The sequence below is a fragment of the Sciurus carolinensis genome, chromosome 9 (genome assembly GCF_902686445.1).
Source record: "Sciurus carolinensis chromosome 9, mSciCar1.2, whole genome shotgun sequence".
NCBI classification, from domain to species: domain Eukaryota; kingdom Metazoa; phylum Chordata; class Mammalia; order Rodentia; family Sciuridae; genus Sciurus; species Sciurus carolinensis.
The window spans coordinates 7968928-8254843 of NC_062221.1; the positions used below are offsets into that span (position 1 = coordinate 7968928).

The window sequence follows — 285916 nt, forward strand, 5'->3', positions numbered from 1 at the left end:
TCCATGAAAGGAAATCTCTGAAACAATTTCAGAAAGGGAAGTATAATGGTTAGGGTCAAAGGCTATGAATATCTTACTACTTCCCGATGCCACTCTGTTCTTATAGCTTAACTGCTTGACTTTGCCTCTCAATATATAGACACATTAATTCATTATATCCTTAACAACAGCTTTAAACATTATATGCAATTTTAATTACTAGTTAATTTATACCAAAGTCTTGCCCTTTCTTCATAGACCAACTTCATCTTCTGAGATGCACGTTAGTTTACTGATGAACATTTCCAGATTTAGACCTTCCTGTTGGAATCCACCCACGGAGAGACCATTTCAGAGATCAGCCTTTCTGGAATACCTCTGCAGTGTGTGGTGTCCTTACCAGGCTCACACACTTAGGTGTGGTGAACTGGACACTGCAAGACGTGCTAATGCGCTAAGATTCTAGGTGCTGGCGTCAAAATACCTCGATTCAAATACAGGTTTCTTACCCTCCGTTCCTTAGTTTCCCAGCCTAGGCAATGGGGAAAATGCCCATGTCTATCACGTAGGTTTGTGCTGAGGACTGAGTAGGTCAGTCCCTGTGACTTTCTTAGGACACTGCCTGGTACATCGTGAGACACCAGTGAACATGGGCTGTTGCTACTCACGTGTAAAATGACTGTGGAGGCCTGCAGTCATTTCTCATTTTTGCTTTACAGATAGAAATGCAATGAACATTTTTATTTATATATTGTTTTTCTTCTTCTCCTTTATTGCCTTCGATTCAATGTCTAGAAATCAGATTGTTGGGTCAAAAAAATTGTAAGTGTGATAACTTTTAAAAATCTCTGCCTTGCGGGGCACGGTGGTGCATGCCTCTAATCCCAGCAGTTTGGGGCCAGCCTCAGGACTTAGTGAGATGCTAAGCAACTTAGCTAGACCCTGTCTCAAAATAAAAATAAAAAGGGCTGGAGATGTGGCTCAGTGGTTAAGTGGCCCTGCATTCGATCTCTGGAACAAAAAAAAAAAAAAAAAAGAAAAGAAAAATCTCTGCCTGTGAAGAAAGTTTGATGGTATAAAAAAAGAGATGAAAAAAAAAAAAAAAAACAAAGAAAATCAGATATTTTCCTGATGAAAAACAATGGTTCAGCAAACATCCACCTTGTTCATAAAACTAGACATCAACCCAAAACCCTGGGTTCCATTCACTGTCTTTAATCCAAAAGTATGTCCCAGTCCTAGCTTGTTCCCTGCCAGGTGTTCACCATTGTGGAGGAGTGTGACGTCTTTGTCCTTGGAAACTCAAACACCTATGTAAGAAGGTGAGATGTGACGGAAGGCAAGACCAGCTAATCCAGTGCCAGGTGATGTTTGTAAAGGCCCAGGTCTGTGGCGCAGGCACCTCTGACATAGATGGCTGAGCAGTAAAGGGGAGGTGCTGGGGGACCCCCTGGCACACTGAGGATAGCGTCCAAAGGACCCATTAGCAGCAAAGAAAGATGACTAAGTCAAGCTCTGCTTTCTTCTTAGAATGCCGCATCTTGCAATTGCTCTTAATCACCCCAAATGAGCAGGACAGCTTGCACTTAAGAATCAGCCCCAGGAAATGCTTGCTCTTGCTGAAACAGGTCTTCCTCTCTGCAGCTGCAAAAACTGGAGCCAAGAGAGCCAGAGAGGCACTCAGGGACGGAGGAGTGGAGGTGCACTGAGGCCTCAGCCGCAGACCATGAACTTGTCTGCTTAGCAAGGGCTAAGAGGGCAGAGCCATCTCACTCATGCTCAGGGTGCAGGGCTAATACGTCTTTTTTTTTTTTTTTTTTGGTACTGGGGATTAAACCCAGAGGCACCCTACCACAGAGCTACATCCTTAGCCCTTTTTTCTTTCTTATTTGGAGACAGAAGTTAGGTTGCTAAGTTGCTGAGGCTAGCCTGGAATTTGCGATCCTCCTGCCTCAGCCTCCCACACCCTGCAGCTAATGTGTCTTAAGCCATCAGAACCTGACACCAGAAACCTTGCCACTCTTCCCTCTCTGGAGAGAAGGGCTCAGACTGCCTCGCCTTCTTGAGGTGAGCAGGGTTGTTTGTCTACAGAGAGCCAAACCTGAAATAGAAGCAGACACCCTTCCTGTAGACGAGAAAGGCTTCCCTGTTGCAAGAAGTCCTTCCAAGGGAGAAGAGCTCCATGGGAAAGCTTTCTGGCCCTGAAGATGGCCTGCCAACCTCATGCCTGTGCCTCATCCAGGAGTCTTTAACCTGCCTACCTGTGCAGATCCACTCATGTCCCCGGGGTTTAAGACTCCTGGGTTTCAGAAGAGGGAGCTGCCCTGCAGACAGGTTCTGAAGCCGACAGACCAACTGTCTTCCTTATATGGTGAAAAGCGCCCTGTGCCTTTAAGGCCAGGGGACTGGGCTGCAGACAGTCCCTGGGAAGTTTACAGGCAGCCCCTCCCTGTCGGAGCCTTGCTGCTCTGCAGGTGAGTCCCCAGACCTTCTCTCCCTAATTTGCCCTCTATGGCGCTCCTAGGGTAGGCTGGCAGTGCTGAACAGAGGGGCGAGAGAATTCCAGTAGCAGAGATGTGTTGTTCGGAGAAGTTTGAGTTGAAGAAAATGAGGTTGCTAAGGAAATGTGCAGCCACACAGCCCGGTCAATGAGGATGCATCCAGTTCCCCAAGGGCAGCGACAGCGAGGTTAAGAAAGCCAAGGTACTCCAGGACCTGCAGGGGCAACAGATCCAGCAGGAAACGGGACAGAGTCGGGGCAATGCTGTGACCGTAAGTTTTGACTCTTGAGCTGTATTACCTGGTGAAAGGCAAGTTTGAAGCAAAGGTTGCTGGGAGGAAATGCAGCTTCTGCAAGAGCTGAGTGCTTGGTGGGAGCCAAGCTGCAGGACTCACTGCAGAGGAGAAAGTACAGACATGGAAGGCTGCAGCCTTAACCTCATGCAGCTGGCTGGCTAGCAGGTAGCCGGCTGGCTAGCAGGGCTTGGGTGGTGTGCGTGTGCATGTGTGTGCATGTGCGCAGCATTGCAGTAAGAGCCTGAGTGAGTAGGACTGTAGTTGCAGAGAAGCATCTCTGGTTATCCCCAGGGTACCACGTGCAGAGAAGAGATTTTCTAAGCTCAGAAACTCTGTGGCATCCTCGAGTAGGAGATGGAAGACATCTCTTTAAGTTGATTATGGCTCCGTCATTTACTAATTCAACTTCCTGGTGTTCTTGCCCATGACCCAGAGCTTCTTAAGATACTAATGTGAAATTAACAAATGAAACTTCCTAACGGCAAAAGATTTGCTAGCTGAAGCATGTGTCTATGATAGACTGAGATGTATGCATTTGGGGGCTGGGATTTCATTGATAGCAAAAAAAGAAAAGAAAAGAAAAAGAAAAAGAAAGAGGTGGTGTTGTGTAGGTGGAGAAACTTGACCGTCATTTTACCTCCTATCCAAAACCCTTTCATCAGCCAGACAAGAAAAAAGTCCACTGGGAATCTATAAAGAGATTCTGCATTAGAGGTCTTGGGGTCGCTCCCCGTCCTAGCAGTCTGGGGTCATTCATCATTCAGAGGCCGCTGGTTTCTGGACAGTCCTTGTGTGGGGGATGGAACAGAGTCCAGATTAAAATTCCTTTCATACTCCATGCCTTTTAAAAATATCCATTCATCTTAGTAGTCACTGAAGAATTCTCTTTATTATTAAGGGACAAGAGCCACGAGTGCGGGATGCACTTGTGTTTTGCAAAGACAGAATGTTCTTGAATGGAGATTTTTGTTGTATCAACAGGGATTTGTTAGTGCAAGGGTGTCTCACTTCTGCTGCTGAGGGGTGGGCAGGGTGGGGATTTCTGCAGGCTGAACGGGGAGGTTTGTTTTTGACTCTGAAACCATATAGGACTCTGCGTGGGCTTTCTCCACTCACAAACACCAGCGTCCCAGCAGAGTCAACTTCCTGTCCAGGACACGGGAGAGCACAGTGGTGGGTCCGACTGCTTCATTTTGTAGCAAGCTAGTTACAGAAAGCAGTGGCAAATATCCTGCTTTCAACACGAATGTGGCCCGTGAGAATAAGATCCTAGAAAACTTTTAATATACTCTGATGGTTTATCAGCTAAATCTGGGCATTTAGAAGGAGAAGGCGGCAGCCCCTGGACCCTGCATGTGAACCCAGTCACCACCAGCTGCACCACCACACAGGCCTTCATTCAACGAGCCTCGGTTCCTAATGGTGTGGACCTTTGGGAGGGGCTTTCCAATGAGGTAAAAGACCGAGAGTGCCCGAGCTGAGCAGATCTGGGCTACGTTTCAAGTCCCTGTGTTTATTCCATCACTTTGGACAAGTCACTTTGCCTCACCTGTCTGTCCCCATGTGCTCACTTGTAAGACAGTAAACAATTAGCAAGGTTATCAGGATGAGAGGAGTACTGATCCAGCAGGAGCTCTACAAAAGACACTCGTGGAATAGCATTGTTTCCTGGAGGAGGAGGTAGGTTTGCAAGTGGCCGGCATGGTGGCACATCTTTAGAGCCACAGTGGGTGGATCTTCTTGCCACACCCTTCAGAGGAGGACACCCTGCTCCCTAGGAACGCGTTCCCAGTCACTTCCCAGCCTCATGAAGTGGAAGCAAGCCCACTTCCACTCATGTTGGCTGCAGAGACATGAAGGACAGTCGCTGTCCTCCCTAGCACAAAAACGTTCCATGCACTTTAAGCACGATGGCAGACCAGTTTGGCCTCTTGTAAAAGTGGTCTTCTCCTGAAATCTTGGAAGCATCTCAAGGGAACATTTCTGTCACTACTAGACGGCTCTTACAGAGGTTCCTGTGGTAAACAACAGTTAGTTTCTGGAAGTCTCCTAACATGTTCACAGCTGTCTGTAAGAAGATGACTGCTACTTTCACCCTTTGCATTATTTGGGCCCCTTTAAGAGAGGATTGCCTTACTCGGTCTGTGTGTGAGGAACTTAAAACGGACCCCCTCCAGCTTAGGGAGGCAGCAGTGAACTCCAGGACCGCAGTAGCAGTGAACAGGGCAGGAAGCACACCGCCCAGAGCTGCCTTTCCCTGCTAAAGCTGGGAAAGCAGGGGGACCAGCCGTCTTCCAACTGTGGACCGACATGGTCTGTCAAGGACCCGCATTCAGAGTTCCTTCTTGTGTCGGCACCTCGGCTCCATGGTCTGCATCGTGGGATGCTATCACCCACGCCCATGGTTGGGGAGGCGGGAACCTGGAGGGTAGGTGCTCTATGGTCATGTTGGGTCTGAGTGCCTGATAGTCTCTAGCAAAATCCTGGCACCTTCCTAAGACAGCCCTGGCCCTGGACCTTGTGTGCACACTAGCACCATCTGCAAGTATGGGCCTGTGTTCAGAGCTGTGTAGATTCAATTATTAATTAAAAAATTTACGTTTCCAGATAGAACCAAAGAGCAGTAGGCACTGGGGCTCTGCTGCAGGAGTTAGCTAGAAACCACGGACACATGAAAATGTGGTTTAAAAGCTGCTGGATCTCATAGGACTTTCGATTAGATCCTTTAAAAATATTTAAGAACTTTTAACCCCATAGGACATGCTTCTGTCTCTGGTTAACAGGCAGAAGGGAAGCCAGTGTACCCAGTGAACAGGTGGAGTGGAGAGATCCTGGTGGGCTTGAAGTGACTCTCAGACACACCTGCTCCCTCTGTCCCAGTCCCCCGTCACTCAGGAAGCCACCCTGAAGCCAGGGAAGCTTCAGGAGCTGAGCCAGCCTCTGCCTTCTTGAATCATGCACGAACAGGGTGGTCTGGGCTCCTCAGGGAAGCAGACTCAAGACCAGTCTGCTGTGCGGGCTCCCGGGCTGCAGGGAGACTCCCACACCCTCCTGCTGTGCCCTGGTCTGTTTGTGGCAGGTTGGTCTCCAGCCTAGAAAGGGGTCCCCATGGGGCCTCTGAGGTCCTGCACCAGCCAGCAGAGAGCTGACCTTCTCCCCTGACCTCAGCCTCCTCTCTGTTGCAGAGGTTCCCAGTGCAGAGAACACTGTGCTCCCTGAAAACACAGGTCCCAGGGCCCCATCCCGTTCAGTTCTCAGCTGAAGTTCTGGGTTTGCAGAACTGACAGTGGGCAGGTGGCCTCGGAGCCACAATATGGGAACCACTCCTCTAGTCCAGCACCAAACCTCAGCTCAGGGCTCCCAGGCCCTCTCCTCCCCACAGGGGCACAGGGCTGTGTGCTGCATGCTGATGGCACAGCCTGTCCTAGTACCCTACACACATTGTTTGTCACCCAGCAGCCCTACATGTTTGGATCATGAAACAAAGAGGTTAAGTAACCGACCTCTCCCAGTGACCAGAGGAAGATATGGCTTTCAAACTCACACTTATCCAGAAAGCTTTGGCTTGTTCCACTATTCCAGGGCTGGAAAGCAAACTTTTAGGTCGTCTGTGGATGCCAGCTGTGTAGTAGCAGCTTCCTGGAGCACTGGATTGGAGTCTCAGGTGGAAGGGGCTTGGCTGGAGGGGGTTCTGGAATGTGGAGCTCTGCCTGCACCTTGTGCCCACTGTCCCATCCCCCAGGTGTCCCTCCCTCCCCTTTCTGTTGCTTCTGGGTCAGTTCAGTTAGGACCTGAATCAGAGGAGAAATGCATTTTCAAATTCCTCCCCGGGAAACAATGCCGCCAGTTTTCTCTTCCTCCCTTCCTCTGGAGGGTGAATCTGTTGGGGGCCTGGCTTTGAGAAGGGGTGTGACAACTGAAAAGCAAACGGGATGTCGCTGGCGCCTGAGCAATGACAGCTGACCTGGGCGCTGTCCTGAAGGGGGGACCAGAGGATGATATTCAGGACGGTCTGTGTGTGCCCTGTGTCTTTCAACGTGACCATCTGTCTGAGGGGCTGCCTCACGCAGACCTGATTGCTGCGACTTATCAAGGAGGCAACGACATTTACTACGCAGTGTGGACCTGTTGCTTACAAGTCTTACCAGCCTTTCCTACTTCTTTGCATTTGTAATGAATGAGGTAAAATGACCTATAACAGTGGCCTCTATTTTATTCAGTCAACAAATATTTATAAAAATGCATCTGTAGGCACTGAGGATACAGCAGAAAATAAAACATTGTTCTCATGGAACTTACATTCTAGAGCAGAGAGGCGGTCAGGAAGCAGAGGGGAGATTGTGCAAATGTAAGTGTGCACCAAGAGAGGCTGTGTGTGTGTCGGGGGGCTGTTTTAAGTGCAGTATTCGGGAAAGGCATCTCTGAGGAGGCACCTCTGAATGGGAGAAAAAGCCACATAGGTAGGTGTTGGGGGTCAAGTGCACCAAGCAGAGAAACTGGCAGTGCAAAGGTCCTGAGGGTGAAGGCAGGCAGTGGCCAGAGGGGCAGGCTGCTGGGGTTTCACGGGGGCAATGAGCTCCACCTCTGCAGAGGTGCCCCTGGCATCTGAATGCAGAGCCCTGCTGGCTGCTGGTGGTCGGGGGGCTCAGCCTCTCTGCTACCTGGAGGCTCAGACTCCCAAGAGGCTTTGACCTGCTGGTGGTGTCCTGCAAATCTTCTCTACGGAGAAGTCCTGAAGGGCCTCGAGGGTCAGGGTGAGAAGCTCAGGTGACCCTCCTGCAGTAGGAAGCTGGTCTTCGTAGATGGTCGACCACTGCAAGGAGGGTGAGCTGTAGAGCAGCTGGAGGAGGGAAGGGGAGGATCAGCAGGGAGCCATGCCAGCGGCCACCAGAGCAAGCATGGCAGCTGGACACAGGCGTAGCGGTGAGGGACCAAGAAGGCCTCTCAGGAAACATAAAGCGCTGTTTCCTGTGACATCTTTACAAGGTTTTTCCACCTCAGAATCAGCTGGTCCAGGAGAGGATTCTGTGGCACCAAATTACAGCAGAACTTGCTCTTTCACATGTCAGTCCTCATCCTCCTGTGCTCTGACCTTGCCGGTCTCTCTGCATTTCAAGTTGCTCATTGCCTGGGGAGGTAATCTATTTGATTTGGGCTTGTAAAAAGAGATAAAATTACATGTGCTTCTTGAATACCATTTTGTGATTTCTTTTTCTGAAAGGTCAATAGGAATTAGCCTGCACATATCATTTTACAAAACCAGCGGCCCATCCCTTGAACCACAGGGACCAAGTCTACGTTTGTTCTGCTGAAAGAGCAACGTTGTGCAAACATCAGAATCCCTGGAAGAGACTGCAGGCATTTATACACAATTTACTTGGGTATAAAAGTCTTGCGGATGCTTCCAGGTGCATCAGCTCTTCCACCACAAGAGCAGATCAGCTTCCAGGACATCACAGAATCCCCTTTTGCAGTCCTCTTCTCTCCCCAAAACCACTGCTTCTTTCTGTGCCACCCCTAAAGCAGCCCCCAGACTGCCCTCGGAATGTCCCCTCATGCAGAGATCCACAAAGCAATAGTGAAGCTCAACCGATTCTCTCCATTGTCCCTGGCTGAGCAACCCCACAGTCCACCTTCAGCAGAACCTTCTCTTCTGGGGGAGAAGCACCTTTGTCCTGGCTGAGCTGAAGGTGTCAGGAGGAGGAGAAGATGGTGACTGGTTTAGGCCATCCCCACACTGGTGAACGGTCCTGCTGAGTGACACCTGCCTCTGCCATCAGGACACGGGTCCTCCCCACCAGAATCTTGTGCCCTGAGAGCTGGGGTAGATGTCAGAGGGACTAAGCCACAGCTTCCACCTGAGTGGGTGGAACCAGGTATTCACCAACCCACATCCTGCCTTCCAATTTCTGGATAAAACTGAGGAAGAGAAACAGAAGGAGAAAGGACCACTCCCCACTACCCCAGGTTAAAGCTTCTTCAGTTTAAGCCTATCACCATCGACATAAAGCAAGCTCCAGAATTAAAACAGCAGGAGGCCTTCTTTGCTGTAACCCCCAGGGGGATGGTGGTGAGCTTTCCTCTCCCGGCCCAGCTGTGGCCCCTAAGAGCAGCCCACTTCATGCGGAGCACCCAGGGGCACCAGGATTGTGTGTTAGAAAGGAAAAAGCAACAGTTGTGCATCAAGAAATCTCGTCTTACCTACTAACTAGCCACACGAAATTTGGACAAGGTCAACTTCGTGGGTAAGAAAGAAGGAGTTCATGAGAAGTTTGTTCAGCCCCCGAGTTGCCCTGAGGCTGAGTTGTAATTCCACCCAAGATCTTCATGGCTCCCCCGAAAGACTTGCAGACCTGGCCAAACCATCCCCCTTGCCCACCAGCTCTGAGTGACAGTCCTCTTCACAGTCACTGGTGTTTCCTCTCTGCTCCTAGAGCACCATCCGCTTCCTCTGTCCTTGTGCCCCTCTCTCTGGACGGCTCTTGAGTTCTGCTCAGGGTTGAGACCAGCAGTGTCATGGGCTTCTGTGTTTTGACTCTCCTGAGCTGCGTGATGGACTTAGTAGATGCTCAGCAAAGGCTTGCTGTCAGACGAGCGGATGGGAGGGTGTAAGAAGAGGGACGAATGAGCCCAGTCAGTTCTCAGCTCAAGAGTGGCTTTTTTCTTAGAGACATGGATTCTGCCCTTGAGATCCTGGACTTCTTAGAATTAGAGGGGCGGAAGTGAGTGTCAGATATTGTAACAATAACTGTGAGACAGCACGTGTCTAATGCCCTCTGGCTCCGCTGAGATGCCCCGGTTTCCCAAGACATTAAAAATACTGCCATTTTACCCAGCCTTTGTGGCATGTCTTGAGTTCATAGAGAGCTGGCGCAGAATCGCTGGATGGAAGTTCCCAGACCCCCTGCTCCACAGCTTCAAGCCTCTAGCTCTTCCCGGGAAAAACCCCAACCCAGGAAGCCTGAGGCTGTTCTTGTTGGCATAAGCCTTGCTCCTTTCTCTCACCTGGAGCACGGCCTCACAATCAGAACTGCTAAAGACCACAGGAAGGGCCCCTGGGGCTGTCCTGCCCGGCCTTGCTAGTGTGGTGCTGGCCGGGGAGGGACTGGGCTGGCAGCAGAGGGGAGGCCCCTGACTGATCCTGCTACTGGGGCTGGGATTCAAGGGGCTGTGACTGGTCCAGGGGCAGGACTCGGGAGCAGCGGCCAGTGTCTGGGTCTTAGAAAGGTTGAGGAGGACTGTGCAGGAGCAATTGCAGCCTCCGGGGAAAGGAAAACCTCTTCCTTACCCAGCCCTCTGCCGAGTGCATGCTGGGGGTTACAGTGGGGTTGCCTGGAAGGCACTGCCCCCAAAGTGTGGGGACCCCCACAGCAATGCCTAGGGACCACTGTGCACGGGGCAGAAACTGGCATCTCCACTCTCCTCCCTGCCTGGCTCACCCATCCATTTTCTAAGCCCCAAGTGCACTGCGAGTGGCCAGTGCCGGGAGCTCAGATGCTCATTTCCCACCCACCTGTGAAGAGGCAGGTCTGCTGGAGCCGTCCCGGTGCTGTCCTGGGCAGGGAGAGCCATGAGACCCCCAGACCAGAGCCTGGTCAGTGAGAGCAGCAGCCCCTGTTCTGGCTCACTGTAGAGGTCTAGTAAGCCAGAGTCCCCTGAGACACTCTGCCGCTGAAGCCCAGCGGCCGCTCCCCCTCGGCCGGGGCTGGGCGGAGTGCCAGTTGCTCTTTGTGGTCATTTTCTGAATCTGGAATAGAAACAGGACATTAAGACATAAAAAAAAGTCCATTCACATTAAAAGCACCATATGTGAAGACTAAGAAGTCCACCAGAAAGCAGGACCGACCCGGATGTCCCTGGACACACCAGCACCTCGGTGGCTCACAGTGATGAGCTCCTGAGACACACACGAGCGGACGCTCCTCCAGGGCGTGACACTGTGACAATGATGCCTCACGATGCTGCGAGCCAGCGATTCCACTGACACGACCGACTGGAAATGAGGAGTCACCGAGTTGGAGAACAGAGTGGCTCTGCCAGGGGCCAAGGGAGGGCTAGCGGGCCGTGAGAGGGGGCGAGGGACCCTGAGGGCAGGCCTGGGTGGTGTAGATGTCACCCCTGGCTAGACGGGCCTCTGCACTCCTGCAGGGCTCACCACTGGTGGGAGGCGTGAGGGGCACTCTGGGGCCTCCAGGTGGAGGCTGGCTTAACGCAGCCAGCCAGCCAAACAGATGAGCCGCGAAGGCAGCTCTGCACGGGAACCTCTCCAGGTCTTAGACCTGACTGCAGGAAGCGGGGGACGGAGCTGCACTCAGGAGCGTTGAGGGGGGAGACGGGACCCCCCCACGCACAGCTCGGTGCTCCTGTTTCCCACTCTTTACCGGCCTCAGCACGTTCCTCAAGCGCTTAGTGCCCTGCATTTGGCTCCTGGGTCTTTCTGCTAAAATCAATCTCTTCCTCCCATTATTCCTGCTCCACTTCTTTGAACCTTTCGGTTGTGGGGGTCAAGGATGCAGGGGTGGGCTATGGAATTGAGGAGGTTCTTCAGAGTCAGGGGGTGAAGGCATTGCCCACTGGTCTCGTGTCCTCTCTGTGGCCTCCTCTGTAAGCAGAGGGCTCACTGGACGGTCCAGAGCCAGAGCGGTGTGGGTGCCCAGCAAGACTCACCACAGAGACTCAGGGCCTCCTGGCAGAGGGGTCATTTCCCAGCCTGCTCCTGGTGGCTCCCTGGCCCCTCTCCATCCGGGCCTCCTTCTGCTGTCAGGTGTTTCTTCCTGGCCTGCTCCTAATTTCATAGCTTATTTATCTGATGTTTTAGTTTACACATTTTTTAAGTTGACTTCCCTTTTATTTCCTGCTTATATATTTAATCATCTTCATTTAATTCATGTGATAACGTATTAGTAATCTTATTTTCTAGATTAGCATGAGTTATACAATTATTCCATATTATCTTACTGCAAATGACTCATGATCATTGTAAGCTCAGGGGGCACAGTTAGCGGCCAAATAAAATTGGACAGAAAGTGGCTGAAGCAAGCTTTATTGGAATTTGGCTCTCGGGCGAAATTCCCAGACCCCTGGGGTACAGCTCAAGTAGGGACCCGGAGAAAATCTCACGTGGCCCCAGCTGCCCAGGGTTTTTATAGGCCGGAATGGGAGGGGGTCCTGCTGAGTGACAGGTGAATGTGAAGGGTCAGTGGAATTTTCTAGCCCACTTGATCGGTCACCTTGGCGGGCTGGCCTTTGTCTCAGCTGCTCTGCTCTGCCCTCTACAGTCGCCTAAATTCCGACCTAACAATCATGTTAATATTTTCTTATTTTTAGTTCTCTTTATCAGAAAGTAGGCCTCACCCCAGCATTCGTTAATCTCTAGGGTTTTTATCATCAGCCTCAGTGCGAGGTTGGTCCTCACCTGCGGTGCTGACAGGTTCGAACTGAGAAGGACAAAGACCGTTGTCTTAAAATCGTATGATAATCGGGAATTGCTTCAAAGTGATCCAGTGGTGTGAGAGCAACAGGAGGTCACGGGCTGGCGCTGCTGGCGCTGGGTGGCAGGTGCCTGGTGGTTCCGTGCAGTGTGTGATCAGGCAAATGCTGGGAGTGCCACCACAATGAAAGGCGTTAGAAGTAAAGAGAGCTTCCTCAAGGTAGGATGGTGGAGAGGGGCGAAGCTGCTCTCCAAATTCCCAGAGAGTTCTAGGAGGGGATGTCCCCCACCACCGCCAGTCACTCGCTGGTCTGTCTGTCCATCCTGCTGGTGGCCCGGCCACCCCTCTGCATTCATTGCCAGGTTTTGCATTTCCTACCTTCCTCCTCTTTCCACCCTCCAGTTCTCCAGGGAGATTACAAGGCCCGGGTGGGGTGTGTCCACACTAATCATCAGCACTTTTCCACCCCCGGCCCTTGAAATCTAAAATGTCGCAGATCCACATGCACCAAAGGTGCATCACTGGACACACAAAGTGTACATAATCCGCCATTCCAGTCCCAAAGGCCCTCGGGTCTCTCAACTTCAAGTTCACGCTGAAGCTGCACGTCCTCCTCCCAGCCTGCTTTCCACCGTCCCCACCCTCTGCGCTGACATCCCCCAGCGTCTGCTCCTCACTAGGACATGGAACTTCTTTCACTCACGGGCAACAAACGAGGCTTTCTTAGGTCTCCAAGCTTTAGACCACACAGCTCCTCAGACCTCAGGTTCCTCTGTCCCCCAGCCTCTGGGGACTCCAGTGACATTTGCTGAGCCCTCAGGGCAAATCCAAGTGCCACTCCTGTGAAGGGCTGCTGAGCTGCCTCCAGGGCACTTTGCCAGCACTCTCTGGCCATGCCACCCTAGAAATCTGAACCCCTGTGACTGCTAGCACCTTCTGGTCCCTCCTAAGGCCATGAGCTCTTAGTCTCTTAACCCCCCAAACCCAATGGGGTTCTTGCATATAGTAGGTGTTTGGGTAGATTAGTGACCAAATGAGCACAGAACACGAGTGAGCACTGTGCTTCAGATGGCGGCTCCCTCGGGAGGGTCTCTCCCCGTGGTCTGGGTTTCGGCCTCCTCCACCTGCCTCAACCACCAGTCACCTGGCTCTAGCTGTGGTCCCCTGCCCCTGCCTCTGCCTAGCGCTCCAACCAGACAGCTTTCCCCAGAGTGGGGCATGCAACTGAGCCCTGCCATGCCGGGGGGCCTTGGCAGGGCAGCCCCTGGACACTGACACCCAAGGCGGCCCGCGTTTCACTCAGTGGTGTGTTGAAACATGGCTGGCTGCTGTCGCAAAGTACATACAGGACACTTAACGACACCAGGCTAAGAGCTGACCACCCTTCCAGCTGTCCAACCACGTCGTGAGTTCAGAGTTTTAGTGTGATTAACATGAAAACTGACAGATGTGCCCCACTGATAGGGATCCTGAACTTTTCTGGAATTACACAGTAAACATCCAGCTATCCCAATCCAAAGCTCATCCTTCCAGGGAGAAACTCATCTTCAGAAATGTCAGTTCAACTGATTCCATTTTCTACCTCCTATTTTTACTTTTTGTTTTATAAAGTTTAATACTGTTCTTTTAGAGAACTGATTATATTTCATCAAATCTAATTTCACTAATGTGTAAAACACATCACTGTGTAATGTGCCATCGAGAACAACAGAAATTAGCTGTGCCTAGTTTGGTGGCAGAGTAGTTGCCTACCATGAGCCAGGCCTGGGTTGGTCACCACCACGGGGGGAAAGGAACATAGTAACTATAATTGTCAGAGGCCACTGATCACAAGACACACCCTGATTTCAGAGATACTAAGATTAGGCGCATCTTAAAATTGGTGAAACACAGTATATGCATACCACAACTACTTTAGCACATGATACTTGTATTCCATTAATAGTAGTGTTAAAACTCTCCTTTTTGAATGAATTTGATTTAAAAATGATTTAAAGAAAACCTTATCTAAGTAGGAGAGGTGGAATGTAACCAGAGGTAACCCCCTGGAGGCGATCCCGGTGCTCCTGGCTTGGCCGGGCTGCACTGGCCTTGTCCTGTCTCCTGGTCCCCTGCACCAGCTGGAGCCACCCACCCCCAGCACTGTGCCAGGTTCCTACGGGGCAGGGGAGCGGGGCAGGGGAGCCGGGTGGGCGGGTGGCACCCAGACCAGGTTGAGCAGTGGGGCTTCAACTCCCAAAGCCGTTTCACAAAAAAGGATTCCTAGGAAAAGGCCGCCTTCGAGGCTCTGCACTATCTGGAGGTGCCCTGCTTAGGCAGCAACGTGTGCGGAGATTTCTGGTTTGTTTTGAATCCGCTCTCCATGGCAGAAAGCGCATGGAATCTCTGCAGTTGGTATTTATTTACCAACAATGGCTAACTGGACGCTAGGCATTCCAATTCTTGATTCTCAAACCAAACGGTGGTTGACTTTATTTTTTATAATAGATTTGCCAGTGGAAAAAAAATTATGAGTAACTTGAGCAATGTGTATTTTATTGGGAAAATACACAAAGGGGCTAATTTCCTACTTCCACTGTAAAAAAAGTGAAGAGGGAATCGTTTTAGATGGAGTCAGGAATCGCCGGCCCTGAGAGGATTTGTGTTCCTCCTATTTGCAGCTCCTGCCCTGCCTGGGCTAAGGCCTGGCACTGCAGGGTGCTGGGCAGCATTTCCTAGGGGGCCAGGAGCACACTCTGCTTCACAGGGCACTCATTTTTCTTTCTTTGTTTTTTTTTTTTTTGAGACAGGGTCTTGCTAGGTCTCTTAGGGCCTCACTAAGTTGCTGAGGCTAGCATTGAACTTGCAGTCCTCCTGCGCCAGCCTCCCAAGTCACTGGGATTACAGGACAGGGCACTCATACTTGACAGGAGCACCCTCTGCTTCATGGGATGCTCATTCTTGAAGGTAACAGAGCTGGAGGTCGCAAGTCACAGACTCCACAGATTGCACATCACCTGTTTTACAAACCTAATTTGAAGGTTTAATTGAGAAGATAAACTGAACACATATGCATATTCTAATAAAGGTATTCTTGGAGTCAGCAAATATTCACATCATATTAAGCACCAGTGAACCCAATACAGCCTAATAAAATGGAAAGATCTTATAACAGGAGATTACTTACAGGTTATTAGTTATTAGCATGATTTAAAAACGTGATCAGAAACAATTAGCAACACCAACAGTATTGTACATGCAACTATCACCACTCATTAGTGCTAATAATGCCAGTCATGATCCTGCATAGATGCATCAGTTGAAAGCTAAACCTCTTCCACCTGTTCATCCTTATGGGCATTCTCGTTTATCAGATCACTGTGGATCAACTTTAAAAGAACTACTTCCTGATACTCACAAGAATCACCAAGGCTTGAAGTTAATCCACAGAACAGCATTCTGTTCTGTTCTATAAAGTCATTACAGGAGATGAGTACCCAGTCCAGTACCCTTTCTCCATTCAGATGCACTGAAAGGTAGAGTCATCAGAACTCAGCATCTCACATCGGGCTCCCTAGAGAAGACTGAGACGGGGATTGGGTGCAGGTGGAGTGGGAAGGCAACCTGCAAGGACAAGACAGCAGCAGATGGGAGGGAGGAAGTGCCAAAGGGAGTGACCTGGGGAAGGCAGAGGAACAGCTCTCCACAGAGACAGCTGGGACCCCTCCACCTGCAGCAGGATCTGCCTGGAGCGCCCACAGACCGACCACACTTGCTGAGGGGGCCCAAGCCGGGCGGACGCGGGTACTCCCAAGTCTGCAGCGTGAACACCTGGACAGGCAGCCGTATGCACCCATAACACTTCCTCAGGACAGAAACCTTAAGATTAGAGAATAAGAAAAGATTATTTTACTTGTGCACCTTTCTTTTTTTTTTAATTATTTATTTATTTTTTTATTATTGTACACAAATGGGATACATGTTGTTTCTCTGTTTGTACATGGCGTAAAGGCATACCATTTGTGTAATCATAAATTTACATAGGGTAATGTTTGATTCATTCTGTTATTTTTTCCCTTCCCCCCACCCCTCCCACCCCTCTTTTCCCTCTATACAGTCCTTCCTTCCTCCATTCTTGCCCCCCTCCCTAAACCTAACTCTAACCCTAACACTAACTCTTCCCACCCCCCATTATGTGTCCTCATCCACTTATTAGCGATATCATTCTTCCTTTGGTTTTTTGAGATTGGCTTATCTCACTTAGCATGATATTCTCCAGTTTCATCCATTTGCCTGCAAATGCCATAATTTTATCATTCTTTATGGCTGAGTAATATTCCATTGTATATATATATACCACAGTTTCTTTATCCATTCATCAATTGAAGGGCATCTAGGTTGGTTCCACAATCTGGCTATTGTGAACTGAGCAGCTATGAACATTGATATGGCTGTATCTCTGTAATATGCTGATTTTAAATCCTTTGGGTATAGGCCAAGGAGTGGGATAGCTGGGTCAAATGGTGTTTCCATTCCAAGTTTTCTAAGGAGTCTCCATACTGCTTTCCAGAGTGGCTGCACTAATTTGCAGCCCCACCAGCAATGTATGAGAGTACCTTTCTCCCCACATCCTCGCCAACACCTCTTGTTGCTTGTGTTCTTGATAATCGCCATTCTAATTGGGGTGAGATGGAATCTTAGGGTGGTTTTGATTTGCATTTCTCTTATTACTAGAGATGTTGAACATTTTTCTGTATGTTTGTTGATTGCTTGTACATCTTCTTCTGTGAAGTGTCTATTCATTTCCTTAGCCCATTTGTCGATTGGATTACTTGCATTCTTGGTGTAGAGTTTTTTGAGTTCTTTATAGATTCTGGAGATTAGTGCTCTATCTGAAGTATGATTGGCAAAGATTTTCTCCCACTCTGTAGGCTCTTTCTTCGCATTGCTGATAGTTTCCTTTGCTGAGAGAAAGCTTTTTAGTTTGAATCTATCCCAGTTATTAATTCTTGCTTTTATTTCTTGTGCTATGGGAGTCCTGTTGAGGAAGTCTGGTCCTAAGCCAACATGTTGAAGCTCTGGACCTACTTTTTCTTCTATAAGATGCAAGGTCTCTGGTCTGATTCTGAGATCCTTAATCCATTTTGAGTTTAGTTTCGACTAGTGCACCTTTCTTGAGCATTTACTTTTCAGGTGAAAAATACTAACTCCTTGACATATTTGCATAGGCTCATTTTCCATAAAAAAACATGTGCACTGTTTTTGAAAGTATTGCTCTCTCACCTTTTCCCTTGGTCTGCCTCCGGTGGAAAACAGACATGAACTGCTGGCATTATTCTAGTAACTGAAGACGCATCTGGTTACAGTCCCAACATTACATGAGCTTCTATGAAAAGCAGCCAAGCTCCCTGCTTGCCTGACGTCTGTCCTTCAGGGCAGAGGCCTCACTGGGGCCCAGCTAAGTCTCTTTTCCTTCTCTGTTGCTGCCTGGCCTCGGAGCCAAGAGAGTCTGCATTTCCATGGGGTTGCTTAAAAAAATAAATAACAATGTGCAACAGAGACTGTATGATCCACAAAGCTGAAAATAGTTACTATCAAGTTCTTCACAAATAAGTTGCCTCTCTCCTTAGCTCACTAGGACCCCAAACTGCTTTGCAAACGTGCACAGGCTCAGTGCATACCAAAAACTTCGCATTAGCAGGTGATTTCCAGAACCAAAAAATGATTTGTTTTCTAAAAGGATTCATCACAGACTTTATATAAATTAATCCTAGCTCTTCTGAACAATTATTTTAATAGAATTCCTTAACCAATTTCATAATCATGCATCTTAAATAAAATAAATATGCTTAATTTGTTCTGTTTCATAAAATAGTACCACCTACCTTATGATTTTTACAAAGAAATTGAAATATACAAATAGACACAAAGGCAAAAAACATCACCTGTGATTCACCATCCATAGTTAACCACCATTAACATCCACCTACGTTTTTCTTTTTTTTTCAGACATGTAACTATTTAATTTTTTGAAAACGTGAATCATGTAGTAAGCCTGATATTATCTCTTCTCTTCTCTGTGCTGCAACTTTGGAAGGTTGACATCTGAGCCATAGAAGGCCACGTGACAGTCTGAACATCTTCCTGCTGGTTCTGACGTTCTAGGTTGGAGTTAATTTGTGCCATTATAAACGCTGCACCGGGCACCTCCTATGTGAATCTGGATCCCTGTGGGCTCCTCAGCCAGGAGTTGGGGAAGTGGTGACTCTCCCTCTCCTCCACATCTTCCTTACAAACCGTGGATGTTGGGGCCCTTGGGCTGGAGGCTGGGCCTCCTCTCGCTGTCTCCAGGCCACGCCACTCTACCCACGGCTTCAACACCTCTCTGAACACCCCCACGCCTCGTCTCCAGCCCCAGAGCTCCCCAGTGTGCGGACTCCACGTCAGATGGTCTGCTTGCCATCACTACTTGTCTTCCCTTTCCCCTCCCTTACCTAACCCTCCTCCCACTTAGGTCCCCTTCAGTGGTGGCTCCACCCCTCCACTAGGCTGCTTGTGTCTCCTTCTCACTGCCGCCCCCACCCACCAGGTCCTGTGGCTCTGCTTCCTAGATGTCTCCCCAGGACCCACCACAGCCTCTTCCTGATATGGCTACCTCCCAACAGGACTGTCCCCACCAGTCCAGTGCCACATGGAGCAGGTCCCTAAGCACCAACCTGTGGCTCTTGGGATGAAGATCTTCATGGCGACCGCTCTCACCTCACCTAGTCTGACACTGCCACTCCCTCCTGCTCCATCCAGGGCCTCCTTCCTGTGGCCTGTGATGTCCCCACTGCCAACTGGCTTCCCTGAGATATGGCTGCTCTCTCCACAGCACCCAAGCCCACTTTTGGGGTCCTTGAATCTAAATTGTTCTGTTTTCTCCCTGCAATGTCTGTTCCTCCTCTAGAGTGAAGCTCCATTTGAGGCAAGTTTTGGGGGGGCTGTTTCAACGCCACATCTCCCAGCAGGCAATAGGCACTCCTCGAACACCCGCAGAGCTGGGAACAGGTGGCGGGGCACAACCTTAGAGATTTTTAGGACATGTTATCAAAAAGCATTCCAGGGAGTTTGTAGCAACCAGTTTGTAAACCTAGCAGCAGAGTATGAGTGTTCCTTCGACCACGTGTGTCCTGACACTCTTACAGTTTCAGACATTTCTAATACTTGGGCAGGAAAACTGTCACCTCATTGTTATTGAAATTGTATTCTTTTTTTTTTGGTTTTTTTTTGGGGGGGTGCTGGGTGTATTCTTTGACTAGTAGTGAAGTTGGGCCATTTTTACTTTCTGAGAGCTCCTCATGTACTTTGTGATTTTTAAACTCATCAGACTGCTTTGGTAGAATGTTTTTTATTGGGATATTCTGAAAGTTTATTTAGGTTGGTTATCTTTCTACTTAAAAAACAAGCCTAATTAACCTCATTTCAAGATTTGGATAAGGGGACTCACTCCCACAAGGTTGATGTTTAGTGATTGCCTGGGTGGGGGGGGGCGGGGAACTTCATGCCCATGGGACCACTTTTGGCATGAGCCAGGGCATTGTAGAGATGCCAGGGCCTGGTCCTGCCATGCCAAGATCCATGGTGTTTCTAGTGTCGGCTTGCCAGTAGATGAGAACCCTACCCAGGGGTCAGGAGCTACGAGCAGGGTTCTGGTGGCGGCTGGGATAACGGGGGACAGCAGCTGCCTGGTGTCTTGAATTCTAACGTGGAAGGTTCCATGCCTGCACTGCAGCTCAGGAACCTGGCCCTGCACCCCTGCTGTCCACTTCTTACCTGTCTGACCTCTTCAGGCATCTGAGTCGTGGCCCATGAAATTCCAGCAGTTTCTGAGGTTGAAACAACCTCTACAGAGGCCAGTGGCCCTGACTGCAGGCCAGGTCTCCAGAGGGCCACCTCCCCCCGACACTGCCTCCATCACCTTGGGGCAAGGTCAGAGGTTATATCCCCACATCACAACATTTCCAAAGTGATGCCAAGAAGGGACCAGGAGAGTCCTCACTTCACAGAGCAGCCTGCAAGACGCGCTTCTTAGACAAGAATTACACACAGGAACACAAGGCCCAAGATTCCCAGGGCGACTCTTCTTCACTGGGGTCTTGTGCTACTGCTAGGATGCTTCTCCATTCTCCTGCAGGGGTGCACCCAGGCGCCCCCAGCTCCTCCCCAAAGCCCTTTTATGTAATATATACCCATCAACGAAGCTCCAAAACAGACCAGGGATGCTTACACACTTGCATTTTCAAGATCTGCTGGGAACTTCAGGAAAGTAGGTCATGGCAGAAAACTTCTGGAAGAAGAAAGGGCATTTGTGTTGTTGGATTTTTGTCACTGCCATCCAGTCTGAGGTATGACTCTATCAGGAAAAGAACGGCAGGTTCCTTACCAGTGGAGCCATATCACATCTGTGCATGTCACGTGCTACACACATGACCACCCATGTGGATGGTTCCAGATGGTCCCTCTGGGCAGGTCCTGTTGTGGAGTTCACAGTAGAGGTTAGGTCTGCTGGCCCAATGCTGACGGCCTGCTCGGCACTCTGACTTTTCTCTGCTGACATCCCAGTGCCTGGGGAGTACTTTGGGATCCTCATCTTAAACACACTCGTGAGTTCCCTCAGCTGAGGCGTGTCCCTCTAGCTAGGCGTCCTGGTTTCAGGTTTGGGAAAGAAATCACTGGAGCCATCTCTTAAGCGCCATTTTGCTTTTATTGAGGAAAACATAAGAAATAAATACAATCTCATAGTTTGTGACAGAATCAAAACCTTTAAGGCATGTATGCGTTTTCTTTTTATTTTTTTTTTTTAAGTTGGCAACGGACCTTTATTTTTTTATATGCAGTGCTGAGAATCGAACCCAGTTTCTTGCATATGCTACACAAGCACTCTACCACTGAGCCACAACCCCAGCCCTGTGTGTTTTAAAGGGAATTATGTCCATGAAAGTATAGCTCTGTCCAAATGAAATAAAGAAGAAAATCAAATTAGGTGTACTTAGGTTCCATCTCCCAAATAGCTAGACACATAGATGAGTAAGTGAAGATGAAGCCATGGTAGTTGCAGAAACGAAGGAGAAATTGCACGTACCTAACAGATAGACCATGGTTTGGGTGAGCAGAGGGACCCAAGGCGCTTTTCAACAAGGATGGCGATGAAAAGATTCAGGGCCGTTTTGATGCCGTATTTCCTAATTCCATCCACTTAGAGACATCCAGTGGAGTCTTACAGTGTGCCAAACACCACGGTCACGCAGTCAGGCCTCTTTCATGGGAAGCGGAGGTCCTAGGCTGGGTCAGAGTCAGGGGACGGGGGAGGACGGGCTCCAGACATCCCATATCCAGTTCACTACAGTCACTCGAGCATCTGCGTGTGGCATGACCTGCATGCAGTTCATGTAATAAAGATGAGATGCAAGCCCTCTGCCAGCCATGTCTTTATTACTCTAAATGCCACAGCGTAGGGGAGCTCAAAGTCAGGGCTGATGACTTCAGAATCAGGTTGGGAATTTTGCAAATAAATCTCTTCCTACCTATTCAAACTCCTATGACTCACACATTTAAAATCCTATAAACAGCACTGACACTGAGAAACGTGATCTCGTCCCTACACTTTGAGCATGAATCTGGACTGTTTCCTACTGAAGACCCAGTCTCGCCATGACTTCCTTTTCATAGGATTTGTTTTGGGGGAACTTAATGCACATAGTTCACACAAAGTGAGGTTTCATCTTCTGGGGTTCTGGAGCCTTTCTGGACATGACCAACTCTCTTCTTTGCTGACACTTGCTGAGCTAGGTGGCCCTGGAGGAGGCGGAACACAGGCAAGCTGAGGAAGAAGGTGCCCTCAGTGCTTCCTCTCTACAGGTGTGAACTGCCCAAGGGTGCAGGGCAGGAGGCTGAGACCCAGTCTGAGGTGCTGCCTCCTGACACCTTTTCTTGGTAAACATCTGTACGCAGCAGGGCCAGGGACACAAAGTGGAAGCTGCATGACTGCCCAGCTTCCAGTCCTGGCTCTACCAGTTACTCTACCAGCTTTGTGACTTTGGCAAGTTACTTGACCTTGCTGTCCTTGGCCTTCTCACCCGCAATGGGGATGATCATGGCTTTTTGAGAATTAAAAATGTCATTCCTAAACCCAGCAACAAACAACATAGCCCTGCTCTTGTGGAATTCAGAGCATCTTTTACTCTAACAGCCCTGACCCACTGATGGTTAGAAAGTCCCACAGTGAGGTGTGAGCATATTCTGTTCTAAATACATTAGAATAGGATTTTATGATATAAGAATTTTATGAAACTTTTTTCAGATATGTGTATTTTTATACATATGAATGGCCTAGGTCTTAATGTAAGGTGTATTTCTTACCAGGAGTCCAGTAGACCAGACCAGTGATTACTCAGTACCTTGACAGCTGAGTGCACTGGGTCCTGGGAAGGTCACCTGACCTAGGGGGTAATAGGAACCAGAGGAACTGCCCAGCAGGAAGTGACATTTATGTTGAGACTTTCTGGCTGAGTTAAAATTTGCCAAAGGAAACTGGAGGTGGTGGTGGTTCATAGTTCTCTGAAAGGCACCAGGAGCTCTGTGGGGTTTTAATAGAGCAAGGGAGAGGCAAAGCAGATTTGCATTGTTAGAAAGGCCACTCAGGCCACATGAGGAGAATGGTCAGGGATCAGTGGATGTTCAAGAGAGACCCTGTTCCTGGTGATGGATGAGGAAGGCGCGGGAACAGAAGAGGTCTGAGACGACTCCCGCTTGACTCGCACCTCTGATGTCCAACCTGCAAAGGTTTCAGGGGTCAAATCTAAGTCGGGAAGCTCCAAGCCCAAAGTTGAGAAAATATTCCTGTAAACAGGAAGACAGGACCTTTCAATCACTTTGCAAATCATCTCTCCATCCTGCTGGACGGAGCTGCAGACTGTAGTGGGCCTAGGAGCTGGCAGGGCTTCCTGTTCCCAAGTGGGTGGGTTCTTGGCAGGAGATGGAAAGCTGGAAACAGAATGGAAAGTGGGCTAGCCAAGCACCTTGCAAGAGGAGAAGAGAAAAAGGGAAACCGGTTATTTGCCCATCTGATCTGGAATATCAGGTCAGATAATAATGTGAAAGTACAGATAATTCAAAGACATTTATATTTGGCTTTGAAATACCATGCATTTTTGGCAGTCGATTTACCTTGCCAAATGTTTTTCTTAGGCCTTATTTTGCATTTCCTGAACACAACACGGACCATCTGGGCAGCAGGGGAATAAGCGGGTGCCCAGGAGGGAAAGTAGGTGGGAGATGGGGAGGCCTAAGGCATAAAAATGGAACTCTCCCTGTCACCCCGGTCCACCAATGCTTACTGGCCTCCCTGTGTTCTGCCACAGAGCAGGCACTTTTCCAGGTCACAAGGTGCACCAAAGAACAGCTCTCTAGTTCCCAGCTGTCCATCCTCATCTCTGCAACCTCAGGGCCACCTCCACACCCAGGAGGCCACTGGGGCTCCGCAGCAACCTAGAAATCAAACCATATTTGGAGTACAAAGGCAGGCTGTTTACAGATGTTGGCGTCAATTATATTTTAAGTCACAATCAGCTGCTTTTTACAGAAGAGCTGGCCAGACCAGAGGACCCCTGTTCCTGTTATTCATACCACTGCTTCTTCTAGACAAGCTACAAGGTCAGCTTTAGTTCTCCTGCTCAGGACTCAGGCCTACCTAAGAGGAAGCAGTCCTGCTTCACAGAGATCACACAGTCCCCAGGAGGGCACAGAAGAGTGGTCAGGGTGGCAGCCCCTCCCTGCTAAAGAATCCCAAGCATCCTCTGTCCCTCTTCTGCACTGTGCCTGGCCTGGGCAGAATTCACTGGCGTAATTAGTAACAGGCCCAAATCTGGAAGTCCAGGGTTTGGCTTTCCCAATCTGTGGTAGGGCTTAGTGCTCTTTTCATTATCACCACGGGGAGGAGGGCATTTCCTAGTTTCCAATTCTTGCAGGCAGATGGTTCGTTCCTCCACAGGAAATTCTTAGCCCTTAAAAGGCATTCTGTGACCAGCTAACTGCTGGTACCTTTCACTCCTTGAATCCTCCTCCTAAGGAGAGCTGCCAACCCCAGGCGGCCCGGGCATATTTGAAAAAACCCAGCACAGGTTTCTTGGATTTAATTTCCAGAGAAATTCAAGGAAGTGAAGCCATCGAATGTGGTGGGTGCACCGCACCGGACACGGCCTCGCCCTTCCTTCGAGGTCTTCTTGCCAGGAGGTGGGATAGGGGGTTTCTGGATGTCCCCAAACCCACCGCCGTCCCCACCACCATGACACGCACCCCTCTTACACTTACCCCTCATTTCCCACAGGCACGCCTCGCCGAGCCATCTCAGCGGCGGCGGGAGGGGAGAGAAACGTGAGCCACAGCAACAGGTTCCACCGCAGCCTGGGCTCGGGAGGGAACGCGGCGGTCAGGCCCGGCGCTGGGCGGCGCGGGGACAGGAAGCGGGAAGAGGGTGGAGGGGACGCTGGTGCCCGTCCGGCGAGCACGCGTCACTGGTGTTCCGCGCGGGCTCGTGAATTTGCGTGCGTGGGGAGGGAGGGCCTCCCCAGGTCACTCGGGGACTTCCGCGTGGACTAGGCGGCGCCAGGAGGCTTGGACCGGGTGGCGAGCGGCGCGGGAAGGCCCAGAGCGCGCGCAGGAGGCGCGAGTGTCGGAGGGTGGGCACACGGCATCCCTGGGTGTTGTCTTCACCGGCCGGAGGCCTGCGCCCGCCACGCCCGAGCCCGGGCTCCTCCGACTGCCCCAGGCCTCTGGCTCCAGCCGGCCGCGGAGGACGCGGGAGTCGACCGCGCGCCGGCTGCTCTGGGCATGCTCGGTGGCGGGACCCGCGCAGCCTCCGCGACTGAGCCGCGCCCGGGCCGGCGCACCTTGGGGAGCCGGGGCCAAGCTGCCCGGCGCGGGCAGAGCGCGCCGATCCCGACCCTGCGCTAACTGGAGGAGAGGCGGCGGCGGCGGCACCTCGCTGCTCCTTAGAAAGTGCAGCCGCCCTCGGCGGCCCGGGCTGGCGGCGCCGCGCGGCGGGCGGGGAAGGGGCGGGGCGGGGCGGGGCGGGGGTGGTCTCGCCGCCCGCGAGGTGCGAAATCGGCGGCCGCCCGCCCCCTCGCGGCTCCCGCCCCCGGGGAGTCAGAATTCGGTGGGAAGCGTCCGGCCCTCCGAGGATCCCCGGGGCGGGGTGCTGGGGCCGCCCGGCGCAAAATGGTTAAAACAAAGTCGGCGCGCGCCCCGGCGCTCCTCGCGTGAAGTGTGCGCGCTGGCGGCCGGGCGCCCCTTTGCGAATCTGAGGGTTAGTGAACCGCGGGAAGTCTGGCTGTGCGCGGGAGCGGGGCGAAGGGGACACCTCGGACCGGGCCGGCTCCTGCCCCCGGGCCTCCACGGGCTCCTCCGTCCGAGGCGCGGGGCGCCGGCGGCCGAGCAGCTCGGCTCGGCGACTAACTCTCTCTGCCTCCTCCCCCAGGACTACCGAGAGGATGGGATGGATCTAGGCAGTGACGCCGGCAGCAGCAGCAGCAGCCGCTCCAGTTCGCAGTCCAACTCCACCAAAGTGACCCCTTGCTCGGAGTGCAAATCCTCGTCGTCGCCGGGGGGCAGCCTGGACCTGGTATCTGCCTTGGAGGACTATGAAGCGCCCTTCCCGGTCTACCAGAAGGTGATTGATGAGTGGGCGCCGGAGCAGGACGGGGAGGAGGAGGAAGAGGAAGACGAGCGAGGGTACCAGGATGACCGCTGTCCGGTCCGGGAGCCGAGGGACCTGAGCGCCAGGACCCGCAGCGACGGCGGCGGGGGTCGGAGCGCCACCACTGACACACCGCCCCCAATGCCCAACGGCAACCTCCGCCCCCAGGAACCCCAGGACCTCAGGCACAATGGCAATGTGGTGGTGGCCGGCCGTCCGAGCGGCCCCCGCGGACCCCGGCGGGCGATTCAGAAGCCCCAGCCGGCGGAGGGCCCGCGCATCGCCAGGGGCCGGGTGGCAGGGGGGCCCTGTCTTCAGCCCCCGGACGGCGGGACGTTCGTCCCGGAAGAGCCCCCGGTTCCCCCTATGGACTGGGAGGCGCTGGAGAAGCATCTGGCGGGGCTGCAGTTCCGGGAGCAGGAGGTGCGAAACCAGGGCCAGGCGAGGACCAACTCCACCTCCGTAAGTTGGCCGGGTGCGTGCCCACGCGCGCACACACGCGTACACACCCCGCACTCCCTCCTCGCGCTCGCGCCCGCCCGCGCCCCATTCATCGCTCCGGAGGCGGGGGCGGGGCCGGGAGCCTGCTCTCTGCTCCCCTGGGGTACCGCTGTTCTGTCTGGGAGCTGTCTGGTTTGCCGGATGGGCGGAGAGGAGGGAGGGGCAGCCGGAGGGCAGCGGAAAGTCGGGCTAGTGGAACCGGCGACTCATTTTGATGGAATTACTTATGGAAAGGAGGCTGTGAGTCACTTGCCTGAAAATAAATCCAGGGAGATTTTGGCACCGAAGCCAGTGCCTGCGGGGGATTTTTCAAATCGTACTAGTTGAGGCTTTGTCGATCGTGGTGGGTCTCCCTCCGTGGCCGCTGCTGTCTCGCCCATGGCTGGGCTGTCCCTGTGCGCACGCAGTCTCCTGCCCACACCACCTTCTTGCTTAAGCCGAGGCGCCTGCGTTTGGATGCTTGACCACCCCCCTTCAGACTTTCTTCCTTTCTGAAACCCGAGCTGTTGTTGGTTGGGGGTGTGGGCGGTGGGACGGGGTGAATGGAACTGCCAGGATGAGGGAGGGGTTCTCGCCTTGGTCGTCTGACACCGGCCCTCTCCAGTGAGTCCCTCCTTGTTTTGATAAAGGAACCACTTAACAGCTGTTTCCCGGAGGCTACTGCCTCAATTCAGGAAAGCAGCCAGGGAGGGGGGACCGGCCGCCTCTTAAGTCCGCAGGTTCCCACTTGTGCGTCTCCTTTGCCCCCACAGGAGAACAGTTAAATGACTTAAAAGCATCAAGAATGCAGCTCCCCCATTTATCACTGTTGTGAGGTAAAGCAGTAGCTGGAGTTTGAAATCGTTAATGATGCCCCTAAATAGGGCTGAAGGGCCAGTTTAAATGAGCTGTTCTGTGTTGGTGGCAGTGTGGAAATGCTGCCTGCAGGTGTGATTTCTCACTCTGAGGCCCTGGGGCTACTGGAAATTGGGTGCATGCTCCTCTGACCTTAGGGGTGAGCATGAAACTTTGTTTCTCAGAGAAATTGGCACAGCTTCTATTAGAGAGCCCTTGGCTCATAGAGCCCACTGACTAGTGTCCCTGGAGAGACTACCTATTAAATTAACACACTCGTTTTAATTCCAGCTGTTTTTAGAGTTTACCCTGGCTACTAACAGACATGGAATCTTTCCATTAGAGCCAATACTGTTTCTTGTACCTTGCAATGGAAACCATCCTTTTCCCTTACTGTTGGGGGAGCATACCTCATTAAAGTCCATGTATTTAAGCAATGACTTGAAGATAAGCAAAAGGTTCATTTATTATCGCTCAAAACTTAACATTTGGAGAAATTTAATAATTGGGCCTACATGCAAAGTTGGGGTTCGGTGGCGACAATGAGCTCCATTACTCAAGAGTTACGAGGCAGAACTGTATTGAGCAGAATGTGTCCTGCCCTGTGCATCAGGTGTGGGTCCCAGCCACAGTGCAGCCCACATGTGGCTCAAACTCGGTTGTGGGGAGACAGATGCAGCCAGCCTCTAACACTTAAGGGCACTCCAAACAGCCCTCCCCAAGGATGCTTCTGCCTTTTCTTGTTTTTGTGAGCATTGTGAAAATTATTGAGCCGTCTTTGAAACCAAACGTGTCTCCTCCCCTAGTAAACAATGTTTGGGTTCTTCCCAAACTATTTCTTACCCCATCCCCCAGCTCTCCTGAACATGTCCTCCTAGGCAATTCCTCCACAAGTCACACAAAGACATGTAGACTCCACTGTTTTAAAGCAAGTATTTGTATAGAAAAAAAAGGAAATATTAAAATTTTTTCATGTTTCAATTTGCATTTGATTAAAATTACTAGGCCCAGATGCCTTTGAATGCAGTTTTTCAAACTCTAAGTTATCTGCCAAGTCACCTTAGCATTTCCATAATATAGATTGTACTGAAGTGTGTTGGAAATAGTCACAGGAAGCTTAGTGATTTTAAAACTTGTTTCGGTTTGTGTATACACTGGGTTACAATGTAATATGAAGTTTATTTTTATTATGGGTTGCTAAATCACTGACTTAAGCCCTGTTCAGGACTGCCTAAATAAATGGGAGACTTTGTGAGCATGAGGACAGGATCCTGGCATTAGCACAGTGGAAGAGGTGTGTCTTGAGGGGTTGTTAAAGGACTTTTTCCCATATTGTGTTGGGGCTTCCATGCATACCACCAGGAGGGAGTGGATCCAGAATGAGATGAAAAGGAGGCAGTGGGTTCTCTTCACCTGGAAGCTTATTCCCTGCTCAGGGCTCCCGTGTTACCTCCACGTCTGCCTGGACTTAAGTACCCAGTTCCTCTGATTATCTCAGACTCAGCTCTCACTTGCTGTAGAAACCACTTCTGACCACCCAACAAAACAAAGCAACAGGCCCCACCCCTGCTCCACCTGGCCCCACCCGTCCCCCTCCCTCCCCTCCTCTGCCCTCCTCCTCCCGGCCCGCCCCCATTCCTACTCCACCCCAGCCCCACACCTCAGCTCCTGCCTCGCCCCAGCCCCGCCCGTGCTGCGCCACAGCTCCGCCCCGGCCCCGCCCCGCCCCGGCCCCGCCCCGCCCCGGCCCCGCCCCTAAGGAGTTTTGTCCGGGCTGGGTCCTCATTCAGGAGTAGTGGCTCCCTTCTTTTAGAGCTTGAAAGAAAAGAAAGCAGTGCCCCGTTGCCTGGCATAACCTAAAGGCTTTTCTGAAGATGCTTTCCCTCCTTAACATCCTTGCTGCTAAGGACAGAAGGAAACAGACAACCCAACCTCACTACCTGGGCTCTTCTCACAGAGGGCTCCTCCCTCCTCTCAGCTGCAGTGATGCCCTCAGGAAGACCAGGGCTGGGAACTGCGCCGACCATAGCTGTCCTTCATGCAGGGAAGACTGGGGGGCAAATTCTAAACGTGCCATGTTTAGGAGGGACTTCAGACTTCACACTGACCTTTGCTTTGTGATGGGTTCAGTCAGGTGCCCTGGGAGGGCACCAGCCCTGTGCTGCTGGGAGCTCTGGAGAGGGAGCCCTAAATAATCAATCCTGAGAAGCCCTGAAGGACACACACTGGTGGCCAGGACACTGCTGTGACAGGGCTGTGGCTTCCGGCCTGCCATTCTGGTGGCAAGTTTACTCTTCGACAGCCCAGTGCATGGTGTGTCCCCTGTGCCTGTAGGTGCGCCACACCTGGGGAAGTGTGAAGCACCCTACCCCATAACCAAGGCTGCTCCCCTGGCAGCCCTGCTTCACCCGGCCTGGCCCTGACCCTCCTGTGTGTGATTACTTGGTAAATTCAAGGCCACAAAAAGGGAGAGCCATTCCTGGTCCTTTAATGTCCCATAGGATGCCTGCCACTGTGAGTCTGAGGTCCTAGTCAATTCCTGCCTGCCTGTCTGCTCGACTCTCCTGAGCTGGCGGGACCATCCTGAGGGGGATGGAGAAGCCTCCCGGAGCTTCTCCAGGAAGAGGGCAACCCCCAAGCAGCCAGGTGCTCTCCTCTTTTGCATCCCCGGGACCTCAGTTCATGCCTGCTTCCCCTGTCTGACAGACCCCTGTGCCTTCACCGCCTCAGTGTCCTCCTTTCGAGATGATGTAATCTCACCTCTTTTCTCCCTGGTTTTCCATGAAGGTTCCCTCCTCCAGGGAGTGTGGTCCTCCGAGTTTAGCCTGTACTGTCTGTCTCTGGAAATGCTGCCCCTTTTCTTTTCCTTTTAGCTCTTTTCTTTAAAAATAGCTTCATTGGGGTATAATTGATATACAGTGAACGACTGGTATTTCAAATGAGCCATCTGATGAATTCTGACTTGTGAGTCACATGTATGACATATGGATGGGTTCTGACACATCCGTGAAGCCATCACAAAATCAAGATAGTGCCTGTCTCTCTCCCCCAAAGTGTCCTTGTGCCCCTTGGTGGTAGCTTCCCAGGCAACCTGCCTCTGACTACTGCACTGCAGATCAGCCTACACCTTCTATGTGAGTGGAGTCACGCAGTGAGTACTCATCTTGTCATCAGACAAGATGACAAGTCCTGCCACAGGACTGTTTTGACATCCACCGAGCTGTTGCACCAGTCAGCAGCTTGTTCCTTTCTGTTGCCGCCGCGTGTTCGATTTTACGGGTCTGCCGTGTTCACCTGCTGATGGGCACTTAGGCTATTTCTAGTTTTTGTCTGTCACACACACAAGTGCCGTGAATAGTCACATGCAGGCCTTGGTGAGGATGCACACTTTCGGTTTTCTTGAGTGAAGATCTACCACTAGAATGGCCACATCATGGGTTCAACTTTGCAAAACGCTGCCTGTCTTCCAGAGAAGTGCCTTGTGTGTGGCCATCGCCCGGGGCCATTGCCATGATTCACAGCATGAACTCGAACCCTGGCTACCCCACTGCATCCTCAGCTTCCCAGGACAGCTCTACCCAGGTTCCCCAAGGGCTGCTCCCCTCCCCCTCCCCCTCTTAAGAGAAAAGACCAAAAGCAATGGAGTGATCGATTGCATCCAACCGAGTCATTACGCCATTACTCCAAAAAGGAAAGGAGTCATTTTTTAAACTAGAAGAGAGTTCTAGTGGTAGACCTGACACATCGAAGTACAGTTTTATTATTTTTTAGTGCCCATGACAAGTACACTTTACTCATTCAAAGAGAAAATAAGAATAATTTTAATTGACATGTTAATTGAAAACAAATTCTCCTGATGAAGTCATTTCAGAGCACTTGAAAATAATGTCTTTTTATTTGTTTTATACTATTAGCTAGTTACAAACTTTAAATTACCTACATCTCTTCCTAGGATAATGGTAATTACAGGTTTTTTTTCAACGTATTATTCTGTAAGAATTATAGCCAAGCTACTCCTTCCCGTCAATGATGCTACTGAAGTCTCTTGCATGGTTTCCTTAGTTACTTGGGCTGTGTTAGATTACATAAATTCTTGTTTTTATAGACTGAATTAAGATGTCTTTATTGCTTCTACAAAGCATAGTAAGGTTTGTGAGTTTAATAAATTACCTGCTTTGCCGCCTGCAGCTTTGAAAACACATGGTGTGGTGTGCAAAGTCGGCCTCTGTCAGAGCCTATGCTGGACAGTAATGCTGGAATCATCGTTTTTGCTATAACTAGAAATTACCAGTACTCTGTACTTTGCCTTTTTATCTTGAAACGTCTAGCACCAAAATGGAAAGTTATTTGCCTGCTTTTCTAATGTTTGTTGATCTTTCTTTAAGAGCTGCAAAGGTTGCTCCATGTATCAGCATGTACTCAAGACTTCAAAGAAAATGGTCGGGTTGGAAAAAAATGAGGTCACAGGAGCTGGGGTGAAGCTGAGTGAGTGCCTGCCAGCATGTTCAACCCTCAAGGCCCCAGGTTCCATCCCCAGTGTCACAAAAAAAAAAAAAAAAAAAAAAAAAGAAGTAGGTTGCAGGCCAACCGCAGACAGCTCCTAAAGCTTCGTGAGTGTGTGTCCGCTCCGTGGCCATGTGTGTGCACGTTAGCTGTCGTTGCATAGCATCATAGTTTTGAATTGTCGCAGTTGGTTTGTACAAAGTGGGCCTGCTGAGCACCCTAGGAAAAACTTCAGGGTGCACATCTGAAAGTGCAGTGTAGGAGTCCTAACCTCATGCTCCTGGAGCTCCTAAAGGCCTCACCCTTTCCTGTCCCCTCCCTCCAGCCCTGCCTGGATGGGGCCTGCAGAGTTCTTCCTACTCTGGGTCCTGCTGGCATTCCTTACTCCTGCTAGGAAGCCCCAGGGGACCCTCTGCAGCTCCCGGCCCACTCTACAGACTCCTTTTGGGTTCCCCAGGGCCATCTCTTCTGGGCTCAGGACCCGCCTCCCTCCAGGGAAGCCTGGCCTCGTGGGGGCTCAGGACCTCCCTCCTGGGGAAGCCTGGCCTCCTCTGGGCTGAGGACCCCCCCACCTGGGGAAGTTGGCCTGACCATTGCTCTAACCTCTGAGCAGCGCTGTCCCCCTGAGCTTCTTATTTTATTCTCATACCACTTGTGTTTTTGGATGGTATTCATGTCATTCTGAGAAGTGGGCAAGGTGATTACAGTTCCCGTTTTAGAGGAGGAAACTGAAGCCCAGCAATGTGGGGCACCTGCCTGCAGTCCCTCTCTGGAAAAGTCCGGTCAGACCTGTCAGGACTGCCCTGGCCCTGGGGCTCGGGGTGACATCAGGACCACTCATTGTCCCATGCTGGTTTCTCCTTGGGGATGTCTCCCCTGTGCAGCTGTTGTGTCCCTCTCCCTCCCTCCCTGAGACACACATGCTGCCGGCTCCCTCCCTCCCTCCCTCCCTCCTGTTCCTTCAAGAGCAGACATCTGAGGAATGCATGTTATCTAGTGGTTTAGTCTTTCTGTCCTGTTCTTCAATTTACTCAAACCTGCTGCACTGTGAACTTCTTACTAGTGCTTAACAGTAGTAGATCCAAGTCCTTTCTTAAAAGCTTATCCAAATTCCTGGATCTTATGTTTGCATATTAAAATAGAAGTTCATTTGTCTCCTTACTTTTGAGAGTTTTAAGAGAAGGGGCTTTTGCAGGTACTTTACCCAGCTGCCTTGAGCTTGGGAGGTCTTAGGACAGAAGGCACTCCTTATTGTCCCCAGGGTGTCTTTTCTGCAGAAAACCAAGTGTGGCTTGTGAAACTTAGCATTTTTAATAGAAAATAAAAGTGCTATTAGAGCTGAAAGAATCTGAGCTGTGTCTTCAGACCTCATCATTCTCAAGGGAGGAGACTGAGGCTGTGGGACTTGCCATCTTCACCTGCCAGGACCTCGGGTCACACAGTGCCACCGTCTCCTAAGGGCAGCTTCTTGAGGCCTCTGCCCGACTCAGTTGGTGTCCACTGTTTTTAAATGAAAGATTGCCTCCCAGAGTTAATTTGGAGGACGGACGGAAACTTTTCATTTAAGATCTTCCAGAAGGGAAAGAGACTCTTTAACTCTCGTCGTTGAGAAGAGCCTTCCAGTATTTCTCGCTTCTCCCGTTAAGCTCATGTTGTCAGAGCAGCTGTGAGGTGGCTTTCTTCAGGCCACGCTCACGGCTGTGTTTCTGCTGACCCAGTGCCCATCCTGGCCTGGCTGTTCCCCTCATGCTGCTGCCAGCTGGGGACAGCTCTGCCTCCCTCCCACCCTGCCTCTGGTGCTGCACAACCCTCACCTGGTGGAGGCTGGGACCTCTGCAGGAAGCCACTTGAGTTCCAGGAGACTGAGCAGGGGTTGTTAGGGCGTGGGATCACCTTCCACCCATGCTTCCATTCACCTGCCTGTCTTGGACCACCAGGGCAGGAACTGACATGCCTGGGTTCAGAAACTGGGAAAGGAACAGCTTCAAGTGGACACAGATTTTGTTCTGTCTAGACAGTTTTGAGTGGACATTTTGTTATAAGCTAAAAAAAAAAAAAAAAAAAAAGAAAAAAGGAAACCAAGGAAGGACTAGAAAAATACATTTTGGGGTTTAGGAGAAGCCCAGGAAATAGTCAGAACTGGGACGAGTGACTTGGTTAGAATGAGGACACCAGGGGCGGTCAGGGCTTGTGCTCCCTGCGTGATGCTCTGAGTCTCACTTCACCTGTCAGCCCAGGCCGCAGAGCTCCTCCTGGAAGCCAGGTCAGGGGGGTCGTGACAACCCCATCCTGCTCTGACCAACTTGCCCTTCCAAGCTGCAGGAGTTTGCTGGTCCACTTGAGCCTTGCTGGTTCATTTGGGGTTTGCCTCCTGCTTCTCTTTTGAGAACAGTCACTATTTCCTTATATATAGTTAACTAATTATGTTGAGCTTGCCGATCACTGAACGTCATCATCTGCCTTGACAGTTTCTTAAGGTACTTGGCAGCCCACATTTTAGTTGCCGCCGACAGAGGGTTTGTTCAAACATAACTTGGTGGAAGCTGAAGAGGAGCGGGCTTTCTGCTGTCTGCTTTTCTATGCCACACTTGCCAGCAGTTGCATATCTATCTGTACATTGTACTCATAACCCCACATCTCTGCCCAAATATTTTGTTTATTTGCAGTTAAATGACCTTTTTAGTAATTGTCATCAGCAATACCACGTTCATTTCTTCCACTTCTCATGTCTCTTCTTACTGTTTAAGGTTCATGAAAGTGGCCGTCAGTCTTCTTCCTTGGGTTACTAGCCTGGAATACATGGATTATGGGAAGCAGCACATTGAGTAGATATGATTTCTGCAAATTCATCTGTTCAATCTGTTTCTGTTGCCCACATCCTAATAGAGATGATTGATCCCTTCGAAACTCTTCCTTGTAGAAATAAATACCTTAGTTTTTCAGAGAGTTGTTTTCTACCAAATACTACAGAAACCTCCTATCAAGAAAGCATCAGGTTAGGCTTTTCCAGGCACAGAGGAGAAGTCCCACTTAGCTCGGAGGATGGGGCTGATTTCTAAGATGCTGGGGGAAGGTGGAGACCCAAGTGCCATCTGCATAGCCAACTGGCCTCTGGTCAGTACTGCCCAGCAGCGCCTTCCAGGCACCCAGCAGCCCCGGGGGCCATAGGAGCGCATGCCCTTTGCTTCTTCCTCCAGGAGCCTGCTGTGGTTCTTTCCCTTTCCACCCCATGCAGGTATTATGGTTTAGATGCGAGGTGTCCCCCAAAAGCTCATGTGTGAGACAAGGCAAGAAGGCTTAGAGGTGAAATGGTTGGGTTCTGAGAGCCTTAACCCAGGCAAGACATTAATCCTCGAATAGGGATTAACTGGGAGGTAACTGTAGGTAGGGAGGGTGTGGCTGGAGGAGGTGGGTCCCTGGGGATGTGCCTTTGGGTTTATGTTTTAGCCTTGTTGAGCAGAGCTCTGTCTCTCTGCTTCCCAGCTGCTTTCCTCTGCCACATTCTTCTGCCATGATGTTCTCTCTCCCCTCTGGCCCAGAGCAATAGTGTCAGCCATCTATGCACTGAGACCTCTGAAACCGTGAGTCTCAGATAAACTTTTCCTCCTCTAATTGTTCTTTCAGGTCTTTTGGTCACAGTGATGACAAAAAGCTGACTAAAACAGCAGGTTAACTATCTCAGCAGAGAACCAACTGAAATCCTTAGGAAGAGGCTTATCTGATAGGACAACTCTGGTGGCCGGGACCATGTCCAGCGCTCCCTTGCTGCTTGGAGACAAGGGAGGATGGGTCTTCCCCCTGGCCAGCAGTTGTGGCCAGGACTGCTTGCTCACAGTTGGGGGGCAGGTATTCCCAGTCAAGATGACAGGTGGGTGCTGGCAGCAGCTGGGCTGAGGGGGCTGGTCCTGCTTCCTTCGTGGGTCGCTGTCCAGGCAGGGAACTTGGCTCTGGAGCGGTTCAGAGGGCAGGAGGTGGTTTCCTCACAGTCCTGAGATCCCCGCAGGGCTAAGGTTGTTGCTTTGAAGTTAGAGTGATGAAAAGTAGAAGCAGAACCAGAAAAGCTGCTGTGTTGTGAAATGCTGGGCATTTTCAGTGTCAAGTCCAGCAACACAATGGCTTTTCCTCCTTTTCCCACCGGGAGTGGTGGGGGGAGATAGATGGGCAACAAGAGAGAAAGAGAAGTGTTAAGCTTATTTTCAAAATAAGAAAGGCCTCTGAACTTCTGGGACACTGCGGTATCTCGTTAGAAAGGAACCTGAAGGCCAATCTTCACTCTTCTAAAAATAACATGTTTTCAAATAGTTTCAAAACCAATTTAGTCCCCTGTGTTTCTCTTCATTGCTCTAGTAGCTAAAAATTATCCTCCTTATGAAAATTGCAGATAGGTTTGTTCTTCGTACAGTCTTATGTAATTTTTGGTCCATTTTGACCCAGTCTGACATTACTATGAACAACTCCACCTTAAGTGCTCTGTTCTTCTTGTTTCCACTCTCTCTACTCTAAAATTGGTCCTGTAAGGAGTAAAGAGCAGAGCCCTGGGTCTTAGTTTTGAGCACTTGAGTTATGTAACGGTGATCCGTTCCGTTGTTATCCTGCCTGCAGTGGCCCTGTGGTCTGACCCAAATAGCTCTCACAGTAAAACCTCCTTGAGCAGCTCTGGACACGGTGACTTCAGGGCTCTGGAGCCTGCCCCGCTCTGGAAGCGGGAGTCAATGTCAGGAGTGTTTTCTTGATATCCTACAGAGGTTCCCCATCAAGCGGATGTGAAGTGTGAACACACCTGAAACCCTACAGAAGTCTGTGCTGGAAGCTGCACAGAAAACTACCAGTAATCAGTCAGAGTTAGATCTGGAAGGGACTGCAGGTAGGGGCAGCAAACTCAGGGCTTCCGGGGCCGGGATGTACAGGGGAGCCCCCCAGGTCGGTGGGACTGGTGAGCTGGCCAGTACTTCAGGGGCAAAGGGACCACTGCTGTCCCCTGCAGGCCGACTCTGCCAAGCTAGAGCATGGTCCCTGTGTTCTGATACGTCATGAGAAGCCCAGGCCCGGCTTTAAGAGAAGTATCTTGACGGTTAAATACTGGCAAACAGCTTCACACATGTATACCTGAGGCCTGGAAAACAGGCGTGTAGTCCAAAACTCAGTTTCCTGGCCTCACCCAGCTCCCCCTTCACAGATGAGAAGGCAGACCCCAGAGGTGGGTGACTCCCCAGAAGCAGGGCGAGGCTGGCAGGTGAGGCCTTTTGCTGAGAGGCCTGGTGAGCTTCTAGAAGTGCCAGGTCTGGGGAGGAAGACCCAGGCAGGAGCGCCATCCCTGTTTACTGACAGATACCAGAGTAACTCTCCGCTTTCAGTGGTTAAGCTAATTAGACATAATAACACCAAGAGGAAACAAAGCCAAGAGACGCTACACCTCTCACCCTGTGCCATTTAATTTTTATAGCATCTTATTACTTAGCCTAACTTTTCTTGTTCATCTAAAAAGCTGTTCAGAATTGATTTGTTGTTTGGATTCAAGGAAACAGTCCCGTTTTCCTTTTTATTATTTGTGGGTAGTGGAAGGGAAGAAGTCTCCAGATCAGCCCGCCTTCAGCGTGCACGCACCTGCAGGTCGCTTTGCTCCGGCCTCAGTTCTCTGCTGGCAGCAAGCTTCCCTGGGATGGTTGGTTCCTGGCTGGTGGTGAGCCTCGTTGAGGCTGCTTGTCCACAGGACCTTGTGCTGACTCTCCTGGAGGTCTGCTTCTGCAACCCTTGCTCTGTCCTGGGGAGGGCCTGCTCCAAGCCCACGGTGGGCCGCCCCTATTAGAACTACTGGCTTCAGGCAGCCACTCAGTTTCACATACGAGACAAGATGAGGTTGGGGTGCTGATTCACTTTCTTAGAAAAAAAAAAAAAAAGAACATTCTTCATGTTCATTTTCTCGAAAAATCTTCTTATCTTGGAATTATTTTAAATGATCAGAAGTCACAAAGGTGGTGCAGCAAGTTACCAGTGTCCTGCATGAGCTTCCCCTCCGGTGAGCCTCTTAGAACTGCTACATTTGTCAGACAGAGAAGGGGGCAGGGTGCAGTGTTATAACCTGAATGCAGACACGGTTAGGATTTGTATTAGCTTAAATCCCCCACCAGAGGCTGTGGCCAGAAGGGGGCGGAAGGCCCCTGGGTCCCTGCACTGCACCTCCCCACAAAGCCCTTCCATGCCTGGGTCTGCGTGAGGGGTTCTGGCTCGCTTTGCAAGGCGTGAAGACCACCTCTGCCCACCTCCAGGGAGCGCTGCAGGGCTCTGGAGGGGGCACAGGCAGTGAAGGCTGAGGGTTCCAATGGGAGGAAGAGCCTGAAATTCAGCTGCAGGTCACAGGGGCTCCCTGGGCGACTCTGACCCCGCCCACTCTGGTCTTCCATGGGCCGTGGACAGCCACAGCCTGCCATTGCTCTGTGGCTCACCAGCAGACAGGTCTTTTGTTTGTTTCCAACTGGGAAACTTCTTCAAAACCAAGTTTCTGGTGGGACTGTGAGGCTGTGGGTGGGGTGAGTCTGGTAGAGGGCCAGTCACGGGTGATTGAGGAGGCTGTGCACAGACGTCACTCACTTGTGCAAGCACGTGCTAGAGCGGGGTCAGTGAGGAATGTGCTTGGGATATTTCACTGGCTGGAAGTGGTGTAGACAGGTTTAAGACTCTTGCAGGAGGGGAGAGAGGGAGGGAACCGGCCTGTGGGCTTGTTTAACATTTAATGACTGATGGAATGATCAGAATTTTAAAACTGGACCATAAGTGGGCAGCAGGCACAGTTCGTCACCCATGAAAGGCTTTCCCTGTGACTCAGTGACCTCTCATAAGGGGCTTCCCGGTTACTCATCCTGACCGTGACTGACGGGATCCTGCATTCCTCTTCAGGCTTGTTAAAGTTCTTCCTCTAATTTCATGAGCAGTGTGTCAGATTATCACAGTTCTAACCCAGCATTTCTTTCAGCAAAATCAAGTGTTTTCTAGGCAGAAAGGTTTTCTGAAGCTCACTGGACACTGCTCAGGGCCAGGGCAGGTTGCATCATGGTCTCTGCCCTTCTGGGCTCTTCTTCTCGTGGATGCGGTGGGTTTGGTGCCAGAGGAGCCTCCCTCCCCGGTTTAATGACTGGAGTCCTTTTGGAGATGGCCTCTTCCTGGAGCGTGCTTTGGGTGGAAGGAGATTACAGATGCTGCTGGTGCCTTGGAGCCACTGTGGGGTGGAAAGGCTCCTGAATTCTAGGTCTGGAACCCTGGGCTGCAAGGTCCTCGGGCAGCCAGAGGCCCTGCTGGTGGCTGCTGCTGGACCAGTGCCAGCAGGACCCTAGCTGTGGCTCCCCTCTCTCCTCCCCTTGGTTCTGCTTGTTTCTGAGGTGCTGTCCCTGTCCTGCTCTGAACCTAACTCATAAGGGCCGGTGGCCTTTGACACAGGACCCACTCGGCCACAAGAGCCCAGCGTACTGCGTGAGAGCTGACTCCAGTCATCAGAGACTGAGGCCACATTGCATGACCCTGGTCCCCAGGTGCAGGTGAGGAAATGGCTTCCGGGTGAAGGAGGTGTGGAGGGTGTCCTCATCAGGACTCGCCTCATTGGCACCCTGCACAGGGACCTCAGGGCTCACCTGCCCCACACTGCTCATCCACACCCCCTTGCCCAGGATCCCAGATGCCCACGTATGGTAAGGGGACAGTGACCTTGGGAAGGTTCGAGGACACCTGGATCACCTGAGGGTTCATCCTGAGGCTTTGGTTGTGGTAATCAGTTCAGCAGAGCCTGAGCTCAGGTGGCTGTCTGTAGTTGCAGCCATGGGCTCTGTTGCAGTCCAGCTGGGTCCTGTCCATGTGACTGGGACTTTAAGGAAGTGGCTTTCAGGTGGCTCTAGAACAGGAGCCACTTCCTGTGATTATTGAGATGAGGGTAATTATGGTCAACAACTCTCTCTCTCTCTTTCCCTCTCTTTTTTTTTTTTTTTTTTTGGTACCAGGGATTGAATCCAGGGGTGCTTAACTACTGAGCCACATCCCCAGCTCTTTTTATTTTTATTTTTATTTTATTTTGAGACAGGGTCTTACTAAGTCCTTTGGGCCTCACTAAGTTGCCGAGGTCGGCTTTGAACTTGCCCTTCTCCTGCCTCATCTTCCCGAGCTACTGGAATTTATAGGCGTGTGCCACCACACCTGGCAACACCTCACTTTTAATTTGAAATAAAGGCTGTTTGCTCACCATTCTTTTTTTGTAGAAACCATGTTTTGTGCATGTGTGTTCTAAATGTCGCAAGTCTCTAATTTTCGAAGGGATAAGCGTTATGAATCCATTTTGGAACAAGAGTGTTGCTTTAAAATAGTTTATGTGAAGCTTTTCAGCAAAGCGTAATTCACAAAATGATGTCTGCCAGGAATTTCTGTAATGTAAACCATTATTTCTCTTCATATTCTGTAAATATACACTCAGTGCCTGTCACGTGTCAGGTGTGGGGACGGAGGGGCAGAAGCTCACCCTGCACGGCCCCCAGGGAGCTTCAGGCAGGAGTGAAGCTGGTGTGAGTCACAGGAGTGTGCAGATGCCAGAGGGGGTGACCCTCTGTGAGCAGAGAAGGGACACACACTGGCCTCAGGAGGAGCTGTGGTCACCCCTTGCCAAGGTCGTCTCTGCGGCACAGCCTGTTGACCTCCCCACCCTTCCCTCCAAGCCTCTGAAACACTGGCAGAGCTGTCACAGAGCAAGCACGTGTGACAGACCCTCAGTAGTGTCAAGCAGCAACGCAGCCTTGCTCTCACCCCCTGAGGGTGGCCGTGCAGGGAACTGGTCCTTTTCGCTGTGCCCACGCTCACAGAGGGCGGGAGATACTGTCGACTCCACTTTACAAACGAGGAAATCACGTTCAGGGACGGTCCTCTGCACCGAGCTGGGAACTTGGACTCCTTGGCCTTCATCATGAGTAGCTCCTCTTCTCTGCTCACAGCCACATCAGAGATCCCTCCTCTCTTGATCCCTCTTGTGTTCGTGTGCTTCCCGTTGAGAACTTGTCATAAATGGAGATTTACTCTTAATTGGCTAAAAATTCCTTTGAACCTAAGTGCCTGACTGGACCTTCTTCCCTTTGCTTGGAGGTCCCCACCACTACCTCTATGCCCAGTTCTAACATCTGTCCAGTCCTTAGGTGTCTGTCGGTCCTTGCTCTCTGTTGACTTGAAAGGATAGGGATAACAATGACCTTTAGTGTGGAAGGTTAGCAGTGTGCTCAGAGTGGTCCTGAGGTCCTTCTGTCTTGACCCCCAGCCAGAACTGGCTTCTTCGGGTGCCTTGACTTTATGTAGAATTGGACTGAGGATCCCTGGGCTCACTGGAAGCCTGAGTGGGTGGGCAGTCCAGGGAGCCCTGGTCACCTGGTGGCAACAGGCCTGGAGAGCCCTGCTTCCAGAAGTCTGGAAACCATGCTTCACAAAAGCTTCAAGGACTGGGAGGGGAGTCCAGCTGGGATGAGGCTGGGACTCAGGCTGCAGGAGAGGCTGGCCTCTGTGGTTCCCTGTTCAGTTCACCAATGGTCCTGTACTCACCGCGCTGTGCTGGAACCTTGGCGCTGACTCTGGTAGGGAGGGGCAGCTGAGCTGGTGTTGTGAAGGAGGCCTCAGGGCCCCACAGGGGCAGCACTGAAGGGAGACCCCTGAATGGAGACCAACTGAGGAGGGTGCAAGAGGGTCCAAGGCAGAGGTTTTGCAAAGGTTTGTGGACCCTGAAGCCAGGAGGACCCTGACGGGGCTCGCTCTTTCCCAGCAAGCACACCCTGGAGATCAGGGCCTCTACCTCACATGTGGACTTCCCACCTCCGCGAAGGCCATCGGTACACAACCAAACAACCTTGCAACGTTCCTGTGGTTCACTGGACAGCTTTTCATGCTTCAGGCAAGGTTCTTGACATTCCCTTTTCTGGTGCCTAGAGAAGTGGGTTGAGCTTCCGTGGAATCAAGTGGGAAGAAGCTGTGGTGGATTAGTGGTGAACTTCCCAGGCTCCAGGAACTCTTGAGTATCTTGTTTGAAAGGACTTGGCATATTCCCGAGTCTTTCTACTGCGTCTTTCTTCAGATGCAGTGAGCTGGGAACGTGTTAAAACAGGTTCAGTGCCTTCCTCACCTGGCATTAGTGACCTCCTGCGGCTCCGGCCCAGTCACCCTGGAATGAGGCAGAGGTGAGGGTGTGCCAAGTGCCCACAGAGTGGGGCTGAGGTTGGACATCCTGAAGCAGCCACCAGAGCATCCCTCATCCTGGCCCCCTGGTGCCCCCAGGCTGTGCAGGCAGGCCACGGGGGTCGGGGGAGTCCGAGGGCCCCACATCAGTGTCCGCTGTGTGGCGACTGACTTGGTTAGAAGTGAGGCTAATCACGGCCAGAGCAGGAGCCAAGAATCCTGAGGGAGAGCTGAGTTCTCCCTTCACCCAGCTGCAAGGAGAAGCTGTCGAATGTCAGACATGGTTTGTGCCTTGAAGTGGAAACATTCCCGGTCACATGTCATCCTGCTGAGCAAGCCCTCACCTGCTCCTCTGGTCACTGGTGAGGAATGACGGACAGGAATGACCTTGAGCTGAGCATTTGCAGCCTGTTGCACAGAGCCACCTCCTAGCCGTCACCCCTGCCTTCTCCTATTCTGGTGCCACTGTCAGGAGAGCAGAGCCCTCCCGGAACCCTGCAGGTCTCCTGCAAGTGGCCTGTGCTCCAGGGAAGAGCTTTCTGCCAGCCGGAAGCAGGCAGGGTTTGTCAGGCTCCTGAACCCACCAGGGCTTCCCATGAGCCTCGCTGTTCCCTTTGACCTATGGCCTCTGTTCTTCAAGTTAATCTGCAGAACAGATGGAAGGTGAACGGCTTCATAGCTGCGAGCTGGGCCTGAGAAAATCATATACAAATTTCTGTCAAAAATAAAATTGTGGAAGCTTTAATATTAAGTTAAAGTAAAACCAATCTGGATTTTCTCCCTGGTAGGCTGCTTTGCTTTTGTAACCAGGGCCAGAGGTAGGAACAGGACAAACATCTTGCTTCATAAATAAATAAATAGGCAAACAAATAAACATAAAATGGTTGTAGGGCAAACCCAAAGTTCTATAACACTTTTAAAAATCCTGTTAAATATTATTATTTTTTTTCACCCCTACTAAGGACAGTGCAGGCGGAGCTTCTCAATGTGACAGCTTTTCTACCAAGCATAGCTGTGTGTCCATGAGGGACACGGGCTTCTTTCTGAGGCATATCATCGGGAGAGGGAGCTTTTCCTTGCTGGTGATTAAATATTGACTAAGGGCCAGCAGTTGACAGGGCTCGCCTGGCACATGTGGGTGTAGGAGGCTGGGTGTCACCACAGAGCCAGCCGCAGGGCCAGGGCTTTCTTTTCCTTGGGTATTTGTGAGTTATGGGGCAGGTGTCAGATTCAAGCACTGCAATGAAGAGTGTAATTTGAAACCAGTGCTTCCTTAGAAAGCACCCCGACATTGTTGAGGGGAAGACCCATTTTGCTAACCCAATCTGCATAGAGAATGTCTGCCAGAGAGCTCAGGAGACCTGGGGGCCCACTCAACAGGCTGTGTGCAGAAACAAGAGGGCTGCCCGTGCCGGGAACTTGCACCCTCACAGAGGACCATTGTGTGTTGTATGTGAAACAGGGCAGTTGACATCACAGGGGCCACTTCTGGGAGGGGACTGGCCAGTCTCGGCACATCTTCCCACTGTTTTTGCTGAATGTGTCTTTGTTTTTGCTGCTGATGTGAACAGTGACCATTTAACAAGCACCATTAGTTCTCACCTCCATGGGGAAGTCAGATGCTTTGCTTACTTCTTAAAAGAAAATAATTTCATTTCATGTTTCCTTGTTAATGAGGTTACTTATAATATTGAATTATTTTTATTCCATGATTTTTATACCCAGCAGCAAATACCCGGAAGACTGGCTCAGCAGTGGTCCCTGCATGTTTGTGTTTACCGTGGAACAAGCCTGTCTGTTTTGTGTTTCTAGAATGACTGTGTGACCTTTGGAAAGTCACCTAATCTCCTTGTCTCAGTTCCCCCGCTAATGCTGGTGCTTCTTAGGGTAGAACCAACAGCAGAGTGGGTAGATACTTCCTCTGGCTCCTTTTACAGGTGAAACTTTCAGATGCTATGGAACTTGCCCTGGATGTCACAGCCAACTAGAGGACAGAGCGGGGACTGGAACTGAAGTTTTGATTCCCAAACAGGGGTGCCATCATGCGACAGTCTTGGGAGTAAATGCTGCAGGCACAGGAACTGAGTAGCTCAGAGGAGGAGAATCTTGAAGTGAACCTTCAGAAATAATTAGCATATGGAAGAAGGCATTCCCAGCAGAGGGGACAGCAGAAGCAGGATCATGGAGGCAGGAAGAGCAGGATGTGTGGGGGACCCACAGGCATGTGGTTGGAGGGAGCCGTGTCTCCCAGGGCTTTGCTGTAGCCATGTGTGTTAGGCTTGCCCCTCCTGGTTTAATGACTCAGAATGGCTGGATTGAGTCTGGAAATCTGCATCTGGGTGAAGGAAGCCATGTGAGCACATGCAGATGACGAGAGCCTGTGGAGACCCATGTCCTGCGAAGGTGTGTGTGGTGGCCTTCAGCAAGGTTGCTGTGGACTGTGCAGAAGGTGAACCCCAGGATGTGGTGGGTGTGCCCTAGCAGGAGACAAGAGTCCTGAGTGAAGATGCTCCAGTGGAGGCGGTGACCCTGGAAGACAGCGCAGCTGCCTGCAGCCATCAGGACCCAGCCAGGGTGGTTGGGGGGTGCTGAGAAATGGGAGTGGGTCTGGGATTGGGGTTGGCACGAAGTGACCGGAACTGCACTCATCTGCTTGTCAGGAGGTCCGCGGGGGACAGAGTGGCCTGCACCTGTCCTCAGACTCCCCGGAGAAGGGAGCAGCAGCACTGTTGCAACCCCTCAGGACAAGGAGGAGCTGGCTGCAGTCCTCCTGTGCAGCACTGTCAGGCAGTGGTGCTGACGGAGAGCACAGATCTGGAGTTCTGGCTCAGACAGAAGCCGCGCGCTGCAGTAAGGGGCTGAGCGGGGTCCCGAAGCAGGTGCGCATCCACAAGTACTTTGGAGATGAGGAATCGGACAGCAAAGAAGTAGAGTCGTGATCACTCTCAGTGCTGAGGTTAGAAATCATGGTGACTGCCTTTAGTTGTCAGCAAGGGAGGTAGCTGGAACTCCAGACAAGCCCAGCGCTTCTTCCAGCTGATGTTCAGTTAGGGTGGGGCAGGCAGCCAGCCCCTGGGTTCTGCCATCTTTCTGCAGCTGGCTGATCTTGCTGCTGTGTTTTATCTTGGGCTCCCTGTTGCCATGACTTTCACACCTGCCTGTTCAACCTCAGACCTTCAAACTCATCCTTAACAAGAAGGGCTGCTTTTTAAATTCCTCTCAGTGGGAGGCAAAGGCACCTCTCATTTCTGAAGCCTGTTCTGGGAAGTTAGAAAGTCATTGCGTACTTTTGAACTTGAATGTGGTCTGTCTTTCTTTCTTTTTTACTGTTAACAATAGTATGGGTCAGGTCACAAGAAAACTTGCCTGTGTAATTCCTAAGTCTTGCCTCACACTCTTCCTCCAAGAGAATTTCTTCCCTTTCACTGTTACTTTTAGAGGAGTCAAATATAATATCAGCTTTGTGAGGTCTCTTCAACAGGTTGACTGGATGCAAATTGGGGTTGAAATGTCTAGACTAATTCTGTTGCATGTTGAAGTAAATTCTTTGGAAAGATGTAAGGCAGGTGTCAGAAAGTGCCACTTATGTTGGTACCACACAGACCAGGAAGCTGGGTTGCTCGTGGGTTTCCCTGAGCTTCCTGGACCCGAGCAAACCGCATCGCTTGCTGTGTCCCGATCTCCACCCCTCGATGGGGGTTAGGACGGTGGGCTTGTTGTGAGGGCAAGCATGACATGCCCCTGGCTCAGGGGCGCTGGGGAAGATCAGGACATGTGCACCTGGCTCATAGTCCACAGTTACTTTTCCTCACCTGTAGTATCATAATTATTCACTCTGTTTTCATACCAGTCATGGCTCTTTCCCCAGGTCTATGACAGCCTTCTGACCTGGTTGGCTTGTCAACCAATTCATGAATCTGGAATTTGGGACTAGAATGATGCTGAGCTGCACGTGGTCACGAGTCCTTTCCTCGGCTCCCTGAGCCTGCTTTTACTGGCAGTGGTGAAGTTCCTGGAGTTTTCCATTTCGGGACCCTGTGCTCTGGATGCAGTGACAGAGTTGGGTAAGGGAAGGAGGCGTGGGGCAGTTGCTGGCCTGCATTCCCTCACCCTGCTCCACAGAGGCTTCCTTCCTGCTTGGGTCCCTCTTGAGCAACTGCAGCAAGCTCCTCCTGCAGGGCCCTCACCTGCCCAGGTGAGGGACGCAGTGCTGGTGGGCAGGCAGCGCAGGCGGGGCTGGTCCAGGGCAGGAGGGTGAATCCTCCCGTGCGGTGGGAGAGCAGCCCCCGCTTCTCTGCAGTGGGGGAGCAGTCCGTGAGTCCACAGGGTGCGGGCCTCCCTGCCCTCTCCTTCTCCTCTGCAAAACCATTGGGTGGAGGCCCACAAGGAGCATGTCTCCAACTTGGCACCAAGTAAAAGGTCCATCCAGGGACAGCTTCCTCACTGCTGATGGGGCCCCGTGAGGGAGGAAGGGGCAAGGACACCTGGAAGACCTGGCCCAGGCCTGTCACACACCTGGAGGGAGACAGGAGCAGAGCACTGCCCAGAGCTCATCCCAAGGACGACGGCGCGATAGCTGGGACGGGATGGAGCAGTGAGCCTTCTGGCCTCACTGGAAAATTGGACTTTATCCTGAGAGAAGTGCGACACAGTTGCAGCCTTTAGAGTGAAGTGGTACAATGGAGTAGGAGTCTAGAAAGAGAGCCTAACATAAAGAGTGGATTTGAGAAGAAGCCACACCACAGCCGGTGCTGTCCAGCCCAGCTGGGAGGGCCATCAGAATGCCCCAGCAAGGCCGATGGCTGGGGACACTGGTGCGGTCCAGGAAGAGGACACTGCTGCTGTCCACTCCAGTTCAGCTGGGATGTCCAATCAGAAGACTCCAGTGAGGGTGTTGGAGGCCTCCAGGAAGGGGACACCAGTGGAAAGCTGTCCCACACTCATTGAGGGCACTGCCCTTGTGGCTGCTGAGGACGCAGCAGTGAGCACAGCCCCTGCCTGGATGAGCCACATGGTTGATGGACGTAGAAATGAGCGAGGCCAATGAAACATGCCACACCCTCCTGGAGGCCAAGCTGGCGCCCGCCTCCCTGGTCCCACCTTTGCAGTGAGAGGTCAAGGGTGCTTGAGCAGGTGTCCGCAGGCCTCTTCCCCAGTGTACACAGCCCCAGGCATATCCCTGAGTGGATCATTTCACGCCCGTGTCCCCAAAGCAGATTCTCTGTTCTGCCCCAGGAGCCCCTCTTAGGGATCAACCCTCCCCCAGCAATGGTACCGGAAAGGGACTGAGTCCAAGCTCCAAGCCAGGGACACAACTCACATACCCAAAGGGGCAGTGTCCTTGTCAGTCTTCGATTTCTCAGATGGTGCCTGGTGCTGGCAGGTGAGCTTGGCAGCGAGGGCACCAGGCCCGAGGAACACCGGCCTCCATCGGCGACGCTGCTCTGGCTGAATGGCGGAAATTCTCCTTCCCGTGGTCTTTGCCGTCTGGTGTGGTGTCGGGGTCGTGGTGTCAGAAGGGCAACTGGACCTGCCAGACCTTTTCTGTTGCTGTGGGCCCTTGACCTGTCACGGCACTGACTTCCACGTTCACCCAGGGAGAGCTGTGTGCAGGCTCCGGCTCCTTAAATGCCTGTGCTCAAGCTGACACCCCGATACACAGGCCAGGCAGATTTCTAGAGTCCTGGCCATGGAGAGCCGGAGCGGGCTCAGCCTAAGGGACCAGGAGAGCTCTGGCCTTGGCCGGCTCCTGCGGTACCCCAAGCGCAGACCAGGGGATTGTTACATCAAAGTCCTCATTCTGAAATCTGGTCTGCTAAGCCTGTCCTTTGGAATCTGCAGTTTTCCGTCATCTGGGGACTCCATTCCTCCCTTATCTTCGTCAAGGCTGCCCTGCAAACAGCCCACTGCTGGCGTCTGTTTTCTTCCCCATTTATTCTCCGTTCTAGGTCCTTGAGTCCCTCATTATATCCAAGAGGTGTGAATTAAAATGGGCCCGAATTTCCTTGCATTTATGGAAAGGTTATGTACAAAAGTGAGCTTTCTGTAGCCGAGAATTTTGTATAAGGAAAGATTTTCAGTTGGGGATGATAGAGTGACTCTAAGTGAGATACTGTTGTAAATATTTCTTCAAGGAGAGAAATTTCAGAATTCCAGTCAACTTAGAAACACACATTCTGGAACATAAACATTTATCTATAAGTAAAAGAGGGTAAGTACACACAGGTGCATTATATATCTATTTCCATAGCACATGTGAATACTCAAGATATTTTTCCTAGGAATTGTCAGATACTTATTTTTTTCTGGATCAAATGATGAAAATTATGCAAACAAAGAAAACCAATATATTCTGCATGGTCATTTCCCATCACTTTTTTTTTTTTCCTTTTTCTTTCTTTTTCTTTTTTCTTTTTTTGGTACCAGGGATTGAACTCAGGGGCACCCAACCACCGAGCCACATCCTCAGCCCTATTTTTTATATTTTAGTACAGAGTGAAACATTGGGATATTTTCTTCCAAAAGAAGCTATCTGTTCAATCAGTAGTACGTCCATGTTTGTACATATTTATGATTCTGTAAATTTCTTTACCCACGGTATCCTTACTGCTTTCTTATTTTTATTTACGTCCTTAAAAGCATCTCCAGAAGGCTGGGGAAGAAAGGTTTTGATGAGATAATGAATACAAGGAACTTGGTACAGTGCCTAACACCTGATAATCTGAAACATGCCAGCAGTTGTTATCACTACGATCAATAGCACTGTTGTTATAAGTCTGATTGACAGTTGCAGAAACCAAGTCTTACGTACTATAAGTCACCATGGTTATAAAATGAGAAAAGTTTTAGAGACTAAGACTTGCTGAAATGCAGTTCTCCTGACCTGCGTTTATACCCATAAAAAAAAATAAAGTACAAACAGAAAGACCTTTTGTTATTAGAGCAATGCACACATTAGTTCATTTATTTATTTTTTTAAGTACTGTATAAGGTTTCATCTTACAGATGAAGAAACTGGAGATAAAAAGTTGCTCACCAAGGTCCCCCTGGCAACTAAGTAGCAAAGCCAGAAAGTGCTCCTGGGCTTGCGCCCCATGCTCCTGACCTTCCTCGGAGCACATTGTGTCCACTGGTTCCTGCAAGCCGCAAACGTTCTCTTTTTAAGTGATGGGACGCATGGGGGGAAGTTTGTGTCCCTGGCACCTAGAGAAAGTATTTATTCTTAATTTTCATACAAATTGCCAGCCAAAGTAGGAAAGAGTGGTCGTCTTGAAAAATGTTTTCTATAAAATAAACAAAGGGCTTTCCTGCTGGCTTCCTTTCCGTGTGTGGAGGTGACCTTTCTGGTGCTGTGCCCTGGGTGGAAGGCGTGGGCTGCAGGGGTGTGGGAGGTGGACAGTGATCCTCGCCCCTTCCTAAACAGCAGGTCCCATGAGAATTGGTTCTGCACCACCGATGACGGCGAGGGTGTCCACAGTGTATCCAGCCAAGGCTCCATTCAGATTAGGCTCAGCCACGAGTGACAGAAAACCCAAACACCATCGCTTCCCACAGGGTAGGGTTTCGCCTCGTGTGCAAGTAGAGGTCAGAATCCGAGGCAGTTTCAACATGACTGAAGTCCTGTTTGTTTTCCTTCTCGTCCTTGCACACGGCACTCTGCCTCAGGGCCCAAGCTGGTTGCTTGAGCACCTACTGCCTTGCTGCAGTTCAGCCTGTGGGAAGGAGGAAGGGAAGAGGAAGAACGTGTCCCCTTCCTTCAAGGACACTTTCCACACGTCACGTGTGACCACCCACTGAGGTTCAGCTGGCTGGAATTTAGTTCCATGGTTGCAACACCCCTCCAACCTGGTTCCAGAAGAGTCTGGAAGCCAGGTTCTCATCCCAGGCCCACCCATGCCCAGCTAAAAGGGGTGCTTGTGTTGGGGTGGCGGGTTGAGAACTAGTGAAGTTTGCCATGGAAGGAATGGAAGGTAGTGAACTGCACAACCTAGAGAGATTGCCTCCCCCGCCTCTGTGCTGGTACCCTGCACCCTTTTCCTTGGACAGGAGTCCTGAATCCGGTGGAGTGTGGGTCCCAGACTTTTCCTCCAAGCACCTGCTTTTGAGTGAATGACAAAACTCCTAAGGAACCTATGTCCTTAACAAGAAAAGCAAAGATGGCTGCAGCCTTTATTCTTTCAGTGGCCCCTCTCCACATAGCTTTTACTGCAAAAGAGACCTTCTTAAGGAATTAGATCACTGATGAGTCACTAGCTCAGCCTGCAGATACCTACGCAACTTGCGCTTCCTTTGAAAGCCTGAGCGCCCCCTGTGGGTAAGACTGCAGAAGGAAACATTTCCAAGATCCTCAGCACACACCCTGGAGCCTTGTCCTGGAGGGAGAGTGAGCACAGGCCCTGGAAGTGTTGAGGGAGCTGGCTGTTTCTCGCTTTCTTCCACCAACCATGACATGTGTTATTACACTTGAACTTGAGAGCACCCGCTCTGCAGATGCTGAGGCTCAGGATGAAGCCACACAACCAGCAGGGTCCCTGTTCTTTATCACACTTCACTAATACAGGAAGCGCAAGGACCTTCCCCAGTGTTCTCTTTGTGCGATAACCAGGGCAGACAGATTGGGGTCTGCTTGTCCTGGCCCTGGAGTCGCATGTCATCCCTTGGGACCCTTGACCAGAACTTCTCATGGATGCAGAGATCCTGGGATGCTGGAGTCCCTTGGATAAAAGGCTGAAGAATTCACATTTTTTCCTCTGCAATCCTCCTCTATACTTTAAATCACTTCTTGAGAACTTTTAATTCCTAACTCAGTGCAAATGCTCTGAAAATAGTTGTCATACTGTTTGATGTAGGGAATAGTTGTTAGGGTAACTGGCACAGATATCCACGAGAGACACAGCTCTGAGTTCAAACAAAGGTTTATTGATGGAGAGTCTGCCAGGCTGCCCCTCTGCAAGGAGCAGCAGCCTCTGGAAAAACTTCTCAACTATATGGTCATGTACCATGGAGTAGTTAAAAAATGACCAGTCTGGCCCTGTGACTGTTACTTGACATCTTTGCTGTGGTTCTGGTTATTGGGACTCTTTCAGGGTGGGCCTAGTGGGGAAGGTCATGCCTGGGTGGGCAGGTGCTGATTTTCAAAATGCAGTTACTTTGACCTAAAGACCTAATACTAGTGACAAGAAAAAAAGTTTGCATATGTTCAGTTCAGAGGTGAGTTTTAATAAAACATTTTGCTCTGTGATGGTTTGAGTCTGTGGGTGCAGAGCCCACTGGTGTGGAGGCTGACTGGGTAGGGGCTCCCTTAACCCTCTCAGTGGTTCTTCACTGACTTACAGATAAACCCCATTTCCAGTGAACTAAAGGAAGTGCCCCTAGTTTGGAGTTGTGGGGATTTAGGAATGGCTTAGGGCTGGGCAGGTGAGGAAGCTGGTGGTCTGCAGCCGGGGATGGGCACCCATCTCTCAGGGTGCATGACTTTTCAAAGGCTCCACAGGCAGCTTCCGAGTTCTTGCCGTGTAGGGGGATTCAGAGTTGATCAAAACATTTCCAGAAAGTTGTTCTTCATTACTAAGGACGTGGGGAGGAGGCAGAGCTGGCTCCTAGGAAGGACTACACAGTCGCCCTGCACGTCTCTACCCTCACCTTCCCCATCAGGAGCTCCGAGCCTGCACACCTCACCCTCATCTGCTGAGAGCTTTGGCACCTGCAGCAGAAGGGGAGGAGGAGGCTTCCTCAGCACTGGCCTCTAGGCCACTTACCCCTCGTTCCCCAAGACTTGCTTGTCTTCTAGGGTACCACTTCAGATGCCTTCGACACAAGCAGGAGAAACCCAAATGCCTGGCTTAGCTTTTCTGGGTGGAACAGGCTTTGGGGCTGGGGCGCAGAGCCCGGGCCTGGTACAGGCAGGGCCCCGGGTTTCAACCTCAGCATGAAGGGGTGCCGTAGGACCCTCAGGAACCTCCTTATTGTTGTTTTGTGCTCCCCTCCCTGTGGGCAGCGTTATTGTCTGGCTGCTCACACCACACACCTGGCGATTGCCTGATAACTCTGTGTCTCCAGGGCTTTGAGTTTCTTCTTCCCCATTCAGGGGTGAAAGACAGAAAGGAAGAAATTTCTTGGTCACTTCCAGCGGCCCTCTCAGAAAAGCCTGTCATCCTTAGCAAATTTCTCCATCTCATTTGCCCAAATGGGGTCACATGCTTGTCCTTCACCAGGTTGGGGTACTGTGGATTAGCTCAGGCTGCTCCGCAAGCCCAGCCTGGGCTTCGCAGGAGCGGGGAAACCCAGGCAGAAGTCTGGGAAGGTTTGTACTTAGGAGCGGGAGTGGGGTTAGGACAGCAGTGACCGTTCCTGCCTTGAGAGTCAGCACCCCAGCACTGGGGCCTGGCTTCACTGGACTTCTGGAGGGCTGCTGACCCCTAGTGTCCCAGTGAAGCATTGAATATAATCTCCCAGCTTCCCTCTCTGTGGGAATCCCAATAGCCACCACCACACACAGGCGGTTGTGAGCTGAGCAAACACTCCAGAAGCACTTCACGACTAGATGAGATGAAGTGGACGCCTTCCGGAGACCAGCGGACAGCCCTCCCCTGACCTTGCAGAGCCACATCCCATGCACATGTCACGTCCTGTGACCCTTGGCATCTGGTTATCCAGAGTTACTCTGGGTGAGCACCATGTGGGGCTGTGGGAAACACTCATGTCCTCACTCCGCGCACCCCCACCCAGTGGGGGCTGCTGCCCTGTCCGCGCCCCACCCAGTGTTCCAGCTACCCCGGTGCACAGCATGCAGCTGCTTTTGTGCTGTGGGTTGGCACAGTGTGGCCACCTTGTGGAGGGCACCCTCTGGGCAGGATTTGCTGTACCATGTCACCACCGTGAGCTACGGGCACAGTGCAGATGTGCCACAGCTGCGGGCTGAGTTGGACGGGGCCCTTCCATGGCCCGGGTGACAGCACAGGGACTGTACTCCATGGTTTGGGTTCAGAATAGAGAGGAAAGGCAGGAGCCTGGAAATTATAATATAGGATCGCTCGAGAAGAGAGAAGGCCCTGTTTTGCTTTAGTCGACTTCTAGTTCAAGTGTGAAATGAGGCAGTTCTGAGGCTCGGAGAGATTTAGCAAAAGCCCAGGATTAGAAGTCAGCTGCCATTAGCTGTGGAGAGCACCGAAGGACAGGGATTCCCAATCTGGGGGTGAGGGAGAGCTCTGGGCGCACACTGTACAAGCCCGGCAGCTGCTCCATCTGGCAGGCGAGGGCTGTGCTGTGTGCTGCCCAGGGGGACAGCCCTGCAGAGTCGCCTCGCCTGACCTCTCTTCCCATTCCCTTTTCACAGGGGAGGAGAAAGCGGGCAGGAAAGTTCCGCAGTGGTCAGATGGGTCGTGGGATGGGAGGAAATTTAAATCACTGAGAAAGGTGGTGGAAGAGCTGAACTGAGACATCGCCCTGCAGCTCGGGGTCCCGTCCTTCAACAGCCTGCCCTCGTGCCTTCATCAGGCAGTTAAACGCGGTTATCCTGGAGACGACCCCTGATGCACTTTTGACATTTTGTTGACAGTAAAGACAGATGCGAAACATTCATTCAACCTTTGAGTTGACACATTTCACAGTTTTGCTTTGGAGTCCTTCTTCTTTGAGATACAGAGCTTTCTTGCAGAAATATCAGCCTGGAAGTGCTGGGAAACCACAGCTGGACAGTTGTTCAGTTCTGACAAGGAAAAGAGCCAGGGCTTCCCTTGGCTGCAGGCACAAGCCTCTGAGTTAGGACCGAGCAGGTGGGCAAGGACTCTGCACCTGCCGCCTGAGTCCCCCACACAGCCAGTGGGCAGTATCCCTCCCTGTGCTCGGTGGGGTGAGGATGAGCTAAATTACAGCATCTGCCCAAGGCATAGTTACCAAAGGGAGTGGCGGGTTTTGAAAGCTAGACCTTTCTTGCTCAAGAGTCCTGTTCTGCCTCCGATCCCACATGTCCCCGACTCAGAGTTTTATCTTGGACTTGAAAATAGGAATAACAGTGAACATTTGTTCCATTCCTCCCCAAAAACTCCTCTGGAGCCCTTGGGTTTTCACCAGGAACCTAATTGCTTTCGTCTTCATTGTGATACGACCATTACTAATCAGCATATTCTGGCAAATCACCTCATAACCAAGCGCTGCTGGATTGGCATGTAGTGCTGACACTGAGAAGTAGTTTCTAATCCCAGAGGCTGGCTGCTCTGCTGTCCCCTGCTCCGCTTCTGCTCCCAGAACAGACCCTGACTTGACTGTAGGCAGCGATGGACTACATTTCCCAGATGCCCCGAGCTCTCCGTCTTCCTCTTGATTTGTGAGCGGCCCTTGGTCCTGGTGCATGCCCTTATCCAGAGGTCGCGCTCCTGGGCACGTCCTCCAGACCCTGCCTGCTTCACATTTTCTTATCGATATTTTCTGAGACATGTTTTGATGAAGTTCATTTTCTCAATCTTTTTTTGGGGAGAGATCATGCTTTTGGGGTCTCAGCCCTCTTCTCTAATCCAAGGTTGCAGATATCTTCTGCTTGCTCTTCTTAAAAGTTTTATGGCACTAACCCTTGTCTTGGGTGCATGGCCCCTTTTGAGTTCATGTTCATATGGTGAGGTTCCTAATCTCCCCCTTCGTGTGCAGGTACACAGCTATCCCAGCCCCAGCCACTGGGGGATTGTGCTGTTTCTACAGGCCACCTTGGCACCTTTGCCAAAATCAGTGAACTGTAAAAGTAAAGTCTATCTCTGGGCTCTCAGCTCTGTCCTATTGGCTGATCCCTCTCCACCTAAGCTGACCCTATGCTATCCTCACAAAGGTGACTTTGTAGTGATACATTTTGGGGTTGGGAAGTGTAATTGTCCTGCCTTAGTTCTTTTTTTCAAAACAAATTTTGGTTTTCCTGGGTCCTTTACACTTCCATATATATTTTAGAGCCCGTTTGAACTTTTGCCCAAATGCCTGCTGTAAGTTTTGTAGGAATCGTATTGAATGTATAGGTCACTCTGAGGAGAACTCCCTTAAGTCCTGCAGTCTATCTCTTCAGATCTTCAGTTTCTCTGAGAGACATTTTGTAGTTTTCTGTGTACAAGTCTTGTACTTTCTTTGTTCCCTAATTTTAATGTCACTGTGATAGGAACTTCCAGATACATACTTGGGACTTTATGAGTTAATAAACTTCCCACCTCTGAGTCTACCTGAGCTTCTGCTTCCTGTCCTCTGTGGCCTGTAAGGTTCTAGACAGCAGAAATCCCATGAACTAAGGCCTGGAGGCCACAATTCCTCCTGTTGGTGGGAAGAATGTTCTGTGGAGAATAGAAAAGGGGGCTCTTTGAGAGCGGGGTGGGAGGTCAGCCCTGATGGACACCCCAGCAAGCCTTAGCCGGCCTCAGGCCCCATGAACTGCTGGTGGGAATACAGGTGAGGACCATGATGTTCCGTGAGCATGTTCCTGGATGTCAGCCTTGGCCTTTAATGTTCATTACCAGCTTCATCTGGGGTCTAGCAGATGGGGCCCTGAAGTTGCACAGAGAGATCTGATTTAGGTTCCCCTTGCCAACTTTATGATTTTTGAGCTTCATTTGAAAGAGAACTGTTTTGAAGACTGAAGTCATCCTAATTTTAGGGACTGGTCACTAGGGTCCTGTGATAAGAGGTCCCTATGGCCAAAAAACTCTGGGCAACATGAGGCTAAATAAGTCAAATGAATTTCTTTACTTGATACAATTCAAATCATCTTACCCTAGCCCATCAGGAAGATCTCCCCTCCTCCTGACACCCCAGGAGCATCTGATAGGCCTGTGTCCTGTGGGAGCCATGCTGAGAAACCCTGGTCCATCACATAATAGGCATTAATAAACATTAAATGGCTGTCAGTCACCCCTGACATAGCTCTGACCTTCAGCTAAGTTAAGAACAGCTCAGAGATAGGCTGAGGTTTAGTTACTCTGATATCAACTTGTGTGTGATTGTGTAATTTACTTCAAAGATACCTGCAAACCTGGTGTCCATGGCTGTGTCTTTCAAGGAAAGCCTCAAGCTTTTAGACTTGGGAGGAGCACAGATGTCCAATGCCTGCCCTCTGCATCTGGCTGGGCGAGGCCGTGGCATGTTGGACATGAGTGGCCGCCAGGTGAGGATGGAGCCGTGGTGAAAGGCTGCCCCAGTGCCGACTGAGAACAAAGCCAAGGTGGATCAGGGCTGCCGTTTACCAACAGCATTTCCACCTGTATTTCCAAGTGCAGTTAAAGTTAGCTTACGTCCTTTTTTAGCTTTTGAAGACTGAGGAAAACAAATAAATTATTTAATCTGCCTCAGCCATATTCAAAACTCACTCCAGAGCACCTGTGGCCACACTGTCCATCCCTGCCAGTGGCAGCAACCTCCAGGCAAGGTCCCTCGTTCCCCAAAGCCAGCGTCACCAACTACAAGCAAGGTCTCAAGCCTTCCCTCCCTCCTGTGCTGCCCCTGTAGAGATGCTGCTCTCACCCCCTCCCACCCCGTCTCCGTGGGTCCACACCCTTTATCCTCCGGTCACCTCCCTACCTGTCCAACGTGTCCCCTTCTCAGACCTCTTGGTGGCTTCCGCAGTTTGGCATCGGAGGCCTCCGTCCTCCCGCTTGAGACCTCTGGCCTCACCCTTGCCACTTCCTTGCGTGGTGCCAAGCGCCATCTGCTGGATGCAATGCTCGCTGTTGCCAGCGTCGCCTGCCCTGCCTGGACGGTTTTCTCTGCCCTGTCCTTTGCCTGCCGACTGAGCTCCTAGGCATCCCTGAACTCAGCTCAGCCGTCACCTTCTCCAGAAAGTCTGGCCACACCGGCTGCTGAGGTCCAAAGAGAAAGCCACCGCGGCTCACCCAGAACCTCAGTGCGGTGCAGAGCAACCTGAGTCCAGCCAGAGTCACTGTGCCCGTGCTCTGTGGCTTAAGGCGCTCCCCCAGTTAGGTGTGGCCGCTCTGGGCGCTCGCCCATGGCTGTCCCTCTGTGCCTGGCATTTTCAGCACCCACTGTTGGCTCTTCCATCATAGACCTTCCTAGTGGTTGACGGGGTGTGTCAACCAGGTGCCCTGTGGCAACTGGGTGCACGCTGCTTTTCACTGGGGCTTGTAATGGTGGTAGAGGAGGATTGGAGTGTGACAGGCCACCTCCTGTAAGTCCCTTTCTGCTTTGTCACAGTTCTGAGCATGGCAGACTTGGGCCGTCACAGCTCTCTGTGCCTGTTTCGAGTGATCTCGGGAATCTTCCAGGACCCTGCCTGTGGCCTGTGGTGGGGCAGACCTGCAGCAGCCGTGGCTGAGCCCAGCTGAATGTCGACTCCAGGCCAGACAGCCCTGGGACAGTGGTCGGCAGAGGAGGACTTGCAGTGCCCACGTACTGTGCCCACACAGGCCAGGCCAGGCCTGAGGAGCAGCTGCCCTGTGGCGCCCCCATCCTCGGGTGCCTCCAAACGAAGAGGGTCTTGTCCATCACGGATGCTCCAGTCACCCGGCCCCTGTCAGAATGCCACGCCTCATACTCATGTTCTAGGGAGAAGTTCTAGGGACAAAAAGCTGGCAATGACAGCTGATCTCCTTTAACGTGGGGACAGCAACCTCTGAGATTCAAAACTAACCTGGAAGCATGTTCAATAGGGCAGAAACCTCGGAACCCATGGGCCTCCTGGCCCTCATCCCTCAGTTTCTCCCCTGCCTCTCTGCAGGTTGCTGAGTGCCTCGGGTTCGTTTCTTCCCCAGGAAGGGTGGCCTGGAGCTTTGGGAGAGCACTGCCTGGGGCTCCCAGGGCCAGCAGCCACCAGCCTCAGCAGGGCCTTGGGGTGACCTGGGCAGCCCTGGGCAGGGAGCTCTGCTGCTGCCCAGCGCTGCCAGCCGTCACTGTGCCAGGACCCTTGCCCAGGGCCTGCCCTCCTGCTCACACACCTCCCGCACATGCGTGCAGACCAGGCGTGGAGAAGCCGAGCGGCCTGCTGGGCGTTGCAGAGGGGTCAGCTGTGGCCACGGGAGGCCTTCCGTCTGTGTCACACCACGGACCCCTTTCCTCTCTGACAACCCTAGATTCTGTCCATTAGCAGAATTATGTGTTCCGGGTCCTTTCTTCAGATGAAGAAAGCTTAACTGTGAGGTCCTCGATCTCGTTGTTATTAATTGCTTCAGCTCCGCCCAGCAGACTTTCTTCTCTTCCGGATTCTGATGGTCAGGAATCCCAGGGTTGCGAAGCAGGTGGTTCTGGCTCCTGCCCTCTCTTGAGGCTCCAGGCAGCATGTCTGTGGAGGCTGTAGTCATGTGGAGGCTGGGGGCTGGAGGACCCCCTCCCTAGAGGATGCTCCCCTGTGGCTCAGCTGGGGCCTCAGCTCCTCTCCATCGCCCTCTCCTTCATGTGTCCTGACATGTCACTTCCTCTCATTTCTATTCTGTGAGGTCTCTAGTCCCAGCCCTTGTTACTCAGAGGGAAGGGATTAGGCTCCACCCCTTCAAGGGAAGAGTGTCAGAGTTTATGGACATATTTTAAAGACCCTCCACCCTTCCTAATCCATATACATCCACTTTCTGAGGCAAAAACCAAACAAACAGACCAACAAAAAACCAAAAGAGCAGAGGAAAGAGCAGACCACCATCACTAGGTGAAAGGCAGGGCTCTTACTGCTCAGCATCCTCTTGCTTTCTGGCCACCAGGGGCTCCATGAAGACCCCTTCCCGCCAGGCTGCTCCCAGAGGAGAAGGCTTTGGCACCGCAGTCTGCAGCCCGGGATTGCTGGCCTGGAGCAGCCTGGTGGAAATCAGCAGTGGGCCTCTTGATGGAGCCTCACAGGGGCCCCTGTAGTTTGTCCAGGATGTGACCCTGCTTTGTACTGCAGGCTTGTGAGGGGTCTCTAGACTGCTCCCCAGGTGAGGCTGCACCCCTGCTCCCACCTCAGCAATGGCCCAGAGTCCGGTTCTGGGAGTGTCACCCCCTGAGCCCATGGTCTTGGTTAGGACTGCTCTGGTATTTCCAGGAGGGGACCACATAGCTTTGAAGGGTGCTGTCCTGGTTTGCAGGGTCACCTTCCTAACAACCCTGTATGTGACCACTCCCCGCTCTGACCAGACTCCAGATGGGCACTCTTTCAAAAGACTTCATAGGCCTCGGAGGGCAGTCCTGAGGTCATTTGTGTAGTTCAAGGTGACTTTCCCCTGTGAAGGAGCAGAACCGGGTCTGGAATCAGTGTGATCAAGGGACCCTCGTGCAGTTACCTTGGATGCCAGGAATAAGCTCCGGGCATTGCCATTTCTTCCCATGAGTTCATCAGTAGACAGTGTTGAAAAATCTTTAACTTTCATTCTGTCGCAATAAAAAGAAGTTTATACCGTGTCAATGGGTGGTTACGGGGCAAAGTCTCTGGACCTGAGGACAAGGAGGAGAGCGTGGGCCTGAGCCACCCGTGCCTTGGGGAGCGCCATGCAGGTGCTTCCAGAGCTACTGTGGCTCGGAGTTAAATGGCAGACAGACGCTGCCCTGGTGTTTAGAACGTGGCTCGTGCTACAGAAGCGAGTTTGGTGCAGGGGAGGCTAGAGGAGGGATGCTGCCTCGCTGGTGGTCGGTGATCGGGGAGACCTCACTGCATCTGGGGACGTGCCCAGCAAGTCACAGCAGTGAGCACAGAGGGCAGGGCCCTGGGGAAGGTGGGCTCGGACGGGCAGAGGGCGTCCTCCAGGGACAGGGGCGAGCACCGGAAGGGCGGGTCATGTGGATGCTGGTCCCTGCAGGCCCTCAGTTGAGCTTCCCTTCTGCTCTGAGATGGGGCCGCCCCAGGGTTCCAGCAGGCCTGAGGGGTGGTGGGCTCACACCCTCTTTCAGAACTGCTCCGGTTCTTTGCCGAGAAGAGACCCAGGCGGAGGGTGGGAGGTGAAACCTCTGCGGTGAGAGGTGATGAATCCGAGCAGAAGGCAGCAGCCGGGTGCTGAGGGCCCGTGCTGGATGCACTGAGGGTTGGCCGCAGGCCTCTAGCGACTGGCCTGGGCGTTCTGGTGGAGCGCTGTCCAGGAGGACTTTCTGACGGTGGCCGTGTTGTGTCCAGTGCAGAAGCCCTAGCCTGAGAGGCTGTCGAGCACGCACGTGACCCGCGCAGCTGAGGAACAGTCTGGGCTTTATTTAATGTAGACAGCTGCATCAGCAAGGGGCTGGCACGCTGGACGCCAGCTCTGCGAGTTAAAGTGGGAGGACTGGGGAGGACAGCAGGGATAGGCTGTGCCAGGAAGAGGGCCAGTGGGAGCCAGAGGCCTTGGGAGCTGGCCCTGGGGGCCGGTCTTGGGACCTGGGACTGTGCAGCCCCTTCAGTTGTGAAAAGCCTGATTGGAGGTGTTCAGGAGAACAAAGGGCAGAGGGAGTCGCAGCCAGCAGGTCTGGCTCTTGGAGGGCTTTCCTGGCCATCTGGGGGACAGGGGGCTGAGTGACCTGGGGATGGGGAGTGTGGCTGGACATTTTTCTCCAGGCACAGAGTGGCACAGGGTGGCACAGGGTCAAATCTACCCAGGGGGTTTAACCAAGCAAACAGGAAGTTGGGGTGGGGGGGTCAGGTGAGCTGGCTTGAGAGTTGAGAGGTGTTGGTTGCATTCATGGGTCCTAGAGCCTCCGAGGTTCAGAAAGTGAGCACAATGGCAGTGGGGTGTGAAAGCCACCATGCCTGGGACACATAGCCCGGTGCAGCTGGATCATCGGCACTGCCTAATGTAGAGAGTGGGTGGAACCACAGGGCCGGTGGCTGGGGCATGAGAGGCCGTGGGTGACGTTGGTTGCAGAGGGCGTTGTTGGTGATGGCGAGTCACCATTTAGCCCTGGAGCAGGGAAAACGGGCAGAATGGAGGAAGGAGGGATGCAGGCCCAGATCAGCCGACAGCTTCAGGCAGGTGACCTCTGCAGGCTCGGGGGGCTGCTTCAAGCACTGCTGTGGCTGCCTGAAATTCTTGTTTGTCTTGGTTTGGCTTTTTCAGAACTGGGGATCAGACCCGGGCCTTGCACGTGCTTCATCTCTGAGCTGCAACCCAGCCCCCTCCTGAGATTCTTAATAATTTTTGAATAAGGGGCCATCAGGGGATTTATTGTCCCATCCACGCATTAACATTCAAAGGGAAAGGTGTATTGCAAATAAGGGAAAACAGGTCAACCACATCATTTGTAAACAAGAGGGTAATTGCACCTAACACTTCACCAGCTCCTGGTTGTCAGTCACATTGTTTCCATACGAAGAGCCAGCATGACTTTCAGGAGGGTGCCCCTCTGGCAGTCATCTCCCCTGACTAGTAAGTTGGGATCTGAAAGCTCTCTCCATCCTCACATGTAGGGTGGCTGATGGCTGATGAGCGTCCATGCTGGGCAGAGGTGGCCTCTTCCCCAGGCTGTTCCTTACCTCCTTTTGCGTGGGACATTGACTTCCCTGGTGTGTACATCCAGCTCCTTGGGGTCAAGAGGGAGGCGACGTGGGCAGGGCAGGCAGAGTGTACCAGGCAGGTCATCCTCCATGTGGAAAGATGGCCCCTGGACCTCACTGCCCTCACCCTGGGCAGAGCTCAGTCCCCTGGCAGGTGTCACTGTCCAGCCCCTGGGGGCCACTGCTGAACGACAGCACGGGCTTTCTTGTCCAGCCCTGCCAGGCCTGCAATTGCTGCACACAGGGCCAGAGCCAGGAGTCGCAGCCACCCACGCAGGGAGCAGGGCAGGCGTGCTGCATGCAGGAGTCGCCAGCGTGGGCTGGCAGGGCTGCTGCAGGCGGGACAGGACCTTTGAAGGGGAGACTCAGCCACACTCCTGGGCCTTCTTCAGACGCTGCAGAACTTCATGGAAAGTCACAGCTGAATTGTAGGTTATTTCTTGTTTTTTTGATCATTTTGATTTGCTTGCTTTCTTCTAAGGAAACATCTCTTTTTCATTCTTTTTTTTTTTTTTTTTTTTTTCCCGTTTTTCTCCAGCCGACATTATGGTAGGCAGGCAAATTTAAAGATACCCGTCCTTTACAAGCCCATTTGTCTTCCTGCTGGTCATTTGGCATCCTGTTCTGTTGATTAGAAAAATAGCAGGGAAACTTTATCATCTTTAAGAATTCTGGTTTTTTACACTTAGGCTTTTTTAGGATTCACAAGTTGGCAACATCAAATCATTTGCTAATTTTGCCAAGCTACCTCCCGGAACTAAAACTTCATCACATAAATGGTAAATTGAGAAGGGAGAAGCAAAACACTATGCTATTTTTTTCTTCTTGCTAATTTGGAGTCGAACGGGGATGGTCCTCTGGTTCCTGAGCTTAGGAAGTGTGACGGTTACCTGGGGAACTGTCAACAGTTAGACCCTTGGGGCTGACTGGCACGTCATTCTGTCCCTGGCCGGCCCCTCTGAGCCTTCCACAGCCAATTCACAGGGAGGAGAGGAGCCTCAGAGGCCACGGGCTACCAGGTGGGCTCTGCTCGTCCTAAGTTGCCACTTGGTCAGCTTGGCCACAGTGTCAGTCACATTAGTCACGGCTGGTCACAGGCACACTCCTTCCCTAGGCCCCAAGGCCCTGAGGTGAGAGAATGTCCATTCCTTCCTTCACACATTTGCTTAGACGCTTGTTCAGATGCCCACTGTGTGCAGGAAGCCACAGGTATCGCAGTGGATGTGATGGATCCCCCTGTCCCAGGAGCATCCCGTCTAGAGAAGGACACCAATGTCCTACATCCCAGGAGGAACTTAGCAGTTACAGTTGTGCGGAGCACTGAGAGGGAAGGGAGCAGAGCTTACTGGCGTGGAGACTGAGGAAAGCCTCTGGCTCTAAAGCAACTGCAGTAAAGGGGACAGCGTCCAGCTGAGAAGCAGCTTGTACCAAGGCCTGAGCGGCAGTGGCTCAGCATTCCCAGGAAGCTCCAAGGCCATCTGTACCCCAAGCTTGGTGACGTCTCCGTTAGCTTTCCTTCCCTGTGACAGAATTCCTGAGAAAATCAGCTTACCTGCTGGAAAGGTTACTCTGGCGCATGGTTTCAGAAGTTCCTAGCACTTGACCTTGACGGTGCCTGTGGCAAGAGCCTGTGGCAGAGGCGGCTGCTCACCTCCTGGTGCCTGGGAAGCAGAGGGGGAGGGGCCACAGTCCCAGGTGCCCTTCACAGCACGCCCTTCCACTAGGCCCCGCCTCCTGTGACCCTTTGGGGACATCGTCAAGGAGCAGGAGGCCACCAGTATCGTTCCATCAGGGTAGCCAGGGGAGTGAGCAGCCCGAGTTTCTTTCCAAAGGGGATTCTGTGAATTTGCCACCTTCTGCTTCTCTCTGTGTCAGTGACAGCCCTGCCAAGGGAATCACAAGGTGCTTTGGACCGTGAATTTGATTTTAGAAGCCTCGGAACAAGCACAGCGGCCTACGCTGACTGTGCAGGGCTCCCCCGCTCTGCGGAGCTGGGCCAGCCCCCAGTCCTCACAGGGCAGAGCCAGTGACAGCCGAGGAGACGTGTGGGTGTCCTGCAGTAAGGAATCTGCTCATTTCTGGGCTTTTCTTTGAATGTCAAGAGAGAAAACAAACCGGCCCTTGGTCCTCAGGCATCACCTGGAGTGATGGAGGAGACAGTGGGTCAGAGCAGGTTTCTCGGGGACCCGGGGGACCACGACTTCTCCAGTGGCAATCATAGTAACTGTGAAAAAGCCCGAGTGCTCTGAACAAGGAACTTGCCGTGGGTGAAAGCCTGGCTGTGCTCTCCACAAAGACTGGCTTGAGCCAGAGGGTACAGGAGGCAGGGTCGTGGGCCTTGAGCTCGCCGCTCAGGAGCAGCCCAGGCGGTGCCTGGCTCCCTCCGAGTCCCCCACCACCGTGCGGCAGCATCGCACCCTAACCAGTGGCTCATATTCTGATTGAATTTGCTTCTGAAAGAGGAGAAACTTTTCTGGTTCAGTATCTTGAAGATAAAGCAAGTTCACGGGATCATTAACTGTTTTTCTGGCCCTTTTATTATACTTCAGAAAATGTTTTAGATTAGCATTTGTTCTTTCAGCAACTAAAATAATCTGGACATGTCCTCAAGGAGCTGGGATGGAAAGATTGTAAAATAGTGCTGTTTCTGGCCTCTTGTCCTGTTAGAGCTGGAGAAGCCCGGCTCTTAGAACTGACCCTGTGGTCACCCAGAGGTTTCCAACCCTGCTCCTGTATAAGAAAGAAGATTTGGGGCACACTGGCGACTTTAACAGTTCCTTAGAGATTACGTCACAGTTCATCCATGAGTTACCCTAGTTCCACCGATTTCTGTGCTGCATCCCAGTTACGTACCAGGAAAAAACATCGTCAGTTGATGAACAAGGTGTGTTCCACTAATCCTTTCCCCTAGTGACTTTCATAATAAAGTAAGTTTTCATGAGCTAGTGATCCAGCATTTGAAATGTTTCTGTGATCAGTGCAAAAGGACACAGCCCCACCTCTGCCTTCCTTATGTCCCTACCCAGAAGACCTTGGATTGAAGTCTGGTCTTGCTTTGCTGACTCACCCAATGCTGAACATACTGTATTTGTGATATCAATTTTGTGTTGCTCATTTGGAAAACTCATTGTATAAAATGAACTGAACTTTAAAGGACAGCCATCTGTTACAGTTTGTATATAAAGTGTCCCCGAAAAGCCCGTGTGACAATACAGATGTTTAGAGATGAACGATTAGATTATGGGAGCGTGACCTTGTCAGTGGATTACGCCATTCCACGGACTGGTCACGCGCCAGGCTGCTGGGTGGCTACTGCAGGCAGTTGGGGCTGCTGGAGGAAGCAGTCACTGGGGACGGCATTGGACTACATCTGTCCCTGGCTCCTCCCTCTCTCTGCTTCCCGGCTGCCATGAGCTGAGCAGCTTGCCTCCTCTGCCCTTCCTCCATGATGTTCCCTCTCAGCTCTGGTCCAGGGCACTGGCCATGGTCTGACCCTCTGAAACTGTGAGCATCAACAAAATTCTCCTGCTCTCAGTTGTTCTTGTCCGGCGCTTGGCCATAGAGTTGAAAAGGTGACTGCTACACCATCTAACGGCCTGAAAAGGGTGGGGCCTTCACACATCAACCCATTGTAGCTGGGTGCAGTGGTGCACCCCTGTAATACAAGCTACTCAGGAGGCTGAGGCAGGAGGATCACGAGTTCAGGGCCCATCTGGATAGCTTAGCAAGACTGTCTCACAATAATATAAAAAGGGCTTACAATGCACTCAGTGGGAAAGTGCCCCGGCTTCAAGCCCAGTACCACACACACACACTCGCCCTTTTATAGATTAGGAGAGTCCACAGGCATGAAGTGGCTCCAAGGGAACATGCCTGTTGAGATGCACAGCCAAGCCCAGACCAGCTCCTTGATTCCTGGTCCAGGTTCCGCTGACTCCAGAACCATCCAGGACAGTCTGGCCTGTAACTGTAGACATACTAGCGTTAGTGCAAGCTTTGCCTTTACTAAAGTCACTGAATTATGTACTTAAGTCACAATCATTATTTTAAAGGTCACTGAAGTGTCAGACAGTGGGTTTCATTAACATCTTTCCCTTTGCTATCCTGCTCCCTGGACCTAGTTGGGAATACAGTTGTATACACTAGAGGTCACCTTCCTCGATAGCAGGGTCAGTCCCCTTCCCCTCACCTGCCACCTAACTCTGATCTGCCACCCTTTCCAGAAGCCAGGGAACTGGTGAATTGCGTTAGCTGGATGCACTCGTCGCAGTGGACTGAGTATTTGGGGCCACTTGGCTACCTGCAGGGATACCTGCCCCTTCTCACTCACACACACATACTGTGGCTTGGCCCCTCTTGAAAAACCAGATTAACCCTATTGGAAAAGTCTTGAGTTTGTTCTGGCAGATTTATACTTCGTCACTGTTTTCTCTGCCTTCCCAGGCTGGGAAGTGGAGACTAAAAGGAATGGTCCTTAAACGTGACCTAAACTTGGGATGGGACCATGTAGACGTCACCCAGATTGACCTGTGTCCCAGTTGCCGGTTTCCTGCGGCACGTGAATGTTGGTCCCCTCTGGGCAGGAAGCAGCGTGGGGGAGGGGAAGGACTGTGTGTGCTGTCCATGGCCCCAGGCAGCTCAGTGGAGTCCAGCCTGTCTGTCCTGCGGGCAGAGCCAGGCTGCTGTGGGAGCTCTGCCTGACGCAGCGGGCTGCAAACCATCCGTAGCAACCCAGGTTGCACAAGTTTTTAGAGACTAATCTGCACCCATTTTACAGAGTTACTGAGTACCTCATCCTCAACCCCCAGAAAATAAAATTGGAAATTAGAGTTCTAAAACACAAATGTAATTCAGAATACATCCCCACGTGAGATTGTGCATGGGAGAAGAGCCGGCCCATGAGGCTGCATAAGAAGAATGTGACGTTCCCCTTGTCATGGAGTGACTTCGGCCCTTATTGGCCATGGAAGTCTTTCTCTCCACCTCCTTTTTTGAGAGCTGCATACTTAATTCATCCTGCCAGGTGACCTTTCAAGCCTCACAATATTGACGCTATCATTGGCCCGACTGAGGTGCAGCCCTGTCCCTGCTGTCCAGAAAGCTGCAGGCCTGTGCACGTGCAGGCGGGAGGGGGGATCCCAGCTGCCTGGACTCCGCTGGCCCCGCCTCTCATCCAGCCCAGCAGCGGTCAGCGCTCAGGGGAAGGTGTCTTGCTTGTGACGGGCACTGTTGGGAGTACGGGCACTCTCTCCTTGTCTTGTGCATAGGGAGACGTGAGCCTTTGCTGCATGTTGGCAGCAGATCAGTTGGGAATAGGGTTCTTACTACTTTGCTTTCCAACCTCTGGATGTGTGTAACAAAGACACCCCGACGGCTGCACCTACTAAGAACAGGGCCATCTGCAGCAACCTATCTGCATGAAACAGGATCCTTTTGATAAGGCACAACCCAACCAAATACTGAAATAAACCCCAAACTACAATTGGAGTAAGACTGCACTGACACCTCTAAATTCCATTTCCAAATACGTGTGTATAACAAAAGCTTTGTATTGTCATTAAGAGATATAATAGGTAACTGTAAATTAGAAATAGGAACAATTTTATCCTGATAAATAAATTTTTGATTATTTTGCATAGAGGTTACATTTTAAAAGCAGATTCGAATACTTCAAAAAAAAAAGTGACACCATACTAATAATTTTCTTAGGAAACTTTTAAATTTATTACCTGAGGTAATAAAACATAAATGTAGTGAGCAGTCAAGCTTCTGAGTAAATGATTTTATGTAGTTTATAAGATTCACAAGTAGGTTTCTTATACATACATACAAGGAGAGGGCATACGAGCTGCCTGGTTCTTACCTTTCCCAGGAAGCCAGGGAAAGAAGCCTCAGGGTACCAGCTTCTTTCGGGGCTTCCTGTCCAGGTCTGTAGTGTGGAAATGAGGCAGTATCACCTGCAACCCTCTGCCCTGCACTCTGTCCCCAAAGTCAGATTGCACCATTCATTAAATCTGCCTAAAGCACACAGCAGAAGCCAGGTGGGATGGGAGGGGCTGAAGCACTTAGGAGCTGTGGTTAGGCTGGGGGGACCATGTTGTCCTGATGTGCATGCGTCCAGCCTGTGCCTCCACCTTCACTGCAGATGTGGTCATGACCTGGGGTGCAGTTGAGAAATGGTCCCTGTGAGGCAGAAGCGTCTCCAGGGGCACACGCCAGCTCTGTGGGAGATGACGAGTCCACGGCCTTGCCTGACAGAGCTGGGATTGGGTTTGCCTTTGGCAGAGGCCGGGGGCCAGCACGGAGTCAGCGGAGGGCGACCCATGCACGTGCTTCTTGGCGTTTGCATCCCTTCCTCTGCTTAGCACACACCTGGACATCTGCCTGACACCAGGGTACTAACTTCGCCAGGCTGAGCTGCCCACGATTCTGGCCTTGTCTTCCGCTTGCTCATTCTCTAAATCTAGCACCTCTGACGCTCTCCTGCTATGTTGGGTAAGCCCTTGCCTCCTCCTGACCCATACCTGGCACATTTTAGGAATCTCATGGAAAGGCTTCCCCCGCACTAGCCTGGCCTGTCTGGTCCCCCTCTCAGCCTCTCTGCCTGGGGGCCCTACCTTCCAGTAGCTCCTTAAGACCAGGCTGGCAGTGGTGTGTGCCCCGTGTCCCCAACTGCATCACACGTGCTCTGTGACATGGCTCACTGCATCTTCAATTCCAAGGCATCATGAGCACTGCTGGCTGGTCCTGGACCACCTCTTCCAGCACTGGCCCTTGTGGTCATTTTCTGTCCACCATCCTCACCTTCTCCCTCCGGTGGGCTCTGTCCCTGCTGCCTACCTCGCCTTTGGGTCTCCCAGGGACACCAGCCCATCAGTAGCCTCTCTGCTTCTGCCACGCTCAGGCCCACCCTCAATGAACTTTACTAGAGGTGCTCCCTGCTCAGTCGCTCTCCTCTGAGCACACGCACTGGGCTTCCTCCCCCGAGTGCACTTCTGAAGTTGGTCCCTCGGGCTTTGCACTCCCGCACAGTCAGCCCTGGCTCCGGTGTGCCTCCTCCGCTTGCCACGGCCCGTGGAAGCATGCCTTCCGCCAGGCCCCGCCCTCCAGCCCCGGGTGCTAGTTCCAGCTTCCTCTGCACCCTCCGTCCCCTGCCCGTGGCCTCCACCCACGCTGGCGTTCTACTTAGGCAGCAACAGACCACCCGGCGTTGGACTCAACACGAGTTTATGGCCTTACAGTTCCGAAAGTCAGGAGTTGGACATGCGTCTCCCTGGGCTGCATTCTTTAGGGGGCTCCACGGAGACCCCTTTCCTGGCCTTTTCCACCCTCTATGGGCAACCCACCTCCCTGGGCTGCAGCCTCTCCCCGTCTTCAAAGCTGACAGCATTGGACCAGCGTTTCTCTGCCCGATTCTCCCCCTGCAGACCCAGGCAGTCATCCCGTGGGCCCCCGGGAGCTGGAGTTCTCTGCTCATCTCAACGTGTGCAGCTTAGCAACCTCAGTTCCAGGTGGGGACTGTGGTTCGGGCCTTTGCCAGGGGAGGCGGGATGGGGTCGTGCCCCAAGTGACAGACTTGCTGCTCTCTCCTTCCTCCCTCAACCTGTGCACTTCTGCAGGTTCCATGGTCCTTCCTGTGCAGAAGACCTGTGGTTCCGTCAGCCTGGCTCACACTCCTAATGTCCCCGTTTCTTTCCAGGGCATGAGTTCCATCCCACAATGGCTTCGAGACCTTACCACCTTGTTCCTGTTCACCCTGGCGCTGACCAGTGGGGCCTCAGCTCTTTCCTCCACATCTTGGAGTGTGTCCGTGTCTTCTTCCAATTCTCGTGTGGTCTCCTCTCTCCCGCGGGCCTCTGTCTTCCTTGGGTGGTGGCCGTTGCCTGTATCAGGACAGGGAGAAACCCTGTCTCTTGCTGAGAACCTGTGAGCTGCCTCAGAGGCCCCCACTTCACCCCACCGTCAGCCCAGGAGCCAGGAGTAGCCCTGTGGTCAGCAGGACAGGGAACCACAGCTGGAGAAGCCAGGCGACCCTGGGGGTGGCTTCGTCCATTGTTCGTTGGGGGCCCACGATGTGTCAGGAGTTGGGGACAGCACCCAGGGAACAGAGCCAGAGCACCAGGGAAGCCAGCCCGGGGGCCGACCACCTCGCTCGTTGGCCCACTACTCTTCTGGGCCTCCCCTGAGCAAGCGCAGGACCCCAGGGGACACGAGTCTCCCTTGGCAGCCACTGTGCCCTGCGGTGCCCTCCCAACCCGGGAGGGCGGGGGCAGCTTACAGGCATATCCAGAGCTCGTTTTCACCCTGGGGTCCTGAGACTCTGGGGGACGCTGGGGATGCGCTGGGCAAAAAGCCCTGCCAGAGCCCCCATCAGGCCACGCCATGTGTGTTCCAGCCGCTGCAGCGCTCTCTTCTTTGGGGGGCTGTCCCAGGACCCCTCTTCCCTGATAACTCACTACTTCTTTTTTCCTGCTGCTTTATAAAGTAACACCGTGTAGAGCCACATAAACCCTCTCCTGCTCTCCGCACTTCTCAGGAGCAGCTCAGGGCGTTAGGGTGGTGGCACCATCTTGTCCTCTGGGTCGGGGACATGGTGTTTCCCAGCATATCGTTATGAACGTGTTAAGGCACAAATTGTTTTGCAAGTGCCCATCATGTGCCCCCTGGACTGCACGCTGAGGTCAGTGGCCTCGCTCCGCCGTGGCTCTCAGCCTGCCACTCAGCTCTCCACCAGCTCGGCTTATTTATTTCATGAATTTAGGATGAGCTTAATCACCAGCAAATGTCCCCTACAGACTTCAGCCCGCACCCTGTTAATTGGAGTTCAGATTTTGGTAACTGGCTCTTTCTATCCTTGAAAGGTAAATTTTATATATAATGAAACCCACAAATTTGAAATATCTTATTCAGTGAGTTTTGACAGGTTTACACCCCTAATCAACTCATAACACATGTGCCAGGAAGTTTCCTATGTCCCTTCCAGGTCACTTTCTGACCCCAGTAATTCACTTCTGAAACTATGCTCGGAAGGGCCTCTGCTGTGGTTTTTTTACCCTGTATTTACTGTCCAAATAAAACCCCTTTATTCTGTTGCTAGTAATTGTCTAATTGAAAAAAAAAAATGGAGGGTTGAAGACACAATTGTTTGGTGGTAGAAACAGGAAGGACATCTCAGCAGAAATACTCTCTTCCTTTAAAACATGCCTCTAATCTGGATTTGGGTAAAACCGCACGACAGCCTCCCCTAACTTTATGGTAGGTTGATTTCAAAGCCGCCTGCTTGGCTCTGTGGAAGGGGCTATTTCTCCAAGCCTGGAGAGCCCCATTCTGCATTTGACTATGTCTACACAGGCTGCGTCACCAGACGCTGTGAACCCGAGTGGCTTATGGACAGCAGAGGTTCACCCTCAGGTTCCGGAGGCTGGCCGGCTGGGTGGCTGGGAGGGCTGCTTCCTGCGTCCTCCCCTGGTGGTGGGGCAGGCCACTCTGCAGGCAGCCCTGCCCTCTTGAGGCTCCACCCTCAGGACCTGGGGTCCTCCCACCTGCTGTGGCCACACTGGGGCCTGGCAGGCTGTGGCAGAGCTGTCGGATGTGGAGCCCACTCGCTGGTCACCAACCCAGAAAATCACATCTGCGGCTTGTTTTCCGTAGTTGGATGCTGTTCTCTTGTTGGTGGGCAGCTGCCAACTTTCTCAGGCCTCAGTTTCCACATCGGGGGAATAAACAGTGTTAGTTAAATGATCTCTCAAGGTCCCATCTAAATAGGAAAAGTGTACTTTAATGGTAAGAGAAGCGTAAGAACCAGAGAGAAGGCTCTTGGGGCTACGCAGACTGCTTAAAATTGAAAGTTCGTCAATGTGTTTTAGTCGAAAACAACAAATATTAATGTCATGTGGCAAATTGTTCTAGCTCAAATGTTCTTGGGACAGCTGGGGTTTGTTGAAAGTTTTTTTTTTTTTTTTTTTTTTTTTTTTTTTGCACTAGCAAATTGTCATTAAAACTATAACACAGAGTCCCTTTCCAGTGAGTGACTATACAGAGAAGCCTGCTTCCTCTGCTCCTTTTGCTGACTTGTTTGTATCTCTTGGGAGGTTTTTCGACAGGATTTGGATGCAGTTGTCAGAAATCCACCCTCCCCAGAGCCACTCTGAGTCACCAACCCTATTTATGGAGCAACAACTGTGAAGATCAGGATCGTGTGTGGACTTTTTTAATCACGCATGATAAATGTCTCCGGGAGCTTATGTAATAGATCCAGCCCCTTCATGTTTCCAGGAGAGAGCAGAGACCAGTAAGCAGCCTTCACTTGGGAGCACGCTGCTGAGCTCAGAGGTTCCCAGATCTGGAGGAGCTGGCGGGTGAAGTGCCAGGACCTTTGAAGGCAGGGCTGTCCCCAGGAGGAGCCTGCTGGTCAGCTCACCTGTCCTGTCTCCAGACTCCTTCCCTTTGGCCACCTCCCTCGCTACACCCAGGGCCCAACATCTTTGTCATTGTCGTTTGAGTAGCCAAGATCTGCACAGGGGAGAGTGTCTTTGCCGTGTGGAAGGCCCGGTGGCAGGAAGGTGCTCGGGTGGGTGTGTTGTCTCTCTCCCTGGGATGTTTCTGTCCTCTTTCCTGCACCTGGCACTTGTGAAGGCGCAGCGCTTGCCCTGGCTCTGCTTCACACACCAAGCTGTCACTGTGGTCCTGCACCTGGTACGGGCCTGCCTCTCCCTCTAGCCCCTGGGAGGAGCCTGGGAGCTTCGGCAGGTCTGCGCTCTCCCTGGATCCGTGTTGCTGCCACCTCTCCCACCCCGACTGGGAAGGCCCAGATGAGTGTGTAATACAGTAGTGGAATGGGATTAGTGGAGTGAGCTTTTCTCCCATTTGAGCCTCAAATAACAAAAATTAAAAGTATTTATAAAAATGGAGTTTTGCCTCTTTCCAAGAAACAGAGTCGTTGTTATTAAATTAAAAATCCACTGCTAAACCTCCCTAAGTCAGGATTCCTCAGGAGAGTGCACCATGTGAGAACCTAACATGCTGGCTTTGTGTTCCAGGCAAACCTGGGTCATTTTCCCTATTGGTAGCATAATAGAGGCTAGTTATTGGTGCGAGGAAGAACTTTTGAGGAGATGGAAGGATATTAAAGTGGCTTAAAATAATAGTCCTTCCAATTTGCTTAATTTGGTGACTTAAATTCAGTCACTTTTTTTTTTTTTGAGTGTCACTTATGTGCTCAGGGAAATTATATGAGTTGCCAGTGGCGACCGAGGAATGTGGATAAGGAAATGTTTTCCCCTTAATTTTCGATCATTAGGTTATGGTGAGGAATTTGCATTTCCTAAAGGCCTAGCAGGGCCCTTGAAGTCACTCAGAAATTGACCCTGGGTTTTTTCCCAGACACACAGATGGCCCCCTGGTATTCCTTTATTGTGGTCTGCAAGTCCAGAGCTGTCTCCATGGCGCATCTCCGGTGGGGTGGTGGCCTTCCGGCCGTGCTGCTGCATCCGGAGTGTCTATGTTAGAGTCAACTTGGGAATACATAGGTTAAGAAGCTTTTTAACAGACACTCGCATGGAATGAATAAATTATACTAATATTTTAATAAGTTCTCCCTCAAAAAATATAGGAATTATCCCATTTATTTCTATTTGCCTTAAATGCAGAAAATCAAAAATAAAGAGCGAAGCCCCTTCCTTTAGTTGCAAAGTTGACCAATATTTCCCAAGCCCAGCACGGAAAGCACCCTCCCTGGTCCTCAGGTCCTCAGCCTGTTGAAAGTTCCAGCTCTCGGGTCCTGGAGGGCGGCAGCGGGCGGGCGCGCAGGCTCCAGCGCCCCACGCATCATCGGCCGCCGCCCCTCCCGCGGCCTGGCTTTCGGCGCGGCCTGGCCTGCCCACTTCGGTCACCGCCTTCGCCGGCACCCGCAGGTCGCGCGGCCCGGCGGCCCTCCGTACCGCGGTGCCATTGGCTGGTGGCGCGGGGCTGCGCCCGCCCTCCCTCCGGCCCCGCCCGCAGTGGGCGGCTGCGCAGGTTGCTCAGCGGCAGCATCCATCTTCCCGGGCGCTGCCCGCGCTGCCCCGCGCCTGCCCGCAGCCTCGCCGCGCCGCGCTGCTGTGGGTCTGCGCCCTAGGATGCGCCGAGATGGTCCATCAGGAGAGCTGCGCGTACCAGGTGAGCGCGAGCCTCAGCCGAGGCCTGGGCCTCTGCAGAGGCCTCCTCCCGCCTCCCGCGCAGCAGGTGCCTCTCCCCGAATTCTGGGCTGGCCATCCTCCGCTGTCTGGGCCTCCATCGCGGACAGCATCCAAATCGCAGTGGGGGTTTCCGGGGAGTGATGGGCAGAAAGCTCTGCTTCTTTGGCCTGCAAAGCACGGTGAATCCATCCTCCGAGGTGTCGGTGCTGCGCACGTTCTGTCTGTGCAAATAAGGGGCCGCTTTGAGCTGCGATTGCATTTCAGGGGATTTAGAGGGAAATCGGGTTCGAATTTCACATCGATAACATTGAAGAATGTGATTTTGCTCATTAGGTAGGATGTGAATTTCTCCTTCAATGTGTAAATTTTCTCTAAGAAAATTACACCAATAGAAAGTCATCGTCGATGATCTTAGAAATTTTTAAAAATCAGCCAGCAAGCCCTTGGCGTTTGGGTTGCTTGTGTCTTTACAAACTTATTTTTACCAGTGCATTGGTCTAAATGGCTAGTGGGAATCAGGGTGCAGTGTGCATTAAAACTCCATGTAGAATAATTTTAATGCACATTCCTCTTTTCTGCTGATTCGCTGTCTGGAGTTATGAATGAAACACCTAGACAGTTTCCAAGGATCAGTCTAGGGTTCTGCCTCCTGTTAGGTGGACTGTGTAGGCAACATGAAAGTGTGCTTGCTGTAAACAGAGAGGGTGTTCTCAGAGGAACAGCCCTTTGCAGCCACAGGAGATGGGGCCAGGTCCTGGGGAGTCAGTGCTGGTGCTCCTCAGCTGATCAAGTTCAGAAGCTCTAGAGACCAGTGCCTAACCCAGCACGGCCCCTTCCCTGTGTGAGGTGGGTCACCTGAGACAGGCAGGTGTTTCTCATGAGGTCGGATTTCATAGCAGTAAACCGATGCTGGCAAGTAGCACACTGGCCAGGCTGAAGACTGGGTTCCTAAGCAAAGCATGCCTGTAAAATATACTTACATACTCTTTCTCTGCCTAATAATTGGAATAATTATAATTATTGGCTTGTTTTATAGTGTCTTAGTTTTATAAGACACCTAGGAACTCAAGATTTGTGGTTTGCAGAAATTCTTTTCCATGCCAAGGGGACAGAGATTCTGAGAAAACAGCCCCCAAACCACACAGACATAGTCTAGGCCTGGAGGGTGGGAAGCCAGTCTCCCACATAGAGCCTTGTCTATGGATGTGTGTCCGCCATTGCTGGCTATTAAATTGCTGTAACAACTAAAGTATCTTTTCTTCTGTGTTTTCAGAGAAGGGATACAATTTATGTTTCACAGGCCAAGCTAATATGAGATTATTCCCTGTATCTTTTCATTGAGCTGAAAGTGAAATTATTGTTTTTATAGGGTGAAGCATTGGTCAAGGGTCCTCAATGTCATCTGGAGAAGGTTATGTTAGTCTGCTGCTTCTAACAAAGGAAGACACATTGGTTTTGTTTTTTATATGACCTGAAGTATGTGGCAGTGACGTGGTGTGTTGGTACTTTCAAGTCTTTATTGTTGGTTTCTGTAGGAGAGTTGAGTGGTCTGGGGAGGTGATGGTAGGGAATAGACAGTCACCATGGGGTTGCAGCAGATGGCCAGGTATGTGTGCTTTTGAAAGGTCCGCCATGATACCCTGCTCCGAAAAATCAGAAACACAACCTTGAAGCCAAGTCCCCATCCAGCCAGAGGCCCCAGGTCTGGAACCCCGCTGGCCCATGCTCCTGGATCAGCAAAGGTGTGTTCCCTAGTCCTCAGCTCCATCTGGTCTTGGTTTTCTGGTGATAGGGACAGCTTGAGATTTGTCAGAAACTTCCCCTTTTGGGATGAGGGCTTATTATATTTTTTAAGCATGATAATGCAGGGCTTAAGGCAAATTCCTTAGCATGACATTTTTTTGCGAGTTAATAAAATTTATTTGGAGAACTGATTCCCTTCCTTCCATAAGTGATGCATACTAGGATTTCTGGAGAAATCTTTGATGGAGGGGCCCTGAATGGAGCTTCAGAGTGCATTCTCCTGCAACTTACATGCACATTTTGGCACATATGTACAGAGGTGGGACCTTACTACTGCCATTGCCCCCTGGCAGCCCCCTGCCCTGCCTTGCCCCAGCTCCCTAATCTGTTTTCAACCAAATACCCAGAATAAGCCTTTAAGACCTAAGTCGGATCATGTTCCACACGGCATAATTTTTCAAAAGTTTGTTTTCCTACTTGGAGTCCAAGCCCAGACCTTCCAGGGCTGCAGGGCCTGTCCCCAGGCACCTGTGCAGCTCGCTGGCCTGCGGGGTCAGCCCTGCCCTCCCTGGGCCTTCTGCCTGCTATGCCCATATAGGGCCACCAAATGCAGCAGATCCCCACAGGGTTGGCAAGTACTTGTGCTGAAGCCTGTTCACCGTTCAGCTGACTGTCCTGCGTTCCGCTGGCCGCCCACCCCGATCTTCAGGCCTGATTCCAGTGCCACTCCTTGGGGAGGCCATCTGGACTTGCTCTGTGAACTTGGGCCCCGCAGGGCCAGCGCAGCCCTCTCTCACTCACCACTTATCATCGCCCATCCCGGAGTGTATTTTGCTTGCCTGCCTGATTCCCTCTCCCTGGCTCTGTGCAAGCTTTCCGAGGGCAGGGGTCTTCTTCTTTGTTCTCTGGCTCCTCCAGGGCTTGTGTCACGGAGGGTGAGGGCGGGTGTGCCTGCCCGTGTAGTAACACTGCCCAGGAGGGAGGCCTAGCGCTCAGGTTTCTCACCTGACCTTGAGGCCGCCCTGCCTCCCCCACCATTAGCTGTGCTGTTTCTGGGCAGGGTGGGGGCACTACCCCCTTTTCTTGTTAGTTTTCTCCTCTGTATCATCCTGGAATGAGGGTCGGCAGGTCCCCTGGCAGAGCACCTTTCTGCACAAGCCAGAATGACAAGCTCCTGGTTCCCGCTGGGCCTCCTGAGCACATCCGGGGTTCGGCGCACCCTCCAGCCCTGTGCCACCGTTCCCCAGTTGCTTCTTGCCAGTTTGTGGAAATACAGTCGATCCGTGTGCATTACTCTTCCAAAGAGATGACCGTGTTGGAAAGGGGGTTTTGCTGCTGCCAAGTGCTGGAGGGTCCTGTGTGCGCCTGCGTGGACCCACGGCGCCCTGACCCCCATGCCCAGGGGGGCGTCTGGTTTGTGGTTCTGCTGTCGGTGAAGGCTCTCACCTTGAGTCATCCCTGTGGCCTCTCCCTCACAGAGTCACCTCAGCAAGAGGCGCTAGGTGCGTGCTGGCATTTTGGCTATAGCCCTATTAGAAGAGAGAGCCGTCACCCTCTGCTCTCCAGACTCTTCAGGGAAGAGCCTCACCCACAACCTCAGGGCCTGGCAGCCTTGGAAAGGCCAGTTCCTCTCAGTGACCCCTGACGGACAGCTCGGAAGTATCATTAACTTGTATGCACAAGTCTGGGTCAGAGGGTCCCTTTTGCTTAAAAGCTCCCAAGCTCATTTCCCATCTCCAGCAGTTGTGTCTGGGGAGAAGCACACGCATGGAAACCAGGGCACGCCCCACCCGGTCCTGCCTAAGCAGCTCCCTGGGTATGGGCGCCCCTCACGTTCCCAGAGACTGGGCTGGGAACGACTCACCCTTCCCTCCTTTGGAAGTGCAGACCCTACTGCTCAAACACACACCTGGTCATGAGGCTACACTCAGAAAGCCTTAGTGCTTGTGTGTTCTTAGGGTCAACTCCAGGTCCCTCTGCTTGGCCTCTGGCCTCACTGAGGTCTGGGCTCTGTAGCCCTGGCTTCGGTGCCTCGGTTGCAGGTTCCATTCTTGGCTGGATGCCTCTGCCAGGAAGCCTCCCGCCTGTTGCCACCAATTCAGGGTCCTGCTGCTTCCAAACCCAGTGCCACCTCCTGCAGAAGGTCTGCCCTCTCACCTGGTCAGATTGCTCCTCAGAACACAGATTTCCTTCTGTCCCACCCCGTTTATAGCAGGCAGGGCTTCTGAAGACACAGGCCTTGCCTAAACGCCGTGAGCCCTGCCTCACGCACTGAGTGGATGTTCGAAAACTGGTGGACTGAGTGGGGCTTCCTGCGGCCGCTGCTGCTGTGCCCCAAGGATCCAGGCTGCCGTCAGAGCCCAGCGAGAGCTCAGGCCATGCTTTGCCTCTGGAGCCGGCGGGGCCACCCCAGCAGTGCCAGCACCTGCCCCTGAGCCAGTACTTCAAATGCTCCAGGTGCTAGGACAGAACAGGACACAAGGCACATCATGAACAAGTGACAGAATGAGGGGCGCCCTCTCCGTGGACACTGGTGGAACATTGCTTCACACCACCTGCGGCCAGCAGGGCAAGTGCTCACCCCACGCTGCCCTCTCTGATGGACTGACCTTTGCCAGGTATGACTCCGTCCTTCTGCCACCTAGACGCGTAACCGTAGCGCCCAGAGGAACATCCATGTTTCTGCACGGTCGAGGTGTCACATCCAGCACATAGAGGAAAGGCATTTTGCTCTGGCCTCAGATGACAGACGAGGGACTCCAGCGAGCTGTGCTTGCCCATTGTCCTGTCTGAAGGGAACTGGGGGACAGGAAAGGAGGTTAGGTTTCGATCAGGGCTGCAGAGAAGAGTGTCTATCGTGTAAAGCGGAGCTACCATGAACTGTGGAAACCGAGGCGCGCCTGTGCCGGGAGTCTTCCACAGGCTGAAACTCAGAAAACTTCTGGAGAGATACAGAGACCACGGAAGGCTCTGACAGGGAAGGTGGCCCTGTGGGACCAGACTCTCAGAACTCTGTCCTTGGGAGTTGCAGCTGCTCAGGGGCTGGCGTGGGGTCCGAGGCAGAGCCCTTGCCTAACATGCTCCAAGCCCCGGATTCAATCTCCAGCACTGCAGAAGTAGAGAACAGCAAGCAGAGCCTCCAGTTTGGAAAAGTGATTGCCTACGCTCTCCGCTGCTTTCTCTGTGAGCATGTCGGGGTGTCGCTAAGTGGAGCCTCCTGAATTCTCCCCTGGCCTGTTTTTCCTGCAGACTTCTTTCGAAAGCAGGGAAGGGGTGTTATTTTTAGTTTGTGGCCGTAGTGATGGATGGCAATGTGTGTGTGTGCATGTGTGTGTGAGCGTACTTGTTTGTCTGCTTCTTGGGTGCAAACATCCTCCAGCTGTGGGCCCTTCTTCCTTGTGGTCTGTGAAGCCACAAACAAAACAGAAGCCCTGGGAAAGGGGTAAGGAGAGCCCCAGAAAAGAGCTCTTGCTTTTGTGGGAAGGGCTGCCAGTGGCTGAAGTGTGAAGGAAGGTCGAGGGGGCTTTTTCTCTTGCCTGTGTTAGAGAACAAAGCACTGCTCCTGGGACAGAGGGGTCCTTCTCTGTGTTGGAATCAATTTCAGTTTTGTGCTGGGGCACCTACCAGAAAATGAAACTTTTACATCTGATGATTTAAGATAGTTGAGTTATCGGGGGAGGAAAAAAGAGCAGACCCTGTCTCCCTGGTGAGCCTCTGGCCGTCGATGCCGTTTTGCTGTGGGACACCCGGCTTCCCACTCACCAGGGAAGTCTGAGCAGCTGGGAGTTCGTGCGTCTATTTTTATCCCTCAGTCCACCCCATTCGGAGCAGGAGTGCGAGCTCCAGCTTGCCTCGCAGAGCTCCGGGTCATACCGGCCGCCCAGCCTGGGCGCAGAGTGGCCCTCTTCCCTTCTTGGGAACTGGAAAGGTGCTGCAGAAGGGGCTCGGCAGGGACACTCGGGGAAGGTGACAGCAGATGGTGGTGGGAAGACAGAGCCGTGTCAGGAACAGGGAGCCCCAGCCCGCAGCTGCCCTGTGCAGAGGCAGGACCCAGCCAGGGCCGGCGGGGCGTGTCTGTGGGACCGAGGGGCAAGGACAGGACAGCCGGCGGAGACGCTGGCCGCCGCGCTCCGTGCCAGCATGAGCAGTCGCCAGGGGCCTGGCAAGTGGCACTCGAGCCTGTGGGGATTGGTGGGAGGCTGTTCCTAAGCGAGGTCCTGAGGAGTTAAGGATGGATCTGGACGGTGATGGGACGGATGACGTCATCAGCCAGGCGTGCCCTCTGGACGTGGAGGGGAATTACAAGGAGGTAAGGGAGAGCGCTTTTGTTGGCAAACAATCGGACCATTTTTCTAACTGGGGGAAGGAGCGCCCTCGAGAAGTGGCCAGATTCCACTCTCAAGCCGTTGCCACAGTATAGCCGGGAACACTAAATGCACAGACTCAAACACCTTCAAACACATTAAGCCAAGAGAGCGCTTCCTTCTGCTTCTCCAGCTTCTGTCATTAAGATATTCTAGCAGGGACCAAAATTCACATGCCTGTATTGTGGACTTGGAAAAATCCTATCGTGCATTTCGGTGCTAGGCAGGTCTTTTGTGTAAGGCAGTGGATTTTTTTTTTTTTTTTAAATTTCGGCACATATTGACATTTCACTTAAATAATTACTGGAATGGCTGGCCTAAGCTTGATATTTTTAATGATGAAAAATATATAGTTTTCTAGACAAAAAGTTTGGGGTTTGGTAAAAATTGATACAAGATCTGTTCATTCGTTGCTTGTCTTTTGAAAGTTGGTAAATGTATTTTAGGAATGTTGTAGATGGTAATTGTCTAGTAATAACAGGCTCAACTAAAAATAGCTTTAGTTACATGGGTGAGGTCATGAAGTCAAACTGCAAGTATATGCTTTCTGTCCGCAGAGGGCCAAATGTACACCGTGTCCTTCCCTCTTAGGGTTTACCAAAGTCGAATGCAGCATAAGGTGAAGAATTGGGGCCCTGCCCTCGGGGACCAAGAAATGACGATTTCTTCTCTCCTAGGCAGGTGTCAGTTCATTGTAGCCTGATAGCACAGTAGAACTCGCTGCTGAATTCTTAATTTGACTGAAAATGTCATTAGCTGTTCTCCTGGAGTGAGATGGGAAGACGCTTCTGTCACCATAGGCCCCTGTGCGCAGTGACATCAAGCCCGGGAGCAGCTGTCTCGCGTGTGAGCGTGTGTGTCAGGCTCCTTAATGTGTGTGCTTCATCTCAGAGCGGGGACGGCAGCGTGCGCCTTCTGGGGCGGGGACTCCCACATGGGGGAGGTGTGGGTGGCCTGCCCTGCTGCCCTGTGCACGGCCATCACCTGTGATCCCCAGGAAAGGAGGGGGTGTGGGTGCTCTGTCTGCTGAGCCCTGGCGCCCCAGCCCTGCTCAGCTGTCCCCTGCCCCGGAAGTGGCAGGCAGAGGACACTTGGGTGCTCGGCGGGTCAGATCGCTTACCCTTGGAGCAGGTGGAAGTTGTCTGCTTCCTCTGTTCTCAGTCCCGGAGAGCTGGCTGGGCTTCCTTTGTGAGCCTGTTCCTCAGGAAAGCACAGGGCAGGTCTCCCTGAGAAGATATAAAAGATGGTCTGCTGCTGACCCTTCAGGATGGTCCCCAGCACTGAGTAGCATCCCCCTTAGACTGGGGAGAAGCCACAGGCCTGCGGTGAGAGAACCGTGATGGCCACAGCCTGAGCCAGCCAGCCGGAGCCACAGACAAGCGCACGGAGCCTGCATGAAGCCCAGTTGCATGGGGAAGCCCACCTAGCAGGGCACCAGGATACCTACGTCTCCGCTGCAAGGGTGCCTGATGGGCACAGACACCAGGGGAAGCTTGTGAGCATGTGGAGGGTCTGCAGGCTGCAGAGCCCCACCCTGGACTCCAGGGCTGCTCTGTCATTTCCGCCTTCCGCTGCTCTCCACAGGCAAGCGCTTCAGAGTTCGTGCACATCCTGGTTACAAGAAGGCTCCTTTGTGCTTGGAGAAAACACCATGGGTGATTTCATCAAGAGCTTCTAGGCAACAGGGCAGCTTGGGCTTCTTAGAAAAAAATGTGAAGATTAGGGAAGAGTTACCTGGTGCACGAATCACTTTCCCTGATTGGAATCTTCCTTTCCCAAGTTTTTCCTTCAGTGTCTTTGCTCTTTAGTGGTCAGAGTAGAATGTAAAATGAAATTCCATAAAGCAAGGATCTGCAGGCCTGGTGACCATGCACCCATCAATAGGATGTGTGAGTTCATGCCTCTGACACGCGTGCTTTTCAGAGGTTACGCTCGCTCTCCGCTCACTGTAAACACACAACGTGGGTGTGAATCGAGGATTTATGAACAGCAGCGGTTCCCTGGCTTTCCTCTTCCATGCCCTGTGTGCCGTCACCCCACTCTGAGGCCGCTCCCTGCCAGGCACCTCAGAATTCCCTGAAGGGGTTTCACTAATAAATACCACGCATGTGGGGATTATTTTGCAGCTTTGTTTGAAAGTCAGAGAAACAGCCTTCAGGGGAAGGTCACTCTCTGATGATTAAAATTAGATTCCAACAAGCAGAGGAAGGAAAAGATGAGGCTCCGCATCCCTTTTCCTCAGGGAAGGTCCTGCTTGCAAGAAAGAGGTTTCATGAAGGACCTCTGGTCCCTGCAGCGGAAGTCGGTTCCTAGTGCTTAGGAGGGAAGATGCAGGCCTTGGCATGTCTGAGAGGCATGTGGGGCCCCTTGCCTCCCTGTTCCCTAGTGGAGAACCAGACCTGGCCCTGAGGTTCCCTCCCTCATGCTTCAGGCCACTGTCCTTTACCAAGAGCCTCCCTGGAGTGCCCGGAGCCCAGGAGGCTGGGCCTTCCCTCCAGGAGGTGATGGTGCAGGTGGGCACAGCTTCAGGCACACACCGCCCTGAGCTGGCTGCCCGGGAGAGTTCAGGGTCAGCATGCACCTCGAGTGTGCAGCCCAGCCCTCCTGGGTGGGGGACATGCCAGTTTCATGAAAGGAGAGAAAGAGAAGACGGGACATGTAGTTCAGCGTGTGGTGGAAGGCTGGCCTCCACTGTCCCGGGCCTCTGTGCTCAGAGCAGGAGGGCGTGCAGCCGGGCCTGGCAAGCCTGCTGCCTGCTGCCTGCCTTGCTCCTCAGGGCTGCTGTCTCCAGTGTCGTACATCCAATTACAGTGAAAGACGGGGGAGGACCCCGTGAAAAAACTAAAAGGCTGGAAGGAACAATATTTAAAGTGAAGCGCAGCTGCGCCTCATGTTTTTTTAAAAGGTGAACGGCAGCGACTGCTTGCAATACACTGCAGCGAACGGGAGCAGAGCACCAGCTGCCTTCCTGCCCGGGGCCACCCTCCCCACACAGTCCCGGAGGAGGAGCGGCATCAGCTCCATCAGCCCCAGCCTCCCCGTCCAGGCACCCGGTGAAGGTGCAGCACCGGGGGCCCGAGGCAGCTGGGAGGTGCCTCCTGCCCAGGCAGCCTCCTCTCCTGGGCAGCAGAGGCCTGGCCTGCATTTGGTGTAAAGGTCAGGGCCATCTCACCCCCTGTACCCCAGTGAGCCGGTGTCAGGGATGGGTTGGGTTGGTTCGGGTAACCATGCTGTCCGTGCACAGGTCGCACCCCTGATCCTGCCAGCCTCTCCCGGCCCTGTCTGCCTCCTCCTTAGCCAGTTTCTTCAGGCGTCCAGCCCTCCTGTTCTTAGGTACCCGTGTGGCTTATTGTTCCAGCTGAGATGGAATTCACGTTTTGGAGTACACGCTCTGACGGGTTTACTACACCCGCAGGCCGGGCTGCACCTTGGCACCCCCTCAGCCTCCGTCCCTCCCGCTGGCCCCTGACAGCCCCTGCGGTCACTTCTGGCCGTCCATCCCCCCCTCCTCTCTGCACATCCTCCCTCTTCACGTAGCCCTGGCTCCCACTGAGGACCTTTCCTTTCCGTGCCAGGTGCTCTCTGTCTAGTATTTCATTTAATCATTAGAGCAGCTGACAGACAGACATCCCTGTCCCTTTCTGAAAAAGCAGCAGACTCAGCGGGTTTTCATGACTTGCACCAGTGTCTGGGGTCACCTGAGCTGCCCCAGCTCCGTACCTGGCCTCCCTGCCTCCTGCTGTCAGGTGTCTGTCCAGCTCTCCCAGATCCTAAGTGCGTCCGGAGGTGGGAGGTTGAGAACACCCGTATCCCTGTGGCCCAGCACGTGCTCAGTGTCTGGGCCCTTGTGTTTCTGGCAGTGACACCAAGTGTCTGCCATGGGCTTAGAGGCTTCAAAAGTGACACCTGCTAAAAATAGAGCTGCAGACAGCACTGCCCCTGGTTCCTTGGCCACCTCAGACCATGGCTCAGGAGCCAGAGGTGGGCCGAGGCTGCTCCCAGCTGTTTCTGTTGGGGCACGCTGCTCCCAGGACAGGGAGAGGCCTGTTTTCAACTCCCCTTCAGGACTCGATGTCCAGCGCAGGGGTCCCCAGGGGTGTGCTCTGCGTTCCTTCACTTCACTGAAGCTCCCATGCCCAGTGGCTCCTGAGCATCAGCCTGGCGTTTCCAAGACCTTGCTCCAGTGCTTCACAGGTGAGGCCAGTGCTGGAGGCACACAGCCTCCCTTTTGCTTGTGTCGCCCCCTCACGGTGCGGAGAAGGAGGGCAGAGGACCTTCCCAGGTGAAGCAGTGAGCCCGAGGCCTGACCCTGGGTGGCCCTCCTGGGCAGAAGCACTGGCCCTGAGCTAGTGGCCCCTGAAGGCTGAGCACATGGCCAGCCCAGGCCGACACCTGTGGGGAGGTGGGCGAGAGGGTACAGACGTCGGGGATCTCAGCGTTGTTCCAGGGACCTTGTGTCACGCCCTTCCTGAGCCCGGGGTGTGTGTGTCTAGAATGGAAAGTGTAACAAGCACAGAACGAGAGGACCGAGCCCAGACTCAGGCACAGGGACACCAGGGGAAGGTGCTGAGGCTTTGAACTCTCCTTTCCACTGATGGCGGAAAGGCACCCCCTGGGATGGAGTGGGAGGCAGCAACCTGAGAGACCTGCCTGCTGCAAGTGTCTGTGCACTTGACATTCAGACACACACACGCCACGTCCTCACGCAACACCGTTTTCATAGTTTATTTCACGGTGAGCCCGTGCTTGATCTCAGTGAGAAGGCAGCATCATCGGTATCTTTGGGTTTCTCTTTGCTTTCCCACTGGGAAGAAAGTAAGATCTGCTGTGTGAACACTGACTTCTGTCCTGATGGTTGAAAGCCGCAGACTCGCCGCTCCGGGATGCCACCTGCCACGGCTGGAGCAAGGCCGTCTCCTGGGCCAGGGAAGAGACAGGCGTGCTCACGGGGCTAAGGGAGGAGCAATTTTCCACAGAGCTCCAGAGCACCCGCTGCCTCCCCTGTGGGTGCTGCTAATGGCGATGATGCACGTGTCACCAGGCAGTAGATTGTGCTGAGCCAGGGGATCAACAATTGCTTCAAAACAGACGTCCCACAAGGCCGTGGCAGACGAGCTCCACCCAGCTCCAAGGCCAAACACCAGGCAGAGTGGACACACGCTCAGCAGAGAGAAACCCACTCTGTGCCTGAACAGCTGCACAGGCAGCACCGGGGAGTGTGTAAGAAATGCGTGCTCGGCCCAGCCTGGCCCTTCTCAAACGGAATGCCTGCGTTTCACGAGCCCTCTGATGATTGGTGTGCAGCCAAGTTTGAGAACTGTGGGTTAGGAAATGGGCGGTGGAGAGGGCCTGGGTGTGTGTGCCCCTTCACCTGTGTGCAGGGGTCCCAGCCACCGAGGCCCTTCCCAGGCCACGGGGGACTGGTGTATTTGTCGGCTCCTGGGACAGTGCAGCCTGTTGTCCTTAGCTCTTTCTCAATGACAGTGTCCCTTCTGCCAGGGGTGGCATCCAGGGATCTTAGTTCCAGGATGCCCTGCAGATGCCCAGATCTATGGAGGGTCAAGTCTGTCTGTCTGTGACGGTGCATACCCGAGGTCCTGGGGAGGTTCTGTATAAACATGTGTTACTCGTGCCCCTGCCTCTGAGCCAAACTCTGCACCCTGGTGAGATGCTCATATGCCCCCTGAAGCCACTGAACTGGGGGACAACGTAGCCAGGCAGCAAAGTGCAGGCAAGGGGACTCGCAGGGCATCGAGTGCTGAGGCAGCTTCATGAAACGGGTACATCCAATAGGAAGGAGGGTTTCAGTTCCCATGGAGAGCGGGCAGCCAAGGGAGCAGATGGACTGGGAGGGGAGGCTGGACCAGGAGATCAGGGAGGACCTGCCTCTCCCGGCCCTGCTCCAGATGCATCCCGTGGCAGCTCTGGGTCTCCCTGGTCCTCCTGTGCCCACCCCCTCAGCTTAGGAACCCTTCCTCGGGGCGCAGCAGCCCTTTTCCAGCTGCCTCCTATGTGCAGGGCTCGAGAGCAAGAGCTGTGTCCTGTGTCCTGAGGACCAGATGGCTTTAGGTAGGACCCAGGATTTCAGTTCCCAGTGGGGTTCCTGAGAACCTAGAGGACCCACAGGTGACCCTCCAAAGCAGGTGTCTCAAATACGCTTTGGAAGTACAGAAAATGACCGTTTCTCCATTTGTTGGTTTCAGTGCAGATCTGAGGGGCCTGGGAAGGACAGAGGATAGTGCTGATGGTTAAGGATGGGCACACGTTGTGTCCCGAAGACAGCGTGGGGAAGGACTCGGGGACGTATTGGATTGGAGCTGGAGAGTGTCTACCCAAGCGAACATTTTGCCTTTATTTCTTTATGAACACCCCTGTGTTCTTACCAGTTTTGGGCGGCTGCAGCGAAGGGGTGTCCCGGGAAGGCTGCGTCACTGTCCTGTGGCCTGTCCTGAGCTCCAGCTCGTGGGCACCCTCCAGGGTCACCCTAAGCTTTGTGCTCGGCTCAGGTGGCAGCAGGGAGGATGGCAGATCAGAATGCAGGTGGGATGAGGGCCCCTCTCCAAGCAGTCTAGCTCTCCTCTGGGTCCTGCATGGCATTTCTGCCTTGTGGTGAGGAACTGCCATTCCTCGGGTGCCCTTTGGCTTCCTGGTGACCTGTCAATCTAGGTGCTTCACTTCTGTCTTATGTGTCTATTTCCAAAGACTGTTTTAGGAGTGGACGTGGCTGTGCTTGCCCTGAGTGCATCCAGACTGTTGTTTAGAGTCAGCATCTCCCTTTCCCTGTGGCCAGCTATGCCTCCCCGGAGCACCTATGGGTGTAATTCTCTAGAGAGCAATGGGTGCACAGGATGCATCTGGAGCAGGGCCGGGAGAGGCAGGTCCTCCCTGATCTCCTGGTCCAGCCTCCCCTCCCAGTCCATCTGCTCCCTTGACTGCCCGCTCTCCATGGGAACTGAAACCCTCCTTCCTATTGGATGTACCCGTTTCACGAATTACACCTATGGGTGTAATTTTCCCTGTGGCCAGCTGTGCCTCCCCGAACCACCCTGCAGGTGTAATTCTCTAGAGAGCAATGGGTTTTGAATCCACACACACTCGCACGCGCATACCACACATGCACACATATGCACGCACCTGCACATGTGCACACACGTGCATGCACACATGTGTACTGCGTACGAGCACACACATACACGTGCCATGCACAAATGCATGTGGGCAGCTGAGAGATTAGGTTCCACCTATTGAATCTTAAACCTGCACTTTTTTATTGAACGGAATCATAGTTACCTGGAACATTAGGGATCTCATTTGTTCCAAAAGAAAGAGCAGGCAGCAGTGCTTGGGGACGGCTGGTGTCACATGCGTGGCCATGTTTAGCCTGTGGTGTGTGCTTAGCAGTCTGGTCCTCTGTCCACCTCTGAGGAAGCATCATGTCCAGGGAGGAGTGGCCTCTTGGGTCTCACTCACTTCTCCAGTGTGGTGCGCACCACCTCCTCAGCCTGAACACCTTCCTCTTTGATGTGGAAGAGCAGAGAGAGGTGGCACCTGAAAGTGTGGACTTGAACTCTGCCCCTTCTGCCCAGCGGAACTCTACCCTTCGCCACCCTCAGACTCCGCGACTTCAAAGCAGAAGTTGTGGGTTGAGTCACAAAGCTGCTACTGCTGCAGCTCCTCACCGATGCTCCTGGTCCTCCTTAACCCTCCAGCGCAGTGAGGTCTGATAACCAGACCAGGGCGCCTTCCAGCACAAGGCATCCGTGACATCACAGAGGAGGCAAGGTGTCACCGCGACCACGGAACACTGACAGGCCAAACTCAGAGAACAAGCACCCTTAATACAAAAGACTTTAAACTTTCAGGCCTTGTGGGAAAATAAGCAAAGCCAGGAGTAAGTGACTCAGAGGAAAGAAGCGCAGGAGGTAAAATCTGGAATTCCCTGTCAGTGACGAATCAAGGAACGTGAAGTAAAGAGCTCACCTCCCCGTGCCTGTTGGGGCAGGCGCGGCAGCATCATCCACGTGCTCCGTGGGCACCTGCTCGTGGCCAGCAGCCCCTCATGAGCTCACACACAGCTAACCTGGCAAGTCACTTCCAGGGCTTGTCCCCATGAAGCCACCAGGCATTGTGCAGGGACTGTGGCAGGGACCAGCCACTCGCTTCTGAGCTGTTGTTCATTCCACAGCCCAAATCGCTGACTGTGGAGGAAACACATCAGATGGAGAGATGGGCCGTCCTTAAGGAGTGTTTTTAAAGAACGTGAAGTGGTCTCAGGGATATCCTCCGAATACCATAAACAATGTGCTCTCAACTTTTTAAAGTGGGGAAAATGAGCATATAAGATAAAAAGTTGGAGGAAATACCAAAATGTTAGCCATGATGTGTCGCTAAGTGATGGGCTCTCGGGTGACATTTGTATTCTCCACTCTGATTTGTTTGGTGGGATCCAGAGAGAGGTGGAAGGAGAGTGTGCTTAACGTCCTGTCCAGCCTGCCAGCACTCGGGTGCAGCTAAGCTAAGCAGAATCCCTGGGCCTCCCCAGTGTCTAGCTTGGGTGGCCAAGTGAACTGCACAGACAGACATAGGTACAGCAGGTAGCTGCTGCCTGAAGCCTGGCCACTCTTAGCCCGGGCCAGCATTGGCCCGCAGCTTGGTGACGTGGTCCTCAACTCAGGACGCCCCTGATCTCTTGTTTGGATGTTCAACTCTCTCTGCAGTTTTCCGAGGGTGAGAACCCGGGGTCTGGGGCTCGGACTGCTGTACGGGTTGAGAAACAGGCTCACTGGCTGCTGAAGGTAGTTTGTGTTCGATGAAGATGCTGTTGCTTTCTCTTGGGCCCACAACCTCCAGGGCCAGCCCTACGTGCTCAGAAGGTGCTTTGCTTTAATTAGGGTTCCCAGCAGTACAGTGGCAAGTGGCCACTGAGACAGAGGGCATCTTGCTTCCCTTTGCATCCTTCGGTCACTTCCCAGGCCCAGGGCTGTTGTGCTCAGCAAGCGAGGTGAATCAGCATCCCTGGGAGCAATCTGTAGCAGCTGTTCCCTCGCCCCTGGGTTATGCCACCCTCTGCATAGGCAGGCATGCTCACCAAGCCTGAGCGTTCAGTGTGCCCTTGGTGTCCCAGGACTGGACAGTGGTGGAGAGAAGCAGAGGAGAGGTGAGCCTTCTCTGAGTCAGACCTCAAGCCAGTGGCCCTCGGAGCTAGAGCTGGGGACGTGGTTTAGAGGCCCACAGAGTGATCGGCCCAGCAGTCGGAGCTGGAACTTGGAACCCTGTCCTCCATGGGCCACACAGTCAGTTCTCTGTGCTGTCCCGTGTCAGGCCCACCAGCACCGGTGACTGCTGAGCTCTTGAGATGAGCCCAGTCACGAGAAGCTGGAATTTATTGTGATGGATTGACCATTGGATTTAATGCAGATGGCCACGTGTGACCAGAATGCCCTGAATCAGAGCGCCTGGCTGCCCACACTGTCTCCCCGGCGAGCCCAGCAGCCCACTGTCCCCCTTCCTGGCTCCCTGACGGCGTGTTTTGGTAGGAGTTGCTCAGGTGGCCTCGAGCTCCAGCTTAGGACATGTCACCACCCCAGAACAGACCCAGTCTCATCCCTGGCCCGGAGCCTCTACCTCACCGTGTTTGCTTTCACAGTGGTTTTCCAACTAAGGAAAGAGCTTCTGCTCTTCTTCCCCGTTGTTAAAGGGTTGAAAGCCGATGCCGGAAGCACACCCAGGGCTGCACTGACCAGCTCCTCCCACGCACGCCATGCCTGACGTGGGGCACACGGGCCCCACTGCTGTTCTCCAGCATCCCACACATTCCTCCCGGGGCTTCTCATGCTGCAGGCCTGACCAGGGTCCCCAGGTGGACCTGGGTGTGCTGCAGGCAGGCACCATTTGCCTCGGCCTAGGCTCAGAGTTACCCCTCACTGTGGCGACCACTAGTTCACAAGGCCAGTGGGTGCTGACAAGGAGCTGACCCATGTTCATGCCTAGAAGGTGTGGGCTGAAGGGAACAGGAGGAAGGGAGGAGGTCAAGTGATCAAATTTAGGAGACGGTACTGGCCTACGACTTGCCTGCAGCAGCACGTGGGGAGAAAGGTCACAGAGCCAGCTCAGCTCTGTCCTGGTGAAGGGCACTTAGCAGGAGGCCCCTGTTTCCCAGCTGTGACCACAAAGGGCTGTGAGGAGTGGAGCCTGGAGCCACAGGCGTGGTTTCAGCTTCAGTAGTTCCCGTGCCCGAGAACTGTAACCCTGCCCTTTGCTGCTCTAATGGCACGGTTCAGAGGAGCTTGGCTCGAGCTTGTGATGTCTCTGCCCGCTGATCAGCATCTTTTATTCTCTTGAAATTTCAGGCACAGAAAAATGAGAGAGAATCTATCAGACAGAAGCTGGCACTGGGAAGCTGCTTCGATGACGGCCCGGGAATTTACACCAGCTGCAGCAGGAGCGGCAAGCCCAGCCTCTCCTCCCGGTGAGTGCCCTGGGTGGTCCACCTGGACCGTGGAGTGTCCGCCAGCTCCACATCTGGCAGAAGCCCCTCATCCAGGCTGCTGTTTCCCACGGTGCTGCCGCTTTCGGTTCTAGGCAGACCTTCCCCACCTGGTGGTTAGTACTCTTAATGTTGCTCCTCGTGGCACATTGCCCAGTGGCATGAGGTCAGTGTTCACTATTTCACTCCTCTTTAGAGAGTGCTGACCTTGCAGACTGATGGGGGTGGGAGTCAGGCCACACTCATAAGCATGCTGGCAAATGCCTAAGACACAGTGTGGCAGAGCACCAGATGCCCCAGGATGCAGCCCCAAGGCACCCAGTACCTGTGATAGCAGCCAACACCGGTGACAGACCCTCAGCTCCTGCTTTCATCATCCAGGGTTCATTACCGTCTCAACCTGTCCTCCAGACAGCTCTCCTCTGTTATGATAGCCTTGCTTGCTTCTCATCATTTATTTTAGGAGACGACTGGTAACTTGCATACCTTTTAATTCCAAGTAAAGTACATGTAGATTGCAGCTCTACGCAGGACATAGGGCTGTGGACAAGAGCCTCTCCCACTGCAGCATGCTCATGAGTCCTCCGGGGCTGTGTTGGGGGAAGACTGATCCAGTAGGTGTTAGTGAGCCCATGATTCTGCATTGCTCAGACATTCACAGTGAAGATCCATGGTGCCATTCCGTAGTCTACTTTGGTTAATGAACAAGTGCACAGTCTATAGAACCATTCCAGATGCAGATATTCCAAGGGGTGCAAGCATTGGAGTGTGTTTCCATGAAAGTGATGGTAACTGAAGACCTGCCAGCCTTTCCCGCCCTCACCCCCAGTGTGTGCTTTCTCTCAGTCTTCTTTTGGGCTAAAAGCAAATGTACCCCATGTAAACATCACAGATGTGTACCACCTGAAGCCAGAGCTGGTTGTAGACAAATGAGGGTGTTCATGCCCTCACCTCACCAACACATTTCTGCTGTCTGCTTCATGTGAGACCAGAACTGGGCATCTTAATGTTGGTCTGCATCTGTTTATTCATCTGGCTCTTAGTAGGCATGTCTGGTCCTCAGAGAGCCATCTAACCCAGCAGAACCGGGAGGTGAGCATGCTCATGGTGTGCGCACTGTCCAACCCCTGCAGGTGATTGAGCACGGGCAGGAGCTCTGGCTTTGTGGTGCACAGGTGTCTCCCCTCACTGGGGCACATAGCCAGGCTCAGGACAGCCCTCACCACCGGTCCCACGTGTCACTGCAGAGCTGGGCCCTCAGCCTTCCCCTGGCCTTGGGGGTACCTCTCCCCTGCAGGTGGGACTTGGAAGGAAGTGTCTGGCCCAGACACCTGGAGACCTGTGGGTCTGTCCCAGGCCACTTTATGTCCATTTGCCACACCTCATCTTCTCTCTTTTTTGTGAAAGGGGAGTTGGACCATAGTGTGTGCTGTTCATAGATCTCTGCTATCGCTGATTTTCCCCAAAGTACTGAAATGCCTTCACCTGGAAGCCCCGCCTTAATATTTAGCCATTGTTTGTAGAATCAAGCGTGTATACACACATGAATCTAGAGGTGTGCATACATGTGATGCATGTGTGACACAGTACCACACACAGGCACTTGCTCCCCTCTTCGGGAGTAGTACCTTAACTCCTCGGCTGCTTCATATGCTGTTGACCTATGTGTCGCTATATAAAATGCCAAGCTTCTTAGTTTTTGTCTTAAGTAGCCATCTGCTTTTAGAGCTGCCTGCTGTGCAAGTCAACCAATGTGTTCACCCAGGGCACGTGCCTGTGGGTGGAGCTGCTCCTCTGGGGTTGGCACTGGGCTGCGTGAGGGCTGCTGTTGTGAGCGTGCTGCTGCTGAGCACCTGGGCCGTGGCCTGCTCCTCGGGTGCAGCATTTCCTTGGTGTGCCCTGTGAGGGAACCTGCTAGAAAAGGGCTGGCCGAGTTCATTTCCAGCATGGCTACCATGAGTCACCCTCCTTCCAGCAGCGTACAGAGAGCCTGTGCACCGGGCCCTCTGACACTGGACGCTGCGGCTGCTCTTAGATTGCCATTGATTGGATAGCTATCAAATGTATGTCACTGCATTTATTAGCTGCATTTCGTTTTCTGGGAAATGTCTGCTTGGACAGAAAACATCCAGTTTTCTGTCATATTCTTTGCGCTTTCTTACCGACTTATGGAAGGTCTTACTCATCACATTCATCTTTAATACACTCTACCTGTTCCAAAAGTCTCTTCCCAAGTTGTGATTTGTTTTTTACTTCCTGTGTTTTCTGATCATAAATTCTTGATTATTCATTTATTTATTGGGTACTGGGGATTAAACCCAGGGGTGTTCTACCACTGAGCTAAATTCACAGTCATTTTTATTTTGAGACAAAATTCCCACTAATTTCCTGAGGCTGACCTGGAACTTGTAACCCTCCTTCCGAGTCTCTGGAATCACAGGCATTTACCAGCACACTCAGCCATCCTTGATATTAATATTGTTAATTAGACTCCCAAATTTTTTTCCAGGCAATGTTGGCAATATCTTGTACAAGAAATTTTCTTCTACCCTAAGTTTCAGTAGATATTCACCAGATTTTCTGCCAAGTCCTGAAAGCCTGGTCTTTAAAATTCTGTGACCAGTGGGGAGTTGCTCTCCTGCTGTGTGTGGGAGAGAAGCCCAGCCCTCCTGTTCCCTGTATGGTCATCGTTTCATGACTCACTAAAGGTCCCATTTGTGCTCACCAATCTGAGCAATGACTCCCATGAATACTAGTTATCAGTGGGAACACATCCATTTCATTTATTATTTTCCTACATCAAATCTATACTCTTACTCATCATAGCTTCAGAATAAGTCCTAGCATCTGGACAGGCCAGTCCCTGTCCTTGATCTTTTTCTTCAGAAGTATGTGCCTAATCCTGTTTTTCATTCCTCCATATAAGTTCTAAATCATCTCATCAAGTTGAGCAAAATACTTTCTTCAGATTTTTGAGTCCACAATCAACTTAGGAAGGATTATATTCTCACAATATTCAGTCCTCCTATCCATGAACATTGTCTGTCCATTTATTTACGTCTTCTTGAATATTTCCTAGTGAGGTCTTATAACTTTTCATTTGGAAATACTGTGCATCTTTTGTTGTATTTATTTCTAGACACTTGATCTCGATATCATTGGTATCCTCACTGCTTGCTGCTAGCATCAGAAGTACAGCTCTGTTTGCAAAAGCCCCAAGCCCAGCCACTCTGTGTTCCTGCTTCTATTGCTCAATTCTCCTGTCAGTTCTAATAAAGCCGTCTGTAGAGTCTGTACTTTTAGAACAATAATGTCGCGTGTACATCATGGCAGCCTTATGACTCCCTTCTTTGTTTCTTTTGCACTTGGTAGGGACTCTAATACAGTGAGGACTAGAAACAGTAGTAGTTGGAATCTGCTGTGGTTTGCATGTGAGGTCTCCCCAAAAGCTCCTGTTAATGCAGGAATATTCAGAGGTGAAATGATTGGATTATTACAACTGTAAACTCATCAGTTCCTCTTGGTTTGAATGGACTGACTGGGTGCTCACTAAAGGCAGATAGAGTATTGAAGGAGGTGGGTCACTGGGGACTTCCTTGAAAGGGTTCACCTTTCCTGTGGCCTGTTCCCCTTGCTCTCCTGCTTCCTGGTTGCCATAAGCTGAGCAACCTCCCTGCTGGCCCCTTCTCCAGTGATGAGCGTCTCTTGGGCCCAGAGCAATGGAGTTGGCCATCTGTGGACTGAACCTCCCCAAAAAAAAAAATGAGTCCCAAGTAAACTTTTCCTCCTCTAAGATGTTCTTGTTAAGTGTTTTGATTTCAGAGATATAAAAGCTGACTAAAATAGAATCCTTAGCTCATTTCTTATGTTAAATGGAATAATTCTACTGTTTCTCGCCTTAGGATGATGTTAGTTTTATGTTTAATGTAATCCTTAATGATGTTTCCTTCTATTAACAATTTTCAAAAAATTTTTATGAAATGGATATTTATCATCTGTTGAGATTTTTGTCATTCAGCTCTATTGAATATTAATTAATAGATTGCACATATATATTTTCAAAATAGTAAATCATCCTTGCATACCTAATGTAAGCCTAAGTTGGTTTAGAGGAGAATTATCTTTTTTTAGACACTATTGGATTTTACTTACTTTTTGTTTAGGATTGTTACATTTATATTCATGATTTACATGGGTCTTTTGTATTCTTAGAACATTTTTGTCTGATTTTAGTGTAAGTGTGTCTTGGCTTAAAAATGGGTTGAGAATGGTGCCATCTTTCATATAGTCTATGACAAGTGTGCATATACTTATCACGAAGTCACTAAGGCACCTCATTGCCACCTCCGCTGTGCTCAGGCTTGCCCAGTCCAGGGCCTCTGTGATTCACCACTCGGGACAGACCTCCTGACTCTGCCCAGCCCAGGAGGGCAGGGCAGGTGGCAGTTCTCCGTGGTGCCCAGGGGCAGCCCTTCCTTGTGCTTGGTGTCCCCCTGGTTCACATGCACCTGAGCATTTCCAGGGTTCCAGGGAAACCACAAGTGCCGGCTCCACCAACCTCCTGGGAGCACAGTGACATCAGAGGTCGCATGTCAGATGCCACTCATGCATCTGCCTCTCGCCTTGTTTTCCTGACCCGCATGGGCTCTTCGTCCACGTCTGTCTTCCTTTAACGTTGTTCTAGTGGGACTCAGAAGAGGGCCTCGTGTTCTGTGTTGAGCGTGCTGTGGTTCAGTCTCACGAAGACCTTCAGTAAAGGCAAACCCTGAGTGTGAGCAGAGCGTCTCTCTGGCTCAGCAGGACCAAGAGGGGCAGGGTGCCTGGGTTGCCCACCGTCTCCGCACCCCTTCCCCTCCCTGTGCCACCCTCTCTTCCCCTAAAAGCCCCCAGAGCCACTGGAGCTTCTGGCAGAGCCACACTGAACACCCCTGAGTCATCTGCCCTCAGCAGACACAGCTCACTAACACTACACGTGTCCCACAGTGGCTGGGATGAGCCGCGTGGGGACTCGCCATAAGGAGGATTATTTACATCCTGTTCCTTCCGAGGTTTTCATCTCCACCTTCTGGGATGAGCTCATCCTCCGCGAGAACACCATGACTTTTTGGATCCCCCTCAGGATTTCTTATTTTTTATCTTTGTGAATTTAAAATCTGCAAAGACTTATTGTCCTCTCGTCCATCCTAATGTAGCAGAAAAATCCTCAGCAAGGCTCCTTGCCTTTAGAGAGCCCACACTCTCCGTCCCTTTATTTCTGCTAGTGAGTTACAGCCTGAGGCTCTCCCTGGGTGGACAGTGCCTTGCCACCTGCTCCAGAGCACTGGGAGCTTCCAGTGCTGTGGCAGAGCTCACCAGGTGCTGCTGCTAAATGCACCCGAGCTCAGTCAGCTCCAAGTCAGAACCAGGTAAATCCCACACTAGCTTACAACTCCGAAGAGCTCAGGACGCAATTTTAAATGAAGCTGGGGCTTCATTAATTGGCCACATAATGGATTCTGAAATTTGGCTTGCGTTTTAAGGCCAGGCCCGTTGAGGTGAGCTGGATCCTTGCAGCACCTGGGGTTCACTGTGGTTTGCCATGCTCAGCCCTCCTTACACTCAGCACGTGAGGACTCAGGAGAGGCTGGGGGCTGGGAGGACATGGAGCGCCCCAAGCACAGGTGGAGTGGGGGGTCTCAGCGCCCTGGGCTTCTCCAGGTGGCGCTCTCTCCTCGAGTACTTTCTAAGAGTGACAAGCTGCTCAGCGTAAGCTCAGCTTACAGTAATCCCATAAAGACATTTCATGCCTTCAGCCACAGCAAGGAACTGTTCAGTACTGCTTCATAACTCAGCTAATTAAATTTGGCTGTACCCAACTGTGGCAAATGTAGGGGGTGTCATCTTGTCATACTTTTTTATGTGTGCTAACCCATACAGAATCGGCCTCTCAAGCTGAGCCTGTGTAATCTTGCCATTTCCTTCTTTAAAAAGAGCAAAGAGCCGGACGAGGTGGTGCAAAAATCCCAGCCACTCAAGATGCTGGTGCAGGAGGATCACGAGTTCCAGACCAGCCTGCACAGGCCCTGTCTCAATATCAACAACAGCAGAAGTAGAAGCATGTGAGAAACTTAAAAGGCAATGGGAAAAATAGGTTACCTATTTTAGAAATAAGGTCTCTAAGAAGTTCTAGGTTTCATCACGTTCTTGAAAAAATAAATATCCTTCTTATTTCTGGTTTCATCCTTTTCTATAAATATTTTTTCATCAGCCAAATTAATGATCAGACACCATTCTCTGTTGGATACTGAGTTTGCACAGCTTGATGTCATTGACGGATTTGAACGCAGCCTTGCTGCCCTGGGAGCAGAAAGCTACCCGGTCGTTAGTAGCAGACACCCGGGAAGCCTCCGTTTGCAGACATGGCGACCTGGCCTGGCATCCTGGAGAAGACCTGCCCTGTCTTGTGTGTTCTCCTTTCCTCCGAGCAGCAGCATCGCTCCAGTTCCCACTCTTCGTACCTTACCCAGAGACAGCTGCTACTTGCACGCCTGTGTGCATGAACGTGGTGCAGCCTGGTCGCCTTCACAGGTGTGCCCCTCCCTCCAATGCTGAGGACGTGAGAAGCAGGCTCCCGGGGAGCCCCGAGCAGCAGCCCCCACAGCCCCACACATTGAAACATTGCTGTCTTGGCCTTAGGGTTAAGGGGGCAGGGCTGAAGAGGTCCAGCTGTAGACACGTGCTGTCTTCCTGCCCTCGGGCAGCAGGACTGGATGCAGGGGCTATGGCCCAGGGAGGTGTTGCTAGCTAGGCCAACAGCACCACCTCTAGGGGTGTTAAAGAAACTGGGTCCATGGGATTCAAATGGGAGAACTGCACCTGTAACATGCAACACAATCCCAGGTGGGACCAGCTCTTCTGCCAGGAAAGGAGCGCATCCTCTCGTCTCTAACAGTAGTGATGTTGTATCATGCACCGGAAGGAGTTAGCAGAGAGGTCAGGTCCGCCCCACCTAGGTGAGGAGGAGGTGGGCATCTTGAAACAAGTGCTCACTCATGCCACTTGTCTGTCACACACAGAATATCTGTAAAATTTTGCGTCAGCCTCATTCATGTGTGCTAAGGTTTTGCTTAGAAAACACTTCATGTAAGTAGCTCCGGGTACGTGCCATTGCCGGTTGTAGCTTACCAATTCTTTCTTTGTAGTTTTTGGAAAGTCGCTGGGCAATCTGCAGAAATCCTGTCTTCTCTTATGTCCTCCTCCAAGGATTATCTCCAGTATTCTAAAATATTGCATAATTTCTCAAGGCGAGGCAAGATTTAAAGTGGATCTTTTGCAGAGTAATAAGATTAAAATGACAAAACATATTAAATTATGTAAGCGATTCTTTTCTCACACAAACCTGAAACAAAAGCAAATTGGTATTTGTGAAATTTTCTTTGTCTCCTAAGTAGCCTGGCTTTACAGTCCTGCCAATGACCCAGCTTAATTAGGTGCAATTAATTTTGCGAGGCAGACTCTGACATCTTGCTAGAGGCATGACCAGCTGTACCCTGTCTTATGAATATTTTTTTATCACCAACGAGAATTCAATTGCCTGAGCTACTGCACAGGGGCGGGAGGCAGGGAGAGAAGAGGCCACAGGGCTGCATTTTATATTTAAAAACGGCTCTGGCGGACAGCTGAGTGTTTAATTAAAAGAGCTTCCTGGAGTTATTTTTCACTGGAGCATCATCTTTGACAGTTCTCATGACTTTACCACTGCGATTCACTCCCTGTGGACAAGTGGTTGCTTGTGTGTGCTGGACACATGCAGCCCAGTGATGACCGGGCACCGTGGAGGGCGCAGGGAACATCTGCTGCAGGGAGCCCTGTGCCCTGGCCAAGCAGCCGGGCCACCCTTTCATTCAGGCTACTGCCCAATTCTCTGTGCCCTCAGGTTCCTCTCATCTGGGCCAGTGGATGCATTAAACCCAGGAAGACGTCTCACTCAGGACCGAAGCCCTCACACACTGCTGGCCACGGTGGGTGACTTGATTTTAAGTGGATGGGAATTTGTGCGTGGTTTAAAATTGAGCGGCAGTTTCGGAAACAATGTCAAAGCTCATGTCTTCCCCCAACTTCCGGTGCCTGCTTCCCTCACCAGGAGGCCGCTCTGAGGAACGTGTCTGTCCTCTGCCGTCTGCAGAAAGGTGCCGAGTCCACACCACCCGTCACGAGCTCTTTCACCACACTGCATTCAGAGCCCACCGGGACCCATGCCCCGGGAAGGCAGCGTGCGGGGTGCCGGGAGCCGGGCCGTGGCCTGGAGCCTGGCTCTGCCATCCAGGCGCGTGTCCAGTGGCTTCCCTCGTGGCTCAGCGTCCTCCTGTGTAGAGCGGCCGCCAGCTGCTCTGGTGAGCGCCCCAACGGCGTCTGGCCTGCGCTAGAGTTTGCTGTGCCCATTGTCACCACTGTCATTTACTCCTGGATACCACTGACTGTAAGGCCGTTTTCTGTTTTGCCACAAAAGCAAACCCCTGTCAGCTCCCTGGGACCTGTGTCTCCTCGGCTCACGAGTGTCCTTCCTGTGGTTGGAGCCCTTCTGGACTTGTTTGGACGCGTGCATTCTTCATGTCTCTGTGGACTGGAGAAGGAGGCCGAGGCGTGCTGGGGAGGGGGAGCAGCCCGCCCTCTCACCGGATGTTGCTTCCCAGTCGTCGGGTCCCTGCTCCTCCTGGGCATCACTGCCCTTCTTATCTAGGGACAGCATGCAGAGCAGCCAGCTTGGGGATCCTCACCTGACTCAGAAGTGCAGTCAGGCCTCCAGCTGCTGGCCAGCATCTGTGATGCACCCTGATTTTAAAGATGACAAAGTGTGAGCTTCCATGCTTCACAGAGTCGGCGCCATTCTGTGGACCCAGCGCCTGGAACTCAGTGGTTAGAATTTTGAGTCATGGAAGAGGAACCGAGCCTCATCGGTTCCCCGACAGTTCCTCAGCGTGGACATCACAAGGGCTGAGAGCAGTGCTGTGGTGTTGAAAAGAGAAGAACTGGAACTGGGACTTTGACCAGGGGCCGGAGCCCCCGCTCAGTGGTGGAGCATGTCCTCGGTCTGGGCCCCCAGGGCTCCACAACTCCCTGCCGCAGGCGGGACAGACAAAAGGTGGAGCTCCAGGCTGGGGGATGATGCCTAGGCAGGGCCGCTTTGAAAAGACAGTGGATGTGTATCATTACCTGAGGGCCCACAATGGGCTGCAGAGCCAGGGAGTGGGGTCCAGGCTGAGGAGCCACGCCAACCGTTGAATGAAGAGTCCAGCACAGAACTGTTCTAAGAAAATATGTTTCCTGCCGCCCACGGGTCTCCCACCACCGAGCACCCTGCCAAGAACAAAAGCTCCTCCTGACTCACGTGTGAGTCATGGCCCCCACGGGACAGTCTGTGCCAGCCCCCGGCCCCAGCCCCCTGCCAGCTGTCCACACTGAACCTCTCACCTCCCCCCCAGCAAGCAGTGCCAATCACCAGCTCTCATTTGCGCTCCTTTTCCCTTTTTAATCGTGCTAAATGCTCACACGTGGCAGCTCAGAGGCGCTCAGGAGACACATCCAATGCCAACTCCATCTCTGCCACCAAAAGGCTCAGCGTGCGAATCCCCGGCCGCTTTCCCCACCCACGCCCTCTGCCTTCATTAGAGACTGCCGTCCTCCTGCTGCGGCCCCACAGCCCGTTTGACGTCACCGCTCGTTAGGAGCACTTGGCCGTGTTCCTAGCTGCACTGTATCTTTGCTAGCTACAGAATTGCATGTGACGTCACTCACCCTGACCTACCGAATCCCTCTCGTGAGGCATGGCAGTTGTTTCCAGCTTTTCGTTTTGTTTGCTTTCTTCGCCTCTTTTTCTTTCATTTGTGAATTTGCTCCTTCTCCTCAAAGTACCCTGGCCCCTCAGGTCGCTGTCTGGACTTGGGCACCAGCACCGAGGCCTGCCCGGTGCAGCACAGCCCCTCTCAGTCTCTGTTTTCTCAAGTGTGAAACAGGACTCACGACCCTTGCTGCTTACATCAGGGGGTCAGAGGTCAGATACATCGAGAGCCAGGCACATAGGAGATGCTCAGAAATGGCACCGTCTTGTTTCAGAATCTAGGCCTCCTGGAGCTCATCCGGCCGTAATTAAGATGGAAGCAGACCTCGAGTGGCATCCAGGGGTGGTGACTGTTTAGGAGAGGGAGAGGCCACATTCTGGCCTCCCTTTGGTGCTGGAGAACATTCCTGTTGGAAATGTGTTTTCCCAACATTAAGGTCCTATAATTCCAAATCCAATTACAGGAAAGTGGTCATTAGTGAAGGAAATGGACACTAATGTGGATTGAGAACCACCAGCTGCCTGAGGAACGCCAGCACTTAGGGCTCTCGGGAGACGGGTCGGGGTGCGGGCGCTGCTCCCCCCAGACTGAGGCCATTCCCATTCCTCTGAGCCACGTAAGCCAGAGACGGTTCTGTGGCAGGAGGGGCCGGTGCTCGGAAGCCGTCTTCCAAGCATGGACAGGTGTAAGTGTCCAGCGATGGCCTTAGAAGAGGATTCAGAAGAGGGAAGTCTGTGTGGGACCACGAGAGGAAACCCAGGGGGGCCATCCACACGCCTGCTACCCACAGCTCTGCTGAAGAAATCAAGGACAAGGGGTCAGGACAGGACGTAAGGGATGCAATGTCCCACCTACCTAGTCCTGTCTTTGTCACACTGGAGTAACCCTGAACTTCTCTAGACACATAACTGCTGCAGGGGGCCTTCCCGATTGTCTGCCCTCACACCCGACACCCTGGCTCCCAGGATCTTGCTTTATAATGTCCAAGCAGCTCAAATGTTTGTGCCCTCCTAGGTAAGACAGGCGTGTCTGCTGAACGTGAGTCCCTGCGGGTGTGTGCATAGTCCACATCTCTGCTCCTGCATCGCGATACACGGTCCAAGCACTTGAAACTTGTTAGAAGGCCAAGTTTGGCTCTGATTCCGCTACCGAGTGTCATGAGCCTAAAATGACTTTAGGAACCAACAGGAACAAACCAGCAGAGCAGCCCAGATAAGAACAGGTGGAGTTGTGGGGCCTGGCCAGGGGATGGCTGCCACTCAGCCCTGCCCGGCAGGAGCCTGGGGGACGCAGACCTGTGACCATCTGCTGGTGCACAAGTAGATGGGCCTCGGTGAAGCAGGCCTTCTCTTGCTCCCATGGTTGTAAAGATCACTCACGGCACCCTGGGTGATGGTGGCTTAGGTATGAACAGCAGCATTCGCAGCTGCACAGAGCATTCTTTAGAAGCCCAGCACGGTTTCACCTGCGGCCTCACACAGCCTGAGCGAGAGCCCAGCACGGGCCACGGCGGCAGAAGGGACACGCAGCGTGCTTTCTCAGCAACACGCATGGGCAAGCAGAAAGCTGGCTTTGCCCTCCTCCTTGTTTTTTTAGATAGTCACAGGTATTTCCGAGACTCTGGGAAGTGTCCACTAGAAGCCAGTCAGGAAGGGCCGAGGCAGAGCTCCTGGGGTGGGAGCGTGTTCTGCCTCTTACCACGCGGGGCAGCACCTGTCCCATCTGCCCCGCCTCTGTAGCCGCACCTCCACGCACTGTCTAAAGCTCCCCCAGACCTCAGCGCTTCCCACGTTCTTCCTTCCTGACGGATTCTCAGAGAGCCGGATGTGTTAGACCCACCCTTGGGTACTTACACCGTATTTGATGTTTTGTCTCCTTTGAACTTCTCATGAAATAGAAAAAAGAGATGGTATGAAAATATGAGCAATTATTCATTATGTATAAAACCTTTGGCTAATGCATCATGGATTTGAACGGCTTGGTCACAGACTAGTTGGGAATATCGAGTGACAAATGGCTCTCAGGCCACACTGTTGTAGGCAGATGATGAGCAATGCTTGAAATCTCCCTCCTGCTCCGTTCCCTAAGGAGAGCCCTAGAATTGTCTTGAAATCATGAACAACTGGAGGTGGTTAGGCCCTTTGAAGTCACACCGCCAGCAAATCTAACCCTGAGGTCAGGGAGAGCAGGGGGGAAAGGCCTCTGGGTCAGAAGTCACACATGGAGCCCGAGACTCACGCCTCGTGACCCTGTGCAGGTTGCCTCTTGCTCCAGGGTGGGCGCGGTCGGGAACCACCCCCTGGAGCAGCACACAGCACGCTGCAATGAGCCGAGGTCAGCAGGGCCGACCTGACCTGAGCTGGGTGTGGGCAGGCTGTGTCATGGGTCGGTGGTCAGCCTGAGGGCAGCTGGGGCCTTTGCTGCTCTTGGCTGGCCCTCACCAGTATGGGGCCTCAGCTGGGACACCTGCAGGATATAGCTCTGTGCCTGGACCTGTCCCAAGGAGGACAGAGTCCCTGAGGACCCGGAGCTGGAAGCAGCTTACTTCCTTTGCCTTTTGTCAACCAGTCACAAGGTCACCCAGGGTGGGGCACGGGGAGAAGTGGCCAGGTCATACTGTAAAAGGGCTGGGGGCAGGGAGGGAAGAACTGGCTCCTGGGCTCCTCTGAGTGAGCACACGGTGGATAGTAGGGCCCAGGGAGAGTGTAAGTAAACATACCACACGACACAGCTGATCCAGGGAGGTAAACTGAGGCAGGAGGGTGGCGAATCCACCTGGAGCCGTAGGCCTCAGTGCTCGTGATCCAGGCCTTGCTGGCAGATCCCCGTTTCCCAAACCAGGAAGCAGCCAGCAGTCCTGGGCTTCAGAGCTGGCCTCCGAGTACCCTCGGTCACCACAACCCAAGGCCACAGACAGGCCTGACCCCCAGAGGTTGCTTCCCCAGGACGTCCTCTGCGGCTTAGTGTTGTCCACGGTCACATTCCTCTTTTTGTCCCTGCGTTTTGAAGGGAGTAGCATCTTGATACCAAGTCATCTGCCACTTGGCTGCATTTTGAGGTTCCCTGGGCACCAAGTGGCTCTCACCCGTCCTGGGTTCCTCGTGTTTGAAGGACACCCTGGCCGCGGTCGCGGGAGTCAGCAGGGTGTTTTCTTTTCATCTGGCAGTGCCGGGGTGGAGCCCAGGGCCTCGAGCGCCGTCTGCCCTGTCTGTTTTACGTGGAGCAGGGCCCGGATGCGTTGCCCAGGCTGGTGCTGAGCTTGCCGTCCTCCTGCCTCGGCTTCTGAGTGCCGGGACCTCTGGCACGGCCACTGCGCCGGGCTGCACCTCCGCGGTTGTGCTCACCATCAGTGCGAGCAGACGTGGGTGCTGAACGGCCCCCACCAGGGTGCTGCCAGCCCTCCTGTGGGAGGCCACTTCCTCTCCTGCTGGACATCCCCAGGCTTCATCTTCTCCAGTTCTGAGCCTCCACCAGGCTCCTGTGCCCCTGCCAGTGGCCCTGGTGCTGTCAAGTCGCCTCAAGGTGCCTGAGGAGAGGAGGGTTCTGAGCCATCTGGGACTCAGACCTTCCTGAGGTAAAACCATCCAGCTGGCAGACGGCCAGGTGCATTTGCAGGTTGTGCCTGCCCAGGGCCACTAGGAACACCAGGGATCCGCCTTGAATGACATCTCCGATCCCAGAGACGAGGCGCTCGTTCTGTTTTCACCGTAGACGGCTTAAGAGGGGCGGGCCGGTCAGACCACCGCGGCCTGCGCTCTGCAGCCGGCAACCGTGCTGCTCAGAAGTGAGCCTCCCGAGGGTCGTCTGCTCGCTGGCTCTGTGGCAGGCAGGCCTTCAGCGGGCCGGGTGGCCAGCTCTCCTCCAGGTCAGGCCTCTGCCTTGGGAGCTTCTGTTGAGTCTCACCCAGACCCCTTCCTCTGAGAGCACGCAAATCCCCCTGAGCCAGTCTTAGAGTGTCGCCACCAAATCCCCTGATCCCTGGCTGAAGCCTTTCCTGTGAGTTCCTGGTCAAGCCCCAGGTGTCCCCGCAGGGAGCCCAGCTGTTTCCCAGGGTGATGAGCTGGTGGCAGGGTGGTGTTCCGGCTCTCCTAGGGACCTCTCAACTCACCTGACCCTAGTCTTTCTCTTTTCCTTTCCTGAGTTAGAAACAGCCTGGACAGTTTATGTGAGTCTGGACTGAGCCTTACAAGAAGGCCCACTGGTGCAGAATGGCAGAATTTACAGCCAACTTTCTTCAGAATTAGACTTTGCTTTGGAATGATCTTGTGGGTTGGTTTTGTTCTGTTTTGTTTTGTTTTATAATCTGTATATGCAGTGGCCTGACTCTTCCTTGGAAGACTTTATTCAACAAATTTCTAGAAAAAAAATATGCATAATCCTAGATTCAGCTTAGACTGGCCTATAAAATGGATGTGTTTTTAATTTGCAGTTTTCTTTTCATCATCTTCCAAACCATAGACCTTGAGTTTTATGATTTAAAATGGATTTATTTTAGTTTTAGGCCATCTACAGATACTAAATTGTTAAAATGTAATTCATGTAGATCGAAGGGAAACCTGACCATGTTAGATTGCCTCAGGAAACGGCTCCAGTGGAAGAAAGTTAAAAGGAGGTGAATCCCGACATAGCCAAAGGCCGGCTGGCCCAGGGTTGAGCTGAGGCTGCTCTGTTGGCGCTGACTTTGCATCAGGGATTGTGGAGACGGCAGGCATGACCAGAGCAAGTGGCTTGAGAGGTCCCCTTAGAAAGTCACATCTCCTCTAAAAGCCTGTGTTGCTTGGTCCCGGCCTCTCTAGAGAAGAGAGGACAGTCGACACATTCGGAGCTCCCGCCTGTGCCACGTTCTGAAAGACTCCAAGTCCTTCCTGCAGAACAGTGAAGTGCGTGTCGTTCACCCCGAGGAGACAGGTTCATAGAAGTGGGACACGCCTGGGAAGGAAGCGAGGACTTGGACCCTCGGTTCCACTGACTCCAGTCCCTGGTGATCACACGGGAACCTGTGGCCTCCTCTCTGCAGCTCTGGACCAGGCCTCCTTACCTGGCTGCCTGGGAGAGGCTGGATTTCCTTAAAGGGGAAAGAAGCTGAGTCTTTCGGTACTTACGGAATAGGACAATAGGTGGCAGTACCCACCCATGATAACGGTGCCTCTGCTGATTGGCGTGTTTGTGTTTTTGTTTTTGTTTTCTGGGTTCCGTGTTGTTTTCCCAGAAGCATCTTAAATGTGTCATCTGAGCACTGTCTCTGATGCATCCCTACCACTGGAATTTTAAAAATCAGACACAAGTGCCCAGCGTCCGATAAGCTGCCCTCCGCCTTTCTCATATGACAGTAATAATGATGCCAGAGCAAACTCAGAGTCCTCCGCCCTGACCCTGCTGAGCTGTGCTTCCGGCTCCCTTCCTGCCAGGAACCCCTTCTGTCTTTTCTCTCACACGAGTTCACACAAGGCTGGGGCCGCCCAGGATGCTGTGAAAACCACTTCTTTAAAAATGACTTGTCACCAGCCAGTCCTGGAAGGTGTTCGACTTGGAAAGGACGTTCACAACTGCAGTGTCCCCAGCAGGGCTCCCCTTCACACATCTGCAGCTCCAGGGCCCCTGTGCACAGGCCGGGCTCTGAGGGGTCTCTGCCTGGAGACCTGTGCAGAAGGTGGTCTGTGGCACTTGTTGCTCTGAAACCAGGCCTGAGGACTGAGTCTGGTTCCCTTGCGCATCTCTGGAGTGAACCTGGGGTGTTCTCTCTTAGCCATTTGACACTGGCTTTTGGAAACTGCCATAAATAAAGCTTTCCTTTAGACCACCCTATTCTGTTGGGCAAGAAAGGAGTCTCTTCAGAGAACTGTGACCTTGGATGCTGGCTAGTGCATGTCTGCATGGTCCCCAGGTGGCCCTGTTTGGCTGAGGACCCCACTCATCTTGATTGACAGGCTGGTGCACTCAATGGCTCGGAACGTTTTTATGGGTTGCCAACTATGTTTTCGTGTTGTACTGGGTGCTTTGCTCTCTGGCCTTAAATCATTTTTCACTTAACATGAACCTGATGTGGAATAACGAATAGACTCTCAGGAAGCCTCTGGCAAGTCAAATGTAGGTGGAGAGTAGCGTCATCAGCCATTTCTCCACTTGAAGAATAGGCGAAAGCACTTCTCTCCGCAGCTCAGATGGTGCTGTCCCCTGCAGTGGCAAACAGCTGAGTGGGGTTGTGTCCTGTTTCCTTCCAGACTCCAGAGTGGGATGAACCTGCAGATTTGCTTCGTCAATGACAGTGGCAGCGATAAGGACAGTGATGCTGACGACAGCAAGACCGAGACCAGCCTGGACACACCCTCGTCCCCCGTGGTAAGCCTGTGCTCGAGGCAGATGCCCCTGTCCCCGCTCCCAGCCAAGCATAGGCCCCCCTCACTCCCATGGTAAGCCCGTGCTCCTAGCCGAGCCTGGATGCCCCTCCTCCCCGCTCCCAGCCGAGTGTAGACACTGCTCCTCCCCCAGGGTAAGCCTGTGCTCTCAGCTGAGCCTGGATGCCCCTCCTCCCCGCTCCCAGCCGAGTGTAGACACTGCTCATCCCCCAGGGTAAGCCCGTGCCCCCAGCCGAGCCTGGATGCCCCTCCTCCCCGCTCCCAGCCGAGTGTAGACACTGCTCATCCCCCAGGGTAAGCCCGTGCTCCCAGCTGAGCCTGGGTGCCCCCTTGTCCCCTTCCCAGCAGAGCCTGGATGCCACCTCATTCTCTGTGTCAAGCTGGTGCTCCCAGCAGAGGTGGCCTTGGGTCTCTGGTCACTTGGCTGCTTTTCTACCTTGAATCAGGAAAGTCTCTTGGACTTTCATCTCTTAGAGGTGATGAAAGGAGAGTCTCTTGGAATCCCATGCTTTTAAAACTGGCCAATGACGGAAGAGTAGAAATTGAGACACAATAAGGATTCGTAAACTTTATTAAAGCTAAGGACTACCGTCGTATTAGACGAAAAGAGAAATCAGATCTGCTCTTCAAATTATAAAGGGAAAATGTGCTCAGAGTCCTGCCCCTTTGGGCTTGGGACGTGCCTTGTTCCTTTGCCACGACTGTGTAAGTTGGCTGAACAGTGGTGAGTTCTTGTGGCTGGAGGCTCTTCCTCTCTGTGAAGCTGCTCATCCTAGGTGACGGTCACTGAGCACAGTGTGACTGAGGATGTCACTGTCTGCTCTGGGACCCCCACACTGCCTTCGCACAGTCTGATGGTCTTAGTGTCTTCCCTTTATTAATTATGCGGCTGGGTGCTAAAGTCAGAGTCTGTTTTCAAACAGACCTTTTCCTGCTACGGGAGACGGGCGCAGGCTGGATGGAGCGGAGAGCTGGTGGAGAGGGCGCTCTGCCCGGGAGAGGGCCCCGGGAAGCTGGGTTCACCAGCGGGACGTGACTGGCCGGGAAGCTCAGGCTGCTCTTTCTTCCCTCACAGAGCAAACAGAGCTCTTCCTATTCCGATAGAGACACTACTGAGGAGGAGTCCGAGTCCCTGGACGACATGGACTTCCTCACAAGGCAGAAGAAGCTGCAGGCTGAAGCCAAGATGGCCCTCGCCATGGCCAAGCCCATGGCCAAAATGCAGGTGGAGGTGGAGAAGCAGAACAGGAAGAAGTCCCCTGTGGCTGATCTGGTAGGTGGCACAGCTGGGCTGCCAGCATGCGGAGGGGCTGCAAGCGGTCAGTGCTGTCCCTGTCCTTTCCCCAAGTGACACAGACCTGGGTTGCTCCCAGGCAGCTTGCAGGACTGTCACCGAGAAACAGTTCAGCTCGTTTCCTTTTTGTCTTTGGTGGCGCTGAAAGACATGCGCCACAGCTTTCCTAAAGTAAGCTCTTGAGCCAGAGCTGTTTCTCAGGGTGACCGGGAGTGTCTGCATGTCACAGTTGCTGGAGTGGCTGCAGCCCTGCCGTGGGGCCCAGGAGTGAAACGGGGCTGGCAGCCTCTGGGTCAGAGCAGGACGGGTCCCTGCGGTGACGTCCGAGCACAGGGCGGGGAGTGAGCCTCCAGGCAGCAGCCGATGTCCATTCTGCCCACGTTGGCCTTGCTGCCCCTGCTGATCCCTTTGTGTTAAGACCAGGCTGAAGGCTTTCAGTGCCTGCAGCCACGCGCCCTGGGCAGGTGGCCTGCAGGGAGCGTGGCGTGAGTCCCCAGGAGCTGCACTGAACCGTGGTGAGGGCCGGTCTCCTGGCTTGGGGTGCGCTGGCCGTGTGTGCCCGTTCACACCTCCGGTTCTCCCCGCCCCGTCTCCAGCTGCCTCACCTGCCTCACATCAGCGAGTGCTTGATGAAGCGGAGCCTGAAGCCCACGGACCTGCGCGGCATGACGCTGGGCCAGCTGCAGGTGATCGTCAACGACCTCCACTCCCAGATCGAAAGTGAGTGCCAGCGGCCTTGGGGGGGGGGGGGCACGGAGCAGGAGCCAGGTGGTCAGCACCCCTCGCGGGCTTTGGTTCCTTCCCGTGGCGATTCTTGGGGTGCCTCCTGTGTTTACAGGGAAACAAAGGGAACCCAAGGGCCTGGTTGTTTTTATAATGTAAGATGTCAGAAGCTTCTAGAAGTGTGCAGGGTGCCCAACTCCTAGCGCATCACCTTTAAACTGGCATCCATCTCTAGACACAGTGCAGTGGGTGACGTCACTGATCACACAATTAGACCCACTTGGTAGACATTTGTTTTAGGCATCGTCTCAGTCAAATCAAATTAGACTTCTTTGGTGGGATTCTAGGCACTGAAAGTGTCCGTTACCAACATGTGAAAACACAGTGTGACAGAGTGCAGGCTGTGCCCCAGAATAAAGAAGCCCCCCTAACAGCCACATCCTGCAGGGCGAGGGGAGCCGCTGGTCTTATGGGGACGGGAGTTGCTTGCCCTGCTTCGGGCAGGGGGAAGCCCTCTTGCCCCTGTTTTCAGTATGAGAAAACCCGAAGCTTGACGGACGCAATGGTGCAGCACCTAAAGCTGCTTTGGAGGCTGCAGAGGAGCGTTCCAGATGACGCGGTTGGCAGGAGCTGCTGAAGCCGCTTGGACACATTGGGAGTCACTGAACTGTTTTCTCTGCCTTTGTGTCGATTTTATATTTTCCATAATGCAAAGTTTTAAATCTTCGTTTTAGGAAAAAAGTCCTGTGCCCCAGAGGTTTGGATGTACGGACTTGGTTGAGTGACAGTAGAAAAAGTTACCCAGCAGCACGCTGGAAAAAATAAAAAATATTTTTCACAAGGCCCACATAAGAAATAACATATTCAGCACCACGTTCAAACAGTCTGGATTGTTTTCAAGTCAAAAGACGGATTTAAGATTTTGACCGAGAAACCATAGATTCCCAGGATCACAAAAAAAAAAGAAAAAAAAAATGCTACATTTTAATATCAGTTGAGGATTTGCTACATTTTAATTTCAGTTGAGGATTTGCTACATTTTAATGTCAGTTGAGGATTAATTACTGAGGGGAGTTATTCTTTCAAGACTGGAGGGGATTTCTGAGGTTTTATCCTGAGTCATCCTCCTGAGATTCATAAGTAATAATAGACCATCCGGTCCTTTTCGGGAGGTGGACTTTCTGATCTCTTTGTGTGATTCCTTCCCCTCATTTTTATTTGAAAGCTCCCCTGAGCTAAGGGCAGGCGGTCCTCACTTGAAGCAGGGCTCTGAGAGCACTTCCGGGCCCGTCCGGACCCTCCGCTGGCCTGTTCCCTGCCCAGGGCTGGAGGTCAGTGAGCACCCTCCCTACACCTGGCCTGGTGGCCCTGCTTCCTGGCTTCTCTGAGGGGCAAACCAAGAGGGAGCCTGGGCTGTTGAGCTTGTCCGAGGCAGGAACACACTGGCCCAGTGCGTGGTGACTACACCTCCACATGTTGTCACCCCAGTGTTGTCTGAGGCACGTCTTCCCTGTTGTCCCAAGATTCCAGGGATGATTTCTTCAGGTCTTACACACCTGCCTGTCCCAAAAACCTGACCTGCCTCTGTCTCCTAGACCCCGGGGCCCCGGGAAGGCTCTGCACCTCCCATCATGCCTGCCACTCTGGCTGGGCATCTGACGTACCTGTCAGGTGCCAGAGGCCCCTCTGACTCTAGTGCACCAGGAGCGTCCTGAGGGTGGAATTTGATATGCCCCAGACGTGTCATTCAAAACAGAATCCACCTTCCCTAACAACTTATTTTCTACCATTAACAATTTTTTTCTGGTACCTGGGATTGAACCCAAGTGGCACTCAACCACTGAGCCACATCCCCAGCCCTTTTTATCTTTTATTTTGAGACAGGGGTCTCACTAAGTTGCTTAGGGCCTAACTAAGTTGCTGAGGCTGGCCTTGAATTTGCGATCCTCCTGCCTCAGCCTCCTGAGGCGCAGAGATTACAGGTGTATGCCACCGAGTCTGGTTACGATTTCTTTTTCCACTGTGATATGCATGTAGTTGAAAATGTAGATTGAGCATCTCTGTATCTGAAACTCACAGTGCTCCAAAATGCCCCCAAGACTCAGATTTTGGACCATTTCAATTTGAGGATTTTCAACTTAGGGGTGCTCCACCCATGAAGTCCACACAAATATTCCAAAATGTGAAAAAATCTGAAACTCTTGTGGTCCTGAGCAATGGATGAAGGGAGGCTAGAGCTTCCTCCCGACAGCTGTGGGACAGGTCACATTCCCCCTTGATGACTTCCTGGCTTAGGAGAAGGCAGTAGGAGAACGCACACTTCCGCGGTGTCTGCCGGGAGGCCGGCTGTCTGCGTCCCGGGTCTGGAGTGTGCACCGAGGCCAGGCAGCACGCGTGCTGACCTGGACGCGCTGCGCCCGTTTCTGAGTGGCCTTTCTTCGCTCCAGGCTTGAACGAAGAGCTGGTGCAGCTGCTGCTCATCCGGGACGAGCTGCACACAGAGCAGGATGCCATGCTGGTGGACATCGAAGACCTGACCAGGTGGGTCTGGGCGTCCTCAGGAAACGCTCCCTGCACGTCCTCCTCCCGTGATGGACCGTCGGTGCCTTCTGACTTCTCACAGTGCCCTCGAAGCGGGGGGACAGCTTGAGCCCAGGAGGACTTTACCCTGGAAGACTGTCCCTCGGGTGGTGGCTCTCAGCCCTTCCATGCTGTCTTGTTCAATAGCACATGAGCAGCCGGGTGGGCAGCCGGGTGGTCAGTACGCCCCTGCCATGCCCAGGAGGCGGGACTCCAGCCTCTGTCTGCAGCCCCGTGCCCCAGACGGTTCTCAGGGGGAAGCTCTCGGACTTGAGTCTCTGCTTCTCTGCCTCTCTGTGAAGAAGGCGTCCCTCCTGGGGGATGAGGAAGCCAGCCTGTGCGGTCAGCGGCTTCCATTTCTTAGTAGTTTCCCTGTAAAAACCTGTCATGAAAGTACGGATCTGTGTGCAGCACGGATCACGTGTGTGAGGAATGTGAACTGCGCATGTGTTCCTGTGACTTCATATTAACCATTCACCTGTCCCGAGTTGGTGCACATGAAGTCCCCAAGCCAGGAGACGATAACTGCTCTTGGTACCAGAAACGCAGTTCAGAGAGAGGGGGCCCGAGAAAGACCAGCTGTACTGCAGACCCTCTAGTTAGCCCAAGAGTTCACATACGATAGCAAGGCCACAGGAAGCGGGTGACATACACGACCAGGCCCTGCATTCTCTGACGCTCCCACAACCCTCCGCACTCTGATTTGCTCCGGTGCAGATGTCTCCAGCACCCTTCTCTCTGTCCCGTCTATGCTAAGGGGCACCCGGGGCTCCTGCCTCTCAGGATCTGGCTCCTACTTAGGTGGCAGTGTACCTGCTTACACCTCTCAGGGGCTGGTCCAGAGCCATGGGTTAAGAACAGAGGTGTCTCTGCCTTTCAGGTTGGGGAGTCCTGAAGGAGGCTGGGACATGGCACCCCTGGGCTTTCCCCTGTAGGGAGCCCAGAGGATCTTACACAGGTGGACGGCAGCAGCTGCAGAGCCCCTCAGCCTCTGAAGGCTGGGAGCGTGGCTGAGCAGCTGACAGGCTCACGTCTCCCTTGACTGCTCACCACTGGCTATTGTAGTCAGTCCAAGCCGGTGAGCGTCACACGAGAGCCGCCCAGGGAGCTTCACACAGAGGCTCTTACTCAGTTGTCCTGTGGGGCCTGGGCTCCCAGGTGATGCTGGCACCCGTGGTGCAGGCCTCTTTAGAGGACCCTCCCTGACCAAGTCCAGGCTGCTTCTCAGCCTGGTCCTCCGTAGGGATGAATGCCAGTGCCTGAGGACTCGTGGCACCTCCGTCTAGATTGGGTGACAGTTCCCAGCTCAGAGGCTGTAATATCTTCTGAAATCAGTTACTATCTGTTTTCCTTCTCAGAAAACCCCCAGTGTGTGCTTGTGCGTGTGCACACACGTGTGTGGGTGTGTGTTCCAGCACTGCTCTGGGAACCAGGGTTTAATTTGCCTCAGTCCTGTCAGCTCACTGGGCTTCAGTGTACTTCCTGCCCTGACTTGAGCAACAGGTGTGAGCTACTTTGAGAAAGTGACCGTGGTTGTTCCTCGCACCTACCCAAGGCTGGTGGAGAGTCTGCTAACAGGCAGTTTCTAGAGAGTGGAGAGCTGATGGCGGCCTTCCCCGAGTTCCTTTCCTCTTAGTGGACATCACGTTTGTTGTGGGCTCCTGCATGTAGGGGTGCTCTGGTCACTTCCCTGTTTCTGAAAGTATTTGTGGTTTGTCTTCCCTGCCCCAGAGACACCCGACCTTCTGCAGAAAGCCCGAGAGTCAGGCCTGACGTCGCCACCTCCCTGGCTGCAGGCACTCACATACGCTGCCCCTGAACCTTGGTTCTAGCTGCAAACCACAGCCTGGGGCTTTATTTTTTTTTCTTGTTAACTTATCATTTTCTAAACTCGCCCTTCAAAACCACTGCCTTCGTCCCAGAGCCCTATGCTATGGGATGTGCCCACCCCAGTAGGGACCCTCTTCCCCTGGGTCCCTACTGCCCTACTGCTGGGCATGTTGGGGAGATTGGCTATGCGAGAGGGAATGAGGACCTCAGCATGGGTTCTGGGTCTAGGAGCGTGTGTGGTCACAGCTCCTCATTGTGACTTTGCTTGCCATTTATTCTCTATCTCCCTTTGCCTTATTTGCTGTTGTTCCTTTCTTCTGTCTCTTCACTGGAACATATTCCCATGAGAACAGAGACCTCCCTTCCTGCTCCGCAGCAAATCCCAGCTCCAGGAGTCGTGCCCGCCATGTAGGAGGCACTTTGTAATGGTCTGTCAATAAAGGGACCCCAGATACTTCCCTCGCTTCATTTTCAAACACAGCTCTTTTCTTTTCAAGGGTAGTCCTATCCGTCCACCTCAGTTAATCACTGGCTTCCAAAGTGAAAGGAATCATGTCCAGAGCATGAAGTCAGAGAAGTCAAGTGGGTTGATTCTCATGACTCACTTTGAGCACTCTGAAGCTCAGTTCGGAGGATGCCGTAGTGCTGCTTGGAAAGCGGTTGGGTCTTTCTCCTTTAATAGTTGTGTCGTTCATTTCACAGACATGCTGAAAGTCAGCAGAAGCACCTGGCAGAGAAGATGCCTGCCAAGTGAGGGGCCGCCCGCCAGAGCCCCGCGGAGTCGACCTTGCCTCTGTGGTTTGAAGTGCTGTAGCTAAAGGTGGCACAGATATAGCCCAACAGCCATGTCATTCATGGATGACGTCTGAAGCTTCATGTCCAGTGATCAGCCTTTGCTTCTTAATTTATTTTAATTTTTTACTTGTGCCACTTAATATCAGGCATTTTAATAAAATGTTGTTACAAAAAAATGTACAGTACTTACACCATCACAAACCATGGTTGATCAGAGGGTGGTTTTAACTTTATTTTTACTTGTTTAGAGGTTCTCGGTTGGAGCGGTATTTTGCATTGACTACTTCATCCTTCGCTGTAGTTTTAAGAACTGTAAATGATGGTGCTATACGAGTCAAAATACATGCCTGCCTCCTAGTGAAGTCGTAGCTCTCCTTAACGTGTATCCTAATCAGTTCTCAACATTTTGTGAATGTTGACTACCTGAAGTTCATTTTCAGATGTGCTATTAACATTCTGTTGGCTTCAGAAGGTTTCTTGAAAGTTTTATGTATAAATATGTAAAATAAAATTCAAACTTTGTTTCATATGATATGTCTTCTTGCTCACTAACCACGGCTGGCTTGCCTCTCTTTCTTCTCCCCTTCACAACCATACACTCCACCCAGGAACCATAGTTCATAAAAGCCAGTAGCTTTCGATTGCAAGGTGGGCTGATTAGGTCACAGGGCTCTCAATCCAATCATTTCACCTCTGAATAGTCCAGCATTAACCCAGGAGCTTTGGGGGGGGGCACCTCATGCCTCTCCACCAGGCTCGTTGTGATGGTTTGAGCATGAGGCTTAATTTAAAGGTGAACTAATTTGGCAGAGAAAATCTCAAGGCAGTCCAGCATTCAGTCAGTGGCAGGGATATTGATGGCATCTTTTACCTAGGTTTACTTTCAGAATTAGGAGCAGAAAACAGAGCTGAAGGATTTTAAAAACTTGGGGTTTGACCAGAAAAGTATGTGTAAGACTGAGAATAAGGAAAATGTGTTTGTTAAAAGAGATTACAGCCACCGAAGAGATGCTAAGTACTTCGTACAAAGACACCAGGAATGATTCCTTGAGGGCACCTGGGGAATTTGCAAGACCACACCCACTGCAGGCTCAAGGATGTATAATAGGAAATCCCTCTGAGAAGAGACCACTGTGGGGGCACCCTACTCACACATGGACCCAGGGGAGTTGTTGCATCATGCTCAACTCAGGCACTCAGAAGTTGCTGCAGCTCCAATTCCAGGTGGCTTACCTGCTGCGGGAGCTGATGGCAGACCTTGGCAGCATCCATATTGTGCTGGTTCTGCAGGAATGGGGTTAAGGGGTCAGGGAGGTTTCCACTGAGATTTCAGTGGGAGGCCGGGCAAGGTAACAGGGTCAGAGTCCCTGCAGGCTGCCCCTGAGAGACCATTCTTGAAGCTATGAAGCTGAAACTGGAATGGAAATTGCAGAAATTAAGAGATGTCAGTAATGTGACTGTCTATCCAGAAAGGCTGACTATGGAGACAGTCAGTCTAAAAGAGAGTCCATGTTGTCTGCAACTGGAAGACCAAAGAGGTGGGGTTGCCCAAGCCCTTGGGAACCCACCCCTCATGGCAGTGTGTCCCTAGATGCTGTCCTTGGTGTTACAAACCTGTTTGCCCTACTGCATTTAGGTCTTGATCTGGCCCCAGTCCTTCTTCCTATGCCCCTAGTCTTCCCTTTAGACGGGTGGAGTGTGCCTGAAAGGCAGGTCACTGGGGCCATGCCTGGAAGGGTTCATCTTCCCTGCAGTCTCTCCCCTCTTCCTTTCTGCTTCCCAGTCACCATAAAGTGAGCTGCTTTCCTCCACCGCACCCTTCTGCCATGATGTGCTGCCTCACTTTGGGCCCATAGCCATGGAGTCAGCCATTTATGGGCTGAGGTCCCTGAAACCACGAGCCCCAAATAAGCTTTTCCTTCTCTAAGTTGTTCTTTTTTTTTTTTTTTTTTTTGGCCGTTGATGGACCTTCATTTTGTTTATATGGGGTGCTGAGAGTTGAACCCAGTGCCTCTCACATGCCAGGCAAGTGCTCCACCACTGAGCCACAGCCCCAGCCCCCTCTAAGTTGTCCTTGCCAGGTATTTTGGTCACAGTGATGCAAATCTGACTAACACATTCATGGTTATAGACTGGTCCGTGGGAAGTGACTAAATGGGCAGGGACATTCCCAGTCCCCTTACATCTTATGCAACCCTGGACTGATTGTCACCAAGGAAATGTTCATGGGTGTGAGGGATCTCCACTCCAGCCAAGGCCTTACTTAACCACAGGAACCTGGAGGAGGACCAGGTGGAGGACCTGCACCCTGCGTGCCTGCACCGGCAGAGTCGCCTGCTGTCCAGCAGCTTCTCCTGGGACCAGTGGAGGGGTGAGGAATAGGCAGGGATGACCTCCAAGCCCTTGAGCTCTGTGGAGTTGTTACACCAGCCGGCATTACAGGAGCACGTCACCATCCTTAGCCAGGGCAACCCTCATTCCCTAGAGCTGGGACACGGACCTGGTGTCTGGAGACAAACCCGTGTTCTCAACCGACATGCCATGACATCTCTTCCTTCTAGAAAATCTCCAGGGCAGTGACTCACACTTTTTTAGTTCATGGATTGCTTCCTTTAGTTCAAAAATCTCGTTTGCCTATCTACCTCTCCCTTTAGCCACTGGGGCAGAAACCAGAGGGTCAAAGTGAGATCTTTCGAGTAAACCGTTCTTGTCCTAAACAAGGTCACAGACTTCAAAACGCAGCAGAAGCACAGATGTCGTCAGGTATCCACAGGAGAGCTTTGGGATGTGACTACGAAAGCCTTGATTTCCACCGTCCTCAAGACTGCTCTGAACTACGATCCCAGTTGGGCTCTGACCTTCCAGAGAGCAAAGGCCTTTTGGGCTGGTGTTCACTTATTTTTTCTACCACATTTATTGTGAGATAGGCTGATGGGTGAAGAGTTTGGGGAATACTTCTGCAGTCAGTTGTAGTATAAATTATTATTGTACTAAGTAACTTGACAATGAAAGTATCCTGATTTCTGAGTGAAAATCCAAAAGACCTTTGATTCAGTCGCTTTGGTAAAATGATAACAATTCGCCTGAAATAATCGGTTGACTGTGGCAGAGTTGCCTTCCTGCATTGCCCTGTGGTTGAAACACAGCCCTGGTTTAAAAGCTACTGAGTCCACTTCCTGCACCGTGGTGCAGAAGCACTACCTAGGGGGACGGGTTTCATCTTCACCCTCCAGACCACACGTTCAGACTTCCTGCTGATTATTTACTACAAGATGCTCTTATGTTCCCACAACGCCCTATCGACTTCTCAGCGTCTCGGGGTCTGCTCGGACCCTGGTGAGGCACAGAAGCGGGTTCTTTGTTTCTGTTTCCTCAAGCTACTTCCTCCCGCATGTATTAGTTCTCAGGAGGAATCATGGGCCATGCTGACGCATTTCTTGCCTTGTGCGGGGCTTTTAGGTCACCGAACTCCCTGTATTATGGTGGCATAGGAAGAGGCGGAGCCCATGATCACCCACAGCACACAGATGTGAGGTTGGGGTGCACGCAGTGCCGAGTGCATGGGCGCTGGGCAGAGGAGGCTTTCCTGTTTACCACCACGCATCCGTTTCCTCTTTCCAGGGAGCTGGAGGACGCTCGTCCCTGCTGCCAAAAAGGCTGGTGTTAAAATGTGTCACTGTCTCAGATGCAAATCAGACCGTGGCACTGTAGGCAGCCCAGCCGGCTACGTCATTTCCTGAGAGCAGTAAGGAAGCCTCAGGAGGGACGACCAGGTGTGGGGGTGTTTGTTCAAGTCCTGCATCACCTCCTTGTAATTCTGGCTAAACCAAGAACGGGAGTGAAACTACACGGGCCCCTGGAATCCCCGGGATCTCACGACACCACAAGCGAGTGCTCGACTTCAGGGGACAGCATTTCAACTGCCTGGACCTGCCCCAGAGCAACAGGAGGCCCAGCCCAAGTGAGGACTGAGGAGGACAGGAGTACCATCAGCAGGAGGCCGGGGACATGGGGACTGAGGAGGACAGAGGGGTGCTCAGTACCAGGCCTGGGGACCTAAGGATGTGGGGACTGAGGTGGAAGGAAGAGCCACTGGGCACAAGGCCTGGGGACAGATGCACTGTGGGCCTCAGGCAGGGCCTGGTCATGGCCGCTTCCTCTGGGTTGGTGGTGGTAACCTGGCCCACAAGCAGTGTCCTGCTGGGTGGCCTGCTGGTTGTGCCTCTGGACTCAGAGCCAGCAGGCTGGCTGCCTGCTCCACCCGCCATTGCCAGGACCACGGCCTTCACCCACCACAGTGGGACCAACGGAGCTCAGGCCAGGGGCAGCCCCCGCAGTGCTGAGGCCCCGAGGCACATAATGGGTGTTCTGTGCATTTCGCAGCAACGTGGAAACTAGGGGTAGAGCACCGGCCTAGCATGCGGAGGCCCTGAGGCCCTGGGTTCTGTCCCAGCACTGGGTGGGGAGTCTGGGGGAATAAAACCAAGGAAACCTCTCTTGAGTTCTGCTTCCCGAGTTGAGCCCTGGGCTCCTCCGAGAGAGCAGGGTGAGCGTGGACGCTGAGAACGCCCCCTCCTGGCCACACTTGAAGTTTGTTTACTGTGCATTTGCCTCTTACAGGAGACAGTCCGAGATGATCATCTTTGCTTTGAATCTAATTGTGCTTAAGTCCTATTTTCTCTGTCTTGTTTCTTTGTAATCTTTGTTTTGTTTTGTTTTTGTATCAGGATTGAGCCCAAGGGCACTGAGGCACTGAGCCACATCACCACCCCTTTAATTTTTTTGAGACAGGGTCTTGCTAGGTTGCTTGGGGCCTCACTAAGTTGCTGAGGCTGGCTTCGAACTCATGATCCTCCTGCCTCAGCCTCCTCCACCACGCCCAGCCTGTCTTGTTTCTTTTATAACCAGCTCAGTCCCCTGATTTGCATAGCTGCTCTGCCAGTACCATACGAGGAAGGCCCTCCCTAACCCACTGAAATCAAAAGCCAGAATGCCCACTTCCTGTCTTTTAAAGTACCCACAGGCGTATCGCTTCGCACATCAGACTCATCAAGAACTCAGGGCTGCAGACTCGTCGGGGAGGCTGCAGTCCGAGGCAGCTGACTGAGCCCCTGAAACACCAGTGTGCCTTGTCTCACGCTGCAGGAGCCTCTGTGCTTAGAATCGGGCCAGATGCACTCCTCCTTCTCAGAATTCTGGATTCAAAGGAAGCGCGAGGTTCAGAGACAAGTGACCCTTCCACGCCCCGTGGACTTCCCTCTTCCTCCAGCTGGCTGGACAAGCAACCTCGCTTTCACATCACCCCAGAAAACGAAAGCCTAATCTCAGGGTGACTTCGGATTTCTGAGGTAAATAGTCATGGCCATTCCCAAGTCAAAGTTACCCTGGCTTCCTGAACGAGGATGAGAGTGTGTTCACTGGGAATTCCTCTGGCTTCCGTTTCCAGGCCCGTCATGGAAACCATCCACAAACCAGGGCCACACTCAGCCCCCTTCACGCCGTGTCTGTAGGAAGACAGCAGTTGTACCTTCCAGGACCTGAAGCAAGAACAGAAGAGGAAAGAGCTGGAGAACTTCTTCCTCCAAGAGGACTGAGAGAGAAGGGAAGAAATACTCATCACACGCGTGTCAGAGGTCGCTGGGAGAGAAAAAGAATCAAACCAGTCAATATGTAGGCTGGACGGTAGAGAGAGAAAGGGTGACTCTTGGGCCACGCACGGCATCCCAGGATCCCCAGTGCACGTGCACCGAGGGCCCGGGCCGATAAGCAAGTGAAAAGCAGGTGGGTGTGACTTCAAGAAGGACAAGGAGCTCAGCCGCGATTGAGGGACTCGAAGCCACAAAAATGCTGGCCACACACCTGGTGGGCTGGGCTGGCTTCTGCCAGGCTGTCCTAAGGTTGCCAATATCCAGGGCTGCTTATCCAGACTGCTTTTCTCCTGTAGGCTAATGTTTTATCTCGGTGGCACTGGTCACTGCTGAAAGGCTTTTTAAGAAACGTGTCTAGGGCAGCCCAGTGGTTTCCACGTTACACGGCCACGGCTCGGTGAGCTCTGGGAAATGCTCCTCCTGATATCCCTGGCCGTTCCTCTGTGGAACATCTTGACTCTCTGGCCCTGCTGCCCTCTTCCAGGGAGCCAGAGTGGCCTTCAGTCCCCCTGCAACCGAGGAGTCGGGAGTTGGGTGACGTGACCCCTCGCTTACTAAGCTGCTGCGAACTCTTCTGGAGAGCCAGGAAATAAAAGCCAATCTAGTTTTTGCTTCTCTTGTTTTTATTTACCTACTTATCTCTGGGTATTTATTTAACCCCTTATGGCTACCAAGATCCGAAATCTCCCAGAGCAGCATCTGGGGAGCTGCCGAAGGTAGAAATCCGTTTGTTTTAGAAGATCAAGTGAATAAGGCCAAGTTCTTGGATCAAAGAGGCCTCAGCAAACCTCTCTGGGCGACACGTTCCCATTATCCTCCTGCAGACAAAGCTGTGTTCAGTGGTCAGAGCAGCTACGGGGAGCTAGGCTGGTGCGTGCATCCCTTCTTCTCATTTCCTGGGGATCTCGTCCCAGCTCTTTGTGTTCCCTTTGGGACTGCAGGATATGGCACCCTACTCCTCACCCTCCTTAATAATTGCCCGGTCACGTGCATGGGAGCCCGCAGGGCCAATCCGAGGCTTCCCTGGAGGAGGCACATGGATCCTGAGGTTGCTAAAACTCAGGGGTGGATCCAGGTGCTCCCCAGGTTCCAGGCCTACATAGGGGACACTGCATTCCTGGAAAGCCCTCCCTGCTCAGCGAGGTGCCATTGCCGCTGGGAAGCCTTCTGGCTTCCCCAGGCAAAGCTGCTTCCGCTGGCCTTCCTTCCAGCCGTCCTACAGCATCACCTTTGCTCACACCTTCCCGCAGTCAGAATGGAAGCTCCCAGTGGGCAGTGGACGCCGCTTGTCTTTGTTTCTTCCTTTCCAGCCAAGATACAGCACATGGCCGTGGTTGAACACCTGGAAATTGACGGGGAGAATGAAGGATTGAAGGGATGTTCACAGAGACCCCGCCCCTCGCTTCTCACCCGTTTCCTCACCCTCTTCCCCATGAGTCCTCCCACTCACAATGATATAAGACCACTTCTCAGAATGGTGACGGTCTCCAGCTCACCACTTAGAGTCAATGTTCTCGTGAGGTCTGTGAGGCCGAAGTCAATTCTGAAGTCTATCAGGCCTGGTGGAGTTTAGAACCCTGGGTGTTTATAACTCATTTACAAAATAATAGGCATTTCTACAAGGAAAGGATCTGAGTATGAGACCCATGGTAGGTGGTCTGACCGGCAGACACCTGGGCCTGATCCACGTGAGCACCCACGACACCAGGCAGGGAGATTAAACTCCTGGCTCTCCTGCTGGGTTCCCCTGTGAATCACCTGAATGTTAGGAAGGAGTCTTGGAGGTGGCCTGGATAGATCAGATCTTCTAACCAAGCACAGAATTAACCGTGGATAGTCAGACACTTACGGACAAGCTTGGACTTAGCCCTGGATAGGGTTAGATGCTTCTGACTGGATACATCAGATCCTCCCGGTGCCTCCTTTCATATAGAGATGACTAATCTCCTCTTGTTGAATTGGGCATAGGAAGTTCCAGTGGCTGCATGGAAGCTGGTAGAACTGGGAAGCTGAGGTTTGGTGGAGGCAGTAATAAGACTATCTTTCATTTGTGCTTTTTGAGGAACTAACCAGCATTTTATTAGTCTGAAAAAGTTATTGAAACTTCCCAGAGATGTTTAACTCCAGGAAATAATTCAGGCCTTTTCACATTATTTCATTATCTCATATGATCTCATAATCTTCCTAAGAATAAGGAAAAACAAGCTGTTGTGATTTTGATTTTGCTGAAAGGGAAATGGATGCAGAGGGGTTAAGAAGGGCATTTCCAAAACATAGTGGTAACTGTGGAGTCAGGATGAGAGGTACACTTGAGTTATTGTCCTGACGGTCCTCAAACTTGCTGCTTGATCTCACCCTCCATCCCTGCAACCTTTTAAACTAGGTATTCCTCACACACTTCTCAAATTTCCCCTCCTGTGCTTAAACAGTTGCAAAAACAGGCTGGGTATAACTCAGTGGTAAGGGCTTCCTTAGCATGCAAAAGGCCCTGGGTTGAATCCCAAATCCTGATTTTTTTAAAGTGTATATATATGTACACACACACACACACACACACACACACACACACACATACACACACACACAGGCAGTTTTTTGAATATTGTTTGTTGGAAGTTTTATATTGTTACTTTATTCTCAAATTTATATTTATTTCTCTTTTACTCACCCCTCAGAATTTAGCCCTCATGTAATTTTATTTCATTTTAGAAAAGGTTTAACACCATATCAAACTTCTTGGCACAAAGTTGGGTACGTAAATGTCAAATTACCTTTTCTGAAATTTCCTGTGAACCCAGGTTCTGAGCTGTAAAATTGTTCTGTATTGAGTTACTATTGCAATTATTGTTCACCGCTTGATTAAAATAATGTAAATGTGTTAGTGGTTTCTGCGACCAAGTGGTAGACTCAATAGGGAACATGTCTGGGAGAGTTTTCTCTTCTGGTTCATCTCTTCACGTGGCTGCTGCTGCTTTTATAGATGTGAACCTGAGGAGACCTATCCATGAATAAGTCGGTGGGAAGTCTGAGTTCCTTCTGAATCACAGGCCAAAACCCACTCTGTGATCTCTCAGCAAATGTCCTTCTGGTGGTCTGTCAGCTACCTCAGCAGATGGCACTTGGACTTTGTGGAGGTCAATGCCTGGAAGCCCCACGAGCTGCAAAGCTCTCAGCCTATCATCTGAGCCACTCCCGGCTGCAAGTCTGCGCTGTACCTCCAAACCCTCCTCTCTTGTTCTTTCCCACCTGGGAGAGGGCATGGAGGTGGGTTGGAGAGCAAAGCCATCTACCTGATAAGTAAGAGGAGATGATTGCAAGAGGAAAGACGGGACACGCACGCACCGCCAGGGAGCCAGCCCTGGGAAACCATTTGGATTCTGATCCCCAGAAAACTGCCTGCACCCGCGCACCCTTGGAAAGTCTCTGTGAGGCGGTTTGGAGCATGCGCCCTGCAGTTCAAAGCCATTCTTACCTCCTTCACAGTTTTCCTTCAAATGTGTGCCCTGCCATGGTGTCACACAGCTCACCAACAGCGGGGGCCTCTGACAAGCCCCGCCACCGGATAGGAGTCCCGTCTGTCCTCCACACAAGCCGAGGACACAGGTGATCCTCTGTTGGAACTCGACTCCATTTCCACCCAGCAAACTACAGACATGTCCAGAAAGAATAGGTTGCTGTCCCTGGAAGATGTCTGCCTTGTCTCCCTTGTGGCCTACAAACTCAGGGTCCCCAGAACTTGGCCGGAAGTTCCTGCACCAAGCAGAACATGCAGCACATAGTAGGCTCCCTATGTATTTACCTAATTCAGTGAGGGAAGGGGCGAATCCCCAAAGCCATGTTTGTGTCTCAGAAGTGTCTCTTTCAGTTCTCCTTTTAATGGGAACTACCGTGAAGCCATTCATAAAATTGTGTCATGTTTGGATCCAAAAGGGAAATTAATCACCCCCAAGGCCATGGCTCTTTTCTTAAAGAAGAAAAGTTATGCCTGGAAAGATAAAGTGATTTGCTACGTTCAGGAATCTCGCCCGGAAGAGTGGACTTCTCTAGATGCTGCAATCTAGGCCAATGCAGGGCTGGCCTACCCCACATGGCCCCAGCTTGACAGTTGCCCCTGAGGAGGTCCCTGCCCCACTCCCAGGTAACCTCCCAGCGAAGCCTTAGCGTCTGTGTAAAGATGAAGAAGAAAACGTTTTCTCCTGCTGCTTCCTGAGTCCCTTGGACTCCCCAGGAAGCAGTAGCCATCTTGTCTATACCCCAACATGCAGTTTTGAGTTGTCGGCCTGGGCAGGGTGAACGAATGGCCCAGTTTCATTGTGAATTTGATCTCTGTAATTGGCTCAGAGGCCAAATTTCCCATAAACTGTTAGCAGGATGATTGTCAGGAAGATCCCTTAGGCAGAGAAGCGACAGCCCCTGGAGGTGACCTTGCCTCTGTCCTGTGGTCTCTGAGACAAGTCCTTGTGGCCACTGCTGCTCCTCCAGAGGGAAGTCCCTGTGGTCACATAAAGAGGTTCCCGGTGACACAAAAAGGCTTCACCACAATGGAACAAGTGGGGCCCAGGGCGAGGACATGGGGACAGCCTCCAGAGGAGCATCTGGCTTGGTTTCTGTTTGTCCTGGGGGTTTCACTTTTCATTTCTGTGGTGCTTGGTATGGTACAGGTATGAGAAGATCCTGCTCATGGCCTTCGAATAAGAAACCCTGGAAACACTCAGAGCCGAGACCAAAGGAACCACAAAGAGGCCACTTCACAGTGCCTTCAGGCCCACGGCGGCTCCAGACATCAAGCTCCCACACGCGCTCCCAGAAGCCCCCCGGCAAGCTCCAGGGACAACTCAGGTCCATTCCCAGGATCTTCGTCCCTGCATTACTTGCTGCTTCCTCCAGCTCAGCACACACCATCTGGCCTGTGTCCCAGGTGGTGCACCTTCTGCCACTGGACTCCAGGGCTCACCCAGCCCCTCACCACTGCCTCAGTGACTCGGCACCATCTCCTTCCTGGGAAGGCCAAGGGCTAACACCACAGTGGAGTCCTGGTGTCCAGTCAGGACTGCTGTGAAAAGCTTCCCAGACCCCAGCTGCTCCTGGGTCACCTCCAGTGCATCCTGGCATTGTCCCGCATGGTCCTAAGCAGAAAAAAATATCATTTGAGCCCAGAAGTAAAGCCCTCAGAGGAAGCGGAAACAGGGTGTACAGGGTGTACAGGAGGACACAGGGCGGAGGCTGGGAGGCCTGGACTCAGAGGGAGTCCCGCCCTGCGCTTCTCTTCCACAGTTGGCAAGGGGGCCCTATAAGGGTCAGCACTTCATTACACAAGCACAAAGAGGGAGAGGGACAGCTTTATATAATGTATACAATGTGACACAGATCACCTGCATCAGGTGTGTGCGTGCCCTGGGTGACTGTGTCCCTGTGCTAATCTAGGGATCACCTGCATCAGGTGTGTGCGTGCCCTGGGTGACTGTGTCCCTGTGCTAATCTAGGGATCACCTGCATCAGGTGTGGGCGTGCCCTGTGTGACTGTGTCCCTGTGCTAATCCAGGGATCACCTGCATCAGGTGTGTGTGCCCTGTGTGACTGTGTCCCTGTGCTAATCTAGGGATCACCTGCATCAGGTGTGTGTGCCCTGTGTGACTGTGTCCCTGTGCTAATCCAGGGATCACCTGCATCAGGTGTGGGCATGCCCTGTGTGACTGTGTCCCTGTGCTAATCTAGGGATCACCTGCATCAGGTGTGTGTGCTCTGTGTGCCTGTGTCCCTGTGCTAATCTAGGGATCACTGCATCAGGTGTGGGCATGCCCTGTGTGACTGTGTCCCTGTGCTAATCTAGGGATCACCTGCATCAGGTGTGGGCATGCCCTGTGTGACTGTGTCCCTGTGCTAATCTAGGGATCACCTGCATCAGGTGTGGGCATGCCCTGTGTGAGGTCCCCGCAAAGTCTGACTCCACAGCTTATTGGCCCCACCTGGCACCACAGAGAAGGGGCTTTTCTAACAACCACTAAAGCTCGGCTAAGACAGGCAAATGGCTGGCCAGGCTGGCACACCCCTGAAATCCCAGCATGGGGGAGGCTGAGGCAGGATCACAAGTTTGAGGCCAGCCTCAAGGAATTCAGAGAGATCCTGTCTTGAAATAAAAAATAAATGGCTAGGGAAGTAGCTGGGTAGTGGAGGCTTGCCCAGCATGTGAGACCCTGGGTTCCATCCCAGAATGGAAGGAAGGAGGGAAAGGCAGGAAGGGGAAGAAACCCAGCCACCTGACTGAGGACACTCTAAGGTCATGAATTCATTCTGGGGCCAATTCTCCTAAAACAACAGCTCCAAAACATTTTCAAGTAGTCCTGAGCCTTTGGGCTGATTGCGTTCAAGGCCGCTCTGAGGGCTGTGGAACACTGCTTGCATCAAGAAGATCCACCCACCCTGCAAGCTTTGTCAAGCACAGGGGAAGAAAGTTCACCCGGAGAGGCAGAGCAGGGAGGGGGCCTAGGTGGGCTGCGCCTATCCCGCCTACCCCGGGAGACCCACCTTTGACCCTCAGGCACTCAGGACAGGGCTGGAGGTTGGAAAACAGCTTCAACCACCAGGGGAACCACCATGGGCTCCTTGCTGGAGGGGGCAATTGGCTACTTAAGCAGTTTTTTGGCTCAGTATTCTAGAACTGTTTTTATTTTATTTTATTTTATTTTATTTTATTTTATTTATTCAGAAGATGTCTGCTAAATCAAGCTAGTGGGTAGTGAACAACATGACAGAGAGACGGAAGCAGAAAAAGAGGAGAGGGCGGGAAGGGAGGCACGAATGGAGGCCAGGCTGCACGGTGTGAGGAAGCATTGTTGAGGGAACGCTTCAGCCGGTGGTTCTAGTGTGTTTACTAGAACTGGAGCAGACATGAATTTCTTGCCATGATCACAGTGTAAAAGCACTCGGGAGCATTAGCTTCAATTTTTGAAGTGGAAACATCTCTCCGCAGTGCAAAGTCTCTCCGGGTGGGAAGATCCTCAGGTGCCCTTCCTGTTGGCCTGGCGTGGCTTTCAGGAGGACGTCTGGAGCACCCTCTCAGGTTCCGATGCAGTGCAGACTGTACCCAGTGCCCCCTCTGATCCCTGATCAAAGAGGCAGAGAAACCCCGTGCTGTTCTTAACAACCTGAGAAGGTGGCAGACCTTCCATTTCTGAGCACCTTGGTTGTGAACCCAAGCCAAGTAGTGGTTCTCCTCTGCGCTCCCATGGTAGGAGACCACTTCGGTGGCCACAGCCTCTGCTTTGCTTCCCCCAGGTTGAGTCCCTTGTTCTTAGAACTGTGTCTTCCATCTCTGGCTCCTGGAGTTAACATCGTATACAGTAAGCACTTCCTGAATCTTTGATGAATTAAAGTTGGGCAGATCAGCTATCATTTTAGAGCAGCTAGTACCACATTTATATTTGCTAAGGCTGTTCATTAACCAATGGGCTAATGAGATTCACTCGCATGGTAAAAATCTGACTTGGAACCTAATTGGCATACTTCTTCCTTCAATCGCTGGGACTGTACAAAGGCTTCTAGGTCTCTGCGGAGGATTCAGGAGGTGGGTGGCCTCCAGTAAGTTGCTAGAGGCCTATTTTTTGTTTTCTTTTTTGCCTGAGAACACAAGAACGCTCAAGAGAGGGGAAAGGACTGCTTTTGAGAGGACTCCCGAACCAGAGACTTACAGGGTAGAGTCAAGCCAGCTTCTTGGACAGAACCACTGGGGTCAGGGGAGCCCTAGGACACGGAAGAAGCTGAGATGCTGCACGAAGGTGAAGCCGAGGGAAGGCTGCGAGGAGACATCCGGGAACATCGGCTTGCTGTCTGTCAGCTGCGCCCAGTTTTGCACCAAGGGAATTCAGAAGCAGGGCTTGCAAGAAGGCTGTTCAACACTGAGGCCACTGTGCCGCTCTGGAGATGTAACGGGAGAGAGGAGGGTGGGCTCTGCTCAGTGCAAGGTAGGACACGCAGGGCCTGCGGGCTACTCTCTAGGGGGAAGAGAACTCTGAGGACAGAGCCCAGATTAGTCACAAAAATGCTAGAAGTGCAGCTCCTCAGAGACTGAGGATGGGAGAATCCTCCTGCTCTCATCCAGAAGGTTGGAAACCACTCAAAGCTCAACACGGCTTTGGTTCCTGTCACCATTACTGTACTAGCAACCCCGTGACCTTCCCCTGCTCATGAGCCTTGGCAGGAATAGCCGCCCCCCAGCGTGGAAGTTCCTGCAGCCCACATCAGGCGTTTTCTAGAGAATCCAGACGTCGGCCGGCCCAACCCTGGCGACTCTGCCTTCCTGTCCAGGAGTGTGATAGTGAGAGGACCCCGACGCACAATTTCACTATGAGGGAGCTTTCCTGCCAGATGAGGAACTGCAGACCCGGGCTCTGCCCCTGGTGGCCCATTCTAACCTCAGGCCGTAGGGCTGCATGGTGCACGGCATTATTTGGGGAAGCCACAGAAATCCCTGTAAAAGGACAGCTTGGTGGTCCTCTTCTGTTGGTCCTCTTCTGTCTCTACTGTGTTATCACGTCACTCTACTGACAACTTGTACCACAAGGTTAGGAGTTGATGAGTTTTGTGTAACTGTTGGGAGAGACTTAACCAAAGCCTAAGTCTCTGTGGTTAACTCAGCTCTCCCCTTAGAGGGAGAAAAGCCAGACTCCTTATTTCTTAAAATTAACCTGTCCATTGAAATGCTGTCAGTGTTCTATGTTAAAGCTCTTCGGAGCTCGGGATGTAGCTCGGTGGTCTCAAAGTTCTTTGGAGCTAGGGATGTAGCTCAGTGGTCTCGATTCCTCAGAACTGAGTCAAAACAAACAAAAACGCTTTGAAAGTTCACGGTGTATCTGCCCTTGGGAGGCAGCGTCTGTCCTCATGTTAAAACACTCAGGCCTCATGTCCTTGGTAACTTCACTTTCTGTACTTCATGTTAGGATGGACCATTGCCAGTGGACCATTACCATTGACAGTAATAACTGATATTTGTTCTGTGTTGATCAAGTACCGAGAACCTCCTGTGCTCGGTCTTACCTGATCGCAGGGGATCCTCTGAGCAGAGCTGACAGCCAGCCCACAGCAGCCAGCTCTCCAGATACTTGCTGAAGTGCTGGGGCAGGTCGGCTCGGCCTGCATTCCTGGGTGACAGCCAGGCCTTCCAGGCTGTCCATGATCCAAGACTGAGCCTTGGTGCAGCACTGTGGGAACTGGTCAGTGTCCACACTGAGCCTGTGGGGGATCTCTCCAGGGTCGGTGCTGCCCAAGGGGTGGGCACAGTCATCCACAGATGACCAGCAGCACTGTGGAGGGCCTGGGCTCTATTTTCCACAACTGGCCACAGCGATCTTTCCTGATGTGTATTCTCTTCAAGAAGGCGCCCTTCACTTTTACATTGCTGGTGGAGTTGCAAGTTGGTGCAGCCACTCTGGAAAGCAGTATGGAGAATCCTAAGAAAACTTGGAATGGACCTACCTTTTGACCCAGTTATCCCACTCCTCAGTTTATACCCAAAGGACCTAAAATCAGCAAATTACAGTAATACAGTCACATTGATGTTTATAGCAGCTCAGTTCACAAAAGCTAGATTGTGGAACCAACCTAGATGCCCTTCAACAGATGAATGGATAAAGAAACTCTGGTATATATACCCAAAGGAATACTATTCTGCCATAAAGAATAATATTATGACATTTGCAAATAAATGGATGGAATTGGAGAACATCATGCTAAATGAAGTAAGCCAAGCCCAAAAAACCAAAGGTTGAATGTTTTCCCTGATAAGTGGAGGATGATATGTAATGGGGGTAGGGGTGGGGAATGAGAGAATAATGGGGGAACTTTAGAATATGTAGAAGAAAAGGAGAGGGAGGCGGGTAAGAAAATTGTGGAATGAGACAGACATCATTACCCTACGTACATGTGTGATTACATGAATGGTATGAATCCACTTGTGTACAACCATAGAAACGAAATTAAGTACCCCATTTGTGTACAATGAATCAAAATGCAGTCTGTAAAGAATTAAAAGCTAAATAAAAATAATAATAATAAAAAAAGAAGGTGCCCTTTGTCCAGCGTTGGCGTCTGCCCTCCACGGTGTGGCTGCCTCAGTGGGCAGGATGTGGCCCTACCTGTGGAAACTTCCCGCCACCCGGAAGAAGCCGCTGAGAGGGTCGCGAGCTCGGCCAGCGCCATGCAGATTGGGTTAGTCGAGCCTCCAGCCTCCGAGCCTCCCTGATGGCCCGAGTGCTGTGCTCCAGGACTAACTGCCAGGCTCTGCCTCACCTGAGTGTCCGACCCTGGCGCTCACGCACACGCAGCACGCGGCAATCCGCTCTGTGGAAATGCATGACCGTCTAACGGGGAAGTCCGCAGTCCGCACAAGAGCGGATCGCTAGAGTGGTGGAGCCACTCAGCCCCAGGTCAAGGGCTCCGGCAGCAGCACTCCTCACCACCCGGGAGGCTGTTCCTGTGGCCGCAGCACCAGGGGCGACGGGGTGGAGCGGGCGGCTGGGTCACCTTCCAGTGGGCCGTCTGGGCCGGGGGCGGCGCTGGCATCACCTCTGTGGGCTAACCCAGGCGCCTTTCCTTCTGTGGCTGCCCCGCGCGTGGCTCCCGCGCCCAGCATGGTCTCCGGTCAGGAGGGCTACCCCAGTGTGAGCCGGCGCATCTGTGCTCTGGTCGTCAGGAAGATGGAAGGAGGAGCAAGGAAGCCTCCAGGAAGGACGGCACGGTTTCCACCTGCTTCCGCAGTCCAGAGCCTCAGTCCACCACGAGTCCCGCTGCGGGCGATGCTGGGTGGACGTGTGTTCAGCTGGGACACCAAAGGCTGGCAGAGACTAAAAGAAGAGACCTGATGTGGGGACCTGCGGCCTTCCAGTCATGGAGACGAAGGAAGCTGTGAGAAAGGTAGCGATGACCAGCCTGGAGTCAGTTCCTCTCCCTTCCCAGCACTTTAAAAACCTCCGATACTTACCACCTCTTATTGCATATCTGCAGACCGCACTGAGGTCACTGTAGGAGTTTTAGAGGCACGTGAAGGAATCTTTGGGCTGGGTGATAAGGGTATGTTTGTCCTTAATAACCTGGGTTCAGCTTACCAGGTCCCATCGCGTTCTAGAGCAGAAATGCCAAGCGGACCAAGAACTCGGCAGCAAAAGCAGCACCCTGCTCAAGCTCCACACAGGAAGCCATGCGGAACCATGCTTGAGAAATTAAGGCTGGGAATGAACAGCCATGAGCCTGTTTCCAGTGACCCCGGTCACCTTCTGCCCCCAGCGGAGGCTAGAGGGCTGGGACCAGGGCTGCCTGGGCGGCCACACCATCACTCTCCTTCACACTTCCAAGGACATTCTACTCTGGGACGAGTACCCCTGGAACCGCTCACCATGAGCCTCTAAGTTGCCCACCTTACACTGCTTGTGGGCTTCGTTGTGAAGAATTGAGACCTAAAGTGCAACAACCCTGGATGTGAGCTTCCCTGGAGGGAAATCCCAGTGTCCTAGGCACACACAATTGGTCGTGTGCTATCTTGGCATTTAAGCTGGAAATTTGCCACCATGTAAGTGAGTAAAACAGAAGATCAGTGCAGCTTAACAACAGGGAGCTAGGGATGATCATGAAATGTAGGTGGGCACAAAGAAAGAAGCCCACACTCTGACCCCAGGTGGATGGCCTCCCTCTTGAGGGGCCTGGCCCCTGTGGAAGTTCTACCCAGGCCTCTGAGCCATGGATCAGCCTGCGAATTTGGCCTGAAGTCTGGAGCCTGGTCCAGAACTTGTGTCCTTCCCTGGAGGATAGGAAAGTGTGGGCCCAGGCACTACCCCAGGGAAGAGGCCGTACTGGTTGGTGCACGGAGAGACTTGCTGAGGACATTACCCTCCAGCACACATAAAGTCTGATTAAGTAAATAAAAGCACTTAAGAGTGCCCTGCATCTTGTGATGTGCAAATAGGTTTTCACAAACATAACACTTAGCTCTCTACAAGGCTCTTGCAGTTTGCAGCGAAGACATTGTATGATTCTGATCAAGAAAACTAAGGATCGGAGCAGGCTTGATTTACCGAGGGTCATCAGCTGATGAGTGGCAACCAAGTCACATCCCCTGATGCCGAATACGTTGCTCTTTCTACCACACAGCCGCTCCCTCTCCCTCCACTTTCCCAGAGTCCAGACTGCTCGAGATGTTCTTTGGGTGACTGCAGCCTTGGAAATATCTCAACCACAACATCATGAGACTGGGTGCCAGGACCACCCAGCCAAGCTGCTCCCAACCCCATGAGATGGAGAAGTTAGTCATAAATATTCGTTGCTTTAAAACCATTAAGTTTTGGAGCCCTGTGCATTGATGCATGCCTATAATCCCAGAGACAAGGGATACTGAGGCGGGAGGATCACAAATTTGAGGGCAGCTGGGCAACTTAGCAAGACCTGATCTCAAAATAAGAAATAAAAAGGGTTGGGGTGTGACTCAGAGGTAGAGCACCCTGGGTTCAATCCCAAGTATCACAAAATAAATAAATAAAGGTAATGAAACCAGTAAGTTTTGGGGAAATTTGCTACCGAGTCAAAGATAACTAATATACCAGCAATAGACAACTAAAGTCTCATTCTGTTCCTCGGCTCCCGAAAAGTTTTCTTTCCACTACAACATTCTGCTCACCATATTTGAGTCAGCAAGTTATTATTTAATAGTGTGTAAGAGCCTTCCAGAGAGTACATTTTTGCTTTAACAGGAAACTTTGATGTCAGACTAAAGGGAAGTCTTAACCCGGGGACTTTCAGTGCCTGAGGCCCTGGGAGCGGCTCTCCCTGGGCTCTCTCTAAGTAGATGCCCACCACACTGTGCTCACCCAAGGGACCCAAAGGCTGAATTTGAAAGAGGTTCAGATGAGGAGGCAATTGAAAGACGGAAAGTAGGAGGTTGAGTCTGGAGAAGCTGCCTCTATGGTTCCAACTCTACGGCATCAGGGAAAGGACAGAACTGTAGCTATCGTAGAAAGATCAGTGGTGGTCAATGTCGGGAGAGGCGTGAACAGGCAGATCACAGGGTTCCAGGGCAGTGAGAACTTCTGCTGGTCCGGTGGGGGTGGACTCCTGTCTTCAGGCCTCGCACCCATAAAGCGACGGGTGAGGGCGAGCCCTAACGCAACCTAAAACTTCAGGTGGTACTGGTGGGTCAACGGAAGCCCAGCAAGGAAAGCACACGCACTGCTCTGCCGTGGAAATCTCTACTTTCCACTCCTTTTTGCTGTGAGTCTAAACTGTGCTAAAAAAAAAAAAATGCTAAAAAACACCTAGAACTGCTCTTAGTATTAAAATGTAAAAGAAGCTGGCAGGTTAGAATGGCATCACAGGTGTGGAGGAGAGGCAGGCAGTAGGGGAGGAGGTGGTCTTCAAGGAGGCCTCTACCCGCAGGAGGATGCGGGGGGCCCACGCTGGCCCCACGCAGGGCCTGTGCAGAGCCTCGCCCACAGCCGACTGTGTTCTGCTTGGCCCTGGGCTCGATGCTGGGGAAGCAGAAGCTGTCGATGCTTCTAGGATCTAGTCCAGGCAAGGAAGGAGTGCATCCCAGAAGGGAGAAGCAGCACACAGGAGGCCCCGGCGGCGAGGTGGCGGAGGGGAGGTGCGCGTGGCCAGCACAGGGGTGGGAGCGGCTCTCGTGGAGCGTCACGCTGAATCCCAAGAGCTGTTCCAAGTGCTGAACACGGAGTTTCAGAGAAATAACTGCTGTCCTCCACCTTCCTCTCTAAAGGCCCAGGAGACAGGGAGAACCTCCAGGTGAACCTTCAAGGCCCTCCTCTCACACATGTGGACACCCACCTGGCGCTCGGCAAGAGGAGCCCAGTCCCACCAGGCCGCATCCTCCAGACCCGTGGACCACCATCTGACCCCAGGTGGGGGTGTCCAGGCCTGTGAGGGGCTGGAGTGAGGCTGTGAGTCCCGACCAGGCACACAGGAGCCAGAGGCCAGAGCCATGGAAACAGGGGACCCCGGGGAGGAGAGAGCAGAGCAGAGGCCCCCTGAGGCAGGGTGCCACCCTCAGGTGGGCAGAGGACTGCCCCAGGGCTGCCTCTAGCTGTTCCCCTCCTGTGACATTCCTGTCTGCAGGACGGGGTCCAGCAGTGGCCGTCCCAGCGCGCTGTCCTGAGGATGGGCAAATTCACAGGGCAGGAGCGCCCGGAGCTCAGCCCAGCCCGCGGTGAGGCAGGACGGCCCTTGTTCCCAAGGCTGAACAGAAGCACTAATGCTTCTAGAAGGGAGGGGCCCAAGGCACCCACACACCACCAGAGACAAATACCTTGACCCCGTGACAGAACTCACAGGTGTCAGGGAAAATGACCTTGGCTTAGGGACAGCACGCTGTACAGTGTTTAGAAAGTCGGGCAGGGATGGGATTGGGGCCTCTTGTCTGTTGCAATGTGCACCGTGAGAGCCACCACCCAGCCACACCACAGCCACAACCCTCGCCAGCACGTGGTAGGCAAGGAAATGTTTCTCCTTGCAAGGGGACATGAGACCTGAGAAAATCAAGCTGCCTTCAGGAGGACACAGGCAACCCTGAAGCCTGCGTGGACTCCCTCCGTTCCTTAAAAGAGCAGTTCCCAGGCTACATTTTAACCTTCCCACCCCAAACGCTCCAGCAGGGAGAGCTTTCCTGCTCAGCTTGAGGGGTATCAGAAGGACGCAGTGCCTTGGCTGCAGAGCAGCGCGGGGAAATTAAGTGTTTAAAAAATGCCCGTGAACTTCTGCTTCTGCCCTGCCGAGGCAGCTCTCCTGGGGCCTAGGGTGCTGGGTGGCCCAGGAGGATGGTTTGGGGTCTTGTTCCCTTTTCTCTTTGTTTAGGGACAACATCGCTCCACGGTCCCTTGGGCCAGTATCAGCACTTTTTTCCTCTGCTCAGCTCACATCTCGCCTGGGAAACAGCTGGCCACGTTGGTCATTCAGAAATACTCGCGGGAGCCGTCGTGCGCAGGTGCTGTGGAGAGCCTGGTAAGAGGAGTTACTCTCTCCAGGGCGCCTGTCCACCTGGAGGGGCACAGCCAGGAAACGGCAACGTGGTAGGTCCTGCGACTGTGGGGTTTGACCACAGGGCTCATGCAGGGCCAGCGAGCCTGTGACCCTAACTCCACCTCTGGTGGAGAGCTGGTTTAAGAAAAGTGCTAAAAAGCAGAAAGGCTTTCAAGATGAAAAGGAATTAATCTCTGGGGCTGAAACTCCTTCCCTCTGGGAGGGACTCGGGCAGGGTTTCCCCTGGACTTTTTAATCATCTGAACCAGGCTTCTTAGAAAGCATCCCAGGATGCATGATTGTGACCCAGATGGCCAGGCTCACGCCAAATGGCTTACCCAAAGAATCGCCCAGGAACAACAGGCTTCTCCTCGGGGAGGGTAAGAGTTGTCTGTGGGTGCGAGAGAGTGAGATTTTCACCTTGCCTTGACATTGAGGACAGGGTTTCTCTGAGGTTCCTCCCCCTTTTGGGGAAGGACATGCCAAAAGTACCTTGCTCATCTGCCATCACTGACCTGTTGAAGAGAGGCCAAGTGGGTTCCAGCAGCATCAGCTAAAATTAGGCATGATCTCAGCTGGCAGGATCTCCCTCTAAAAGCTACTATGAGCGTGGTCAAAGGACCTACTTCTTGACTTTTTACACCCGGTTTCTAACTAAGAGTGACTTCACAGGATGATCTCAACTGCAGAGAAACAGGAAGCATCAACATGGGTCGGGCTTCCTGGAGAGACCTGCAGCTGCCCAGCCCGCCGCCACATTGCAACCAAGGTTAAGACCAGACCTTCCTGGGCCCCTGAACTTGCAGTAGCAAATGCTTGTTTTAAAACAAGCAAAACTGGAGAAAAAAATCCCACTGGGGTTGGGACTGCAGATCCACAGAAGATGCACAGGGCAAACTGGAAGGGTCCACACTGGAAGCCCCAGAGGAGTTAGGGCAGAGACCCTTGGAGCTACCAGCCTTTGTGCAGTTGCTGCCTCACAGCATATCACCTGGGCCACCCTGTCCAAGGGCCCAGGAGCAGCTCTCAGAGGAGTTGTGAAGGAAGGAGGAGAAGCAGAGCAGCCCTGTGGGCGGGAGGGTAAAGAGGGCCTCACAGAAGGCACGAGACGTGAGGCCAGAAAGGGGCAGGTGGTCCCAGGACCAACATGTCCACTTGGGACGTTTCCAGCACCCAAGGCGAGGCATGCAGTGTCCATGGATATGGGATAGCCCACTAATTTACTGAGGCTTGGGCTGGGTCACCTAGTGAATTTTATTAAACTATGAATTGGCATAAACTGGGTAAGATTTCTTTTGTAAAATGACTAAGCTAATTCAAGTGAAAGTAAAGCAACACATTTTGCTAATAAGATGTATCCAAATTAAAACAAAACTAACTGAAATCTGCAGTTAATTCAACCACACTTACCCAACTGTGCCACAGGACGTTAGGATTGGTCCTCTGTCCAGCTGTACTTCTGTCTCTTAGCCACCCCTATCCTCTGTGGACCTCAGAGCAAGGTTTTGTCACTGAAGGAGAGGATCAGTAGCAGGATGTGGGGCAGGTGGTGCTGGGAAGCCACAGGAGAGAAGGGAGAAGGGTCGGTCCCGTTTCAGGCTGTTGTGCCGGATGCAAACAAAGACCACTGTGGATTCCTAAGCAGACGGATTGGAAGGGCTCGGTGTGGTGAGTTAGGCGGGCCATCAAGCTTTGTTTCCAAGTCTCAAGAATTCAACCAACACGTGACTGTGGAGGAGAGACCAACGTGTTTGTTAAAAACCAGCTGGGAAAGATGCCTTCCCACTGATGTGAGCAACTGCAAGACCTGCAGGTGAACGCATGGTCACCTGGTGACCTGGACAGTGACCAGTGGCGTGATTGGTCTAGGCAGGACTATAAAGAGCAATTTTAGTTATCTACCACTTTTAAACTTGACTTTGTTGAGGGTCCTTGAAACGGCGATGGCAGGAGCATGGCCTGTGGTCAGAGCTTGAAAACACAAAGCCACGAGGTTTTCCTTGGCCGACCTCGGAGCAGGGTCCCAAGCAGGTGTTCTCCAGCACAGTAGCTTCCTGATTCTCAGCCAAGCGCACAGAAACCAAAGGTGAGTGACCTCTAACCCATGGTCCTGGTGGTCCCCAAGAGAAGGCTTTAACTGACCAGACGGCCTTTCATCTGTTAAGAACCATGAGGGAGATGATGGGATATTATGGGAGGAAAGAGTCCAGAGCTCTTGGAGCAGATAACAGAAATGAAGATTGAGAAAGGCAAACTTTGCCCGGCAGGGTGTTGCACACCGGTGATCCCAGGCACCCGGGAGGCTGAGGCTGAGGCAGGAGGACTGCAGGTGCCAGATCAGCCTGGACAACGTAGTGAGACCCTGTCTCAAAATACAAAATAAAAAAGAACTGGGGATGTGGCTCAGAGGTAGAGCATGCCGGGGTTCAACTCACAGTAACAACAACAACAAAAAAAACGAAGGGTGACTTTCCCAGAGTCACTGGGGCTGAGTCAGGTCAAAGGAATCATCTATCAATGTCCTTCCACAATGAAGTTCCCCAACATCACTACTATTTACTGAGTTGCTGGAGAAAATCAGAGTGGACCCCTTGACTAATAAGATTTTGAAATTTTTTATTTCCAAAAGTTAAGCCAAAAGCAGTGATAGAGTGAGACCCATGAATGATTAGAGGGTTAAACTGTTTACCCTTCACCTGAAGAACAGGTGTTTCCCTCAGAGGGAATGTGAGGCAAGACTGAGTCAGGAAGCGTCTAGAGGTGGCTGACATCTCTCTCCCTCACACACACACACTCCTTGCTGATTGATACAAGGCTGTTTTCCAGGAGAATCTCCTGGAGGGCGAGAGTGAAGCCATCACTCTTCCTGGATTCTAGAAAGAGGGAGTTCAAGTTAACAGAGGACCTATCTGGACCAGGCCGCAGCCACGCTCCTGTGAGCTGCTAGCCACAGAGCTCCTTTCCTAACCTGAGGGCGCGAGATCCCTCCTCCACACGCCTCCCATTCAGTCTCCAGTGTCTGTCTCAGTGATGGTCTCATTACCTCTAGGTCCCCATTGCAGGGAGCTCAGACCTGGAGTAGGCTGCACCTGTGTCTGTTCCTCTGTGACTCTGACTTTGCACATAGTACATACCTACTGCATAGGTTTTTACAATCACTAGTGCATCTTAATTGTACAAAACAATGGGCTTTGGGTACGAATAATATACTTTGATCATGTCCACCTTTCTGCTCCCTAATTCCAGCCCCTTCCCCATCCCTAATAGCCCCTCCTCCACTTTCATGTCATGTATCAGCTTTTAAAAACAATTTCCCTTGCAAATTCGGTGTGTTTTTTTAGGGATTTTTGGTGTATCTGTGAGTAAATCTGTCATTCGAACAGTGGGAACGGTGGTCTATTTTACTGTAGGAATGATGCTATAATTGGAGTTGCCTTCTGAGCTGGGTTTCCATGATGTACATAGAACCCTGCCACAAACTTCTCTGGCCATCTTAAATTATCAAATAATTTTTAAAGCGAGTAATGTTCAGGACTCCTACTGCAGACAGTACCCAGAATTGTGATAAAAACAGAGGCTTCCAAGCCTCTCAATGCCATGCTAATTTTTTCAAGAGATGAGCATTCTTGGAACAGAGGATCCCCCTTCCCGACCTGCAGGAAGAGGGGTCTCCAGGATCGCTGGAACATCGCCTTCTCAGTGCCTATGTTCCTGGGAAATCAGGTGCCACGGCTGCCATCTCCATGTCTGATGGGTATCCAGGGTCTTTCCTTTGCTTTCTGGAAGCTACAGATCAACTTCTTGTAATTCCTCAGATCCTTAAACTACATTCTGAATGGTTCACCAGCCTCTCTGGGTTTCTAGCGCCTCACATATTCTTAATTCTGCATTCCTTAGAGATGCTTCCTCCTCCTCCCTCCTCTTCGGTCTTTTCTTCCTAGGAAAACCTCCTATCATTCTCCCTGGAGTCCTCACTTCATGTAAAGAAACTTCCAGCTCCCTATTTCTGCTAACATCAGGGGATAACTGGAATAACATTCGACTGACAACAACTAAAAGGAGCTGAATTCATTTCCAAGTCTTCTTTAAAACCTCAGAAAAGATGAGAATACAACAAGGAATTATAAAAATGCAGAGTAAATGAGAACCTGGTGGGCTACAAAGGTCAAGGGCTGCTGGGGGACTTGCCCATTGTGAAGGATTTAAACTTCAGTTCTGATGTCCTCGTGGGGCAATGGGAAGATGCATCAGCCCAAGACCCACACAAGGAGGGTCTATCAGGAGACACACCAGGAAGCCCCACCAAGCTCAGATACCAAAGGGTGAGCCCTCAGAATGAAGCTGAGCTGGATCGTCCTGGGCACCCAGTCCTTACTTTTGACATTATGTGACCCTGGACCATTAGTAGCCTAAGGTCTCAAGCAGAAGCAAAGAAAATTCTCTCCATCATAAACCATCATAAACCTTGAATTATGTTTGCTATTTTTTTTTCAAACACAGTGCAAGCATATAGTTACAGCCAACAACTCCCACAGCAATAAGTACCAGAATAAGCAACAACAACAACGAAAATCACATGCTAGACCTAGGTATTGAAATTATCATATAGACTATGAAACAAGTATGATTATGATGTTAAAGTTTTAAAAGGCAACTTAAAAGTATCTGCAGTGAACAGAAACCATAAAAATCGATATCATGTACTTGAAAAAAAAGTAGAATTTCTGTGAAAGAAAACTGGAATAATAATGAAAAACTCTGTGGACAAATATAAACTCATCCAGCTTGCACATGGTATCCAGTCTTTGCTTCAACTGTTCTGACACAGCAGAAGAGAAAGTTAGTGAACGGGAAAATAGGTCAGAAAAGCAACCACAGTGTGGCAGAGAGACAAAATCGAAATCACAGGAAAAAAAGTAAGAAGCGTGGAAGAAAGACTTTAAAGTTCTACCATACAGTTCGTTGGTGTCAGAAGTCCATGATGGAGCACAGCTAATATTTGAAGAGATAATGACTGAGAACATTTGAGAATTGGTGAAAAATACAAATCCACTGATTCAAGAATGGGTCTATTCCCAAAGTGACACAGATGAAAATGTTAGACACAGCATAGTGGGAGTATAGAAAACTGGAAACAAAGACAGCAACTTTAAAATCATCCAGAAAGAAGGTGCTCAAGGAGGGCCCCAACCGCGTGAGACGGGAGAGGAAAGACATCAGCTTTCCTCTGCCCTCACTCCCTGTTAGACAGTCCTATAAGTAGCACTGCACCGGGATTCCTACACAAGATTGTCACCCAAGTCTCTGGTTAGTGCTGTGAACTGGAGCCTAGTTGGGGAACTAGGTGGTGAACGCATGCTATTTCTAAAGGTCTCTGATAAGTCCTTCAAAACTGCTTTTCAACTTCTCTCCTCAAGCATCCCTTGGACCCCATGACATTTGAGAGAGCAGCGAAGCTCTGCAGGATTCAAATCCCAGGTCTACTATCTTGGAGAAGCCATTTAAACTAAGGAAGGCCGTTTTCTCACCTGTGAAACAGGACAGCCATGCAGCCAGCCTACAGGGCTTAAAAGGACAGCGTGAAATGTGGCCTAAACTGGGAGCATCCAGGTGCACAACTGCTACCAGCAACCACAGTGTCTCTCTTTCCCAAATCGCTCCTGGCAGGAGCAGCGTCGGGTGCAAAATCCCCTCAACACGATTGAAAAAAGTACCAAGTTTCCCCACTGAATAAAGTCACTCGACAGACAAAGGCCACACTGTCTCATTCGCATACCAGGTCTCAGTATTCTAGACAGCTCTGTATTTGTTTACCCCTGGAAATAAAGAGCATCTGCAAATAGGTGTTTTCTGTCCCATATATTATTTTAATAATGGTTCATTTATATTTTTCTTTATTATTCCAAGAGAAACTGATTTTTTAAAAGGGGAAATGGATCAAATTTGAAAAATATATTTTCCAAAAAGACATTAAATCAACATAAATTTTCACAATTCATCAGCATAAACGGTTCTCAGAGGCATCTATCTGCTACATTTTGGTTCTCTGATCCACAAAAGAGATCTGTGTTATGAACCTTAAAAAAGAATCCCTGAGGGCTGGGGTTGTGGCTCCGTGGTAGAGCGCTTGCCTAGCATGTATGAGGTTCGAGTCTCAGCATCACATAGTAAAAAAATACTGGGTTCGAGTCTCAGCATCACATAGTAAAAAAATACTGGGTTCGAGTCTCAGCATCACATAGTAAAAAAATACTGGGTTCGAGTCTCAGCATCACATAGTAAAAAAATACTGGGTTCGAGTCTCAGCATCACATAGTAAAAAAATTAATAAATGAATAAAATAAAGGTCTATCAACATCTAAAAAATATTTTTAAAAAAAGATCCCTGAGCAATTTAATGAAGAATAAAACATTTCCATTAGTTTGAAGGTCTTGTTGGAATTTTGTGTAGAATTCAGCGAATTTTTTGTGTGTCTCCAAAATTTTGGTTAACATTATACCCAGATAAACGAAGTCTCTTGTATGTAGAAAGTCATTTGTCAGATGACTACCCTGAAATTAATTGCATGAAACTAGTTTAGTTCTATTTGAATACAAAATGGATCATTTTCCACTGCATTACAACAATACATTTGCTTAATCTTTTCACAGAGCGACATATTTATTGGATATGGAAGCATTAGTATTCAGCTTCTAGAAATTACTCAAAGCTCTCTCCTGTTGGCTGTCTAGCAGGACACTGCTTCCAGGTGATAAGTGCGCAGAACTGCTGCAAAGGCTTTGGAGTTCCCTGACACTGGGTGAATTTGTGTCATTGTTCAGCAGAGAAACACTGGGGCATTTCACGCTGTAAAGATGAGAATGCAGGAGGTCAGAAAGGTCCCGGCTGTTTCTTTCACCTAGAGTTTCTTCTCTGGGGATGTACTAAATAAAAAGCTTTGTTCTGACACTGAAGGAAGCATTTGGGAACAGAAAACTGATTCAATTCTTCCCTTTCTGAAGAACAAACACACCCAGTGTTTTCCTGTCCTACTTTCCTTCTCCTTTCTCTGAGATCATTATCATCAGGCTCTGTAAATTTCCCATGTAGCGGGTCACCAGGTAGGCAGAGGTGCATGATGAACCGCCGCTGGGTCGAGCTGTCCACCTGGTCAGCTACTCGAGTGAGGTGGATTGGGTAAAAACTCGATTTTAGACAGAGACGTGCACCTCCCTTTGTGCTACAGCAAAGCACAGGCTAGACTTGCCCAGACGCCTGTCGCCCTCACCCCGCAACCTAAATTCCATTTCCCCAAAAGCCTGTTGCAACACGAGAAGAGCAGCTGCAACAAGAGGTGAAACAGAGCTTCAGACCTCAGACCTCAGCTCTCATGTGAAAATCAGAGTGTTGGTGGCGAATCTCCACACGCTCGTTTCTGTGTAAGACCTGCAGGGCGCAGATGGACAGGAAGGCTCCTGTGAGTTCCCAAGGGAGGTGATGGGTGCGGAACGCTCTTCTTGGGTGTCGCTGGAGAGTGTTTGAAGGTCTCCCTTTCTGTTAGGAGAGTGGCCTCAGGCATCATTCCACAGGACTTTCGTTCCCTCACTGCTATTCACAGCTCTACGGCTTCCTGTGCCAGAAACAGGTGTCCTGTTCCTCGGTTTCCTCGCCTGTAGAAATGGGAATGATAACAATATCTGGCTTAGTTTATTATTGTTATTCTGTGAGAGATTTTCTAGTACCCAGGGCAGTGTGTCATTTAAAACAAAAAAGTCACCATCAGTTGTCATAGTCATTCTGAAGTTGGAACTTTGAGCAGAACCTCTATTTAAAATGATTGCTGTTTCTCTGAGCTGGGATGTGGCTCAGTGGCAGAGAGCTTGCCCAGCACGCACAAGGTCCTGTATTCAATTCCCGGCATCGACCATGACAGCAAAGCTTGTAGTAAGAATATTCTCCCATGAGAGCCGTCAGAAGAGCCAACATTTTTAAAATTCCAAATGTACTAGGAGCTGTCTGGGCAGCCAGGGCTTGAAGGTCAGGATTGCTGAAAGGAGGAAAACTCTGGAGACAGACTGGCCTGATAGTCCCCAGCCAGTCATCTGCATAACACGTTTGGTGGAAGGACTGAGAGGCTGAGCAGAAGGTGGCCCAAGTGGCCATAGGAGGTTTATTGGCAAGAACAAACTGAAGTCCAGGGCCATGGGGTAACCAGGACTCGGGGTGCCAAGACCCTGGGGGAATGCGGAGCATGACTTCGGGTCAGGGAGCTGCCTTTTGTCTCTGTCAATTTCCCACTTAGAAAGCAGGGCAGGACAAGAGTTAGGGAGGATGGACAAGAGCGCAGACAGCTGCCCACAGTGCCACCTGGCTGGCTGGCGAGTACACTCTGGGGTTCAGAGCCACCGCCGCAGGGCCCTGGGGGCACCCAGGACTTTCGGTGGGAGCTCCTGGTCCCATAGCTAGAGGTACTTGTGAACAGAAAAAAAAAATGCCTGGCAGCACTGAAGGGCGACTTCAAATCAGTCAGCCCCTGAAGGATTAGGATGCCAGTTTTCCTCGGCCTGCCTGCCAGAAGTTAAGGCCACCGAGGGGTGATCTGGGAATTGGAATTCTCAGACGCCAAATATAGAATGACTGTGAGGAACACAACCAAGAAAACAGAAAAGCTGGAGAATTTCACCAGACAACGGAGAACTGTGTGTTTAAAAAAAAAAAAAAAAAAAACTAAGTGGAAACTCTGAAACTGCAGAGTTCAGTAACTGAAAACGTCAACAAATGAGCTGCAGAAAAATTTGTAATTGTCTAAACTATGTCTATAGGTGAAGACGATGTTAGTGACTCATAAGATTGGTTGGTAAAAAATATACAGATGGGTGTACCCAAACCTCTCCCCACCACAAAAAGGAAGAAAAATACCATAAAACACACGTAGAACAGTTGGAAAAGTCGGCTATTTGTGTCATTGGGACCCCCAAAGAGTAAGAAAGTACAAATGAGAACAATTGGTGCATTATTTGAAGAGATAAAGACAGAATTGTCCAAAGTTCAGTTAAAGTACCACGGTATAGATTCAATAAGTGCTACAAAACACAACAGGAATAAATATGAAGAAAAACAAATCTAGGAATTTATTACCTAAGTTGCTAGGAATAGAAAAAGACACAAACAAACAAACAAACAAACAAACCATAAAAGCAGTCAGATGCACCCGCATCTCTGTGCATTTGGATGTCTATGCTTTCTTCCCTGCACATAAGGAAGCCTGAGATGTGATGTGCTGGTCTAAACCTTGATTCTTCACATAACTTTTCACAGAATGAAGATTTTTTTTCTATCACATGTGTAAGTCTGTTTCAGTCCTTTAAATAGCTGCATTGTAGCCCCTTGAAAAGATGCATCAGTTTCATTTAAACCTTCCCCTACTAATGGACAAATCCAGTGTTTCATGTCCTGATTGAAAAGATGGTAGTTTTAGGGTAAATCAGTATTTGTGGACTGTGCAAATAATTTTATAGGAGAAATTCATAGAATTAAAATTGGCAAACAGAAGCGTAAGTTCCTTTTTTATCATGACAGCTACTGCCAACCAATTCTCTGACTGATTGTGCAGGTCACACTCCCTCCAAGAGAACACTGGAACCTTTTTGTACAAAACCGCAGACCCTCCACAAACCATCAATCCTTCCAGCTTTGTAATCATAGGTTGAAATCATATCTGTGGGCTGGGGATTACCTCAGTGGTAGAGGGCTTGCTTAGCATGCATGAGGCCCTGGGTTCAATTTCCCGTTCTGCAAAAAAGACAAAACTACAACAAGCATTTTTTAACTTGACATGAATTTCTTTAATTTTGAATGCAGTCGAGTAGTTTTCTTATGTCTACAAGTAATATGCATTTGTCTTTCTTTGAATTGTCTAAGCATGTCCTTTGTCTAAGTTTGCATTGGGTTGTTGGTTTTTCTCTTACTGATATTTGTATTATATTCAAAGGACATTAGTTCCTCATCTGTTCTAGGTTGTGAAATGTTTTTCTGTGTTATCAGTTGTCTCTAAAGATTGTTTATGGTATTTTTTCCTCATAGAAATGTTTGACTTTTATACAATGAAATTGGTCAGTTCTTGTGTTTATGATGTCCAGGCCTCAGGTCATCTTAAATGTTTATGAGGCTGTACTACTGAGGAGCCCCACCATATTCAAACAGTTTTTAAAACTATCTCAAGATGCAGAAAATTCAGCAATAACATTCACAAAATCTCTATTCTGGAGCACCAATAATGAACAAATAGTGCCTTTCCTGGATCTTTTTCTTGAAACCCACTGTCAATATTTTTTAAGATCTTGAAGACAGTACAGGTAGCATGTGGATGTGACTTATAAAAACTGTTGTGCATATTTAGGACTCTTCCTTGCCCACTGGAGAACCCCCACTACTATGGTTTAGATGTAAGGTGTCCCCCAAAAGTCCATGTGTGAAACAATGTATGAAAGTTTAGAGGAGAAAGAATTGGGATGTGAGATCCTTAATGCAATCAGTGAATGGATCTCCTGATGGGATCAGTAAGTAGAACTAGAGGCAGGTGGTGTGTGGCTGGAGCGGGTGGGTGTTGGGGGCGTACCTTTGGGGTATATATTTTGTATCTGGTGAGTGGAGTCTCTCTCTGCTTTCTGATCATCATGTGAACTGCTTCCCTCTGCCGCACTCTTCCACCATGTTGTTCTGCCTCACCTCGAGACCTGAGGAATGGAGCCAGCTGTCTGTGGACTGAGACCTCTGAAACTGTGAGCCCCCAAATAAACTTTTTCTCCTCTAAAATTGTTCTCATTGAGTCTTTTAGTCACAGCATCAAAAAAACTGACTAAAACAACTTCAACATTTCAGAGTGCAAAAGAGCAGTTAAGGAAGAATCTGGTGTGTGCACCTGGATTCAACAGCCAGGATTATCATTATTGCACCCACACTGTACAGTGATGACTCCTAGGGACCTCAATCCAAAAATGATAATCATTATTATTACACCCACACCGTCGACTCGAATCCGACAATGGTTAGCCTTGTCACCTCCATACTGTAGAGGGGTAGCTCGAATGAACTGCATACAAGCCTGCCACTTCATGAACTCTTATGTTCATTGTGCAACCCGATCTGCAAGACGAAGCCAGAACAACCAAGCGTGATTACCTCCATTTTGCAAGTATGAACTCGGGAAAGGAAGTGGCTAACATAAATGCCAGTAGCAGAAAGGGGCTGGAACCTCGTCCTTCTGTCAGGGTCCAAAGTCCCTCTAGCTCTATGGCCTTTTTGGCTTTGCTCACTTACTGTCTAATCCTGATGCAAAGCCATTTCCTCACCTAGGAAGAAAGAGCAACCCATAGCCAGAATCCCAGCATGCCAAGCTGGCTGCTCGGCAGCAATGAGCATCAGGAGCCCGCCTCCCTGTTAGAATACCTGTGGACTACAGCTGCACAGGACCCAGGCTGTCTGATGCCAGCTGATTGAAGTTCAAGTGCAATGACACATAGGTGCTAAACTGCAGGGAAACTGATAGTGAACTCCTTGCTGCGTTACCACGGACCCTAAGGTCCACGGTGCTGACTGATGGGAGCAGATTCACAATCTCAACCGAGCACAAGCTCTTTGGGATCTCACTTCTTCCACAGATGAGCTGCCACCCTAAATTATGACACCAAAGATACAGTCCAAAATCCTCTGTTCAGGCCAATGATCACGAACCTGCCTACTCACCAGGAAGAAGAACAATGAAGGCAGGCAAACGGAGCCACGGCTCATGTTGGCTGGTCTTTCTCTCCCAGCATGGTGACCTTCTGGGCCAGACCAGCCTTGCTGGGGGTGAGTGCTGTCCTGCCCACTGCAGGCTGCTCAGCAGCATCCTCTACCCCTCTGCAGGCCTGATGACCAGAATGGTCTCCACATGCTACCACGTGCCCCCGAGGCGCAAGGTGAGGAGCAAGGTCATCTGCAACTACCACCCATGGACACAGACCCGAGTATTCTGCCAAGTTCCTGAGAAGACCCTGGACTCCTGCAAAGGCTGCTCCTGACTGGCCCACTGCTCCCACTCAGCAGGACAGAAGGACTGAAAGAGAAGCTGCCAATTGCTCAACAGCAAGGGAGGCATGCACAGGCTGCCTTGTGATCAGCCTGGAGGGCACTTCACTGACCCGTCCTCCTGGCAGATGAAGGACTTCTGAGCAAGAGGGTTGAACTGACCCGGCCCTCGATCCACAGGCCCTGGTTGGTCCCCTGTCCTATGTGCGCTCCAGCACGCGATCGTCTTCTCCACCCCACTCCTCATTTCAGATCATCACTGCCCATCTGCCCGTCGCATCTACCCTGAAGCATCCGGCCGTCTGCGTGTCTTTGATGTCTTCTCCCTTAAACGGACAGAGTTCCATGATTGTTTCAGCCCACCAGCTCCAGGCACCAAAGGTCTTTCTCAAACTCACCTGGCAGCAAATCTGAAGGAGCCGGATGAGGTCATCGTACTTCTTTATCCACGCGGCGGTGACCATTCCCACGCTCACTGTAGAAGCACCGTGCTTGAGCCTCTTCTCTTTCTAAAAGCCACCTTTTTAAATCCAAAGCGAACCTCACCCCCGGAGTTGACGCTGTCTGCCTGCAGTAGGGAGTGCTGCCGTTTTCCCCAGGGTTGTATATTTAAGATGCAGCCAAGTGGCTGCACGCTCCTCTCGTCCCCTGCTTCTATCTTGGTGGAAACCCCGTGCAGTGGACCCTCAGGTCTCCACTGCCCACCCTCAGTGGGGGACAGCCAGACCACCTCCAGCCCCCACACTGCAGCAGTACCCTGCCCCACACCCTCACACCTGCTCCCTACCCTATGGAAGGCATGTGCCCAAGGCAGAGCAGCTGGGCTGCGGGGTCACGTGTGCTCAGGCTGACCCCATGATGCCAGCATGCCCACCTGAGGCATGCTCACCACTTGCATCGTGTGAGGCACCCAGAACCTCACATTTCCTCAATGGTTGTGGGGATCCTGAGGGAGGTAAAGTTACATCTCGTCCTTATATTTTTCTGATTATATCAAGCACCTCATAACGCTCATTAGCCTTTGGGGGTTTCTCCATAAGTAGCCCCTTTCATTAAGATCTCAGACTTTTTTCTTGCGAATACACAGAAGTTCCTTCTATATTCTCTTCTCGATTTTGCTTGTTGAAAAGTACCTTATCCCCATCTGTCAGCCTTCTGTTAGCCTAGACCGCCGGTAGCAGGAATCCACTCAACAGAAGTGCCTGATTTTCATGCGGTCCTAGCTACGGGACTGTGCCTCATCCATCACTGGGGCTTGGGGTGTTTCCAAGCTGCCCTCCCACCCCTGGGTGACAGAGGCAGTCCTCCATGCTGTGCTCTCCACATTCAGTCACACGCCCACTGTCCCTTGTCCACCTCTGCAGGCATTGGGTTGGAAGTCAGATGTGGGCCTCCATGGGCAGCGAGCACTTTCTGTTCTTGGCAGTCCTTCACGAATGTCCTGCACGAGGTTTCTCTATGCTTGTTCTCCCCGCTGCTTCTCCCTGGTGTCAGCCCTTTGACTTTCCTACTGGGTGAGGTGTGTCTTTCCACCCAAGGACCTTTTCACAGCCTTTGTCCAGATTTTGCCTGGTGACGGCCACCTTGCTGGGGCCAGAGCCCACACAGACAGCTGTGCCCTTGCTAGCCATATGTCAATGGAGAAGATGCCACCTTCCTGTAAACCTGGACCCAGTCGCTGGCCATTAGGGTCCCACAACACCTCTGTTCCATCACCCTTTGGGATGAGCATGGCCTGGGCATCAGACCCCTGTCTCAGTCCTTTGGAAAGGGGAAGACATAATCCTGCCAATGTGGGAAGGTGCACTGAAGTGGCCTCACGGTTCCTGCTTCTGTCAGAAGTCGCGAAGGGACTGAGCTTTGTCTTGCAACGTCTGCAAAAGAAGAGGGCTCAGGAGCACATCTGCTCCAGGCTCCACGGGTGTCTCCTCGAGTGGAAATCATCTGCATCTCATGCTAAGACCCACACACGAGTCTGTCTCTACACCATCCACTTGGTTCCCATGGACCTTACGTCTGTTCCCTTGCCAATACCTCTATTTTTATCACTGTTGCTTCAGAATACGTCTACTTGAAAAATGTCCCTATCTGATAGACCTAGCTTCCTAGTTCATTGTTCCTTCACAAGTCTAGCTTGAATATGCATGGACATTAACTGTGTGTGCACGCACTCGCGTGCTTGCCTGTATATATAGATAGGAATAGGTATTTCTCAGAAAGGTTTCTCGTAGTTTCTATTGTGATTCCACTGAATATGTACATTAATTAGAAGAGACACCAGCTTTTTATATATTGAGACTTCTGATTCAAGGGTACAAAGTTATTTCATTAAATCACACTGTGTTCTTAGACTTATATTTTTCTCCAGAGGCTCTCCCATAGTTATGCTAATTCATGTAATAATCACAACAACCCTATATTTATTGTAGGACTTTTTACTGCCATTGTTTTTCAGATAAGGAAACTGAGGCCAGCAAGAAAAATAACTTGCTCAGGAAGAAGACCCAACAAGTAAGGAGCAGAGCTGGATTCAGTCCATGCTCCCAGCCACCAATGGTCCTCTAGCTCCAGGTACTTTTTAGTTTGACTGATATTGTGAATGGTGTCTTTTTATAGTGTTTCCTAATTGATGGTTTCAGTTGTACAAAAATTTTTTTCAGTGCTGAGGCCAGAGCCTAGGGTCTCATGAATGTAAGGCGAGTGCTCACCCTGAGCCACCATTAGCCTGGCTGGTTTTCTCAGGTTGATGTCCTTGTCCAAGGAAGTGATTGAATTCTTTTGTTAGTTCTAGTGATTTGTATACTCATTCTGGATTTTTATTGTTTTGCAGATCAATTATTTTTTAAAAATAACAGTTTTAGCTTTTCCTTTGCAATAAATCTCTCATTTCTTTTTCTTTTCATATTGCATTGGCCAAAACCTTGAGTGCAATGCTCCACACTATGCAGTAGCAACACAGACAAAGATGTCTCCTATAGAAAAGTAGTGCTAGTGCAGCAGGAGAAGTTTGTTTCATGTTACTGACAAGTATGAGTAGCACATTAGAAATGTGCTCCACAAAACTTTATGTCATACACTGTATCTGGTGGCCAAGAATCCATTTTGAACAAAGGTCCTATGTTCATCTATGCAGAAGAAATTATGTTAGCATAGGAGATAACCCTTCCAGGAAGAAACTGCTTAGCTGCAACCAGCTTGACTTCATTCTGACATGAAGCACTTAACCTCCACTCTAAACCTGTGTGCTCTGCACTCCTCACTGGCTTCCCACAAACTACTAAACACAATTGTCTGAAAATGGACTCATTTGTGCACAATGGACACTTCAGATGGCAGTGCTGGAAGGGGCCTTAGAGATCAGCCATCTCTTTCTTTACATGTATCTGAAAGTCCCCAGGGTGGGGCCTCATCGACTTCAAGCACATGATCCACCAAGCCAGGCTGAAGCCAGAGCTGAGCAGGGTCTGTATCAGCCCAGATTCCTCTCTATCTGCCTTGTCATGGCCTCCAGCAGAGGCTGGCCCTGCTGAGGGGTCCTGGTAGCTTGCCAAGGCTTACCTCCAGACCTCATTGGGGACCAGAGGCGAGGAGGAAGGGCACCCACTCCTCTCTCCTGTGTCTCCAAAGGCTCCTCATTGTGGAGATTGGTGCTTCTGTACAAAGGCAGACCCTGGAGCACCAGGTGGGAAGTCTGAGGCCCTGCAGGCAGCCAGATGCATCGGAAGCAATAGCTCCAAGTTGGTGACCAAACCACCTCTCTCCACTGGCAGAGTGACTATTGTTTAGGGGAGAAATAAGCACCTCTCACCAGCACCTCCGAAGCACAACTTCTCTCTGCTCCACTCCCCTCCTCTTACAGTGACCCAGCAGGAGCTGGAACAATCTCCCTTCTGACATTCTCTTCCTATGCCTCGCGCCTGTGAAGTCACCATACTGTGGCCAGAGACTGTGGCCAGTGAAGTCACCACCCAGAGAATCCCTCTGCCCTCCCTCTGCTCTCTCTGTCCAGCAGAGAGTTGAGACCCTACCCAGCTCTGCTCCCCTCCCTGGGATCACAGTACTGCCCAAGGAATGTTTTCACCCTGCAAATCCAACCACATCTCCCTGCCTAACGTAAACTGTCCCCACTCCCCTCAGAATAGAACTGTGCTCCTTGGCATGGGGCGCATTATGCACAGCAAAGCCCGCATCCTGCTCCCCACCTCCATCCTGTGCGGGTCCCCAGACCCACTTGTCCCCTCCTCCCTGACTGCTCTGATCCTATTTCTGGAGCTGGACCTGCTGCCACCCCTGGAAGCACTCTGGTACCCATATTTCCTTCCCCTGTGAGGTTGGGACCCTGCTCCCTGGAGCTTCTGCTGCCTCCTGGACCCTGCTGCTCCTTCCGAGCAGTGTCCTCCCTCTGGGCCTTTCCTCCAGGCCCCTGGTGTTTCTCCCACCAAACCCTAATTTCTCTCTGGTCGCTGCCAGAACCTGGGTGCTCTAAGAGAGCAGCTGCTGCGCAGCCATCCGGTTTCGCCCTTCTCATGCTTGAGAGGACCTGTGAACAAAACACTGAGTTAGATGTGGGGTGATGGGGTGCTCCCAAAGGGTTGTGTTCACCCCGGGGTCCTGTGACTGGCCCCTCGTCGGCCTGGCACAGAGGGTCATCTGAAGGAATGGATGACGAATGATGGTCCGCTCCAGCCAGAACCAGGAGGGATGTCACCGCTAGGGCGCGTGGGTGATCCAGGAGAAGGAAAGTGGGCGGCACCACTTGTGCGCGCTTGGGGCGGCGCGCCGCGCGGGCTGGCGGGGCTTCGGGACCGGCGGGCCCAGATGCCGCGGGGCGGACCCCGCTTGCCCAGGACCCGCAGCGACTCGGCGCCAATTTCACTTTCACTTTGCGCGCGCGGGCGGCGGGGAGGCCCCGAGACACCGCCGGGCACTCCGAGAGTTAATCCGAAAGCGCCGCCAGCCCCGCGGCAGGAAGGACCGCACGTGTCACCGGGAAACTGATGTAGAGAGAGACAGAGAGAGAAAGCAAGAGCCCTGGGTCCCGGGAAAGTCCTGCCGCGCCTCCAGGACTTATAAAAATGTGGCCTCCTGGGTCCTCCTGCCCACAGCCACTCACCTGCCGGGACCACCTGCCCGCGTCCAGCTCCGACTCAGCGTCCGCCCAGCATGTGGCCGTCCTCGCGCAGTGAGTAGCCGCCCGCAGGGTGGGGAGGCTGGAGAGGGGCAGGACCCAGGCGGCCGCCGGCCGGCCAGAGACCGAGCTCGGCAAAGGGAAAAGAGGAAAGAAGCGGGAAAGGACGCTCGGGCACTCGCTTACCCTGGGCTCAGCGAGCGCTGTCGCTTCTCGTTTTGGAATAGCCCGGGAGCTGTCATTATGCTCACTTCACAGACGAGAAACCGAGGACCCGCCGGGAGATCTCTTGCCTGGACTTCTTACAGCCACAGCCATGAGCAGATCTCAGCTGGCTGCAAAGGGAGGCTTTGACTCCCCACTGTTCCAAAAGATTGGGGTCCTGAGTCTGAGCCAGTCATTACTGCTCCTGGGCTCAGTTTTCCTATTCAGGACATGGGAGACTTTCTCTGGGGGACCCCTGAACCCAAACCCCTTGTCTGGGGCATTCCAGAGAGCAGGCCCTCAGAGCAGCCCTAGAAGGGACAGCTGCCCTTCAACAGCTCCGTCTGTCTCTCAGGTGGGAAGGACGGGTGGTAATGGGCGGAGGGAGGTCAGCACCAAGAAGAAAGGATAGGCTCGGATGGCCAGCCCACACCGACAGCTCTGCTGCCCTCACTTCACTTCCAGGCCTCCTCCTCCTGGCCACCCTTGTCCTCCTGGAGCACCTTGGTTCGGCCAGGTACCTCCCCAGGAGCACCCCAGTCCCGGGAGCGTCCCAGGAGTGCCGCAACCACTCCCAGACCCTGCTGAGTGCCGTGGGAAGTGCCCTGCAGGAGGTGAGTGCCGGTGTCCTTCTGCACACCTGGCGCGTCTGCTGAAGGGACCTGCCTGAGTGGCTGCTGTGCCTGCTGCCACTGTCAGGAGGCAGGAGGGACTTCCTGAATGACTGGCCAGCTGAAGGGGCTCAGTGGAGTGGTGTCCTCAGAGAAAGCAGAGTGGTGATCAATGGTGGCATTGGTTGGGCCCTGCCAGCAGGAAGGCAGTGTGTGCGGTGACCCCGCCGCAAGCCAGCACAAGTGGGCGTGCCAGGACCTCGCAGGTGAGGTCAATCCTGGAAGCAGTTGGGTGGGTCTCTGCGGCCTAGGCCACATGATGAACTAGATTGTCCCATCTGCTGCTCGCCACGTCCAGTGTGGTGACATGCTTTGGGCGGGAGCCACACACCTCAAGGAGGATGATGACCATTCATGTCCCACTTTTGTGTTATAGAGAAGGGTTGTCTGAGTTTTTTTTATACCTTTCATTTTGGAAGGGATTGTATTTTAATGCAAAAAATTCTTTTCCTTTTTAAAGCTGCTTCAATTGGCTCTTACTTTTGCTGCAAAGCCAAGCAGAAACCCATGTTTTTAAAGATGCTCAGGGCTGGGGGTGTAGCTCAGTGGTACAGGTGAGTTAGAACCCCTGCACTTGCAAAAAAAAAAAAAAAAAAAATCCTCTTGCCATCCTGCTCACTAGAAAAAGTTTCTAGCTTGTTGCTTTATGAATAACAGAGAAAGCTCAGTGCCTGAGGACCTGAAAGAAGTCCTTTTTCTTCTGTTCTAAACTTTCATAATGCACTGCCGATCGCGTCTCATACTTCAGAAGTGATTAAAAAGGGGTTCCCCAAGTGACACCTGCGGAGCTACAGCTTCTTTTCCCAAAGACAGGACATAGGAGCTGAGATTTAATGCATGCTTTCTGTGAAGAAGTGAATTCTTCCACTCCCAGATGCAGTGCTGAAGTGGCAGCACCATGGAATTTGCTGGGAAGCGTTTGTGCCATACCTCGTCAGATTTCCCAGAACCAACCAACCAGCCATTATGAACGCGGAGGTGGCAGGCGTGTGGGAGTCACAGCCTGTTCTGAATTCGGAGAGTTGGGCCCATGTTGTCTTCATTTTATTTTGACTTGTGAGTTTGATGCCATTGAAAAATTGGACTTCTCATAGAAGAATCTAAACTTCCAACTTGCCTTGGAAAAGTCCAAAGACTGCAACTCCGGGCCCCTGTGCCAGTGTCTTTACGGTCTGCGCAAGTCGGTGTGGCCCAGGGCTGCTGGCACCTCCACATGCTTTTGGTGATGAATCACCACTAATGTGACTTTAAACAACGAAAATGTGTTACCTTACAGCCCGAGAGGTCAGAAGCTCCGGGGCTAAAGTGGGTGTGTCTTTGGAGCTTGCATCCCTTTCTGGAGGCTCCAGGGGAGAATGTGACATCTCGCCTTTCACAGCTTCTAGAAGCTGTTGTGGTTCTGGGCTGGGCTCCCTTCCACCTTCCAAGTCCGGCTCCTGGGTTGTAGCTCAGTGGCAGAGCATGTGCCTCATAAGGGGTGTGGGGCTCGGGTTCAAACCCCAGCTCTGCCAAGAAAGAAAAAATGAACCTGGCAAGGGCTGCTGCATCCTTCCTCACGCCGTCACTCCTGATTGACATTTCTGCCTCTCTGTCTCCGGGAGGACCCTGTGCTTACCCTGGGTCCACCCAGATCATCCAGGATTCTCTCCGGGCCATAAGGTCAGCTGATTGGCAGCCTTATTTCCATCACCACGACACAAAGCGTATTCCCAGATTCCAGGGTGGGGAGGTGGATACCAGAGGATGAGAGGTGAGGCGTCAGTCCACCTGCTACAGATAGGGAGCTCCCAAATGTGTTCTGCTCTCTCTGCCCTTGATCATGCTGGTGCGGCTCCCTCTGCCCCAGAGCCTCCAGGCCCTCCATGGTGCTTCTCACCTGCTGACCCTTCTCCTAGTCATCTGAGCACTTGCCTGTCTCTGCAGCTGAACTTGGAATCCAGGGGAACATGCCATTCTCCTCTTTGCCCTGCCCTTGGTACATAGGCTCATTTGTGGAAACTGACGTCAACCTTCGATCAGAAAGTTGTTGCCTTCTGGGGACACATTGCCTGGTTCCCTCTGCGGCGCTTTCCAACACGCCTGTGGGATACCATCTGTGTGGACCACAAGTGAAATTTCAGCTCGTCTTTAGGGCTTGCATGTGCATTGCAGCCGCCAAACTGGGGCCTCAATAGCCCCCTTTGGGAGTTGGAGATACTCATAGAACACAGGCACTTTGGCAAAAGAAACACAGTTTTTGCCAGAAGCAAGTGTCACCGTGTGGTGTGGCTGCTGATTAGCACACTCCGTTGGAATGACTTGCAGTGTTTACGTGATGAATAAAGATGTGACCCAGGGAGACTTGTCCCAAGCCAAGGACAAGGAGGGAAGGGGGATGCTGGCTGCCTGTGTTCTTCACCCTGTGAAGAACAGGCACCTCCCACAGGTCAGACAGGTGCAGGTGGAGGGCAGCCAGCCAAAGCTTAGCTGGCACCCAGGCTGCCAGCCTCACAGGAGCAGGGGTCTTCTCAGGTACCTCCGCTGAGCTTCTCCTTTTCTTCCCAGGCAAGAAAAACCCTGGAGTTTTACTCCTGCAGTGCTGAAGAGGTCGATCATGAAGACATCACCAAGGACAGAACCAGCACAGTGCAGGCCTGCCTGCCCCGGGAGCTGGCCCAGGTACAGCGACTACCTCCTGGAGCAGGGCAGCCACCGCTGCTTCCCGAGCTTGCATGTTTCTGGTTCTCATCAGAAATTATGTTTGGAAAAAACATTATAAAACAAATAGGGTTTTTACAACCACATCAATATGCTTAGCACCCCTGAAATACACACTTAAAATAGTTAAGGTGGTAGATTTTGTTTTGCCTTGTTGCCATAATAGGAGAAGGTTTGAGGTGAAACACCAGACATATTTCAATTTGTGCTTTTTTCCTTCTAGAACGAAAGTTGCCTGGCTTCCAGAGGGACCTCTTTTATGATAGTAAGTAAAAAATTAAAGGTTTCCTCCCAGGTGGTGAATTCATGTGCTGACATCTGGGTATTCTTCCCCTAGAATGGGAGCTGCCTGGCCTCCGGGAGGACCTCCTGGATGATGGTAAGACTCGCCACTCTTCCCAAGTGCCCCGGAGGAAATGGTTTTGGCCCATCTCAATGGTGTCTTCCCCTTTGTGCCGTCACCCAGACGCTGTGCCTTAGTAGTATCTACGAGGACTTGAAGATGTACCAGGTGGAGCTCAAGACCATCAACGCAAAGCTTTTGATGGATCCTAAGAGGCAGATCTCTCTAGATGAAGCCTTGCTGGCGGCCGTCGATGGGCTGATGCAGGTAAGGCCCCAGCCGGTCAGCGAAGTGCCTTTCATGCCGAACACAGCCAGCCAGGGCCTTTGATGGAGAGGGTGGGAGAGGCCTGCACCCCGCTTTGAAGGCCCCTGCAGAGCACATCCCCAGGGAGATGATCTGCAGGGCGTCCTCACAGGGAGGGCTGGTGTGAGCAGTCGCTTAAGAAAAGAAACCTCTGTGTCCACACAAGGTGAGCCAGGCTCTCTGCAAGTGTTTTCATGCATTTTCTTGTCATCCCACAATGGCCATCTGAGGTCTGTAGGAAGGAGGAAGCTGAAGAGGCCAGAACCACATGTCCAAGGTCAACAGCCTGAGCAAGAGGCAGAGCCAGGGTCCCTTCAGAGGGCTCTGCTGCACCTCACTTCTCACTGTCCTCTAGAGGATCCAGGATGGGGAGGTGGGGGGCTTCGTGCACACCTGCAAACGCAGCTTGGGAAGCAAGCAGAGCTGGTGCCTGGCTCGGTTCCATTTTGAACCAAATGTGAACAAAATAGAAGACATCCCAATGCACTCAGGCAGGACTTGCATAGTTTCCTGGATCGCTGCAGCACATGATGTTAACACGAAATACAGAGACTTGCACATCAGAGACGGGGAGAGTGCCTTTCCCATCAGGCCACGGGTGCAGACATGGCGGCAGAAACCATCCTCTGAAAAGCGGTCACCGGCTCCATAGTACATTTCATTGTCTGTGTGCGTGTGTGCCAGATTACTGTTTGAAAGGCAGTGAACTTTGTGCAACTATGGAAGAATATTACCAACAGAGTGTTGTGGTTGATGTTTCCACTTCAGGACCGAGTTGGGTGATTTGGGGGAGATCACCCAATCCCGGAGCACAGCAGCTGTTCCTCTGTCAAAAGTGATGGCTGTACATACCCTACCTTTCTTTTAGGATTTTTATGAGAAACAAATGGGAGTACTGGCCCTCATGCAATAAGATCTTGTATTGTGTCAGCAAACCAAAGGGTTTAAGTAGGGAAATGCATTGCCACGTTTGTGTGTCTTGCATGAATGGTGTTTCTATAGGAAGCAGGTCTGTTACTGATAGAGTCCTGATCAGTAGAAATCCATCCTCCCTGTTGGAAAAAGGATGGGGCTTCTTCACGTATCTCTGAAAGTTGGATATGGCAGCAGATGTTACGTTAACAGAATCAGGCCATTTAGAACAACTCCCGCTGGCACTTTTCTGAGCAGTGACGAGGACTCTCCCGAGCTCACTGAAAGTGCACTGCCTGGAGCAGGTGTGTGTCTCCTCTGGGGCCTGCCTGGTCCCTTGGTCTGGTTAGGCATGGAGTATGAGAGGGAAGCTTGCTGCAGGCTCGCACACACGCACTGCTTTACCCACTTTTTCAGATGAATGTTTCCGTTCCGGAACTCAGTATGTCATACTCCGTGTTTATCCTTCTAGGTCCTGAATGTCAACCATGAGACGGTGCCTCAGAGACCTTCCTTTGAAGCACCGGATTTTTATAGAACAAAAACCAAGCTCTGTGTCCTTCTTCACGCTCTGAGGATCCGTGCGGTGACCATTGACAGGGTGATGAGCTATCTGAATTCTTCCTAGGAAGCTGAGCTGCCTCCCAGCCTTCGTGCCTTTGCATAAAAGTCTAAACCAAAGAATTTTTAATGGGTATGGGTCAAGCCAGGGAGGGGCCTGGCTGTACCTAAGCTCCTTCAGGAATCTTCTCTCTGCTCTTTTCCCTACTCCTGCTGAACAAGTTACTAAGGAGGGACTGAGTCCTTTCTGCAGGTGTTTCTTTCCCTTTCCTAGAAGAGCAAGAATTAATAAGCTATCTCTGTACTGAGGTGTTTATAGAAACCCTCAAGCATCATTTATTTAAAGATATTTATTGATATATTTTATATTCATGAAAGCATGTGAACTAATTTATACTTATTTATGTTATATTTATTAAAGTATTTCTTATCAAGTGGATCTGAACTGAATGTTCCAGTAATAAAGTGGTGGAGTGAAAGTAATCTTGGTGTTTTTGAAGTATTTGATCTGCCTCAAGGATCTGGATACACGTGGCAGGAGAACTGAGGACTCTGACAAAGTTGGAACAAAATGACCCTGTGAGGACCAATGAGCACGGGTCCTCGTCCCAGGTCCCTGGATCTCACTTCACAGGAATCCCATTAGACCAGACAGCTTTGATGCTGAAGGGTTGGAGCCAGTTATTTTTTTTAAAAAATTTGCTTTACTACTTTAAAAATTGCTCTATTGTTCAGCATCTGGGCTTAAAAGTAAAACACACAAAATGTTCTCCCTGTTACCCACAGGCCCTTGACACTGCCTTAGACAGGTACGCCATCCTATCCTCAATTGAGAAAATACCGCTAAGAGGGCTTCACATTAAATGACTCTCCTTTGTGTGGCCCTCTGGGCTCTCGGGGGACATCTTTTTGAATTAGAACCAGAAATACTCCACATTTGCTTTAGAGCGTAGAGAGCTTTCCCTGGAAGCACAGTGATCATTGCCTTCATTGGCCTGAGCTGTCTTCTTCACAAGGGAAATATTAAATTTGATCCTTTGGATTCTTGAAATGATGTGAATTTGAAAAGATTCTCCCGACAGAAAGCCATGCATCTTAGTGCTGGGATAACGCAACTGCTGCTCCTTCTCAGGAAAAGGTCACAGACCTGAAATATTTCATGAATGTTTTCAGTGACACCTCCCCACCGGATCCACCAGATCCAGCCTCAACCCTGTGACCCAGGCCAGGCATGAGTGTGGTGCCAGGCTGGCTGTTCAGGTTCTCACTGCAGATTCGTCCCATGGAAGTCACTGGAAGCCAGGCCCTTCACGCGCCCCCTTCCTCCAACCTTGCACGCAGGGTCCTTTCCTTCCTGGAGTGAGCTCAGTTCTGCAGCCTTGACCTTTGTAGACCCTCATGCTGTGGAGCTGCTGCTGGATCCTTCTGGTTGTCTTGGCTGCACACAGGGAGGGCAAGGGGATGGATGGATGTGCAGAGGAACGTGGTGCGACTTTGGTTCTGGAGAACTCCACCAGATGTGCTTCAAAAGCAGGATCCACCCTAACACCTGGGAGCTTTCCACTTCTCCTTCAGGGCTGGGGCTGCATCCTACCAGCTGTGTAGCATGACTGAGTGGCTTACAGGCCCTCCTGTGTGCTTGTGTAGGAAATGAGGATTGTGCTGGAGCCTGCCTTGCGGGATCAGAGTGGGGTTAGGTGGAACAGCAGGAGCCGGGAACACAGTTGGTGCCCAAGGAACTTCAGCAAGTCTTGAATATTGTTAGCCTTGAGCTTAGCAAGGGGCTAGATCTGTTCAGCCTTTTCGCTGCCGTCTGCTCGTGGTTGAAAGGCTGAGGATCCACTTCACGCCGTTGCTGAGCTGAGAAGGCAGGGGCGCTGGTACGCAGCTGCGCTCCAGGTCAGGAGCTGACTGGGGCTGTTGGCTTGAATTGCTCACCTTCGCTTGAAGACCTTCCTCCAGGGCAGTTGGCTTGTGGTGCCTGGAGTGGGGTACAGAGTGAAAAGGCAGGGTCCCACGAACAGGGGGAGCAATGTGACTTAGGAAGGCTGGGCACCCCACACCAGCCCTCTGTGTGACCGGCTGGAGTCTTCTGGCCCAGGAGCTGCATTGCCAGGGACATAAACCATGCAGGTGTTCCTCACCCCCAGGGGACTCCTTGAGGAAGCCTCCAGCTGGCAGCTGCCCATTGGGGTCCAGGGTTGGGGGGTGGTCTGACCAGGCCCAGAGATGCTGGAAAATCCAAGCTGCAAGGGACCTGGACACCCCAAGGAGGAGAAGAAACATGGGTCAACGGGGAGGAACAGTGCTGGTGCGGCCAGCAGGGTGGCCTTTAGGACTCCTTGGCTGTGTGGCCCGGTCCTTCCAGCCACTATTGCCAGGGACAGGTCAAGCCCTTGTTTCCAGCCGGCATAGCTTTGACCTCTTTGTTCAGATCATATTTAAAATAAGAAGAAGCTGCTGTCAGTTTCCCAAAATTCAACTGCATGTTCCTGAAATATATTACAATAAAATATTTTTAAGCCTGACTTAATGATGCATACCTGCCATCCCAGCTCCTGGGGGAGGCTATGGAGGGCTGATCACTTGAACCCAGAACTGGAGGCCAGCCTGGGCAACATAGAACCAGTCTCAATTTTTTTTGTTGTTTCAATTGAACATGTATCAACTTTTTGGTTGAAATGCATTTTGTAAAAACAAGCATGAAACTTCGGTTATATTTATGTGTCTTTAAATTTTGTATTAAGAATGGAAGTGTGAGGCCGAGGTGTTGGAGCCCGGTACCGCACGGATCAAGAGTATGAGAATGATTTATGACTTCAAGGAATACCAGAGCATACATTCGTGGAAACTGTTTAAGAAAGAGGCGCTAAGGGTCACCATGTGCCTACTGAATGCCAGGCGTGTTTCCGAGTGTTGACCACCCTGGTGTGCCGCTGCCCAGGCTCCTCATGCAGATGAGAGGGCAGAGGGTGAGCAGGTGGCACTGCCACAATTTGCACCCAGGCAGCTCTTCCCAGCCCCGCATGCCCCCAGCACACCCTTTGCATCTTGTCCAGGTCACCACAAGTCGGGGACACTAGCACCACAGATACCATCACTGGGATCCAGGTCCTCTCCTCTGCCTCACTTCACAGTGAGACGCTCAGGGACAGGAAGTTTCGTACCACCCTGCCACTCAGAAACGGGCCATGAAGGAACTCTCCTTTGTGTTTCTCGTTTCTTTTTCCAGTCAAAGTATCGACATAAAAGTCTTTAGGCTTTTAAAAGAAAATTATGTTCAATTTCAAAAAGAAGAGAATACAAGGTTAAAAATACACATGCTTTAAACGTTTTTTCCCCTCCAGCTTCCACATATGGGAGCAAACATGAGACATCATCTAAGCCTGGCTTATTCTGCTTAACAGGACGTTCCTGCAAACAGCATCAGTTCCTTCTTCTTTATGGCTGCATAAAACTCCATTATGTATATAGACCGCACGTGCTTGATCCATTCATCTTGTGAAAGTGGAAGGCAGGACATGGGCCTCGAGGAAGGGGGAAAGCAGGAGGGGAGGGCGGGTAAGGGGAGGCCATGGGAGTGGACCTGGTCAGATCATGTGATGTGCACGCACACACACGCTCCAAAGAAGCCATTGTGTAATTAGCATGCACCAATAAAAATTTGTAGTATTACTGAGAATGAGAGGAAACTGAAAGATTTTCTAAATCATCAATAACAAAAGTATTTCAATCCATTAAGAAAAAAAATGCATATGTCTGTTTGGTTCAGAATAATCATACATGCTTGTAACTAGGGAAAGATCCAGAATGCATAAGCCTCTTGACTTATTCAAAAGCAATGAAACACCTGTGGTTTGGGGTTAGGGTTACCATTCTTGAAAATCAGTGACTGGATGGGGGCTGTAGCTCAGTGGAGGAGCATTCCTTAGCCTGCAGGAAGTCTTGGATTCAGTCCTCAACACTGATTGTAAAAAAACAATCAATGTGCTACCAAAGCGTACCACTCCAGGTCACTGCAGAGTGGGTTCCTCCAGGTGACACTGCTGAGGTCTTAGAGACGCTGCCAGACAGCGGTTTTCTGAGACCCAGACAATCATTTCACACTTGTGTCCAGAGTGTCCATGAAAGGCCAGGCCTAGCAGGGACCCAGCAAGTTACAGGTGAGATTTCCTTGGAGGGGGATTTCTGCTCATCCCTGTGAGGAAGGGCCAGGCAGACGTGCAGGTATCCCAGACTGTGGGACACTTGGGGGACGTAGTGGCCCTGCTTGTACTCACTCAGCCCTCAGTCCAAGCACAGAGAGCTGAGCTCAAAGCAGCCATTGCCCACAGAGCTAAGGGGGGCAGTCATGGAGTAGCATCCTTTAAAAAGTGACTTGGTGATGGGGTGCGGCTCAGTGAGGGATGGGAGCTCTTTCCCAGCATGCATGAGGCCTGGGCTCCATCTCCAACACTGTAAAACTCAAAAACAAAACCGCAGCAACTTGTAAAGTAACGGTGCAAAGGAGGCACATGACCACTATAGGGCAGATTTCTCTTCGTTCTCTTCGTCTATAATATGAGGATTCTTTAAGCAAGTTAAACAAACACCTCCAGACATTAACTACCACAAGTGTCAAGCCTGGAGATACATCAGTGTGCTTCCCCCAGAACATTTTACCAGTTAGCAAGAGTCAAAGGACGCGGCCAGGAGAGTGTTGACAAGCCTTCTTCAATAAAGGACAGCGGGAGCAGGCATCAGTGGCAGAGCAGGCGCCAGGCCCTGGGTTTACCCTGAGCACCAGGGAGAGCTGGGCAGTTTCTGGTTCTGATAAGCGTTGGCAATCTCCCCTCCCTGCAAAGCCAGAGGTCTCTGGTGAAAGTCAAAGAAAGCAGCATTTGACCTGGTGGTCTCCGAGGGTGGACGCTACTTGAAGGGACTCTGAGAGGCAGTGAACACCTCTGCAATAGTAGGGCAGCCCAGCACCCTCTCTGGTCACCAGCTCCTGCATGTGAACAGGCAGCAACCTCAGGAGCCCTGGGAAGCCATGGGAGCATCCAGGGAGGGACAGACTTTCACTTCCTTTCTTTTCTTTTGGGTGCTGGGGATGGAACCAGGGCCTGTGCCTGCTAGGCAGGCGCTCCACCACGGACTCCACCCCCAGTCTGCTTGGACTTTCGATGTCACCCCCTGGAGCATTTATACACTTTTGTATTCTTTAGGGCCGAAAAAGTTGAAGTCGAATTCCAAACAAAAGGCTCTGAGAGACTTTGAGGAGCAGTACTACAGTTGATCATTGTGGCAGCCAGAGACCACTGGAGGTTTGACTCGTTGGAAGCACCCATGTGACAGCATGCAGGTCCAGCCACAGAAGGCCTAAAGACTATCAGGCACCCGCGGATTCTGGGTAGAGGCCAGCAACACGCCCTCGGCCTGCGGAGACCCCAACCACTGCAGAGTTGAAGCCTGAGCCCAGTCTCAAGAGCCAGGTTGACAAATCTACTCGTCAGGCCTCCCTGCCTGACCGCTGCTTGACACGCATTATCTCCTTCAACTCTCAGCGTGAGCCCAGGACAGAGGCTTTGGCAGAGGTGTCTGACATTGGGGAAGAACTTCTGGTCACAAAGCTCCTCGCACTTGAACTGGAGTTCCAGCCCTTCGGGTCCCTCACCTGTAGGAGTCTCAATAAGTCCCTGGCAGCCCGGCCTTCGTGCTGCGTGTGCATGATTCTGGCTATGGCTCAAAGCACATAAATGACCAAGCCACACTTCCATAGTAGAGATTGGCCACCAGCAGCTGGGCTTGGTTCCAAGTAGGCGGCTCAGCCAGGCTCTTCCCTGCTCAGCTGCCGCCCCTCTTGGGTTTCAGCAGAGGTGACGTCTGTAAGCAGTTCCGTGACGTCACTCCCCCTCTGGGTACCCAAGGGCAGATGGCTGCATCCCCTGCGTTCTCCCTGGCATTGGCAGGACCGCCAACTTCCACTCCAAGTTGGTAATGGCAGCTTCACCTGCTTTCCCAGAATTTCCAGCCACGGTGGTTAAGGGAATTTTAGTCTTTGCTCCATCTACAAAGAGGTGAGGTCTGAAAGGTGGGCCCTACGTGGCTATACCATAAAGTCATTGTTGCCTAAGAGTGGCCATGTTCTTTGTAGGCAGAAAAAAATAGAATGAAGGATAAGAGTCACAGTCACTAGAAGGGAATCCAGAGGTGTGTAGTGTACATGAAACATATGTAGCAAACGCAAAACATACTTTCTATGTTATTTTTCCCATAACTAGGGATGGTAGTGATAACCAGAAATTCAACTTGCTTAAAGTCAATTTTATGGCTAGTACATGTAGAATTTAAATGATTTTTAATAATTTTAAGCTCTTCCTTCGGTACTTTAAATATATATAAAACTAAATTTTAGCAGAATTCTTATAATTACATATGTTTGCCGTTAAATCTATATCATTATAGGTCACTGTTTTTACCATTTTCTTTTTATTATTAAAGTATTTTAATTACCAAAAAAAAAGAGGTGAGGAATTCAGGAGTTCTCAACCTTCACTCATTAATGGTCATTTATAGTGAAAATAAACTCTCCTAGGTACACTAGGCTATTACTTTAGGCACTTTAAAAGTGTATCAACAAGCAACGTGCACTGCTTTCTCAACTACTTCAAAGACTGAAGAATATTCTTTCCTACAGCATCGAATTGTTAGGATACAATGTTCACAATGATAATTCAGGTGATGAGACTGTTTTACAAGACAAATAACATTGGAATAAAAAATCAGACAGCAAAAACAATTTAAGTCACTTGAAAAGAAAAATACTCATTTTCATCCTGGCTTATCTACAGGTCTCTATCTCAGTGTCGGCAGAACACGGAGACATCACCTCCCAGGCCAACACGAAGGACAGAATAGGCCTGAACTCTGGTCTCTGTTATGCCATTTCTAGCACTGGGGACAGAGCACGACCTACAGGAAGTTCTTGGCAGTGTGTCTTGCCCACTGTCCAGCCATGCCAGGGGAGTGGGATAGAAGGCAGACAGTCCAGGAAAGTGCCCAGAGGCAGCATGTGTACCGGGAAAGCTTATGAGAGGTCGGAGTCTGTCCAGGGGTGACAGACTGCCAGGCAGCACCACTGGCCTCTCGGCACTTAGCCAATCAGCACCTCTGCGTCAAGGTGCTTGGTCCAGTGGTGGCCAGTCAGACAAGTGATGTATCCTTTCTGCAGTGTCCTCAGTTCTGCGCCCCCACCACTGAGAGAGGGGCTTATGAGAGGTTGCAGAAGCAAGGACATCGTCAGCTGGAGTTTGCTTCCCGTGACCAGCCTCCCGAGGGGCAGCTGTGTGGAGTACGGGCAAGGAAATAGCTTTCTACAGCTGATGCCCACTTGCCCTGGGTTCCCATGTGCTCGGGAGAAGCCAGCGTCCTTCCAGCAGGATCTTACCTGGATTTTTCAGCCCCGGCTCGCTTTCTTCATTCCCTTGACTTGGCTATGTTTCGGGGAACAGGAAGGGGACACCCAGGACCAAGGTTTCACAGTCTCCCTTTTCATTAGGGATGATACACATAATAGCATCCGTTTCATGGCTGGTTTGTAATCTCTGTTCATTTCTTAGCAATTGTGTCATAGATTTGGAAGAGCAGGTGGCTACCAAGGGAAACCACGGGCCCCATAGAAAACATGGCCCTCCCATTAAGCTCAGTTTTCTACCTTCAGCTTTTGAGCTGGTTGTGCTCTGATACAGGGAAGCTCGCTGATTGCAGAATTTAGGTCAAGGCCTTGCAAATCCTGGTGGTGACTTTAGAAGGGAGAGGGACAGAATACCTCTTGCCCTTCCCCTGACTCGTTTCATCCATAACAATGTATCAATAAGCACCTGAGGTTTGTGCTTGAACCCTTCCCGCCTGGCGGGCCTGCTGTTTGGGAACTTCTAGATAGAAGGATGGGGGCTAAGGACAGCCTGCGCCACCTAGTGGTTGGATGGTTCCTGGTCCTTGGAACTTCTGTCCCATTGAAAGCCATGCCAGGGGTCTTCTCAAAACCCCTCCTATCAGATTCCGAACCCACAAAGTGCTTCTGTTAACAGAGTCCTGACCAATATTAAGAATCTCCACAGTGATACGCTGATTCTGAAAGCATTAGCAGAAGTAATGGATGTCGCGAAGAATATTGCAGAAATAGACAGTATATAGCCTGATTGAAAAACAGGCAGATGACATTTCCCTATGAAGTACAGCTGGACCCAGTGGGGCAGGCCCATGGTCCCATCAAGAGGATGAGTCAGGAGGATTGCTTGAACTTCAGAGTCGCCCCTTCTCCTGGGGAAAAAAAAAAAAAGATAGACAAAACCAACAAGTCTATGTGAAGAGTGTTATCAGGGAATTGCAAATCAAAACCACAGGGACGTATCACCCCTCTCCAGTCAGAGGGACTAGTCTCAAAACGACAAAAAGGAAAAAATACCGGCAAGGAGGTGGGGAAGAGCATTGTGGGAACATAGCTGAAGGAAATGGAATCCCCCCGTCAGAGATGCCCGCACCCCATGTTCACGCAGCAGGGTGTCCTTCAGCAGACGGGTGGGAAGGAAAACTTGGCATATGTACACCACAGAAGCCTATTCAGCCACGAAGAGAAGGAGACCTTCTCATCTGTGGCAAATGGACAGAACTAGAGTACAACTTGAGAAGCGAATTAAGTCAGACGTAGACAGGCCAAAGTTGCATATTGTCAGTCATGCCTGGTAGTGAACATGGGTCTCAAGAAAGAAGAGAGTAAGCCCAAGTGGTGGCCACACCTGTAATCCCAGCGACTCAGGAGGCTGAGGCAGGAGGATCACAAGTTGGAGGCCAGACTGGGAAACTTCAGAGAGACCCTGTCTCAAAATAAGAAGGGCTAGGGTTGTAGGTCAGGTGTAGAGCACATGCCTATCATGTGTGTGTCCCAGCTTCAGAACCATGTGCACACACGCACGCGCACACAGGCATGGGCACGTGCACACACACCCTCTCCCAGATCGTGACTGCTAGAGGCTGGGAGGGAGAGAGGGAGAGAAGGAGCTTGGACAACAGGTACTAACAAGGTGGAGGAAATACTCTAGTGTTTGCTAGCACAGCAGGATGACTGTGGGCCACAGCAAGCAGCTACACATTTCAGGAACAACAGAAAGAGGACCTCAAAGGCTCTGAAAGAGAAGGAATGAGGCTGGGCTGTGGCTCAGGGGGGAGCAGGTGCCAACACGCAGGAAGCCTGGCTCAGCCCTGGCACCCTGAAGCAAGGGGAACAAGGATCGATGAGATGGGAATACCCAGTACTTTGATTAGGTCCTTACACATTGTCATCTGTATTGAATTATCACGTTTTACCCCAGGAATACATATAATCATTAGGCACCTGTACAAAAGAAAATGAAAAAATAACTCCCCCCCAAGTAAATCTCCACTAACTAGCTGAATTAGATATACGACCTTGAAAACCCTCAAAGGGCAAAGTCCATGACATTGCGGCTGGACATGGCTTTGCAACAGGGCCCCGGCAGAAGGACAGCAGGATGCACGTGGACAGAAGGGGAAGTCCAAAGGCGCTTGACCTCCTCCAGCCTCTGGAGGCTGTGCCTCCTGCTGCTTTTTCCAAATGGTTCCCTTCTGGTTATCTTGAACCCAGTCACCTGTCAATAAGCATCCATTAGAAAAACTAGTGATAGGGAAAAAAAAAAAAAACTAGTGAGAAATCTGAATGGAAGAAACTTATTAGTGAAACTCCTGAGCTCTGAGACCCGGTCGCTCTCCACAGTTCCAGCACAAGTCTGAGGTGTCAGTGTGCCCTGCAGGGTGCCTCCCCAGGAAAGCAGGCCCCAAGCAAGTCTGCCTATCACTATGGCTTTTGCTACCCCCACAGGCCAACTGAAAAGTGACTACTCGATCTTTAAATCCATTCCTGCTGTGAACAACACTGGCCATGCAGAGAAGAAGTCACTAAAGCCAACACCTTATGTTAAGTGGATTTATAAAACTCCTGCCCATATGCCTTGCAGAGCATTTGCAGAGCCTGCGTGGACCTGCATGTGATCAGCTGCCCTGCAGACAGAGCAAAACCAGACAAACTCCCGACCCCAAACGACACCCTGAAGGGCCATTCCCTGCTCTGGAAAATGCTGCGCCTAGAGAGCTCTTTCGGGAAACTTCCTGGTGATTTGACATCCATTTCCCCAATTGAAATTTGGCTCCATTTCGACAGGTGTCCAGTCTGCTCCGTCCGGGTAATGAGTTTATAGAGGTGTAGTTGACCGAGGCCCAGAAAAGGGTGGAGGCCACAGTACCAGTTGAAAATTTGTTTAAAGTAGAAACAGAAGTCTTAGAGAGAATCTTTTTATTTTGAATGCTACAGGCTAAATACCTTTGTGGCCTTCCCTATGACAAAAAGTTCAGGTTCCTTTGTTTTGAACAAAACAATAGATAAGATAGGATTTTCAAGGCTGCGAGAAAAAAGAATCACAATACATATAGGGGGAAACCAATACAGATACAGCAGACTTCTCAACCCAGACTCTAAAAGCTAGAAGGGCCTAAAACAACATATTTCAAGCTCTGAAAGAACATGGTTGCTGACCAAGAATCCTATACCCAGCAAAACTAACCTTCAGATTTGAAGATGAAATAAAATCCTCCCATGATAAACAAAAGTTAAAAGAATTTACAAATAGAAAGCCTGCACTACAGAATGTTCTCAACAAAATATTCCATGAGTAGGAAATGAAAAACAACAATGTAGGTCAGCAAAGGGAGGAACTACCTTAGAGAAAAACCACTCAAAGGAGAAACCAAGCCAACTTAAAAACCAAAAATAAGCCCAAATGACGGGGAATACAAATCATATCTAAATAATAACCCTGAACATTAATGGCCTATACTCATCAATCAAAAGACATAGACTGGCAGAATGGATTAAAAAGAAAGACCCAACAATATGCTGCCTGTAAGACACTCATCTCATAGAAAAAGACATCAACAGACTAAAGGTGAAAGGATGGGAAAAAACCTACCACGCACAAGGACTCAGTAAAAAAGCAGGGATTTCCATCCTTATATCAGATAAAGTGGACTTCAAGCCAAAGTTAATCAGAAGGGATAAAGAAGGACATTTCATACTGCTTAAGGGAACCATAAATCAAGAAGACATAACGATAGTAAATATTTATGCCCCAAACAACAAAGCATCCTTGTACATCAAACAAATTCTTCTCAATTTCAGGAATCAAATAGACCACAACACAACAATTCTGGGTGACTTTAACACACCGCTGTCACCACTAGATAGATCTTCCAAACAAAAACCAATCAAAGAAACCATAGAACTCAATAAAACAATCAATAACCTAGACTTAATAGACATATACAGAATATTCCATACATCAACGAGCGGTTTTGCTTTCTTCTCAGCAGCACATGGAACCTTCTTGAAAATAGACCATATGTTATGCCACAAAGCAGCCCTTAGGAAATGCAAAAAAATCGAGATACTGCCTTGTGTTCTATCAGATCATAATGGACTGAGAGTAGAAATCAATGACAAAATAAAAAACAGAAATTACTCCAACACCTGGAGACTAAATAATATGCTATTGAATGAAACATAGATAACAGAAAACATCAGGGAGGAGATAAAAAAATTCTCAGAGGTCAATGAGAAGGACGATACAACATATCAAAATCTCTGGGACACTATGAAAGTGGTACTAAGAGGAAAATTCATTGCATGGAGTGCATTCCAGAAAAGAATGAAAAGTCAACAACTAAATGACCTAACATTACAGCTCAAAGCCCTAGAAAGAGATGAACAGAATAACAGCAAAAATAGTAGAAGACAGGAAATAATTAAAATCAGAGCTGAAATCAATGAAATTGAAATGAAAGAAACAACTCAAAAAATTGACAAAACAAAAAGTTGGTTCTTTCAAAAAGAAAACAAAATAGACAAACCCTTAGCCACACTAACAAAGAGAAGGAGAGAGAAAACTCAAATTACTAAAATCTGTGATGAAAAAGGAAAGATCATAACAGACACCACTGAGATACATAACATAATGAGAAGTTACTTCGAAAATCTATATTCCAACAAAATAGAAACTACTGGAGACATTGACAAATTTCTAGAGACATATGCTCCTCCCAAGCTGAACCAGGAGGACATACACAATTTAAACAGATCAATATCAAGCAATGAAATAGAAGAAGTCATTAAAAATCTACCATCCAAGAAAAGCCCAGGACCAGATGAATTCTCAGCCAAGTTCTACAAGACCTTCAAAGAACTCATTCCAATACTTCTCAAAGTATTCTAGGAAATAGAAAAGGAGGGTACTCTACCGAACCATTCTATGAAGCTAATATCACCCTCATACCCAAACCAGGAAAAGACACATCAAGGAAAGAAAATTTTAGACCAATATCCTTGATGAATATAGATGCAAACATCCTTAACAAAATATTGGCAAACCATATCCAAAAACATATTAAGAAAATTGTGCACCACGATCAAGTGGGGTTCATCCCTGGAATGCAAGGATGGTTTAACATCCGTAAATCAATAAACGCAATCCATCATGTCACTAGACGTAAGGATAAGAATCATATGGTTATTTCAATTGATGCAGAAAAAGTGTTCGACAAAATACAACGCCCCTTCATGCTCAAAACACTAGAAAAAATAGGGATAGTAGAACATACCTGAACATTGTAAAGGCTATTTATGCTAAGCTCACGACCAACATCATTCTTAATGGAGAAAAACCGAAAGCATTCTCTTTAAAAACCGGAACAAGACAGGGATGTCCTCTTTCACCACTTCTATTCAACATTGTCCTCGAAACTCTAGCTAGAGCAATTAGACAGACTAAGGAAATTAAAGGGATACAAATAGGAAAAGAGGAACTTAAGTTGTCACTATTTGCTGATGACATGGTTCTATATTTACAGGAGCAAAAAAACTCCTCCAGAAAACTTCTAGACCTCATCAATGAATTCAGCAAAATAGCAGGCTATAAAATCAACATGCATAAATCTAAAGCATTTTCATACGCAAGCGATGAAACATCTGAAAGGGAAATGAGGAAAACAACCCCATTTGCAATAGCCTCAAAAAAAAAAAAATACTTGGGAATCAATCTAACCAAAGAGGTAAAAGATCTCTACAATGAAAACTACAAAACATTGAAGAAAGAAATTGAGGAAGACCTTAGAAGATGGAAAGATCTCCCATGTTCTTGGATAGGCAGAATTAATATTGTCAAAATGACCATACTACCAAAAGTGCTATACAGATTCAATGCAATTCCAATTAAAATCCCAATGATGTACTTTACAGAAATAGAGCAAGCAATCATGAAATTCATCTGGAAGAATAAGAAACCCAGAATAGCTAAAGCAATCCTTAGCAGGAAGAATGAAACAGGGGGTATCACAATACCAGAACTTCAACTATACTACAAAGCAATAGTAACAAAAATGGCATGGTATTGGCACCAAAATAGACAGGTAGATCAATGGTACAGAATAGAGGACACAGACAGAAACCCAAATAAATACAATTTTCTCATACTAGAAAAAGGTGCCAAAATTACGCAATGGAGAAAAGATAGCATCTTCAACAAATGGTGCTGGGAAAACTGGAAATCCATATGCAATAGAATGAAACTAAACCCCTATCTCTCACCCTGCACAAAAATCAACTCACAATGGATCAAGGACCTGGAAATCAGACCAGAGACCCTGCATCTTATAGAAGAAAAAGTAGGTCCAAATCTTCAACTTGTTGGGTAAGGATCAGACTTTCTTAACAGGATTCCCATAGCACAAGAAATAAAAGCAAGAATCAACAAGTGGGATAGATTCAAACTAAAAAGCTTTCTCTCAGCAAAGGAAACTATCAGTAATGTGAAGAGAGAGCCTACAGAGTGGGAGAATATCTTTGCCAATCATATTTCAGATAGAACGCTAATTTCCAGAATCTATAAAGAACTCAAAAAACTCTACACCAAGAATGCAAATAATCCAATAAAAAAAATGGGCTAAGGAAATGAACAGACACTTCACAGAAGAAGATCTACAGGCAATCAACAAACATATGAAAAAATGTTCACCATCTTTAGTAATAAGAGAAATGCAAATCAAAACTACCCTAAGATTTCATCTCACCCCAGTTAGAATGGTGATTATTAAGAATACAAGCAACAATAGGTGTTGGTGAGGATGTGGGGAAAAAGGTACACTCATACACTGCTGGTGGGGCTGCAAATTAGTGCAGCCACTCTGGAAAGCAGTGTGGAGATTCCTTAGAAAACTTGGAATGGACCCACCATTTGACCCAGCTATCCCACTCCTCGGCCTATACCCAAAGAACTTAAAATCAGCATACTACAGAGATATAGCCACATCAATGTTCATAGCTGCTCAATTCACAATAGCCAGATTGTGGAACCAACCTAGATGTCCTTCAATTGATGAATGGATAAAGAAACTGTGGTATATATATACAATGGAATATTACTCAGCCTGCTTCTGAGGGCTGGTTGCAGGGTGGGAGTGAGGCTCAATGGCCCACCAGGTCTGAGAGGTCAGGTTTCATTTCTGTGATGGAGACACACTGGAAACAGACTCCAGGGGACAGCCATCAGCACCTGAGACAGGAGATGCCTGTGCCACCGGCACATGCCACTCATTCTGGTCATCAGGGCTGGTTGCCCAATCTATCTGTCCTCATAGAACCCAACAGACACAGGGAAACAGGCAGAAAGGGATTGAAAAATGTTCAAGCAATAGAGACATATGTGCTTAGCGGATCCAATCGGGGAGGAAGGGAAAGGAAACAGCTATCGTGCCCGCGATGTCCAGCTTCCAACCCCTGTGCTGCTACTTGGGATGGCACCGTGGTCAGTCCTGGATTATGTGTGATACTGAGAAAGGGTTAAAATAAAATCCAAATGTAAATGATGTAGAAATTATTTCTACTACAAACCTGTGGTGAGGACACTGCAGGCCCACGCAGGTGGAGAGACGGCCGAGAGATTGGCCCAGGCTCCTGCTGGAACCTGTAACCCCAGGGCTGGAACTGAGCCCAGGTGACTTCACCTCCGACTCACAGCTACTGCCCACTTTAGGGTCCCAAATGTCACTACTAGGCATGGCTGCTCGTCTGAAACTCCTTCTTGGAATCCAGGCCCAACTCTGAGCAGTGGAGGAGTATGGGCGCCTGCGGCCTCGTCAGCTCCTTCTGGAGCCCCTCCTGTCCACCTGTGACAGGGAACGGTGTTCCAGGGTGGTCACCAGTGGGCTTTCCATGGCGGGGAAGTGTCCCGCACCAATGCTGCAGCCACACAGGGCGGGCACTGCCAGCTGAAGACCTCCTAGGCCGGCCGGGTGAGAGGGCTCTTGTCCACCTTCTGCTGAGATCGCTCTCCACCTGGGTTTGGTTCAGCGTCTGCAGAGCTGGCTAGGGGTTCGTTGCCCTCCCCCCTGAATTCCGCCTGCCCTGACAAATCCTTCTCTCTTGGTTTTATAGTCGAAGGCTATACGAGATCCTTGGGCACTGGAGTCACCTGCGAATCCTTGGAGGCACCCTCATGCCTGGGTCCGGTTCCGCGGAGGCGAGCGCTGGGGATGCCGCTCTAGACGTCTGGGTTTTGAACACTCTGATGTGACACTGCCACCTGGGAACCCCTGGATCAGTCCGTCACTCTCCTAGGTTGGGGTGGGGAGATCACACAGCGTGGACTGGATGAAAGCTGTCGTCCGTCTTCGGGACACTTTCATTTAGATACGAAGCCCAGAAGAGAATTGTGGGGACTCTCAGGTCCCAGAAGCAAGTGAGGGCAGCCCTGGGGGTGAAAATTCCCAGGGGAGGATTTGGACAGTCCTGTCCAAGGTGGAGGAGCTCCCTGACCCTCGTCTTCCTCCGTCTGTGGCATAAAGGAAACACCTGAGAGCCGGCAATTGACCACGGAAACGTGCTTCCCAGTGACTGAGAAGTCAGGATGGAGGCAGGTTCTGGGTGTCCTCCATGGCGGAAGGCCGGACCCAAGACCAAGGGCCCTCTGCAGCCTTCCGCAAGGACACTGATCCACTCGGAGAGCTGGGCACGCACATGCCGGACCACGCCCGGAGGTCCCACGTCTGCCGCTGCTGCACTGGGGAGGGGCTTTCACTCTGGCTGTGGAGGGACTCACACACGCAGACCATAGCACCCCAACACTTCAGAGAAGCTGTGGCGTTGGTTAGGGCTGCTGAGCCAGGACCTCGCAGGTCGACAAGCATCCGTCCCGGGCAATGTGGGCAGGCGCCTGGCAGGTACTGGCCAGTGCCAGGGGGTAGGCGGCCCTCATGTGTGCTTTCCTCTGCACCCTCACCGGGGCTGCCAAGGTTTGCCAGTCCCTGCCCGGGCAGTGTGGTCTCCCCTGGCCCAGGCTCTACCACTGACCCCAGGCATGACTAGAAACACAGCACCTGTGTTTCTGGGAGGCTCCAGGGAGACCAGGAGGAAAGAGATCCTTGGGAACCACAAAGGACTGTCTGCAAATAGTTCAGAAGGTTGTACAGACGGCCAGCCTCCACAGGCCCCTGTGACACAACCCCACTCAACGTGGAGTACTGCGGTAGCGTGCTCCCTCCTCACGTTTAATTTAATTAAATCCAAACATGTTCACAATGCTTCATAAACCAAAGAACAAACATAAAAAGATTCCAAAAAGGAATTTCCACATAGACTTCCAGGCTAGATAAGTTGTGGTACAGATTCAAAGAAACCACAATTCTCAAATGTCCTGGTGTGGACAGCAAATAAGAGCAAACCTAAGGACAGCCCCTTCCCTTCAGCTATTTGCATCAGTCAGGTTTGCACTACTGTAATGAAATGCCAGAGACAGTCTAACTTTACAAGAGAAGAGGTTTATTTAGCTTACAGTTTGGAGATTTGAGGGTACGGTACCAGCATCCTCTCAGCTCTGCTGAGGCCCTCACGGTGGGTACTAGAGTACAGGAGAGCAAGAGGTCAGCGTCAAAGGGGGAGCCAGACCGAGGCTGAAGGCCAGACAAGGCTTGTAACAACTGACTCCCAGAACTCCTGACAAGGTCTGCGGGGGCCTGAGCATCTCCCACTAGCCCACCTGTTAAAGTTCCCACCACCTCTCACACTGCTGCCATGAAGATCAAACCCCCAATTCCTGAACCTCCAGGGAACAAACCACAGCCAAGTCACAGCACTCATTTTCAAATGACTTCCAGGAGGAAAAGTCCAATACCCCTGGTTAGCCACTCCTTCCCATTAACTTATCTATGCAGTCAACTTAAAGTGTCTATTAAACTTCCTGATTCTGTTGATATTAACAGTGCTTGAAAAAGTTGATAAAAATTCAAGAGAATGTAAAAATTTTTAAATTCAAATTAGATTTTTTTAATCACTGGGTTGGGTATTAAATCTGGGACCCTACATGTGCTGAGCACATGCTCTACCACTGAACAACACCCCTAGTATTTGATTTTTAGACATAAAACTCATTAAGTAATAGTAACTTTGTGCAAATTATACTTTAGATGGAATTATTTTTAGACCATTTTGAGAACAGAGTTTGCTAACTGAAAATACTATGTTTAATGATACCATAGGAAGTACATTTTACCTTCTCAAGAAAGTGAAAAGCTATGATTTAACAAAATATTTTAACTTCACTCCATTGGGAATTAAAACAAGTATAGGTTACTTGTAAAGCAATGGAAATATTACAACCTAAAAATTTTGGCATCAATTCTGTCATTCAGTAACTCATTAATGAAGACAAGTAATGACAGAAAAATAATGCTTATTTTTAACTTCGGCCAAACGCTCCTTTCAGGCACGGTTTCGTCTGTCTCGGCTGCTTGTGTGAGTTCTGCATCCACCTCTGTGCTGACCACCGGGCCTGGGCGGGGGTGGGGGTGTGAACGGAGAGCAGCGAGCGCTGTTCTGACTTGCGCAGGCTCCTTGTGAGAGGAGCACCCCCTAGCCACACTGCCCTGCGCAAGGCCCTGTGCAAGGTATATATTCTTTGCTGCCTCAAAACCCAGGCTGTTGGGCCATGAACCAAAGGGCGATGTCCATCCTTGCTCTGAAGTGATGGGCAGGGTAGCCCATGTTCTCTGAGAAGCTTGAGGATAAGATGAAACCTCGATTCACCCCACCCCGCCCCAGTGAATTGTACATCCTTGCTTCTCAAGCCCTGACGTGCACAGGTGTCCCCTGGAAATCCCGTCCAGTGCAGGTTCTGGGCACTGGGGCGCTCAGAGTTTGCATTGGTGATTCCCAGCTGAAGTGAAGCTGCAGTCCTGTGGTCCTCAGCAGGATGGAGGGAAGTAGAGGGTCCCAGCTGTACACATGGCAACCGTCTCCCAGAGCAGACCTGCGTGCCCTGGCCACCCCCACCTCTGGACAGCTGTCCCTTCCCTCCCTTCAGGGGCCGAATGCTGCTTCATGCCAGAGAAGTCGTCCACAGAGCAGCAACAGGCAGGCTCCGAATCAAAAAGCCCACCGAACGCAGTCACCCTCTAAATGGGCTGCGGCAGGCCCACCCTGCCCGTCCAGAGAGAAGTCAGTGAACCTGAACTTGAGCTTAATGGTGACAATCTGACCCAGCATGCTGCCATCTCTAAAATCACTCTGTCCTGGAAGAATGAGCTAGAGATGGAAAAAGAACATGGAAAACAAGACGACGTCCTGACCGGGAGCTAAGACCGCACTGTGCCTCAGACTTCTCTCTCCTGGGCTTCAAGGTTTACGTGCTGAGACCTACGACCTCAGCCTGGTGGCTAACTTGTCACCTCAGTGTTCTTTTTATGAGACCTACCCAGACGCTCAGTCACATGCTGCTGCCACCAGGTCTTTGTAGACTGAAGGATTGTGGTGCCTGCCCGGGACAGTCCATTGACCATTTGTTTGCTGCCCAGCTGGAGCTCCCCTCCGGCCCCTGTCTTCCTGAAGCTGCTCAGAGCACAGTTGCCCTCAGCCCCTGGGCCGACTTGCGGTCTGACCAGTGGAGGGAGGGGCTCCACGACATTTCCTTGGCTGTGACCGGGTGTGGCTGGTGTGTTCCGTTTCCCCCATCATTGCTGATGACCCAGGTCTGTCTGCATATTATGTGTATGTAGCTGGGGAATATTTTATTTTTTGATGTAAAATCACACATTTATTATGGTTCCTGTGGGTCAAGAATCTGGGCACACCTTAGCTGGAGAATATTTTGAGATAATATCTTTTTAAAAAAATTTCTTCCCAGGATTTTGCCTTCTCCCTTCCCTGGTTCAAGTAGTATTTGGGCGCTGGGCTCATGGCCCCTGTAGGAGGCTGAGGCAGAGCAGAGGCCCCAAGAAGGACCCACCTTGAAGAGGGCTGTGAAGGCCTTCAGAGCTGGGAACGTAACTTGGTTGGAAAATCCAGTTTTAATGTTATCCTCATGATGTGCGTACTGGCAGGGGGCGGCCCCAAGTTCAGCTGGCCACCCGGGCCACCTTCCTGCTGGGTTCCCTGGGGATCTTTGAAGTCTGCCTACAGTGTATTTCAGGTCCACAACGTCAGTAGGGGAGAGTGAAAGAGAGGTGCTGGGGCCCCTGTTCCCACAAATTCACCAACTGCCCGCTGTGTGCCAGGCCCCTGCTGGGCACTGGGGGCGCAGACTTCATCAGCTGCTGTCCCTCCGCAGCCTGCACTCAGAGTCCAAGGGCAGGGGCGGTCCCGTGCTCGGGCCGGCAACACCAAGTTGCTGCCCCCCAGGAGGAAGTTTCTGGAGTCTAATGACCAACCATGTGCGTGGAGGAGGAAGATCTCATCCGGGAGATTCTCATCTTCACGCCTTTTTTCCTGTCTCTTCCTTCCAAGTTCTCTTGCCCCTATTAAGCTATTTCCTCTAATCTTATGGAAACGGGATTGGAAAAATAGATTTTTGTGTGAGAACTTGTCAAAGGCGTTTTTCACTTCTTCATGGATAAAATAAGGAACAGATGTGGGGGTGACCACAATGCCTCTTTATCACCCCCCCAAATTCTGAATCAGTGAAAACCTCTAAACAAGGAACGTGTGCCTCTTTCCCATCTCCTACGTCCTCACAAAGAACTCGGGTGACTCATCCTGGTGACCCCTGACACCGTCACCGGGGTCATACTTAGGATCTGGCACGTGCCTGCTCATGGGCTGTAGCGGTGAGCTCCTGACCCGGGTGATGGGGCCCAGCTCCTCACCCTGGTCCTCACCCCAGTGCCTGCCAGTCCGTGATCCACATTGATCCTCGGTCAGGTGGCTGCTTTTCAGCTTCCCCCAGTGACCTTTAAAAACTAAGTAACTGACAAAACAGACAAAACAAAACAGACTGCACACTCAGGGATCAGGGGCAGCAGGCCGGCCGGGGCCCGGGAATCTGTAATGGTGATCAGTGGTCACATTGGACAACCAGTGGTCTAACCGAGTTGAAGCACTCCTGTGTGTGTGCATGTGTGTGTGCATGTGCACGTGTGTGTGTGTGTGTGTGTGTGTGTGTGTTGACAGTGTCCCCAGTGAGATCGGAATGGTCTCGCTGCCTTTCTGCCTGTTTATCTTCCCTCTGCCCATTGGATTTCAGGTGCCAGGTGTGATCTCTGATCTCACAGAGGTCATCTTACATGTTGCGGTGAGGGCAGGATCATAGTGTACTCTTTGTGGCCTCACTATGTGGCACCGTGGTGGCCAACACAGATTTTTTTTTTTTTTAATATTTTTTAGATGTTGATAGGCCTTTCTTTGTATTCATTTATTTATATGCCGTGCTGAGAATTGAACCCAGGGCCTCACACATGCTAGGCAAGCGCTCTACCACTGAACCCCAGCCCCAGCCCACAGGAGATTTTTAATTGCTCTATCTGTGGATGATAGGAGTGTGGGTTTCTGCAAGCCTAATCAACACGGGCAGCCTGTGGACTTGACGGCTCAGAAGGGAGACACCGGCTCATGACCCCTCACAGACCCTCCTGCTTGTTCACCGGGTGGGCAATACCACAGGTCTTAGTTTCACCCTTACTTCATGATTTCTGAGTGATGGTCCTTTCACAGGTGAGGAGACTGAGACTTAGAAAAATCACCTTTCCAGCACCCCAGGCTGTACGTTGTGGATTTGAGGTTTGGACCCAAGTCAACGGAACAGACTGGACTTCATGTTAGTACCTGATTTCTAAAACCAAAGTCAATGTCTTAACACGACACACAAGATTAATCCTACGTGTTATCTTAATCCTGGGTAACAGACTGCTAAATTATCATCCCTGTCAATTTTTAAAAACATTTTCAGTTTGTTCAAAGAAAGATTTTGTAAAAAAGTGGAGAAGAAGGCATTATTCATTCAGCCTTTTATAACTCCTTTTAAAAACACAGTCTTTATTATATTACCTCTAAATTCCAATTTTAATTTAATACACATAAGGAAACCCTGTCAAATAACAGGCTCAAAAGACTCAAACAACTCAGCAAAAGGCATCAAAAAAATCATTTATGATACACCAATCATTTTCATTTCCCCCGTAAACCTTGAAAACAAAAATTCGGCTCCCCATATTTAATGTTCTTTCCTCCTTTGAATTAAGGAAAGCTTTCAAAAATACAAACATTTTCTGGACAGAGAGGCCACGTGGCGGACATGCACCTAGGCACATTTTACACAGTCTTCAGGAAAGAATCTGGAAAATGTGCTTTGATCCTGTTCTTAATCCAAGAGGAGCTAATTTGAAAGACTTATAAATAGAATTTGTTAAGTGACAAACCATTTTTTTATTTGAAAATAACAAAATTCGGCCTTGAACAAAAGCTGGCTGGAAAGGGGAAGGGGTCACCCTGCCTTCCCTAGGCTTTGGTGGAGGAAGCAGAGGGCAAGTAGCAACCCACGCAGGTAAGACGACGCTGATGACGCTAACGGATCTTCCACCTGCTGCAGGGCAGTGCTGGGAGTCAGGCGCACTAAACTGGTCCATCTCCCTAGAGGACAGAAAAAGTGAACCGGTTATGACATCATCTTAAGAGTCTTCCCTCTCTTTTGCCGCACCCCCCCCGCCCCCTGCCCTCTTCCTAGGTCCCTTCTGCCCTGCTTGGTGCCTACTGAATGCTTTCTGGACTATCCTTTGTTTTAGAGCTTTCCTTTGCTTTAGAGTCTTACCTGGATTTAGATGATAGGAATGGGAAATTCATTTGATTTTGCATCGTTAGGCATAATTTTGTAGAAGACACAGAGAAAAGTGCTATGTTGGAAACCGCAAGGGCTCCCGGGAAGGGCTGGGATTTGAACCCAGAGGTGGAACCCAGAGACTGCATTCCCTTCCTGGAAGCTCAGTGGCCCTCCTGATCTCCTGTTAGCCAATGTCAGTCATCGATGCGTAGGGATCACGGTGTGGTGGGCACACGGCAGCCTTAGGAGGTAGGTGCTGATGCCCACGTTTTACAGACAAACTGAGGGCAGCTGACTTGGCTGGGACCGTGCAGCTGGCATGCTGTTGGGTCTCAGAGCATGTGTTTTAAGGCAGGTACCCATTTATCAGCGTGTCAAGGGCCTGAGTAGACTCAGGAAGCTCTGGCTAGATCCTTCCTGCCCGACTGGATGGAGGAGGATCGGCCATGCCTTCGTGAGTTGGGCAAGAGGCAGCTGGGGTGTCTGAGACCCTGAGAAATCAGTGGGCTTGCTCAGGCCGCTCGAGTGGTAAGTGTGGCACTGGGCCCCAAGCAGAACTGTCCACGCTACACCACTGGGCTGGGAACGTGGGCGCTTGGACCAGAGGCGGGGTGCAGACAGGGAATCCCCATCAACAGGATTTTAAACTCTGCAGCTGCTGAAGTTCTGTGGTGCCTGTAGATTACTTTCCAGGAGGCCAGAGAGGCAGAGGGTGAGCAAATGCCAGCCAGGGTGGGTGGAGGTGAGGTGTCCAGACCGCACCATGCTGGAGACTGCACAGGGGTCTCCACCGCTGAGCCCACCCACTGCCCTTCCCATGATGAGACAGGGTCTCACCGAGTTACTGAGGCTGGCCTTGAACTTGGGATCTCCTGCCTCAGCCTCCCCAGTAGCTGGGATTACAGGCCTGCACCACCCTGCCTGGCTCTTCCTTCAACTTGTATGGAGATTTGAAGTTTTTAAGTGAAAGTTTTGAGCAGAGGTAGAGTGAGAGGAAGGAAGGAAGGAAAGAAGGAAATTCTGACAGTGCGCCTCCTCCCAGGGACTTGGCAGTGTCCCTGCATGCACAGCCCCAGAGCCACAGCCTGTCTTTCAACCATCAGGTGATCTGTAGTTACGGCAGCAGAACGTGGTGCCAAAACTCACTGAAGAGGGCAATGTCCGGGCACCCACGGCTATGTTGTTACATGAACAGGAGATCTTAGATTACAAAGTCCCACCGTCCACTCAGAAAGAAATCATAGTTTGGATAAATCTTCCAAATAAAATTTGCTGCCTGGCTAAGAGATAGGACTGTTAGCTCATTTAGCAAACGTTGATTCGTTTTTGATAAATTACAAAATTTAAATGTTCAAAATACCTAATTTCTATCATCAAAATGATAGTGATGGTTACCAGCTAATGATCCCCTCATTCCCAGTTACTTTGGAAGATAAAAAATTAAATACAACACAATTGAAAATTGATAGAACAAAAATTCAATAGCCAGTGAAATTTATTTGTAATACATGCAGTTTACTTTGGTTTCAGAGGCTATATTTTTTATATTTCACAAGAAATACATGACTATTGAAATTTTTTGATTATTATAGGCTAGAGAGAAGAAAAAAAAATGTCTGCCTTTGTACCAGAGGAGTTGGCATTCAACATTTTGATTGCATTTCCTCTGGGCATTTCTCTTTTGGTCTAACTTTGTGTTTTGTTTTCTTATTTTTTAATTGTATTCTATGTACAATTTTTGTATCCTGCTTTTTTCAAATAACACTACCTCATAAACATTTTCGTATTATTAAAATTTTGGGGAAAAGGTTCTTTTATGATGTGGAAATTTAAAAAAAAAACAACAATAAAGACACAGGGAGAATATAAGAAATCCTGTAGACTCATGTGGTGGGGGACTGGAGATGACAGGGGGCACAGAAGACAGAAGCTGGGAGGGACTTTCCTACCCAGCATATTTATATAGTTCTGTGAATGTGGGTATGTGAATATGCACATTTAATTTTGAACTATTGGCATATAATGCTTATTAAAATGCAAATAAAATGATTTGAATAAAGCTTTGGCATATTATAGAATTCTGCAGTGAGGGAGCTCTCCAGTTTTATTTAGTTTTTTTCTCATGTGTTGATCTGTGTGCTTCTTAGTGAATTCGTGTATGTGTGTGAGTAATTGCCTGATCTGATTGGATCACGAGTTGAAACAGACTGTCTTAAGGTCCACAAGTTTACTGTTATATTTTGTGGTTAATATTTATGAGGCTATTTAGACTAAATTTGAGCAATCTCCATGTTTTTCTTCTTCTCTGGGAACCGTTTCTCTTTTCTAAACCAGAAATCCCATGGAAGACAGGTAGTGCCCCAGGGACCTGAGGGCGCTTGGGGCTGGACCATGAACTACCACTGCCCGCAACAGGCCCACAGGACCAGTGCCCATTCCCTGTGGGCCCTCACGTGACCGTCGCTGTGCCGTTCCCATGTGGATGAGGTCCTTGGTCTCCAGGCCAACTGGATGGGAGCGTGGCCACTGAGAGCCCAGGCTTGTCAACTGGGAGACCCACCATCCCCGCTTCCAGGAGCTGATGCAGATTTACCTGGATTAACCTGGGTGGCCCACACTCACCATCCCTCATCCTGATGGCCCTGGTGCCCAGCTGGGCCCCCTGCAAGCCGAGAAGTGGAGAGAGAGACTGGGACTCACCCCACCACAGCACTGACAGTCTCCACAGAGTGTCCCCAGGAGGCCGTTGACCACCTGGATGGCGCAGAGAACCATCTGGATTCCTCCTATCACCAGCAGGATGGAGAAGAGGGTCAGATTCCAGGGGACCACATCCGTGGGCTCCAGGCACTTGCTCCACAGGGCTTGGTCGCTGAGATAATCCCTGCAGGTGAAGGTGGGGGAGGAGACATTGCAAACACTGAGCAATCCCCTGGGCTGGGAGTCTACCCAGAGATTTTTCTTGTGTGATACTTTCCACCTGGAGCTAGGGGTGTGGCCCGGCGATAGAGCACTTACTTACCTAGCATGCACAAGGCCGTGGTTCCAGCCCAGCACCACAAAAATAAGACAAGACAAAACCTTTCCACCCAAAGCAAGCTCCATTAGAAAACACTCTAATAAAAGAATGAAACAACCCCAAACTAACACTGTGAGTACATCCTATGTGCCAGATCACGTTCTAGACATTTTGCACATATTCTGTCATTTATTCCTCTCAGAAACCTATGGTTCTTTTCTTCCAGTCCACATATAAGGAAATCAAGGCACAGAGAAGTTCAGTGGATTGTCCCAGGTCACACAGCTACTAAGCAACAGAGCAATACTTGTGAACTAACACAGAGGGTGGGTAGATTTGCTCTCAGTGACAGGGCAGGAAAACAAAGACATGTCAGAGTTAAAATTGCACAAATGTAATTCACAGCCTTTATCCTCCCATCATTAGAGGTCGTCTTGATGTTTAAGAAATTATCTATCTAAATCAGTGGCCATCTAAAACCATGTGAAATATAATTGTCATATCAACTAAAGGAAGAGCCTGATTTTGACCAAACTGCAAATTTGACTCAACATGTAGGAATTTCATGAAAAAAAATATTAATTTTCTTTAAAAGGAAGAAGTATTCTACTACCTTAATACATATAATTTACATGAACTTTGAATGAAAAGAAACTGCTATATATGCATGCAATTTCTCATGTCCATATCTATATTAGATGTGTGTATGTATGTGTATGTATATATATACACACAAGGGGCGGGGAGCTGTTTCACCGCCTTACGCAGGGCCTTGCGCCTTTCATGGGGGAGGTGAAGTCTGCCCTGCTCTCCAGGAGACAGGTAAGATAGCACAGTGGGCGAGTCCTTTTGGATTATTAAGATTCCCTCTTACATCTCTTGAGCCACAAATCCACCCTCCCTCTTCCTTTCTATTTCCTCTACCCTCTGGGCCTCTGTGGGAAACTCTCTAGCTACCAAGTTAGCATTCACTCATTGTTTCAGAGCTTTATCGTTATTGTTTTTGGTTTTGGTTCTGGGAGTTGAACCCAGGGGATCTCTCCCACTGAGCTCATTCTCTGCACTTTTTATTTTGTATTTTGGGACAGGGTCTCACTAAGCTGTGGAGGGAGGCTGGCCTTGAGCTTTCGGTCCTCCTGCCTCAGACTCCCAAGTGGCTGGGATTACAGGTGCCACCATGCCCAGCTATCTTCGATCTCTAAGATGACCTCTGTTTCTTAGGAATTCTCAAAGTGCACCAGCACGCATTTATTTAAATACATTAAAATTTTAGAAACTTTTCAAAATGATAGGAGATGCCCTCGGGTTGAATAGAGTTGAAGAAAGGAAGGAAGGAACAATCCCTTCACTGTTGATTTGGAAGCAAAGCTGTTTATACCCTCAAATCAGTTCCCCTAAGTGGCCAATCCGAGCAGGCAGCCTACCATGGGACCTTGTGCTTACCTGTAAAACGGGAGCAACTTTGTCTACCACCTGTTAGTGTTACTGTATTACATGAGCTAATACGAATAGTGTGCTCAGGACATGCATAGAGTAAGTGCTTGCTGGATACCTGTACTGTCATGATCTCACTAGAGTCACGCAGTCAGCCTAAGGAAAAGAGGCTGCATTTTCAACTCAGATGAAGTTTGAATCCAAGCTTTCCTCCCACTAGCTGTGCATCTACTACAGATTACCCCCTCCAGTAGCATCAGCTTCATCACCTATAAAGTGGGCTGAAAGCCACTCACAGTTGAGAGAATTCACTGAGAGGACATCTTTCACATTGGGGAAGACTGCGTTTTGGAGCTTTGATGTTGTTTTACCTCAAACATTCATCTTTCTGTGTCACTTGCTTTTACACCCAGTTCTTTCTATCTTACAGTTCTGAGCTTGATGATTATAAGAGGTTGTACAGATACGGTATTTTTCAGACACACTGATTTGTATAAAGAAAACATACCAAGATGCAGTTTATAGAGACATGGGGCGACAGCGCCTCCTGGTGGTGAGATTGGTGAAATGCTCCAGGGGTGAGGAACTTGGAAACCAGGATGGATCTGATGCCTGGGGGGTCCAGTTCCACTCAGGCGGCTCCCAAATGGCCTCTGGTAACTGTTCTCAGGCCCTTCTCCCCTCACGACTCAGATCTGAGGGTGTAGGAGACCCTGATCTAAGAAGACTCTGTGCACACCCAGCGAGCCCCCAGCCCAGGGTGACGGGCCTGGGTTCTTCACGTACCTGGGTTCTTCACGTACCTGGTGGTTGACATGTTCCCGCTTCCCACGAGGCAGGGAGAGCTGAGGAAGTGTCAATTCACTTAACTGGTGCTTTTTGTTTTGTGTTATTTTTGGTACCAGGGATTGAATCCTGGGGCGCTTAACCACTGAGTCACATCCTCAGCCCTTTTTATTTATTTATTTCTTTGTTTAGAGACAGGGTCTCGCTCGCTAAGTTGCTTAGGGCCTTGCTAAATTGCTGAGGCTGACTTTGAACTGGCGATCCTCCTGCCTCAGCCTCCTGAGCTGAGGATTACAGGCATACGCCACTGTGCCCAGCTTAACTGGTGTTTAAAGCACCAGGTTATCAGGAGGGGCATTGCCACCTGAACCACAGTAATCCCACCAACTTGGGAGCAGAAAGCCACAGATTTCATAAGACTCTTTGCACTAGGACTAGAAACTCACAAAGACAGAGACCACGTCCCCCCAACTCTGTCCCCAGTTCCATCACAGTGAACGGTCAATACACAGCAGCCCTCGTTCATTAGGTCCTGACCAGGTACTAAGCACTGGGCCGGCTGCTTTAATCATCTTTCCAAACACTACCAAGATGGACTTCTGGAACAAGGCCTGGCACAGAGCAGCCCTTAGTAAATATTTCCCGAGTGAATGGACCTACACCCATTTTGCAAATTAAGAAGTTGAAACTTGTAACTGGAAGTGGCTGGATTTGATCTGAGGTCTAACTTCCAAGCCAGTGCTCCTACACAAATGGAGTAGTTATATCCCTTTAGAACATTTGAAATACGATTTCTTTATGAAATTTACTTTGTGCTATCTGTAACAATATGCCAATTAAGGTTTACCGTATCTTCATAGAGATTAGTCTCTTCGAACTTTCTTGTTTGGAGTTGAAAGGATTGACATTGAGTCACAAAATCATTATAAAAGCGTAACGTTTTAGAAATTTCCAAGGCATATTAATGAATTCCATTCCAAATACTCATAAATACGAATTACAAGTTGTATGTCAAGTTTGCAGCAGGAATTGTGCTGGGCGCTTTTACAAGCCTCATGCTATTTTATTTCCACCTGAAGTTGGGAGGCATCAGATGCTACTGTCACCGCTCTCTCACTGTTGAAGAGCCTGAGTCTGCACTACCCAAGATCCCACGGCTGGTGTGTGGCAGACTTGTGACTGGATCCTAAGTCGGCCAAGGGCAAGACAGGCTGCTAACATTTGTGATACCATTTCTGCTGCCTGAAAGCTGTGCACTCTTGCAATGCAATCACACCCTAGCCGTGAGGTTTCAGCCCTCGGGAATGTCTTCTCCAGCAATTTATGGGACATCTTGCTAGTAAGTCCTCTTGAAGTGCAAATGTAGATGGTGCTGACTGGGAGTCCAGGCAAAGCGTTTAATTGTTCTCAGTTCTGGGTGCTATGTCCCAGCCACTCCTGGGCAGGTGGCTTCTCAGGGGTCAGTTCTTGCCCAGGGAGCTTGCCCCCACCACTGAACTTCCTTGGCTCCTAGACCCTGGCTGGCCCAACACCCTGGGCACCCTGGGCAAGGTGCTGTCCTCCCAGCAGCTCAGGGTCAGGGGTGGGGTGGCAGCTGTCTCAGCACCAAAGTCTTTGGGTGGGAGGAGGCTCGACTCCAAAGGAAACCAAGAGCTTGCCTCAAAATGCCCCAGGTTTCTTTCTTTTTCCTTCTAGAATACTTTAATTATCTTTTTCTTTGTAGTATAGGGGGTTGAACCCAAGGATGCTCTGCCTTTGAGCTACACCCAGATCTTTTCATTTTTTATTTAGAGACACAGTCTCACTGAGTTGCTTAGGGCCTCCCAAAGTTTCTGAGGCTGACTTTGGACTTGTGATCCTCTTGCTTTAGCCTCCTGAGTTGCTGGGATTGACCGTGCTGGCCTAGGATGCGTCTTAATATGGTTCTCACCATGGATGGTCAATGACCTCTGCTTCTTTAATATTATCACCAACACACATTTCTGAGGAAAGAAGCGCTAAACTCCATGGCACTGAAGAACCCCGGCTTTGGTCCCGAGGTGGAGAGCTCTGAGTTTGCCTCGAGAACCTTCCCCCGTCCTCGCACCCATGCTGGGCAAGCCTACTTCGTTCGGGCTCTGAAACTGGCCCCCATCCAGTAGCCTTGGAGATGCTCAGACTCTCACCCGGTCGTCATTCCAGCCTCCTGCTTCTCACCATCTCCCCTCCTCCTCCTTCCATTTGTCCTCCACGTCAATGTCACCAATGTCAATATCCCAAACTCCAAAGTGGCCACGTCACATCCTTCTCACGTTCTCTGCTCTCCTCTGATGTCCCAAAGCTGCAGCCTGCCTCAGTCCCAAGTCCATTACATGGTGACCCTTCTGCTCCTGTCCCCCACATCTCCCTGAGCTTCAGACCACAGTGTCCCGACACCCGGTCCTCTGCACCCTGAGGCCTCCACCCCTGTCTCCCCTCCCTGTGAGGAGGACCAACTCCCGCTCATCCTCCCAAGCCAGTCCCCTCCTCAGGGTTCCACGACTTTCCACACTGAGAAGCTCTGTCCCCTGTTGTCCCTGTAACTAACGCTGTGCTCCTGGGACAGCAGCCTCTTCTGTCCTTCCGTGTTCTGGTGGGCTTCAGCACTAAGCAGGGTCCTGGTGCTGTGCGGCTAAAATGTTTCTTCTCCCAGTTCCCAGCTGGGGGGCCCTGGGCAGATTAACCGCTTTGAACTCCATTTTCTCCTCCAGGGATAAGAATTCTCAGGTTTATTAGGAAGGTCGAGATAATGCACACGTGCCTAGCAACTATCCTTGGGAAGAAAAGGAGGAGGAAGAGGAGGGGGGAGAAAAAACTAAGAGCAGGAGGAGGAGAAGAATGAGACGGAGAGGAAGAGGAAGGAGAATAGGTGGAGCAGTCACCCCGTGGCTGCCATCTGGGGTGTGGGAGGAAAGACAACGGTCTTCTCTAGAAGGGACTGGCCCTTTCTGCTCACTGAGCAGGTGTGCGTGTGGTTAGCTCAGCAGCTCTAACCACCCCCGCCGCACTCCTGTGCTGGGGATCTGAATCCGGCAAGAGTCTAGTTGGACCAGGGAAAGCAGAACCGGAGCCCATAAGCATTGCCGGAGGAACTCTCAGCAAAGACAGACAGCACGAGCGGCTCAGCCGGTTTTAGAAAAAGCCAGGTGACCCAGAGTGAGAAGACTGGGAGTCCAGCCGCAGCCATTTAGACACCGAGTTCGCTGGGGCAAGTCACCCGGCCTCAGTACCTTCCTCTGAGGGAGAGCTAAACGTCTCACACGGGTTTTGATGAGGATCAAAAGAAACATTGTGGCTGATTCCACTTTGCTAAACACCAGCAAGCAGCAGAAGACCACTTCCTGTGAGAAGCTCCAGAGGAGCTTGTGCAGTCAGAGGGACGACGTGGAGCCAGCCGTGACAATAAATCTAAAGTGAACGTGCATCCGGGTCTCAGAAGACAGGGCCGGGAGGCAAGGTCACAGTGGGGTGCTGCAGGTGGCACACCATCTGCCTGGTTCCCTTCCCACATGTGCCCACGTAGGGGCACATACTTCAAACAGACCGCTCAGTTGAAGGCAGTTGGGGTGTCGGCGAAAGCCTTTGAGCCCAGTTGGTGGGAACTCCTTATTCTCTATTATAAGGCTGTCAATGGAGGTCACTACTCGGTGTGCTATTATTATTCATTGCCTGGTGGTACTGCTATTTACTATTTGGGAACAAGTAGTGACACCACAGATCTTTTCCCCTCAGGCCAACTAAGGTGTCCTCTTCCAGTTATCTCTCCCTGTGTCTGTCAGAAAAGCAATTACAGGTGACACCTGGTGCAGCCTCTCTCCACAGCACAGTGCCACCACCCAACACCTGGTGAAGGAGGGCCACGTGACCCATCGGCCATCCACCTGCCCCAGCCTTTGAACTGACCTGTGGGCGTTGCCCGGTGAGCCTTACCCATTGTGGAAGGGGTAGCCCCATGTGTGATTGGCCATGAGACAGTTAGGACCCTTGTTGATCGAGATGGCTGAGATGACAAATGAGTAGCCAGCACCCAAGAATCCAATCACAGCAAATATGGTGGAGGTGAACATCTGGAAGAGAAGAAGAGACACAGCCAAGTTCTCAGGGGTCCAGAGATGACACTCAGCAAATCCGCCCCGCCTGCCAAGCATGGTAGAAGCTATGGCTTCTATGTTCTTCTAAACATTTTTATACATCAGAGATTAGTTAGGCTAGACTACATTAGCATCTTTTCTTTTTTTAAATATTTTTTATTTATCTATTCATTTATTTTTTATGTGGTGCTGAGGATCGAACCCAGTGCCTCACGTATGCGAGGTAAGCGCTCTACCACAGAGCCACAGCCCCAGCCCCCCAATCTTTTCTTTTTCAACGATAAAATCCAAATGAAATTCCAGAACATGAATGGCTGAAGCAATCCTGGAGCCCATTCAGGCTAACTCCCACTTACAGATGAAAAATCTCAGGTCCAGAGATGTTCAGAACGTTGGTGACCTCCATTCTAAACGGTAATTAGTGGTAGTTTGGAAACATTTACAATTTTGGAAATGAAGGAAGAAAATGATCAGCTCTATTGCTTTGGGAACAAAGCACAAGGGTTTGAACATCAGGAGACTGAGACTCAGATCTTAGCTTTGCTCCTTTTTTCTGTGTGAAGACTGTGAGATGAAGGTATCCTGGAGTTTTACTTCCTCCTTTGTAAAACAAGCATGTTAGAGTGGACTAGAAAGTTCTATTGTGAACTGTAGTTGCAGGAACCTGAGTTAAATGCCGGCACTCTCCCTTCCCCGGTCTGTGTGTTATTGATATTGGCATTACGGTCTCTGTTGAGGGGACTGGGGTGTGGGGGTGATGGAGGGAAACCGACTGTGTTTGGGCCGTTGGGACTTCATGGCAGCAGAACTCCATGTCCTACATGAACGCATTTTGGATGCCGCTTGGCAAGCCTCAGCTCTGCCTTGTGAAGCCTCGTCTGGCTCCTGCAGAACTGACCATTCTGCCCAGTGCAAACTCGGGTCAGAAGGCAGGCCTAGAGTCCATGAATGGGCGGCTTTTCATGCTTGTCTTCCTCAGAGCGCAGGCCCTTGGAGAGTCAAGTGGAGAAGGACATTCCCACTCCACTGCCCGGGACAGGGTTTTCTTCCTGACGGCTCATCGACAGCCCTGGAGAACGTAGACGTTTTCAATGACCAAGACTTCACGGGACTCATGTAACAAGATTTCCCCCTTAGTTTTTATGTCTAGGGCATCTTAAATCCCCTCTCACCACCCCAAACAGCTGTGAGCTTTATCTAGGTTACAAGTAAGCAAAAATTTTGGTCCATTCATGGTAGAATAGGCAACCTCTTTCCCAAAGAAATAATTTGGAGAGCTTTTCAGATGACGTACAGTAAAACAGGTTTCATTCCTGTTGGACTTTGAGGGTGTTTATGTGCTAACGTGTGTGACCTCCAAGGGAGGTTAAGGAGAGTCCCCAGCTCTGCGCGATCCTGCGGAAGGAGCGAGTAGCTTGAGTCCTTCTTCCATCTGGGAGCATTGGGGCCCCACCTCAAATACTTCATTTTGAAACAAATAGGACATGGAGAAGACATGAGTCAGAAACTCAGTGTTAGGTGGCAACATTGTTGAAATTTTTTTTTTTTAACACATTTGTTCAATATTCTGGGAAGTTTGGTCCTGCAATTCCTAGTTTAGGACTTTAGTGTTTTTTTGTTTTTTTTTTAAGGCATTCTCTGAGATACTGCTTTTGTAGCTCTATTGGTAATTCTATTTTCTTTCAAAACTTCTTTCCATAGGATTTTAACTATAATTTTCTCTTCTATAATATATTCCACATATAGACTTGATTTCCTTCAAAAGATTGTCACTCCATTTTTTTTTCCCCGAGGACTTCTATTACCTAGGGTGATTGGGGTGATGATTATTCTGCTTAAATAAAGTTATCACACACACACACACACACACACACACACACACACATATACACAGCATTCTAAAATGAGCATGCTTAGTGTTTAAAATTTGGGGGATTATTAACAATAATTATTATTCCCCTGCAAGAGGAATGCTGGAACGCTGCCTTTGTCTTTAGGGAATTGATGTTTATGACAGAATTTCCAATGACAGCTTGGTACATGGGTGGAAAAACAACATGTACGAACTTAAATGGAAGAGAAGTGATGTTGAAATTTCTCCATGGCCCCAAGGGTATCTTTAGTACTAACAAAAGTCAGTGTCAAAGAAACATGAAAGCACTTAAAAATAACTGAGTGGGAAACAGTTCAGAGTCCGAGACTGACATACTAAAATTGCTTTGAATTTTTTAAGCATGTGATTTAAAATAAATGTCGCTGAACGTTTATATATGAACATTAGTAAACAGCTTTTTGAAAACTTCTCTGTGGGAAGTTCTTTATGGAAAAACAAGGGGTGATTTTATACTCAGTTTTGCCATCCATGAAGGTGTTCATGGACATTTGCAGAGTTCTCCAGTCTCATGGAGTCCTGGAAGCTTCTCTGTGAGTACCTGGGAGACCACACTTTGAGAAACGTGGCCAGGGTCCAACGAGAGCTCATCTGGCTGGGTTTCTGTCTTTGAATCACCTCCTGTTTCAACCGAGTGGCTCTGCAGTTAGATCACAGCTGGTACGACTGCGGGGCAGACCAGACGGCTCCGCAATCCAGGCTCAGCGCACGGCTTGAGAGGTCTAGAAACAGGGACCAGCTGCGTGTGGCAGGCTGGGCTGTCTTCCTGACAGACCTGACTGTCTCACAGAAAACGAGATTCCATGAAGGAGGCGCCCTCACATCTTGAAACTGGCTGACAGTATTCAAAAGCCAGCATCACCACTAAACAGATGGTCAAATAAACTTAACGTGGTATTTTAATAAGAGTGGACCTAACAAGCCATGCAGCACAGCCATCCGACGGCCCAGATGATAAGAATAGCTCCGTCCCATGGCAGATGGGGTCATGACACACCTGTAGGAGTGTCATTGTCTATGCTCAGCAGACGAGAAACTGAGACCACAGCAAAGTGGCAGAATGGGCACCAGGCCCCTGGTTTCCCAAGGTCGCACCCCTGATTTGTGGCTTTCTCCAGTCACGTCCAGGAGGCACTGAGTCAGATTAAGAACTCAGAACTCCTCCCATCCCAGGGCCCTCTCACCTCTGCCCCTTCACACACACACTACGCCACACACACAAACACACACCACACACACAAACACACACACACCACACCACACATACACATACCACACACACACGTACACCACATATATTACACACACATACCACACCACACACACAAACACACACACCACACACCACACATACACATACCCCACACACACGCACACCACACATATTACACACACACACACCACACATACCATACCACACACACTCACACACACCACACACACCACATATACACCACTTAAACACATACCACACACACCACACAAACTCATACCATACCACACCACACACACACCACTTAAACACACACCACATATACACACCACACACACCACACATATTACACACATACACACACACCACATACACACCACTTAAACACACACCACACACACCACACATATTACACACACACACACACACCACATACACACCACTTAAACACACACCACACACACCACACATATTACACACACACACACACACACCACATACACACCACTTAAACACACACCACACACACACACACCACACATATTACACACACACCACACATATTATACACACACACACATGCACACTAGCACCAGCCTGGCTGTTATTCCAAGGTTCCCTGTGAATGCCACTAGTTTTCTTACAGAAATAAAACACATATAAAGAGAAGTGCAGCCTGGGGCTACCTGACCCCCTCAGGTTGGGTTCCGGCTGCTGCAGAAATCTGACACCATGAGGGCTGGGGACACAGGTGCAGGCGAGTGTAACTGCACGCCCACTCCCAGGAAGACAGTGTATCTCGAGGAGGCCTGGTTCAGCACCTCAGCATCATGCGGTGAACAAGGAAAGGACGGGGGATCTAGAAGCTTCCTTGAGCTGAAGGGCCCAGTTCCACCTCTGCAGCTGGCAGGGAGACTCTGACCTGGGCTGCATCAAGGACGTGTCGGCAGGGGCTCGCTAGGGGATGGGGAAACCCAGCAGGTCAGAAAAAGGAAGCTCAGGGTAACAAAATCTCCGCGAGGAGATGGTTTCCCCTTTATTATAAGCACCTCCAGATCAGCACTGTCCAGGGCAAACAGTTAAGCATATGGACAATTTAAACATTTTTTAGCACCACCATGAAAGTAAAAAGAAATAGGAGAAATTGAGCTTGATGCTGTATTTCATTTAACTCCACACCTCTAATATATCATCATTTCATTGCAATCAGCATAAAAATCACCAAGATATTTTAATGCTTCTTTTCGTACCCTTTCTTTGAAATCTGGTATTTCACTTAAACAACTTATCTCAATGTAGACCAGCCACGTTTCATGGACTCAGTAGCTACATGTGGATAGTGGCTGCTGTATTGGACAGCATAGTCTAGAACATTTGAGAAGTTTATTTTCAATAGTACAAAATTTAAAAATGGTATGCACTGACTCAGGACTGTGGCTACTCTCCAGAGGGAGATATGCAATGGAGAGAGAACGAGGTGACTCTCAACTGAATTACTGTTTTATTTCTTAGAAGATGAATCAGTAGGTTTCCATTCCATAATACTACAAGTGGGATGTTCTATTTTCAAATTCAAATCTGAAGTCTCACCTTAAAATAGCAAAATGAACATCGCAAACAGAGTTTTCAATTTTCCAAAATGGAAGAACCGTGTGAAGCAGGTACAGAATACATCTTGTTCCTTTACGTTATTTCACTTTGAAGAATGTTTAAAAATTGCCAAATTCCCTACTCAGAGATAAGGTCAGTCTTAAAACCAGCATGGAATAACTTCAATTTATCATGAGTTCCATGCAAAAACTTCTTATGTCAAGAGTTATCGCACTCCAACAGAATATGTTAGGATTGACACTCCAAAACTGATACTATTTTAAGTAAGTAGGCAAAGAACTTGGGATATCACTGGATTGTCTGGGATTGCCAAATTTAGAGTCAGAAATGGGAGCTTTCTCTACAATTTTACAGGCTTGTTTTCCCTATTTGGATAAAAAGAGGAGATGAACACTTATATCCTTGTCACCAGCATGGGTGACAGGGTGACAGAGCTGGTTCCTCCCTCATGACCTTGGGAAGCTAATCTGTCTCCACTTCCTCTTCTGCAAAACGAGGTTCAATAATTCATAGTGCCTCACAGAGGTCATGACATGCAAGAGGACCTGATGCACAGTCACCAGGAATCAAGGGTACACCTCTAGATACTTGTGGGATGGGATGGGGCTCCTAGGTAGGGTTCAGGACTTCACTGATAGGACACAGAAATCTCCTTGGCCTGTTCCCAAGGTTTGGAGAATTTCCCATGACATTAGCAAGCACTCAATTCACGTCCTTATCATATCATACTATTTTTATAGTCCAATTCTCACATCTCTAACTTTTCACAAATACAGAGAGCAAAAATCTGGGAGAAAAATAAAGGTAAGCAGTCTAGTTCTCCAATGACCACTCAGTACACACGTTCTGCTCACACTGTGGAAGACACAGGTGTCCAGCAGAAGGTCCTGGCTTCCAATTCACCCTTGCCAGCCCCAGGACCTCCCTGTCCGCCTGGCTCCAAGGCACTGGATCTCAGCTCTGTCCCTGCTACCACTGTGTCTTTGGCCATCTCTGTGATTATGTTGGCCAAATGAATGGAGGGGACAGTGAGGTCAGGGAAGGGAAGAAAAGTGGGTGGTCTGGGGACATGGTATTTGGAGACTTGGGCTGTGTTGGGCCGTGGCGACGTGGTGGGGAAACCTCTCTGGTGAGCATGGACTTCGCTTCTTGGAAAGCGTTCTAAGAGCTGTATAGAGACACCCTGAAGTCTTTTTTCTTCTTCTTCTTCTTTATACATCAATGTCCTGCATTTGCTGCCTCAGTTAGGTGTGCTAAGGGGTGGGGAGTGGCAGTCAGGAACTTAACTCCCATGAACTTCAGTTTCCTCATTAATGAAACAGGGAATTTATTGCCTAACTTAAAGGGTCAAGGCAGGGCTGAGCCTGATAAAGTGTGGAAGTCCCTTGAAACCTCTCCTGGGTGTTCAGCCCTTCAGTCACCCAACAAGTGTTCATGGAGGACCTGCATGTCCTTGACACCTCCGGCACTCAGTTGGTACACCCCACCTTCACACTAATGCTGGCGATGTCCCCCGTCCTTGCAACAAGCTTATGAGAGGCACCAATTGACACCGTCAATTTTGCAGCAGAGGGATTTAAAGCATAGGAGATGGAGAAGAAGGGATGGTTCTATCATTTATTCTTCAAGATAATCTGCCCTTCGAAAGCATGGCCTTTCCCAAACCCCGCTCCAAGGAATGGGGAGGTAGGTGAGGAAATCAGGGATTTTGGCTCAGCAGGAGTCCCCAGGTGTGCAATCCCACAAGGTGTCCCTAGAGGGCGCCAGGGAGCCGTGCACAGGAAGAGGCGCAGGCCATGGCCACAGACTGCCTCTGGACCCATCCAGACCTCCCTGAGGAATAGGTCAGTCAGCCAGCCAGCCCTGCCTGTGAGGGCAGGGAGGGTCTGTATCTGCCCACACTGTTTAAGGATGCGGAAATGCCGCCGACCTCTGTGTATCTCCATTATCAAGCTACTTTCCATCCCATTTAAAGGCACTCCTTTGAGTCAAGGCCAAGGTCTCCAAAAGTCCCTGCTTGAAGCACATACTTAAACATGAACAGGTTGATAAAACTAATTAGCTGTCCCTTTGGGCCCCGAGAGAGCAAATTTTTTAAAGGAATAGAGTGTAGGGTCACAGGCCAGCCGAACAAGCATCCAGGAGGCCACTAGGACCCTGGCCTGGGGGGAGGAGGCTGTGTCCTGAACACAGACCCAGGCAGGGTGTCCAGGCCCTCCTTGAAGGTGACCCTCTCTCACTTCCCCTGATCCTCCTGTAGTCTGCAGCTGCCTTCCCTCAGCTTCACCGTGAATTGTGGATGAGGTGAGGTGGAGCTTCTCCAGCCCCTGGTCCCACCTCCTCTCCACGCCACCACATCCTGCTTCTCCTATTTCCTACTCCTGAATGGTGCCATCAACCTCTGTGGAAACTTCCAGAAAGAAATGGCAGGACTTCTTAAACCAACCTCCACAAAAGACAGGGTCTACTTAGCACCTGGAGGGGAACATCCTGAGCACTTTCTCACCTTTGGTCTTCTACTCCTGACCAAATAAGGCTGTCTTTTTTCTGACAGATTGTCTGCAAACATCTTTGCTTGGTGCTTGGGAACTGGGAACACGAAGGAAGCACAGCCCTGAGCAGGGCCCTGGGTATGGCCCAGGATTCGGGCAGGGCCCATACTGCAGCAGGCAGGGTGGGCCTGCGTAGCGCAGTCTGCCCAGCGCCGGCTGGGCCATTGTTGGGCCTTAGCGGGGCCTAGCTTGCCTGGTTAATTTTTCATTTTTCGAACACCAAAGGTAAGCCATCTAGCTCTCAATTTTTTTAAGTTGGTAGTTCATTAAAATACAAACCCAAAACAAGAGGCCCCTGGGCCGGCTCTCTGGCATGTAGGAAGCTGGGTCTGGGGTGGCAGTGCTGGGTACTTTGCTTCACGTCTGGCACAGCTGGTCATTTGGGGCACTGCCCAGTCACTCAGGGGTGGCACCCTCAACTTGCACCAAGGGTGAGCTCCAAGGTGGACTAGGGAACCCTGAGAGTGTGCATTGACCAGACCAAATATTTCACACCATATCGATTCAGCTGCTCTTGTAAAACATGACTTTTCTGCCTTCCTCTTGGACGTCACATAAATCTAATTGTAAAACACTGGGGTTTTGTGTAATATTTGACCACTATTTCACTTCTTGCTGTGGTTATACCTTTGTTCTGTACTGGTAAGTCTTGAGCCTTCTGCCCAGGAATGAAATGTTAGATTTCTAAGTCACGATTCTTCTTTCTTTCTATTCAAATTCATTACTTGCTAATTTTTTTTTTCTATTTCTCATCTCCAACTATCCTCCAAAAGTTCTCAAGCTAAAAAGGGATTATATTTCAAGGGGAAAGTGAGTTAAACATTGCTTTCTTTTCTTTATAATTAATTACACATAAATATCTCTATGATATATAACATTTATTACATAATTTGTCTGTGTGTGATACTGGGGATTGAACTCAGGTCGCTTTACCACTGAGCTACATCCCCAGCCCTTTTAATTATTTTATTTTGAGACAAAGTTTCACTAAGTTGCCAAGGCTGGACTAGAATTTACCATCCTCCTGCCTTAGTCTCCTAAATTTCTGGGATTACAGGCATGTGCCACCAAGTCCAGCAATATCACATAATTATATCCAATAATTTGTGACTCTTTTTACCTTCTTTGTAAGCTTTACCTCCTGTGTTCCCCCAATCATGTACCCAAAGGCTTAATATGTTTCTTTAAGTCGGCTCTATTTCATTCGCTCATGCCATTTCTTCCATGAAAGAACAGCCAGACTCGCCAGGAAGCAGAAACCCAGCCTCACTGCATTTTAGTTCAGGTCGGAGCTGCTGCTTGGCGCCTGAGGCCCCTCCCTCCTTTGCTCTAAGGGCAGGTTGTGGAGAGTTAGAGAGAGCGAAGGCTTATTTCCATCAAAGTGAGATTTTCTTTTCCTACAGAGACGAGAGGGCACAGGAGACGTGCAAAGGGAATAACATCCTCTGGGGTTGGAGGGTCAGCATCGACCCCAGACTTGAGAGTTTGGATCTAGTCCAGCTTCCCATTTCACAGATGAGCAAGGCAGGGCAGGGCAGTAGGGGGGCTTGGTCAGCTGCAGGGAGGGGCCCCGCCCCACAGCCCTGCTTCTTTCTCTTCCTCCCTGGAATGTCACTGTGCCCCTGATAGCTCTAGCTCACCTACTACAAGACGGGTGTTCACAGAACTAGAGAACAAGCAGAAGCCCTGGGGGAGGTGGGGTAGAGGGGCCTCAGCTTCCGTGAGCCTGGCAGTGGCAAAGGTGGGAGACGCAGGGAGCCAGTGCAGAGAAGCACCTCATCACCTTTTCTCCTGCCAAACGTCCCTGTTGCAGATGCAGGGACGTGCACTGCCCAAGGTCCCAGTGGCAGAGGGAGAGCAACACCCCTCTGCCCTCCAGCCTGCCTTCTTACATGGCTCCACTCCTGCTCTGCTCTGCCATCCCTGCCGGGTCACCCGGAGGGGTATCCACGCCTCTGAGCAGGCCGAGGCCGTTCGCAGTTCTTATTGTCCCTGGGAGGACCACAGCTCCAGCCCTGGGCCGGCGGCCCCCAGGGTCGCGGCTGGGAACTGCCCAGCACAGGGAACGCTGCCCAGGGCAGCTCTGGACACTCACCGCGAAGCGCTTCCCGCAGCCCGCGTTGCCACAGCAGCCGCAGCAGTCATTGTTCTTCAGGCCCAGGAACACCAGCGCGGGGAAGATCATCTGCAGCAGACAAGCACCTCAGGGAACCTGGCTTGCAGCAGCGCCCTGCCTGCCTGGAGGGGCCCGGAGGCTCCGGGGAGGCCGAGATGGAGCAGTGTGGCTGTGGGGCTGGGGGCCTGTGGCCGAGGTCCCACGGGGCCTGAAGGACTTCAGTTTCTATGAGGTGCACTGCCAAATCTGGCACCCCGAGCTTCTATCCAGAAGGGGGACCAAGACAAGCCTAAGAAGCTTGCCTTGGCGTAAAACGGGAACCACCCCCACCCCAAATTTACTAGAAACGAAGGGTAAGGAAAGCATCGCAGGCGTGCGTCAATCCACTTGCCAGAAAGCATTGTGTTTGTGACTTAAATTCCTTTGGGCATCATCTAGTTGGAATAAAGCAATTATGTGGCCTGCAGTTTGGCCCATGGCACTCAAATGTCCCATGCAATTGCCAGCCCGAGCTTGGGGACTGATCACTTAGGAACTGGACGTGTCCTGGTCAGCCCCTAAGGAGAGGGGAGGACTTCCATTAGCTGCTAACCAGCTTCCTGGTCATAAGTACCTGACTGCAAAGGACAGGAGCAGGGGTCTCCGTCAGGGGGATGTTAAGGTCCCCTACTCACCAAGACCCCGCTTCCCAGGATTCCTCCAAAATACCAGATCTCCGCAGAAAGGTTGTTATTGTCCTCTATCACTTTTCCTCCAGGGAAAAACAGCAGGACGTTGGCCAGGAAGCCGAACACAGCCAGGGGAATGAGGGTGCCCCCCAGGCACTTGGCGCAGCTCCCGGTGCACATGCTGGGGCAGCCACTGAGGCTCAGAGATAAGGGCTCGTCGCGGCTCCCCCCGAGGTCTCTCCAGCGCTTTTGGACAGGGTGTCCCAGTGATTGTCCCCGATGCCACCAGTACTTTGGGACTGAGAACGAGATCTTGGTGAGCTGCGGATCTGCTTCAACCTCTCAACTCTAGCGGGCCCTTGATGACAATGGGCATTTATGCATTCTCCAGGACCTGAAGTCCTTTTCTCCCGCACCCCCATAAATGAGATTACGTCCAGCTCGATCGTTCAATGGCTTTGCCATGGAGACCAATAGCCTCTGTTAATAATCCACCAGCCAGACAAGACACTGATGGCTGTGCTCACAGGGAGGCTGGAGCAAGCAGCACTTAGAGCCAATGGGCCTTCCATCTGACAGTGCCCCCGCCAAACAGGAAGAGTCCCCAGCTCCCTGCAAATCACTCCGTAATCGAGTTACGTCCTGGTTAAACTGCAGTCTCCCAGTACTCAATGTCTGCAGGGTACATTTTGGTCTTTTCCACTGAGAGCCTGGAAATCAGGATCAACCCCAAATAATGACTGTTTTCCTCAGTGTGGACCTAATATGACAGTCTAATTGGATATCGTTGAGCTCAGGCCTACAGGATTTCTGAAAGGGTAAAATCAGAATAGCTATTCTATTGCCTGTCTTTCTTAGTTAATCGGGTAGTCTGTGTTTCTCCCTGCATGATGTCATGGAATTAGCAAAATGTGATTTAATGAGCTTGTTATAGGAAAAGAAAACAAACCCAAAAAACACCCAGGAGCCCAGGTGAGCCTGGATAGAGGGGCAAGACACCAACGCTTCCACAGGGCAGAGGGCAGAGTGCGTGGCAGGGGAGGGGGCTCTCCCGCTGCAAGTTTTGCCAACTTCCAGGAGGGTGATTCAGCTGCCAGCTTGCTTTGTGTCACCTAGGAGGTCTTTGCCACACCCAGACCCAGCTCTCCATTATGCGACGACACTACCTGGTACCGTGTGCTGTCAGAGCAGAAGGACAACAGGGTGGAGCAGGCCCACTCGCTGGCTCGTCCCTGAGGGTGAAAGGTCAGAATTCAGAGTAACAGGTCGGTTCTCTAGGGAGCCAAGCTTTGCTGAGTAAAAAGCGAGTGACTTGCAGTCGTGGCAAGACCTGTCCTACCGTGGGAATGGCCACTCGCTCCCAGGGGAGCAGTGGACTGTGCTCTGCCCAGACCCCAGGACCTTGGCTAGGCAAGTTTGGGGAAGGACCTCAGAGACGTGAGGCTGGAGGGACCCCGAGGTTCCTTCTAACCATTCTGTGAGGTGTGCAGACACCCAGAGATCTCAGGGGCAGAGCCGGAAAGAGGAAGGGAAGCAGGAGAGCTCATGGAGCAAACCCAGCATGGCCCGGCCGGCCTCCTCATGGTCCATGAGGAAAGCATCAGTGTCCTGCACCCGAGGCCACTCCGGTCACAGAGGCTGCTCTTTAGGAAGGTCCTCCCGGCAGAAGAGGAGGAGCCAAGATTTTAAATCAAGGCTCTGGGTCACCAAAACCCAGGCTGTGGTCTCTAACAGCTTTTCCCTTTTAGAAACAAGCAAGCAAATTCGCCTTGTCAACAGGAACACGTGTGTGGAATGAGAGATGTGTCCTTCTGAGCCACAAAATTCCCGAGGGTTTCTCGGTTTGGTTTTTGGTCCTGGGGATTGAACCCAAGGGCCCTTCACCACTGAGCCACATCCCCAGTCCTTTTTATTTTTTTACTTAGAGACAGGGTCTCACTGAGTTGCTTAGGGCCTTGATAAGTTGCTCAGGCTGGCTTTGAACTCTCGATCCTCATACCTCAGCCTCCCTCGCCACTGGGATTTCAGGCATGCACCACTGCACCTGGCATGATTTTATAATTTATCACAAATAATATGTGATTTTCTTTTGGTAGAAAAATGGGCTGTGCGGACGGGCAGGAGGGAGGACAGGCAAGCGGTGGTGTTCGCACCAGCAGCAGGGAAGGGCTGGTGGTACTTTGCTGGCAGCTGTATTCCAACACCTCAGCAAGTGCAATGGCCGTGACCCAGGACCCACTAGCATTTGGCAGGCAGCCTGGGGAGCAAGAAGACCAAAGAAGACTTTAGGAATGTAAAAGCCGGGCTAATCAAATGTACGCCACCCTGGAGGTAGGCAGTGCTCCTTTGGGGACCAGGTGGCTTTCTTCTTGCTACATGGATTATGCCTTTTTCTTCTAGAAGTTTCCATCATGGCATTTAATAATGCTGGCCAGCATAGCCTGGAGTCCTAGACTTTTCAGACCACCAACTGGAGCAGCCTGTCTCTACTGTCTAGGTGAACAGATGGAAGGAAGGGAGATGGTGGACCACACTCCAGTTTTTTTCCAGAATTTTTAAGAGGAACTTTGAGGAAGAGACCGAAAGTTTGACTTCCTGTGTAGTGAAGGAGAAACCCTGAAAGACAGTCATCTTTCTGGAATGCCTTGGCCACTTGAGACTCCAAACACAATTAATGACCAACTCATTAATTGTTCAACTATTAACTGAGCCTTCAGACCCTCAGGCAGGAAGTGGAAAGGAGATGGTGGGAGGAAGGGAGGCTTGGTGGAAATCAGCCTCAGGAAGTGGCAGTGCTGACAAACTCTGGAGGCACTGGAGAGAATCGTGTGAGGTTCGGGAATCGTCCTTGTGATGTCCCTGCTGGACGTTTATAGTGCGCTCTCTGCTCCTGTGGGAGCCTGGCAGTGAAGCCCTTCAACCCAAAGGCTGAGCAGCCATCGGACAGTCAGGAGATGGCTAGGGAGTGAGCCTCTCTCCGCAGCCAGTCCTCTGGGAGGAAGACCTTGCAAACCAGCACAGATGGCCGCTTCGGAAGTTGGAGAGACAGTAGGACCCTGGGGGAGAAAGGGAGAAAAATGTGAGCACAGGGTGTCTGCCGCATGACCTTGCCCTCTGGAGACCCCACCCAGGCTTGTGCCACGGGAGTCCAGGGGTTCCTTGTAGTGCTGCAGCCACTCAGACCTGAACCACCCTGCTCAGGAGCAGCAGATGTCCCTGTGCCTGTGATGCTTGCTGAGGGAGGTACAGTCCTGAGGTGACACTCCCCATTGTTCAGCCTGCTGGGCTCCCTTGCCCAGCAAAGGGTGAAGAGTGGTCCTTCATGGAAGGCAGTCACTCAGCGTCTTCAATGCGCCCAGCATGTGTCCTCAGCATGCCCAGTATTGTCCTAGATAACCAAACGCAAGAAGCTCCCCCTACTTGCTCCAAGAGATAAGGAAGTTCCTGTTGACTGAGTGAGTTACTTCTTAGCAGAAAAACAAGGAATAACTTCCTCTTCTTGTCTTTTATTCACCCAGAATCTTGGGGAGCGACTGAGGGGGACTCCCCACACTTGCATTTGGATGTTTTGAAGTCCAGGTCCCACCCTGGCTTTGCCCCACCTTGGCCTGCCCAGATTATTGGAACAGATTGTTATGAGTGATTTTCCAAGAATAAAAAGAATGATAGAAAATATCAGTGAGTACTGAATGTAACCGAAGCCATCTTAGGAAACTTTTGTAATGTATTCATAGATATTGGACCATGTTTCCCTTATCATAAATTTCCAATAAAAAAAAGATTAAAAACAGGTAGTGTGAGTTAGTGACATTTATGAAATGAGACATGGTGAGCTTTGAAAATGCCAAACCGGTCTTCAGTGCTTTGGTTTAAAGGCTTCAGGAGGTTCCCACCGCCCTGTGGTCTCAATCCAGCCTCCCTGATTTGCCTTCCTGCCAGGTCAAGCCTCCCACCCTCCCGCTTCCTCCTCTGCCCCTTCACCCGCTTCCCTCTTACCCTCCCCGGACTCAGCTTGGCCATCACTTTTCCCAACCGGCCTTGCTTTACAAGAAGAGCATTTCACGGTCCACATGTGCATGGGAAATTTTGACAAAGCAAAGCCGAGCGACTCCTAAGTGGCAGAACTTTCTAGATTTTAATTTTGCAAAGGTACTTGTGATTGCCCAAGGAGGGTTGGGAACCACAGTGACCAGTGCTGTCCAAACTTCAGTGCCTGAGGAGTTCTTCTGTTGCAGGGCAGTTTGCAGGACCCAGGATTCCAGCACCTTCTCTGGAAATCTTGGAGCTGGCTCATTTTCCAAGTGCTTGTATCGGAGTCTGTGCTGGCAGAGAAGGCGAGTGGTCATTTGAGGTGACGGAAGTAGACCCTGAGTGGAGGTGGATGAGGGGATGAAGAGTGACTTGGAGAGACTGAGCAGCGCATCCCTGCCTAGGGTGGGGAGCTGGGAGCAGGGTCAGGATCCAGCTTGGCCTCCACTGACCACAAGGATGGGAAATGTCCAGCTTGAGGGAAGACAGAAGAATTCTTTCAGAGGAACAAGGAACTCCAGTGGGCACGACCAGTTCCCACCTGCCCAGGCCTTTTCAACATGAAAATTCCCCAAGGAGCCACTGTCCTAGGACAGGACAAACTGCGAAAGAACCCATTGGCCTGCAGAGCATGAGGCCCACACAGAGATTCACCAGCCCACAGATTCCTCTCTGTCAGAATCCAGAGCTGTCATTCAGGGATAATGAGAGCCAACAGGCCCATAACTCTTGCTGTATGTTGGACCCTAGTCTGATGGTGGTGTGTTAGGAACACCCAGAACAGGTGAGGTGGCAGGTTCTATCATTATGGCTCATATTTTAGGGATAAGGAAACCAAAACAACTGCTAAGTGCTGTTCTGGGTATTGATTGATGCACAGAACTTTCTAACCATGTTTTCATAACTCATGGTTCTGTACGCCAGAGATCCCCAGGGTGGTTCTCCTGCTCCAGACAACCCTGACTGGGGTTTTTTGCTCTGGTTCAGCCAGTGGTGCCTTGGTTTCCGGGTCCAAGTTGGTTTCACTCACATGCCAGGTGCCTCAACGGGAATGGTCATGGGACTGGGCTCAGTGGATCTTCTTCTCTCTCTGTTTAGTTTCAGGGATCTTCATGTGACACTTTCTGCAGCCTAGTCAGATTTTACATGGCGGCTCAAGGCTTCAAGAGGTAAGAAATGGAAGCAGCCAATTTCTAGGGCCTGGACTAGAATCTGGGGCTGGGTCACTTTTACCATATTCTATTGGTCAAGGTAGTCACAGAGTCATCTCAGAGGTAGGGGAGGGGAATAGACCTCACCTCTCATGAGAGGAGTGTCAGAGAATTTGAGGCCATCTTTAATTCACTACAGGGGTAGCAGTGGATTTGAATCAAGGGAGTCTGTCTCCAGGGCTTGTGCTAACACTACAGTATAAGGCTTCCAAGTCCCCACACCAGCACCTAACATTTGATCAACACAGAGGGACCTGCCTACGTATGTTTTGGTTCAACTCATAGGTATTTTCCAGTCACAGGTTCAATTATCTGGATAATTCCCTCCCTTTTGAGTGGGTGGCCACCATCTGAGCTAGGATTTGGAAGTGAGGATCCAGCAGGACCCATCTATGCCTAAAAATCAGTATCTCCAGTTGGTTTCAAAACACAAATACACAGGTGCAAGTCTATTCCTGCCTCGTGACTCAGAAGAGGGTGGCCAGGGCACTGTGGCCCTCCCTAAGAAAGGTCTCAGTACAAAGAGGCACAGCTGTGACCTCTCAGAGAGGCAGGAACACTGGCTGCTAGATCTGACCCCATGACCTGTCCACATATCGATTTGTTCTTAGCATGCTCCCATGTTGCTGTGGTTACAGGTAAAAAGTTAACTCTCACTCTGTCCACGCTCCATGAAGCAAGACATCGCTCAGCGAGGTTCCCCGCCTCTGTTTCAAAGTTAAAGACACACAGGAGTTCTAAAGGACACTGAGTTTAGAAAGTCATACGGTTTCAAAATGCAGAGGAATTTTCCTCAGCCCTCTGCACAGGTGCTCTGCCCCCTCCCTCATGGCTCCCCCTCTCCACCCATCTCCATGCAGAGGAATTTTCACATTGAATTATTTTATGTCCTCAAACCTGACCTTGTGTGATTATGTATTATTCTTTTGGTCTGTGCCTTTGCCTAGGTGTTTCCCCAATTGTTTATAATCATAATCATTATTATCATTATTATAATTATTATTATTTTCCCAATCACTTTTGCTTTTAAAAAATTTAGAAAAGCATCAAAAACAATAATAAAATAAAGACTGTTGGAAGAGTGACCAAATTGTGGTACTTGAGCAGCCCTGTGACAGAGGTGATGCCTCTCCTTGGAACTTTCAGTGCAAAGGTGGTGATTAAAGATTGCCCAGTTGCTATGGTGATGTCCTATTCAATAGGAGGTTCTGTGCCAGTCATGAAGCTATCAGTCCTTGACCCTGAGGTTCAGACACTAGCTGTCCAGGGGTAGAAAGTTATGGGGGCAAGCTAATAATCATAATTGGGCTGCTCATATCTATGACCTTGGTTCGGCCTATTTTGGAGAAACTTTCTCACAATAATGCTTTTCAATGATAAAATCTATATAATAAATGTGCTGAGCTTATTCTGGGTCACTATCTCCTACCAGGGTTTAGTGATCCACTGAGCCCCAGCTTTTTCTCTATTTGTGTGTCTGTTTGTCTTTTCTAATCCCCCATCACCCTTCATCCAGTTTCCTGAATTAACCACCATGCAGGTCACAGCAAAAGACAGCTGTAAAATTAAGAAAGAAACGATATCAAAAGAAACTGGCTTAATATTATATCAATTAACTTCCACAGGAGTCAATTTTTAGCTTCCATACATTTATTCTTTTTGCATGTTTATTGAGTCCTTCTATATTAGGCATCGGAGATGTATTAAGTGGAAAGAACTGAAAAGGAGAATAGATGCAAATGAAACTAATTACAAGAAACATGTCTCATACTTATCATATGCTGCTATGGCTTCTCAAAAGTTTATGTGTTGAAAACTTAAGGCTGAAATTTGCATGTAAATGGTTTTTGAAGGTGGGACCTCTGGGAACACATTAGTGACTTCATAAAGAAGAAGAGAGACCTGAAATGGCACACTTCTCTGTCTTACCATGTGACACCCTCCACCATGTTGTGATGCAGCACGAGGCATCCAGCAGCTGGTGAGCAGGTGCTACACCATGCTCCTGGATCCTGGCCTCCAGAACTTCAAGACAAATACATGGCTTTCTAAATTACCTGGTCTCAGTTTTATTTATTATAGCAACACAGATGCCAAGTAATATACTTTAATTCTCATCACAGCTGTATGAAGTAGATTCTGTTACATCTATATTTTACTCAGAAGGAAACTGAGCACAGAGAGATTAAGTAACTTGTCCAAGATCTCACAGTTTGTACCATTAGGTAGTATTTGATCCCAAACATTCTAGTTTAAAGAGACAAGAATTCTGTACTCATGACCTCTAGACTATATTGCCTCTTGTTTAACAAATAATCTCAAAAACATAACAAACTATGATCTGTTCCATGGCATAGAGGGAGTCATGAACATGTAAATGGTAACAGGGGGTTCGACAGGAGCAGAAAATGATCCCTTGAGAGGGTGTCCTGTGAATATTTATGTATTATCAAAGAATATAATTTTTGGAAAATTACATTATGAATTAATACTTATTATGAATTTGTTACACTCTAGACGTGATTTTAATGTCTTTAGATATATTAACTTATTTTATTTTCACCAGGGAGTTCTGATGTGGAATACCTTCCTCTTTACTAGATGGAAGAAAACTGAGACTCGGAGGAGTGAGGAGCTAGCCCAAGACCACAGAGCTAGAACACACCAAGTCAGGGCCTGGACCCACGTCCACACCCTCCAGACTCACTTCTGTCCCATGAAAGAAGATGGCAGTGCCAGGAGATGAGGGCTCATGTGGCCCCACTGCCCAAAGATGCCCATACTCACTTTAAGGATTGGTTCCCAGTTGCAAAAGGACAGAACAATGAGAGTCAAAATTGTGGGTAGGACAAATTCTGAGGTGGTCAAAGCATTAAAACCAAATCTACAAGGAAGTAGCTTGATGTTGGAACCTGGTGTGATACTTGACTTTTCTGGCCCACTACACTCCCACTGGCCATGGTGGAGAGACCAGAGGCCAGGCTGGGCCATAATCCTTGTTTGGAAGTGAACGACCAACTCCAATTCACAGAAGTGAAGGTTAAAATCCACCTTTTCCTTCAGGAGATTTTCAAGATGGAACTACCATTGCCATAAAGTTGCCCCTGCAAGAACCACTGTGACTGAAGCCGAGAGACCAGGGAGACCTGGGCATCCTCCTGGTCCCCAGGACAGATGGGGCACACTGTAGAGGCCTAATTGTTTTTGACTGAGATTAGCATTTATGTGATCCACTTGTGTTCATCATAGCTTCTAGAAAAGTTGCAAATTAGGATTTCGCTAATTCTACTGTGCATATAAATTGGTATAGTTCAGATCTTAAACGTCCCTCAAAGGCTCACATGCTAAAGGTATGGCCCCTAGTTATGTACTGTTGGGTGGTGGTATAAACTTCTAGAAGTGGTGCCTAGTGGGAGGTTTTAAGTTATTCACTCAATGTGCTCTTGAAAGAGAGCTCCCTCCTCTCTCTCCTTGCATGTCCCAGCCATGAGGTAAGTGGCTTTGCTCCCCGAAGCCCATTCTTGCCATAATGTGCTGCATCCACAAAGGGGACAGAGCAGCAGAGCCAACTGATCCTGGACTGGAACCTCCAAAACTGTGAGCCAAATAAACCTTTCTTCTTATTAAGTTGCTCATCTCGGGTATTTGTTACAGTGATGGAAAGCTGACTACCAAATGAATTACTCGCAATCTTGTTAAAATGCATATCCTGAGGTAGAAGATCTTCCGGGTCTGAGAATGTGCATTTCTAGAAAGCTTCCAGGTGGTTCTGGCAGTCCTTGAACCACACTGTGATGCCACATGCATTTGCTATATATTTGCTTCGGGGCAAATAGGCAATCTCCCTTTGACTTCCCACTTTGCTCTTGTGGGTGTTTCAGAGAGCTGGCCCTCACTCTGGCAAGCTTCTGTTCTTGGAGCCATCAGGGGCTCCAAAGGCTCTGGTACTGGAAGAGCCCCTCATGACTCCAGCTTTCAGCTCTCAGCCGTGGTCCTCTGCGAGTGAGTGGTTCAGCACCCATGCAGACAGCCATCTGGGAGCTGTCTCCCCTGCTGCAGTCCACGATGGTTACTCCAGCTCTTTCCACACTCCTCCATTCTCCCCACCCTGACAGGTCCCACCTTGCCTCTTTCTTCCATCTTCCTTTAACCTTACAATATTTTCTTTCACCACCTCGCTCTTTAACCCTGTTTTGTTTTTGTTTTTATCCTCTTTCCTGTGTCAGAAGGTTAGCCCCCAGCCTGTGCCCTTGTTTCCCTCTCTGCAGCCCTCTGAGATGAAGCCACCAATCCCTGCTCTTCTGTCTTATGCATTTACCCTCCCTCTACTCACGTCTTCAATCAGTTCTCTTTTTCTAAATCTTTATTAAGGAAATAACAAAAAAAAAAAAATGCTTCCAAATAGAACTATATAATGAATTCCCATTTATCTACCAACCAACTTCAGTTGTTATCAAAGTCCGCCATCTTGGAATGCTTCCTTTCTTGGAAACCTCTTCCCTTGGCCCTGCTCCCGCTCTCGACTACCACCTCACATCCTGGATTCCTTCTGTGGTCAAGGCCTTCTCTGCAATTCCTGGCCCACTCAGATTTACTGACCTCTTGCCATCTGGTTCCTGTCCCAGTCTCACTACAGAAAACTCATCAGTGCCATATGCTTTAGAGAATTCAGTGGCCATTTCTGAGGCTCCATTCCTCTTTGACCTAGGAGCTGCTCCACTGTATCTGAGACCTCTCTCTGAGCAGCAGGAATTAGCACTGGCTCTCCATGGAAGGACTTTGGAAGTCAACACTCTGAAGCTTACTCTGACATTTTCAGGGCTATATTTGTTTTTCAAACTTATCACCCATCAAAATCTTTAATCTTACCTCTGACCTAGAATAGAGAGGGGACACTCCTTCAAGATGGTGACTATCTCTTCAGGAGAGTTAAAGTTCTTAACTGCTCCTAGCATGGTGCCTTCATTTAATCAAGACACCATAAATACTACCTGATAACAATGATGATGAAGATGGTGACTGTCACTGGCACACTACTATACAGCTGGACTGCAGAAAACACAAGATACCATTTATCTACTCCTGAGTCCTTAGTTTGATTGCCTTTTGGATTAACCTTGCATCTAATTACCTGACTTCTGGGGCTGGAATCTGCATGCTTTTGTGATTCTAGTGTCGTTTTGAATGTAAAATTTAAGTTAACACAAGAATAGCTACTCAGTGATAGAGCACTTGCCTAGCATGTGTGAGGTCTTGGATTGGGGATCCCCAGGACCAGAAAAAGAAAATCTGTTGATCAGGAATCTTAAAATTAAAATGTTCAGGTTTACACATTAGCTCCCTCTCTGACATACCTCAAGTTCAACTTGCATCCTATAGATCAGTAGCATACTGACATGTAATTGTGACTTCGAGTGCAGCAAAACTGATCCAAGAAGAAAAATCACATGACAGTGTCATTTACCTTTGTACAGGCAAGGGTTTAGTTACTCTGCTTTTAGCATCTGTACTTGAATGAAGAGTTTATGTAGGCACAGGGACGTCAGGGCAGAATGCTGAGGTACAAAATAGTGAACTCGTGACGATCGGTGGTTGTATTACAACTTGTGTCATTATACCTCAAAAAGGCACTTGCTCACAACTGAATCAGGAGCCATTCAAGTGTGCAAACACAACTGGCAAGATGGGGAGTAGTGGGGCATAGGAAGAAAGATTATTCTTCTCAATTCAAGCACAATATCCCTCCTCATCAGGAAAAAAAAGAAACCTGAAAAAAGACATGCTGTGGAAGACGTTCTGGTGAGACAATTATGTTTCAGACAGAAGGGGGCATGGAAACTTGGGCTATAGTCCTAGCAGGTGACAGGTCCCAGTGGACATCATCTCTTAGCCACGGTGACCCTGAGGCCCCCTCTGCCCAGACCCAGGGCACCTCTAGTGTTCACTTTCTGTCCACTGGGCTCCTGGTGCCTTCAAGAGCTGCTGTGAGCCTCATGTGAATCCGCCAGCTCTGGAGCAAGCGAGGAAGAGAAATCAAAAGGTCTCGGAGCCCCTGGCTGAAGGGATTCGGCCTCTGAATTTCCAGCTCTGTTCTTGTGGAGACTCCTGGACGTGATGGCAACGAAGCTGCCCTCTGGGGTCCCTGACATGCGTGTGCCTTCGAAGCCAGCCTGCTTCAGTTCTTGGAGAGACCTTGCTGGGGGAGAATGGGGAGGGTCCCTGAGTCTAAGTACTGTCTCTGCCACCTGTGGTCCTTGAGAAAGTGGGTGGCCTTCCAAGCTTTAGTCACTTCCTCCTAGAAGTGGAATAGTGAGCAATCTAGAGTTAGCCCGTTACTCATCAATGAAGAGCCTTGGTTACATATGTTGTTATACAAAAGCTTTATTTACTTTATAGGAAAAAATGCAGGTGTCTGGCATCCTACCAGACCAAACAGATTTCCTTTCAACTGAACAGTTCTCGTCAGAATTTCCAATAGTCCAGATAATACTGCAGTGTGACCCCCTGAGACCCCAAGCCCCAGCCACAGCCACCTCAGGCCAGTGTCTGACGTGACCATCTTTCAGACTTGAGTGTTCATGTCCCTCAACCCTGCTGGCAGGGTGGTCCAGCCAGCTAGCAGTTATTACAGCCATTTTCCTAACAGATGAGGAAACTGAGGCCACAGAAATAAAGAGAGTTCCAGAGTTCACATAGCCAGCAAGTGGCAGGACCAGAGTTGCAAGTGACATCCTCCTCCTCCCGGGCTGGGAAGAGCAGAGTGTCCACGTCGGAAAGCCTTCCGGCATGCGACCCCAGCCACCGCTCTCAACTCGTGTGGACAAGTCTGCTCGCCGCCTCCATTTCCTTTCCCTGATCAGGGAGAGGCAAATTAAAGAAGGTCTATGAGGGACGCGATTCTTACACACATTAAGAGGTCATTCTGAGAAAATACTATCTAACCTCAGGAGTAAAGATTCTGTGTTTTCTTCTGTCTCACTTAGTGACTGCTGTGTGGAAAACGCTGGCAAAGCCAGTGGCTCACGGCACTGCTGAGCAGGCCAGAAATGACCCTGCCGTCCCTGGGTCTCGCCTTGCAGAAGCGGAGGCCGAGGCCGTGGCAGACGGCGGCTGACCTGCTGGACCTGGACTGGGCAGCCACACGCTAGCTGGTTCCCCCGCGCTGCTCAGTGATCTGCTCCAATCAGAGCTGCCTCCACGCCACTGAGAAAAATCATGTCTTCACTTTTACTTTTTCTTTACTGTGAAACTGGTCTTCGTGCCCCTAAAATTATTTCTGTGGCCTGTTTGCAGTCATACAATACATTGAGGGTAGGACTGCAAATTGGTGCAGCCACTCTGGAAAGCAGTGTGGAGAACCCTTCGAAAACTCAGAATGGAACCACCATTTGACCCAGCTATCCCACTCCTCGGTTTATACCCAAAGGACTTCAAATCAGCACACTGCAGTGACACCAGCCACTTCGATGTTTATAGCAGCTCAATTCACAATAGCTAAGCTATGGAACCAACCTAGGTGCCCTTCAACAGATGAATGGATAAAGAAATTATGGTATATATACACAATGGAATATTACTCAGCCTTAAATAAGAATGAAATTATGGTATTTGCTAGTAAATGGATGGAACTGGAGACTCTTAGGCTAAGTGAAATAAGTCAGTCCCAAAAATCCAAAGGCAGAATGTTCTCTCTGATATATGGATGCTAACCCACAACAAGGGAGGGGAAGATCAGAAGTTCCTTAGACTAGACAAAGGGGAATGAAGGGAAGGGAGCAGGGATAGGAATAGAAAAGACAGTAGAATGAGTTGTACATAACTTTCCTATCCTTAAATATGAGTATATGACCAATGTAACTGCACATCATATTCAACCACAATAATGGGATCCCAATTGGAACAAGTTATTCTATATATGTATATAATATGTCAAAATACACTCTACTTATGTGTATCCCAACAGCAACAACAAAAACTCTATCTCTAGATCCCATCAGTAAAAGTCACATTGCAGTCCACCAAATTAAAGCACTAGCCTTTTTAAATTTTTTGATTTCTTTCTTTTCTTTCTTTCTTTCTTTCTTTCTTTCTTTCTTTCTTTTTCTTTCTTTCTTTCTTTCTTCCTTCCTTCCTTCCTTCCTTCCTTCCTTCCTTCCTTCCTTCCTTCCTTCCTTCCTTCCTTCTTTCCTTCCTTCCTTCCTTTCTTTCTCTCTCTCTCTCTCTCTCTCTCTTTTCTTTCTCTCTCTCTCTCTCTCTCTCTCTCTCTCTCTCTCTTTCTTTCTTTCTTCTTTCTTTTCTTCTTTCATAAGAAAAGGAGATGTCAGGATCTGATGCCTGGGTTTTGCTTCAGCATTGCCATTGGTGTGGATGGTGCAGGTCCACAGTGCTACGGGCCAAGGAGGCCTGTGGTGGGTGCAGTGAAGACGGTGCATGTTATATGTATATGTATAAAATATTTATGTATATACATATTATCAAATGGCCACTTAATGTGTATAAAAATTATACAATTATAAAAATGACCACCTCATGTGTATAAGATGTTTTCTACGGTAAAGAATACATGTATATATATATATAATGGACAGGACTACTTATGGTGTGGAGTCACACTGATGGAGCTGGAAAGTCAACTGGGCAAACTGGCCCTGTTCTAGACGAGACGAGGGGGCCTGGGGAGACAGGGCCCAAGGCCTTGAATTCCAGCCTTCTGAATTCATGCCTGTGTCCCCGGGGTCACATGAGACTCTACTCCTTAATATCTCCTGACTCATATATCAGAATTTTACAATCACCCTAAGTTTGAAAAGTATTTTTAAACGACAATGTTCCCTTGGACCTCCATAGGAAGGCAGATCCAGAGAAAAATGCCAGATTTATTTAGGTCATCACAGAAAAAAATGTGTTCACATTTAAAACATAGTTTTATAAACAAAAAGTGCAAACTGTAAAACAGCTGCTTGTGCTTGACACGAAATGTACAGAATCGGCGTGTTTTAAACGCGTGGTTGCCTGTAGCTGGCTCCTCCCACACACGGTCCTGCAGGTGCACTGGAGAAGTTGCTCTTGACTCTGAACAGCACGCCGTTTTCCTTTTCCTGGCCCTTCCTTCCTACCTCACTTTTTATTTCCTCGTGTGTCCCATGGTCCTCCTGTCGAGTGCCAGTTCTGTGGCCAGCAGTGCTGGGTTTGCAGGCTTGGTCCATCGTGCCTTTGTGGGGCTGAACTGGAGAACGTAGACCGAGGCAGAGAAAATCAATGAAAGTGGAGATCAGATGAATAGAGGCCCTAGAGGACCAGCATGGCCAGACGCTCAGGGACAGTAAAGATGAGCCTGCAGGGGAGAGGGGAGCGGAGCTCCCTCGGGGCAGAGGGGACGCAAGGGCAAAGGCCTTCGGGTGGGAAAGCCTCGCCCCAGAGCCACAGGGCAGAGGAGAAGGCAGAGCTGGCAGGTTGCTGCGAGGGCCAAGGGCCCAGCCTTGCTGGTCACATGGGAAGGCCGAAGCCAGGGTTCACGTCCACTGCCGTGGGAGGCATCTCCTGTGAGCAGAATCATACCCTCTTTAGCTTTGGTGTCAGGTTTCTGTCAACTAGCATGTTTCCAAGGTTCCTTCACATTCATGGGCCAGACGGCCTTCCTTTTAAGGGGCCCACGCTCTAAAACAACTAGGCCCGGCGAGATGATCAGTTAACATTGAAAGGCTGTCCTCGGCCGAGGAGCGACGGAAGTCGAGGGCTGTGCTCACTCTGGCAGGTGGGGCAGCCCTGACACAGCGCCCCTCTTGCCAAGGGTCCCCTCAGTTCGGATCCCTCCAGCGTGACCTCCACCAGCCTCCGCCCTGGCAATGCACCCGCTGTTCCAGTCTCCATCCCACCCCCAGCCAAGCCCAGCCACCCACTCCCGGCACCCACCCGCAGTCCTCTGCCAGGCCCCGCTACTCGCTTCTACTTTGGTCTCTGCTCCGTCCAGGACGACCAACCTCTTGACTTCTCTGGCTCTTGATATTCAAAGCCAAGTTTCCGTCTTCTTTTGACGGTGAATTTGAACTCCACTCAAAATCCCATTTAACTCTTTCTGGCTGGATTTGGTCCTTTCCTTGATGATGAGCAATGCTGAGAATGACGACGGGGGTTGGGACGTGGTTCGGCGTGACCCTCCCAAAGGCCCCCTACCACAGGCACTTCTGGTGGGGACACCTTGGTGAGGTGGAAGAGAGGCCATTCTGGTGCCGTTGGTTCTGCGTTGATGACTAAGGGCCGGATGTGGTCTAAATCAGTTGTCCGCGTCCTGGTGCATACTGGACACATCCCGACGTGGGTCACCTCCGTACGAGAGTGACCACGAGTACACAGAGCCGGCCAGCACTCCCCTCCACACCACTTACTGTGTTTGTGTCACTCAAAGTGACGGCCATCATGTTAGCCAAAAGAAGATCTGTAAACCACTCTTATAAAATACCCAGCACCGTTTCAGAAAAACAACAGTAGCCTCAATAGCAATTCACCGAAGTGTCCGTAACTACTTCATTCTGCACAAAATAATTTCCCGGTGCCAATTTAGGTTTCAGAATGTAAGTTAGTGTCCATCGGGGGTCATGGAATCTACTGAATCAGCATGTCCTTTTTAAACTGAAATGAAATGGAACAAATTAGCAAACCCTGGGGGTGCACGGCTATCAGCCAGGATGAATGTGTGGAGTCTGGAGAGGAGCGTGCGTCAGGGGTGCTTCTCACTGAGCACATGCACTTCTTACAGGAGGATGGGAGTGAAGGAAAGGAGCAGCCCTGACACAGGGTCGGGTGACGCCCCTCACAAGGTTGCATTCTCCCGCTGGACAAAAACATCTCACAGAATACCTTTGTCAGACAAGGTCACTCTCAAACCTTGAGAAAGTGAGATGAAAGAAGGACACTGAGCACCACAAAACGCCAGACAGTCCCCCGCCTTGCTCAACGAGTGGCAGAGGCCCTTGTACCAGCAACAGCCTTCATCTCGCCCGCTGCTCCTCCTCACAGGTGAGCCCACTGAGACTCCAGACCAGGCACTTGCCTCTGGCGTCCGACGGCATCCAACCTCGGGTGAGCACGGCCTCCTTAGGCCCTCCCCAAAGTTACCCAAGCAGAGCTCAAGTCCTGTGGCAGGCCCTTTCCCGTTACCTCTCAGGGAGATGCTCCCTGACCCCTGGTGTGAGTTCCCCCCACTGCGGTCTGTAAAAACCCACCCTGTTCAGCTCCAGGAGCTTCTGGTGGTCATTGTTTGAAAAGCATTGATGACGGCAGAGCCAGTTGTGTGTTGGTCTCGTGTCTCGCATGGGACAATAAAGGCGTCGTCAGAGATATAGGTTTCTGTCTTGGGAGCGCACGTGTGTGGTCATTTGTGAAGTATGTGGGGAGGGACGCAGCCGAGGAGAGCTAGCCTTCCGGTGTCAGTATCCGAAAACTTTCTGACAAATGAAGACTGCCCAGACTATTTTTTTTTTAAAAATGTGTGATCATGCATTTGGTTGTGCTTTTCAGAGTACAATCTTCCTCAATATCCATGGGAGGTGGGTTCCAGAACCTTCTGAGGACATAAAAATCTACAGATGCTCAAGTCCCTTATATATAATGACATCGTGTTTGCATAGAACTCATACAATCCTCTCTGTTCTTTAAATCATCTTGAAATGACTTATAATATCTAATGCAACATAAATGCTTTGGAAATAATTGCTACCTTGTGCTGTTTAAGGAATAAGGACAAGAACAAAGTCTGTACAAGTTCAGTACAGATACTTTTTTCAAAATTTTTCAATCTGCAGTAGTCCATGGATGTAGAACATGGATGTGGAGGTCAACTGTACTTATTTATTGGAAACAGACACTTAAATTCAAATGGATAAACTCATGTGATGTCTAGGACTTGCTTCAAAGGGGGGTGGGTGGGGGAGGGAAACAGGATTGGCCCTGAGCTGATAATAATTCAAGGTGGGTGATGGGTATATTAAAGTTGGTTTGAGTATTTTTTATCCTTAAAATTTTTCATAATGAAAAATGAAAATTGAAAGATTCTTCGAGTCCAAAGGCTCTTCCATGTTCCCAGATTGGGACCTTCAAAACTGAATGAGCCTATGTCTGAACGTACTGGGGAAGCAGAAGGTTCTAGAGTTGTTGGGGGGGAGGGAGGCAGGACAGACTGTAGAGGGAAATGACTGAAGGGGAACAGAGAGTGCAGGGAGATTTTCGGCCAGTGGACTCTCCAGCTGCACCGTCCCTCTGGAGGGAGAGGCCACCAGGCAGGAGGCAACTGCACAGGAATTTGAGGTGCAGGACCATAGCAAGGGGGTCTGCAATGGTGACTGGAAGTTGCAACCAGAAACATCCCCAGCAGAGCCTGAGCCCATGGCTGCTGCTGTGGAGGAGATTCCCCAATAAAACTACTGACTGTGTACTGCTTGAGCCACTGAACCAAATGATTTCCCTTTTCTCAAATTGAGTATCAAGATTTCTAAGGTCTGATACTTGAAAATCAAACCCCTGCTTGTGAAAATAATTTTTAAAAATTCTTTCCATGTTATGATAGACTGTAGCCAACGTTCAGTTCCTCAGAAGGTCTTGCTGCTGTCAGGTGTTATGACTACATCCATCATAACTGTATTAAACACATTTCATATGTAAATAAACGTGGGACATTTGGAAAAAAAAATTCTTTCCATGTTAGTGGAGTCGACTTTCTGTCAGCATGAAATGATTCTGGAGAGAAGGAACAATTCATTCATTCAAAGAATGTTGTTGAAGCATCCAGTGAAGATTTATGTGCTGGAGATAAGTGGTACCTGGCTGTATAGAGATTAGTTTAACAGAATAGGGTGGGTTGTCTTGCACTCCAAGCCAGCCTGTGTGAAGGGACAGCAGCCAAGGGAAGACGAATATTTGTCGGGACTCCATTAAGAGACAGGGACAATCCTGGTGACTTGGCATATGCTATCTTGTTTCAGTTGCAAAACAACCATAGAAAAGAGGAAATTCAATATGTCCATTTTACAGATAAGAAAACTAAGGTTACAAATTTGCTGAGCAGCTAGGCCCAGTTAATGAGTCTGATTTTGATGCCAGGTACCTTGCCTAAAATGTGCACCCCCATCTGAAGGAAATTCCACCCAGGTCTCCCAGGAAAATTTCCGAAAAGTTCCTAGTCGCAGTGGCAGATTCTTAGCAGCTGTCCCTTGGAGCTGACCTGACTCTCTTCTTGCTTTTCCTTGTGTGAGAAGGGAAGAAGTGAATCGGGAGGTGCGGGGGATACGAGAACGGCTATGCCAGAATTCACTCGTACTCCCTCAGATAAGAGCCGGGTACACCCTTGGGTGGAAGCCTCCTGTTATCCCGAGAACTGCTCCCTGGCATTGGGCAGCACCAGGTCAGAGCGCAGGAGGCTCCAGCTGTCGGAAGGCCCGGAGCACGCCCAGATCTCAGAGATTAAGGGGCACAGTAGGAGACAGGGCAGGCCAGGGACTGACCTGGCACATTCTTCAGGAAGCAGCAGCCGCGGAACCCCTCTCTGGCACTCCCAGGCAGTGGAGGCAGTGAGCTGCAGACCCTCCAGGCTTCGTTCAGATCCATGGTCCCTCAGCTTGATGCTGAGCTGTCAGCAGCACCACACAGCCCACCGCACACAGCACGCAGCGACTTAGACCTCTATAATTGCTAAGTTGCCCTGTTTGACCTCAAACTTGCCGGGTTTTCCAGCCTCAACCTCCCCCATAGCTGGAATTGCAGGTTATGATTCTGAACAAATCTTTATGGACCTCGTATCCTCTGTGCTCCGAACTTGGGTGCTGCTTAGTGGGCTCCTGCCTCCCGGCGTCACAGAGCAGCGCAGGGAGTCTTGACAGGGCTGCTTACCTGTCGCCGCGGCCACTGGCAGGACTCAGCTGCCTGCACTCTTTTGAAACCGAGGCCTCCTTTTTCTTCCTGGCTGTTGGTTGGAGGCACTACTCAGTTCCTTGTCAGGGGGGTTTCCAGCTTCTTCAAAGCCAGCAAGCCAGAGGGCAAGAGAGAGCAAATGACATGGAGGTCGTAGGCTTGGTGTAACTTAAACTCAGAAGTCACAGCTCATCCCTTTTGCGATGTTCTCTTTGTTAAGCTTCAGTGCACACTCAGGAGAGGGTCTTATGCAAATGCATGGATTCTCCGCAGCAGGGGTCACTTCTCAGAGGCTGTCCACCCTAGACCATGTCAGTGATGACGCTTGTGTACAGTTCTTCACATGCACGCGTGTTATGGTTCCGATAAGTGTGCCCCCAAGATCCATGTGTTGAAAGGCCTGGTCCCCAGGGTGGTGCTGAGAGGTGGTGGAGACTTTAGGAAGGCAGGCCTAGTCCTGAGGTCATTTGGGGTGTGCCCGCTGAGGGGATTGTGGGACCTGGTCTCTTCTCTCTTCCTGTCTGGCTTTGCTTCTTGGCTCACCCAGCGTGCAATTTGCTCCCACCATGAATTCTCACCCTGATATGCCACACTCTTCAGAGGCCCAAAGAAATGGAGCTGCCAACATTAGACTGGAACCTCTAGAACTGTGAGCCAAAAATAAAGCTTTGGGGCTGAGGTGTAGCTCAGTGGTACAGTGCTTGCCTAGCACGTGTGAAGCCCTGAGTTTGATCTCCAGCGTGGCTAATAAAACCCAAACAGATGGACAGCCATAATTAACTCATAAAGAGACTCTTTAATGAATTAATTATGTCAGGTATTTTGTCATAGTGACAGAAAACTGACTAATACAGCATGTTGTCATTTCTCTTATCTAGGAATGGACATGCTAGGTCATATAATACTTTACTTCTTTTATTGTGGGACTGGGGATCAACCTGAGGCCTCAAGAAAGCTCATTAAGCTCTCTAACACTGAGCTACATCCCCAGCCTTTCAAATGATACTTTATAAGAGATTGTCAAATCGTTTTCTCTAAAAGTTGTATCATATTGCAGTCTCACTAGTAATGTAAGAGAGTCCCCATTGCTGTACAAACCTGGTGATGATGAGGGCGGATTTGCCTTAACTTATGATGGGATTGTGCCCTGATAAACCCATTGTCATATGAAAATATTGTGAGTCAAAAGTGCATTTAATACATGTAATCTTCACATTATAGTCAAGACTACCTTAAATGTGCTCAGAACACTTACATTAGTCTAAGCTGGGGATGCTCATCTAACATAAAGCTTATTTGTAATAAATCATTGAGTAACTCAAATAATTTATTGACTATTGTACTGAAAGTAAAAAACTGAATGACTGTATAGCTTCTTCTGAAAGTTTATCACTTTTGCAGTGTTGTGAAGTCAAAAAATCCTGACTTGAACTGTGGTTAAGTCAGGGACAGTCTGCGTTTTCAGCCTTTTTTATTTAAGCCATTTCAATGGATGTGAAATGGTATATTGTGATTTTAGTTTGCATTTTCTCTGATGCTTAGTGATTCTGAACATTTTTTTATGCATTTATTGGTCATTCATATGTATTCTCTTTTGGGAAGTATCTTTTCAAATCTTTCGTCCATTTTCTATTCAGTGGTCTTTTTAAAAAATATTTTTTGTTGTAGATGGACACAATATCTTTATTTTGTTTATTTAGTTTTTTTTCTTTTTTTTTAATGTGGTTCTGGGGCTTTAACCCAGTGCCTCACACATGCTAGGGAAGCACTCTACCCCTGAACCACAACCCAGCCCCTCAGTGGCCTTCTTATTACTGAATTGAAAAGATTCTTTGTATATTTAAGGTACAGTTCATATGTAAGTAAGTGGCAAGTGTAGATATATAGTGACTGTACATGTACATACAGTGTGTGTGTGTGTGTGTGTGTGTGTGTGTGTGTGTGTGAGCTATTTTGAATGGCAGAGTCACTACCACTAAGACTGGAGGACTTTTCTGGGCTGTGAAAATGTGGTTACTTGGAGGTCACAGCTCCCTGATTCACTAGTGCCATCGCAGAGGAAGGTGTCAGGGAAGTAAGTGGAAGTCACCTTCGGGCTGCTAGTTCAGCCAGAGGCCAGGGCTTGGTCCGTTCACCAACCCTACTGCTGACTCATGAGTTCTAGCAGGAAAACTGCTTCTATGTCACAGTTCACTCCTCTGTAAAACAGCAGTATCAAGCCTCAGGGTCTGAAGCTCAATTAAATTAATTGTCTGAAGTCACTGAGCAAGTAGTTCACATGAAGATTAAGATATGCTATGCTATGTTGGTTTGAATTTTATTCCTTGTTTAGTCATCATTAAACCACAGGGCATTCTGTATTTCTACAGGGTGATTGTGTGAGTCTTAGCCTCCACAAGAACATCACTAAGTAGAATAATATGGGAGGGGCGGGGGAGGGACCCTAAGGAGCTATCTTCTGTAGGTGAGTCAGAATGAGGCAAATCAGAGCTGCACCCCAGGGATCCAGTGTCCTTAGCAGGAACTCTGCACTAATCTTCTTGAAGCCTGATGACGTCAACGTAGGGCAGCCAGGTGAGCAGCTCAGCTCTCCAAGCAGATGCTTGCTGGCGATGAGGGGCTAGAGGGATCTGGAAACCCTTCCATGTTCTATGTTCCACTCCTGAAGCTCAGCCCTGTGGTTGCGCTGCTTTAAACAACCACTAAGTCAACCACACATTTTAGCCGTCATTTTGTTTTTAAAACCCAGAATCTAGAATCCTCCAAGGCTCACAGACCATCTCCAACAGTCTCTCCTTGGGCTTCTGCCTTCCTCAGCTGGGCCACAATAACACCAAGTGAATTCCTGCTTCATGGCACTAATCAGCCTGGTGTGGGTGGTGGAGTTATTTATGCAAGTCAAATAGTCATTTATGGAGTTATCGTCACCACAAATCTTTGTTCCTCTGGATAATATTAATTTGGTTCTTACTAAGTCCCAGTCATTGTTCTGTATGCTTGAGATTAATCACATCATCGAGTTCCCATAACAATTCCTTGAGGTAGGTAACCTTAGACCCCAGAGGCAGAGGGTTGAGTGCAGGAATAGGAGCTACCCAAACTTGCACTTTAAGGAAGTGGTGTGCGGGATCCAGGGCCAGGTGGTCCGTGGTCCGCAGAGCTGTAGCCTACACCAATACCATCTCCCATCGCGGGGCGTAATTGAATATGTGTGGCCTCCAATTGCCGAGAACTCAGATTAGGATGCAGACCTTGATCATCCCTGTGTGTTTCCATCTGACAGTGATCAACCCTGATTTCAGAAAAATATCTGAAAGTGAAACATGTAGGAAAACAACTGAGGATGAGAAATACTGAGTTCACCTCGGCGTTTGGAGTCTGCAATCTGATTTAAGTTGCACCCGGGACCCTTAGCAGCTTGGAGGCCCTGGATCAGTCACCTCCTTTGTCCTCAATTTTCTCATCTGTCAGTTGTGACGATTAAATGAGGTGATGTAATGTACCGCGTTTTACAAACCATAAAGCACCATCTAAAGTATTACTAAGTATTTGCTGTAGTTTCAAGTAAAATTATAGGAATAATACATTAAAAAATATCAGGAAAAAATGTAATGGAAAAATATGTTGAGTTCCTTGGCCAAAAATATAATTTTAGTTTCAAGTATAGTGACTCTGTGACTTCCTCAGGTTTTGTAATTAATACAATTTCCAATTTAGCATTTTATACAATTGCCAACTTAGCATTAGAGCCAGAATTGAGTCTTCAATAACAGTTTTGTTTCCTTAGAGTTATCTGAAGAAAATGAGGTGGAGGTGGTTTTTCAAACTCCCCTTGGAGATTCAACAGTTTAGTTTTGATTCATTTAAGCTCATGTTTAAACAAAACGATGCTCCTGTGGAAAAATCCAAGTTTCCATTTACCCCCTATATGTTTTAAAGTCTCCTTGAAAATATTTCATCTGGCTGTGGGTTTCCAGTGGAAAAGATCCCCTCTTAGGGAATAAAGAGTAGAAAAATTAAAACTTAATGCAGTGACCTCGTCTCCAAAGAATTGCTGCAGCCCAGACCAACGTAGTACTTAGTCTACAGAAAATGAGTAATTTTCTTTTCCCTTTGTTTCCTTTACCAACAGGGTGCTCATTTCATGTGAAGTTTAAATGAGAAGTGTATCAGAACTACCAGGAAGTTGTAAGAGGAGCCATCTGAACCGTCGTGGTCTGTCTTTGCCATCTTTCCTAATGATTGCAGCTCCCAGATGCATCATCAGATCCAGTGGTTTTGATTCGGAATCCCTTAAGAGACTTGATGTTAGTGTGTGTGTATGAGTGTGTGAGGCTTTTTGAAATGGGGGTGGTATTCACCTTACCCCAGATAGCTCCTGGCAACACTCTTGGACCCAAGTTGGTAACCCCTAGGAACATCTAGTCACAGGTCTTCCAAAATTCTGTGGGATTCTGTGTGGATCTTTGGGGAACTCCATAGGAAATTACAACTGTCTCTCCCATGGCTGGTGCAAGGGCTCTCTCTCTCTCTTTTTCTCTCTTCTTAAAGGCCTTATGAAACGAAAGCCCTGGCTTGACTGACATCTTATTGAGATGATGGCTTGAATGACATCCCCAGTTTAGAGCATTGGCATCTCATTGCTCTTCTTGACCTCAGTATCCAGGTCCCATCCAATCCTACCCTTCTTGAAACTACAGGTAGAGTCCCTCTTCTGGGGCCAATGACCAAGAAAGGGAGCGTACCAAATCAGGGCTAAGCAGGAGGGCTGGTCGTGCCTGGGAATCTCCCCTATAATAGCAAGGAGACCTGCCGTGCCTGGAGCAGAGCTATCGCACTACCTGTTAGTCACCACTTCCAATCATGTCCTGGGGCCTGACTTGGTAATTAAGTGCTCTGTGTCACATCATGTTTCCTGTAACCTTTGTTCCCTTCTTGACATTTAGAACAGGCTTTCTATTTTTTCAACTTGATAAGAACCTATGACTCCTGTAATCACAAGCAAAGAACTCCTTTGAAAAGGACACTTCAATACCATCAATAAGAACTCAGTCCATGGGAAACCAATGTTAGGTTCTCAAAGGGGGAGGTTAAAATGGGTCAGTGTTTTCTATCTGACTTTAAATTTTGAAGTTGGAGATTAGTGGCTTAACTAGGATCATTGTCCTCAAGGTTTGGAGCATAAGTGATTATCTTTGAAGCACTCAGCATCAGACAAGGCAAGAAACACTGGAATGCTAGTCATGGTTTGTCATTTCACAGTAAGGTTTAGACCCAGAACTGGGGAAGAGAGTTGGGGAAGGTGACTTCATCAAAAATTACACCTCGTATTCCAATCACATGCCCTTTTGGAGGAAAAACACACAAACAGATAGAACAGATCTCCATTTTCCAATGTGCCCAAGAAACTCAGGCTACATCGCTATTCTTTCCTCATGCAATCTCCACGTAGAAAATGCCTTAGGTACCAGTCAGGTCTATGAACACATGGGCAGGGCTGCAGGAAAAAATACGTGCTTTACTGCTGCTAAAAATAAGTAGAGCAAGCCTAGTCAAGATGACTGGGAACCAAGAAGTCTAATCATATCAAAATACCGTAATAAAAGTTAATTACTTCCTTCTCTGTAATTGCTTATTTATTTATTTTTTTTAGCTTTTGCCTGTTACTGGGGCTCAGCTAATAGAATGTGCCACATGGAATAAATGTGGTTTGAAAAGAGGAATCTTTCTAATTAAGACTCGAGAGAACGTGTCAGACACTTTCTGAAACTCAGGCAGCCCAACTGACAGCTTCAGATCCTGAAGGGCTCCACAGGCTGACTCCAGCGTATTGAGCTTCCTACTTCCGTTATAGAAACGAAAGTCTTAACTTTGGAGGACCCAGATGGTTTTGCTTTAAACAGAACTCTGCCATTTCTTTGATTCTCTTACTTCTGGAGGAGAAGTTGAATGTGATGTTCAATAAATTCAAAGTACACATATCAAAATATGAAGATACAAGATTTTTCTCTTTATTATTCTTTATGTTTCAATCATAGAATCTTCATTATATTTTCCTGGGTTGCTTCCAAAGAAACATCTATGGAAAGTTGAAAATATAAGGGAAACCATGGTTATACTTACCAAAATAGGCATATGGAATTACTACCATATGTTCACAATATCTTCACAAAATGTATTGTGCACGGCAGATTCACTTTTATTTAGCATAGGGTTACTGCATGCTAATCATGTATCTGTGTATAAACTAAAATTAAACTATAATTCCTGAGCTGGAGATTTGGTGCATTGGAGGTGAAGCCTTTGTGACTTCTATAGCTTTCTTATTTTGGAAGGTGCTGGAATATGTATCGTACTGATAGGACCAGGTATGATTTGAGTGGGGAAGCAGCTGGTGCTCCTGTCCAATGTGGGATTCTCTTCACTTTAAAGTACCCACGAGAAGGAAGAACCAAAGAAAAAATTGAGTAGGCAGCATCTAAGAAAAGAGTAAAGGAGTTGAGATAGTTGGGTTCTAAGATGAGAAGGTTAAATAAGAAGCTCACCATTATGAAGCATCTACCATTTTATCATTCTGTAAACTTGGGATGGGTACTCCATTTCTGCAGAACCAGATGTCTCCTGAAACCAAGCTCAGATGTCATCTTTCTCCATGGCATCGGGAGGCAGATGTGATAGGGAGTACATTGTGGCATGAAGTATGGAGAACAGAGACCTTAACACGCAGGAGCAGAAACAAAGCTCCGGCAGTGATTTTCCTGGTGACTCACTGGGTTCCACGTCCAGTTTAGGTGGCTCCTTGTTCGTGAACACGTGACTACTCCATGCATGACATTTAGGGAAACCTTGCTGCGTTTAGCGACCTGTGATGAATGTATTGAAGGAATATACAGAGAGCCTACTTTGTATGTTTTACACTTCATGTTTATTCACCTAGTCAATGTAATTGTCTCGTAAGGTAGAACTCTGTTATCCTCATTTTACTGACAAGGAATCTGAAATAACTGAAGGCTAAATAACTAAAATGACTCAATTGCTCAAAGAGGCTGAATTCCTTCCCTCGTGTTGCGTAAGTAGCAAATTTGTGATCTGGATTCAAGCCAGGTATCATTTTACTCCAACCCTCGTACTCTTAGCCTCTCAGTTATATTAGATTAGTATACGTGTGTGTGTGTGTGTGTGTGTGTATAAACATTTTAAATTATATATATAGTATATATAAATTATATATTTAATACACATACTAAGTATATACCTTTAAAATATTATGTATACAGGTAGAGATTCATTTAAAATTTGGTGTACAGAATTTGATAAGCTATAGGTAACTATTCTGAGAGCTGGTATTAATTAGTAATTGTATGAGAACAGAATCCTGTGAATTATCTCCTCCATAGCCAACTATCCTCCTTTTTTCCCTCCCTCCCTTCTTTCCTTATTGTTTTCCTACCTCAGAAACTTGGTGATTCTTGCTGTGTGAGGAGTTGTCTTCACCTTCTGACTTGAAGCCCCCTGCCCTCTCCCTAGCTATTTTAAAGGGTGATAATGTCAGGATCTATAAATGAATTCTGCAGCCTCACTGACTTGGTGGCTCTGATCCTCTTCACAATATAAAACCAAAACAGACGGCGACCTCCGGGGTGATAAGGTCCAGAAGGAGGCCTGGGTAGAATAGCCTCACAGACAGGGTTTCAGAAGAGTTAGGATAATTGTGAGCCTTCTGGAGGCTGCGCACTCGGAGAAAGCTTCTCACCTGCCTGCCGGGGTGAACCTCACCCACCTCAGCTTTTTGGGCTTTAAAATTGTACTATCTATAAAATAAAAGCAAACAATATAACTACATAAGCAGACATTTAACCAAAAAAAAAAAAAAAGATTTCATACATTTATTTTCATATCTGTTTGAGTTTTCATATATATTTATTTTTAATATATGGTTTTTCATGTTTGTTTTTACAAATTTGTTTAGAAATGAAATAAAATTTCACAGTAGAAATTAAAATCCCCTTTTTACCTTTCCCTAGTCTGAATTCTCTTCCTCCCTCTCCAGAGTCAAGGATGTCATAAGTCTGAAATGTATCTTTTAATCATGTCTTTCATTTTCATATGTAAAATATGTATAATGTCCTATGATTTTTAACACGTACAGAATGTTTACATAACTTACTTTTCATTCTAGATTACAAGACAGATGAGATGTATAATCTGTTCACATTAATTATAGAATGGGATTATCACATGGGAAAAGCACAGTCTATGAATTTGTTTTCTTAAACTTGAACATATGCAGTAGAATGTTTCTAAGTCTTTAAAATCATGTTTATAAGCATCTTTGCCCCGATTTCTTTAATTGTATGCACTTGTGGACAAATGCATAAGATTTTTTAAAAAATAGGAGCATACTGGAGTATCCACCTGGAAATAGACATGCTGGGGAATAAGATATCTACATTTTCAATCTTATTGGAAATTGGCAAACTGTTTTCCAAAGGAAGTGTTCTAATTTATAATCACATCAAAAGTGTATAAAAATTCACGTTTCTTCACCACACTCAGACTTTCAAATTGTTTTAATCTGATAGGTGCAAAATGGTATTTCAGAAACTGCCTTCATTTTCAAGTGAACATAAGTTATTATACAATCGGCACTATAAAACTGCACGTTGTCAGCTAAATGCGTCGCCCTTTTATCCACGTTAGTTCCTAATATGCTTCTGATTTCAATTCCCTCTTGCTTCAATTTTTTCTGTTACACATTCTGATGATTTTTGCCCAACTACAAAGGAATATATTAATTTTCAACTAATAAAATTTCTAAGTGACTATGCAGAAGTAGAAAGTAAACAATCTAGCATAAAATTTAAGAGCTTTTACAGATGAAGCAAATTAAAATAAGTTCATTTTAGAAACATTGGAAAATTCAGAAGGTAAGGAAGAGAAAAGGGAATCACCTACAAGCCCTCCCCCAAGATCAGCACGGACAACATCATGTAGGTTCTTTTCCCAGATATACAAATGTGTAGAGAGGTTCTGCTTTTTATCTCACAAATGGGTGCCGAGGGCATGTTTTTGTTTGCTTGTTTGTTTGTTTGCGTCTGTCTCTATTTTCAATAGAACATATACTGTGAGCATTTCCTACGTCATTAGCTGCCTTGTGAATCCTGGTCTCTATCAGATTAAGGTAACACACTTTGTGTCATGAATTCCCTACTGTTGGGAATTTCTGCTTTTCCTTCATAATACATTCCTAAAAGTGACACTGTAGGGGTCAAAGGTCATGAAATGGTTCAAAAAAGGAATCACCATATATTTTCTGTATAGGACTAAATAGTAAATATGTTAGGCTCTATGGGACAGATGGCCTCCACGGTCATTATCAGGTGGCAGCATAAACAGCAGGTAAGTGCGTTTGTGCACCTGTATTCCAGTACGACTTCATCATGAACCCTGAATCTGAACCGTGTGCATTCTCACATGTCATATACTATCCCTTTAATCTTTTTCAACCATTTCAAAAATGTAAAAGCTATTCTTAGCTTGTGGGCCTGATTTGTCAGAGACTTTAATTTTGGATAGAATATTAGAACAGAATGAAACCTCAGGAATAGATTAGAACTACTCCTTTCTTTTAAACATTGAAAAAAAAAAAAAAAAAAGAGGACAAGAGATTGCGAAAAAATTAGCCAAGTTGTCTGACCAGGTTGATGTCTCATAGGGCTATTGAACATCAATACTGAGAAGAAAATTAATTCCGTCACTAATGGAAAGAATGGCACCTCACAACCCCTCGCAAGGAGAGGCTTCTGCCAGGTGAAAGGGCCACAGGATGCCTCTGTTGTTTCTTACAACTGCACATGAATCTATAATCATCCCAAGAAATTTTCCAATTAAGAAAAGATATATCAAAACTAAAGAAAATCAAATTTTCTAGAAACCACATCCTGCCGAGGGAAAAATTAGGAAGCAATCTTTGCTTCTAAATGGTGTTTCAAAATGTCATTGAATTTTTTGATATAAAAACCAAGGCTACAGCTCAGAAGAGTTAACCCTATGTTGACAAATACCAAAGATGGCACCCAACAGATTCACGTCCACTTGGAAATTGGTGTGCCAAAGAACTCACAGTGAGTCAAGTGACTGACCTTTAAGAAGTTGGGGACTTTCTATGACTGACTCCTGATGCTAAGGATAAGCCTGGTCAAGGAGACCACTCCCAGGCTCCTTGGCGCCAGCTGGGAACTCTGTGCTCTTTTCCCTGTTGGCAGTCATGATGGAACTTTGCACTACAAGGAACTCCTGTGACTATCTTCATTCCATGTAGCAAAGGCGAAGTCACAGAAGACTTAAGTGCACCCAGGCCTTCAGTGGGCAGAGCCCCAGTGCAGGCCATCTCCAGTGGAAATAAAATACCAAGTGTCTCTTGCTATTGGTGTGTCACTTGTAGGACACATGGACCTGTGTTGGGTCTCCTAATGGTCCCATATACTTTAGTATATACAAAAGGAGAACATCACACATTGGTTAGAGTCTCACAGTTTCCTACAGTCTAAAAAATAGATTAAAGAATTGATTGATTGATGTATTTATCCATTGAATGGTTCATTCATTATTCAACATTCATTGAGCACCAGCCATGAGCTTTTCCCTGGGTTAAGTACGAGACCTGGTAAGCAAACCTTTTTTGAAGACATGGAATTACCTGAAGTTTTGACTCTTGGTGCGACTAGACACATCCACCTGCAGCCACCAAATGTCCATCCATAGTTCAACAGTGGTGAGCTGCTATAAAGTAGCCCAAATATGTCTTTAAGGTCATATGCAGAGTCTTTCCTATAGATCCCCTGCATGAATAAAAGGATACTTCTGCATACAGTGATTTGCATACAGTGCAAACCTTCAAATAAACATTCACAGGTTCCCTCATTCAAACCTTTCAAACTTCTCTTAGGTAGTCTCTTACAGTGGGTATTATTTGACTTATTTTACCCTGGGGGAAAATTAGACCCAGAGAAGTTAAAAGACCTGCTGATGCTTACCCAGTGAGTGAGGGAGAGTCATGTAGGCAAGTGGTAGAAGGTAATGGAAGTAAAATGTAGGCTTTGGATTCACATTGCCCTGCATTTGAATTCTGGGTTTGCTTTTAAATGCAAGCCAACTTGGGCAAATTTCTCAGCTCTCTTGATGCTTAGCTTTCTTATCTGCTAAATGAGAATCACTCCCATTGCTTTGATAGAGTCGTGAGGATTAAATGAGATAACGTATGTGGCATGTGTGGTATGCACCCCTGAATAAATTTGAAAAGCTATTGACCATGCTCTCCTTTCTCTCCTACCTCCTACGAGAACGACACTGAAGTCACAGGTTTTCTCTTTTTGTGGCTACAGGAATTAATTTATTCACAGGGTATGATCTGGTGGATGAGGCGAAGAAGAGAACTGTAGATTTGGGGGTTCTCAGCATCCAGTAGCACAGGCCCCTTTTTAGCACCTTCACTGCATCTGCCACCCCCGGGGTTCAGATCCCTTCTGTTTTATTTTCTCCAGAGTCAAGCTGTCCAGGAGAATGCTCTGCAGTGATGGAAATGCCCTATACCTGCACCTTCCAATAAGGCGGCCACTAGTCACATGGACTATTGAGCACTTGAAAAGTAGCTGTGGGCTGAACGTTTAATTTTATTCAATTTTAACTTGGGTTTGGTTTTCAGCTTTCACTGCAGGCTCAGGGTTATGGGTTGAACCTGAGTTAATAGGTTGAGTCCTGACCGCCCCCCCCATACCAAAGAACATGACTTCCTTTGGAAGTAGATCCTTGTATCCGTGATTAGTTAAGATTGAATTCATTAGGACTGACCTAACCCAACACAACTTGTGTCCTTACAGAAAGAGGGAAGTTTAGACCCAAAAGGCAGTTTCACAGGGAATGTGCCCCATTTGTGAGGATGATGGTGAGGACTGAGGTCAATGCCTCTGTGAGCCAGGGACCATGACTTGCCAGCAAGCCACACCAGCCAGACAATAGGGAGGAAGCTGATCCCCTCATGGCCTCAGCAGACTCAGCTGCCACCTGTCCTGCTGCAGAGATACTCTTATCTCCTCCCCTGATCTCCACATCCTCATGGATTTATACCTTAAAACACCTTCCAGTTGTGGAAGTGGAGATTTGGGAGGGAGCTGTGACCAACTCTGGATGCAGCATTCGCCAACTTTCCTAAAAGTCTACAGTACTAACATCCTTATGTGCCAACATAATCCCTACCTCTTCTCCTCAGAATTTCCTTATAGAAACAAGATGTTATTCTTGGGGGAAAAAAAGTGAAAATTTCTTCCAAGGTGCTAAGTGCTGTTCAAAGGAAGAAAAGGATTTTTTTTTTCTTTTTAACTAGAGAGGTCTCCTCTAACATCTCTCTTGTTTAAAGTGCACAAGGAAAATGAAACTTCCAGATCTCTGGGAGTGGCAGAGAATTGGAATGTCCACATTTTGACCTAGAGGGGATGCTCATATTTCTCAGGAAGGCAGGTTTGGATCTGGAAATCTGATAAACAATTATTATAATGTCTTCTTAGCAGTTTTCAAAGTTGCTAGTCGGGGGGCGGGGGGAAGAAGCAAAGCTGTGTCAAATCATGTATTTAAAAGGCATTTGATGGACACATGATTCCAGGTTGAAGAGAAAAAAATAAATGATGGAGTGAGTCAGATTTCAGTTGGGGTTTTTAAAAATCATAGTGGTGGTGGTTTCCCAGGTCAGAACAAATCGTAGTTTTTATTTTACATCTCAGAAATGGAAATTCATGAACTAAAGATTTTCTCTATCGACTCAGCTTTGTTCTCATTTCCCACATTGCAAACAGGTTTCCTTTAGCAATTTTATCTAAATAAATAATGGCATGCATAAAGCATGCCATTATGCTTTATGCAGTCTTCTGAGTGATAGTAATAACAAAATAGTATTTCTATTGAGCATTAATATCTACGACTGGATAATAAAACACCCCAAAGGGCAGTTGCTTAAAACAACTATGGATCACTGTTTCCCACTGTCCTGAGTGTTGGGGGGGCGGTTGCTCTGCTGGTCCCTCCTGGATTACCCCTGTGGCTGCACTCAGTGGGCAGCAAAGTGAACTGGGAGACAAGGATTGACTGTAGCTGTGGGCCAGTGTACCCGGGTTCTCCCCCACGTGACCTGGGTTTCCTCATGGCGAGGCGCTCTCAAGCATTTCAAAAGAGACCCTTTTAAGAGAGAAGAAACCCACGCTGCCAGTCCTCTGAAGGTCAGGTTTAGAAGTCCCAGACTGTGAATGGCAATGTGAGTGTCTTTCTGAGAGGGTAAAATATCACCAGAATCCTAAATACCAAAGGTAGGGAAAGAGGGTCAATGCTTTTCAGAATTAGCATTTAGGAATCAAAGACACCATCCACTAGAATTTCTAGTAATGACTTATATCTATGGGAAAACAGTTTATAAAACAAGAGAAATAAGAATTGGGGGTGATTTGGAAATTTCATTCTAGTTATCTATTGCTATGTAATAAACTACTTCAAACTTTCATGGCTTAGAATAAAAGTTTACTATTTCTCACAGATCTGTGGCCCCAATGGTGGCAAGAACCTCTAACAAATGTATTACTGTTGTATCTTTAGAAAAGATACAGCCAAGTTCTCTCTAGATTCTTGATAATTAATATTCAAAGGTATTATTTCTTATGATCCCCTTTCCTGTTGTCTCACCTTAGTTATTTTGGCAGATTCCACCTCCTATTGTATCTTTGACAAGGAATTATTCTGAGAATGAAATGAAGCCCTGAGTCCCTGTATCACAGTGAGCAATCTCGGATGCAGATGGACCTTCATAGAAGAGACTAACCTCCTGAATTAGACCTCTGAAGCCAGCCTGCGATTCCTTGTGTGTCCTGGAGAAAATCTCCCATCCTCCCTGAACTCCAACTTTTTTCTCCATAAAACTGGGGAAGGAGGTTGGCCCCAAATGATCTCCATACCTGACATTCAATGCATTTAAAAAAAAAAAAGTCATTTTGCCCTAAACAAGTTTAGTATTTCCTAATCTGATTTTTTGCAGAATCCTTGAAGGTTAGGAAAATACATATGGACATTTATATATTCTAACATAGAAACCCCCACAGAACCTAAGCTGGTCTTGGGTTTGTAAAGCACAATTGGTAGGTCTGTATTTTGATAGAAACTATCACTATAATATTTGTTTAAAAATAAGATGATTTATAATAGTCCCTTTCTAATTCTAAAAGTATCAGGTAAAGTGATTCAAAATTGCCCATGTAATTATTGTGATTCCACGTTAAGGTTGAAATTACATCTGCAGACTGTTTAAAGATATTTTTTTAAGTACCAAATTACACTGTTTTAAAGGGCAGGAAGGTAAGGATTTGAGTATCATCCTTTTGTACAGGTCATTTTGTGGGAAGAGAAACCAGAATCTGGAGACGTTCTCTTAGGGACATTAAGCTGGGGTGTGTAGGAGGGGATTGGCCCAAATAATGAGGTACTTAGAAACCACAGTAACTGGGTAGGTAAAGGAACTTGGAGGCTGGCTTGGAGAATGTAGGGGGATATACTAATTGTCATCAGACACTTAAATAATGACATCTGCTGAGAAAGACATTTCGAATCGCTCTACCTGATAGAGCTAAGTAGACATTACTAAGTTTTGTCTATAGACTTCAGTTCAATGATAGGCATTTTCTAGCAATTACAGCCCTTGTTCAGAACTACTGACCCTGAAGTAGTGAAGTTTCTATTGCTAGAAATGTCAAACAGAAGCCAGATGGCCCCGTGGCATAGGTAAAGGCCAGGAACAGAGTGCACAGAAGAGGAAATATAAATAATTCATAAGCTTATGGAAAAATACCCAACTGCATGGGCAATTCAACAAGTATAAATTCAGACATCAGTAAGATTCCATTTTTTGCTTATTAAAATTGGTCACAGTATGAAAAATAATACTTAATTCTGATGAAGATTTGGTAAGCAATCAGTCTCAAATATGGTTGGTGATAAGTTTGCTCAGACTTCCTATAAAGCAGTTTAATGATGTACATCAAAAGCTTTAAAATATTTAAGCCATACTATGTGGCTATTTTAACATATTAAAGAATCATGAAAAATATCAGATATAATTCTCACTATAGTTAAAGAAAAAGCAAGAGATTTTTATGTTTTAGAAATATATGTTGAAGACAAACATATGTTCTAGACAAAATATGGATGTCTAGAATTTGTTTCCAGATTATCTATTGGGGTTCAGCTGGGCCTGCATGTGGTGTGAATGGCCAGTGATTGGTTATATATGCATCATGATGGCAGCTGGCAATGGGTAGACGGGAATTACTTATACTGTCCCCTCCATTCCTTTACATAAGTCAAGGTTTCCATTCCTCTCCAAGTGGATGTTGCCTTCATTCTGTGGCTACGACCATGCTGCAGAATGGAGCTGACTCTGAGATTCCAGTCTCTTGCGTCAGGCAACAAGTGCGTGGGGAACAAGTGATCTAGAGGGCAAGTGGGAGAACTTTGAGTGGCACTGTGTGAATCTGGCCTTTTCTCTGTTCACTCACAAATGTGTGCGCCAGGAACGCTGCCTTCTCCAGGCTTCTAGCCCAGGCAATGACGCAGGTGATGGATGGGATTTTGCTGTGCTCAGTTATATTAATTTCCAGAGCCCAAGAGTCAGTTTCCTGGCTTGTTCACTTTCAGAATCTTAACGGTGGAAACAGGAGGCTGTAGGAAAAGAGTCTATCTTTTCTAAACTCTACTGTGGTTTCTGGTGGTCCAGGTAAACAAGCTGGCTCATTTTCAGTCCCTCCCAGATTGTCCCCACTCCCAATCTGGAGTTGTGTGATTGCATATCAAAATTAGTTTATACATTTTGGGTAAAAACTCTACCTAGATGAGAGCTGGAGACACGGGGTGCTGTGGAGAGCAGTGACTGACAGAGGATGGGAGAGCAGCGACTGAGACTGGGGGTCTCTGATGACCTCATGGGCGTGGTGTGCCTGGTGCCTGGGAAGTTTCTGTGCAAGGGCATAGGATGCTCCTGCCTGAGGAGACTCGGTGTAAGTCTTATCACCTTCACCTTGATCTCAGGCACATAGCTCCTGGGGATAGAGGAATTCTCATGCTCAACACCGCAATGACAAACCACAATGAATTTTCATGACCTCCACAGTGTTTCACCAGCTCTGCTACTCCTGAGCCTGCCTGCTTAACCATAACTTTACACAATAGACCTTCTCGAGCGCTCACAAAGCTCCTAACATTGCATATTGCATCTGTGGAAAAGCTGCCTACATGTTTCTACTTTCTGTAACTTTCCTGAGTACAAAGGATAATGCTTGTATAGTCTATAACCTGATAGTGAGTCATATGTACATGAAGACTGCGGGCATGACTCTTTAGACCTGCTCTCCCTCAGACAGCAGCACTCCACCTGATCCCGGCTTTATCTTTCTAATGCCCCATCGCCCCTCACAGGAACCACCTGTTTGGCCATGCTAGTCGAGGCAGGATGCCTTTTTGTCCTCCCCCAGTCCTTACCCCGTGACGCACACCATAACACATAGCTCACACCCAAGTGTCACTGTGAGCCTGTCTTTGGGATCCTCCACACCCTTACTTCTTTAATTTTTAGCAAAAGATGGCATTTAAACCTGGATTTCAAGCCACTTCTTTGGGTTATCCATTCCCTGGGTTTCTCCTACATATATGTGAGATTTACATGTTAGTAAAGTTCTGGTTTTGTCTTAATCTGTATTTTGTTACAGGGATCCCAATAAGGTACATAGAAGGGTAGAAGGCAAATTTTTTTCTGTCCTACTAGTTCAAATGGCAGGTTTTTTTAATTCTGTTATATTCTGACCAGGCCAGAAATTCACAAGTTTTACTTATTTATGAATAAACAAAGATCTAGACTCTCCTCTGACTTGACTTTTAAAATTAAACTCCTTAAACTTTGGCTAAAGACCCTGGACACGTTCACCATAAAGACCTCAAAGGCACTTTTAAAGACCACCCTGAACAGGAAGCCTGTAATTTGCTTTTAAGAAGTGCCAGAGGATTGCAATGTTACCCCAGGAAGGAAACATACATAAACAAATGGACCTTCCCAATATGGAGAACCTTTCCTGTTCAACAGAGTGATGTCATTGGCATTCAGTTGTTCATTTACTCATTTGTTCAAACAAGAGTTTATGGAGTCAAGCACTATTCCAAGTGCTGGGTTATAGCCATAGCTAACAAATCATCTCTCTCCTACTACAACAAAACTTTCACTCTTTTTTAGCAAGTAAATGTTTGTGGCAGATTAAATGATGTTTACTTTTGAAAATGCACCATCACTATTTCTGTACCTACAGAGATAAATAATACATAGGAAAAAAATTTGCTGGAAGGATAAGCCAGAAGGCTGTTATCTGCTCCCTCTGGGCTGGTGGTGATTTCAACATTCATAGGAGTGACTGGTGTTTTCTGCATTTTCCAAGTGCTGCCTGTGTTTCTGTGTAACCATGACTTTATAATAAAGTTACCTGAAAAACAAAAATAAAGGCTCTCAAGAGCTCTGTCCCAAGGGCTGGCCTGGAGCTTAGGGGCACAGAATAAAGACAATCTCCAGTGTTCACAAGGGGCAAGGGGCACGGGGTGCAGGTGAGGGTTGGCTTGTTTGCTTTGGTTATTGTTGTTTTGGTATCTTTAGCTTTATCTTTATTGAACAACTGAAGGCATGAAGGGTCCCAGCTTAGCTAGGGGGTTTACTGACCTTCTGAGTAAATTCCAGTACAGGGTGAGGTGAGAGGATGTAAACAATCACTCTCTGGGGTTCCATTTGCCACCCTGGGACCAGTCAAAATGAACGAAGGGAGAGCAGATAAGGAACTGAGTTGATGTGCATGGAGAAATTTCAGAACTGTCTCCATCGAATGCAAAGAGGAGCCAGTGCCAAGAGGGTGGGTGTGGAGATGATATATTTGAAGTGCTGTGGTTTCTTGGAAGGTATCTACCTCCTTCATCAGTGTGTGTGGAGGAGATGGACGGAGCACTGTGCCTGACCCACGAGGGTTCTGGTGGACAGGCTGGGGCAGCTGCTCCCATGGAGCTCCCTTCCAGAGAGGAAGGCGGTACCTGGGCACAGCACAAATAGGGGATTAAGAAGGTGTTACACTTGGAACCAAGCAACACCGTCCAAGGTGTTTGGACAGAAATGTCACCTAGGAACCACTTAGGCAGTCAGGGACAAGCCCATCAAGGAGAGATGGCGTTTAATTAAAGGAAATGAAGTTGGCATTTACCTAGGAACCGTTGGCCTAAGAACTGAAGTGCAGTTTAGAATTGACTTTGGTTTCTTCAAAAAGATCCAGATTTTGCCTCCTATTTCACTTCCTAGAGTCTGAGAGCGAGCCAACAGGGAAGTGGTTCTTGGTCTGGAAGTTGGAAAAGTTGACTTGGGGGAGAGTAAATATTATTCTAACCTCCAACTGGCACCATTATGATTCATTGAAGGAACTTAAATCAAACTACTAAGCAAAATGTGGCTCCTGTTTTCTGTATTTCAAGTAACTGCCGTGGACCAGGAGAGGTCTGGGGCTGGGTTCTTCCGCAGAAGCAGGTGCTTCTCCATCCGTCAGCCCTCGCTACAGGGATCCCGGGCTCAGTTCTTCTCTTTCACGTGGCAGTGCCCATCCTGCTTTATGTTCACCTTTTTTATTTTTACCCTTCCCATTCCTAAGTTCCCTTGATATCTTAGAATATTTGGAAGTTCCCCAAGCAATTGTTGAGCACATTTTATCACAGTAGTATCCGATTTTGATGTTGTTAAATGGGTCACTAGTCACTCTTTCCAAGTTCCTTATCAAAGAAACGGCCACTGTGTTGATCAGGAAATAATCAGGTGCTCCTTGTGTTATTCTATCATAGTTTCAAAAGAAGATCAAATTAAGTATATAAATAACAGAACTTTAGACTGACAGTGGTTGTAGGGACTTTAGAAAAATGCATGAAAAGCAGACTCACATTGAACAAAGCCATGGAATCGCATCACATTAGCCAAGAATGGTAGCATTTATGGGGTCCTTGCCCTGTGTCAGACTAGGAAACAAACACTTGGACTCCATCCTTTCATTCATTTAAATCTCACAAGAAGTCCTGCGAGACAGATCATTTCCATTTTACAAAGGAAGAAACCAACTCAGAGGAAGCGTGGCCTGTGGCTACATCTCTGGCTGGTCAGTGGGGAAGCAAAGGCTGCCTGACTCCAGAGCCACAGCCACTCCTGATACTATGACGCCCTACTTTTCCTTTCATTTGAATTCATTGAAAGAATTAGACATTTCGTTGAAAATGAACAGCTCATCTGCTGCCTGCTTTACAAACCTATGTGTTCCATGAAGAAATCCAATTATTATTGGCATTAGTAAAATCCTTGCAACAATAATAGTGGAAAATCTTTAGTTCCAGTAAGAAATAAAGAAGAGAATACCTGGAGTAAATTCTGAAGCATTGTGATGGTTTTAATGATGATAATGAAGATGTCTCCTGGTATTTAAAACATATAATCCAGAAAGAACATACACAAATATTTGCAAATTTTATCATCCATTATTTTGCCATATCTGTACCATCATATTTAGAGATCTGACTACACCTAGAACAAATTTTTTTTCTTAAAAACATGATCAAGATGGCAGGTAAGTATTAATGTCTTTAATATTAAAATTATTTTAAATTAATAAAAGCATGACTCTCATTATAGGTAAAAGGATGTGGACATTTCAAAACGGGGATATATTTAACTAATGAAAATGGCTAACTTTGAAGATAAAGAAATGCAAATTAAAATCTACAATTCTACACCCTATTTTCCCTGTCAAATTGGCAATGATGTAAAAAATTGATAGCCCCACAGTAAAGTACAGCAATGTAGGACTAATATATTTCTGATAGAAAAGAGACAGATCTAATTTTTCTAGAAAGTAATCTAAAAATGTTTCATTAGTCCTAAAAATAGAGCACCCACATAAGAAATCACTAGGTAATAAAATATTTTAAAATTATATTTAATGACATGATTAAATGCTATAATATTAAGTGAAAGAAATCACAATATGAAATGGTGTTTTTTTGTCATGACAATGCTTTCCCTGCTCTGTGGCTATAAATTCCCACTTTCCCTTCCCTTATTCAGAGTTGAGTTCAATGTTCCTTCCCATGGCAAGACCCCAGTGGTATTTGTCACAATGATCCCGAGTAAAATCCACTTCACTGTGCTATAGTGAGTATCATTGAATAGTTTCTTTCTCCAACATTTCCTTTCCTCATTTCTCAATCCATAATCTACAGAGACTGGGCTTCTCTCCCTACCTTCCAGGACATAGAACATTATCCCTGTTGCTCAAGCCAAGGAAAATCACTTTACTGGAACTCTCTGCTGAATTGAGATGGACTCTCTGGCCATTCCACTTGTTCCATGTATACAACGCTGGCCCCCTCGCTCTCTTTGGATTCTCCGACCCACGAGGCTTTCTCACCCTCTGCCCGTCTGTTCAAAGAGGACCACGTCTTCATCTTTGTCCAGTGCCTTTCTCTACAGATTTTCCTTGCACAAGCTGAAACAAATTTTCACGTTCAAATCATTATCTCCAGGTCAGATCTCCGTGTTCCTCTGAAGGCTAGATCCATTTAGCAGTTAGGAAAGCACATGGGAAAGAATGAAGACTTTGGAGTAAGAAGATGTGGCTAGGTTAAACCCAAAGCTGCCCTTTGCTAGCTCTGTAATTGGTAGGAAGTGACTTCAAGTCTCCACCACTCAGCTTCCTCACTTGCAAAGGGGTTAGAATGACGGCAGTTCCCTTAGATGAATGGGGTGTAGATTAAATTAGCCCTGGTGTAGAGTAAATGCTCGACAGAATTAATCATCATCATTTTTGTGTTCCAAAAGATATTTTAAGCTGAACATATCGAAAACTGAAGGCAGTCAATTATGTTACTTGCACTCAAGTCACCTGAGCCAGGGACCCGGGAGTCATTGGTCCCACAGTAGAAATGACATATGGATTCCAGGGCTTCCCCTCAGACTTATTAAGGCAGAATCTCCAGGAAGGGGGGGCGGGCTTCTGTAGGTTTAGCAAGGCTTCCAGAGGATTCTTGGCAGAGAAGACTGGGAAATCTCATTCCCCTCCCTTTCCTTCTCTTGCAGTCCCTTGGCATGGCTTCCATCTACCCAAGTTTTCTGAGTCTACCCCGCCCTCCTGTCCCTCCCACTGAAGCCCCATCTAGGCTGTGGTCTAGCCTGCATCTAGGGTTAATCCTAGCACTACTGGATGCGGGGGACGGTGCCCGGTGCCCCTGCATGTGACTGGACGTGGTTATCAAGGATTTTCTCTTCTCTCTCCTTTACTCATAACCACCCCACTCATAAATAAGCACCACCTTATACCTTAGCCCTAGGGGCCTGGGACAAGTACCCCTACCTAACTGTGGTCACTCTCCCTTCTTGAAACTGGACCCAGACCCTGAACTCCACGGGTCACCAACAGAGGTCCTAAAAAATAAGAAGGGATGTGCGGGGGTCAGGCCGCTCTCCACTGACTTCCGAGTCACCAGCTGCCCCTCCATTTGGAATGGCTTGCTCAGTGCTGTCTGCCTGCTGGGACAGCGGCAGACCCCTCCCAACTCCTGAGGGCCTTCAGGATAGGTCTGCAGCTTTGTGACCTCCCCTGGTAACCACAGGCTACTGGATCTACCTTTCCTCTTCCTTATTGGGAAAATGATTTAGATTTGCTATTAGTGAAAAAAAAAAAAAAACAATAAGGGCATGAAATAGATGAAATAGGATCAGTGTTGAGAAAAATGTTGTATTTATGCATGTATACATATTAAATAAAGTCCCACTGCCCTCAGCGATACCTCAGTATGCCAAGGGTTATCTATGAGGGGTGAGATTTCATGACTTTTATATATTGCAACTTAAGCTGTTCTATAGCTTAAAATAATAAATGAATAATAAATGAGGTAGAAAGGCCAATTGAAATGTTATCTGGATCTTTCCCCTTCATTTGTCCTCTCCTCTGTCCCTCATCCCCATTTCCAGCTCAGAGTCAGACTTTTGTCATTCCAGCCTTAAGAATTTTGCACAGGGCTGGGGGTGGTTCAGTGGTAGAGCACTTGTATGTATGTTCAGGACCCTGGGATCGATCCCCAGCATGCACACACAAATTTCACAAATTTGACAAAAACATTCCCATTTTACAACTGACAAAACTGGAGGGGACAGGATTAGTCTGCATGGGCTTCTGTAACAGAATCACAGATTGGGTGGCTAAAAAGTAGAAATTTATTTTCTCACAGTTCTGGGGGCTGGAAGTCCAAGACCAAGGTACCAGGAGAGGGCTGGTTTCTCCTGAGACTCCTCTTTCTGACTCATAGGTACCATCCTCTCTGTGGTACATCAGGAATTGCAAAACTGACGTCCCTGTAAAGGGTGGGCAGTGGTGCAAAGGAAGGCACTCACCGAGTTCAAAGTCATAAATTGAAAGAGGGACATACTGCAAGCCTCTTATAAGTACTAGAGTGTTTGAAACTTGTTAGCTTGTGATTCTCTGTCGTGCGGATGGATCCCACGGACATGGTAAGGGGACTATCATTTCCTTCCTGGTGGGGAGATACTGCCAAGCAAAACACTTCCCCACTCAGCAGCTCCTTGAAAGAACGGATTCACTACAGACTCAAGTCCAGGAGGAAGAGACCATTTTGGGGTCTCGTGTTGTTTTAGAGTTCATTGAGGCAGAATTGACATATGATAAACTGCATGTATTTAAAAGGTACCATTAGATGCATGTGACATATGCACCTGCCTTGAAACCTCACTAGAATCAAGAAAATGAACATCCCATGACCTCCCCAAGCTTGTGTTCCCTGTGAATCCCCCCACAAACACACCCTTTCTGGTCCTTGCAGCTGCTGACTAGCCATCCACAACAGGGCAAGCAGTTTGTTTATCCAGTCACCTGCTGGTGCATGCTGGTTGTTTCTGAAGAACTACCAATGGTAGTTTATCTCCTTACAACCATCTGCTCAGAAAGTCACTATTTCTTCTCATTTTACAGTCTTCATAATGAAACCAAGACTCAGAGAGGCCAAGTAACTTATCCAAGGTAAAAGACAGCATCTGGAGTGTAGAAGTTTCCATTATTAGAACATTTGAGCCTAAAGGGACTTTAGGTCTCTCTCTCTCCTCTCTCTCTCTCTCCCTTTTTTCTATGTTCAACTGCTCAGTGCTGAGCTTTGAATTGTGAGCCACCAGAGCTAGCCATTTCTGTTATTTCAGGGTAAAGTCAGCAGGTCCTTCTCTGTCAGCTAAATGCTTTGCCCTTGTAGTGACATTACTTCCTGTATGCTTCCTGTGAGGTGCAATGGAACAAGGCGGGACTCTGTTCCTGCAGAGCGGTGGTATGCTGGAACCAACTTCAACAGCCTCCTGGGAGCTGACTAGGACACTTCTAGAAGCTAAACGCAGTAATTATACAAATTAAAAACACAAATTTTCAATTAAAGATATATTTGAAATGAAGTTAAAAAATCAAAAACTCCTTGATTCCTAGTCATGTTGCTACGTTTTACTGTCACCTGGGCTTCTGAGGTTTGTACACCTGCCGTCCCTGCTGCACGTTCCTACCCAGTTCTACGTTCAGCGGTGTCACGTGGGTAGCCTGAAATCAGACTTGACAGGAGTATTTACACCACAAAACTGCAAATGCCGTAAATCAATGTTGAATTTGTTATTGTTTATTGTCTAGTCTTAAGAACATGATGGAGAAGATGGTGATAATGCAGCTTAAATTTTAAAATGTGTTGTACCCGCAGCTGCTGGGTTCTGCCTCTCGCATAAAACTTGAGAAAATATTCTTTCAGCATCTGAAAGCCATTGCATAATTCAGCAAAGTTGCTCCCATCCTTGATGAGTGAGTTGGGTTTCGATGTTTATCTTTATTGTTTTACTTTCACCTTACTTGCTAACATAAACAAAAATATCAACCAACATTCATAGTGAAACTACTTTGAGGGCCAGGGTTTAACATCTACTGATAATAGGATAACGGGCCTTTGAAATTATAAAAACCCCAGACGACTGTAAGGATTGTTAATGTCCATAGGACTAGTTTCTGTCTATGCTTCACAGGAAGTCAAAACCACCCAGGAAAAATAAAACAGTGAAATTAGAGTTGCTGATAAAAAGAAGATATTTTAAATTTAATGCAATTAAAAATAGATAATACAATAAAATGGTTCAAAAGATACACAGTGAAAATCTCCCTCCTACCAGCCTCTGGAGACCAGGCAGTTCCTTTCCCTGGGAGAAACTCCATTATCAGTTGTTGAGTTTTCACTGAGATAGTCTGTACGTAAACCAGTGTGTTGACTATTTTCCCCGGCCACATCATTTTGAATATAAATTATGCTCTAAAATACTAAAGCACTGTTTTGCGCCTTCCACTGGATATATCACACATCTCTCCCATGTCAGCGTAAAGGCCTCTTATAGAACCCTGGATGGATGTGTTTATTTGTCTGTTATTTACGTATAATGCAGAGACATTGTGATGGGTTTGGATAGGACTTAATTTGACCCCGTGGCTCCTAGTATCCCCGTATCTGCTCTCATCCTGCTGTGGTTCATTGTCGCTCCCTCATGAAGTACAGAAAGTGAGTTCATTCATGTGAACATTACACGCATTTACTGGACACCTACTACGTGACTTGCATTGTTAAGGATTGCAAAAATAATATTTTAAAACAGGGATTGGTCATAGCACTCTTACCCCCTACCTCAAAATTAAGGAAATAGAGTTTAATGATGTCCTTGATAGTAGCCTAGGAACTTCACGAGACCTCACCTTAATTGACTTTTGACTTGGGCCTCGTTATTTAATCCTTCTTAACTTTTGTACACTCATCATTAAAATGAGGACCCTTCTTCCCACCTCGACCATCTCTTTGAGTTGTTTTAGGATCAGAGCAGATTGTGTTTACACACGCTTAAGGGGATCACATGGCTCCATGCACCTCACCTCTCCTGCCCTGTCTTGCCCAGGTTGGGTCCGGTCATGTCAAACTCAACGGTGCTGGAACCCTCCACATCTAGGTGTCTGCATGGCTTCGTGCCTCTGCCTGGGATGCATGACCGCCATAGCCCTCTCTCCCAGCCACCCATCCCCACCCTCCTTCAGCTCCCAGCTCCCCTGACCTCCCAAGTCTGGACCAGCTGTCTTCCCCCATTGTCCTCAGTGGAGCAGGACCACTGCCAAGTCACAGAAGAGGAGACTGTTGATGTCTCATTCACAATTAGATTCTAAGTCCTTAACAAATATCTAGGAAATGAGTGAATGAATGGATTCCCACCAAGGAAGTCAGAAGGGAACAAACAAATTGTATACACCAGGGCCAGGAAGACCACTTACTCTGGTCTCCAGCACAATCCTATGAGACTGGAATTTTTATCCCCATTTTGTAAGCAGGAGTCAAGTGATGCTGGAACCCAATGCTGGCAGAGCCAAACGATCCAGAGTACCACTCCACCTTTCCACAGGAGCGCTCAGTCCCCAGTGCAATGGCAAACATTGACGGGCAGTTACCGTGACCAGTCACAGGGCGGTATCATCTATTCAACCCTCCCTACTAACTCTAGGTAGCTGGTGTCACCACTGGCAAATCAGGTGATGAGCGTGCCCAAAGGTGAAATGACTTGTTAAGGGTGCAAAGAGTCCCCAAATGAAAGATGACCATGGGCTGGGGTGGCCTAGATTTCATGGCAGAGGGAGGCTGGAGTTGATACAAAGAAAGGGTTGTCGTCGAGCAGAATCAAACTTGTTAGTGAGGCCTTCAGGGAAGAGAGAGGACACGAGTGTGTGAGAAACATGGGGGTGGGGGGAGGACAGGAGAGGAGCTCAAGCCTGGCATGGTGGCACATATAACCCCAGTAGTTCCGGAGGCTGAGGCAGGAGGATGGCAAGTTCAAGGCCAGGCTCAGCAACTTAGAGAGGCCCTAAGCAACTCAGCGAAAACCTGTCTCAAAATGAAGAATAAAAAGGGCTGGGGATGTGGCTCAGTGGTTAAGCACCCCTGGGTTCAATCCCTAGAACAGAGAGAGAGAAAAAAAAGTTCAAGTTCAACAATTAGAGGAACATAAAATGCAGATGTTGGTTATTGAGCAGAGGATAGAAAAAGAGTGTCTCAGAAGTTAGATTCTAAAGGAAACCCAAATGTTTTCGAAGTGACATGATGAAGGGTGTGCTTGATTTTTCTTTCCTTTTACAAAAGGAATTGTATGCGATTCCTCCAACTTCCTGGGGTTTTAGTTTTAGCTGAAATGTCTGAGTTTTTTCCTTATTAGCAATCCCAACCCACCTGCCCCCAGAGTTTACACTTCTGAGAGTCAGAAACCATAAGTGGAAAGTGCTAAGACACCTTTGAACTCTTGCTACTTCAGGGTGGAGCAGGACACACCATTCCACACAGTGAAAGGAGAATTTTCCAAGTTTTTTTTTGTAGCTGAGAAAACACTGGAATCACATGTGATTCATGGAGCAAGACCTTTGGAATCGAATGGCATATGAGGGAAATTGTGAATTTTCCCAACTCTCCTTAATTGTTCTTGACTGTTTTCAAACTCAGCTTAAAAGCTGTCCCTGAGGATCTGCCGGTTTCCACACTAATCTGTTCCCTCCCCTCTAGCCCCGAAGGCTGGCTCTTTCAAAATACCTTTTAGGTCCTTACCTGCCACACCAGAACCAGCGCAGGAAGGGCGTCTGTCCAGCACCTGCTCTTCAGTTGACAAGGTACTCGGGGCGTGTGACCAACACACACCCAAGACTGAGAATCAGTGTTTCTCAGTCTCTTCTCATGGCAGACACACACACTGGGGCAGTGTCACGAGCACGTCGCGACACTTGCGACACTTGCGGCCTGTGCTGGATCGGGAACCGGGTAGGAATAAGGTAACACTCACGGAGTCAGCGGATGGTCCTCAGATGAGATTTTACTGATGCTCGGTTCACAGCAAACAGCAGTCAGTCATCAAGGTAACAGCATGCAGCGACCTGGAGCCTCGAGCTGGGGAGCACTATCATGTCACTAGTCAGCGGGACATAGTGACAGACTCTGTCGGTGGAGTAGTGCCCGCTCGCTCCGGATCAGTCTGCAGTTTATATAGTCACACCAAAACAAGTCCACACATTACCTAATTTGTTTTTCAAGTCCTAGATTCTGCAAACTCATCTAGTAAATGTTTTTACCAGTTTTACCATTAAAACTAATGCAAATTTGGTGTAAACAAACTGCCAAATGTTTTTCCTCAGTGACTGCATAGTCACTATGTACCTCACCGCACGTCATTCTACTTATCTTAACACTACACACACATTTTGTTTTGGTCTATCACAGCAAACAACATGTTTTTTTATAAGTTTCACAAAATGGGGTCAGAAAGCAAAATGGAAGTTGTTTGGTTCACTTCAACAATGTTCCATACAGGCAGCTTTTAAAATCTACTTTTAAAATGTAGGAGACCTCAGGACCAGCAGGGACCAGGCATTGTGTCCTGAGGCATAAACGAACACAGGGGCTCCCAGGCGGCTCCACCGCACCTTTCCAGCCTCTGTGTTTTGGACTTATCCCCGCAAGAGAGGGGACATGGGTGTCGGAGACCCAGGCCTAACTAGGGACACCACATAAATCATCCTGCAGACCAGACACTCTTAAGAATCAAAGGAACTGCCAAAAATAATTAGAACCACAGTAAACACTTTTAAAATATATTTGAATGACGGATTCATTTTATTGTTATTGAACTTACAAGGTAGTTCTATTCCAAAGCTATTTAAAAAATAAAATTTGCACGGGGCGTGGTGATGGTGGTGCACACCCATAATCCCAGTGACTTGGGAGGCTGAGGCAGGAGGAGTGCAAGTTTGAGGTTAATCTCTGCAACTTGGTGAGACCCTGTCTCCAAATCAGAAATAAAAAAAGCGGGGGGTTGTAACACAGTGGTAACCCTGGGTTCAATCCGCAGTACCAAATAAATAAATAAATCAGTAATTTTTTTTTCTAAAAGTAGCATATTCACATACAGTAAGGTAAAATTTTAAATAATTAAAAAGAAATGTTCTTTGAACATAAAAGACAAAGGAGGACAATATTTTTGGTACATAATAATATATTTTAATAAGTTTCTTAGTTAAACTCTAATAACATCACAGGTATTTTTTCTGAAAATTATCTTTTCAACAGGGTCTTTTTATTTATAATTTTTAAATAAAATTACCTGAAACAACCTTCAAACTTGTATTGGATAGTTAATAAATTTGAAATTATTAGCACTTTTTTCTCTTTATATTTTAAATTGAAAAATTAAAGATTTTAAGCTTATAATACTTGATAAGCTCACAGAAAATTCTAAGAGGAAAAGAGTTTCAGCTCTAATTTTATTTATTTTTTGTACTGAAATGTGTAAATGTTTAGATTCAAATATTTCCATAGGTATTGTCTCTTTTGACTATCAATGTCGTACCTTTGTTTGACAAATATTTTTAAAAGGCGAGAAACAAAAAATTCTCCATAACGTGATTCTATGAGATGTTTAAACAAATATAGATGCTGCAAAAATATATGTTTTCAATTTCATTTTATTATTCTGGTATAGGATGCAAATTCATGCAATGAAAAATGAGGAATCTATCAAATATTTTTTTTCATATAAGTCAAAATAGCCCAAAGAGCAAACACAGACTTCACAATTAAATCTTATAATCCATTTAAATTCTTATTGCTTATTTTTTTCACTTGCTTTTATTTGGTGTGATTCCAATATCTTCTTGGTTACAAGCTTGGTCTTCAATAATTGCAATTTGTTATAAGTTTAAGAGCTGAAGTTTTGAATACTCCATTCATTGAATACTTTCATTTAAGGATTTCCATCTGATTTCAAATAAAACACACCAAAATTTCAAAAACACAGTTACAAAAAGCATCTAGTGCCCTTGTAGGACCCTTGGACTGAGTTACAAATCTGTTCTTCTAAGACTTGAATGCTTCAGTATCTAGTTGATGACGAACAGCACAGAATGAATTCATATTCTGCCATATCTCAGTATTTTCTCACTTTAATATCAGTGTCACCATGAAAATTGTGTAGCTCTGTTATTTTATCTGCAAATATGTATATATGTACATTTCTTTCTTTTCTTGTTGTGGTGTTTGTTTGGGTGTTGTTGTTGTTATTTGTACTGGGGATTGAACCCAAAGGTGCTTATCACCAAGCCACATCTCCAGCCCATCTGACTTTTTATTTTGAGACAGGATGTCACTAGCTTGCTTAGGACCTTGCTAAGTTGCTGAGTTGTTTAATGGCTGAGGCTGACCTTGAACTTGATGTTCTCTTGCCTCAGTCTGCCGAGTGGCTTACAGGCTTGAGACACCACACTAGGCTTATCTGCATATATGCAAAAAATACTTGTGGATTTTGACAACACAGCTTTTATTTCAATTGGTAGAATATCGCAGCTTGTGCAAACACAACTGTGCATCCTTTGACTGGCAGCAGGTTCCAGGTAAATTTCTGCTCCAAGGGTTTACTTTAAAAAGAGGATTGTGTTTTCCACAATGCTGTACACCACCAAAATTGGTAACCATATAATAACTGCAAAAACATATAATTTAGTCCTCAATGTTGAATCTGTAACTGAATTCCCAAGAACACTCATAATAATTTCAGATGTTTCATTTACAACAAAATAAAATCCTAAGTTTTACTTTGGACAAAACCCTTCCACTATATTTGAGTTAACTAGATTTTATTTCGACTGCTAGATGACACTGATTAGAACTTGGCATCATTTAATCCTTGGCAAGTTCCAACTCTAATGGAGCCAATAGTTCCTCACCATCGCTTTCCCTCGTATGTATGTGAGAAAACTTGGAATTTAAAAAGAACAAAATTAAAACAGAAAAGGGATTACTTGATGTAAATGGCAAGTTCTACTTCAAAGAAGGTCGTGTGCATGCACATTCTGAGGCTGCACCAGTGTTATATTCCATCCCAGCTTCCTGAGTTAACTATTAACTTTTGATGTGGACCTTGATGACTTTCCAGCAGGTTCTTGTCTCCTTACTTCAAGTGCTACCAATGTCTCCCATGCTGGATGGCAAATATCTACTTCTTGTATGTTTCACTGTCATCATTCACTTTTTTGAGAAATGAAAATTCGGTAGCTAAGTTTTTATTAAACTCATTTTTCCATTTCTTTGAAGTCATTGTTAATGAAAATTTATCATAAAACTTAAAAAAAAAATATTGCCCAATAAAGAAATAGTCATGGACTTTTGCCATTTGATAAGTGGCAAAGACACTGTAGCATTACTAACACTGTACAATGACTTGGCATCAGGACTGTTCATGACTCTCTGAACGTATTTTATATACACCTCACCTGTACTTTCCAGTGCTTTCTGCTTACCTGGCCACTTGATGACTTTGTGGCACAAACTGATACCTAAAAGGTCTTGCAGTTTCATTACCATGCATTTCTTCTACCTCCACATGAGACTGGAAGGAGCTGTCAGTACCTGTCCATGACTGAGCAACCTCAGTTTAACAAGGGTACCTCTGAGCCATGCTCCTGAAAAGGAAGCATTAGCAACATCACTCTGAAAGAGCTGAGAAGAGAGCACTGGGCTCTTGCTGACATGGCTCTGACTTTATGCTAAAGTGAAGACAACACGCCTGCGAGCCACACACTGGTCCACGAGGTCAGAAGAGAAACTGGAAGGACAAAGTGGCTGTCTACACAACCCATTTCAGCTGGTCTTAATGCAACTGCTAATAAACACACTTCATTAAAAAAGGAAGTATCTGGGACAAATACTGCACACTTAAGGCCTGCTGGGAATGTGGGCGTAACCTGGGGCTTCTCGGAGCACGCTGGGATATAGGCCACCCTTCAGTCCACTTTTCCTGGTTAGTTTTAGCTAACTGATGTTGTGAGTTCCCTGAATTGTCTTTAAAAGAATGTTCTTCTCTATTATTATAGTAAAACAATTCATTGACTTCAAGTTTATTTAACTTCTGAAACAGGATTTTTAGGAAAGCATTATTACAAATGTTATATTTGGCCTCACATTAAAAAAAAAAAAAAAAAATCCCAGGCTCCTTTTCAGCTTCCAGGCCTCGTTCAAGAGGCCTCCAACTATTCCTTCACCTCCTCGTCACCGCGCTCTCTGCCCGCTCACCTTCCTTTAGTTCCTCAGGTATTGTTTTAGCCACCTTTTGTGTCTCTATGACAAAATACCCAACAAAAACAACGTGGAGGAGAGAAAGTTTATTTGGGGCTGCTGGTTTCAGAGGTCTCAGTTCATAGATGGCCCACTCCATTGCTCTGGGCCTGAGGTGAGTTGGCACATCATGGCGGAAGGACCCACGATGAGGAAAGCTGCTCAGCACATAGTGGGGTCAGGAAGCAGAAGCCGGGGGAAGGGGCCACAGGGAGATGCATCCTGCCAGGGTGCACCCCGAGTGATCCACCTCCTCCAGTCATTCTCCACCTGCCTACAGTTACCACCCGGTCGGTCCATTCAAACTACGATGGATGGATGAGGTTACAGCTCTCACAGTCTAGTCATTCACAATCCTCTGAATATGCCTGTGTTAACAGGAGCTTTGGGGGCACACCTCACATCCTAACCCTAACAGATATGCCACATCTGATGTGTCTGCAGAGACTCGGAGGCTGCTCCCTCCTGCTGCAATGTCCTTTCTCCCCTACTCCCAGGCTTGGCACCATCCCCTGGAGCTGGCCCTCAGCTCCAGCATCATGTCATTAAACATTCCCTTCCCGCTGACTGCCTACAGGACATTTCCCTTGATTTATGTCAATCACAACCCCTGTTTATTTCCTCTTTGCACTTAATGCTATTTGTTGCTATTATTTTATCTATTTGTTGGCTCATTTATCTGATTGCCAGTCCCTTTCATAAGAACGTAAGACTCATGAAAGAAGGGCTTCATCTGCCCTTTCTACCTTCATATCCCCAGAACTGAGGAGGGTATCTGTCACCAAGTACCAAATAAATATTTAATGAATGAATGACCAGCATGTATTAACATTATTTCAGGTGCAAGATACATTTTGAAGAACTTATGAACAATTGGGCCAAGTTTGATGTCTAGGGAAATGTTGATTGTAATATCACACTTTCTAAAAATAAGTATTATTCTGATAATGGTTTCCATTATACTTTGAGCAAGTTAGCGCCTCTCTGCTACTACAGAGGCTCTACCCAGACCCTCTAAGTCTGAACACGAGAGCAGGGGCCCCCATCCTGAGTGGTGTTGTGGACAGAGGACCCTCTAAGCCCTGGAGGGTGGAGGCACAGCGGGACTCTGGGTGTTTGAAAAGTTCCCTTCAGCTCTATACCTTTATAAACTGACCTCAAACGGAACTATAGCTTTTGGACAGATGGTTGAAATTGCTTTGTTAAATATATGAGTTTGTTGTTTTCATAAGCTGCCAAACCACTGATAACTTTATTTACATTATTTGATAAACGTGCTCCATTTTCTGTCTGCATTTCTGTTCTGTAAATGTCCTGGCTTCTGGATAAATGTTCTCAAACCTTGCAATATGTTCTGTAGAATAAAATGAACATCTCTTTGTATCTTGACATTTAAAAGGATAGTCCCGAATCTCAAGGGAAGGATTTCAAAAGTTTCACCACCTAGAAATGATAAATGTTTGAGAAGATAAATAGACTCTACCTGATTGAAACATTATGCAACATATATGTGTATAGTAACATCATGTGGCACCCCATTAGAATGTCCAATTTTCATGTTTTTATGTATCAGTTAAAAAGTAAATTAAAATATAGCTAGGTACGGTGACCCACACCTATTATCCTAGCCCCGCAGGAGGCCGAGGCAGAAGGAGGATGAGCTCAAAGGAAGTCTGAGCAATTTAGCAAGGCCCTAAGCCACTCTAAATTAGATATAAAATAGGGCTGGGGATGTGGCTCAGTGGTTAAGCATCCCTAGTTCAATCCCCAGTACCAAAAAAAAAAAAAAAAAGAAATTAAAATATGATCATATAATCCCTTATAGGGTAGGGAAGAGAGGAATAGTCCTGGGGATTGAAATGGAGAAAACTATGTGATAAGCGTTTATGAACATGTCAAAATGAACCCCACTATTACATGTGACAGTAATGCACTCTAAAGTGTATACAAAGATAATTTCTTTACTTTGGTCCTAAAATATGCAGAATTTTTTAGTTCTAATCAGTGCTATAATCCTGAGCAAATAATTTGAAGAATCCTTTGGATGCATAATATTTTTTTCAGTTACCCATTGGTAACCAAAGCTTCTTTATAACTAAAGCACTGCAGGTGTGAGGTTGGGGAAGGGAGGCGTCTTGGTTGGAGAAAGGGGGACAGAGCAGCACTCACTCACACGGATGGGGTGGCTGATCCTCAGTCACTCACAGGTCAGTCTCCTGACCCCAGGCCTCAGGTTCTCATCTCTCAGCACCAACCCTGCTGCCTAAGTAGCTCATGCTGAGGGATTCACGGAGCAAATCATATCCAGCATTCCATGCTCTGGCGTGCAATACAGGATTAAACATCATGCTGCAGATGAATATTGAATGACATGAAAAATTGCAGCCTATGAAGGGAAAAAAACAGGTGAAACATACAGCATGATTCCATTTTGGATTTTAAAGAAAGCATAGTCATGCAAAATAAAAAAGACTGGAAGGTTATATCATGTGTTATGATGTGGTATATATTTGACTATTATTATTAGGCTGCAAGGTAATGCCAATATACCAAAGTATAAACCCAAAACATGAATGAGGATTTCCTCCGAGCAGGGGACAAAACGATCTTTCTCCTTCTCTGTCTCCCTCCCTTCCTCCCTTCTTTCTTTTCTTTCTCTTTATACCTCTGCTTTCTAAACCAAACCTAAGCACTGATTCCCTTTCATGATTAAAGAACATTTTATTTTATTACTGGGGTAAAATTCATATAACATAAAACTAAATGTTTTAACAAGAACAATTAGGTTCTCTCTACTGCATTCCCAGCGTTGTGCACCACGTCTGTGTCTAAGTCTGAAACGTGTTTATTATCCCATATCCATTGAGCATCAGTCTCTGTTCTCTCCTTTTCGGCCCTTGACACCTACAAATCTGCTTTCCACTCTAGGGATTTACCTAATCTGGTTATTTTCTATAAACAGAAACATACACCACGTGGCCTTTTGGGCCTGACATGCTTTTGAAGTTCATGCTCAGAATGTGCTCCATTCCTCCAGAATATTGCTTTGCATATACTACAGTCCATTCACTGATGAGCACTGGGATCTTTCCCATGTAGAAATTTTGAAAATCATTTTGCTGCACTGAGTTTGTTAGATAATGAGCCTCAAGATCAATGAAGAAAGGGAGTAAGATAGGAAAAAGATCAAAATTGGCACATTTTTAAAACTTCCTTTATTTAAAAATATACACAAGCATGGAAAGAGGTGACGTACATGGAAGGTATGAAAGGTCTCCCGCTCATGTTTTCCTTTTCTCAATTTTCTTCCCAGAGGCAGCCTCCATAGTTAAATGTATACTTTGCATGAACAAATACGCATGTGTATTTGTGGTGTGTGTGTGTGTGTGTGTGTGTGTGTGTGTGTAACATTTTTCTTTCTTCACAGAATTATTGGAGACCTGTTAAGCTGCAGGAGCCACAGGGGCAGGTGGCTGGCTAATGCTGCCATCTTTGCTGTCTTCATGCCCCCTCCTTAGGGTGCCCCCTCCTCAGGGGAAATGAGCTACTTACCTCAAATCCTTGTTTCAGGTCCCCTCTGGGGATCCACACTAAGATACAAACCTTATGTTATTTTCACAGTGCTCTGGAAGGTGGATGTTAAAGACAACTTACAGGTGAGGAAACCGAGACTCAGTCAAGCAACCGAGTCCAGCAGAGAAGAACAGCTAAGATTTACTTAGGTAAACACGCTGCACTTTGCTTTTTCCTCCTTCCTTCCTGCCTTCTCTCTTCTCTCTCTTTTTTCCAGATCCCTTGTTCAGGGGAGTAAGTGGGTTCTAACCTGACACAGTGCGTTCTCTGGGGCAGGCTGCTGGTGAGCAAGGCCTCATAGCAGTTATGGGGAGCCAGCCAGGAGGGGAGGGTGCATCCTTCGCAGGAGGGCCGCGCTCCTTTCTGTTTTGTCTTTCCGTTATAACCTTCATGACTGTAATACCAAGACAACTCCTTTCCTTCATTTTATATTTCGCAGTGCTGAGGATCAAACCCAGGGCCTCGTGCATCCTAGGCAAGTGCTCTACCACTGAACTGCGTCCGTAGTCTTTCAAAGTAATTCCTTAAAGACACTAGATTTTATGAGACGTATGAATTTTGTTTTTAAAATGTACAAATTTTGGAAACTCCATTCAGGGTATTCTTACCAGACCCACCTCCTTCTATACGCATGTCTAATCTGTCTCCAAATAGCGTGCTCAGAACTCCTCCTGCTCAGTCAAGTGGCTTGTGGCTTTGCAGCTCCTCAGGGTGGTGTGAGGTCTGACCACCATGAAAAGCACCCAGCTGCTGGTTGATAGAGCCCCAAGAGCACAGCTCAGAGAAGCAAGCTTGGCGCCAGTGCCCTGTCCCTTCCTTCTCTCCTCCCAACACACCCAGGAACACTTGCTCTGCAAGTCTCCCCTCGCTGTGTGCAAGCAGGTGAGGTCATGGGGCAGACTGTGTGGCACTTCTACCAGGGCCCCTTGCACCCGTCCTGCCAATCCCTGCCTCACACCCACAGGAGGCTTAGTTGAGCCACTTCTTAGACATTGGGCGGTGGATACCATAAAGAGTATTTAATTACTGCTTTTCACAATAATAATTTTCATGACTTTTATAATCTGCTCTTTTTTTCTAAGAGCCATCAGAACATTAGCTGCAGGTAAATCTCGAGATGCTAACTCCCTCCAGAGTTCTTTCCCACCCAGTACACAGGAGGCAATATCCCCAGGACAAGAGCCTGAGACACTGGAATCAACTTCCTGTTGAGGGAGTCCAAGAGTTTGGAACAATAGACTCATCATTCTATTAAAATGAGATCGATTTAAATAGCCTAAATATATATAGTATTTCCATTTAGACCTTTGTTATCCAGTATTCTACTGTATCTCAAAAATATTACAGATATATGCTGGTATTTACATCTGGAAATATACATATGTATGTTTACACACATACACAAATCCTCTTTATTTGTAATGGGATTATGTCCCAATAAACCCATGATAAGTTGAAAATAGCATACATTGAAAATACATTGAATACACATAGCCTACTAAACATCTTAGTTTATCAACATGGGACACAGTAGAATGTTGGTCATTTTCCCTCATGATCCAGTGAAAGACTGGTAATTGCAACTCAATATCACCACCCAGCATCATGAGAGAGAGCCTACCACAATCCCTAACTGGAAAAAGATCAAAATTTGAGGTATAATTTCTGAATGTGTATTGCTTTCCTATCATTGTAAAGGCAAAACATTTAAGTTGAAGCATCGTTAAGTCTCAAGTCAGGGACCAGCTCTGTGTGTGTGTGTGTGTGTGTGTGTGTGTGTGTGTGTGTGTGTGTGCAGTTGCCTCTCAGTTCACACGGGGTATTGGTTCCAGGATTCCTATTCCTCAGATACCAAAATCCATGGATGCACAAGTCCTTATATAAAAAGTGCAGTATTTGCATATAATGCACACGTGTGCTCTAAGTATACTTTAAATCATCTCTAGATACTGACAACACACAATACAATGTACATGATATATAAATAGTTGTTATGCTGTATTGTTTAGGGAATAATGACAAGAAAAAGTGTACGTGTTTAGTACAGGAGCAATTGCTAGAAAATGTTTTCAATTTGTAGTTGGTTGAAATCACAGCTGTTGAACCTGTACATGCAGAGGGCTAGCTGTGTATAGGGGTGTGTGTATGTGTGTGTGTGTGTGTGTGTGTGTGTGTATACATACATACCACTAAGATCCAGTATGGCATATGCTCTTTTCAGTGGTATATTTACATATCACTATATATATATATACATATATATATACACATATATATAAAATTGTACATATATGTATATATATATAGATATATATATAAAGTCTTAGCAGAAACACATGCCTGTGCTAAATCAAAGAATCACAGGCATGATATATACTAAACAATTTGTAAATTGTCATAGATAGCCTAAGAATATATTATTTGCTGATATATAGTATTCAAAGGTAGGAAATTGTGCTGTGTACTAGACTATGGATAGATCTCTATGAGGTTCTTGAATTTTAACTTTTATGGAAAAGTCAAAGGAAAAGGACAGAATCATTATGACATTGAAAAATGTCAAAGGGGGAAGAGTCAGCTGGTAAATCATTCCAAGTCCTCAGAAGGCTTATATTCATCAGTTGGGCCCCAGACAAACCCACTGATGGATTTAGGGTTTCTTGATGGTATGCTTACATTTTAAAAATTCTCACTCATTATTTTCATGTTGCTCAGGGGAAGTCAGACTCTGATGGAACTGACTTGTGCTAAGTAAATCCTTAAGAGCCTTATCGGTAAACCAGTTTGCCAATTAACAAATTTGGAGTGGAAAAAAATAGTGCTATTAAGGAATCTGGAATATTCATGTTGTGTCAGAATTTTTTCTCGCATGTGAAAATCTGCCAAGAACGTGAAATTATCATTGGTGAGAAGGTGTTGTGAACAAAGTCAGAATAAAGCTTGAGGGATCAGAATAAAAGAAGTGGTATTACAGATAATTGATTGGAGTTGACAGGATTTGGACACGGTTCTATGTCCTTTTCAGAGGCTCAAATGCACATTTTCGGTGCAATTTTAATGCACCGCAATGACGGGGCTCCAGTCTCCATGGAGAGTCTCACCTTTCAATGATATTCTAAAGGTGTCTCTAAGTCCTTCATTGACTAGAGTTTGCTGTTTTGCTCTGAATTTTGATGTTGTTTGATTCTAAAATTTCTTTTGTAGCAAAGTCCCACCAATACCATTAAGAGAAGTCTCCCTCATGATATTTCTCTATCGACTTTCACTTCTTTCTTTCAACACTGTAATCTACTTCCCAGGCCAATGACCTTTAGCTCTATGTCATTTGGATCATTATGTGGTAGGGTGGATGTTGTGGAAATGCTGGAATATTGCACTCTAGCGCAATCGCCATGGGTTGGTTCCATTTTGCCAGCACTTAGCACGTTAACACTCCACTAGTAAATACGTTGGCAGTGGGCAGAGAGGATTTCTGCCTGATGGAGGCTTTCTTGATTAGAAGAATCAAGTTAAAGAAGGATAGTGCACCAACTGAAATCTCCATGATGCCTATAGACAAGATTTGTGAGTTTGATGTCACAATTGAATTTATGAGAATCGCCACATTTTATCAAGCAGCAGATACCGTGTTCTTCCATTGAATATTCTTATCTTTAGCATCTATCGCAGTGTTTGGTAGGCGGTAAGTGGAGGAGATGATTCTCCATGTCTTCACACAGGTCTTCAGGTCTTGTGAGTAAAGGCACTGACTGATTTATTCTGGACTAGCTTTTAAAGTATGTTTGTATAGCAAACTGCCTTGGAAGAGTGAGAAAGTTTCTCCCAAGAACAATGAGCAGGCATGTTGCTGCTCTGTGTAAAGCCTGCTTTCCCTCCGGTCCCTCTCAAACGCTGACGCTGCTATTGCTCTCGCTGTGGGTTATGAAGTTCTTTGTCTCTGACCTGGGAGTTTCATGACTTGTAACAGCTCCTGTGAAACTGTCAGATTAATTTAGCTTCAGACTAAAAGGTCTCACTCAGATCCTTCAGAGATGTTGAAAGAAAGTGTTCAAAGTTAAAACCAAACAATCAAGATTATTGGATTGGTGAATCAAAAAATATTTAGGGACTTAATATTCTTCCAAATAATTAACTGTTACCCAGAGAAAAACCCCAAGAACTTCTTCTTGCAAGGAGTTATTGCACAATTTATTTTTGTTAAAGTACCAGTGTGTGTTAGTCAGCCCTATGTTTATTTTAGATATCAGTGTTGACTTTAAAATGTTGGCAGCAGTATGTTTGGACTTGGCTAAACATTGAGTTGTACAATGGGAACCATTTATTTATCTAAGCATTACCTAGTCATATAGGAACTACAGGCTTTGCACAGTTTCTACTGGTTTCTGCATTAGTGCCCCTAATGGAGGAGGCTCTAGTTTTGGTACACAGAGCTGAAATTTTATTCTCTCTTTCTAAAAATAATGACGAATTACCTTTAGAAAGTTGTTTGCATTTGGAACAGAAAACACTGACTTTGGTGTTTATTTTTCCACTAGCTCCAGAGGTGGATTGGATTTTCTCTGTTTTAGAATGCCCAACAAACCTGAGCTTCGGAACACTTTACCCAGAGGAAGTGAGCCAGGCTTTCTCCATGGCAGATGGCCAAGCTGCCACCTGCTCCCCTCCTGTTCACCATGACTCCAAGATCCTGGACAGAGGGCTGGTGCCAGGCAGCTGGAGATCCAGAGAGAAAAATGCTTTCCAAGGGTAAACAAATGATTTAAGGTCAATCACTCATAATCACCTGAGAAATTGTGCAGTAGGTCAGGAGGGTGAAAGGACTCGGATCCAGGAGAAAGAGGTTTGCTTCTGGTCTTGCCACTTTCTTCTGTGACTCTGGGAAAGGCATTTGACCTCTCTAAGTTTTGTTGTTCCCAACTACAAAATAGTAATAATAATGCCTTCTCTGCCTGCATTTTTACATTGTTTTTAGCATCACATTGAATAGCTCAATTGTGTTCACTAAGTATAATAATCATATAGCTCTTTTGTCTACTTTTTGGTTATGAATTTAGAAGGGCCTAGAAGACCAAAAATGTCCATGTTAATGGAGCTATTGTTAATTAAGAATGTAGCCCCCATATTCCTTTTGAGTTTTTTGCTTCTCTAAGGATTAAAGCAAATGTGACCTTGAATGCTACACACATATGAATGAAATATTTAAATCATGACAAAGCCCATTCATTTTGGGGATAACTAAATCATAGCAGCCAAAACCAAACCTGAATCAAGTCACATTGGACAAATATATAGAACTTGCTATTTCTTTCTGACTTACAAGATTTTCTTAAAGGAGTTAGAACTTGGGCAATTACCCTTGACCTAATTTGCACTAATTGGACTATGAATGGGACAGAGAATGACTGCATGAGGGTTTGTCTCTTTCTGCTGTGAACCAGCTCCCTGGGTAGGGCAGGAAGACTTTGCAATTCCCAGAGAAAACAGATTGACAAAGAGTCCGTCTTTGTAGTGCCAGCGAGTCACTATTGACGTGACCGGACATTGTGAGTTTTAACAAAGAATGGAGATGAAGAGATAACAAAATATTCCTGTATTTTGTTTTTATTGTATGGTACAACCATAATATTCAGACCAGTTTCCACGGAAATATAGAAAAGATGTAAATATAGATCGGAGAGATATGAATTTAAAGAGATATAAAAGCAACCGAAGGAATAAGTATTCCTATTTTAGAACAAAGAGAAACATGGAGAAATTCTCATTTCCTTTTGATTTGCACCATCGTTCATTCCTGAATGCAACACGTCTCTCCTAGTGTAAAATTTTAATGAAGAGGAGGTAAGTAAAAAAAAAAAAAGAAAGTAAAAAGAAAAACCACCAGAGGAGCATTTTAAAAATTTCTTCAACTTTCATCTTTCGGATCGTGTGTGAATGTTTACGGCCATCTTACCCCGTTGCCTTAATAAACTGTAATCGCTGGTTTCATGTCCTGATGAGATAAGGCTTTTTACAAAGGGCTTATGGCTTAGCTATAAGATAAAGTGGTGAATGACTTACGTAGAGATACGTTATCTCCAATCGTGACTTGCTTGTAACTTGCTGTGCATAGATATCTCGATGGTTCTGGGGCTGCCTCATGTGCGCTGGAGACAGGACGACTTTTGGAACCTCCCAATAGGTCACACGGTGTGTCCATTATGAATCGTGATCCTACTTTAAATACACACTGCACGTTTCATACACAGGATTCTTAAACATGCTGCCTTGTTGATCAGCCACATGCATCCTCAGTGTAGAATAACACAGGTATTCCATCTTTTATCATAAAAGCCAACGCATATTTGAACAAGGAGACACTGGTAAAAAGATTTTAGGATTAAGTAGGATTTATCTTCCAATGAGCCTCATAGAATCTAAATTGAATGATAATACCATTCACTTTATTTATTTGCATTTGTTTAACATGGGTATAGAACACCTTTGTTTTTTCTTCCGGACGAGTAAGACCTGTAAATATTCTTTAAGGGGGAAAAAAATTCAAACATATCCAAAGACAGAAAGAATAATATGATAAAATCTCATACCTCCAGTGTTCAGCTTCAACACATATTAACACATAACCAACCTCATTTCAACCATACTTCATATCGCTGTCCCCAAAAATAACTCTGTGTATCCTGATAGATATGTGTGAGGATTAAAACAACGACCACTCACAGAAAATGCGCAGTGATTTCAATGTTAAAAGAGTTTGGCAGGATAGAGGCAGAAGAGAAAGGAATGTCCACTGAGATCTAACGATTATGCCCACAAATATTTGCAGATTTAAGTATTTCTTTCTAAACAGAAGGGCCATTGTACTCCCTGATGCATCCGCAGTTCCAGTTGTTTGGCACCCGCAGAAGCCATTCCTCACTTCCTTTAGTAACTGGGTGGATGAATGGGGACTTGGGCGCTTTGGTGCTCTGTGGGGGGCGGGGAGCAGGCTGGTTTCCTGCAGCCACAGAGGTGCAGAAGAGCAGTTCTGGATCCTCTGGCATGCAGGGGACAGTCCACTTTTCTCCTGCTCTGTGCCACTTCTAGCCCCAGCCACTTCCTCGCAGTCTGACCTTGGCTTTGCCCTTTCCCAATCCCCTAGTCCTGCAGTAAGAGAAGGAACGGAGGAGGCCCACCCAGCCCTTTATAATGGGTGGTGGATCTTGGTAGGTTCCACCTCATGTTCATAGATGTTGTCATGTTTAAAAAGCATCCTGCCAACACTAGGTAGGTAAGATTGCGCCTCTATGGTGAGGGCACTGAGGATCAAAGTTAAGAGACTAACCGAGCAGACAGGAGATGAAGCTGGGGCCCCGGTCCTCTGGCAAGCCGAGGCTGTTTGATTCTTCTGTGCTGCCTCTGGGTGAAAGCACTTTTTCAAAACTTCTGAAATCTTTATAAAGGATCAAGGAAGGAGTGGGAATGAGTTTGAAGTGAAGTTTCTTAGAGGGAAACATGATGGTAGACTTCTCTCCTTTCCCATCTCCTGATAGGAATGAAGTCCCTGGCCTTCTTGGATTCATTAGGATCACCGCCATATTAATGGTAGAAATGGAATCACTGCGTTGATCTCAGACCCCTGAGCAGTCAGAGGCCTGTGGGGCCCGGGGTAGCATGCAGGCCAGTCATGGGCTTGGATGAAGGAAACTCCTTGTTTTGATCTCCTGAACCCCCGCAAGTCTCTCGGCTATGAATTTAGACTCCAAACCATAGCAGTTACGGGTGGTTCCTGTGAGTCTGTCACCAAGGGAGATGAAAGAGAGTTTCCTGTCACATTACGATTATTGTAGATAATTCGAAAACATCCTTTATGCTTATCACAACTTCAAATTATGGCTGTTATTAGACTTGCAGCTGGCTCTTGTTATTTAATGTTTTAATCATGACACATTATTTTACCACAAAGTTTTAAAGATCACTTTGATCACTGAATTTGTACATAATTATTTTTTCATTGCAATTATCATCTTGGGTATTTTACTTTATGCATTTACACACATTAGTCTGAGAAGGGGTATAGGTTATCAGTCAGTGGCCATCTGGGTCCACAGTACAAGTAAAAGTTTTTAAAAACTTGCTGTAAAGGGACAATCACTGGACATATTAAATTATTCACTGGGAGCAAAATTTTGTAAACATTTCTTTTAAGAAAGAGAGAAGGGCTGGGGAGATAGCTCAGTTGGTAGAGTGCTTGCCTTGCAAGCACAAGGCCCTGGGTTTAATCCCCAGCACCACAAAAAAAAAAAAAAAAGAGAGAAGTTGGAACAATTCCTTAACCTCATCATCTCTTCTGTCTATATACTTGGTCTAAGGAACTCTTGACAAGCAGCTCAAGTTCAATAAACATTCATAGAAATTATATCCCTTTCCATTCTTGGAAAGATGAGCAGAATGCTGAGAACACACCAAATTTGGTTCATGTGGCACTTCTAAAAGGAGAGAAGGTTTAAGATGGAGAATCAAAGTGGAAAGGGAAGGAATATTGGCATGGAGGAGCCAGTCACGGGTGAGATTTTACCTTGAAGAGGATGTTCTGCCTTGAGTCCGAAAACAACATCTGCCTTTATGGGAAAAGCCATGACCTGCACCAACCTTTCTGTGTTCTCTCAACCACAGGTAATCAAATTGTGCGTGAAGTAATTTCATAATTTCCTTTTCAACTGGCAAGAACTAAATTATGCATTAAATCCATTCACATGATAGAATATATTTGTTGTGGTAACATCTGCTGCTATGTGCTTATTTTAGAAAACCATTATTGGACAATTCTTAACATGAGCACAGAAACAAAAGAGTCGAGGCATTTGACAAATATATACTGATTATTCCTATACACTAGGGGACTTCAGGATTTCTACATAGGGTTTTTCAAGGAAAACCCTCCTATCAGTTCAGTCTTCCACTTTGCTACTAGAAATCATTTTGTTCGATGACTACCTAGTCTTACGTATATCTCCACGGGGCAGAAACTTTGAGAAACGAGTTTGAAAACTGTCAAGGCGAGTACATAGAACAAAATGTTTAGAAACGGCACAGAACTAGGTAGAAAGCAGGTGTGAGGTGCACGGATTCCCTGGTAGCTCCTATTTTTATGATGCTCAACGCCAAGGTGGTGGAGACAATCATGTATTTCATGTCCCCAAGTGTTTTCCTTGACTGATCCATCTCTTCTGCTGCCCATTTATTCTCTACAACCTAACAGCTGCAACGTCATTCGCTCCTTGCAGAAACTTTCCGTGGCTGCTCTCCTGGCCCCAGGCTGAGCTAACTGCTTCTCTACTGCAGAAGCCCTCTTTCTTCTTGGGGGGCAGGGGGAACTGTTCTCATCCCCACCCACCCCCACCCGTCCCTCTGCCCTCTGCTCAACCTTGCACTCTTGACTGAGCACGTTGAGACTGAAAGTGTACCTGTGAGTTATGGGCAGAAACGAGGTCCTCAAGGTTTTCTGCAGAATTTATTGAATGAAAAGTGAATGAAGCTATCACATAAGACAAGGAGACGTGTCAGCCAACAAGGAGACTGAGAGGTGTAGGACAAGGTGGGACACCAGCTGGCCCTGACCAGCCTCAAGTTCAAGATGTGACGGGTGTGTGTGTGTGTGTGTGTGTGTGTGTGTGTGTGTGTTGGTAAGTGGTAAAACAGGGGGGGTGAGCTTTATACCCATATATACATACTTTTAGTATACGATGTATGAATATCACTCTTTCATTTTATGGTGTTACATTTCTAGAACTTAGAAAAATAATTCTGCATTTTCATTCATATTACAGTACAACATTCCATGTCAATCATATTTGGCAGACTGAGAATTCATTCAAGGTACTCCTCTACCTGGGGTGCTGGAAGTTTGTGGGGTCCCTATGAGCTACCCCATCTGCTGTGGCTCACAGGTTTCCAAGGCACTGGACGGATCACATGACCCAGCCAGACCAGAGATGCCCCTCGTGGTGGCCACTCCTCTGGCCACACATGGGCCTGGAGGGAAGCACTGAGTCTCTCAAACACCTCTGGAAGTCACTGGTTCACTTACTCACCAGGAAGCACAGGCCCTTCCAGAAACCCATGGGATTCCTGGGTCCACTTCAGGTCAGGAAACTGGGAAAGCTGAGGAAAGGAAACTTCTTCCTCAATTAGGCAGTGTCTGTGTCTTCAGTTCCCAAGTCCTAACCTCTACCCTCCCAAGTCCTAACCTCCACCCTCCCGAGTCCTAACCTCCACGCTCCTCCTTCAGGGAACACAATCTGGGCAGTCTTTTGTTCTGAATGTCATGGGTGAGCAAGGGAGCTGGAGACATCACTTACTGGTTTCTTAATAACTCACTTTATTACACATTTTCTTCAGAAATAACAGAATAATGTGTCCCCTCTTTTCTCCCTGTCCCCTCCTCAATCTACTGGTGGCCCTGGGCTTCCCTAATGTACCAGCCCCTGTTCACTCTGCAGCGCAAGGACACAGGGTCTTGGCAGCTGTCCCAGGTTTCTTCATCCTGTTCATGACTCCAAAAGCAACACATTTCTCACTCAAAAACAAACTGGAAGTTTCTGTTGAGACTTCAAATATTTTCCCAGAGTCTGCTATAAAAATCATAAGGTTACACTTTAATTTTAAATCATTTACCCCTGTGAGTTCTTGTGGCAAGACTCTGCTATAGTTTTATTTATCGTACAAAGAAAATTAAGTCTGCTTCTAAATAAAATATTTTCCAAAATATAAAGCAAGGGAGCTTCCTGCTGCTGAAGTAAATCTCAAGTAGAGTCTGCTTTTGTTATATAGAAGACTCCAGACAAATATTTATAAATCCTGCCCACAACTTGTTTGGCAACTTGCATGATTCTGGTCATTATTCACGATAGTATCATCACTCAGGATTTAGCGTGAATGTCTTCTTCCAAATATTTTCTCTTGGTGTTATAAATGTACGCCAGGTTTCCCGAGATGTACTGGACAGGGGTGGTCATGGCAGCCGGGTTCATTTTGGAAAAAATCGGAAACTTCTGGGGGGTGGTTGGGAAGAAGAAATATTTTAATGATCCAGTCCATGAATATTTACATCCTCTTGCCAAGAGTAGTAATCAGGCCCCGCTTGTAACTAACAAAACTAAAACTCTGTCCCCATCCCGCTAGCAGGACTACATTTCAAAATAAATATATCATGAGACCATGAACGACTAATGTTTAAGACCAGAAAATGCTTATCTCGGGCAGGCCCTGCTTTCCTGCTGTGCCATCAGGAGCCTGCCACTGTTGCCAGTTTGGTTTGTGAGAACTTGTGATGAAACCAAGGTAGGGACAGGACGCAGTGTGTGCGTCCCAGCTGAGAAAAGGGGAACTTGCTTCTGAAGGGGGACATGCTGTGGGCGTGAGGGAAGGCGGGAGCCAAGGAAGTGGTGGAGCGTGTTCCTCTGGGATTCAGAGGAGCTGACAGCAGAGAACCTTCAGGACTCCCCCGCAGAGCCCGCTGAGGTCCAGAGAGGAGGGGAGACTGGAGGGTCAGGGTCTCTGTGGGCGGCAGATTGGTCTCCTTGGCAGAGTCTAGTTAGGAGTTTTAAGTGTTAGAGTTCATCTATTTAACTTTTTCAAAGATTATGCATTCACAAGGTTCAAAAGTATGAGAGGTCCTACCAGGTTTATCAGGGAAAAGTCTCCTCCGCACTCCGGCCTCCAGCTACCCAGTTCACACGCCTGGAGGCCACTGGTATCCCCAACTGCCGTGTGTCTCCCAGAGCAACTTCAAGCCTCAGGAGCAAAGGGACACATAAGCCTCCTTTCCTTTTTCTCTGCTGGTCGAGCCCACTACCTCAGTTCTCCTGTGCTCTGCCTTCCTCTCTCGCTCACATCTGGGGGTGGTGGATAAGCTATGACTCATCCAGCCCTAACTTATTTTGCGTCATGAACCCTTTTGGCGTCGGTGAAGCTTATGAATTTCTTCTCACAATAATGTTTTCAAATATAGACAATGTGAGCCTCAAAGAAAATCGTTTGTGCTGAAATACAGTTATAAAAATATTTGTATTTAGAAATACATGTACTTATGCACTAATGAGTTAAATAACAAGGTCTAGTGGTGAGCTGAATTACGACTGTAGTTTCAGGGCACAGATGAGTCGAAACGTTATTTCACAATCCCAGACACACTTGCAACATGACATAAAGTATCTGTGATTTTTGTTGGTAACAAAGACAACTGATGGTACTCTTGTGGTTACCCTTCTGTCTCTTAAGTAGAGGAAGTGATAAATTTCAGTTAGAGACAAGAAACACTACTTTATATGTACAGTATTTCCCAAATGTTCATAATTGTAGGGTACATTCTTAGAAGTGTTTTGAATGAACAACTGTGAATACATTCATAACTGAATGCCGATTGCGAAACTGCCAGAAATACAGTAATTTCTGCTTTGAAAGAGGGTGTGTTAGCAAGTATTTTAACCTTAGCTTATCTGAGAAGTGAAAAAAATACTACTTTGGTTTAGTTTGATTTTGCATTTGTCTCATGACCAGCACATTTGAACATTCTTGTATGTATTTAAGAACCACTGTCTTAGCCGGACATGGTAGTGCACACCTTTTATCCCAACGACTCGGGAGGCTGAGGAAGGAGGATCACAAGTTGGAGGTCGGCCTCAGCAACTTAGAGAGGCCCTCAGCAACTTGGCAAGACCCTGTCTCAAAATAAAAAATAAAAAGGGTGAGGAACATGACTAAGTGGTTAAGCATCCCTGGGTTCAATGCCTGGTACCAAAAATAGAAAAAAGAAAAAAAGGTTTTTTTTTTTCCTGTGAGTTCATGCCCTTTGTTCTTTGTGTCTTGGTTCCACAGCAGGTTTGCTGTGTGTTGCCAGCACCAGGGACATTAGTCCCTGAGGCTGCAGTGCAAACAGCGCCCCCTGGGGTTGCAGCTGTTGGTCCCAGTGAAGGCTTAAACTCTTCTCTGTTGTATTTTTATGTCAGACTTCTGTCTCTTTGAATCATCTGAGTAGGTTAAAATAGAGTGTGGAATACTAAATTCACTTGTCCTCCTTAGGTAACAATACTGGAAGAATTCAGAGCAAATCATTAACTGTAGCTATCGCTGGCGAGGGAAGTGGTCTGAAGACCATGGAAGCAAGTGTTACGTTCGTCTTTTTCAACTATGTGTGCACCATAAATAAAATAATAAATATGCATGATCAAAATTTGATAATACAGAGGGGTATAAAACAGTAGTGCAAGAATCCCTTTTTTCCTACCTCTTCCCAAAGTAGGAATTTTATAAAAATTGCTGGGCACTTCTCCTTGAGCCTATATTGCGGTTTGAAATACTCTTTGCCGCTAGAAAGAGCCAGAGCTCCTTAGAGAAATGACGGATGGCAGGAATTGTGTGAGATGATCCATGACGTTGTCTTTGTCACACCAGGCGGTAAAGTTATCTGCCACCAGGGACATCAGCAGAGGACTCAAGGACCGACTTGGGACGCTCCCACCCACCAAAGACCCAGCCACCTCAGCATCTTAACAATGGCCTGAAACACGTTCCCAAGCTTGCAAAGGTCACTATAATACTGAACAAAATGAAAATTAACTGGCCATACTGGGAAGAGAATGGGGAACCCATTGGTAAATCCACAGAAAGAATTACCTAGCATTTACACTTTCTTACCCATGCTGTCTCTGGGTCACCAAATAACAGATGAAGAGAAGGTTCTCCTTATAAAAAGTAGTCCAGCTAATAAAATAAGATGGAAGAATAAAACGTTCCATTTTGTGACTCCTAATAAATGATGGTATCTAAGCCTTGGTCACCAACACCTGAGAGCACTGCCAAATACCAGTGTAAGTGCCTCCTAGCGACAGAGCACCACCCCAGGCGAAAGCTGTCTTGCCAAAAAGGGAAAAAGAGAGAGAGCAAAGCAAGAAGGAAACTAGGATTTGATGAAGCTTCGGGACCAACTACCAATTTGCAGGAAATACAAACATGGATGCTAAACACCACCATGTTTCCAGCAGCCTTCCCTACCCCTGTGGTACTGGGGATTGAATTCAAGGGCACTGGACCACTGAGCCACGTCCCCAGCCCTATTTTACACTTTATTTAGAGACAGGGTCTCACTGAGTTACTTAGGGCTTTGCTAAGTTGCTGAGGCTGGTTTTGAACTCGTGATTCCCTGGTCTCAGCCTCCAGAGCTGCTGGGATTACAGGCGTGCGCACTGCATCCGGCTCTGCACTTTCCTAGCAGATTAACTCAGAGGGAGGGGAGAAGAGAGGTGGGGGAACCTCCGAGACATGCCAAGAGATCACAATGTGCAGACCTTGTCCTCATCTTGACTCAAACGTACAAACCACAAAACGAAGCAGAAAGACTTTTGCGGCATTCACAAGAGGACTGGAAATTAGAACACCCAATGAATATTTGATGATGTTCAGGCAGTATTGTTGCTAAAAATATTTTGCATAATATTATGGTGGTCACATTTTTGAAAAGAGCCATTCTCTTAGAGAGACACACCAAAACACTTGCAGATGAAACGCGATGTCTGGAACGCGTTCCAAATGATCCGGAGCAGTTGAGGTGTTGAGATTTCAGGATGAGCGAGGGGCCTCTCTTGGAGCTGTAGCAAGGGGGTTCTGTGGGTCTTTATGTCTTTCGCCTGGGGTGGTGCTCTGTCGCTAGGAGGCACTTACACTGGTATTTGGCAGTGCTCTCAGGTGTTGGTGACCAAGGCTTAGATACCATCATTTATTAGGAGTCACAAAATGGAACGTTTTATTCTTCCATCTTACCCTCTCCTGCCACATGTCCTCATTCAGAACAAACTTTCCTTTTGCTTCATTTTTTTTTGTGGCAGGAGAGGGTATGATGGATTAGATGGGAAGAATCACCCAAAGCTCCTGTTAATGCAGGAAGAGCAGAGGTGAGGGACTGGATCATGGGGGCTGTCACCTCTCAGTCCATCCGAGTTTGAAGGATGGGTGGTAACGGTCGGCAGGTGGGGTGTGGCGGAGGAGGTGGGTCCCTGCAGCCCCTTCCCCGCTCTCTGCTTCCTGACCCACCGCGCACCGAGCAGCCTTCCTCGTCATGAGCCCTTCCTCCATGATGTGCCGCCTCACCTCAGGCCCAGAGCAATGGAGTGGGCCATCGAGGGACAGAGGCCTCTGAAACTGTAGGTGCCAATGGACTTTCCTTCCTCTCCGTTGTCCTCCTTGGGTATCTTGGTCACAGTGACACAAAAGCTGACTGAAACAGAGGGGTGGAGAATCACTTCGTTTCTGTGAGCTTCTAGTGCTACATTCTTTATTTGTAATCCAAATTTTAAAGCCCTTGTTCCTCACGGATCAGAAATGCTCCTGCCTGCCTTCCCCGGGAAGGAGCGGCCATGTTGTCAGGCAGCCCAGAGCTCCGAGGAGGCTAGAGGGTGTGGAGGAGGCCCACGCTGAAGACCAGCTTCCTGGGAAGAGGATCCTGGGGGCACGAGCTTGCAGGTTCCCAGGGAGAACCCCAGAGTCACTGCATGGCAGGTGGCAGGCGGCGGGAGGCAGCGGGAGGACTGTGATGTTGCACAGGCTGGTCACACCGGGGCTCTGGAGCGGGGGTGGCACTCCCAGGCTGTCCCCGCTGAGGTCACAGGCTAGGTGTATTTCCTTTTGAGATTTTAGAAGTGGACTGCCCTCGGGGAGGGGGAGGCAGCCCCCTTAGGCTGTGGGCAGCACCAGGGACAGCTGGCTGTGGCTGGTGGACACTCCCAGCATCCCTTTAGCAGGTGGCAGTGGAGATGGGGACGGTGACCACAGTGCCCAGGATGAGGACCTGACATCTCACAACATCCAGGTTTGGCACTAGGCTTATGGGAGCTCCTTTCTGGCCTTTTTTTTTTTCTCTCTCTCTCTTTAATGAAGAAAGTAAAACATAAACAAGTGGAAAACTTGCTTTTTTTCCCCTTCGAGAAACACATGGAGACAGTTGATGATTGATTTCTTCAAACTTCTCACAGTACATCAAAGACATTCAAAAAGATTATTGGGGGGAACCATTCGTGTAATCATACATGTACATAGGGTAGTGATGTCTGTCTCAGACCACTATCTTTCCTTCCCCCACTCCCTCCCACCCCATTTCTCTTTACACAATCCAAAGTTCCTCCATTCTTCTCTTACCCATCCCCACCACCCCCACCCTCCCATTATATATCATCATTCACTTATCAGAGAAAACATTTCACCTTTGGTTTTGGGGGATTGGCTTATTTTACTTAGCAAGATATCCTCCAACTCCATCCATTTACCTGCAAATTCCATAATTTTATTCTTTATGGCTGAATAATATTCCATCATGTATATATACCACAGTTCCTTTATCCTTTCATCTGTTGAAGGACATAGATAGGTTCCACAATCTAGCTATTGTGAATTGAGCTGCTATGAACATTGATATGGCTGCATCTCTGTAGTATGCTGACTTTAAGTCCTTTGGTTATAAACCAAGGAGTGGGATAGCTGGGTCAAATGGTGGGTCCATTCCAAGTTTTCTAAGTAATCTCCATACTGCTTTCCAGAGTGGCTATACCAATTCGCAACTCCACCAGCAATATATGATTGTGCCTTTTTCCCCACATCCACGCCAACACTTATTATTGCTTGTGTTCTTGATAATAGTCATTCTAATTGGAGTTAGGTAAAATCTTAGGGTGGTTTTGATTTGCATTTCTCTAATTATTAATGATGATGAGCACTTTTTCCTATATCTGTTGATCACTTGTATATCTTCTTCTATAAAGTGTCTGCCCACTTCCTTATCCCATTTATTGATTGGATCCTTTGAATTTTTGGTGTAAAGTTTTTTAAGTTCTTTATAAATTTTGGAGATAAGTGCTATATCTAACGTGCGTGTGGAAAAGATTTTCTCCCACTCTGTAGGCTCTCTTTTCACATCGTTGATTGTTTCTTTTGCTGAGAAAAAGCTTTTTAGTTTGAATCCATCCCATTTATTGATTCTTGCTTTTATTTCTTGTGCTCTAGGAGTCTTGTTAAGGAAGTCTGGTTCTAAGTCAACATGATGAAGATTTGGGCCTACTTTTTCTTCTATTTAGTGAAGGGTCTCGGGTTTAATTCCCAGATCCTTGATCCATTTTGAGTTGAATTTTGTGCAGGATGAGAGATAGGGGTTTAATTTCATTTTACTGCATATGGATTTCCAGTTTTCCCAGCACCATGTGTTGAAGAGGCTATCTTTTCTCCATTGTATGTTTTTGGTGCCTTTGTCTAGTATGAGGTGACTGTATTTATGTGGGTTTGTCTCTGTGTCTTCTATTCTGTACTATTGGTCTACCTGTCTGTTTTGGTGCCAATACTATGCCGTTTTTGTGAATATTGATCTATAGTAGAGTTTAAGGTCTGGTATTGTGATACCTCCTGCATCACTCTTCCTACCCAGAATTGCTTTGCCTATTCTGGGTCTTTTATTCTTCCAGATGAATTTCATGATTAATTTCTCTATTTCTATGAGAAATGTCATTGAGATTTGAATTGGAATTGCATTTAATCTGTATAGCACTTTTGGTAGTATGGCCATTTTGACAATATTAATTTTGCGTATCCAAGAGCTTGGGGGATCTTTTCATCTTCTAAGTGGGGGGAATTCTTAAAGGGAAATGTTCCCACAAGAGAATGAAGATCTCTGGCGAATCCACATTTTATTTGTCTCCTTAAAGGGATGTGGAGCAGGCTCCCCGCCCCCACTTTCATTCTGCAGCCAGAGGCTCCGATCAACTTGAAGTTCATTCAGTTAGCAAATATGTACTGAGCAGCCTCTGTGTGCCTGGCCTGAGTGGCTCACTAACTCTCACAGCAGCTCTGGGGTGGTCTCTGAAGTACCGCACGCAGGCCACAAAACTACAAGAGCTCAAGTGACTGTTCCAGGGCCTCGCAATTGGTCCACGGTGGCCTGGATTTTAGTTCATGCCATCTTGTCTCCAGCCTTGGGCTGGGTCTGATGAGAGCCAGCTTGACCACAGGTGTCAATACCATGGGTGGATGTAAAATCGACCTAGCATCCAGATATTGGTTCTAAATACCATCCTCCAGTAAAAGAGACCAAGGCTCTCTGCAGCAATGGTTGGTTTCAGGGCTGAAGCAAAGAAAATAGGATTCTGGAATATTTTATGCCAAAGTTGTGTGTTCTTTTATGAGCTGATCAGTCAGGGGAAGCCTTAAAAGGAGACAAAAGAAAGGCACAGGAAGACAACTAGTACCCTCATGGGTCATAGAGACAGGAGGTAGCAAGACACGCAGGACGGAGGCAAAGCTTGGGTGGTCAGGAGGCAGAGGGACACGGACGAGGGACAGCCTCACCTCAGCCTCCATTGGAGTTTCACAGAAGAAGCAGGGCAGGTAAAGTTGAGGTTGGGTAGCTGGAGAATTTCAGCAGGTTCTAAACTGTGGGGTGGTCCTGATTGCCTGGTACCTGGCTCTGGGGTGACTAGACACAGGACATGTTGCCTCCTGGGGTGCAGGCCACATAGAGGGGCACATAGAGGGGCAAGGTCTGGTTGGTTAGGTGGCATATTGAAGGCATGAGCCCTGTGGAGCCCTCTGCCTTCTCTGGAGAACGGACTACCCTGGAAATGGACCATCTCTCCCAGTCGGAAAGGTTTTTCACACGTCAAAACACCATAATAACCAGAAAATAAAAAATATAAACAACACAGCCAGAAAATAAGGAAGTGCCCTGAGCATGACGGGTCCCTGCTAACAGCACCCAGGAGCAAACTCTAAGGGTCTCACAGGCTAGGTCTGGGATAATGTGAGCATTGGTCACGGACGGTAACTCACTGGATAAATCAGGGGTCGATGAATTCTTAGATACTAATTAAGTACAAGTTTGATGAAAATTCAGTATTGACATTGCCCCAAGTATCTCCCTATAAATGCTATTCCTGAAAAGAGAGTGGCTTTGTCCTGGAGAAGGATGGCAGATGCTATCTTAGTCAAGTAATTCATAACAACATCACCAGCAGAGACCAATGGCTGAGGCCGGGACGCCATTTGAAAGCAGCTTCGCTGTGGTGGCTTGACTATACCCCCATGATGCTGCTTCTTGGAATTCACAAACCCCTCCTCTGAGCGACTGGCTTCTAATTAGCAGCGTATGGCTAAAGCAATGGGTTGTCCTCACATTATACTGGACTCTCTAGTTTAAGAAGGTCTTGGTCTCCTGCTGACTCTGAAGAAGCATGAGCCCTACAAACTCCAGGAAATGAATCCTGCCAAAACCTGGGCGAATTCCAAAGCGTTTCCTTTCCCAATAGAGCCTGAGCATGAGGATTCAGCTCTGCTTTGCACCTCGATTGCAGCCATACAGAGTACCCAGCTAAACTGTCCTGTGTCCTGACCCACTGACCTGTGATGTGATAGCTGTCAGCTATTTCAAGCTGCTGAATTTGTGGTAAATCTGTGACATATGGAGAAAGAATACAGGCTCTTCTGTAATATTCTTGCCAAAGCTTCCTGCAAGTTTCAGATGTACCAAGGTCACGGCTGTAGGAAAAGACAGGGGAAATGTGCAAGGTGGAAGAAGACTAAGGGCACAGGATTTAAACAGAAGATGTGATCTTGGATTGAATGCTGGACCAGAGGGAGAAAAAACATGTTTGGGACAACCAGTGAAATTCGAGTATGAACCGTGGTTAAGATAATACCTGTGGGTGGCGCACACCTGTAATCCCAGCAGCTTGGGAGGCTGAGGCAGGAGGATCACAAGTTCAAAACCAGGCTCAGCCTAAGCAACTCTGAGTGAGACCCTATCTTTAAATAAAATACAAAATAAGGTTGGGGATGTGGCTCAGTGATCAAGTGTCCCTGAGTTTAATCCCCAGTACAAAAAAAAAAAAAAGAAAGAGATAATATCATTGTGTAAATGTTAGATTTCCTGACGTTGATCCTCATATTGGTTATATAGCAAATGAAAAAGTGAATATGGCAAAATAAGAAAATCTATAAATGTGGCTGGAGGATATATGGGAGATTTTGGTATTATTCTTACAATTTTTCAGTAAGTTTGAAATTATTTCAAAAGAAAAAAATCATTGTTAGATTTCACCTTTAAAATTGTATTGGAAATAATTAAAGAGCCCCTTTGTCACTTTAGAAACTCTGGGGACTTGGAGACCGCTGATATATAAGTACCGCCAGTGTCACATGGGTGCAAAGAGTGCAAATGACAGGTGATCTTTCCTCACGTTGTTTGGGTCTGTAGCACTGCCAGGGATTTGAAGTAAAAGCCGAGGCTTGGTGACTAATTCCTCCCGGCTCTTCAGTAGGAGCAGCGATCCCTGACCAGTGAGCAGTCAAGACTGTCCTCCTGCACCAGTTGCGAGGCCCTGGGACAGTCACTTGAGCTCTTGTAGTTTTGTGGCCTGCGTGTGGTCCTTCAGAGAGTGACCACCCCAGAGCCTGTGAGACTTAGTGAGCCGCTCAGGCCGGGCACACGGAGGCTGCTCAGTACATATTTTCTGACTGAATGAGCCTCACGTCAATCAGAGCCTCTGGCTGCAGAATGAAAGTGGGGGCGGGGAGCCTGTCCACATCCCTGTAAGAAAAGAAATAAGAAGTGGATTCGCCAGAGACCCTCATTCTCTTGGGGGAACACTTCCCTTTGAGATTTCCTCCCCCATCGTCGTTTTGACTGTGTTTAACGCTCTGTGTGAAACTTGAAGAAATCCCCGTCAACCGTCTATAGGTGACTCTAGAAGGGGGAAAAAATGGTTTTCACTTGTTTTTGCTCTTCTTTCTTCATTAGAGGAAAAAAAAAGTCAGAATGGAGCTCACATAAGCCTGGTGCCAAATCTAGATGTTGTGACTCTCTGTCTGGCACTTCGACTCCTAAAAGCCTCAAGTCATCACCGAAGACCCCGGGCCACTGAGAAGACAAGCAGGTCAGGAGAGGAGGAGGTCAAGCAGCCCAGGGTTGGGGGCTGGGGTGTAGCTCAGTTGGTAGAGTGTTTGCCTCAGGAGCACAAGGCCCTGGGTCCAATCCCCACACTGCAAAAAAGAAAAAAAAGAAGCGCAAGGTCCTTCAGTGGCCCTTCTCCCCTGCAGTGCCCTGAAGGGGCGTGAGGGCCACAGACCTGCTCCTGCCGCAGGGCCCCATGGCACCACGGGGACTCCAACCTGAGTTTGCTTTTTTTTTTCCCCAAGATGAAGTTTCACCTTTATTTTTTTTAAATTTTATAATTTGCTCTAATTAGTTATACACATACCTCTCACCAGTCATCCCGACCTCCTGATTTAATACCCTCAGGGACAGCTACCCTGAGGAGACTCACCAGAGAAGCTTATTTGATTGCTTTCGAGTAAAAATAAACATGTGATAAATACCCCAGTTGATTGTTTGTGTTGCACATCGGTCCTTCGGTCCCTTGGTAACTCTTGCCCAAGTTCTCCTCAGCTCCTCAAAAAGGAATTCCAAATCACCGTGAAGGCATTCTTGGAAAAATCGCGGCCGGCAGAATCTTTGAGTCATTTGAAACGGGCCAGGCTAACGGTCTAACCTGAATGGGGAATGGATTTCCCATCTGGGTTCCCAGAGTACGCAACTGTTTTTGTAACCTACACAATGAAGGGAGTTGTCCCCAGATGATTCAGCTACTTAGAATCTGAACTCCCTTTCTGGAGAAGAAATCTGAGGCATGGTGTTTATGCTAGACGCCTGGGCAATGCTTACTCCAAACTCAGACCTCCGGCATCAGTGCCGGGCAGAGACTGTGGACAGGAAGCAGGGAGGAAGGTCAAATGTCCACCTTGGCCAGCAGCGAAATCATGGCCAATCACAAAGTCATGCTTCCTTGGTGTCTGTTTCTAAGACAGGAAAACACACACATACACACACACACACATACCCTCTCAACTCCCCACCACTATAAGACCATTCTTGATAAAATTCCCTCCAGTGAAATCAGCAGTAACCTGAGTTTTCTGCTCGTTCAGTATCAGTGGGAAGTTTGCCAAGTTGGAGTCTGAGAGCCACAAAAACCAGTTTGACTGAGAGCGGCAGGGCCACGAGGTCTCAGCGGAGTATGAACTCACCAACGTGGAAGGACACCTAGAGAATGATCACATTACCTCTCACTCACGCTTCCTCTGAGTCTGCGAGAGAGCTGGGGTCATAGAAACGACGATGCAAGTCATACAGCAGGACATCTTTATATCCAGGACTTGACCACGTCAGAAACTCCTCTGTCACCAGGGATCTCTGGAAAGGGGTGTCTGAAGATCAGCTGTGAACCAAGAGCCCTCAATTTGTGCTTCACTCCCTGCTGATGGAAGCCCTGCGGGCTGAGCTTTCAGTGGTATGAAAGCAGGAGAGGGAGCGAGCTCTGGCCCCAACCTTCCCCAAAAAAGGCAAGCACATTTTCACATCAGGGCAGGACGCATGGGGACACCCTTCACTATTTAGACCAGGGAAGGACATGAAAATAGGCTTTAATAACTCTCTCCTCTATTGCAGGAGATTCATTTAAATTTTTTTTAATTATGCACATCTCTTGTCTCTTCCATTTTGTTACAGTACAACCAAGTTTACCGAGCACTAGCCATGCTTCAGCTCTGATCAGACACCAGAGTTCTCACCACATGGATGGAGCATCTTATTTGAATGATGCCAGGTTAACCTAATGATTTATCCTACGGAAGTGGAACCCAAGTGATGAATCTCAAGATTATGTTCAGAAGTGGCAGAGAAGAGGCCCCTATGTCTGACCAATGTTTTTCTTCAGAAGGGGGAGCTGTGAAGTGTCACAGGAGAGCAGAGAGCTGAAATTCCAAACCTCGGTTCTTGTGTTTCATTGAAAGAAAATTTAAAGCCAGACTCCAAAAGCCATGCAAGAGAATTTTATCACAAGTGACAGTAGAACAGAAGTGAGGTGAGAACAAAGTGAAAGCAAAGTGAGGTTCAAACAGAGAGCACTCTCAAGAGAGAGCGGACTGTCTCCATGCAGAGAAGGACACAGGAGACAACGCTGTCTCCAAATTCATTACTGTGTGATGTCCCCTTGAGAACTGGGGACCACCTTCTACACTCTTTGCCAATCAGGCATTCAACTCCTCCTTCACCTCAGGCGATGGAGTGTTTGACCCTAATTGGTCCTTTCCAGAACTGTCATGGCGGCTACGCTATTCAGGGGACTTCATCTACAAGTCACTCAGTCCAATGTTAACGTGGGCACTGGAGTCAGTAACTGGTCAGAAGTTACCTTACTGTGCCTGTGTCACTAAAGAATCTCCCCTTCTGAGCTAGTAGGAGACAGTCGGTACCATAACTTCTAGTTTTATCTTGACCTTTATGGGTCCTGTCAAGCGGTTATCCCCTAAATCCTTCTCTCTTTAGGTATCCCCCCATTACATCTCTTACTTTATTTATCCTCAAGTTCGTGTACTGATATTTTCCTCCAGGTTTCTGCTACGAATTGTTGACTCATCTGCCTTGCAGTTAATTAAATAAAACTTTAAGAGTAACTTCCAGTAAACCTGTGACCTTGCTGTGCATCTCACCGCTCACTGCTAGCTGCTACCTAACAGAAGTCGTCAAGGTGAGCCAAATGTGTGCAGGACAGAATGTGGATGTCCCAGTCAGGGGGACCTGAGTAAGAGGAATCCAGACCATGCACTGGCCAGCCCTGTGATCTTGGCCTGCACTCTTAATCGCCATGGGTCTTGGTTTCCTCACCTGTGAACAGCACCCCTCACACAGGGGGGCTGTAAAGTTCAACTACAACAAGGAAGTGGCGGGAACATGTCTGTGGTATGTGCTATTCATTGTCCCTTCTCCGGCTCCCTGCCTCCTGTCCCTGAATGCACAGGAAGCAGTTAAGTGTTACCCAGGAACCCTGAACAGCCACCACCTCCCTGCGGGCAGCTGGGACCTGGGGAGGTAAGCCAGCAGGAAGAAGACTTCCCACTTTTCCAGGGAAGGACCTAGTTTCCGGTATGAGGAAGGGAAGTTAGGAATCTGCAGTTCCTTCAGCCTCACAAAGAGAGCCACCTGGTCAACCAAGCTCAAAACATACAGACAAATGAATTCATCAGTTTTTATGCTTTAGAGTTTGTTTTTGTTTATTTTTATATTTGGCTTTTCTTCTTAACAGAAATGATCCTCTCTGGACCTCAGTAGCCTCATTTATAAAACTTGAAAGTTGGACCATCTACATCAGTACAGCAGAATCAGCTGGTGGCTGGGGATAGGGATGGTTAAAATGTAGTAGATTAGTTTTAGAAAGTCACAGGCCAATCTCTGTGGAAACTCAGATGGTCTTTGAAACCATCCATCTCTCCCATGCCAGTCTCTAGTTATTACAAAACCCAAGCAAACGGTGCTCAACTCAGAAACAAGAGCCCTTTTTCCTGAAATCCTAGGGCTAGATTCACTCTGGATGCCCTCGTCTCAGCCATCCTACAGGAAGTCAGGCCAGTCCTCCGGAACCGTCAGTCCCAGGAAGAGAGTACAAGAGTACCAGACGCACATCTTGACCACAGGCAAGTGAGGCCTGGAAGTGGCAAATGAGGCCTGAGCTTTCCTGGTTTGATCTATCAACTAAGATGGCAGCCAAAAGATGTCCAACTAAAACTACCACAGGGGAATGGCCAATCCAGGAGTAAGGGGACGAAGGTAAAGGCTAACTCTGGCTTCAGCTTGGGTCAAGAGGCTTATTTTTACATGGAGAATAAACCAAACTATGGCCTAAAGCCAGGGGAAAGTCAGGAGGCTGTGAGATGTCTTCAGACTGCATCTTCCCTCTGCCTCCCTTGACTGTGGATGTATGCCCTGATTAGTGTCAAATAAAGGACAGCAACGAGCTCTACTGCCTGACCTTACACTCACCTGCTCCTGCGCACAGGAACTGGCTGCAGAGATGGTTCCAGAAGCCATGCTTATGCAGTCTCACTGGTGGGCCCGTCCCAGGCTTGTCATGCACAGTTTGCCTCCATCAGATTCTGGGCTTGGATCCAGCCTCGAACTGAGAAAACTGAGGAGCACCCATATTTTTTTGTGTGAACTGAGAAGCAGAGTCTGCATCACAAAGAACAAAGCATATGGAGAGAAAGAGTCGAAGATGCAAGAGGGAGGGCGAGAGGGGCGTTGGAGATTTCCTGCAGCGTTGGATTCCCCTTAGCCCTGAGTCCCACCCCCCACCTGCCTTCTCAGCTTTGGGCATCATAATGAAGCCCTTTGGTTCAGGAAGCTGAACTGGCTTCTGTTACTTGCAATCAAAAAGCTCTAATAAGAATGATCATTACCTATGAATCATACCATCTGTCTTATTTAAATGAGCAAGAAATGGAACGAAGAGACAGGAAATCTGGGTTCAGATCTTTCTCTTAGAATCTCACAACCACATAGAATCATGGAGTATTGGTGTTAGACCAGAAAGGTAAACTGATTCCACTGCCAACAAGCTAGATGACTTTGGGAAGGGTTTTTAATTCTCTTGGCTTAACTATAAGATGGTCATAGTGATCCACACAGGGGTGAGAGTTGAATTATGTGCTCTATTGAGGCTTCTTTCAACATAAAAACCTGTGTTTACGTGATACTCGAGACTATCAAAGAGAATTTTTTTTTTTTGGTACTGGGGATTGAATGCAGGGACATTTACTTGACCACTGAGCCACATCCCCAGCCCTATTTTGTATTGTATTTAGAAACAGGGTCTCACTGAGTTGCTTAGCACCTTGCTTTTGCTGAGTCTGGCTTTAAACTCGCATCCTCCTGCTTCAGCCTCCCAAGCTGCTGGGGATACAGGCACAAGGCACTGTCCCTGGCTCCCCTGGAATTATTCTTGAAGCCACATTCTGTACATCAAACGAACAGCAGAGATAACCATACAGACCATCTGGTCTGGTGGTGCATGTCTGGACTCCCAGTCACTTGGAAGGCTGAGGCAAGAGGACCAAGTTCCTGGTAGACCTGGGCAACTCAGCAATACTTGACTCAAAATAAAATTTTAAAAGGGATGGACACGTAGCCTAGTGGTAGAGCACTTTGCCTAGTGTTCGTGAGACCCTAGGTTCAATCCCCAGCACCACGCACACACACCCACAGACACACGAAGTCTATACCAGCTGCTTATGTGAATAATGAATAAAACTAAAATTTCCAAATTTAAATACAAGAAATGTCAATTTTGCCTGTTTTCATAATATATTTTGATTTTGCATAAAAATACAAGGTGGGAGGTCGTCCTTAATTAGCAGACTCAGACTAGATTGAGCCATGACGCAGAGGCCTGGCTTCTAGGAACTGCCGGGAAGCATGTGATGCTACGTGGAGTGGTTCCCTGTCTCCTTCTGGAATTTTCCCCCTAAGTGAATGGCTCCCCTAACTCCACCATATCCTGTCCACACAGAGGAAGCTCCTCCCAGTCCTTGCCCCATTTACCTGTATCTTATAAATAAAGGAGAGTTGGGTGAGTTGTTTTTGTAAGAGCCCAGAGCTCTATGACCAGACCCGTCACGTGTCCTCTCATGAAAACAGTATTGACTCTTGTGTGTTTATTGATTAGGTAAGTGTTTTGGGTAATAGATAGAAAAAGCCCCACCCTTTCCTCCGGTAGTCAACCCTTTCCTTCTGCATGCGGGACGTGGCAGAGAGGACCCCGTAGTACATAACCTTAGAAATGAATCTACTCTACTTTTCTATTCATTTGAACATTTGGCAACTTTTACTGAGCCAGCTAAATGCCTCACGCTGTGCTAACTGTTGGGTGTGCAGAGAAGAAAACAGAAGGTCCCTGCGCCCTGATACCTCAGTGCAGCTGGGGAGGCTGAGGACACATATTCCTGCATCATGGTCTGATGGGTGCTGCCTGTGGGTGTGGTAGGTATAGACAAAGCGGAGTCATGAGTGACCAGAGGCAGGAGACAGGCAGGGATCTGACAGAAGGTATCCTGAAAGAAGTACTGAGCTCAGTCAGAGAACCAGGGTTGGTGGGGTGAACCAGGGCATGAGGAACAGGGCTTCCTCATAGTGCAACTGACACTAAAACGTGGGGTGGAGAACCCATGACCGGTGCTTAGGGGCCAACGGTTCTGTAGCACAGTAAAACCCGCTCCTTCCAAAGGTCGCCAGGGATAGAGGATGATTCCATCAGGGCTGAGACATAGAAGTGAGTTTTTCTATAATGGTAGGAATTTTAGTACTTAAAAATTTGTCAGGAAAGATAATAAAGTGATCTAACATGTACTGGAGTGACAGAATTCCAGAAAAGTAAATAGAATACATCATAAGCGGAGCAGAGACAGCTTACCTGAGAAAAAGGGCGGGTGGAAATAGTAAGTAGCATTTGTTGAGTGATTGCTAAATGACATGCTTCAAGTTCACACACGCTGACTCACTTCTGTGTATCACAACTCTGTGAGGTAGATTCTATTATTATTCTGTCTCAGAGAGGTTCTCCCCGTAAGGTCTCCTCCATCCTCTGCCTATTCTGCAGTTATCACCATCTAAGACACTCTGTAATTTTATTTATTTATGGTTATTTTTAAATTGTCTCTCTCCTTTCAATAGAATGGTGTGTTCATCCTTTCAGCATACTATGGCAAATACCTGAAGAAAACAACTTAGAGGAGGAAACATTTATTTTGGCTCACAGTTTCATACATTTCAGTAGATGGTCAGCTGGGTCCAAGGCAGAAACATCATGGCGGACACGTCTGGTGGAGGAAAGCATCTCCCCTCACGGTGAGAAACAGAGAGACAGAGGAGGAACTCTAGTATTTACATTTTGTCAGGAAAGATAACAAGGGGATCTAACATGTATTGGAGGGTGAAATTCCAGAAAAGTAAGTCAAATGCATCATAAATGGAGCACAGACACCTTGCTTGAGAGAAGGGGTGGAAGTGGAGGGAAACTGAGGAGTGGGGTGGGGGAAGGGACCAGGGACAAGAAATAGTCCCCAAGGGCACCTCCCCGGTGAACTACTTCCTCCAACTATGCCCCGCTTTCCTATAATTTTCACCTCCTCCCAGTAGTACACTCAAATTATTAATCCATCAAGTGAATTAATCCACTGATGTGATTAGAGCCCTCATGACCCAGTCAGTTCCCCACCTCTGGACATTGCTGCATTGGTGACCATCCTTCAATACATGAGTTCTTGGGGAACATTCCAGAATCAAATGATAATAAGTGGACATTCCTTAAAGGCAGGGATTTTGTTTTGTTTTGTTTTGCTTATTGCTGTATTCCCAGCACTTAGAAAATATGAAACTAATGGGAATTCTGTAAATATTGGCAAATAAATGACTGATAGAAACTGAGGAACAGAGTGGTTAAGAATTTGAACTAAACAAAGAGCCTGGGGACTTTGTAAGGAGAACCTGAGCTCAGAGAGGCATAACAGAATTGAGGGTGGGGGCTGGGGTTGTGGTTCATGGGTTTGCGGTTGTGGATCAGTGGTAGAGTGCTCGCCTAGCATGTGTGAGGCCTTGGGTTTGATCCTCAGCACCACATAAAACTAAAAAATATATATTAAAAAAAGAAAGAATTGAGGGTGGAGGAAATGAGACATTCACCTTGTAAGAAGAGGCTTAACAACACTCCGATTCCCTGGTATTATTCACTCAAGTAGTCGACAATATTTACTGAGTGCCCATTATGTGGGGAAACAATGGTAGACAAGGCAGAAGACTATGGAACTCTGTGGGAAGGGAGGGGACATTAAATAGAAAAGGAAGCAAATGAATACATAGAATAATTTCAGGGGATGATAAATTCTGTGATAATTACAGACCAGGGCAATACACTGGAGAGTAACTGGTGGGGGAAGAGCCTCATTTAGGTCTTTAGAGAGGGCATCTTTGTGAAGGTGACTCCGTCAAATATCTCCTATCCGAAAATACTTGGGACCAGAAGTAACTTGGATTCTGGACTTTTTTAAAATTTTGGAATATTTGCATATACTTGATAAAATATCCTGGGAATGGGACCCAGGTCAAAATACAAAATTCATTTATGTCTCCCACATAACTTACACGTGGAGCTTGAGGTAACTGTATGCAATATTTTCGGTGTACTTGTGTTCTGACTGCACCTGTCACAGGAGAGCAGGTGTGGGCTTTTCCATTGCGGCATCACATCCACGCTCAGAAGGTTTCAGATTTTGGAATGTTTTAGATTTCAGATGCTCAGCTCAGGGATGGTCAAATTCTAAATGAGCAGAATCCTGCTAATAAAGGTCCAGAAGAAGAAAATGTCAACATGGGAAGACAGGGACACAGAAGTGGGGGCCAGGGCCAGGGGCTGGGAGTGAACCAAAACCCAGCTCTGTGGAGATGACAGTTCAGAACAGGAAAGAGTTCATGACCAGGAGGAAGGTCAATATCATCTCTTGGGCAAGGTCTGGCGAGGACCATGAACAAGTGGTTAAAAGAAATTGTCCCAGAAAAGCACACCTGGCCTTAAGCAAAGAGCCAAACCAGAAAAGACCCTGCTTCTTCCAGGGTCAGGTGATCATTAGAAGGGCAGAGGCAAAGGGTGCCACCCGGAAGGACAGGAGGGTGGGCGAGGGGAAGGGACTCCTCATTTTAAGTGAAATTCTGTCAGCTCAAGTTCAAATCACAGGTGTCCCCCACGGTTTGTATTCCCGCAACATGTCAACTGGATCTGGGTAGCCATTGGTGTGTAGGGCCTCAGGGAGAATCTAGTACAAATAATACTTACCTGGGGTTGCCATCCCAGACCCCAGGGAACAAATGACTCACTGAGAGTGTTTAACATTGCAGATTACCGGGCCCCACCTAGAAATTCCTGTTCATTATGTTGAGGGGTGGGGCCCCAAATCTGCATGTGTGGTTCCTGTGGTCCCCAGAGAGGACACACCTCAGGAAATATGGAGAGACTTCACTAATGTGCTTCAGGGAGTCTGGGATCCCCCAGAATAGAACGGAAAATGTGTTTGTTTGTAAATATGTTCATTTCTTTCTCTGGGGAGAGGGTCAATATTGTAAGAGTCTCACCAACTTGTTAAGAACCCCTTAACAAGTGGCGAGGTGCCTCTTGTCTAGTCCTATTCTTTTTTGGGAATGAGGAACCGGTCCTGGACTGTAGGTGACTTACCTGAGGCCACAAAGTTGGGGAACAGCAGAGCTGGGGTCTCTTTCTGAGATCCTCACTCTCTGCTCCTCTCTGCCCTGTTGACTCAGGGGATGCAGAGAAAAGAAGGATACAGATTTAATTTAATCTAGCCCTCAGGCCAGGCTAGATTGTGATCTCCCCCCTCAGGATGCTCAGGTCACACTTCCTCCTGGGCCCTCCCACTAACCCCAGCTGGCCTCCTTCAGATTCTGGCCTTACCCTGAGTCTCCTGAGACTCCTTGGTCTTTTTCATCTTTTTTCTACATTCTTTCCTGTCCTGGTAAGGGGGCCCGTCCAGTCATGGCCACACCTGGGTCACCATCCCTACCCCACCACCTGCTCTTCGAGGGTCAAATTCATCCATGCTCAACCCCTCCTTCTGCAAGGAGCCACGCTAGAACATGAGACTGACAGCCTGTCTCTGCCCTCATGGGGGAATTCTGGGAAATCTCGTCTTGGGACCCAGCTGGGTGAGTCACTGTTCTCTTCCACGCCCGGGTCGCCCGGTCGGTGTGTTCTGACTCTCTCACCCCAGGTTCTATCGGCGTTGCCAAGTCCTTTTCTTATGTTTGGTCCTTTCCCTCCCTCCTTCTTCTCTTCCTGTCCTCCTCCCGTCCTCTTACTCTTCCCCAGCGTTGTACCTTCCTTGGCCCTTCCTGACATGGCTTTGCCTGACAGCAACACCCAGGAATAAAAGTGCCAGAGCCCACTGTGTCGACGGAGGCCACCTCTGTGTGGTGCAGATGTCCAGGGAGATTGGACTGTAGGAGGATCCCTCCTGCAGAGCTCTCTGCCGACAGAGGAAAGAAGGCGACTCTGTAATTTTAAAGACATTTTGTCTCTTAACAGACAGGGAAGGGCGCTCAGAGCTCAGGAAACTTGCCCCGGGTCACACATTAAATCAGCAGCAGAGGTAGAAGTGAGCACAGAGCCCTCAGCCTGGAGGCCGTCCAGATGGCTGCCAGGAGGAGGGTCTCAGCCTGCTGCCTCTCAGTCTCAGCCAAGGCGGTCACTCCGGGGATATTTGGCAGTTACTGGAAAGTTCAGTTAGACTTTCCGGTGGCGATGCTTGATCCCGGGGAGGAGTTGCACAGCAAATTCCTGGTGGAGAATTAATCATTTTCTCTGTTGCCCATGACGGGAGCTCTTTCTCACGTCCTGCCCCTGGTTTCGCTTGTCCCAAGATTTCATTTGGAGGGCGGGACGTTCCCCCACAGCCTCCACCCCAGCCGGAGCCTGCAGTCAGGACCAATGAAAGCAAAGGACTTCATCCACCGGTGACTAAGAACTCCCAGTATTTAAGAGGTAGCAGGAATGGGCTGGGAAGTGCTTTTGCTCTCGTACACACGCGCACTCTCATCTAATTTGGGGAGCACAGACCGAAGACAGAGAGAAGGGGGACAGAAACCTCACAGGCTCCAGCCACCACCATGTGCTACGGCAAGTGTGCCCGATGCATCGGACATTCTCTGGTGTGCCTCGCCATCCTCTGCATTGTGGCTAATATTTTGCTTTATTTTCCCAACGGGGAGACAAAGTACGCCTCTGAGGACCACCTCAGTCGCTTCGTCTGGTTCTTTTCTGGCATCGCGGGAGGGGGCGTGCTGGTAAGTCCTTCAGATTATCACAAGCTCAGAAAATTCTGTTGATGGAAAGTGTTCATTATTGTCATAGGTTTCCTGCCACACATATTTCCAAGTCTAGTGATTTGTTTTGCTCCTTCTTTTGAAAACAGATTGCAAAAGATCGTGTTAGGCTTTTTTATTAATTTTGTTAGATGTTGTTTCACTACTCTTAGCTGAAAGCGAACTACTTTTTGTTAAACTCTCCCACTCTCCAGTTAGGAAACACACATTCAGTTAAACCAGGTTTGAGGGACCATGGAGTTTCTGGCCCTGGAGTGGGTAGTTGTTCAACATTTCCTCTGGGGAGCTGAGAGGGGTTGGCGGGTACTAAATCCACAGTTTTGGATCCAAATTCTCTGCTGTTTATTCTCAGGCATCTGTGACAGGGAAAAATAATGAATTCAGTACAGTGCTATTTAGAAAGAATGTGAGCTTTCTCCTGGGCGTGGTGTCTAGGAAAAATCCTACAGTTAGCAGATCAGTCTGAAGTTAATAGTGGAGCATGTTATTTTTTCCAAGGTCTGTTTTTATTGAAGTGGGAGGAATTTGCCTGCCAACCTGGGAGCTGAAAGTATTAGCTTCAGCCTCAGCCTGGAAAGAATGTGGGCAAACTGGAGTTTGTTGCTTCAAAATGCTGGGATTAAGTATTTTAAGTAGAAATTTTATGCAAGTGTTAATACCATACAGAATAATTTTTCTTAGTCAAGTAAAAGACACTAAAACATTTAAACCCAGCATACGAATTATGGCAAGGCAAATCTTCTTTGAGTTTAAGCATTATTATCATGCAGTCATTAATATAAATTAACATGATCATAATCTGTTAACATTACCCTTGAAGTTTCTTTTGACTTTAAAATGAGAATATTTCAAGACCCATTTATTTAAACAGGTTTATTGTTATGCTAAAACAGTACATTTGTATCTTCAAAGAAGTAGATCATATTTGTTATAAATAGCTTTCATATGTCCCACTTACAAAATAGTTTCAGTTATTCTATTAAGGATTTGTGAGTATCTATTATGTTTTTCTAGGGAAAGAAGTCAGCCTTCCAGACAGGGTTTAATGGTTCCAAAACAGAGTTTGTGTCTGGAACAGTTACGAATCTAGTGGAATAAGCACACTGGTTATATTTCACCCCTGCGTTCTGTAGTCCCGCTTGCTGAGTGCCCCCACCCCCTGGGGAAGGAACTCAGGTGCTCAGCATGCGCTGTGCGCACACCAGGCAGCTGAGCACCACCCCGGGCCCCTGCACAGGGCTTTGACACATCACGAGATCCAGCAGGTGTTCCATTTAGTTTGTTTCTCCTCCGGCTTTTTCATTCTTTGAGAACCTCCACCTGAGGCCCTTGACACCATCAGAAGTAAACACATTTTCCTAAAGGCTGCCGGGCCTGCCCCCAGGACCCCGGGAGGAGCGTGACTTTGGTTTGCTTCCCGAGCAGATTCTCCTGCCGGCGTTCGTCTTCATCGGGCTGG

The 285916-nt window shown here is 48.8% G+C and overlaps 4 protein-coding genes and 2 long non-coding RNA genes across 13 annotated transcripts in view; 3 read left to right on the plus strand and 3 right to left on the minus strand.

Annotated features, from left to right (window-relative positions):
• The first annotated feature begins 2644 nt into the window (after positions 1–2644).
• Positions 2645–114039, plus strand: Schip1 (schwannomin interacting protein 1). Of its 6 annotated transcripts, none has more exons than XM_047563802.1 (8): positions 2645–2751; positions 25702–26382; positions 89975–90093; positions 106151–106268; positions 107361–107558; positions 108176–108299; positions 110750–110843; positions 113415–114039. In XM_047563802.1, the coding sequence occupies exons 2-8, from the start codon at positions 25720–25722 to the stop codon at positions 113464–113466; spliced, it is 1368 nt and encodes a 455-aa protein (XP_047419758.1). In that variant the 5' UTR covers positions 2645–2751; positions 25702–25719; the 3' UTR covers positions 113467–114039. The 6 variants fall into 6 exon arrangements, with proteins under 6 accessions (XP_047419758.1, XP_047419756.1, XP_047419757.1 ...); XM_047563800.1 differs by lacking the exon at positions 2645–2751 and adding an exon at positions 24342–24458; XM_047563801.1 differs by lacking the exon at positions 2645–2751 and adding an exon at positions 24763–24904.
• LOC124992676 (uncharacterized) lies at positions 20913–26943 on the minus strand. 3 transcript variants are annotated; one of them, XR_007110167.1, is made up of 3 exons: positions 24537–26940; positions 23564–23714; positions 20913–23245 (listed from the first exon to the last, which is right to left on the minus strand). It is a non-coding gene; the product is annotated as an uncharacterized LOC124992676 (long non-coding RNA). The 3 variants fall into 3 exon arrangements; XR_007110168.1 differs by lacking the exon at positions 23564–23714 and having other exon boundaries at positions 20913–23001; positions 23088–23245; positions 24537–26535; XR_007110166.1 differs by lacking the exon at positions 23564–23714 and having other exon boundaries at positions 24537–26943.
• LOC124992677 (uncharacterized) lies at positions 77877–81154 on the minus strand. Its single transcript, XR_007110169.1, has 3 exons — positions 81073–81154; positions 80746–80851; positions 77877–78060 (listed from the first exon to the last, which is right to left on the minus strand). It is a non-coding gene; the product is annotated as an uncharacterized LOC124992677 (long non-coding RNA).
• Positions 114040–151237: 37198 nt separating the features above from the next.
• On the plus strand, positions 151238–157504 carry Il12a (interleukin 12A). The gene is made up of 7 exons (XM_047564756.1): positions 151238–151395; positions 152011–152159; positions 154761–154874; positions 155137–155178; positions 155251–155292; positions 155380–155523; positions 156947–157504. The coding sequence occupies exons 1-7, from the start codon at positions 151377–151379 to the stop codon at positions 157100–157102; spliced, it is 666 nt and encodes a 221-aa protein (XP_047420712.1). The 5' UTR covers positions 151238–151376; the 3' UTR covers positions 157103–157504.
• A 20911-nt stretch (positions 157505–178415) lies between these two features.
• Tm4sf4 (transmembrane 4 L six family member 4) lies at positions 178416–199052 on the minus strand. The gene is made up of 5 exons (XM_047563103.1): positions 198622–199052; positions 197927–198016; positions 188404–188540; positions 181917–182100; positions 178416–179029 (listed from the first exon to the last, which is right to left on the minus strand). Exons 1-5 carry the CDS (start codon positions 198793–198795, stop codon positions 179012–179014), a joined length of 603 nt encoding a protein of 200 aa, XP_047419059.1. The 5' UTR covers positions 198796–199052; the 3' UTR covers positions 178416–179011.
• Positions 199053–284123: 85071 nt separating this feature from the next.
• Positions 284124–285916, plus strand: part of Tm4sf1 (transmembrane 4 L six family member 1) — a 7620-nt gene continuing 5827 nt past the window's right edge. The window contains exons 1-2 of the mRNA XM_047565100.1: positions 284124–284418; positions 285883–285916. The exon at positions 285883–285916 is cut by the window's right edge and continues 56 nt beyond it. Coding sequence (XP_047421056.1) covers positions 284242–284418; positions 285883–285916 — 211 coding nt within the window. The 5' untranslated portion in view covers positions 284124–284241. The remainder of the gene's footprint in view (positions 284419–285882) is intronic.

Bases quoted from the DNA above. Each gene is read 5' to 3' on its own strand.
- Tm4sf4 (XM_047563103.1), bottom strand. From the start codon at position 198,795: ATGTGCACCGGGAGCTGCGCCAAGTGCCTGGGGGGCACCCTCATTCCC. The intron at 198,017-198,621 runs GTGAGTAGGGGA...TGTCTGCTGCAG, and splicing joins TCCTGGGAAGCGGGGTCTTG to ATGATCTTCCCCGCGCTGGT. The intron at 188,541-197,926 runs GTGAGTGTCCAG...CTTCTCTTCCAG, and splicing joins GCTGCGGGAAGCGCTTCGCG to ATGTTCACCTCCACCATATT.
- Il12a (XM_047564756.1), top strand. The intron at 155,179-155,250 runs GTAAGTAAAAAA...TTCTTCCCCTAG, and splicing joins GAGGGACCTCTTTTATGATA to AATGGGAGCTGCCTGGCCTC. The intron at 155,524-156,946 runs GTAAGGCCCCAG...TTATCCTTCTAG, and splicing joins CCGTCGATGGGCTGATGCAG to GTCCTGAATGTCAACCATGA.
- Schip1 (XM_047563800.1), top strand. From the start codon at position 24,396: ATGTGGTGGGTGCACCGCACCGGACACGGCCTCGCCCTTCCTTCGAGG. The intron at 24,459-25,701 runs GTGGGATAGGGG...CTCCTCCCCCAG, and splicing joins CGAGGTCTTCTTGCCAGGAG to GACTACCGAGAGGATGGGAT. The intron at 108,300-110,749 runs GTGAGTGCCAGC...TCTTCGCTCCAG, and splicing joins CCTCCACTCCCAGATCGAAA to GCTTGAACGAAGAGCTGGTG.